This window comes from Lissotriton vulgaris, chromosome 10 (genome assembly GCF_964263255.1).
Source record: "Lissotriton vulgaris chromosome 10, aLisVul1.2, whole genome shotgun sequence".
NCBI lineage: Eukaryota > Metazoa > Chordata > Amphibia > Caudata > Salamandridae > Lissotriton > Lissotriton vulgaris.
The window spans coordinates 322643380-322931737 of NC_141698.1; the positions used below are offsets into that span (position 1 = coordinate 322643380).

Genomic DNA, 288358 nt, shown 5'->3' on the forward strand with positions numbered 1-288358 from the left:
TCTTTTAAATCTGCTCAGGTGATCACCAATTTCAAATGAGCTCTTTGAATTTCTATCTAGATGAAATATCTTTGGGAAAACTAAACCAACAAAACAGGTCCCATACCAATGGTCGGGATGACTGTAGTAGGCTTTATTCCCACCAATGAAATAAATTCCAGGAAAAATCGGATCTTTGCCCCCTTTAAATCCCCAACCCCCTATAATACGATAGGTATCTTCACATTGACTTGCCCCAACAAAATAATTATCATAAAGGGTGTTATCCCTCCTAATGCAACGCTTTCCTCTATCAGGTTTATCTATGTTAATAGCAACATTTTCATTTCTTCCATTAAGTTTCTCATCCTCCTTTTGCCAAAATTTTGACTTGGCATGTTTCGTCACCATGTTTCTCTTATAAATTGCTCTTCTCTCTTCCACCATATTTAGTAATGTTTTTTCTTCTGTTCTCAACTTACATGTTATATTATTTTTGAAAGCATACTCATAATTGAGTTCAGCAGTCACTAAGAAAAATTCCCTCATCTGTTTCGCAGGTTTAACTTTGTTTAAGCTATTTACAACTTTTAGATTGGCAAATATTTCATCACAGTCAGAATAATAGTATTCCAACCGACCAGTCTCATAAAACAAACTAGTTATTACACTACAAGTAATGCCATAGGTAAGGGGAAGCATATTGTATGTAACCCCTTCAGAAACTGAAGCAGGTAATTTCACACAAACATAACAGTCCTTGACATTCATTACTTTGACATATTCAGAAAGGAGTCTAGAAAAGGTATTACTAGAAAAATCACCAACAGATCTATCTTGGTGGATCTCTGGTTTATGCACAATAACTCTATTAGTTTTGCCTGCTTCATGATGAACAGCTTGTTTAGTCTCAACTTTACTAGTCATGTTAGCTTTGTATATCTTTGTCAATTCCAAAAGGGAAAATGACAGCTAGAATTAACCAGACCAAAATTAATAAAATCATACAAACAGAAGACATTTTACAACATCTTCTTAGAATAGAACATCTTGAATTGTTGTTAGAAATAGGCATCTTTTACTTGAGACAAGAGCCTTTCAGAAAAAACAAAAATTAAAAATTAAAATTCTTAAAAATCACTCAAATTAAAAATTACACCCCCCTTTTTAATTTTTTTTTTTAAAGAATTCACTAACAGCTTTTCTTCGGTCTTACGTCTTACAATGTGCTTTTCCAGCTAACACAATTTCTTTGACCTTGTGCCACCTAACACATTTTCTTCGACCTTATGTCAATCACAATTTTAACCTGAAATTAAAACAAGTTCAGTCTATGTCACTTGTGTCATCTATTTCTTCCTGACTACTACTACTCACTTCCACTACTGGTGGGATAATGATGTAGGTCCATTCAGGTGACTTATACTTCTGGTTTGGTTTTAATGGTCTTTTTCCCTTTCCCCTACTGCTAATCACTTCTATTTTCTTTCCTGCTTCATTTATCTTATCAAAATCACAATTCTGACTTGAAATCTCATTTATCTGTTCTTTTGACTTATTCACTATTTTGAATTTCAGGCCTTCATTTTCATTTGGCCAGTTATCTCCTTTTCTGAATAGTTTCTTCTTTGGCTCAGATTGATTACATTTGTTTCTCCAAGCTCTTTATCTGAATTCTCTCACTTTAGATTCTTCGTCACTTTCATCAGTTTCATCTTCTGTTTCTGAGATTTGAATCTGAAATCTAGATTCAGGTGCTTCTTTACTCGGCAGCTTCTTTACTCTGTTAGGAACATAATCCTTATAGCTGGTACTTGGTAATTCGTCTTCTTCTTCTTCCTGAATTACTTCCAATCCACCAGTTTCAGAATTTTCATTCCTTCTTCCAGAGCTTTCAGTCTGCTTTTCAATACTTTCCTGATTTGACTCACTTCTTGATCAGACTCCTTTTCTGCTTCTTTTTCTAGCAGATCTTCATCATTTTCGGAGTCTAGTATCACAATTTCTAGATCTTTTTCATTCGATGCCTGATTCACATCTGCATTTTCCAGATCTCGACTTTCTTGTCGATCTTCAGTATCTGGATTTTCAGGTTCTCCTTCAGAATCTGAATCAGCTGTTGTATCACCCTCTTCGTCAGAATTCTCAGGTGGTGGCACTCGAATCGTATGGCTGGCATGTATCCACCTTTTCAGACCTTTACACTTAACTGCATTTGTTGTAACAAGTATCACTTGTCTCGCTTTCTGCCACCTGGGTACCAGACAATTTCTCCTTCGATGAACCTTTGTCCTCACCCAGTCCTGTCTCCTGACAAAAGATCATGTGCCTGCTCCTTTTCTCTTGTGAGCACTTCAGTTCCCACCTGATGGAACACAGAAGTCACTACATCAGACAGGGTTTTTACAGTACTCCATAATTGCACTATCATTAATGCTAAGAACCCTTCCAACTGGAACAAATGCTTGTCTCATTACTCTGCCCATCAGAATGTCATGAGGACTTAAACCAGTTTTTTTGTCAGGAGTACTTCTCAAAGACATTAAAACAAGTGGAAGTGCATCAGTCCACTTCATTCCTGTAGCTAAGCACATTTTGGCAAGCCTATTTTTGATAGTACCATTAACTTGTTCCACAACACCTGATGCTTCTGGTCTGTAAGCACAATGCAGCTTTTGTTTTATACCAAGTGCTTCACAAATCATCTGTAACAATCTGTTTTCAAAATGTGTTCCGCGATCAGTTTCAACTGTCACTGGAAATCCATACCTAGGTATGATCTCTCTCAAAAGCAATTTTGCCACAGTAACTGAATCATTGTGACGAGTCGGGAAAGCTTCTACCCATCTTGAAAACAGACAGATTATCACAAGAACATATCTTAATCTGTTGTGAGGAGGCATATCAATGAAATCCATCTGTAACCTGGTAAAAGGACCACCCTCCCGTCCTATGGTTCCCAAGCTTACAACTGTTTTTCTGTTCGGATTGATCTGTTGACAGATCAAGCATTTTTGGCAAAAAGCTTCTGCATTTATCCTGAATTTTGGATTGTACCATGTTTGTCTAAACAACCTGATCATTGAATCTCTGCCTAAGTGACCTGGACCATGATACATTCGTGCCATGTCAGCAATCATGCAGTTTGGCATTACTGGTCTGTCATCTTTGTAAACCCAAATTCCATCTTCTTCTCGCTGCCTGCAACCTGCTTTTAGCCATGTGTCCTTCTCTTCATCATCTGCCTCATCTTGTAGATCTTTTACTCCTTGCCATGTCTCAATTACAGATGTTAGCATGAGTGAGTTCAAAACATGATCATTGTTTTTATCCCGATTAACTGACATATTGTTTTTCGCGCAAAACTTTGCAACTTCCTCCGCGTATGCATTACCTTTTGTCATGTAATCGTTGCCCTTTTTATGCAATTTCTTCTGGTAATTGAATGCCATTGATTAATCTTTCAATCAGTTTTGCATTCCTGATTGGAGTCCCCCCAGAAGTTAAATAACCTCTTTGAGACCAGAGCTGGCCATAGTCATGGACTACGCCATATCCATTCTGACTATCAGTCACTATGGTAATTTTCAATCCTTTTGCTTTTTCACATGCACGAATCAAAGCAATCAATTCTGCTATTTGAGCTGAACGAATTCCTTCGAAACAAAAAGCTTCAACCACATTTGCAACTGTGCAAACTGAATATGCTGCACACAGAACACCTTGATCTGATCTCAAGCATGATCCATCAACAAAATAAACAAAATCTGACTCAGGCAATGGTACATCTTTAATGTCCTGCCTTGCTTTTGTACAATATTCTAAAACATCCAGGCATTCATGATCAATGTCATTCTCATTTCTGATTTCTGTCACAATTCAATCAGGCAATAATGTGGATGGATTCAGATTCACACATCTTGCAATCGAAACGTTATCTGATCCCAGAATAACTTTTTCATATTTTGTCAATCTGTTACTTGTCAAGTGCTGAGTTTTGCTTCTGGTAAGAAGAATCTCAACTGAATGGGGAACATATACTTTACAGGAAACCCCATAATTATCCCTTCACTTTGTTCCAAGCTCACACTTGTTGCAGCCACTGCTTTTAAGCAACCTGGTAATGCTTTTGCAACAGGATCAAGAACTGCTGAGAAGTAAGCAATTGGCTTTCTCAGTATTCCATGTCTTTGAAACAAAACTGATAATGCACATCCTTCCCTTTCACTGCAATACAGCTCAAACTCCTTTTCATTATCGGGCATACCCAATGCTGGTGCTTCACACAAGCTTCTTTTTAATTGTTCAAAGGCCTCTAATTCAGTTTTTGTTAAGGTAATCAGGTCTTTTATGTCTGCTTTTGTCAGTCTCTGTAATGGTTTTGCAATAACTGAAAATCCACTAATCCATTGACGACAATAACCTACCATTCCAAGAAACATTCTGACCTGTCTCTGTGTTTTTGGAGGTTGCATTGCTTAATTCATTTTTATTCTCTCTACTGTTACCTGTCTAATTCCTTTTGCAATCCTGTGACCAAGATATTTTACTTCTTGTTTGCAAAACTGTAATTTTGCTGGAGACACTCTATGTCCCTCATCTGCCAAATGATTTAAGAGAGTAATTGTACTGTCACACAGTTGTCTCGTGTTTTTGCAGCAACAAGAAGATCATCATTGTACTGAATAAATGTTGATTTTCCAGGCAGATCTAAATTTTCCAGGGATTTCTTTAGCAACTGATTAAAAATAGATGGACTTCCTGTATATCCTTGTGGGATACGACACCATGCTAATATACGCTCTTGGAATCTGAACGCAAAAATTTCTTGGCTCTCTGGATGCAATGGAACAGTAAAGAACGCATTACAAAGGTCTATAACTGTATACCATTCTGCATCATGCGGAATCTGATAAAGAATTACCGCTGGGTTTGGTACAACTGGGCAACATGGAACAACTATTTGATTAACCTTTCTCAGGTCCTGAACTATTCTGTAAGTTACGTTTGGCTTTTTGATTATCATAAACGGTGAATTACATGGACTGCTCTCAATTTCTTTTAAAACACCTTGTTTTATGAACTTTTCAATCACAGGAATTACTCCATCAATTGTTTCAGCTTTCATTTTATACTGAGGAATATTTGGATAATCTGCTCCTTGTTTTACTGTAATTTGCACTGGGTCTACATGTTTCATTAAACCCATTTCATCACCAGTCAAATCCCAAACTTCATTATTGACTGTTTCTTTTAATTCTCCAGGTAAATTATTTTTGTAAAAATCAGGAAATAATTTACTTTCTTCTGCTTCAACCATTAACATTGTTAATTTATAAAGGCCATCTTCTTCATCAGGAGTTTGAAGCTCAATACCATCCGGTGAGCAATATATTTTACAATTCATCTTACAAAGGATGTCCCTTCCTAACAAGTTTACAGGACTGCTATCACAGACTACAAATCTATGTTTGTCCTTAAATTTACCAATTTCAACTTTAACTGGATCTGTTAAATCTGTTTTAATTTGCTGATTAGCTACACCAACTACTTGGATAGTATCCCCAGAGAGAGGCAGGTTTGCTATTTCCACTGATCTAACAGTAGAACGGGTAGCACCAGTATCCACTAGAAAAGTGATTTCTACATCATTCACTTTACCGTTAATAAATGGACCTGACTGATCTACCTCAAGAGTGGCTCCAAGCACACTCTCTTCCTCCTCTCTCAGGCACCATCATAAGTAATCATCAGACTCGCTTCCATCATTTTCTTTCAACCAATATTGTTGAGAAACATTCGACACATTCACTCTTGGTGATCTGTTTACCTGTTCACCTCCGCAGAATCCTGTTTCAGTACTGTATCTCTGTACATTAACACAATTAGAAAGTGCCGGTTGTGGAATCTGACTCTGCTGATTCACTAACTGTCGCTGTAGCTGTTGCTGCTGATTTATCTCGTTTAACTGTCGCTGTAGCTGTTGCTGCTGATTTACCTCATTCTGCATCTGTGGATTTAATGATGTATTTTTGAAATTTCTGGGCGGATTTTACACTCGCGCTTCCAGTGTCCAATTTCGCCGCAATTAAACAAGGGAGTTTCTGCTTTAATTCTTCAATATTACCTGTTAATTTTGGTTTAAGTACCCTTAAATTTCCCCTGATTCTGTTGAACATTTTTGTTTTCAAAGGCTGCAATTTGTTGTTCAGCTACTTTCACCTGTGCCCACATTGCTTTTTCTTTCAGATTTTGTTGTTTAGCATCTATCTCATCACTGCAGTATTTTGCTTTTCTCAGGATATCATCAACTGAAAGTGATTGCCAACCAACTATTCCTGATCTGATCATTTCACCAATTTCAGGTCTCAAGCCATATACAAATCTGTAAATAAAATGGCTCATATCCTTCTCACTCAGCTTCTCATAACCACTGTATTGTTTAAATACCAGGAGTAATCTTTCATAGAAGGAATGAACTGACTCTTTTGGTTCTTGATTTGTTCTGTCGATTTTAACCCAATCTACTTCTTTTGGGGGAATTTTGTTTTTCGGCCATACAATTACTTTATCATATAAAGTTATGACATTAGCTGAAGGTGCACCTGTTACTTTATCTCGGGTAGGTTCTTCTTTGGGCCAATCTATAGAGATTTTACATTCTGTCCAAAGATCTGAAGGAACAACGATGTCAAAGAATCCATCAAGATCAATCCACAGAACATTTGAGACCTTAACAAATCTTTCTACCCGACAGTACCATTCCATTCCACAGGTTTTTCTCTCAATTTGGGAAAATCATTTGTGAACAGTAAAATGTCCTGTCTTGACCAAGGAACATGAACATAACCTCCACCAGCTATTATTTCTCTCATAGGAAACTCATTTGCAATTTCCCCTCTTTCTCTTTTTTCTTCCACTCTTTTCTTTGTCCATTTCACTCGCCATTTGCTTAATTCACCTATTCTTTTTAGAAACACTATCAATTCTTTTATATGACTTATCCTTCCTGTAATGTTCATACTTTCGATATCTTTTTCTGAGAAGTCTACTCTATAACGTTTCTGTAAATTTTTATGTCTCGTCAAATCTACGTCTAATTCAGCAGCTATTTCTTCTAACAAATCATATTTATTTTTCGTTTTCCATTGTATGCTCTTGCAAATAAACAGCAATTCATCATCCTGATATAACTGTCAGGACCAATCGTGCCAATAATTAATTCCTCCAAATCTGCTTTCAATTTTGCAACATCAAGTAATTTAAATTCTGAAGACTTATTTATCCTGTTTTCTGGAGTTCCAGAATCAGATTCTGTAACAGATGGAGATTGACCATTTGAAAAACTTTGATTAAAAGTTAAGTCTGGCATCTTTTTCTCTCTGTGAATTTCTGATAAATCTGAATAAAATTTTTCAGCCACTTTCTGAATTTCTGCATTTAAAGGAACAGTTAGCTGAATGTCTAATTTCTTTTTGATCAAAACTGGAACAACAGGATCAATTGTTACTGGTACCGTTACTGCTTCCATGCCTTTAGTTAACTGCTGTATCAATGCCTCTTTTGATCTATAGTCTTCTGAAATTTCTGGAGTGTCCTCAAGTCTTTCTGTTCTAATTACAATTCTTGGGACTTCATTTCTTTAAGCTGAAGTTTCAGGATAATTTCTACTTTCTCCAGAAGTGCTAGAATTAGCTCGTGTTTCTACTCTCTCCGGAAATTTTGCATTATTCTGATTTAATCTAAATGAGGTTTAATCAATAATCTATCTAGGAGAGGCACTTGGAGAAGTTCCTTGAGGATTTCTCGGGGTAGATCATGAACAATCTGATTGATAAGGTGGTGGTTTATGTTTTGTTGTATAAATTTCTTCTAAAACTGCATCATCTAATTCTTCATCAATATTATTTTTCTTTTCAGCACTCTTTTGGCCTGTTGCCTCACCAGGTAACCTTGTTTTATACAAACCATTACTCATATCTGTCCGTCTCCAACAACTCATTCTATCTTCGTGAGTTTCTCTAGTAACATTCATTCTAGTACCTCTTGTTACACCTCTGTTCTCCCGTTCTAAATCAAACATCTCATCTTCCCATTCAGCTAAAGCCTCAAATTGTGTAGGTCTGGGTTTTGGTACGAGAGACATCATTTTTTCTCTCAAGTTTCTCAACACCTTCAAATTAAATGACCCATCTTCCGGCCAAGCCAATACACCATCATTTTTGGTATATTCCATCCAATTCTCCATCCAAAGAACAGTATGATAACCAAATTCACCTTCCATTTAGGCTGCAGGTGTTTTATACTTATGAAGTAATTTACCACATCGTGTTTCGATTTTCTTATCATTTTTGAAAATATTTTTTAATTTCTGAAACCATCAAGGCTTCTTTTCATCGTACGAGTAATAATAACTCATGTTTTAAAACAAATCGGCTTACTAAAAAGATCGTAAATATTTTCTTGTTGTTCCGCGATTCCAGCCAATCCGTGCGCCAAAGTCACCAGGTTAAGCTACGTCACTATTCTGTTCAGCGAATAGAATTGCCGTATTTCAGAATGAGCCAATCAGGTATAAGCCTGCAAAGTCACATGAGCCAATCAGTGCGCGAATACTGTGACTTATACTAGCCAATCACAGCGCGAACCTAGTGACGTATGCTGCCGCTGCAGCTTCACTGTCTCCGTTCTATTCCTAGAACAAACCCCTCCTTTACAAAATATTTTCACAGCGCCATATTTTGCCAATATAAATCCTCACTTGCCAGTAAGAATAGACGACGCTTCCTTAGCCTTCACTCAAGCTTGGATACATTCTACTACTCTTTTCACAGTGAGTTTTATAACAGGACAGTTGTCCCTATACTCGAAAGCTACGATTTCATAGACAATCCTCACTATACATTCAACTACCAATCTCACCTAAGGTCCCTAAACTTGTGCTGTACGTCCACAACACTAGTGATATATGTCAATACCGCTATTTAAAACAGGACAAATGAACTGTGTAACTTCACTTGTCACACTACTCTTGCCGGCACTCTAGGAATTTTCTCACTGCTGGAAAAGACCTTTCGACTACATATAACAACTGGACAAACTTAACATGTTTTAGACATGTATCCTATGTAACCACACGTAGCATGTCAGTTACAATAGTAACCGTAACTCTGCTACCAGATAATTGACCCAGCGCCCCTAATGAAAAACTGTCTCACAAACGCTACTCATCTCCATAATACTCACCATTAATCAAAAATCACTACCTAGGCCCATAAACTAAAGAGACAATTTTTTGAGCGACTGAAGCATGTGACCTAATTAAAACACTCTGTACCAAAACTATTTATAAAATTATATACAACTGCAGTATAATGAATTAACCATGGTTTGATCGCACAACATTAATTAAGTCACATAAGGGAATGGATCTAATAATGATAACTAGACCATGAATAAACAAGACCAGCTTGTCATTTCAAAATCTATTTTATTAACTTTATTTTAATCCAAGGAATCAATATTCTTTATTCAGAAATCATTATTTTATTAGCAAATTGAAAGCATCATTCAAGGATGGACATATTAGTCTGACATTTCAAAGTAAATCATTTAGCATGAATTAAGGCAAATAAAGTTCTCATTCGCTAAACCTATTTCCCTAACTAAAAGAATTATTAATAAAAGCTGCTATCCTTACGTGCACCAAGAGTCCGACAGCACGCCATTAAGGAATCGGGAAGCAAGAGCCCCCTCCTGTCAGTAGGGCCAGTTTTTATACCTTTCTTACTAGCTAATCTTTTCAAAAGAAAATTTTTCCTTGCCATCAGAGCTCCCATTGGTTGACAGATGTCAGACCATACTCCTGTCATACTTTCTGACCAAGTCCGGGGCACATCATAAACCCCTATTGTTCTTAGATTCCATCCTTCTAGCTTCCTCAGAAGTGAAACATTTCACCGAACTCGAATCCTCATACTTCCTAAACTTGGCAGGCGATTCAGGCTTTTTGTCTAAGAACACGTACTACTCGACCATGACAGTTCCGCTTATTATTCCATTGTTCGAAAGCAAAAACTTTTTCTGCATATGAATGAAAGCTTCACTCTGGTCAAGTTTTGTATTTTCCAGCACTGCCAGTCAGCCATTTTCATGGGCCCACACGAAAACTAGTATTTAAACAAACACAAGACAGTAATTAATAAAAGAATTGAAACCCATTCTGTTTCCCTCCCCCTTTGCTAAATATTAACCAAGTTAATTATGCTATCTAGCCAAAGCACAAAAGGCAGCATTATAAAAACCTTCTTCTTTTAGGCCTCCAGGATTCTCCATGAGCTTTTGCCACAGAAAAGACACGACAAACATATGCACAGAAATATAGCACATGCTATTAATTAAACAGCCGCATTTAATACTGACAAAGACGACAGACAAGGTTAGTTAATTATTTTCACAAACTTGCAAGTGCAACATGAAAGCATATTAATCCCACATGTAATGTGTGCAATTTTAATCTAGATTGGTTAATTATTTCAACACATGCTATTAATACGGTTACATTATGGAAGTTTAACTTCGCGAATTTTGAACAACATTTCGCTCCATCAACGCCGAATCCGGTACCAACACTGCTGACAGCGAGAGCCTGCGTGGGACAGCTCGTGCCTCCATCCTGGTCATGGAAGACGCCTCCTGGTCCACGTGGCTGCAGAATCAAGCGTCCACTCTTCACCTGATTGCGACAACATCATCTGGTTCCTTCCTGGTTCCACTCCAGTCACTGGCTAGTGACTTTGAACATTGTCCCCTCTGCTTTCAGGTCTTCATCTTCCTTGATCCACCCTTGGATCACTCCGGACAGCTTCCTCCTGGTCGCCTGCAGCATCTTTCTTCAAGGCTCCATAGACTTCAACGCGGAAACCCGACACACTTTGACACCTATGCACCCGCAGCCCGTGGGTGAGGTAACAAGAGCATTTCGGTGCTCAAGGGTAGATCAACTCTCCTAGTGTCCAGATTTCCAGTCGTTTTAGTCCTAACTAGTCAGAACTGTCACTTTGTTACGCATCTCGCGTGTGAGTTCACACTCTGCACATGCGTTCCGTGGGCCTCCTATTACTTACCTAAGGTTAGGGTAGTGTAGTCCCAGCGATCCTACAGCCCCTGGACACCTCCATTCCTTCTATCGATTTCCTTATGCCACTTGTGTAGTATATGGTTTGTTGCGCCCCTAGGGCAACATTGTAACTTGTGCAACTTAACATATTTTTCTTAAGAGTCTTGTCATGTTCTTAGCCCTCTGACCTCATAAAGAGTTCAGAGGTGTTTGTTAGTTAATAAATATCTTGTTTATTTTCATAACTACCTGTGTGGTGTCCTTTCATTTGGTATTCAAGGGGTTATATGTGGTAAGACAGCTGGCTTCACATGCCAAAAGAGTTTAGCCTAAGACTGCTTTGTCCATGCTACCATTAGGATAGCTGGTCTATAAGGTTGACTTACAACCAATCACCATAAGGGTTGTTTGGATTGATACAAGGTGATCACTAGAACTAGTGAGCATCATATATCAGGCCAACTTCTCACATCGACTACGGGAATGCCATCCTTACAGGGACTCCAAAAGCTCACCCAGCCCCTCTAAGAGCAGTGCTGAACATGTCAGCTCGACTCGTATCTGGAGTTAAAAGATTTGAACACATCACTCCAGCTCTCAACTGCCTCAATTGGCTTCCCATGGAAGGGAGATGTATTTATAAACTGGCTTGCATCACACACAAAACCCTTCACTTTCCTGACCTCAACTACTTAAATAACAAACTGAGTAAAGCAGGTCAATCCAGAACACTAAGAAGCTCCAACTCACTCCTTCTTATTCCTCCGAAATTGAAAAAGAAAACTACCCAATACCGATTGTTTTCTGGTAACGCGCCCAGGATATGGAACGCTCCCCCTGGAGTCCTCAGATGCAACCCTTCCTTCTCCTGTTTCAAAAGGGACCTGAAACTCCATCTCCTGAACAAGTACTTTCATGACCAACGTCAACTAACCTAGTCTTCCTTATTCATGTTGTCTCCTCGCTCTCTGGACATTCAAGAATAGTGGTGACCGGACTATGTCACTCTCGCCTTTTTCTTTTATTCCTCTCTCCCCCTCCGCTCCACTGCAAATGTATTTAACATGCTGTATTTTTTTCTGTGGTTTGCTTCCTTACTGCCTACTATGTAATGCAATATCTTTCTGCTGTTTACTGTGTATATGTAAAGCGCTCTGATACTTACGGGTCAAGCTAGCGCTATATAAAACTTTTAAAATGAATAAATAAATTGGTAGTCAATGGGGCATCTGGTAGCAATGAAGGACCTGAAAGGATTAAGGCTATCTGTTCATCCGAAAATGCTAAACAATTCATCACACCTATTCAATGCCTATTCCAATATTACAACAAAGGATCAGGAGATTTATGTTTCTTATTTCCCTCTTTTTATATATATACAGCTTCAACCAGCGTTAGCTTACTTATTCACAACTAGTGTCAACTATCTAAAAAGACTGTCAAAGCAGCATGACTCTCACGGCTGTGCCGCATTACATAACACACCAACACAAATAGCCTAGCCTACACTACACTACACTCTACATTCCTTAGACTATGACAACAGGATTTTCAATGCCCTTAGAGGCCTTCATTGGTCACAGGGCCCTTGGTACCTAGGGCACCTTTTACAAGGGGCTTACATGTTGCCAGAGAGGTGCCAATTTGGGGGTACACAGTGTAGTTTTAAAGAAAGAACATAGGCCCTGGGTACCTGGTTGGCAGGAACCCAATTCACACTTAGTCAAAGAATATCAACATCAGACAAAAAGTGGGGGTAACCATGCAAAAGGGGCACTTTCCTACAGTCACTGAATGAGATCACATGCCTTATTTGTGTCAAGGAATATAAACATGTTTTAAAACAGCCTTGTGAATTGCATTAATGTGCAGGAGCTGGTATATCCCACACTACTGTCAATGCATTTTGGCCCATCATAGGCATCTGATATGACAACTTAGCTGATCTGCACTTATGTTCATTGTGTGCAAAGGGTGGTGTTAGGGATTTGTACTCATTAAATGGACAAAACTGCTTGACTACACTCATCATAAAATATCACTCAAAGTGTCACACATATGGTAATCAAATGTCGTGCATAAACAATGAAAACACAGAAATATCACACTAATGGAAACATAAAACGTGGCTGCTTTGCCATGCTACTAAGTATGGGTGACATTATACAGATCGCAAAAAAGTGTCACACATGGTCATTGAATCGCACTCATAATTCTATTTCAGTACCGGAGGCTCCGATTATGCTTTCTCATTTCTTTAATAGAAATGTTCAGCAGCCAATCAGAAAACATTATAGACAACAGAAAAAACTACAATACCCATGAATACTAGTGTATCACATGATAGACCATAGAGTCATCAGTATAAAAGGACCCATAGAGAATGCCAACTCCTCTTTCTTTGCTGCTCCGCAGCCAGTTAAGTCTACTTTTACATATTATTGCTTTGCTATTATTGTTTTTGGCTTACTACTGCTTTGAGCGATTCCTGCTGCTACCGCTTCCTTATCGCTGTGGTTGCGCGCTGGCCTATACCTTATTTTGCCTTTCCGCCGCTTCGTTCTTTCACTTTGTAGTTTTTCATGCTCTCTTGCTATGCGTCGGACTTGCGTCGCTTCGAGGGGTGTGTGGTCACCTCCCCGGGTCGGGCGCACTGCGCCCCTGCCTTCTTTATTTTTGTGGCGCGGGAGAAGGGGCTGTGAGGCTCACGCCAGGAGCGCGGGTGCTCTGTTTCCTTTGCTTGCAGGCGGCCGTTACCGTGCATGCGCAGCGGCCATTTTCTTTGTTTACATCTGCGTATTTCCCGGATTCCTGTCAGAAAGGCAGCGTTTCACCGCTTCCAGACCCCTGCCTGCGCATTTAGCCCCTAATTACGCCCAGAGCTGCTGTATATACACTTTCCGGTACAAAAGGGGGTGGTGATGGACGGAGCATCTGAATCAATCAAACACTCACACCCAGTCAAAAGATCTGGGTTTAATCCATCACTGTTCTTTAGCCCACTCTGCCACCCCAGTTCAGACATGGCCATATGCAAATCAGTCTGACCCTGTGCCTCATGGGAATAGTCCAGTCCGTCCATCACCACCCCCTTTTGTACCGTGTATACACTTTGGGCAGTATAATTTTCATAGGCATTGCCTAGAGTGGCTTATTGTTGGCAAGCCACCGTCCACCTTTTAATTTGTGTTACAAAACAGGTTTCTTTGGCATGTCTGTTCTGTTGGCTTGCCTTGGGGTGGTCACTCCCCCTGCATTGTGCCTTTGGCATACCTATATAAATGTTATCCTCTGTGGGCATTTAATTGTTACACTTTGTGTAATCATGGAAGAATATTTTGAAGAGGATGATTTTTATTATGAGGAGGATGCCTCTGGCTCCATGGAGCAGGATCTTGTGGAGGCTTTAGATCAGGGAGTGCAGCACTCCGTTAACAAGGCACTTGTCCGCGCAATCACTCCTTTGAAGCGTCATCTTTCACTCTATGCTCAACAACAAAGGTGGTTGCCATCTATTTCCGGACGTTCTTCCACCTCTAAGTCCCCCACTAATCCTCACAAATCTGATTTTCAACGCTTGGCGTAGACATTGTCCAGTGACCAATCCACGTCCAAAGCAACTAAAAGGGCTATTACGTCACAGGATGTTCCAACGGATACAGATGATTCTTCTTCATCTTCCTCTTCGAATCATGATGTACCTCCGCCTTCTAAAAAAGATCGCAAAGAACGCTATGTTGATGCTCCAACGCATCCTCAGCTCCTCACCTTTGAACCCTCTGAAATTGTTCATCAGAATTCTTCTTCTTGGCTCCCCTCCGTCGCTGTGGCTGAATATGTTCAAGCTCATATTCGTCAGCCATTCGAGAAGGATGTCAGGGCTCGCCTCCGTTCAGAGTGTCCCCGCCCTGATTTGGCCGACAATTTAGCCAACCATAGAGGTTGACCCTACTATGGTGACATACCTTAAGAAGTATGCTAGGGATCCTAAAAAGGGCATTGACAGAGCGTGGAGTTCCTGCCAAGATAAATTGCTGGATCTCTTGGGCCCTCTTACTAAAATCTTGGACCTGGGTTTTCAGGCCAAGGAGTCATTGTCTCTTGTGGATACAGATGAATTAATTGAGTGGTCTCAGAGAGCGATTTGCCAATTGGGGAATGCCAATTGCGTTATGTCCTGCGAGCATTGGCGCTCCATTTTGCTGAAACTTGATCCTAAGTTGGCTGAATTGTCATCATCTGAATCAGGTAACCCTTAGCTCAAGGTCTATTGTTTGATCAGCCCTTCTTGAAGGAGTTAACAAAGTTTGTGGCAACTTTTAGTGGGCTTGATAAGGCTCAGGCCTCTCTCCGGAGTGCCTTTCGCCCTGTTTTTGCAAGGGCCGGACGATACAGGGGACGATCGTTCGGCTGTGGCTCCAACCAGAATTCCCATAGTGGATTCCAGTCCCACCGTGGCGGAGGCCAGGATTCAGGCTACAACAACCGAGCCTCTTTCTATCCCTCCCGTATTGGGAGAGGTCAGTACAAAAAAGGTTGGTATGGAGGGGCCCAAGGTGGACACCATGGTTCCAACACTTCCGGTGAGATTAATCCCTGCTTCGGAGGTGGTCTTGGGGGGCAGAATTCAATTTTTTCTACCAAACTGGCGTCTGATCTCCAGCGATGCATGGGTATTGGAGACGGTTCAGGGTTACAAGATAGAGTTCTACTATGCTCAACATCAATCCCGCCCGCCTACTCCCCTAGTTTTCTCCCTTCAGGAACAAGAGTTCATTTCAGCAGAGATCGATTCTGTTCTGAAAAAGGGTGCCATCACTCCGACTTCCCGACATCCACAAGGCTTTGCAAGCACAGTTTTTCTGTTCCAGAAAAAAGCGGACGGGTCCAGATTGGTACTCAATCTCAAGGATTTCAACGAAGGGGTGGTATATCGACACTTCAAAATGGAAGGTATCCATCTTTTGAGGGATCTTCTTCGAGAAGGGGACTGGATGGTCCGTCTCGATCTGAAGGACGCTTACTTGTCGATTCCCATCTACAGGCCGCACTGTCGGTTCTTTCAGTTTCAGTGGCAGGGGACTTGGTTTGAGTACAAGGTTCTCCCGTACGACCTCTCGTCGGCACCCTGGTGCTTCATGAAGCTTCTGAGGCTTGTCGTCGTATCCTTGCGAGCTTGGGGTGTTCGTCTAATCATATATCTGGACGATATTCTGATCATGGCGGAATGCCCTCACAAGTTAATGATGCACTTGGAATGGTCCATCAATCTCAGGGTTTTCTGGTCAATCCTCAAAAATCGATCTTTCTTCCTTCCCAGTCGATAGACTTTCTGGGTTTCCAGGTCAATTCCCTTTCTTGTCAACTCCTCTTGCCCAATCAGAAGATTCGGTCCATCAAGAGGGAGTTGAATTTAGTTTTGTCTAAACAGAGTGTATCGTTGAGGTCTATAGCTCGGATTGTCGGTCTGTTAGCCTCCTCAATTCAGGCGATTTTCCCGGGCCCTCCTCATTACCAGGTACTTCAGCGTTTGTAAATGTGTAAATGTGTTTGTATAGCGCACTTCTACCCTGAGATCTCGTAGCGCTGTATTCATACCGCTGTGGAACCCTTCCTGGCTTTCCTGTGAGATGTCCACTCCTGGGTACCACCAAGGTGAAGCCAGGCATCCAAGCGCTGCTGGGGCCATTGTGGAGATTAAGCAAGCTATTGCCCAGAGTCACAGAGTGGGACCCATGATTAGACTAGGCACCGAGGCGAGAATTATCAGGTCCGGGGAGATTGAGTCCAAGAGCCGCCGAGGTGGGAATTGAACCTTGGTCCCGGGCCAGACCTCTGCATCATGGTCTGCCGCTCTAACCATTCAGCCACGCTTCTTCACATTTGAAAATATGTAATCTCCAGAAAGGCCTTCACTATTCAGATCTGGTCCCTCTTTCAGAGGAAGCGAGGTGGGAGATGAAGTGGTGGTTGGAACATATGGAGGCCTGGAATGGTCAAGCCCTGTTCGGAGCATCCCCAGAGGTGGTGATAGAGACGGATGCCAGCCTGTGGGGCTGGGGAGAAGGTTGTGGTCCATTTTCGACGGGAGGTCGATGGTCTCAGGAGGAATTGTCTCTCCATATAAACTGTCTAGAGCTTCTGGCGGGATCATTTGCGATTCGTTGTCTATCCCCACGCCAGACCAATTGTTGCATACTTATCCAAATGGACAACATCTTGGCGGTTCGGTATGTCAACAAATTGGGCGGGACTAGGTCCAAGATATTGGCGGAAATTGCCAAAGACTTTTGGCATTATTGCCTTTAGAGGAAGATCACAGTTATTGCAGAGTATCTTTCCGGTCGCAACAATCTCATTGCGGATTGGAACTCCTGTCATCTTCGGGACTTCATCGATTGGAGGCTGCCTCCTCGCCTATTTCGCTCGCTCTCCCGTGTTTGGGGCAGGTGTCAGATCCACCTGTTCGCGTCTCTCCCCAACACTCAGCTTCCCCTGTTTTTCAGCTGGAGACTGGATCCAGAAGCCCTGGCCACAGATGCTTTTCTGCAGACGTGGCCATCGCTCCTGTGTTACGCATTTCCCCCGTTTATGATGATTCCCAGAGTCCTGGCTCGCACAAAGCTTTATCAGTCGGAACTGATTCTAATCACTCCTCTGTGGAGGGCTCAAGCTTGGTTCCCAGTTCTCCTGTAAATGAGTTGTGCAGTGCCGCTCCTTCTTCCCTGGCGGTGGAATCTCTTGCTGGACCCTCTAGGCAGTCCACATCCCTGATCGAGTCAGGTCATCTTCTCTTTGCGGTGTGGCGAATTTCAGGGAATGCTGGCAAATCCCAGGCATTTCACGAGACGCTACCAGATTTATCAGCGAGGCTTCGTCACCCAACAACCACAAACGTTATGCAGGGTCTTGGAAGCGATGGTGTGATTGGTGTGCTCAACAGGAGGTGGATCCCGCTTCGGCAGATATCTCTCTGATTGTTAATTTTCTGGCTTCCATCGCCTCGTCCGGTCTGGCCTACCGAACGGTTAATAATTTCCGTTCTGCCATTTCAGCAGGTCATCTCAATATTGATGGTAAACCGGCGGTTGAACATCCTTTGATTTCTAAGTTACTTAAAGGTATTCGCCTAGTGAAACCACCTTGTCCGAAATACGTAGCCCTTTGGGATGTTTCTATTGTTTTGCGTTCTTGGAGGCGTGGCCTCCCAACTCTTCTTTATACCGCAAACAGCTTTCAGAGAAGCTGACTATGTTATTGTGTCTTGTCTCATGCAAACGCGTGTCTGATGTTCAGGCACTTGACCTGGCAGGTCGCAGTTTTTTACCTGAGGGTGTTACTTTTGTTCTCTCCAGACGCACTAAATGTAATACGTCTTCGGATACCTATCCATCTTCCCCCAATAATCCCAAACTTTGTGTGGTACAATGTGTCAAAGATTATGAGGTGAGTACTGCTCCTTTTCGTCACGATATGCAAGGTCAATTGTTAATTGCATTACAGAAGCCCTTTCGTCCTGTCACCCTAGCGACTTTCAAGTTCAAGTTCAAGAATTTATATAGCACACTACTCACCCAGAGGGTCTCAAGGCGCTTGGGGAGGGGGTTCATTATTTATCGAATAGCCAGGTTTTAAGTTCTTTTCTGAAGGAGATGTGGTTCTGTGTAAGGCGGAGGTGAGTGGGGAGTGAGTTCCAGGTCTTGGCCGCCAAGTAGGAGAAGGATCTACCACCCATGGTGGATCTTTGGATACGCGGAATTGCGGCGAGGCCTTGATTGGATGATCTTAGTTGGCGGGTGGGTGTGTAGAAGGATAGTCGAGTGTTGAGGCATTCGGGCCCTAGTTTGTAGAGGGCCTTGTGTGCGTGGGTGAGGAGACGGAATGTTATTCTCTTGTTGACGGGAAGCCAGTGGAGGTCTTTCAGGTGGCCGGTAATGTGATCTTTGCGAGGGATGTCCAAAATGAGTCTCGCTGATGCGTTTTGGATGCGTTGGAGTTTTTTCTGTAATTTGGCTGTAATTCCGGCGTAGAGGGTGTTTCCGTAGTCTAGTCGAATCGTAACCATTGCGTGGGTGACAGTCTTTCTTGTCTCGGCGGGGATCCAGTGGAAGATTTTTTTGAGCATACGAAGTACGTTGAAGCAGGAGGATGAGACGGCGTTGACTTGATTGGTCATCGAGAGTGAAGAGTCTAGGATGAAGCCAAGGTTACATGCGTGGTCCGTGGGTATGGGTGCTGAGCCCAGATCCGAAGGCCACCATGAGTCGTCCCAGGCAGAGGGGGTTGATCCTAGGATGAGCACTTCCGTTTTGTCTGAGTTAAGTTTAAGGCGGCTGTCTTTCATCCATACGGCTACTTCTTTCATGCCTTCGTGAAGATTGGTTTTGGCGGTGTTGGGGTCTTTGGAGAGGGAAAGGATCAGTTGGGTGTCGTCAGCGTAGGAGATGATGTTTAGGTTGTGTTGATGCGCGATGGAAGCGAGTGGACTCATGTAAACATTGAATAGGGTGGGACTGAGTGATGATCCTTGTGGTACACCGCAGATGACTTCGGTGGCCTCTGATTTGAAGGGGGGAAGTCGGACTCTCTGAGTTCTCCCAGCTAGGAACGAGATGATCCAGTCCAAGGCTTTTCCTTTTATGCCGATGTTGCTGAGGCGTTGTATGAGTGTGCTGTGACAAACAGTGTCGAAGGCGGCGGAGAGGTCGAGTAGAATGAGGGCCACTGTTTCTCCGTTGTCCAGTAGTGTTCGGATGTCATCTGTTGCTGCGATGAGGGCGGTTTCAGTGCTGTGTTTGGCTCGAAAGTCGGACTGTGAGGGATCGAGGGAGTTGTTGGATTCGAGGAAGGCGGCGAGTTGGCTATTGACGGCTTTCTCAATGACTTTGGCCGGGAATGGGAGGAGGGATATGGGGCGGTAGTTTTTAAGTTCAGAGGGGTCTGCTGTGGGTTTCTTCAGGAGGGCGCTGACTTCTGCATGTTTCCAGCTTTCTGGGAAGGGGGCAGAGATGAAGGAGCAGTTGATTAACATCACGGAGATGGAGTGCGATGATGGAGTCTGCTTTGTTGAAGATGTGGTGGGGACATGGGTCGGTTGGCGAGCCAGAGTGGATGGAATTCATGAGGCGGATGGTGTCTTCAGTGGTGATTGGGTTCCAGGCGCTGGGGTTGTTAGAGGGCGGTTTAGGTTCTGAGGGGGGTGGAGAGGATTGTTTGTTGGAACTGTTTTCGAAGCTGTTATGTATGTCGGCAATTTTGTTGTAGAAGAAGGAGGATAACGAATCGCAGAGGTCTTGGGAGGGAGTGATGTCGTTTGAGGCTGCGGTGGGGTTGGTGAATTCTTTGACGATGTTGAATAGTTCCTTGCTGTTATGGGCGTTGTTGTCGAGTCGATTCTTGAGTGCTGATTTCTTGGTGGCTCGAATCAGCTGGTGGTGTTTGCGGGTGGCTGCCTTGAAGGTGGTCATGTTGTCGGTGGTTGGGTTTTTTCTCCATGTTTTCTCGAGAGTGCGGCATGGCTTTTTGGATTTCTTAAGGTCATCGTTGAACCAGGGGGCCTTTTTGCTGTCTTGTTTGGTGTGATGGTTTTTCAAGGGTGCTAATTCGTCAGCGCTGTGAGTGATCCATTGTTTGAATTTGATGGCTGCTTGGTTTGGGTCCGATGAGAGGGCGGGTGGGTTTTGGTTGAGCGATGTGAGGAGTTGGTCGGTGGTGATTTTGTTCCAATTTCTTCGGGGGATAGGTTGTGGGGGGTTGTGGGTCGAGGTGGTTTTGTAGCTGAAGTGAACACAACTGTGGTCCGTCCAGTGGAGAGCTGTGGTGCGATCGAAGGAGATGTGTTTGCTGGAGGTGAAGATTGGATCGAGCGTATGTCCGGCTACATGGGTGGGGGTGTCAACAAGTTGTTTGAGGCCGAGATTGGCCAGGTTGTCAAGAAGGGTGGTGGTGTTGCTGTTGTTTTTCTTGTCCAGGTGGAAGTTGAGGTCTCCTAATAGAATGTAGTTCTCGGAGGCGAGGGCATGTGGACTGATGAAGTCAGTGATGTCTTCGCTGAATTGTTTACGGGTTCCTGGAGGCCTGTAGATGAGGGTGCCTCTGAGTGTGGTTCTAGGGTCGGTGTGGACCTGGAAGTGGAGGTGTTCGGCAGTTGTAAGGTTATCGTCGGAGCTGGTCGTGATTTTGATGGTGTTCTTATGGACGATGGCGATGCCTCCTCCTGTTTGGTTGGTGCGGTCTTTTCGGATAATCTTGTAATTGTCTGGGATGGCTATGGCGATATCGGGTGTTGATGATGCGTTCATCCATGTTTCAGTAAGGAAGGCGAAGTCCGGTGATGTAGTGTCGAGTAGATCCCAGCGTTCGGTGGCGTGTCTGTGGACCGAGTGGGTGTTCAGCAGGATGCACTTCAGGTGGTTAGAGTCGGAGCTGTGTTTGGTGTTAGTGGATGTGGTATGGGTCTTGATGCTGGTAAATTTGCAGGAGTGGCAGGCGAAGGGTCCATGGGTGTGTCCTGGGGCAGCTACGCAGCATAGAGGTGTGCGTCCGGGGTTAAGGGCTAGGAGGGTGGCGGCGTCATACGTTATGCTGGAGGAGTGCGCTTTGCGGGGGCCAGAGGGTCTGGCGCTGGGCGCGGTCCAGGCGCGGACGGGCATAGACGGGCTTACCTTTGGCGCATCTTCGGCGCGCATGGGGCGCGACCGCTGCGCGTGAACGCTGCACAGAAAGGCATCTGTCATATGTGGATAGTGGAGGGGGTGGGGGCGAGGGAGGGTCAGCTGGGAGGCGGGAGCGGGGAGGAGACACTGGCCAGGGATCACAACAACAAGATGGCAGAACGAAATGGAAAGCGAAAGAGGGGCACAGGATAGTGCTATGATCTGAGCACAGTCAGGCACAAATGCAGGCAGTGCGGGCAGTTTAAAATAAATAAAACACGCAATTGAGCAAAATACGATACTGCACTACACCAATATCCAGCAAATCAGCAATTCAGTAGAGAAGTTATAGCAAGCGCTACGATGCTAGGCGCTACGGGAGTCAAATAATGCAAAACAGGCTCAGCTACTAATTAGCACTGAGCGCAACGATACCAGGCTGCACGAAGGAGTGTGGCGCTGTGGATTCAGGAGTCAGGGAGCATGGGGGAGCGACCGCTTCAGTGGGAGCTTCGACGGTCACAGAGCTGGTCTTGGAGGGGTCGGTCTTTAGAGTCAGAGGGAGGGAGGGTCAGCTGGGAGGCGGGAGCGGGGAGGAGACACTGGCCAGGGATCACAACAACAAGATGGCAGAACGAAATGGAAAGCGAAAGAGGGGCACGGGATAGCGCTATGATCTGAGCACAGTCAGGCACAAATGCAGGCAGTGTGGGCAGTTTAAAATAAATAATACACGCAATTGAGCAAAATACGATACTGCACTACACCAATATCCAGCAAATCAGCAATTCAGTAGAGAAGTAATAGCAAGCGCTACGATGCTAGGCGCTACAGGAGTCAAATAATGCAAAACAGGCTCAGCTACTAATTAGCGCTGAGCGCAACGATACCAGGCTGCACGAAGGAGTGTGGTGCTGTGGATTCAGGAGTCAGGGAGCGTGGGGGAGCGACCGCTTCAGTGGCTGGGTCAGATGGCTCATGAGTGAAGCTGGAATTGATATCTCCATTTTTGTTGCCCACTCTACACGGGGGCTATGGCTTCTAAAGCTTTTTCTATGGGAGTGACTTTACTTGACATCATGAAGGCCGCTGATTCGTCGTCTGTTTCTGTGTTTAAGACCTTTTATCATAAACCTATTGCACTTTTTGCTTCTGTTGTGGTGGATCAGCTTTGAACAAGCATAATCAGAGCCTCCGGTCCTGAAATAGAATTCAAAATTTGCGAACATACGTGACAAGAATTTTCAATTCTATTAAGGACACCGAGGCGAGGATTATCCCACCCATGTCTTTCCTGCTTTTGACATGTAGTACCTTGTTATTGATTGTTGCTATTTGCATATGACATTTGGATGCATATTGTTCCTTGTTGTTACCCCCCTACTTTTTCTTTGTCTATACATCAGGAATGTGTATTACGGCTTTGTATTTCTTTTCAGGTTCAGATCCTAAATGAATGCTTCTGTCGAGTTTGGTTCGTCCTGCCTGGTGGTTCCCTACACATCCAAGTTGTCTACGTCTACAATCATCTGGTTCTTTCATCCTGATGGATTTCGGCTGTTGCTGCTTGCTTCCATGTTCTGTTCTTCATATTGGACTGTTCCTTTTTCGTTTGAACTGTTTCGTGACCAAAAGAAAGAGGAGTTGGCATTCTCTATGGGTCCTTTTATACTGGTGACTCTATGGTCTATCATGTGATACCCTAGTATACATGGGGTGTCCTTAATAGAATTGAAAATTCTTGTCACGTATGTTCGCACATTTTTAATTATACTAAATTGAGGAAATAGTCACTTATAAGCAATCTTAAACCTTGACAGGTGTGTAAATGTTAGGAGCGGCAGGGCGTGGTCAGGGAGACCTGTCAGCGCCGACTACTACAGAAGTAATAAAAACTGCCTCTAAGTAGTAATTCCTAGACCATGGCGCTTCACCATTTCTGCACAAGTCTTCTACCTGAAGCGGATTAGTTGGCATGCACAAACAAGCTGCTCCAGTCCCTATTTTTTTTTTTTTGTCTTCTGAAACTTGTACTTCTCCATATATGCTATATCCATATATGCTATATCTAAGACTACATGTCCCAGAATGCAATGAAAACAAATCTGGATTAGAGCAACTGGTTTTGCAATACCTGAGGAACTAGGAATGAATATATTTCCGAGATCCACAGGCCCAAATTGTCCTGCAAAGTGATAATGATGAAAGTTGGCTATCCTAACCCCAGTTTTATATTAAGGAAATAGAAATGGATATATTTACACTTGCCTCTGAGAAAAGTGATCTGGGCAAACTTGTGCTGGTATATATCGTTCCATTTTTGCAAATACTTAGTAAGCTATCCTCCTTGACAGACATTTCTTCTAGTCGTATAGAAAACTGTAACAAGGTCTCCACTATGAACTGTGGTTCGATCCAACTATATCCATTCAAACATGGCCGCCTCGTTTCACTTACGGGAGGGGGGAACGCGCGCCAGAGAGAGAGAGAGAGAGAGAGAGAGAGAGAGAGAGAGAGAGAGCGCGCGCGAGATGGACCGGGGATATCCCAGTGAGTTTTCAGATCGTAGTCCATTTTTTGTTTCGTGCAAACCACGCCATTACGTGAGAGCATGTAGAAAAGAGCTAGTTTGGTTTCTTGGGCTTGCCATAGGCAGCTCCAGGGTGACAGCTCGGCAGTATGCGGAGTCCTGATTGGCTGAAAGCAGCGTGTGGTTTTGTAAATAATATGGCTGAAATCTGTGTCTGCTTTGTACAGGGACCGCATCCTGATGTGATGTTCGGCAGCAGAGGTACTTTGCCCTGCACAGGTGCAGGGGTTGGGCGAGCGGGGTAGGGTCTCCAAGGCTGCATATACTTCTTCTCACAACACGTGTGTAGTGAGCAGAAGGGACTGGGACACAAAGATCCTAGATGGTCTGAATTGGTTATGCCTTGCTTAGTAGCAAAAGTGCAGAAACTACACCCTACATACTGTATGTTTTAAGTGTGCAAATCGTCTAGATAAGCCCGGCTGACTCTTGAGCCCAAGTAAACCTTGTTTGGTAAATTACCTTAGGGGGACTGGTAGTTAAGGGATGCCATCTGCTTTACACAATTAATTCATATAGGTTGCTTTCGCGGTGATCCATTTTAGGTAGAAGCTGTGATCATCCTGTGATGTTTTTGTTTAGTTCATTTCAGGGGAAAGTGGGAGTTTTGTCAGAATCTTAATGGGAGATATGAAATCGAGGACACTCTCTCCGGGTTAAGGCAGTTTGCTCTGTCTTCCACTCGTACCCCACGCCAATGGGTGGGTTACCTGTGTGTTTCCCACTGTATATGCATCACTGGATAGGTGCAGAGCCATAACGCTATGTAGCATTTGACTGATACCTAGTCTAATATGTTGTCAGAAGCGATGGAAATTCGTAGAATGGTGACAATTTGCCATGTGAGATAAACAGGTTTTCTATTGAAGAAGCACATCTAAATCTGGCTTATTGAAAGCTGTCGGGACAATCGGGTAATTTATATTTACGCAGACTACCTCTTTCTCCAACCCCCCACCCCCAAGTTATATTCTCGCCGCATATCATTAAAAACAAGCTGAGGGATACCATTCAGTAGTATACATTTGAAAACCTATGTATACTCTTTAATTCTGATGAAGTTACTGGTATCCTTCTCACTGTAAAGAACATGTTTTGACTGGTTGAATTTCTATAAATTGAAGATATAATAAAATTGAATGGACACTCAGTGTAACGATTTTTTTTTGGCCTGCCATCTACTCATTTATCATATACAATTCTGCTTCGGAATTTACAGCTACGCCTGGAATCTCTTCCAGAATGTATAACCCAAAACATACATGTTAGACGTTTAATTTCGTTAAGCCAATAAAGTTGGCAAGAGCCAGACAATTTCAGCAGGAGAGAACTCTTAGAGTGGGAGGTTGTGATGTGATTGGTTGAAGCTATAGAGCTACTGTCAGATGAATAGTTAAGATAATAGGAACGATGCCCATGTAATTTGACCTCCTTGTAGACACATGCAAAAAAAACTATTACACATTAGGTAAGTTTGTGATATGCCTTGTGGGCCATACATATTGATAGAACTAAGCTGGCGATCATATAGGGGTTTGTTTGTAGTAGGCTTAGCATTAGAGTTCCCTTCAGAATCGACTGGACATTGGGCATGTTGGAAAACCGGAAAGGACACCTATCGAAATGTTAGAATGTGATAAAGGAAGTAGCTACAAGGTAAAAGTGTACCAACTGGCCTCATAACAATGTACATGGCTTAAAGCATGGTTGACATTATACACAGTGTGAAGAGTGCACGAGGCACCTTGGCCTAAAATATAAAATAGGGAAATTTTTTATATTGTGTGTGCCTCGGATATTAGAATTTGTTGGCTTCATTCTGCTGGCAATTCTGTGGAGGTGGCTTAGTCTCAAGGAAGATGGATGATAACTGAGCGATAAGAGCTCCAGGCAGAGAAGAGCTCATGATGCACATTTGCTGCCAGGATGTTGGAGATTTTAGTCACAGAACCTTTCTACGAAGGGACTTCATCTGCAGAAGATGTTGATGCAGAAAAGAGTGGTAAAACTTCAGCTGAGTGAGTCCCAATTTCTTAGGGACTTTGTTCGCTTATGCCATGGCGATTTCTGCTCCTGATTTTAGCCACGCACGGACGTGGTCTGAGGATGGTATTCTATGCAGGGCCATTTCTCCAGGTCCTGGGGGACTCATTTGTTTCAAGTTCTGCGACTGTCGCTTACTATTGACATTCAATGGTTCGGGTATTCATGTAATTAATGTAATGTAAAGTAACTAATGCAGCTGAAAAAGTCTCTTATTTGGGTCTTGACTCTCTTGGGGTGTCGAGAAGGACAGGCCTTGATCTGGGAGGTGATCACAGATTTAGATTTCATAATGCATGACACAATCAAGCAAAAGTCTGAAAAGATCAGTGTCCAGCCAGAGGTGTAGTTTAGAAAACATACCAGTTTTAATTTGCTCTATAGTTTAATATAAACTTTAATAAACAAAAAAAACCGATAGTTGAATATAACCCGTAAATGATATTTAACTGTTTACACTATAAGGCCCTAGCCCTGTTACTGCCTGTGCTAGCCATGTTGTAACATACACGCTGTGCACCACCTGAGCCATAGGAAAATTATGATCGTACTAAGTCTGAGAAGATTCATATGTAACATACTTTTCCTTTCTTAGCAACCAATAATTCAAAGTGGAATGTGTACAGCAGTGTTAATGTAGGTTCCTAGCCAATTCATGGCATGATAAATCAGATGTTTGAAAACACTACAAATCGCACCATCATATACATCAGTTACTCAAACGAGTCATTGGGCCCACTTCACGCTCTAGCCTTGCCCAGAGCTCTACAGGGATCTGAAGCACAAGTAATCTTAAATCGATCATTAAAACAACCTGTTTTATTACCTATTACTTCGAAAACCCAAGGGCCCATATCCAAATTGAGAGAATGATGTGCTATAAAGATTGTTGTAATGTTATTTAGTGGCAGAAGCATAACAGACTTGGGGACCCACGCAAGTGTATGGGATTCTCCTCCACCAGGGAATATTGGGTGGAGGCTCAAGAGTTTCCTGCCTTCGCCTGCCCACACCTCTGCAACTCCGAGAAATGCGGTCAGCAATCCAGATGCTGGGCTCCAAGAAGCAACTGAAAAGAGTAGTGGCAGAGTAGGATAGCTCGCTTATTGGGCAGGCGTCATTCACTGGGTGCATCCTACTCTCTGCCCTCTGTCCCTATTTTTACTATTTCACACCTCTTGGTCGCACTAGTAGATGATTTCTATTCTAAGGAGGACTCTTTCTCTTTGAGCAGGCCCTCAGTGGAGGCGTCTTTCAGCTAACCCACAATGAGTTGTAAAGTCAAGGCAGGCCGTCTCTCTTTGTCTCAGTCCACCTCCTGTTGTTGCTGGTGTAGTTGAGCTTATATGTAGTTGAGCTTATAAGCTATTTAGGCTTTGGGTTTTAGTGGGCATTGAGGTCAAACAGTTAAAGGTCATTTGCGAACATTGATTTTGAGGTAGAACAGTAGTATCAGATAGCACGTATCACATACATAGTATGTCCGGAGTCAGGCACCCTGGCCGCGGTGCCACACTTCTTCCACAAGTGCAAACTTCTTTGCAAGGATATCTTAAGCACTTATTATGACGGTTTTATCTGTGGATACTGTGCATCAGCTACAAGCATTGCTTGTCTCTTGCATATTCACGGAGATTGACTTCACAGGCACTATAAGGGAAAGACAACCACAGTGCATTAACTGGTTTCCGAGGGATTGTAAGCATTCGCATCATATGGTCTTACTCAGTTCTGATGAGCACACGCATGCTTCGGCTGATGTTACACATGGCTACAGGACCATGGGGTTCTGATACATATTTTGTGCAAGGACCCATGGTCATTCACTGGACAGATGCCATATTTGCAGGAAGTGGTGCACAGTAAACTATTTTTGTGTATTTAGGCAAGGTTACTCACAAAAGGGGCCTTAACAGTAGAGAGGGGTTGATCATGCAACATCTTTTGTAACTGAAAGGGGAAGGGGGTCACAGTGACCCTGGCAGTCACCCTAGAAACGTTGACAGTTATTTTGTCACTTTGGTGTCTACAAGTCACTTGCAGGTTTGGTTGGAGCTTAAGGTAGGTGCAGCTACGTGGAACCGGGCAGATTGTTGTCAGGCTGCAAAGGGTAAGGATCTCAAAGGCTTACTACGTGACCAATTTACAGGGCTAAACACATGGGAAGATGCTCGAATGGAGAGAGGCTGTAGTAAGTCTGTTTTGGATTTAGTGGTATGCCCTGAAGGAATTATACTGAAGGGAAGGGATGGCATTAGCCCAGAGCAACGTCTTACCAGAGACAGGACCATCCTTGTTGAAGCATACAGTGTGGTCAAGTGAGATGGCAGCAATGGATTCAAGACTGGTTTTAATCAAAGCTGATTTGTGGGGCGGGGGTACTTAGAAGCAGCAAGTTGCATACAGCGTTGTGAGAAGATAAGCACCTAATTACAATGAATTCACTCTGCAACTGAGAATTCCAGGACTGCACTTCTGCGGTTGACTAATATTCCTCCTTTAGTTTTCCTGGTAGCAATTTTGTATCCTGCAGTGAAGTCGTGGAAAGTAGGGGTTGCATTTTCTGTCCAGCCATGCTTCCATAAAAAAGATGAGGTCCAGTTAGTAGTCTGAAATTAGTTTTGCAATGTTCAATCTAGTCCAGTTTGTGGCTCTCTCGTTACTGTTGCAGGACAGGAGATGCTTAAGGTGTGGGAGTAGGAACAAGAGAAGGCGGTCTAGAGAGTGAATAAGTGGGTGGTCACACTTTCCTTCACGAGACTTACGAAAGATTTTACAGAGTTTGGGAGATTATATGAGTGATTCGACAGTCAAACAATGCTTGAAATAGAATGTACACAGAGGGAGAGAGGGACATCTGATGGGGAGACGAGAAGGAGGATTTGGTGGGTGATGAGAAAGTAAGAATTGGTGATTGTAGGGGTGGGGTTGGTTTACAGGAAAGAGTGGGGAGGAAAGGACTGGGCTAGGACTCAATGTACAGGGTCTATAGATTGTGTGTAAGTGTAGAAGGCACATTTGAGGCCCCCTTTTTTGACTGAGTTAGAAAGATTTGTAAACAGAGGTGGAGAATAGATTGAGTTGTTGAATAAGGGGAGCAAGGATGAAGGAGGAAATGAGGGGGTTTGCAAAGATATGGAGCAGGAGGATGGGGAGTTTGAAAAGAGAGGCTGGGAGATGCAGGGATTCCATTACATTAAGACAAGGTAGTCCTCGCCCCTCTGTAAAGAGGTTAGATAGTCACATGTCCGAATCAAGGTATAATAATCAAAAAGTAAAATCATACAGGAAATCGTATAGAGGCACATAGGTTTTCTAACAATGAAAATGTATATTAAGTTTCAGATTAATACATCTGTTATGGAGGCATATTCATGTCATACCTTTCCCTACACTCCTTCAATTGATATAGTCTGTGATTGACATCTTCTGCTTTACTCTTATGTCTATTTTTTTTCCTCACAGAAATCTGACGGCATTGTTCAAACATCTGTCTTTTGTTCTCCACAAATTTCTCATGTCTCTTAGTTTTGCTGTGTCACCTTTGTCTTTTTGTACCAGATTTTCACCTGCCTCTTGTTGTTCACAAGTTTCCCCACGCAACCCATAATTCTCACTCATTGGTCTCTAATATTGTTTCTTTTGTGATGCTTTTCATTTGAAAATGCTAATAAATCTCTGTTTCATACTTTTGAATGTGTTCAGTAGTCTGTTGATTCAGCTACGTACCAACAACAGATACTCCAATACCATATACTCACCCAGGCCCATAAACACTCACAATTGAGTAAACCGCTGGAGTCAAAGTTTAATATTTTTCATACCTCAAGATGGATTATTCCTTATTCCTAACCAACCTTTCACTGATCAAAAAGTTCTTTCCTCTGGTCGATGGACCATTAGTTTAACTAGTTGAAGGTATAAATTATAACTTAATTCTAACCTTTATACTTTAAAATAAATAACCACAGATTCAGGAAAGTTTAAGTCTTTATCTAAATTATTTGCATGTGAACCACTTCAAAGTACAGCACATTCACCTATACTCATAGGAAAGAGAGTTCAATTAAGCCAATCATCAACACATACTTCAACTTGCAATGACGTATGCTCAGAAAGGAGAGGACAGAGAGAAAAGAACACCTGAAAGTGCACAAAAATTATAATTACCTAGGATGGTGTGAAGACCAACCCCCTGGCCAAAGGGCTGGTAGGGGTCCCCCGGGATAGATGAGGAGACAAAGACTTCAGGAAGGATTCAGGACAGGAAAGATGGCCTCTCTAGCACCAACGGTCCCGTCTCACCCCTCTCTGACACTCTCTTTCTCCTCGAGATTCTTCCGAGATCTTCTTTCTAAGCCTAATAATTTAGAATATTAAGCTCTGCATCCAGTTCTTCATCAGCATCACTTGCTACTCCGACAGCATCACGAGCTCTGCTAATTTACAAACTAAAACTACCTCAGTTATACATTTTTGTTCCATGCACCACCTATTAATGTTTCAGTATTGTAAAAATACTAACTCTGATTGGTCAGGCAAGGGGGGGGAGATCATTACACCATGCTTACATATCATTCTTTTCAGTTAGCCCTTTGTTAATAAGCCCATCCCCTTAATTTGTATTCTTGTTTTATTTTACCAGCCGCATTCACATTACATCCAATACAAATATTTAACTTTAATATGTGGTCTTATTCATTCGGGTCTTGTACTGCCGGTTTTCAGGCTTCAGGCAGGCTGCGGCCTTGCACTCTTCTTGAACCACATGTCATACTTACCGGCTGACTTCCACTTGCCATGCGCAAAACTCATGTGACATGGCTCACTCCAGAAGTACCCAAGAGGCTCAAATGCTCACTAGTAATAAAGTCAGAAATACAGATGTTACTTTCAAGAATTAATTGTTTCACTGTATATCACCCATCTCTACTCTAAATACCTTTACTCGTTAATACTTTCCCTTCATTAGCATTAGTAAAATAGCTCCATTTAGTTTCAAGCAAGCAGATGCAAAGCACATGAGTCTTCAAGACTCCATATTAGTTTCTTCTGCTCATGCGCAAGAATTTCCCTCCAAGCGACAGCTCGTCATAATGCGTAGGTGCAATAGACGCATGCGCAATAAAGATTTCCCGTTTGCAGCCATTTTAGAAAGCCACTTGAGTTATTCATGTTAGCAAACACATACGCAAGCTTCTCTAACCCACGGTTTTATGTGGTGCGTATTTAGTTTAATACAATACGTAATTAATAACATGTTAGGGATTTAAATGAGAGGATTGCTTCTGAGCAAGTCTCTTTTCTACGAGTCCTTGCTCCATCACTGTCATTGCCATGCTTATATGCAGTTACTCTATCATTTTTCCCTCAAGTCACATAACATATCTTATTCCCTTTGAAATAGCTTTTGATTTTGTCTCTTTTTCTCTTCCTCAGGATTATTCCTTCACAATTCCTGATCTACCTGTGTGTGTGTGTTACACCTGAATGATTCAAGAAACTTGCATAGCAAAGCTTTGTGAACTGAGTCATGGCAGAGCTCTCTTTCTGAAGGAGTAAACCTAAAAAGAATTTAGAAAAGGTGAGTTTTGGGATGGCTTTCATCTACAAGAAGCTGACACATCTCTCATATATACTTTTGAAAGTGACCAGTAGTCTTTCATAGACGTGGTAAATTCAGTTTTGTCATGTTTCCCACAAGGGTCTTCACATATCTTATTTTCTTCAGATAGCTTTTGATTTTGTCTGTTTTCTTCCTCAGGGCTATTCCTTAACCTTTCTTGATCTATCTGTGTTTGTTACACCTGAATGATTTAAGAAACTTGCGGAGGACAGTTCTGTGAACTGGGTCATGTCAGTGCTGTCTTACTGAAAAAGTAAGCCCAAAAAGAATTTTGAACAGGTGAGGGTGTTTTGTATGTAGTTTACGCTTGTATATAGTTTTCTTTAAGTGCTTATAAGTATCTTTTTAATTTTTCTTCCCTCACCCATCCTAAATGCCACACCACTTACATCACCTGCACCGTCTCCCCTTCCTCCTTATTGTCCTTTCTTCTCTCCTTACCCCTCCTCCCTTTTCTACTACTCTTTCTCCTTCATCCCCTCCCCCTTTCCTTCCCCTCAACCCCATTCTCTCTTAATCTCCAACTTCCCCATTTTCCACCTTACCTTCCTCCTACTCCCCCTCTCCTTCTCCACCTCCCCTTCCTTCACCCACATTGTCTGTCTTACTCTTGTCTCTTGTAGGAAAGAAGGGCTTACAGAGAAGTATTAGCATACTAGCAGATAAGATACTTAGAACAGATGACTGGTTCGAACATAAGTCCATACTTCTACCCGCTCTGACCATTTCCTTATCTATTTTCTTATTCCTTTACAACAGTTTCCATTAGCATCATCGTCAGTTCCGTTTTCCATGCCTTAAAGTCTATGCCTTCAGAACCATACTAGCTCCCCCCTTACCACCCCCTCAGTTCGTGTCCTGGTCTTGAGAATCAATGATTGTATTGTGTTGGGTATCACACTTGTGTATGGTGTGGGCTCTCTGCCTTCTCCTCCTTCAACTGTCAGCACCCTGTCTGCCAGCACTGCCATCGCTACTACCATTCTTTTCTGCAGTGGTGGGTGGCGGGTCTCCCTACTTGCCTACAAGACTTGTTACTTTACAATACTGCCCTCATGTGGGCATCTTCCTCAATCCTGTCATCCTTTCTGACCCGTTTCACACGGATTAATGCTGCAGTCGCTCATTCACATACATCTTTCAGCCATCCCTCCATCTTTGTGGGGGCTGGGCTTAACTACAAGATTGCAATCAGCCTCTTTGCCAGCACCAGTCCCAACAGCACAAATCTCCTACTTAGTTTTTTGGATTTCGGCGTGGGTAGCAGTCCCAAAATTAAGAACCATATTGTCTTGGGAAGTATCCACCCCTTGGCTGTGTGTAGTCGGTCTACTATGTCCTCCCAGTATTGGCCGAGTGCTTGACATTCCCACATCATTATGTATGAAGTGTGCCTCTATTTCACCCCATCTAGGGCTTGTGTTTATGCGACCTGGGTATCACATGTGGAATTAGGCATGTGGTAATTTAATAAAATGTTAATCTAGCTGACATACAATTACAGCGAAAGTTAGGATGTTGGGTCTAACGATGGTGTTAACAAGATATACGTCAATAGCTAGTTTCTCATCTTGAGTGTGTTCTGTCTACAAAATCATGTGACAAAGGGTGACATTGCTAACAGGCTCTCAACTCTTATATCTGGCTTTGTGGCCCTAGTAAACACTTGTGCATGTTTTTAAAGAATGACTGTACTAGGTAAGTACATGTTTAGTCGGGGCAGTTTAGGTGTGACATAAATTAATAAGTTAGCTAGTGTTCAAAACTGTGAGACCTTCTCTGACGTAAGCAACTGATTTATATATTTATGTCTCGCTGTGTGTAGGAGAATGTGTCACACCCAGAATATGGTGCACTGTTGATAATGGATTTACCAGGTAAATCCAAACATATCTAATAATATGGTGCCCCATGTACAAACACACAGTGCATACCTTATTATAGGTTTAACAAGGCCTCCTGGGATGCGGGATGTGGGTGGGCCGACTTGCATTCAGCCACTGTGAGAGGTAAAAAACATTAGCGGAATTTAAGAAATGTAATGTAATTGTAGTCCAAAATCAATCTATAAAGATTAAAAACGAAACTGTCTTGCCTCTGTAGCTCCTACTTACTTGGTTAAAGGACCTTGGCTGGTTGTGTCAACTACTGGGTCCTCCCCGTCTTGAATCTTGTGGATATCGGGACAGGGTGGGGTACATAAGGACGAGAACTTAATTGCCAGCATTCATGCAGAAACGTAACTAGTAACCAGGGTCGGATTGGGATCACAATTCGGCCCGGGCACTGATGAAAAAAGTGGCCCACATTCAAGAGGCGTGGCCCATATTTAAGGGGCGTGGCCCACATTCAAGGGACGTGCCCTTTCATGAAACACCATTTGCACAGACAAGGAATGAAAGTGTGAGGATACTGTTCTTGCACAGGACACAGGGCCAAGGTGACAATGGCCTACATGCTGAGCAACTAAAAAAAAATAGCAAGGCCCCTTTTTGTCACAAAATTATTCCAGCCTTCCAGCACAGGAGCACCTGAAAAGCATCAAAGCCCCTGCTATTACTAACCTACTTAGCCCTCCCCAGACCTTCAGCTCAGGAGCACATGAACAGAGGTAAGGCCCCTGCAATTAGTAAATTAATCAACCCTCCAGGCCTTGGGAAAATGTCCTGGCAGGGGAGCACAAAACACAGCTTTCTGGGTCATCCAAGGTAGCCAGGTAGCAAGGGGGGAGGCTGAGGTGAAGCTGGTGCATGGGAAGTGCCTTTCCAGTGTGTTCTGGCAGTTTGGGTATTTACCATTTACTGTAGTATTACCCTTGTACCTGTGTATGGTACCCTTTTGTAACTTGCACACGTCACTTTTCTCTTGTAACACACTGTTTGCTACCTCTCACTTTTGTTTGCTTTAGATACTTGCACAAGTGCCACTATTGCCTACGTAACGTTTGTTCTTGTGCTGGAGTGTCTGCCATTAATTGCAGTATTAGACCTCTACTTGTATTTTGTACGCTTTTGTAACCTGCACACGTAGCACTTTTTCCTCCTGTAATGTATCGTTTGCTCCTCTTGTATTTTGGTTGCTCACTATTGTCACTTTTGATTCATGTAACTTAACGTTTGCTTTTGTAATTTGTCCACTTATAATTTTCTCCTCATGTATTATTGCTGTTCCTAGTGTGAAGCGCTCTGACACCTTCGGGTAAAGTCCGCGCTATATAAAATCGCATAAATAAATAAATAAAACAAAAAAATTCCAAACATCACCAGGCCCCCACAGCAAGACCCATTCTTCCTCGCCCACTATGCCCTGAATGTGAAGGGCTGTGGGCGAGGTGTTAAGAGTAACACTGTTTCTGGGCTGCATGGGCGCCAGGGGGCAGAGGTGCAAATGGCTCAAAGGCCTGAGAAACACCTGGCCCCCGGGGAGGCTGATTATTGCAAACAATCACCCCTCCCCAGCCCAGCCTCAGCTTGATTGCTTGGCAGGGTAGGAGTGAAGGAGAGGCCACAGCTGACAATCGCTGTCTGGCCGCACTGCGAGGCTGCTTTCATTTTCTCTGTGCACTCTGTGGGTCGTTTTTTTTTTCTCCCCTTTCCTAGTCCACTCTCTGTGGACTGGGACAGGGGAGAAAAAAAACGGCCCACAGAGGGCACTGAGGCACCGGCCCTTCGGCCCATGCCCGAATGCCCGCCTTGCCAATCCGCCCCTGCTAGTAACAGGTGTGGATGCTTGCCGTAAATGTAAGCACATGTAGTCCCTGGCAGAATAATGGTCAGGAGTCTGTTTTTTAAAGGTTGAAACAGACTACACTCTATGATGTATGCAGCAATGACGGACTATGCGTCATCGTAAGGCTGATGTACCATAGAAATCAAGGACGGACATTGTGTCCCTTTTCCGATAAGCTAGTTTCGTCATTGTAACACTTAGAAATCCTTTAGTGGGGACGAAGCCAAGTCCTTTATTAAGGAGAGATGTCTGTTCTTCAGAAAGGATAAGTCAGTGAGGTTGAACACTTGCGTGTGCTGGTGCTTGCCCCTGGAGTCTGGGGCTTTGTCCTGCTCCTGGTATGGATTCCTGGGTCGTGTTCTCACATCTGACTTCCTTTTTTTTCCCCCTCATTGTGGGTTCTGGCCTCTCCCTAAAAAAGGTGGTTTAAACATTGGACGGAACCGTTGCGGTTGTCTGGCCATGTATGGGTCAGAGAAGGCCTCACAGTTTTGAACAGACGCTAACCCATTATTTTATGCTTCACTGAAACCGCCCCAGATAAACATGTACTTGCCTTGTACGGTGATTCCTCAAAAACATGCACACGTTTTTACTTGGGGCACAATACCAGCTAAAAGAGTTAAGAAAATGTTTGTCATGTCCCTCTTTCAGGGGCGGCTGGTGAAATTTTCAAGTGGTGGGCGCAAACTGATTTGCGAGTGCGGGCCCCAGGCGATTGAGGCTGGTGGCGACCTTCCCCTCCCCATACACAACACTCTTAGAAATGTATTCACACACGCATACACACAAACACATCCATTCGCAACACTCTCCACCAAACATTCATGCATACACGCACGCTCGCACCAAACACTTTAAAATAAAATAAAAACACACACACTTACCTTGCTGCCGGTCCCGGTCCGCGCCACCTCTGGGCTCTGCTCCCCACACGTCACAGGCTCACAGCGCCCCTGGCCAATCCTGGTGCCAGGGGCACAGGTACCTTCTCGCCCGCAGCATGCCAATTAGGGCTCCTAAGGGGCATGCGCAACGTCGCAAAAACACAAGTGCACATGCGTGGGCATGGAATTCACCCTCCGTCCCCACGCATGCGCACTTGTGTTGCCGCCTGTACAATCATGGTAATCAATCAACATGACGCCAGACCGCCCACCCTTTCAGATTCTGAAGGGGCAGGGCGGTCTGACGTCATGTTGATTCATTGACCTGATTGACGCTGAGGGAGCTGCGGGCGGCTTCGGGCAGGGGGGGCTACGCCCCCACGCCCCAATGGACGAACCACGCCTGCCCTCTTTGTCACATGACTTTGTAGGATGAACACACTCAAGATGAGGACCTAGCTATTGACTCGTATATTTTTAATACCATAGTTGGAGCCAACATCTTCACTTTTGCTTTAATTGTATGCCAGCTAGATTAACATTAAAAAATTACCCCGTATATAATACCACTGTTAAAAAACTGCCACATGTGATACGTGCCAAAGAAAGAAAGACACACAATGAGTGCCATTGTGACGTGACAAAAAAGGCACATAATGAGAGCCAGAATGACTATACTTCATTTACCGTCCACTTTTTGACAACTTTTAACAAAAGTTCACCACCCAGTTTTTAGCCTCTGCTCTGCTCATTTTCAAGCACACAGTCGTGCTTTTGGCGGCATCCACCTTGCGGTAGTGCAGTGTTTGAAAAAGAGCAGACTGCGCGCGTACACACGCACCACTCCCAGGCTTGTTTGATTACCCTCCTACTCACTGGTGTCAGCGTTCGCTGTGTTTTATTGTGATCTTTTGAACAAGAAGTCTTGCCCATGTATTTACCACATTAAGGAAAGCCACCTACGAGGTCTTCTCATTCGTGTAACTCACTCTGCTTCACACAAATGGCCCATCTTTGATCTCTGCCACACGAGACTGCGGTTTTGGGGGCTAGACTTCAATATTTGGCCTTTAAATTACAATATTTTTTCTTTCCCCAACTTAAAACCTCCTTAACACCAATGGAAAAAATTAGGAAGTTAATTTCTCTAGTTGTTCCCTAAATCTCATTCTTAGGTGTTCCCAAATCCCGCACGCCACTTTTCAAGTCCAGGTTGGCTCTGTGTCATTTTCCCGGTTCTGTGGGGTCTATTCGCCTAACTCGTTTTTTAGGAGCCCCTCGATCACTCCGGCTTCTGCCAGGCCTTTGTCCCCCGCTTCGTGATTTTGATCGCCGATCGCTCGGTGCTCGCACCCCTCCGCAGCTTGCGGAGGTCTCATGCCCCACCTCTCTCTAGCCGACGGGGTCGTGACGACCCCTTTATTTATTTATGCATTTTTATATAGCGCGGACTTTACCCGAAGGTGTCAGAGCGCTTCACAACAGGAACAGAACTGATACATGAGAACTTTACAAGTGAGCAAAATACAAAAGCAAACGTTACATTAAATGAAGCAAAAATGACAATCGTGCGCCAACAAAATATAAGAGGTAGCAAACGGTGCATTACAAAAGTGACAATCGTGAGTCAAAAAAATACAAGAGGTAGCAAATGGTGCATTGCCGGAGGAAAAAGTGACGTGTGCAGGTTACAAAAAGCGTACAAAATAAACATAGAGGTATAATACTGCAATATATGGAGGACACTCCAGCACAAGAACAAACGTTACGTAGGCACTGGTGGCACTTGTGCAGGTATCGAAACAAACAAATGTAGGAGGTAGAAAACAGTGTGTTACAGGCGAAAGTGACGGGTGCAAGTTACACACGAGTCCCGGACACAGGAAGAAGGATAATACTGCAATAAAAGGTAGACTCTCAAAACACAAGAACACACTGGGAAGACACTTCCATAGTCATGTAAAGTAGATTTTTCAGTAGTTGAAGGGCTTCCTTCAGATAGTAGAGAGGGCAAGGATTACATTTGGAAATGTCTTTGAAGAAGTAGAACTTTGAGGTCAGATTTGAAGGCCTGGGAGGAGGTGGTGGTCCGGAGCTGAGGCGGAAGTGAGTTCCAGATTCTCACTGCGCTGCCTGAAAAGGATTGGGCCATCGATCTCTCCTTCTTGAAAGTGGGAGGTTAAAGCAGTAGATTTTCCGCATTTCGTGATGGTCTAGAGCCTCCAGAGAGTTTCAGTTTATTCGCCAAGTAGCGCGGAGAGGAGGAGTGCAAGGCTTTATGGGTGATGCAGGCAGTCTTGTAGATAGCTCTAGCCTCGATGGGAGCCAGCGGAGGGAGGATAACATGGGAGTGATGTGGTCGCTTCTTTTGGCCCCATAAATGAAACGAGCTGCTGAATGTAGAACAGACTTAAGGGGGGATTGGTGGGATTTGGGGAGGCCAGTCAGAAGAGAATTGCAGTAGTCCAGTCTGGAGAGGACCAGCGATTGGACCAGGGTTTTGAGGTCATGCACCAGGAAGAAGCTACGAATCCCCCAAAGAAGGCGCAGTTGGTATCGGGTAGACTTTGCAATTGAATTAATGTGGGAGAGTAGATTGAGTTTTGTGTCGAGTATGACACCTAGGGATTTTGCTCTGTCGACAATGATGGGTTTAGTGTTCAGCAGATTCATCTGGTCCATCCATGATTGCACCGGGGGAGGAGAAAGTGAGGAGGAGAGGAGGAGGAACTCAGTTTTGGAGGGGTTCAGAATCAGTTGATGTGTTGACATCAAGTTATGAATGGAGTTGGGGGTAGAGCTTAGGACAGAGCGATCGTGAGTGGAGGCAACCTTGAGGTAGATTTGAGTGTTGTCAGCGTAGAGGTGATAGTTGACCCCAGATTTACTTAGGAGATTTCCCGGAGGTTCTAAATAGAGATTGTACAATGTGGGTGCAAGATTAGAGCCTTGGGGAACACCTTGACCCACCGCCAAAGGAGGTGAAAGACTGTCCGCTATTTTGATCATTTGGGATCTATCAGAAAGGAAAGAAGCAAACCATTTAAGCACGGTACCCTCAATGCCCATTCTCTATTGAAGGGTGTTGAGGAGGGTGTTGTGGTTGACAGTGTCAAAGGCTGCCGAAAGGTCAAGGAGAATTTGAAGACAAGACCCCCCCGAGTCTAGTATTCTCAGCGCGTCATCAATCACTTGCAGCAGGGCAGTTTCAGTGCTGCAGTTTTGGATGAAGCCGGACTGAAAATTGTCAAGAAGATCATTGTCCTTGATATGACGTAAATGTAAATGTAAATGTACAGGAATTTATATAGCGCAAATCACCGCGCGGTTTCTAAGCGCTTGCTTAGGGAACCCGTCCTGGTATTCCCCTGTGAGATAACCCCGACAGGGTATCCGCAAGGTGAAAGCCAGGCATCCCTCCGCGAGGGGCTGTTGTGGAGATTAAGCAAGCTATTGCCCAGAGTCGCAGAGTGTGAACCTGTGAATCGAGTAGGCACCGGAGCGAGAATTGTCGAGTCCATGGACATTTTAGGACTCAAGACCCCGCCGAGTCGGGAATTGAACCCTGGTCCCGGGCTGACCTCTGCTTCCAGGTCTGCCTCCTCTAGCCAGTGAGCCACACTTCTCCACTTGAGAGTTGTTTCGCAACACATCTTTCTGTGATCTTCGCAAGAAAGGGTAGGTTAGTGACGGGGCGGAAGTTGTTGAGGTCATTCGCATCCGCAGTGGGTTTTTTAAGCAGAGGGGTGACCTGCCCAGATTTGAAGGGAACAGGGAGGGAGCCTTGACAGAGGGAGAGGTTGACCAGAGTGGTCCAATAGGGAAGAGAAAGGGTATAGAAGTCAATGGCAATGGCAATGGCACTGGGGATGGGGTCGACCGAGTGGTTGGAGGGCTTTGTTTCGAGGATGCACTTGAGGAGGGCATCTTCAGAGATGGGGTCGAAGTTCTGCCAGATGGCTAGTGATTTGCGCTCCTCTGGAGGGGTAGGATGAGCGACCTGAACCACAAGTGATTTCCCTTTTTCGTCAAAGAATACAGCGAAATTAGCAGCTTTCTTTGTAGAATCCTCCAATTTGGAGGTTGGGGGAGAGTAGTTAGAGGTCTTGATGAGATCAAATAGTTTTTTGGGTCTATTTTTGGCTGAGTCAAGGAGGGTACTGAAGTGTGATGCTTTCCCAAGGAAGATGTGCTTGTGGTACTCGGATCTTGCTGAACGAAGCGTGGCCAAATTATCGGTGGAGGGTGCTTGCCTCCTTTGTTTCTCCAGGCGTCTTAGGTGCTTCCTTTCTTCATATAGGGATTTGCTGAACCAGGGTGCTGAGGGAATGGGCCTTTTCTTTTTGCTTTGGAGAGGAGCAACGCTATTGATTTCGACTGCAAGGACTGAGAGGCATTGTGAGGTGAGATCATCAACATCTAGGTTCGGGTCTAGCCTTGGAAGTGACAGCAAAGCTGATTCACAGAGGGAAACAGTGTCAATATTTTTAGCGTCACGGAACCAGGAGGTAGCCCTCTTAGGTTGGCCAAGAGTAATAGAGTGCGCTAGGAGAAGAGAGAATGGAATGAGGAGGTGGTCAGACCAGTCTACGTGAATAGGGGTAGCGATAGAAAGCATGCCTGCTTTAGAAATAACAAGGTCCAGGATTGAGCCCTTAGAGTGTGTTGATTCTGTGCAGTGTTGGGTAAGATCGTTTGTAGAGAGGAAGGAGGCCAGCAAGTTCGCGGAAGAGTCTTGCAGGGAGCCCCAGTAGAGATTGAAGTCACCCACGAAGGTCTGATTGTCACTTTGTGCGTATTGGTTGCTGATGAAGTCAGTGAGTTCCTCCATAAATGAAGGGCCACTGCCAGGTGGGCGGTATATGTCATGGAATCTAAGGGGTGAGCGGTGGTGTAGTTGAAGCTCAAGAGATAGACATTCAAAAGTGCGGAATGCGCTTATGGGAAAAGCCTTGAGTTGAAGGGAGTTTCTAAAGATAACTGCAACACCTCCCCCTACTTTGATAGGTCTGTCATTGCTGAAAATAGAGTAGCCAGTGGGTAGGAGGAGATCAAACATGGATTGAGAGGTATCGTTGAACCAGGTCTCTGTTAAGAAGAACAGGTCAATATTGTGAAGGGTGATGGTATCAGAGATTTCGAGTTTGTGTTTTATTGCAGATCTGCAGTTGTGGAGCAGGCAGCGCAGTTCTGTCAAGACTGTTTTGGTGACGAGGGCACTTGGGCAAAGAAGGGTGATAGGGATATTATACCTATATGGGGGTGCACAGGAGTGTCTAGGCGGATGCTTGGCTCTGACAGAGGAGATGGTTGGAATAGAGTAGGTAATTGGGTTACTCGGAGGTGCTGGTTGAAGAAGGGTGGCGTTCAAAGGCTTGTGTGAGTGAGCGATGTTTGCAGACAACAGGTTATGCTTGGCTATAATGGTGTGAGGGGGCGAGGAGCATCTCGTGGGAAGGTGAGAGTTTTCCAGAGTAGTTGATGAGAATGGGAAAGTTGAAATCTTAGAGCTTAAAAGTGAAATGGAAGCTACAAGCTGGGAGATGGAGGTGATGAGAGAGCATAGCTTATTTTCGAGAGAGAGTAGGGCAGAACACGGATGGTTGGGTGTCTCGATGGCAAAGAGATGGGGTGGTATAAGTGGTGGGAGGCAGGGAGAGGTGGAAGGACAGGAGGAGAGTTGAGGTATAGGGTTCATAGGTGGGGAAAGGGGGAGGTTGAGAGCGGGGGTTGGAGTATCAGAGGAGAAGGGGGAGTTGTATTTGATGGCGCTGCACGAAGGAAAGGAATTAAGGACATGTTTAGGGGGGATGGGTGCAGAACAAGACGGTGGGGAGGAGGGAGAGGGGAGGACTGTGAGGAGTCATAGGAGTGTAGGAGGTTTGGGAGGAAAAAAGGGGAGGTGGTTGGAGAGGTCCTGTTGGCTAGGAGAGGTGGCTGTGAGGGAGCCGGTATCTGGTAGAGTGGGGGGGGGGGGGGGTTGGGAGAAGGGGAAGTTGACGACAGGAAAAGGTTCTGCTTTGCCTGATGGGGGGATGGAAAGGGGTACCAGGGTGGTAAAGGGGGGGGGGGGCAGCACAGCATTGCTAGCGGAGTGGGGGGAAAGAAAGAGATGCCATGGGATTGTGAAGAAATCGGGGAAAGAGGTGAGGGGAGGAGGGGGTAGAGAAGAGGGGGAGTGGGAGGGATGAGGGGAGCATTAGGAAAGTTAGCTGGGGGGGGAGGTTTGCGGAGGGGTGGACTAAAAAAGGGAGTAGCAGAAAGGAATGGGGGGACGAGATGAGATTGGGGTACCAGGACGGTGCCGACTGGACGAGGAGCGTATTGCCTAGTGGTAAGGCTGACGTGATGAAGGGTGGGGCATACTGTGAGGTGGAAGGAAAGGGAGAGGAGGGCACAAGGGAGGGGGAGGGAAGAGGGCCGACCTGAACCTACCGAGGGTGCAGCCTATTGGAGTGTAGGGGGGTCAGGGGAGGAGAAAGGGAGTAAAGGGTGGAGTTAGATGGAGAGTCGGGGGAAAACCTGGTTGTAGGGGAGGGGAGTAGGGAGGGGAAGAGGTGGTCAAAGAGAGAGAGAGAGAGGTGTCTTTGCCTTGGATCAAGACAGTACCATTGTTATAGATTGAGATGGTGAGGGAGCCGTTGAAATACGCAGAAGGGGAAATCTTTAGTTGTTTCCCAGGAGGGATAGAGGAGGAGGAGGTGACGTTAAGGGAATTAGATAAGCTGGAGGACCAAGAAGGGGTGTCGTGAGTGAAGAAAATGAAATCATTTTTGCGCCTCCCAGAACGACAATTGTAAAAAAGGTCAACAAAAAGGGAATCAGGGAAACGTTCAATAGTCTCATGCTTCAATCGTTTAGTTGAAGCTTTAGTTTGGCCAGGAGGATAGATGATTTTGTAACAGTTAATTCCATCCTTAACTCGAGAGGTGGCCATGTTGGGGACGTGAGAGAGAGTGCTAGGAGGGTATGAGACGGGTGTACCTAGGAGAGCGGTGCAGATGAGAAGTATAGGGACTAACAGGGGGCACATATTCCAGGGGTCGGGAGTGGAAAACTGGACTAATGTGTAGTTCAGGAAGAGAGGTCGGTATTTGATGGGCCCTTCATCTAGGTGTATATGAAAACCACTGGCACAAGATAATATTTAAAAGGGACATGATTACATATGATAGAACCAACTGGGTCACTGTCAAAACCATCATAATGCACAATTAGTCAAAGTAAAGCAGATCACAGACGAACGCCCAGTAACTATTGGTAATCACAGTACATAGCATCAGCCTGAAACACAAGCACATTCGGCACCAACCACATTGTACGCCCATAGTATCAGCGGACCACTAAGGGACTCTAATCAGAAACCATAATGTCAAGGTAGCTGCCAATCCAGCGAGAGTTCTGACTCAATCAGAAATGACCCCAAGTAAAAAGGTGTCATAAACAGTACAGCTGGCGCTACTTGCAGCACAGCTGTGACGGGCCAGAACGGTGCAGCTGGCAGTGTTTGCAGTGCAGCTGTAAAAGGTCTAAACGGTGCAGCTGGCACTACTTGCTGCGCAGCTGTAAAAAGACCTAAACGGTGCAGCTGGCACTACTTGCTGCACAGCTGTAAAAAGGCCTAAACGGTGCAGCTGGCACTACTTGCTGCGCAGCTGTAAAAAGGCCTAAACGGTGCAGCTGGCACTACTTGCTGCGCAGCTGTAGAAGGCCTAAGCGGCGCAGCTGTAGAAGGCCTAAGCGGAGCAGCTGGCACTACTTGCTGCGCAGTTGTAAAAGGCCAAAATGGTGTATCAGCAGAGGACTTGCTGCGCTGAAGAAAGTGAGAGTCTTCCCGCCCTCCTGTGGCGCACAGCAGTTAACAGGCTCGATCACCGCTTAGTAGGGCAAAAGGTGATGCTGAAGCAGCAAAAGTGGGCTCAGGACATGAGGAGCATGAGAAACGCTGACGTAAATTTTGTTTTCATCCGCCATTTTGGGGTCAGGCACGGTGAACTGGGTGATGGGTTGAGAATCCTTTATCTTGAACTTATTTGGGAGGGTTTAAACAGAGCAGCAGCCAAGGCTTGGCATGGGGGCTCCAAATCAGACCAGATAACCCCTTGAGCAGAACAACAATTGCAGGGGGGCAGGCTCCGATAATATGAGGTTCCAGACACGGCGCCATTGTAGAGTCAGGCAGTACCGGCGCAAATCATGCTAGCTCCTCACTGAGCAGTCCTGGCCGCCGTGGGAGTCAACCCCACAGTGTCTGGCCTTCTGCTTTGCCCTGTCCTCCGGGCTGTGGCTGTTCCCTGCGTCCTGCTCCGCACCCCTGACCCTCTCTGAGCTTCGGCACCGATCCGCCTTTACCAATATGGCGGCCGCGTTCACTGCACCTCGCTGAGCAGTCCTGGCCGCCGTGGGAGTCAACCCCTAAGTGTCTGGCCTTCTGCTTTGCCCTGTCCTCCGGGCTGTGGCTGTTCCCTGCGTCCTGCTCCGCACCCCCGACCCTCTCGGAGCTTCGGCACCGGTCCGCCTTTACCAATATGGCGGCCGCGTTCTCTCCGGTGCCCTGGCGTCCCTCCTTCCGTTATCGGGGCCTGGTACTGGATCTCCTACCTTGCTGCAGTGATGCAGGGAACGTCGGCACTGCGGATCCGGCGGTCGGTTCGGTCCGGTGCCCAGAGAGTCTCAGCCTGCCGCGGACTCTGCCCCTCTCCCTCTCGGATCTCAGAGGCATCAGGCTTCTCCGGAAAGGGGCTCGTATTGTCGGCCAGACGAGAGTCTGTCCGTGTCACCGCAACTATGGGGATGTCTGCTGCACATTTTGCAGTACCGACCGTAGCTATTACAGCCTTTGGCCGGTGCTATGAAAGGCCGTCGGCGGGAGCGCGGCGATTCCGCTTCTTGCAAGGCAATCAGTAGGAGTTGTGCCAAGTGCCTTCACAAAATGTGACTCGCATCAGACTGCGGTTGGTGTGTATACGCGGGAGTCCTGTCTGCTGCTGGGAGGATCTGGTACTTCCTCTCAGGGCCCAGCGCTGCCACTGGCCTCTATTCTTCTCAGAGCAGCGGAGTGCATATTTCAATAAGCCCTTACTCTTGAGTAGCGCCGTAATAAACCTCACTAAAGCCATGGCTGTTATCTACGTGGACTAGTGCTTTAGTCAGATACAGCAGGTTACAGGCAACATGTTCTCACAACAAATAGCACATTCCAGATGTCAATTAAAATGCCAGAAACATGACTGGAAACTATATTGGGACAGTTTCAACTCTCAGACCTGTGCTTTAGACAGACTTGTGGACACATGTCGTTGACAATTTGAGTCTCTGTGAACCTTGGTGCAGAAGTCTCCACACATTTGTTGTACGTGAAACTGGTTCTGCGCATAGTATAATTAATACCTGTTCAGTAAGGAGCACACAGTCGGGACCCAGCATATACATTTGGCATCTTATTGCAGAGTGGGCTTATTTTAATTAAACGGACTTGCTGCTGAAATACCCGGTGCATTGCGCTATATTTTTACTTTTCCTCACACAAAATTTTGAAATACATGTTCTACGTTTCTTGACGAAGAAGGCAAATGGAGTTTGTCGTTGTGTAATATGCAGTCGTTGCATCACAACACCTGATCTCACAGGAAGTGATATCACAAGAAGTGACATCAGATCTTAAGACCTCACACATGTTTAGTAGGTTTATCATGAATACATTTGAGCGGATAATAATATTTAACACATTGGATATTGCTTTGGAGCTTGTGCCAAATAAGTGACACAACTCTGAGGCAAAATCTTGGCCTCAGCTTATACACCATAGTTAAAGAAAAATAGAAAAAGTGTATAATGGAGCTGCCTGCATCATTTTGTATGTGTGTGCACCATGCAAGTGCACGCCTTCTAAATTACATGGGTGCTTTTTTTCTTTCTATTTGTCTGGGATTGATAGAGGAGGTAAGGCTGAGTTTAGGGGTTAGTAGAATTAATGAGAGGGAAGACCAATTTTATGGTTATGGAGTGCACAGAGGTTAAAGGAGGCAAGGGTAATTTTTAGACTTCAGGTGATGGAAGCGGTAAAGGGAAACTAGGATTAAATCAAGCATTGGCATAGCCAAAAGTTCTCACCCTTGGGACCTCATAAGTATTTAGCTATGCAGCACAGTATCATTGGTACAACAACATTAACTGTTGCATGGCTAAACACTTATAAGGTCCCAAAGGCGAGACCTATTGGCTATGCCAATAATTGTTTACGTAGAACATGTACTATTAGAACAGTGGTAAAGTCACCACATGACACTAGTGTCTTTCACTACAAGTTTGCTTTCTGTACCACTTATAAAAAGATGTGTCCACATCACTAATTTATTTTTATGAGTTTCTCTTACTGCAGGCCGGACATGCACTGCTTCAGCTGAAACCATTGGTGTGTTTTTAAGCAGCACGCACGCTTTCAATCACTTTAACCCGGCATTATCTCCTGCCTGTTTAAACCCCCCCCCCCAGTAAAATTGACTTAGAAATAATTTGTGAATTAAGTCATGTGAATTCTAGTTAGCACATAATCACCACGACCAATATCACAACGACCGATACCACCACCACCTCCACTACCACCACCTCCACCACCACCAGTACCACCACCAATACAACCACCGCCAATACCACCACCAATAACAATACCACCACCACCAACACTACCACCACCAACAAAACCAATACAACCACCGCCAAAACCACTAATACTACCACCACCACCAATACCATCACCACCACCAATATCTCCACCACCAATATCACCACCAACAATACCACCTCCATCACCAATGCCACCACCACCAATACCGCCAATACCACCAATACCACCACCACCAATACCACCACCAATATCACCACCACCAATACCACCACCGCCATTACCAATACCACCACCACCACCAATACCACCACCAGTACCACACCACCAATACCACCACCACCACCAGCCCAGCGCCTCTCGCTCACTAGTAATAGCAGGGGCACTGTACGAGGCCGGAGCTGCAGCCAAAACCATCCCTCCCTCCATGCCTGCCATTAAGCACAGCCCGCCCTGCACCAGGAGGTGATACCAAGGCCCTACTACAGCTGGAGTGTTTTTATCAGGCCAAAGATAGCAATGACATTACGCAATGCCGCACTACACACTCAAATCACTGCGAGGGCAGGAAATAGCCTCCCCGTCCCGCTCTTCCTCCTGAGCCGCAACAGTGTAATCTCAGAGCCAAAGGTGTTGGATCACTTTGTTAGTGTTTATAGCTCGGGTCATATGTAACTCTCACTGCACACTTTGTGTCTGTGTAATTTACAACACTTAAACATCTTCTTCACTGCACTTTTTATCACTACTTTGAAGACGTTGCAGGCCGGTCTCTTCCTCTGATATTTACAATCTAACTGGCGATTGAGAAGGCCCTTTATTGTAATGCAATAGGTCTAGCATTTGCGAGAGTTTAAGCTATTGGTATTGTAAATGACAGAGCCTTTTATTTATGTTTTAACACCTAAAACATAAATAAAAGGCATTGTCATTTACAATGCCAATAGCTCAAACTTGTGTGAATGCGAGACCGACTGCATTGCAAATGCTTGTTTATTGAAGTTGTGTGTTGCGGTCTAGGAGGCAATTTTAACCACCCTCACAGATCCTTCCAAATTTCTACATCCAGACATTCTCTCTCCTGATGGAGGTGCTACCTACCTGGAGTATCCCATGCTCAGGCAGGAGACCCGATGATAGGAGTACACCAGTGGAGGTCATATAAACTACTGGCAGAAGCTAATGGATGAGGGTCTCCAAGAATCATAATGGTAATACTCTGGAATCTAGAATGGTGAGGTTTCACTCTCCTTTGACTTTTTTCTAGTATTACCTGCGGAAGCTGAGTGAACCTAATCTGCTTTTATCTCCTCCCTTTTCATTTTCGCCTGCGTCAGGAAATTTTCATGGCTCAGATCTTGACTACCATCCTGAAAAATAACAGCATTTAGGTTAGAATATAAATTAGATAAAAATGAAAAGGTAACTAGGCTGTTGTGCTTTTACGTGGTACCCTTAAATCAATATTTTTTTGTGTGTATATTCCTTATTTTTTTCACCTTCAAAGATGAGAATTCTGTTTATTGCAGTTAGCCTTATAATTGAAGGTCTTCGCCAACGCTTATCTTAGTCCTTGCTATCCCAGTTTGTTAATGCAAGTTCAAGCCTCGTTTTTCCATAAAGCCTTTTTTTTTAAAGATGCCTCAAAGGTATGTACCATCCTCACACAGACAAACAGTGGCAATATGTCCTGCAGCTGCACAGTAAACCCAGTCTTCTCCCCTCACAGCACAAGTACAGGGCACTGATGCTGTATAGCAGTTTTTTTTTTTGTTTTTTGTTTTAATTTCTTGTATCGCGCAGGAATCAATCCCATGAGGGTATCTCCGCGCTTTGCTAGCCAGGACGTTGATGTAATCTTCAAATGTATTAATGGGACTGAAATGCTTCCTGAAAGAGGAGTGTTTTCAGGGCCTTTCTAAAGGCCAGATGATTAGTGTTCAGCCTCATTTCTGTGGGAAGTTTATTCCATAGGGCAGGCCCAACCGACGAAAATGCTCGGTCTCCCTGTCTCGCTCTTTTTGTTGCAGGGGGTTTCAGGAGTGCTTGGTTGCTTGAACGAAGTGAGCGGCTAGGTTGGTATGGTTCAACAGATTGGGAGAGATATTTAGGGCCATCCCCGTATAAGCATTTGTGGACCGTGCAGCATATTTTGAAACTGATACGCTGCCGTATCGGGAGCCAGTGTAGCTCCATCAACAAAGGCTTAGAAGGAGTCCTAGCTGGCGCACCCATAACCAGCCTAGCCGCCGTATTCTGGACCACCTGCAAGCGACCTACTGCGTCAGCGTTTGCTAGCGTCAGCAGGCCGTTGCAGTAGTCTAGGCGGCTAGTAACCAGAGCCTGCACGAGTGTCTTCCTGTAAGTATCAGGAAGATAAGGAAATACTCGTCTTAGGAGGCCAATGGTATAAAAGCATAGTCCTGCAATATGATTGGTATGCTCCTTGAGCGTCAGTTTTTGGTCAATCTTAACCCCAAGATTTTTGACATGAGGCTTAGGTGTGGGGACTGGGCCCAAGTCCAGCGGCCACCATTCAGGAGACCAGAGAAGACTCGCTTTGCCGAAGAGCATAACTTCAGTTTTTGCAACGTTACATTGGAGGCAATTTGCGGCCATCCAATGTGACACTGCCCTCATACCCTCAGCGAAATTTGCCTTGACCATAGGATCAAGGGAGCTGAAAGGGTAGAGGAGCTGGGTGTCATCAGCGTAGGAAACTGGTGTGAACCCATACTTCCGTACAATCTCAGCAAGGGGGGCCACATATACATTAAACAATGTAGGGCTGAGACATGAGCCTTGTGGCACCCCCTTTGTGAGCGCCTTTGAGGTGGAACAATAGGGGCCCAAACTGACAGATTGCGATCTCCCGGAAAGGAAACTCTCCAGCCAAGACAGTGCTGAGCCTCCAATTCCCACTCCCTGCAAGCGGCTGAGAAGGGTATTATGGGACACGGTATCAAAGGCCGCAGACAGGTCCAACAGCACTAATATCATAGACTCTCCTCTATCCTGTGACATTTTGATGTTATCAGTCACAGATAGGAGGGCTGATTCAGTGCTGTGGTTGGGCCTGAACCCAGATTGTGATTGGTCCAGGCCCCCTGTCGCCTCGATAAATTTGGAAAGGATGGTATTAACGTGTTTCTCAGCCAGCGGTTTACCTCCCAGTAGTCGGGTAAGTAAATATAGGACCCCAACTTTCACTTGTTATTGGCGATTACCCCATCCATTTTAATGAGTGTGTATTGTGCATATTTTTTTTATCATCAATAAGGTTTACTTCTCAGACAATTCGCTGCTCCCAAACCTTTGGGCAGCCAATTCTCACCATTATTTGCTGATAAGTGGGCTTTGACCAACGTGCCGTATACCAACGGACATATCGCCTCCTGCACTGCAGAGCTTAATTAAATAGTGCTGCAGTTTTAGGTGACGAAACTCCTGTGGGCACAGTAGGGAGGGCAGGGAATGAGTACACCATTCTTTACAAAAAAACAAAAAAAAGGCAACCACCGTGGGGCAAATACCGGCGTCCATCATGTTTCGGGGTTTGTCCCTCGGTGAAATGTCCATAAGTCATTTCTGCTGACTTGGGTGTTCACTTTGTGATTGTACAAGTATACAAATAAATTTCTCTTCTGCTGTTCAGAGTTTACCAAATTTGCTGCATTTATTGTTTTGGTATACAGTGCCGCCTCTTCAATTGCTAATCAACATAGCGGGACCTGTAGAGCATTCATGACTAGTTGCCCTTAGCCCACCTCATGAATCCCTTGTTGCCAGTTTCTAACTAATTGTTCGTACAGGTATCCTAATTCTTTCCTGTCCCGATGAGTTCTTTTTTAAAGTCTGTAAAGGTTAAAATGTCGTCAACAATACAACAATCAAACTGATCGTTATTGCCAATTTGGTGTTCTTAGCTGTGGACTGTTGCATTTGATGTACCTTTATAGCTTTATAGGTTGGGTCCTTGGGCCATATGTAGGTAATACATGTTTTGCCGTTCTCGAATTGCGATTTTTAGGGAATTGCAATTAGAGAATCAAAAAACGCAATGTAGATAGGATGAGCAAAATATTTTACAAATCCCACCTATTTCTTATTTGCGAATCGCAAATTGAGATTTGCAAATAAGGAATCCCTTCCCGTAAATTCCTATGGGCTAGAAGGCCATATGAATGAATGAGCCATAGGAATGAATAGGAATGTCTTCCCACTCATTCCTATTGGCTAGAAGGCCCATAGGAATGAGTGGGAAGACATTCTCAATTTGCGATTCTCAATTAGAGAATTGCTTATTGAGAATGCAATTTCAAGGTTGCAAGGGTGTCAATAGGACACCCTTTTGCACCCCTGAAATAAACATGTGTGCACATGTGGCGCACATACATGCGCTAAGGGCATGTATGTGCGCCACATGGCACTTTGAAAAATGCAAAAAACGTGCATTTTTCAAAGAAATCGCAAATTACTACCAACCTGAAGTTGGTGGTAATTTGCGATTCCTTAAGCCAAAATCGTACAACTTGGGTGCTACCTACTTTGCATTCAAGGAATCGCAATTTGGGATTCCTTAAATGCATTCGTAAAATAAGGAATCGCTAATTTTGCGATTCCTTATTTTGCATGTGGGTTTTTGTGTGCTACATAGCATACTGCCCAAATTGCGATCGCAAACGCAGAAATTCTGTGAATTTCTGCATTTGCGATCGCAATTGGGCTACCTACATATGGCCCCTAGTCCTTTATATAAGCACACATGGCGATAGCTACACTTCTTCTCTTATGTGTATGATATCTGGAAACACCGAGCATTCTTTTTTGCAATTTTTTTTTTCTACTCATACTAATTACTGTCTGTTGCGGGGAGCGCATTAATAGGCAACAATCGTGTTTTAGTACGTGGTGGTTTTATTTGTTGAAATAGAAAGTCCGTACAAGTTTTCCTCGTGGAGGTTCTCCTAGGTGATCGGCTCCTCTCGGGTCTCTGCTTTCGCCTCGTAGCCTCTGCCTTCTCCCGGATTGGGCTCTGTCTCGTTCCACCGGTATCAGTCTCCGTGGTTGAGCCGTCAGTCGCCTCGGAGCAAAGTGCAAGAGAGGACGTATCAGTACGGGTGAAATCACTCTTTAGTGAGGGAAAAGGGAGTGGGGGATCCCGAGGTGCAGCTATACAATAACGGTGAAGGGGGAGGAAGGATAGGTGCTGGACGGGTTACTGGGGGGCCCAGGGAAAGGTAAGGGGTTTAAACTACATGCGGTTTCCCCGCCTCTTCACCCAACCAGAGATACGGTCACGTACCTCTGTGAGCCACACGCCTCCAGGTCGCGTGTGGCTGGGTGGCTCGTGATGCCGTTGGCCTCCTGGCTCCCGCGCCGTCGACGGGGCTCGCAAATCTTCTTCTGCCTCAATCGATGGTAATTCGGGTCTTTCCTCCGCCTTCTCAGTCTCGGTCTCTTCTTTCCACCACCTTCCTCTCGTCACAGCGTCCTCCTCTCCAACTCCCGCGCCGGTGAACAAGCACACCCGGCTCTCCTCCCCGGTCGTATTTACTTCCTGATTGGGCCCCGCCTCCTCCTCCGGACGCTGCCAGTTAAAGGGCCAGTCCAGATTATCCTCTTCGTCACAGCTATACCATTCGGCCGGTCCGGCCGCGACCTGTGATGAGGGAGGCTGAAAAGACAGGAGGGGGGGGGGTCACAGGTTGAGTCTCTACTAGGGTAGGCACCTGCCGTCAAGGCGCCTTCCGGACCACCGACCCCGCCACACTGTCTGAAATCAGCTTTTCAATATAGAGTCTCTATGCCAATGATTGTTTGGTTCATTTATAACAATAATTGTCAATAGTAATTTACTTACTATGTATTATCTATTACTAAATGAATTATTGGTGATCTGTTATTCTATATTCTTGCAAAACCAAAAGGGTCTCAATTGAGCAGTATCTTTTATACTTGCTATCTTGACTTTTTCCCTAATAATACAAGTGGTGTAGATTTTGGAAAACTTGTGATCTCCCAGAGCAGTCATTCTGGAGAATTAAAAATTAATCTGTTTGACTCATTCTCCATAATGTTGAACCATAACGGATACTAGATCACAAATTTAGTAGAAACATACCTATGGGGGCTGAATCTTAAAATCATACATTGCAAGAATATATTAATGTTTTTCAAACCATGTTGGCTCTTTTCTTCGTAGGTTACCCAATTAACTCTATTAAATTTTACACAAGTCTTCAGACTCTAAAACTGAATCCTGGCGCTCTGTCTTTCAGTACACATTTCCTACTTAGGGTGTATAGTGTATATTTCTTGAAATGTGGGTTACTTTTTTCAAGGGGATTTATTGAAATTTTGGAACAGTCACCGAAACTCTTTCCAATACTAAAATTAAATCCTTTACGCCTATGTGAATAATGTGATAGCAAGCAATGCAAGCTTAACTGAAAGACAAATTCACTTGTGCCTATGGCTTTACAAAAACCACCTTCGCTGTACAATTAAAATGTAGTTAGTGTTAAGCGAAGTATAAGTTTATCTTATAAAAAATTTGAAACATTTTACTAACTTCGAAAAGCAAGGATATTGGTCAATAATTGGCCTGCAACATCTTGATGCCTTTTTCTATTTCAGAAATGATCATAAGCACTCTCCATGACACTGGGACCCATCGGCTAAATGAGATATGTTTAAACAAATATATTAATTCTGCAATTCATAGGAATAGATTATACATGAAGAAATCTATTGGAACTTTTCAGGACCTGGAGCCTCAACTTTTTCTGTCATGTAAAGAGCACTTGAAACTTCCTCCCCATCCAAAAATTCTCAAAAATTTACTGCTCATCCACCTAATTATATGGAGACTATATGAAGACTTTTTCTCTACCTGCAGGGAGGAGCTTGGATCCCAATGCAAATTGAAATAACGACTTAATCAAGTATTGGCAGCTATATGAAACTCTGTTTTTTTCTGACTGAGCTTTGACATTAAATGTCAAAATTCTGCCACCTTATTTTCAGCTATTGCAGTACTAAAGAAAGCTCAATGCTACCTTTAATATTTGCTCTTAACCAGCTTTTTATAGTCTGTCATTGTTGTAGCTATATGGTGGCCATTAAAGGCCACAACAGTTACAAGGGATGTAGTCCTACATTCTTTATCATACCATCTTTTCTTTGTTTTTCAATTAAACAGTTTATTCACATTTTACACAAAAGAAAACAGTGTATACATGACTACAGAAAATATAGAATAATTCATTCACATGTCAATCTAATACACATCCTGACCATATAAAGGCGAAGTTGAACAAGTTTCAGGCGATTTTCGTAGTAGATGGTACATGGAGCCGCATAGGAGTAGCAAAAAAAGAGCTGTTTCCCTCTGGACTAGATCCACTGATATTAAGCGTGGCAACCTCTAACTTTATACACTGGCTCCTCTGCCAAGGCACATTTATCTATGCCTCCCCACCATTTACTAAGGGTTGTAGGGGCAACGTTCTGCCACTTCTTAATATTGTCTCATTTGCCAGTCCGGTAGCTTTGCCCCACCAATGAACATGCACTACAACTACCATCCCAACCGTCCATAATTCCCAACATGCGACCTTAGCATCTAATAAGAAGGTGTGTTCTAAAACACGCACTAGAAAAGTATGTACTCCTGCCCCGTATGTGGCAATGATTGGGTTATCCCAGATGACAATGAGGAATATACCCTCCATATTGTTAATTTTCCAGCAAGTGCTGATGGACATCCACTTATCCTCCACAGCCTGGAGGGATTAAGGTATACTCAGTGCAAGTATTTGAATCGGATAAATCTGATTCTACAGGAAATAGCCATCAGTCTGATGACTATTTTATCTTAAACCCATTCATCATCATCCAGGACTCCAAGACTCAGGAATTGGTCAGGGGAGTTAATGACTGGTGATCTATGATATACCCTTCCTGCCCACTTGTTCTATTGTAAATTTCTCCTCCAATGAATGGAATTCAGACACCAAACTCAGGTCAGCTGTATGACAGTCCAACGCATGCCTGAGCTGCATGTACCTAAAGAACTGGACCCTGTGGATAACAAAGTCTGCAGTTAATTGTCCAAACAATTTTATGGGGTTGGTTGCCCAGACTTCTCCCGCTCTTGGACACACTGTTGAGGTCCCAAGCATGAAAACTGCACAGCTCTGCCATATGTTTGAGTAGTGTGCCATGCCTTAAAGGAGTCTCTGCAGTCGCCCTGCCTGCCTATGTGTTTAATTGCAACTTTCCAGCACTCAATTTGGATTCTGCTTATCAGGGGAAGTGCTATCTTCGCCACCTAAAGTACAGAGTAACCCTTTGAGTTCAAAACCATTGGTATAATTCTTGCTTCTGTGTCTTTTTTTAGCCCACCAGGAAAGTAGTCTACCATTTTGCCCTACCATTTATATTATACGTTGCAAGAGGAGCTAGGTGTATTTGGCTGTACCTAGATGATTGTTCCTACCGGTATCAGTAGTGGTGAGTAAAGAGTGCAGTATGTCGCTCTCGACTCCTTGACCCACTGTGCCTTGAGGAGGTGTAGCTGATCATCCCGGTCAGCCAACTCCTGTCCTCTTTCTCTCTTTGTTTCTTTACTGTATGACATGGCCTTACACCTTATGACTGTTTTAAAGGCCTCCCACAGAATCACCCATGATAAGACCGATTCCTTTTCGACCTTCAAGAATTCAGCAGTGTCATCTCTAAGGCTGTCTGTAAGGTGGGCATTCTGGAGCGACCAGGCGTTCAGCCTCCAAACTCACCGGCATCCCCAAGCATATTTCCTGAGGCACAGCTCTACAGGGAATGTTTTGAAAGTCCTCTGGGAAGGAGCTGAACTCCTCAAACTTACACCAAAAGTGCAACCGCCAATAGATTTTTTAAATACTAACATCTATACCTGAATACCATACCACTAAGGAATATTTAAAATATTGAGAGAAAACGTCATCCACCAAATGGTGACATGCATCATAATCAGCATTTACTCTCACCTCAGTAGGTAAATACCGCTAGTGTGGACTCAACCATTTTGTGGGAGCTCTTAGTTATATGTATCCCCTGGACAAATACCGGAGGTCCAGTTCCAAGTTAAAACATGGTCGGGGGTATACGAATAGTTTATTAGTGGGAACTCATGTAATAATTAAAAACAAAAACTTCGATGCTTAGGAATGCAATGAATGCGTTATCCCTAGTTTGACAAAATGTTTCGGGCGATTTCTACACGCCCAAATGGGTTGCTCGGCCTTCTTCTGGTCACATAGACCTCCCTGCCTACCATTAACTAAGTAAGGAGGCATAAGGCTTTCCTATCTTCAGTCTTCTTAGACCAGGGTGACATTTCATAAAATTATCTCAGTTAAGAATCTAATGTATTCATGGAAGAATGACGGGTATTGTGGACACACTACCTCACACATGTTAAAAATATGCACACTCTAGTGTGCAAAGATGTGTACCCATCTCCACTGCAAATCACACTGCACGTTTTTCTTTTTTATACATATATTTAATCTCCTGTGTAGGGAATACCTTTGGGGTAGAATATATGAATATGAAAATAATTATGTATTTGTTTCTTACCCAACTTTAGGTCTCTAAGGGCCCCATTGCCTCTCTGAGAGGGTAGATGCTTCCCTGTTGTAACAATCTTTTAGAACTATAGATCTAAAGAGTTGCAAATCACTCGGTTAGCTATTGTCTTCTCCTAACTGTAATTCTACCTAATATAGTCTATCAGTGCCTAACTACCAGCTACTACTGCGATAACTGGATAGTTCATGCCTAAAATGTTCTGTCATCACCATATCATGTTTAGTCTTGTAACCAAAGAACCTCTACATGCTATGCTTGCTTCCCTTTTTTGTTTCTCAGGGCTAAAGCTTGTTAAAGGTCTACTTGTGCTGTGTATATGCTCTTTCTGAGTCGGATCCTTGTTCTCCACTGCTTCAACTGTTCGATTGGTATTCCTCCATGCTCATTGATTACAAGTCATTTTTACTCATATACATGTCAGGCTTGTATGCGACTATGGTATATAGTGAATATCCAATATCCATTGTATGGGAGCAATGCCCCATCCTTATTATACATGTGATATGCTCTCCGGGTACCTTGTGGATACACTAGCTCATTCAAGCCTGAATTATAAAATAAGTAGATCTCATTTTCAGGATAATATCTTAAGTAGTGTGGCTTCTATGTGTGTCCCACAATCTGTTTGAAACACTGAACTTTCAAGACCACAATGGCCTGGCTTACTGGCACAAAAATGTATTCTCTTTATGGCAACTACGAATGGGTGCTTGAGTAGCATGTGAATTGTCTAGTGTGTTCATGCCAGTTGTGCCACGTGTCAACTAAACTTAGTGAGGAGATCCAGTCAGGTAGACAACCCCATCTATAGGAGGGTGGTCTAGTAAGAGTGGCCTTAATTGAATCCATTATGGAGATGAAGTCGTCTCCAGTCACTGTGTTACCTAAGGAGGCATCTAATAGTATCCCTGAGATGGACTAGAGAGTGGTTTCCTGTAGCCAACGGTAACATAGATGCTGATCAGAGTCCGACTGGTCCCTTCAAGAAGGCTTCTGACATTTTGGCCAAGTGAGTCCGATTGTGCCTTTATGGGAGTGAGAGGGAATAACTTTTTTAAGAAGTAGGGCCTCCCCTTAGGCCCCCAGGAGAACACAGCAGGAAAGACTTTTGTAGATCTGTGATAGCGCTGAAAGTTGCACTGTGCCTTCATGTGGTGGGTCTCTTGCAGCATTAATTATTCAGTTCGCTTTATAATACTCTCACTTTTTTTACTCCTCTGGGTCTTCAACATTCATATGGACATCTGTGAAGCAGGGGACACTCAGGAGTTTTTTGACTCCCTGAGACTTGCCCAGCTCCAACAATGGGTTAGCTCGCCTATCCATCGGGGCAGACATATGCTGGATTTGATCTGTTCCAACTTCCGGACTACAGTTGAGCATCCCCTACCAGTAACCTGGTCAGATCAGTTCCTGATCCACTTTCTTGGCAAGCCCAAAATAAACCCAAGCTGGTTTGGTCCTGCTCCGGTCACCAAAGGATACCAACCCATAGAATTGACCCAGCGGCCTTCAGTCTCGCCCTAGCAGAATCACGTCCAGCTATAGCCACTGATCTGAATGAAGCCTTAGAAAATTTCACTAAGTGGATCAACCAGGCCGTAGAGCACCTTATCCGGATACCGGACGCAGGTGTCCTAGGAACCCTCCTTCTAAGCCATGGTTTTCCTGCTCCCTGAAAGTTCATAAACAGCATTGCAAAAGACTAGAACGCAAACGGAGACAGGAGTACTGTCCTTTAGCTAGTACAGCCCTAAGACTGGCTCAAAAGTCATACTATGCCCCCATTGCTCATTCTAAAAGCCTATATTATGCAAAGTGTATTGGACACTCGGGTAACATTGTCAAAGCCATTTTTAACATTGTGCTAAGCTTTCTCTCTCCAAAGCGGAGTCTAGCACCCACTCCCCAACGCTTGCCTGCTGTGCGGAACTTTCAACTTTCTTCATCAACATTGTCCGTGTACGTCAATCAAATTTTGATACTGGTAATAGCCATCAAGCGGTGAGCACTCCTCCTGATCAGTCACGCCCTGTCTCTTCAGCTACTCTGCTAGCTTTCCATACTATATCCAGGCAGGAGTCTTTAGCAGCTTCCGCGCCCTGGTCTGGCTCGTCTGCTGACCTCTGCCCTTCCCCAAGAATAAACTGATCTTCAGAGTCGTGGAAACAATAGATAGATATTTCACTCAGTCAATCATGCATGCTTCTTTTCACCAGAGGTGCAGAGAAATAGATAGACATGCGTTTTCAATAAAATGATTTATTGAACAGTATTCTTTCTGAAGCATAAGAAATGTACTGCTACAAGCATTGTATGGTGCCTAGACCATAGATAAATACATACATAAATAACAGATGCTAAAAGTACTCAACTGGTCCTTCTAAAATACGCCTACCCCGATGTACCTAACCTAAGCTTAGCACGAGGGAAGAAGTAAGTGAGGTGTAGCATAAATGTAATATTCTTTGCCAAGAATCTGTCTAATATTTCTCTTAGGGTCTAATCATCTCCGTACCTTGATTTGAAATGAAGAAGGTCAGGCTCAGGACTCGATTTCCCAACAACCCGCAGGGGTAGCTTGGAAACACTGGAGCTGGATTTCTCGGCCGGAGAAAAGACAGCGTCTCTCTTAGTGCGTCTGCTGTAGGGTCGGCTTCCTTCGGCACTTGCAGTAGCAGGGCGCATCGGGCAAGTAGATAGTCGAACTGCTCCAAACCACTGTGTGTGTGCTATGGCAAGTGTGGGCATATTTATACCTTGAAGGTACCGAGATTGACGTAAAGGTGGACATAAAACGTCATCAAAGAGTCTCAGTTCTTTGAAAACTCCATGAGTTCTTGGACAAGTCCGTATTCAAGCAAGGAGAAGTCCCTAGCTGCCGAAGCAGAGTTTTCCAAGAAATCGTTGTAGACTTTCGGAACTAGTGGAAGTAGCCCTGCCGTATTTGGACTGCATGAGCTATGTCTAAATATGGTAATGATTCTTATGCCTTTATAAGGATATGGTGATTTATACCTATAAAAGGGCATGAATCAGGAAAATTACAATAGGGTCCTAAAATGTTACACAACACCTCCCCGCACCCAGACAGCAGAGACGCCAATCTTGAGGTCAGAGAAAGGAGGCAAAAAAGATGGGCCAAGAGCTCCACAGTTCCATGCGGGGCAGGAACCGTGGCAGTCCGCTCACATTAGCACTGCCCTGCCGACCGGGGTGTGGAGGCGACCGTGGAATGGGACCAACGGCAAACTACATCTCTAGGACATTCGGTAAATATATTTTCTGATGGATACATGTGCCTGTGGATTCCTCACCCTATAAATATCCCCTGCCGCAGCATTCCGCGAAACTTTTTTCCTAGCTCTGCATGCCGACAAGGACGTCACAATGCCACGGTTCCGCTTGCGATTCCGCATGACAACACTGGAGCCATAAGTGAGCCTCATCGGCGTGATGACGTCAGTTCCCTTTTTTCCGGGCTGTCGACGCGGAACGGTTTTCTGGCTCTCTCCATATTGTTGAGATACTTTGTAGTGAGATTCTTCTTTAAACTGTTGATTTTAGGATGTCGTCTTTGAGGAAGTCTGGATTCAAGCCGTGCAGAGAGTGTGGGGGGTCACATGTCCATCACTGACACTCATGAAGACTGTTTATGGTGTTTGTCGTCTGATCACGACGTGGAGGATTGTTCCAGCTGCAGGAAGATGAATCCTAAGGCTCTTAAGGAACGGGAACCAAAGCTCTTAATGGCTAAAGTAAAGAAGGAAGGAAGAGGTTGAAAAAGGGCTAAGACGAAGTCATCTGCTTCGCACTCGTCGAAGTCGAGGAAACCCAAAAAGAAGAGAAGACATGGATCTCGGCGCCGTTCGTCGAAGAGTAAGGCTTTGAGGTCGCCTTCGCCTGCCCCTCGACATCGTCAAAAATAACTTGTGTCTCCTTTGCTTTCTCTTTCTCCTCGAGTGACTCCGGGGAGATCTCCTTCGTCTAAAGGCACTTCGGCGCAGTCTCTTGTCGCCGAGGGGTTCGCCGGATTCAGAAGAGTTACCACTCCAGATTGTTTCGACTCCTGCTTTTCCTGTTCACAAGGTCGATCCTGTGGCTCCGGTGGATCCAGCTGTTCCGGTGGTTCCTCATTTGGATTCTGGTTTGAATCCATTTCCTCAATTTCCAACTCCAGGATCATATCCTATGCATTTTTTGAATGCTATGTATGGAGTTTTTGCTAAGGCAGCCTTCCCTTCCGGAGCACCTTCAGGTCCCGTGAGTCCGCTGGCCTTCAACTTGGGAGTGCCACAGCACTATGCCCAGGCACCCTTTGTGCCATTCATGCAGATGGCGCCGTCATGGCAGTTTCCAGCTCTGAGGGTTTTGACGCAGTTTATGGAGTCCCTCGCGCCGTCTGGTGGACCTTCCTCTTGGCCTCGTGCGGCGCCGATTCCGCCTTCGGAACCTCCTTCCACGCTGGCTCCATAGATGTCGGAGATGCGTGTGGCTCCGCTGACGCCGATACCTAGAATTCGATCAAAGAGAGAGAGGCACAGAGACTTTTTGAGGAAGAGCAGTATCAAAGGCAGGAGGTTGAAGAAGGTGAGATAGTGGAATCAGTGGATGATTTTGAAGGCATACAGGACGCAAGTGGGCTGGACACTTCTCCTGAGTGGGAGCTTTCATCCACAAGGGCTTCTTCGCCTCAAGATGTAGCCCCACACCATACTGTAACAAGAAAGGCGGCAGAGCTTTTGGACTTACAGTTACCAACTGCTGAGTATAGGCCAAATTTGCTCACTGAGGTTCTTCATTCGCCTTCTTCAATAGTTGTACCTTTGTTACCTTTTAATGAAGTGTTGACTGAGCCTATTCTAGAGGTGTGGCGGAAACCACTCTCTTCTCCTGCTGTGTCTAAGTCGGTGGCAAGAAGGTATAGAACTGCTCCAGGGGATCCTCTCTTTCTGTCATCTCATCCTTCTCCAGAAAGGTGGAGGTGCAGGCGTCCTGCTCTAAACAGTATTTGGGTACTTTTCCCCAGGCTCCTGCTGACAGGGCCTCTAAAAAACTGGAGCAGTTGGCTAAGAAAGTCTTTTCCTCTTCAAGCATGGCTCTTAAATCTACCAATGATACCTGTTTGTTGGGCCGTTGTATTCATGCCTTGAAGAACTCGGCAAAGAAATTGGCACCCAAGCTGCCTGATGGAGAGGGGAAATTTTATGGAGGTTCTTACAGATGCTCATGCTGCTGCTAGACAGGTTATTCAATCTTGCCTGGGTACGGCAGATTCAGTGGCCAGAGGTATGGGTTCTTCCATTGCTACCAGGAGGCAAGCTTGGCTTAAATCCACTGTTTTCCCTGGATTTTCAAGCTACTCTGGTTGATTTGCCTTTTGATGGGTCGAAGCTTTTCATGGAAAAGGCGGATTCAAAGGTTTAAAGACAGTAGAGCTACGGCAAAGTCTTTGGGACTGCAAACCCAGTCAAGGGCGTTTGGATATAGAAAATATCACGGATTTGGAAGGTCTTCCTTTCGTAGCTTCCTGCAACCTCAGCAACAGCAGCAGCAAAATCCGCTCTATAAGTCCTATAGAGGAAGAGCCAAGGGTCACCAACGTGGGTGTTCTCACAATCTATGCTCCTCCTCTTCTACCCCCCCCTGCTCCTCCTGGTAATGCAGGAAAGCAGCCCTAGATCTCCCATCCTGGATCATGTAGGCCCTGTAGGGGACCGGTTGTCTCATTCTCTACAGGGTTGGAAATCGGTCATGTCAGACCTATGGGTTTTAAACCTTGTAGAGAATGGGTACGCCCTTCCCTTTCGGGAATTTCCTCCACCTGACCCTCCTTGCCAAGGTTCTTGTTCAGATGATCATTTAATTCTCCTTCAGAAGGAAGTCCTTGTGCTCCTACAGAAAGGTGCGATAGAGGTGGTCGAGGAGCAGGAGAGGGGTCAGGGATGCTACTCCCGGTATTTCCTGATCCCCAGGAAGGATGGCAGTTTACGTCCGATCCTGGACCACAAGATTTTTTACCTTAGTCAGGAGAAATTCAAGATGCTGACCCTTATGCAGGTTCTTTTGGCACTGCAGCAAGAGGACTGGATGGTGTCAATTGATTTACAGGATGCGTATTTTCACATTCCCACCCTACGTTCACACAGGAAGTATCTCCATTTTACAGTGGGGTCGCAGCACTACCAGTTTGCGGTCCTACCGTTTGGTCTTACTACTGCACCTTGAGTCTTCACAAAGGTGATGGCAGTGGTGGCGGCTCATCTCAGAAGGTCGGGGATCCCAGTGATCCCTTATCTGTACGACTGGCGGCTCAAAGCGGAGTCGCCAGAGATGATGCTTCATCATCTGCATGTAACTACTCAACTGTTGTTCAACTTGGGCTTTTTATTAAATGTGCTCAAATCTCATCTGGTGCCCTCTCAGCGCGACCTGTTCATAGGGGCGGTAGTGGATACTAATTCAGAAGATGATTCCTTTGTTTCACAATGGAGCGGTTGTTCCGGTCCTAAAGGTCCTTCACCTGCTCGGTCTGTTCGGTTCCTGCATACTGTTGGTCGGTCATGCGTGCTGGCACATGAGGGCACTCCAGTGGTGCCTCCGCAGGCAGTGGTATCAACATAATGGAGATCTCAGGGAGTCAGTCAGGATCTCCAGAGAAGCTGCAGCAGAGCTGACTTGGTGGAGTGTGCAGGGCAACCTTACTCAAGGCAAGCCCTTTCAGTCTCCTCCTCCAGTAGCCACAGTGATCACAGATGCCTCCACTCTGGGGTGGGGGGCTCATCTGAAGCATCTGGAGGTCAAAGGTCTTTGGTTTCTAGAGGAAAGGTTGCTTCACATCCGCCTTCTGGAATTGCGGGCCATACGTTTGGCACTAAAGGCTTTCCTTCCTTCCCTTCGCGGTCAGTCGGTTGAGGTTCTGACGGACAACACTACCATGATGTGGTACATCAACAAGCAGGGAGGTGTAGGGTCATGCTGTCTCTGCCGAGAGGCTCTGAGCCTCTCGTTCTGGGCACAGAACCATCAGATTTGTGTATTTGCAAATCATCTGGCCGGTGTGCTAAATGTTTGTGCGGACAGTCTCAGTCGGCATTACTTGGCGGATCATAAGTGGAGGCTTCATCCGGAGGTGGTTCATCACATCTTTAACATGTGGGGGACTCCTCTGTTGGACCTGTTTGCCACTCACGAGAATGTGCACTGCCCGTTGTTCTACAGTCTTCAGTATCTGGTGCAGGAAGCGTTGGGGGACACGTTTTAATTGAATTGGAGCTCGCAACTCCTTTACGCGTTTCCTCCCATACCCTTGATTCCTCGGTTCTGAGGAAGATTCACCAAGCCCGGCCCAAGTTATATTGATCGCCCCAGATTGGCCAAGAAGGGTGTGGTATACAGATCTACTTCACCTCTCATCGCCCTTCCGCTCCATCTCCCTCTCAGGGCAGACCTCATCTCGCATTCGCAGGGGCAGGTTCTACACCCCTACCTCCTTAGCCTGCACCTTCATACCTTGAGATTGAACGGGGCAACCTGAGTTCCTTCTCTCTCCCACCGGATGTAGTGGATGTTATCTTATCGTCCAGGCGACACTCCACTAAGTCTATTTACTCGTATAGATGGTCAAGATTTTTTAAATGGTATAGAGAGAGATCCATTGATCCTTTGAAGGCCCACTTGTCAAATGTTCTTCAGTTTTCACTTTTCGAGGCTCAGCAGGGATGTGCTGTGGCAACTGTTAAGGGATATTTGTCGTCTCTTTCGGCTCTTCTTTGTTTGCCAGATCAGCCATCTTTATTTAAATCTCCCATTGTTTTGAGATTTATTAGAGGCCTCACTAATAGGTTTCCACCTACACCTTTTGTGATGCCTCAATGGGACTTGAATCTTGTTTTTCTTTCTTGATGGGTTTCTCGTTTGAACCCTTACATACTTGTCCTTTGAGGCTTTTGTCTTTTTAGACAGTCTTTCTTGTGGCTATTACCTCAGCAAGGAGGGTGAGTGAGCTTCAGGCTCTTAGTTCAAAACCCCCACCGGAGGCCTACCATGCTCTAGCAGAATGGCTGGGACCAATGCTCTCTTCTCGATCAGCCTGTTGAAACAGGGGGCCACATCAATCCCATGCCCTGCTGGGCCACCACCGAGCCAGCACCTGACCCTTCTTGAAGTTGGTAAATGGGGCCAGCCACCGACCACCTACAGCACAGCTATCCAGGCCCTTAGTTGTATTGTTGTCGTTGGTTTATGTCAGATGGTGGGGAAAGTCAATGGGCATGCAACATCAAGAGTCCACCATCTTTGGCTGTCAAGCAACACCCCATACGCTAGATTTATGGACTGAACATTTTAATATACATGGTATCTGAAATAATTTTATGCCACTACAAACAGCAATTTTCCAACTGTATTATTGTAAGGATGGACCATTTCTTATGTCATGCAAGTGACAAATAAAACAAAAGCTTCATAACTTTGACAAGATATCATTCCATCCAGCAGTAACAGCTAAGCAGAGACTGTTTACAGACGCTAATCACCCATACCCTGCTAGTTAGAAAAAAGGGGCAGTAGACCATGTTTTCCTGACCTCATGACCATTTGAATCTGACACTCCACTATCTAACCGTCTCCTCTAGAGTGGACCGAGCCCCTTTATACCCTGGTGGAAATTTGAATATTTGACGAGCTGTGCAGGTGCCAAACATAAATATTGTATGTATTTAGGCAGTAAAATTCTGGTATAAAAGTAAGCTTTGTTTGCCCTTGTATGGCTCACTCTGTAATAATCATTATTGGTATTGTGAGGTGCGAGATCACTTTAGAATTTGAAATACTACCATAACAGTGCAGTCCGTAACTTATGTGCCTGCCCATGTATATTGACTGTCGGTGACTTACATCTGCAGGAGTCCCTGCCAATCCCAATTGGAAGTAGATAACGGGGTGGTGGCTTCCAGCCAGTGGTAAGTGTGCACTCTGCTGGTTGAAAGAGGCTGCCTTATGCAGTGTATCAATAATGTTTCATTCATTGTAGACACCAGGGCAACAATTTTATGTATATTATTTGCATTACATGTTATGGAACATAAATTGTTCCTCTTATGGTGACAACAGATTGCTGATTCTGCTTAGTAATAAATAAAAAAAAATTCAAAACACTCACATGCAGATAATCTACCTGGGAGTGAGTATGAAAAAACATCAGTTCTACAATAACAAATGATACTGCTTTTAGTACATATCAAGTAAATGAATAACTACCCCAGAAATTTAGTACATTACATACATTTTTAGTTATCCAGGAAGTTAAATAATTCTTCATTCGATTTCAGCACACTTGGGGCCAGATGTAGGAGCCCTAATACCGGTCTGTAACGGTCGAAATCGGCCGTTACCGACCGGTATTAGGGTTTTTGAAAGTAGGGGGCCTATATTTTACCGATTTGGTAAATTTAAAATACCGAATCGGTATATTTACCGAATCGGTAAATCCAGATGTAGCTGGCACTTCAAAGAGTGCCACAGGCCCTTTTAGGAGTCTGTATTTACCACCCAATCCTATTGGGTGGTAAAATACCGAATTCAGGTGTACATGCACATCTGTGCATGTACACCTGTGCCATGTGACACACAGGCATGTATGTGTGCCACATGGCACACAAGCCTGGAATTGGGGTGGTACAGGGTGTCAAAGTGACACCCCGTTCCCACTTGCAGGATTCGGTATTTACCGATTCGGTAAATACCGATTCAGTATTTACCGAATCGGTAAATACCGAATCTGTAAGATTCGGTAATTGTAAAATAAAAATTACCTACATCTGCCTCCTTCCTATTTACCTACTCTTAAATACTGAATCGGTAAAATTCGGTATATAAGAGTAGGTAGGTAAATCGGAATTACCTACATCTAGCCCTTGATCTCTTAGGCCAGATGCTTAAAATTAATTTTGATTTCAGCTTTCTTAGTTTCAAAAGAAAACTTATTTTCCTACTGTCAACTTGAATACATACAGTTTCACAGACTCTACATTCCTGCACATTTCCTTTATGTTCAATCAAAAATATTTTATCATGGGGTCTGGGATATAATGATTTTGTACTTGCTAAAATATGTACTAGTATTCTTAATGATTCTTCTGTTCCTTTTAACATATAATTGTTTTCCACAGGTATTTTAACAGAAAGATAACAGAAGAAGAGAAAAATAATAAATCCATACCTTGTTCAGAGTTTGCGCATTGGGTCATAATCATTTGAGTTGTGGAGGTAACCTTGTTTCCTGTTGTTTCATTTTTTGTGTCTCTTCAAAGTAATAGGAGGCTGAATGGGTTATTAAGATTCCACATGTGTGAAATTGATCATCTATTGCATTCAAATTTAATAGGAAATTAGAATAGGCACTTGCTATAAAGTTTTCAGAATATATCTTGGTTATTTTAAGAAGTGATACACGATTAATGTTTACAGATTTGGTTTATATGCCTTGTGGTTTGTAAGTTAAGTGTCTTCAGTTATTTTGCTCGATCAATGCTGGAAATAGTACTTTTGTTTCTTGCATGTATTAAAAAGTAAGGCTTAGGCCTGACAAAAGGTTTATTTTGCCAGGTTGAAATGGCAGTTTTAAAACTGCACTACAGCGTGTATGCCCCTTTATGGTAACGTATAGAGAAATACTACTTATAAAATCCTTCAAATAAACGTGAACACAGCCAATTTTATTTTTGGATAGAAACATGATTGAATCTGCACAGATCTGCTGCTGGACCATTAATGCCGATATACGCTGTATGGACTCTCCTGTCAGTTTTGCACTTAAACATTTGGAAAATTAAAAGCTAAAATGCCTTATTGCAGTATCAAATCGGATTGCTAAAGACCCTCTTACCTCTGTCAGTGTTCACATTTATACTTCAGCTTTATTTCTTATTTTATATCAGAAAGTTTCTCACGTGGGGGCTCTCCCAAATTTAAACATGAAATGCACCTGCGAAACGAAAGGGAAAAGTTAACAGAGGTAAAGAGCTGAACAAGGGAAATAAACTACGGCTCATATAAAGCCCTTTTAATCTGTGTTCCTGGTGTGATCTGATCTAGGGGTTGCAGGGGTAGGGCCAGGGGTCGCGGAGGAGAAAGAAAGGAGTTGGAGCTGCGCCCCCTGACAACCCCTAAATGACGTCCATGCATTCTGGATTCTCTTCTTTAGAGAATTTGGCTTTCATCATTCTGGTAATGTAGGACCTGCTAAAATGAAACCATTTGGACACTGATTTAAAGTCAGAAGAAATAGATTTAACACTTCATTCTCAATGTCTTCACACCAAAACAAACTATTGTTGCTTGTTTTGACAGTATGATTTTGCACTGATTTTTTAAAATACATTTTTGACTAGATTCAATACACCGATGAGGCACCTTGTTCGAGCAATGGGCCATATTGGCTTACAAAGAGATTAACTATGATCCAGTTACAAAATTATAAACTTGTTATTTTGGAGATGATTAGCCGATGAGAAGACTCATGTGCCATTCAAAAAATCGTTGGCAATTTAATAAAAGAGTTCCTCTCTGGTGGCACCATGAAATATTCAAGTCTAGCTGTGAGCAGAAACAAATTGGCAAGTCGGTAATAGTGCCTCCGACAATGTTATGGAAATTAATATATATGACTTTATACCCAGTTTGTAGCCATCATAATGTTTTTCTTGACTATCAAGCTTCTCCCTTGAAGGTTCACGGGGTGATTTAGCACAGCAACAATCACAGTCCTTGAAAATAAACAGATTAAATTACAGTTACGAAAGTTTTTTTTTTGTAGTGCAGTTTTATTTCAAGTAATGTGCAACAAATAATAGCCCCCCATCCATCATACGTCCTTTGCTTGATACAGAATATCCACATGTAATGATGAGGTGGAAGAGGTGTGGCACCGCGGCTAGGGCTTCTGACTCCGGAATCTGGGGATCACGGTTGGATCCCCGGAACCGGTGGCAGATTAGTCCAGCACCATGTGACTCTGGGCAATAGCTTGCTTAATCTTCCCGACGGCCCCCAGTGCCTTGAGACCCTTACGGGTGATTGTGTGTTTTACAAATGCGGATTATTATTATTATTATTATTATTATTATGATTGATCCGTTCCTGACCATACGTATTTTCCAACGTGGGGATAGTCTCTTATTGGGAACAATAGTGTAATACACTGGGTTGATGGCTTATTACAAAGGCATGTGTACCGCCTGTTCACCATGCTTATTGCACAACTGATTAGAGGCTGTCAGCCTAGACCCATTCCAAGCGAGTTACATTGAGTTGCTTTAACTTGAACAATAAATATATTTACTGTTTAGAAAGATTCAAAGTTATTTTAGAGCTTTGTCAAATCACAGATGTTTTGTGGCTGCTATGTAACAGCTGTTTCACAATGTGATGCCCATACTGATCCTGTTAATATTGTGTGCCTTTTTTGCTGTGTACAAATGTAAGATACACGTCACATTCACGGAATGTAATTGTTCTTGTATTCCTTATTATTTTATAGAATTTGTCTCCATGACTTCCCATGTGGACAATGTCCATGATCCTCTTTGCCTGTGTCGTACGGGTAAGGGATGGACTTCCACTTTCCGCTTCCACGGATTTCCACCAGAACAGGGACTTTGCAGAGTGCAAAAGAAAGCTGAAAGCTCTATCTGTGTCTCTAGCTAGGGGTCCTGATCGCGGCACCGCAGAAGGATGCCATCTCAGTATACAGTAAGGAGATGATTGCTGTTTTTCTAACACTTAATATTAACATAGAATTAAAGTGCAAATGATATCTTCATGACTTTGCATGTATGACATTTGTGAAAAGATGTTGGTTAGATAATACAGAAACGAATCAAATCCACTGTAGTGTAAATACGATAGTTGTGGTTACAAAATACTCCATCTGGAATGCTCATTGTTCCTTGTCCTGATCTCCATCTTTTACAACCAAGTTGTGACTCTGCTTTCTCCAGTTCAGGCCAGAAAACTGCTCTAAAAATATGCTAATGTTTTTAAAAACTTTCGGAGCCTTCTGTTTTTTCCCACCTAACTGTTAGGTAGGCAATGCGTTTAGAAACTCCTCCCTCTTCAGAGGAATGTTTCACTTTATTTTTTTGATAGGAATGTTCCTATTTCTGCTCCACCTAATGTTTATAGATCGAACAAACATCTAGGGACCATTTAGAAATCCTTCCATTGCCATCTTTCCCACCATTTAGTATTATTCCCCACTGATTCTTGCTATTGGAACACCCATCTATGCAGTCTTTGGTTACTCACAGAGACAGTCATGAACCTAATCTCTTGCATATGGCTTGATTAAACATCTGCAGCACCCTAGTAACTCATAGCATAGGACTCCCTCTTTGTACACATGTGCATCATCTCCAGGACACAAACGAGTCCCACTGACCCATACACTTCAAATAGCCATCCCTGTAGTATGCTGTTGGTTCTTAAGATATTTATAAGATAGATATACATTTATCCAGGCTGTGGCGTATCAGATTTATACAGGATTGGTGCATTTGTGTGTGCACATTGATATATAGATTCAAAACAATCTACAATAATGAATGCCTTTAGAATACACACATGTGTAGAATTCTTAGGTATATGCTTGCAGGCTCAAAATATCTAACTGGAATACAGAAGCATATCCAACCATGACTTGGCCTAACCCTGAAATGCTTTCCATTTCTTTTTTTTTTTTTACAACAAATTTTATAGAATTTTGACAATGACCTTTGGCTTTGTGGGCCGGCAAATAAACACAGGATGATTATCTCAATATATCCATAGGCATTAACAAGAACCTGCACGTCGCCCCCCTCTTCCCCCAGGAATGCAAACACAGTGACACATAGCATCGACGTCAACTTGAACAATGGTCACCCGCTTTCCTACCCCTCTCCTCCGCCCTCATACGTTTGAATCTCCTCATCCATCCATGATCTCAAGGAGCGGCCAGTGTACAGCACAACACCTCTATGATCTACCCATCTCTGTCTAATCTTTGGGTGTTTCAGCGGACATTCCTGGACTGGTACACAGCGACCTCGAGACCCAAACCTGTGCAATGATCCATCCCCTTTTACCAGGTCACGGTGTAAGGGGGGGGCCTCGACCTTCCATGTCCTGAGCATGTCCCACTTTGCCAAGGTCAATCCCAAACCATTTCACTTTTTTTAAACCACAAGCATTATCATTGTTAGTCAAACTAGTGAATCAATTGGACTCGTCCCAAAGAATAAATATTGATATTTCAAGTTTTTGACAGGCTGCCAAAACATGCTTTATGAGATTTTTCTTAATTTGAAATACAGATTCAAATCAAATTGAGTGACGTAAATAAAGATAAAATATGTAAAAACATAAAGTGCCTATTGATTGAGAGCCTATCGCAAAGTGTAATGTGCACTTTACAGATAATAACAAATAAAACAGAACACAAAGACAGTAACATACTGCCTCCTAGACTCCTCTCTCTCTCTCTCTCTCTCTCTCTCTCTCTCTCTATGTATGTATATATGTGTACATATATATATATGTATGTATATATGTGTACATATATATGTATGTATATGTGTCCATATATTTGTATGTGTATATTCCAGTAGATGTGCCATTGCATATTATAATTGACTTACCCTCTTGATCACTTTCCCAATCAAGAAGGCCATTAATTCACCCAGAACATAGAGAAATTAGACTTATAGAAAATTAGCCCTTCTATAAAGAAGTGGCTGAAGCGAGCTAACCCTCGAATGTTGTAGGGGGGTACTAAAGCAGCAAATGAAAAGGCGTAAGATGTTTTGATTACATTGATGTGAAAATGATAGCTTCACTAAAGGTCCTTCTCCCTCTCTCTGCTAGATCTTGTTCTAAAGGGTTTCACCTAAATTCAACGCAGTAAAGAGGCTATAAAGGAAGAAGCCTGGTGGCCCCTCATCTCGAGCACTCTAAATTGGAATGGGATTGCTCCCACCTGCTCCTTTTATGCTAAAAATACAATGGTCAGCCTTTGCTGCAGAGTAGTGCTTCCCAGCAGATTTCTTATACGGAAGCAATTTGCAGATCATGGAAGTCCTGCTCAGCCAAATTAGCCATGCACCACTTCCTGTCTGAGCTGAATAGTGCCTTAAGAGCACTCCCAAGTCAAGAAAAACTTCAAATTTGTACTGGTACCCTCCTACAATTACATGTGTTAATGCACTTACCATTCTTCCATTGACGCATGCAATTGTAGGAGGATACTCATTTTGCCCTGGATATGAAAGGGCCCTATGGAAAATAGATACGGATCACCAACCAGTATATTAAATGGTTCAAGATATTAAAACTCTTGTTACATTTGAAGACTATATGATAAATTATTACGCCCTGATGAAGTCCACAGGCAGTGGACGTAACGAGTTGGCTGTTTTTATGTAAATCCTGTGAAAAATAAAGGACACTTAGGAAACAAGATTGTTGTGGATTGGGCTGACTGGCTACGGAAATTCTCTTTTGCGGTGCACTTCGCATTGCTGGATAGAACTATCTTTGATCCTTGGTTCGCTCTCTGGAAACAGCGGGAGCAGTGAATTGATATATTTAGGACTGTGTTTTGGTTATTGGGAAGGAGGTGCGGTTGCCATATTGGCTCGCTGTTTTATTTTGTCTTTTACATACCTCATGCAGTATTCTATCATTCAAAAAGGTCAAGTTTTGACAGAAAATATAATGCGATGTTAATTAATTTGAGGCAAGTATGTCTGAATCGGAGATTTCAAAGGGATATTCTGGCAAGTAGAGCCATTAGATATGCGAAACAGGTGTGTCCGATTGTTCATGTTTTATATTCCCATGTAGCACTATGATTTAGTATCAGACTTTAGAGTACTACGAGAGCGATAATTTACCATTAGGTTAGTATCCGAAGTCTGAAATAGTTGAGGGTATCAGATTTCCTCTCCCTCTTTTAGCCGAATGTTCCAGAAGAGTTGTAGTCAGACTTGGGGAGAAACAAATCTAGCTACTCGCTCATCTGCATATATGCATAGAATTGATGGACCAAGTCGAGGTGGTTGCCTGTTTGAAGGATGAATATAGGTAAGTCCATGGTGCAAACATCACTAAATCCTACCAGAATAAGAAAGGAGTAACGTGGTTTGATTCCCAGTGGAAACTACTAAAGGGGAAACTGAGAAGAACATGATCGAGGCGGGATGGGCATTTCGACAGTCAGCGAAAGAGTGAGCTCAGTAGAGTCAATCAGAAATATAAGTTACTAATTAAGCAGAAAAGGCGACATTTTTATTTGTTGAAAAGTGGCAAATTTTTTTAAAGGTAATTCAGTTTAAAAATGCTAAAAAACATGGGGAAGCTTGTGCAAGATGGTTCAGACTTGCATATGGTAAAAGTCAATTGTGTGGCTCTCGAAATTAAGTGGAGAGAATTTCTTGAATAGAGATATAGTAATTGGGTACTCTGATCATTCTATAATAGAGTATTCTTATGGCGAGGATTTTTTTTTTTGTATATCAATCAAAAAGATCCAGGGAACGATCACCTTATTGAGGCTGACTAGGGCAGCAGGTCTAGATTATTTGCCCTCTAGACTATTAAAGTTAATAGTGATTGGTGGGCCACCCTGGTTCAAATATGTTTGTGAAAATAATCTATTTCCCTGTAAAAGTTTCCAATGCAGCCAGTGAAACAAATACAATTCTTTTGATTATACATGCATTTTATAGCATTTCAATAAGTAATGCCAGTCTTTGGCCAAAAACATGATTTCATTTCCCCAAATGTAAAGGTATCCCTCAAAGGTAATTCTACCATTTTTCTCTTTCTTCAGTTTTCACACTTTCGGCGATGTCTCCTGCATGAGTATCTGCTCAAGCAGCTATCCTGCAGCCCTAGCGTTCTGCTTTCTGGAGGAGCTACAGTGGAAATTTATCTCCACATATGACAGCACAAGCATAAGCTTGGCATCCAGGCCTTATGCCTTCTTGGAATTTGGTAAGTGACTTACCTGGCTTTCATTGCTGTATTTCTCTATTACAAAACATGGCCCACTTTTTATAAAGGAGTTGTTTTCTTCTGCTATGCTATATGAATGCCGGCAGAGCTATGTATTCAAAATATGAACTCTTTTAACTTAACGTATGAAATTATTCCAATGTTCTGGTGAGTTTTAAGAAAAGTGATTCACTTTCCTTAAGCACCTCTCGAGCTTACACTGGAAGAATGACACTGTGGGTAGGTATATTTTCACTAAGGGACTCCATGTTTTTTCTTTAAAGGAAAACACTCATGAAGAATGTAAATAAATTAAAATTCATGCGCCCCTCCTCCTTCACACCTTTTCTGCCTCTGTTCTTTCATACATTTAAGTAGTATGATCCATGTGAAAAGCATGAGGAAAGGCATCTCATATCCTTATAATGCAATATGAACATCAATCCAAATGAACTGCAGTTAGGACCTTGCCAAGCTACCGTCAGTCTAGTTGTGCCATTCAGACTCAGGTAGGCACTGACTATTAAAGTGAGTTTTGTTCATTGCAGTTCATAAGAAGGCAAAATGCCCACAGCACCTCCTATCTCTTATTCAGTAGTAAGTGGTAGTCAGTCCTCACTTTGGATCTCCAACAAAGAGCAGCAGATGATAGCGTGCAGCCCTGATCCAGTGCTGGTTCTTTGCTTTACCAGGCCCAGCAGCCTGAACTCTTAGTAAGCACTAATGGCAACAGGTCTTGCCTCTGCATCATGGTGCAAAGGACCAAGTTCAAATATGCCAGAGACAATGTAGGGTTTCCACCTGCTACTAAATACAGTTCAGAGGATTAAATAGCACTGGGCCCATCTGGTCCATCTCGTCCATCAGCACTATCAAGCAATCACTATCAGAAGTACAATAGAGCACAACACAAGTTACAAAAGGAACGCTCTGCACACCACGCATCATACTCACTCTGTCTGCTACTGGACTCTTTAGTTTCTGATTTGACCAAAAAATTTGGAATTCTGCAAGGTTACAATATGAGATTCCAGTGAGAGACATGCTTAACTTGGAGAATGGATTTATATCATGAAAGGGGTGGTATGCACACCATATTTCTTAAATGTTAGTCTTATAATCAACCTTCTTAGCGTATTGCGTGCAAAACTGGGATTTGCTAGCCCTAGCAATGTAAATAATACTGAAGTGGGGAGCTCAGATTCCACGCTCCACTCCCAGATGCACTGCATGAACTGGATAAACAATCCAACCAACTTTTCAACGTTCCACATTTCTCCAAATTAATCCAGTGATCAACAGTCTTTCCAATGTTTTTTCTCCTTTTCCCCACATCCATAACATAATGTATTTTGGAAACTTTTCATATTTGCGTGTGCCCATCCGGACTTCTTCGAAAATACGATCCAAAAGACAACAGGTAGTTCAGAGCAGCATCTCTTTATTTCAAACCCAATGCATTTCGGGCTGTAACATCAGCCCTTCGTCGAGGGTCACTATAAAATGAATTACAGGGAAATTCATCATTACCAGATAAATGACGTTTTCCAAAACATACACAAGAATCTGTACTTCAACATTGAATTTCGTGTTTCCAAGAATCTAAAATAGTGCCTAATCACCATGATCATTGTAATCCACCCTGCAAGCATGAAAATCAACATGAAATAAACATATACTACCCCATGTCCCCTTTAGTTTTATGGTGTCACCCTCTAACTGCACAGAGCATACTCTAAATTCACCTTTCACTTTCTACTAAATACCATTCTTCCTCTGTACTCTAATAACTGGTTTATATTCTACACCGAGCACAAAGCTGTTCAAACCCTCTTTACACGTTCCTTTTTCCCATGTTACCCCTCTCTTTCGATAAATGCGGAAAACTCCCCATTTTAGTACAATCTGTATGAACCGCATTTCTCTTTGCACCCGTGTCCCTACGTTCTGAATAGCTCAGTTTGACGCTTTACCTGCTTACTCTTTTTCTTCTGGTCGCTCGGCAAACGCTTTCAGCAACCAAGGAATTCTCGCGTGCCTGGCAATGCATTTAAACCCTATTAAGAGTCTACATGCTCCGCCCCTCTGTAAACCAACCAACCGATCACCTTCAACTACTTGTGCTTCCTTGTGGACTACGTGACCCACCGTAAGCGCATGGCGGAAAGAACATTGGTTTCTGGGATATAGATATACTTGATGAATGCAGCTGAAGCAGATGCTGTGGTCACTTTCATTTCATGTTTAGAAATGGCCTGTTAGCTCTGTTTGGAATGTATTCTCACCCTTCCCCCCCTAATGATATTTCTAGGTGCTGGGTTGGTCAGTTTGGACACTTTCCAAAGGCCTATTCTCTGAAGGAATTAATTGACAAGTTTCCTTCCTTTAATCTGAACTCTGAGTGATTGAATGGTGATCAGAACTTTGCAGAGGGAAAGTTGATTTTCAATGAAACATCAACACTGGGTATCTCACTGAAAAGCCACTTCATTTTCATGGGTGCTGGACATCCAAAATCAATCAATCAAAATATTTATGGAGTGCACAACTACGAAACAAGTGTCCCGGCGCTAGGGTAAGTTGGCCACCAAAGAAGACATTTACAAGTAGGCAAGATCAGACAGCCAGGTTTCCAGGTTGCGTTTAAAGAAGCCCTCATCTTTCATAGATTAAGAGGGAGAGAATTCCAACCCAGAGCAGTGAGAAGCGAAAAGGAGGAGGTGCCCATCTTTTCTATTTGATTTTAGGGACATATGTCAACCTGTCATCAGAAACATGCAAGGTTCTTACTGGAAGGTTAGGTGTAATCCTATTGGCCAGGTACTGTGACCCTGTCTGATGGAAGGCTCTGTGGGCTAGCATAAGCCCCTTGAACTGCACACTCTCACGGACTGATAGCCAGTGCAACTCCTTGAGGTGAAGATGGATAGGATCACTTTTCTGAAGATTTAGTAAGAGCCGGACAGTGGCCTATACCAGCTGAAGTCTCCTAAGTTGGTAAGCCTCAAAGGACAATATTAGCATAATCCAGCTGCGAGGTAATGAGGGCGTGTATTACCATTTTCTGGCACTGCATGGGTAGCAGAAGTAAGAACTGTTTTAGTGATCTAAGAAGACTTAAACCAACTCCTACCAGGCTGTCCACCTGGCGGCCAAAGGACAGTCTGTTATCAAACTTTACCACCAAATTACGCTCTGTCGTGGCCGGGGTGTGGGTTGGTGGAACAGAACTGGGCCAGTAATCACCGTTCCCAGAACGGAAAGGAGTACCCAAGGCCAGAATTTCAGTTTTGCTTGTATTGCACTGTAAGCTGCTCATAGGCATCCACTAAAATACCACTGAAAAGCAGGCCCTAAATGTACACTGAGCCTTAGAGATGTTCCTGTCCCATGTTGAAAGCATCTGTGTGTTGTCGGCAAAAGACATCAACTGTGTGCTGCAGGATTTCCCCAAGACTGCCTACAAAGTCTTATCATATATCATATTATCATGTAAAAATGTGTCCTCATCCTTTAAGAAGACTAATGTTATGTTATGTTAATGAGTATTTGTAAAAGTGCACTGTCACCATGAGTTTCCTGGCGCTGGTAGGAACACTGAGACTGAACAGAGGGATTTTAATGGGGGTGTGAAAACAACAGAGTTTTTAGGGGATTCCTAAATGATATAAGAGAATGTGAGGATTTGATGGGAAAAGCTGCGGCCACCCAATTTGGTGAGTTTGAACCGGGGAGTGACTAAGAGCTGGAGAGGAGTAGATCTCAGAGTTCGGGAAGGGCAGTAGGGAGTAACCAGGGACTTCAACAAAGCGGGAGAAGGACCAGTCAAGGCTTTGAAGACCAGGCAGCCAACCTTAAAGGCAATTCTTTCGTTGACTGGTAGCCAGTGTAATTGATGTAGTAAAAGTTTGGCCGACTGCCATCTGGGGATTTTAAACGCCAGTCTGGCAGCCTGGTTTTGAATAATCTGTAGCCTAGACAGCAGGGATTTAGAGAGGCCGAGGTACAAAGAATTAGAAAAATCCAGACGGGACAGCACCAATGCTATTAAAACTTGTAGTAGGGCTACAGGGGTCAGTAGGTGGGCGGCTTTCCGAATCCTGTGCAGTTGGAACATGCAGGAAGATGTTACGCCACTCACCTGAGCCTTGAGAGGGAGCTCAGAGTCAATTATGACGCCGAGACTCTATACACAGCTGGCAGGGGAAGGGGATGAACCAAGCTCAGATGGCCAAAATTGCGGGCCCCAATGGGACGCGCTTCTCCCAGGAAGGAGGAGCTCAGTTTTCCCAGGGTTGAGCTTTAGCTGATTTTGGTTCATCCACTGCTGGATGTGTAACATGACCGCCTTGAAGTTGGTGATGGCGTCAGGGGAAGAAAGGGGAAAAATAATTTGTAAATCGTCTGCATAATTAAATATGGTGACATCCCAGCTGCCTAGGGAGTGGATAAGAGGCTGAAGGTACAAATTAAAAAGGAGAGGGGAAAGGGAAGAACCCTGAGGAACCCCACAAGGAGAAGGTGCACTGGTGGCGCTAAAGGGGCCCAGACTGACTGCTTGGGATCTGCCCTCCAGGAAGGATTTAACCCAGGACAAAGCAGGCCCACGGACTCCGGCGGACTCGACACGGTGGAGTAAGATGTTATGGTCCACCGTGTCGAATGCCGCCGACAAATCCAGTAGGACCAGTGCCTGGGGGAGGCCACTGTCAGCATTACATCTGAGGTTGTCCAGCACGGCAAGGAGCACAGCCTCAGTGGAATGGGCTGGTCTAAAGCCGGCTTGGTTCGGTTCTAAGAAGTTAGACTCCTCGATGAATTGCGAGAGGCAGGTGGTCACGTGTGCCGCCAAGATTTTAGACAGGTAGGGCAGGAGAGAGATGGGCCGATAGTTAGCGAGGACAGCTGGGTCTGCGGCAGGTTTTTTTAACAGAGGCACCAGTACAGCCTTCTTAAAGGATTTAGGAACTGTGCCGGAGATAAGGGAGGTGTTAAGTAAAGGTAAGATGCAATGCGGGAGAGTGTGACAGATGTCGCGAAACACAGAGGGGGGGCAGCAGTCCTTGGGGGAACCCGATTTCACCTGAGTGGCTAGCTTGGCTAAGGAGACAGGGTCAAGGATAGGAAAACAGGCCAAAGTGGAGGTGTTGATGGACGGGACTGCGGCTACTACTGAAGGAGAGGAGTGAGGAATGGAATTTTTAATTGCCAGGATCTTGTCAATGAAGAAGGTGTTTAAGGCACTACAAGACTCAGCAGAAGGGGCAGGGTCGAAAGTGTCCTGGTGTCCGATGTTAGTTCGCTAAGGACCTTGAATATCTCTTTGGATTGGTTGGGAGCTGTAGATATTCTATCTGAAAAATAGGCAGCCTTGGTTGTAATAATGGCTTTTTTGTATGCCCTCCGTGCGAGCACATACACTTCCCTGTCAGAGCTGAGATAATTACGCCTCCTTCTACGCTCCAATTGGCGCAGCTCAAGGTGTTGTGACTTTAGCATTGGGTTAAACCATTTATGAGATTTACTGTGGCGTGAGCGGGGGAAGCAGGATAGAGGAGCGAACTTGTCACTAGCGGTGGTAAGCCAATGGGCAATGTTGGCGTCCAAAGCATTAACGCCTGAATTATTGCTAGGAGGGGGCTGAGTCTCTGCAAGAAAGGAGAGAAAAGCAGAGGAATCAAGTGCATTCCACTTCCGAGCCATCCCGCCCTCCCGCAGTGGTGGCTTGACCAGACCCTCTACAGAGATGGACGAGTCGATCATGAAGTGGTCGGACCAGACGCAAGGGGAGATATTCAGCCCAGTGAGCGATACCCCCTGCGTCCAGATGTGGTCAAGGATGTGGCCACCAGTGTGGGTGGGGGTGGCGACATGCTGGATCAAGTTTAGGCTAGAAAGTGCCTTGAACAAGTCAGTAGCGTGGGGGCCTGCGTCAACATGGTTAAACCAATAATTAAAATTGCCAAACATGGTGAGACGAGCAGAGGAGGTCATCAAGGCGGTGAGCTGTTCACTGAGGACAGCAGGGAACAGGGGCATGGAGGTAGGAGGACGATATAGGACAATGAGAGTCAGAGCGCCCGCTTCCGTTGCCTAGCTGATGACTAAATTGTCAACCTCAGAAAGACATAGAGAAGAAGACGCGATGAATGTCAAGTCTTTCCGTATAATTGCCGCTACCCCCCCGCCGCGGCGGGCTGCAGGCCGGTTGGCATTCAGCATATAGTAGTTAGGGGGCAGAGCGGCCAAGATATCAGGAAGGGAGAAGTCAGAAAGCCAGGTCTCAGTGAGCAGTAAAACATTAGGGTTTTCAGCTGTCAGTAGGAGAAAAATATCAGCGTGGTGTTGGGGAAGTGAGCGAGTATTAAGATAGAGTATACGAATAGAGGTTTCAGGCGGAGTAGAGACCACCAGGGGTTTATAGATAAGTCTGGGGGAAGGTATATCCGCCGAGATACCCAGAGTAACAAGGGGGTCCCAGACTGTAGACTGGAGGGCGCAAGGGGAATGCTACAGGCCCCGGAGTGTGATGGAAGAGTAAGTAATAGGAAGGGCAGCGCCCTGGGGCCCTGGGCCCGTCTGGCCGCGGACGGGCGCAGACGGGCTGGACTTTGGCGCGACTTTGGCGGGCTGACGGCGTGCCCGCTGCGCCCGTCCGCTGCGCTCCCTGTGAGGGGGCGCCATTTTATAGGGCAGATGGTGTGAGGCTCCGAGCGCTAGACCGCACGCCTAGTGAGCCTCCTCACCCAAGATGGCGGCCAACTGCGAGTCCCGGCAGGACTTTAATCTCCTGCAGGGCCGAGTGGTGAAGAAGGGGAGTAAGTGCAGCGCAGAAAACGCCCAGCGCGCAACCCCAGAGGTACCTGCACAACAAAAAATATTAGCAGCATAAACGATAAAATTTCATTAAAATGCGCAAATTGCCTCTAGCAGATAGCGTAATTCCCATAAACTCGCTCTGGTCAATTTCGAGCGTCCTAATAAATTACTTTTGGCGATAACTGCCATCACTAAATTTTTTTTCTTATTTTGCTGGAACTTTTCCTTCATTGTGGAGGCCAGATTTTACTGACTGACATACTTCATTTAATGAATAAAACATTTCACTGAAACACACTGTACTTTTGTTTAACATTTTTAGGTCAGCAACACTGCATTTTAGGTCAATCTGGCGATAAAAATATAAACCTGAATAATTGGCACTACTCCGCATATTCCAGTGTTATGCTAGAAATATACATCTCATTTATTGACCGTTGTTTGCAACTCCCAATCGTCATCCACGGTCGTTGCCCCTTACCCTCTTCTCTGGCATATTATAGATGTAGACCATATATTGTGCAGTGTGACAATACACAGTTACAGTTGCATTTTAGAAGATCTATCTCTCTTGTGAGTTTAATGTCTTACTTAGCATCAAAGAAATCATCCAGTACCATCTGCTTCCTGGCAAGAGTCAGGCTTTAGGGTTTTGTTTAGTATTCACCCACCTGGCATTTGCCTACCCTAGTTACAATCATTGTACAATCTGTGCCAGCTACTCATGTCCTAGTATTGATTGAACATCAGACTATAAGGACATGGAAACGGAAGAACTAGTTGAAGAAAATAGTGACTTGTAGTTGGGTTAATGAGGCCAGCAAGGGAGCAGGGGTGTGAGCAAAATGGGAAGGCATGAGCGAAGAACAAGGAGTTTACAGATTTCAGAAATGTAGGTCTTTTAAAAAATATTTTCTAGCAGACTAGGATTTCTGAAGTTTTAACCACCCCCAGATCATGTAGTCAAGTCAATTGCTAAGAATATTTAGGCATGCATTCTACTGGAAATTCCCACACTGCTATATTTTATAAACAGTAATGTTATAATGGCTGTAATAACTGTTTTGTTATAAGGTTATGTCATTTTGCAAAGCAGTGTTTGATAGATAGCGGGGGCAATGAGAAAATGTGTTAAAACGAACCCAACAAGGACGTCATCACTTGGGGCTCCCGTTAATAATAATAATAATAATAATCCACATTTGTAAAGCGCACATTCACCCGTAAGGGTCTCTAGGCGCTGGGGACGGTCGGGAAGATTAAGCAAGCTATTGCCCAGAGTCACATGGTGCTGGGCTAATCTGCCGCCGGTGCCGGGGATCGAACCGTGATCCCCAGATTCCGGAGTCAGTCGCCCTAGCCGCGGCGCCACACCGCTTCCTCAGAACATTGAATGGTTGTTAACCACATCAACATGTTTGTCATTTCTCTTATTTGTATTTATTTCTGGAATTCAACTGTTTTTACAACTGTCAGACACTTGTATACTCTCCTCTTTCCAGAACAGCCTCAAACATGTATCTAGGTATTAGTGCATTCTTGTGCAAAGGTGAGGCCCTTTTGACCATGACTTTGCATCAAACCGCTGTATGTTGGACACAGACCAAGTTCTTTGCCACCCTCGTCCACATTTATATATGTATGTATAAGCACAGGCACTCAGCCATGTGTTTTTCCGAGTTGTTCATATATTATTGCTGTTGTCTGAGTTTTTTTTAGCAACCTTATGTTCACTAATATTAGATCCATCTGTGATTAATAACTATTGATAGTTAACTTAAGTAGCCTGTTTCTTTGCCTCCTCTTTTATCATTTGGTGTTGTGTCAACAGCGTAAGCTAGCAGTAATTGTCCATGATTGTCCATAACATAATATAGCATTGTCAGGCACCCAACTTTCTTTGTGAAATCCAGAAAGAATATATGTAATCCCTTTCAGTATATCTGGTTGTTTACATCATGCCACACCCACAATTAAAGACCCTGTATAATAGATGGACTGTGTCTAACTGACTTCAAGGGTGAGGAGTAAGTAGTCAAAATGTGTTTATTCCTTAACTCATCTCAGACCTTCGAAGTCAGATTCTTAGTTAGGTTAAGGTCTAGCAAATATAGCCTACCATTGTTTGGTGAAAGTGCAATAGATGTATCCTTTCTCCAAATGCTACCATGGCTTGGCTGACTCCTCCTGGTTTCATTCCAAAAGTTACAATAGATTGTCTATATATCTACAGTTTGTTTCTCAGGGTACATTTGTTGGCCTTCCTCCCTGGACAAGGCTAAAACGTGTTCAGTTACTGTAGAACAGCATATTTTCAAGAACATCCACCCGAAAAGAGTGTTATGAATAATAACCTTATACATTTAATAATTTGCTATTTTAATTATCCAGGATAATGAACCACTTCTCCAGTCCAGCTTTAGAACAGGGTGATGCATCTGGCAGGGGTGCATCCTGCCCCCTTCCTTTTTACCCTGTACGTTAACAAACTTAAACAGATATTGGTAGAGGGGAGTGTTGATTGTCCGCAAGTTAAAGGCAGACCCCTACCTGTCCTGTTATATGTGGCCAATGTTGTTGTTATGACAAAAACAGCCAGAGACCCACAAGCCCTTATAAATGCATTTGTGGGCTTTATGGAAGGGTTAGAACGCAGCACCAATATTAGTAATTCTCACGTCGTAATCACTGGCCCAAATAACACAAAGACCCAATCTTTCAAGTTTGGCCTGTTGCCCCTTACAGGTGTCATTAGTTTCCCATATGTAGGGGTCCTGTTGATGTCAATCTACGCTGGAGCCCCCTGCTCAAAGGGAAGTTGTCTGATTTTGATAGGACCAACACGGCTGTATGGAATTATGCCACTAGACTGGGTAGAAACCCAATTAGCGCCCTTCTGCAAGTTTTTTGCGCCAAAAACATCCCCAAGGCCATCTATGGGAGTGTGATTTATGGCCACTTTAAACACCATCTCCTACAGGTGGCAGGGAACAAATTCTTGAGATGTCACATCTGTGTCCACCAGAGTACCCCCTAGTGCCTAGTCCATGAAAAATTGGGGGTCAGTTATCTTTCTGCTACCATTTCTCTTGGCACCCCTCTTGTGCTGGGTTGATATATTGACCAAGGGAGCCTTTGCTAAATAGAGCAGTTTTACAAGATTGTTTATCCCTTGACTTTGCATTGCATATCCCATTGCTTAGGTATGTTAAGACTTTAACTAACCTAGGAAGGGTTTGCCCCGATAAAATCATGAAGCAGACCGAGATTGGGTCAAAGATAACTTCTTTAAACTTAGACAATTAGAGAGAGAATCTGTGGCTGTTCACAAGGCATCGGCCAGGAAGCATTTGTTACTTAAAACTCATCCTCTTGTATTGACCTTGAGTAGACATAATGAGGGTCAGTTGGTAACATGTCCCAATGTCCGGCATGGGGAGCGCATGATCATGGTGTGTGCTGTGTCCTGATAGGCTGAGTGTTCCTAACTTCATGTGGTATCCAACTTGATGGTGTTTAGGGGACGCGTGCCCCTCCGACCATGCACGCTTTATTGGGCCAATCTCCCTGGACCATTGTGGTGTCGCTGCCTATCTGTGGGAATAATATGGGTCTTTCCTGTTTGCTCGTTTGTTTTGCTGGTTATGTGCCACCCCACCTGTGATCTGTCAATCAGTTGCCTCAGGCCTACTTTGCAGGGTCTGCCTGACCACGCATTTCTGACTCGCGGTTGGTGGAGATGGCATATCAAGTGATTTTGACAACAGTGATTCAATTTTGTTTTTATGCACACGTGTCATTGAGTACATTGACATCAATATGAATACACTAGTCAGATGGACTCTGAGGTATATAATCAGTGGGCCTGCCCAGAGATCTATCAATAATAACATTTTAATTCTGAAAAAGAAAGGAGTTCAGTAAAGAACATATCAGCCAATTAGTAAAGAGAGAATGGTTTATTGAACTTGATAAAAATCTGCAGGATTTTTCCAGGTGAATTGCTTAATCACAGAGTTTCGTTTGCCTGGCCATATGGTAAATTGGACCAGTCTTGCCTGAAATTGTGTCTCCATTTGTTTCTAACACTTTTTTTTGTAACTGTTTCTACGGACCATCAAACAACTCCCATTTCCTCAAAAGAATAAAATACCTCTATTTGGGAAATGGTGTCTTTCGGCCAGGAAACAGTCTTGCTAAATTAACTTTCCGCAGCACATAAATGTGCAAGAATCATGGCACCAACAAACCTGGAACTAAACAATGTTAAAGAGGCTTGCGTATGATTTTGATACAGATGACAGTGCCTTTTCGTCTTCTGATGGTCGTAGGAAAGCAGAGATCTGAATGTTGTACAACATTCTCAGGAGAGTGGGCCGGAGGGGAATTACTGTCTGTCAAGGTGGCAGTGTTTACAGTCCTCTGTGACCACCCAATACAGCAGCAGTCCTGTCACAAGCTTTGAAAGTAAAATATATCGAGTGGCGTACTTCCTGACTGCCTTCTGTGATAGGTAAGTCCTGGACAGTCGAAATACGATCTAAATTGACTTTGACTGCACTGCTGCTTGAAATGCAGAATATCCTATTAGTATGCCTAGATGCACATCTAAGGTTAATTTCTTTCGCTGATAATAATGTACTGTGAATTGCAAAAAACAGTTGGTCTGGCTTTAATGTACTTTAATGTGTTCTTGCCTGCAAATACAGGCATGCACATATGCTGCTTAACACATTAAGTCCAGACGTTGTAGTGTAGTTCCTATGTTCCAAATAGGCTCTGCGCATTGGAATAATATATCCTATAGATTTGACGTAGGACTGAGGTCGACTAGGTCTCTATTGAATATATTAAACTTAATTGTGAGTGCCAGCTAGCTCAGAGGTCACTAGAAACGTTCTCGAATTATCAAGAAGGGATTAGTTTCTTACAACAGCATAAACATGACAACTATTTTTCTCCTAGAATAAACGTATCTTCAGAGTCGTGGAAACAATAGATAGATATTTTACTCAGTCAATCATGCATGCTTCGTTTCATCAGAGGTGCAGAGAAAAATAGAGAGACGGGTGTTTTCAATAAAAGGATTTATTGAACAGTCTTCTTTCTCTTGCAAGTAAAGTGAACTGCTACAATCGTAATACTGGTTGCAAAGTATAATGTGTACAGCGTGAAGAGTATTATAAAATAATACTGTAAAAGCATTGTATGGTTTCTAAGCCATAGATAAATACATACATAAATAACAAAGGCTAAAAGTACTCCACTGGTGCTTCTAAAATATGCCTACCCCAATGTACCTAACCTAAGTCTAGTACGAGGGAAGAAGTAAGTGTGGTGTAGCATAGGTTTAGTTTATTTGCCAAGAATCTATCCAATATTTCTCTGAGGGTCCAATCAACTCCCTACCTTGGTTTTAGAATGAAGGAGGTCTGGTATCTCTTGTCTCGGGACTCGATTTCCCAGCATCCCGCAAGGGGAGCTTGGAAACACTGGAGCTAGATTCTCGGCGAGAGAAAGGACAGCTTCTCGATCAGTGCGTCAGCTGGAAGGTCGGCTTCCTTCGGCACTTGCTGTAGCTGCGTCGGGAAAGTAGATAGTCGAGCTGCTCCGAACCACTGTGTGCTTGCTAGAGCAAGTGTAGGCATATTTATACCTTGAAGATGCCTAGTTTGATGTAAAGTCGGGCATAATAACGTCATCAAAGAACCCAAAGGGGATGGTAGTTCTTTGAAAATTCCATGAGTTTTTGGACAAATCAATATTCAAGCAAGGGGATGTCCCTGACTGCTTAAGCCGATTTTTACAAGAAATTGTTGTGGCTTTTTGGAACGGGTGGAAGTAGCCATGCCTGTATTTGGGCAGCATGGGCTATGTCTAAATATGGTTATGATTTCTATGCCTATATAAGGGCAATGTGAATTGTATCTATATAAGGGCATGAATCGGTAATTTTCACTCTGGTCCTAAAACGCCATACAACAACCTATTGCCTTTCTTGTTACCTGGAAAAAGTAACTAAAAAGGGTTGCATTTTGTATAGAATGCATATAAGAGATGAAGAACTGAATATGACAAACAGTGCAGCAATGAGTGAGTTTTCTTTTCACAAATAAAATAGTCCCCTATTTTTCTGAATAGTACCACAAATGGCTATTAACAGATAGTGAGTGAGAAATACTCTTGTGAGACAAATTTACTCTGGTCCTAAAACGTCCAGTCCACTTTATTATGTTCGACATTACTAAATTCTAAGCATTTAAAACCTATCTAAGGCATCAAAACCCCACCCAAAACGGTTGTACAAGAAAACAAGCATTTGTGCTGTATGTGTTTCAAAAGCAATGTTTTCATTCAAAGCATGTAGATTGACAATGGAAATGCTATCAGAATGAGTCATGAAATTACATTTACGAAATGGCTCTTAAATACAGAAAAAAGGTTTGAGACCATTCCATGACAGAATATATAAAATGTTTAGGTTGTGGACAAGGTCAAATACTGTCTCTTGGAAGTTTTCACAGAATTCTTGTTCTCTATGAATATTTCTACTTTAAGCAGATTACTTTGTGCCAAAACAAAAAAATTAAATTTTGGAAAAAGTCAAATCGTAGAAAAATAGAGTTCTAAAGTTGGAAATTTTGTTTTGAAAAGTGAAGATCAATACAGAGTCCCATAGAACGCTGTGTGCTAATTTCAAAAGTCATTCTCGTTGTTTGGAGAAAGCATCAAATCTTCTAAGCTGATAAAGAATTCGTCTACCACAGTAGGTGAAAGTTGGACCACTTTGTTAAGTAGACCGGTTGCACAAAAATGTGAAGCATCGCCACCAGCGTTAGCCCCATTAGCAATGTTCGTAGGAGATGGAGATGGTACCTGTGTGCCGGTCGATCCATGTATTTCACCGTCAGCAGTTTGCGCCTGTGAGACCTCAATGAATGCCGTCATCAGGATTGGTAGCCGCTGGGGACAACACATTGCATGATCCGTTACCGAACCAAGAAAAGTATCAACATCCGTTGGCAGTGCTGATGGGAGTGTTAGGCAGATGTCCAACACGCATTCTTCTCCACATAGGAGGCATCGTAGAACAGGTAAGATGCAAACTTGCCAGATTGGTCGGAATGATAGAAACCACGTGGTATTTAGATTTCTTAAACTTGCCTTGCCCAGAATCTGTATCATTCGGTCACAACACTTCATTGCCAGGAGAGTGCTCTCTATGGTAATCTGGGTGTCGCTGGTGACCGGACTTGCCATATCGAAGCAGAAGGAACAAGAATAGTATTCCTGCTACGAGTCCCAAAATGAGAGGCAGGCCGCTGAACACAGTGTGCACGAAGTTTGGAAATATGCCCAGGACTGCTTCAAAAGGTGCTAACAGTCCCGAAAAAACTGCCTTAAATACATGTACAATACAACTGGTATCAGACGTTTAGGTTTAAGATACGACCTAACATTTCTACGAAATGTACAGGGCAGTTTGTCGATAAAAGGGCATGTATCTCTGCAGAGGAACTTGCAACTTGTAGTTCATACGTCTCTTTGGAGGAGGTCAGTGGCACAGTTTTTTGTAAAAGAATGGCTTTCATTCTGCTTAATGGATCAATTCTTATAGAAGTGATGTTCAGTGAAGGCCATAACGGCTACTCCCCGTCTGTCTTAGTTTTAGGAAACAATACTTGCATACAACAAGTGACCCTGGCTGACACAGTTACGAGATAGGCTATTCCTGGCAACATGCCACAGCAGCTATGATCATTCAACATAATATAGCTTCTGTAGAAAGCTGCCTAAAAATTGGATCTATAACTGCAGCTGGAGAACCTTGCAAGTGGCAGGATAAGTTGGTCGAAGAACCATCACAGGCTCCATGTAAATTATTACCCTATCATAAAAGTGTACCGCTTAGTGCGCGTTTGCATTGTGACCACTAAGAAATACTTCTTTTCCCCCACTCCAACATCTGTGTGTATATGGTAATTCCCAGGTTGACTTGATGTATTCTTTACCCAACCTTTCATATACGCCAGCTGGTGTATGTTTCAAACAATATTGGAAATGGAAAATTGTGACAGGCAGAGTGATTGTTCCATGTATTAGCCATTCTGTTGTAGGTTTTTCAGAAACAGTTAATGGTAATCTTTCCAGTTTTTCAATGCTCAGTACTGTATAGTTTGCTCCTCTTTGTGCCAAACTGATTTGTTTATCTGTAAGGTTAAATACAGAAAACAATGATGTGGTGTTGATTAAACGCAATGGCACATAACCAGAACGAAGATTTTGTAACATCCAGCCTAAAAGCCTTATAGAACGTAATTGTGATTGTCCATGCTGTAGCATGAGCAAGTCCTGTTCCATTATGTGAATGGCAGAGGATACTATGCTGTCCAAAGAATAAAATCTGGATGACAGAGTCATTAACCCATTGTCAACTACAGAGAGAGCTTTCCCTAAATCAATACGATCAATTTCTCGTATTCGTTCTGCAGTCTCTGATTGTGTCGCTTTCCAAGATTATAAATGGCATACTCACCAGCGTATATTAAACGTTTATGACGCCGATTTGCAGGACCTTGTAAGAAGTCCCTTAAATCAACGCCATCTTTAAATAAAGATAAGTGTTGTTTAACCTCTAAAAAGTGCTTATATTTGTAGCCACTCAAGGCACAGTTTTCTTACACTGTATGTTGTTACTATCCCTGGATGTTGTCTCTGGACGTATCTTGGATCTGGCCTATTTAGTGTAAACCCTTGTGTCTTATTCAGGAGTCTATCTTGACAGTTGTTTGTGTCTGTGGGCCAGATTAACCATGTTTTCCAATCAGGATTTGTTCTGTTTTTAAGTAAAAGTGTTCTTACTATCAGATACAGGTGTAGGTATGGACGATTTGTTTAAATATTTTATCTTGGCTAGGCCAAGACAGGATGTCTGTTGAACAGTGTCATTCAAAAACATTATTTGTTCAGGGATGATTCAGGCTCTAAACAAAGCTTCTATTCCCTGCACCTGCCAGTCTTTTGTGCCCCAGACAGTTTTTGTCTCAATGTTTTCTTTCCAATAGTCAAAACCTAACGTAGACAGCTGAGCATAAAAGGCCGCAGAATAAATTTGCTTAGTATTAGTCAACATACTTTTCATTCCTGTCTTATTAACATTTTAAAAGTAAAATGTTTCTGGATTTGAGACATTAAAACCTGAGAAGTATGGACATTTTTCATAAAATGTTTTTGAGCTACCATTTGGTGGCGTTGGACAATGCTCCCATTGATTATAAGTATAAACATTTCTAGGTTTTGCAGATTTGTGCAAATAATGATGACCATTGTGATTATCACAGTACATTTGTTCATAATCTGAAGAACCTTCTAAGTATTCATGTTTTGTAAATTTTGCAGACATTTCTAAGTCTGGCATCATATTATTAACAGTCTCAACGTCCCATAGAAAATGTGCTGGGTGAAACAAAGTCACTCAAGGAAACCTTGAATTGGTGTGGAATCTTCAACAGCTCTCCGGGGCCAAAGATGTCATAACCAGTTCTGTCCCAAGCTATACCACCAGGTATAGGAACGGCTGTGTTGTTCAATGATGACAAGTATCTTTGTTCACAATGAGATGATTTGTATGGCTTGAGGAGTAAGTTGATGTTCTTACTTGCTGTGTCCATTTTAATATATCTTCCATTTATCAGCATTCCCGAAGTTAATACAAGAGTTAGCCAAAGTAGGAGAAAAAGTAAGCCTAGCACAACCCAAAATTCAACCAATGGTAAAACCAGATACGTTTTTTCAAGATGTTGAAAAAGTTCTGTAATTTGTTCTTTAAAAGTTTTATTCGTTGGCGTCGTTTCAGGCTCACTGGGATCCTCGAAGATCGTATCAAAGTTAATGAAATAGCCAGAGGCAGTTCTGTCAATGGTAGGTATTGCATCAGGATTACTTGAAATCACTGGAGTAACCGGATCCTTTGTCATATTAGTATAGTCAGATGCTACATCATTGTAGACAGGAGTGTCTTGACAAACTGTTATTTGGGTTTTAAGAGGAACAAGTTCCATGGCTTTGTTGCATAGTCCTTCTTTTCGCCCTGCAGATTCTTCAAAGGTGATGAGTCTCTCAGTTTAAACCTCTTGGATAGTAGCAAGATTTGGTTGTCTGCTACATCTTTGGAGTGCACTGGGCCTGCTACTTATTATTGGCCACATGATGAGGTTTATCCAGGTCGATGGACACAAACCTATTCTCCTTTCTTCCAGCAAGAGGTAGCAGCGATTGATGACTGGACAGCCCTCACCACCAAAGACACACTGAAGACAATGAAGTCAATCCACTCAGGGGCCCCCACGGACCCCTGCCCCCACCACATCTTCAACAGAGCCGCTGACACCATCGCACCCATGATCTGCCACATCATCAACGGCTCCCTGGCGACCGCCTCGTTCCCCGACGACTGGAAACACGCCAAGGTCAACCCCCTCCTGAAGAAACCCTCAGCGGACCCCACCGACCTCAAAAACTACAGACCCATCTTCCTGCTCCCTTTCCCAGCGAAAGTCATCGAGAAAGCTATCAACAGCCAACTCGCCACATTCATTGAAGAATACAACATCCTCAACTCCTCCCAATTCGGCTTCAGAAAAAACCATAGTACGGAAACCGCCCTCCTCGCCGCAACAGATGACATTCGCACCCTACTGGACAAAGGAGAAACAGTAGCCCTCATCCTCCTAGACCTATGAGCGGCGTTCGACACAGTCTCCCACCGCACCCTAATACGCAGACTCTACGACGCAGGAATCCAGGACAAGGCCCTCGACTGGATCTGCTCCTTCCTCTCCGGCAGGATGCAACGGGTCAGACTCCCCACTTTCCTCACAGACCCCCACACCTACCACCTGCGGAGTCCCCCAGGGCTCCTCCCTCAGCCCGACGCTCTTCAACGTCTACATGGCTCCACTTGCCCCCATCGTCAGAACCTACGGACTCAACATCGTGTCATACGCAGACGACACCCAGCTCATCCTCTCCCTAACCAACGAGCCCAACACCGCCAGACGCAACTTTCAAGAAGGCATGGATGCCGTCGCTAAATGGATGAAAAACAGCTGCCTACAACTAAACACCAACAAAACAGAAGTACTCATCAGGGGCCCAAAGCCCGACGCCTGGAGCGACACCTGGTGGCCCACCGCCCTCGGAAACCCGCCAACCCCCACAGACCACGCACGCAACCTGGGAATCATCCTGGACTCTGAGCTCAAAATGGACCGCCAGATCAACTCTGTCTCATCTTCCTGCTTCCACACCCTCCGCCTCCTTCGTAAGACCTTGAAATGGATCCCCCTTGAACACCGAAAGACAGTCACTCACGCCCTGGTCACCAGCAGACTCGACTACGGCAACGCACTCTACGCCGGAATAAACAAAAACCTCATCCGCAAGCTCCAGAACATCCAGAACGCCGCCGCAAGACTGGTCCTCAAACTGCCAAAACACTGCCACATCTGCCAGCACCTGCGCTCACTCCACTGGCTCCCCGTCGAGGGGAGAATCACCTTTATGATGCTCACCCACGCACACAAGGCCCTCCACGGCACCGGACCAGCATACCTGAACAGCCGGCTCAAATTCCACGCACCCCAAAGGACCCTATGATCAGCCCAGCTCTCCTACGCCGAGGTCCCCCGCACCAGAAAGACCAGATCGGGAGGCCGCTCCTTCTCCTTCCTCGCGGCCAAAGCATGGAACGCCCTTCCGCTCCACCTCAGACAGACAACATCGCTCCCCATCTTTGCAAGAAACCTCAAAACCTGGCTCTTCGACAGACCCTCTACTTGATGGAATGGAACCTGGAGCCCCCCCCCCCCCCACCCCTAGCGTCTTGAGACCCTTACGGGTGATTAGTTGCACTTTAACAAACTCCTGAATGATTGATTGATTAACACTGTTCTGGAATGCTAGCAAAGGTACTGGTTTTCTGTAAGAAGTCCCAAATTCCTTCTTATCCGCGATCTTTTCTCTGACTAGATCCCCAATCTTTGGAATCCAGGCAGGCCTTCCTGGGACAGGTGGTTCCCCTTTAGTGGTCGTTGGCTTCTGCAATGTGTTGCTTTGACTTCTCCTTGTTTCATTTAAGTCCTGCAAAACAGCCAAACGGTCTTCGATATCAAAAGGTTTTTGTTCTACCACTGAAGTGTGACGATCAAGGTCCTGAACAATCATTCTAGTACCAAAAAGGATTTAATATGAAGTGATTCCACCCAGAGAATTTCTTGGCAGATTATTTAGACTACGTTGGACACTTATTAGATGTTTGACTCACCCGTCACCCGAGCCTAATACCCTAGCTGTTATAGATTGCTTTATGTCCCGTTTTTTTTCTTTCCACTATAGAATTTCCCTCAGGATGAAATGGACTCGAATACCGCAATGCAGCGCCCAGATTGGCCATGGCCGCCATGTAAGCTTTGGACCTAAACGCAGGACCCTGGTCAGAATGTAGCGTGCCGACTGCGTATGTGCGGAGAAAGACTTGCAAATCTTTTATAACAGTTCGGGCATCAGCCGAGCGCTGAGGCCACATCCAAATTAATCTTGAGTATGAATCCACTGCTACCATGATATATTTATAGTTGCCATCCCTCTGCAATGGACCACAGTGGTCCAGGTAAACGCAAGCTAATGGTTTATCTGAAATTAAAAGGGGCGTCTGCGCTGGGCGTTTCACTGTTGAAACCTTCATTTTTTTGGCATATTTCACATTCCAAAACACAGTTTCTGGTCTGTTTCCTCGTGCGTGGCCACCAGAATCTAAATTTTTATAACAACACTATGGCGGAAACACCTGCGTGTGCAGAGGCATGCCCTTCATGTGCTGCTAAGATTAGTCCTAATCAATGTTCCATGTTTGGAATTACTCTATCCCTCACTCCAGGGATTCAAGCGAATGGAACATTATTTGCATCTGTTATATATGAGTATTTGAGTTGAAAGCCTTTTGGTAATGTTTTACCCCTGTCCTTGTTGGAGCGGCGACAGCCTGCATTATTTTGCTGTCTATTTTTATTTTTGAACTAGTGATTGCAGCTACGGAAGCCGTTTGCACAGCTGCCTTCGCGGCTTCATCAGCCAATGAATTCCCTGCAACGTGAACGCCATCACGTTGATGACTTAGTGTATGAATCACGTGAGTCTTTTGTAGTTCTTTCTGTAACTGAACTACTTGTTCCCAAAGCAACTTATACTTGACTGTGCAACCTTTTGCATCTTTGAAACAGTTTTGAATGCAATTCTGCAAATATTCATTGTAAGATTGAATGCAGTAATTCGAATCACACACTATGAGTGTGGGGAATTCGCGATCAGTATTTTTAAGCGGCATCTTGAATGCCTGTAGTTCAGCTCGCTGAGCTGTACAGTCTCTGAGAGATTGTGTTTTTGTGACCATAGGTCGGAATTTACCATCATGCCGCCGACCTTTACCAATCGCGCACGCAGCACTATAAGCTTGTTTACCCCCAATTGCGGGCTGTGCTGATCCATCTGTATAAATTATATATTCGTGCTGTTCTAGAGGCAGAATCTCAGTGGGCAGAGGACATTCTTGTTCGTATTGTAGAAATTCTTGAGTTTTCAAGTAGGGGTCAAAAGCATATTCAACGTCTGTTGCAGCAAGAGAGTTAACCCATTGTATCCATCTTAGATGTAAAGCCTTTGCATTCGGAATGCTTGCTTTTGTCACTGCTTCTAAGGCAGGTACAGGAGTAACGACCATTATGCGTTTTCCCTGTGCGAGGGCTCTCTCTTTTGCTACTGCAGTTTGAACCAGTGTCAGAATGTTTTCTGTTGAAGTGAATTTCATTTCCGCTTGTGTGTACAAGTGTGATTTATAAGCAATGGGTACTTTTTCACCTTCATTAAAGGTTAAGTATGTGAATCCGCATCTTCCTGGGATGATTCAGATTACAAGGTTGCATACGTTTACGTGTGTCTGTAAATGTGTTGTTGATAACATATCTGCACTGAACGCAAAATTTCTGTATGTTTTTGAGTTCAATTAGTTGTTTTAAAATCAGGTTAGATTAATTCGTAGAGAGGTTTAACCCTTTCGGCGTAGTTTAGAACGTATGTTCTTCCAAAATTTAGGAAACCTAGAATTGACTGTAGGTTTTTCAGTGTTTTTGGAGGTTGGAGCAGTGCACACTTTTCTAAAAAGTTGGCTGCCAGGCTCTTGCCTTCACTTGATAACTTGTATCCTAGAAAAAGGACGTTGAGGTGGGCAATTCTGGATTTCTTGAAATTGAATTTGTACCCTTCAGATGCGAAACCAAGTATTATGGTGTTCACCCTGTTCAAGCGCCTGTCCAAGTCATCATCCGTTAGATAGATGTCATTGACATAAGATAATGCCTCATCATCATACGTTTGTAGCAACTCTGTTACTCTAGCTGAAAATAATCCCGGACTATTCTTGAATCCCTGGGGGAGACAACAGAAATAACGCTGTATCCCCATAATTGAGAAAGCGGTCAAGTACCTGTGCAATGTTTTGACAGAAGAAACCGTTAGAAATATCTAATGTGGTTTTATATTTTTTACGCACAATGTTATTCATTAGTTCTGCAAAGGTTTTTCAACAAGAATTTAAATGTCTGTAGTCCAAAACTAGACAATATGTATTGTCTGGTTTGGAGACAGGAAACAAAGGATTGCTCATTGACGAGGTGCATGTTTCAATCACCCCTTGGTATTCAAGTTGATCTAAGATCTCCCTGACCTGTGTTTTAGCTTCTTGCTTTACTGGGTACTGCCTTTGTGCAGTTGGTTGTGTTTTTAACTGGATTTTATGGTGAGGGGAATCCTCATCCCATCCTACATGATTTTTATATAATGCTGGAGCCTGGGCTACAGCCCATTTTCTGGCATAGGTGTATTTTAAGTGAATTGGAATGTGATTGGAGAAGGCTGGCATAATAATGTCCTCGCAATGTGAGCACCCCTGACAAATTTTGGTGGCCAGTCTTTTTCAGCTAGAAGAATGTCATAACCCTTAGAGAGTTTATCCCAAAAGAGTGCTTTTATTTTCCTAATTAGGTCGCCCTCCATCCGGAGCGTTAGTTCATATAACTTATGGGGTACACTAACCCTGGTATCGGCAGTTTGAACTTGGATGTATTCATTCAAGTCCACTGTCTCCAGATGATCCTTCAAGATCTTACGAGCTATGGTGACTTCTGCTGCGGTGTCCAGCATGGTCTGGGGCCACTCCCCATTCTTGAGTTGTGTCCTCAAGATCCTCGGCATGTCTGATTTTTAGCCCTGCTACCTTCTTTTTGGAGAATTGGGTTTTCTTATTTTTTGGAACGTGTTGATCGTCTTTGGACTTCACGCGTTCTTCCTTGTGCTCTGACCAACCTCTTCTTTCCGATTTCTGTGAGGAAGTCTGAAAGGTACGAGAGGAACGTGTATCAGTATCTTGATATCTATCAGGTTTTCTCAAATTATCCCTATTCCTTAGTTTATACCACTTTTGAGGAGACCTTCCTCCGGACTGGGAATTCTTTTTGTTAGAAGTTTGTTTAGTATTCTCCCACTTCTTTTTAGGAGTAGTGAGAGTGTTTTTAATAAAAACCTTTTCAGGACTTTCTGTTAGTTGGGGTTTGACTGGTTTCCCACCCAAACTATCTCTACCTAGTTCTTCATAGGATATTTCTATTATTCTGGCCAGTTCATATGTTGCTTAGTTACATCAATATCTCTTATTTTTTGGCGGATCGCCACGGATGCTGCTTCACCTTTAATATTAGCTAATATTAAAGCTGAGACCTGTTTAAAATCTTTCAGTAATTTCATACCTAGATTTAAAGCAGGCTCTGCCCCGTATTTATTTTGAATCTGTTTCAGGACGTCTGGTATCACCGTCATTGACGGAACACCATGTGTTTTTGTGTAGATTGCAGCAAAGACTGTACCCCAAGTTTCGCAGTCCTCCAGGTGTGGTGCGATCCCCATTTGTAAACAGATTGTTAAAATCCTGTGTTTCTCATGAGGGGAAGTATCAGGAAATATTGCCTCGATTTGAGTAATTATTAGAGCTATCCAGAATGGAATTTGTTCCCTTTTTGCGGGCAATTTACCAATGACTGATTGTTTAGTCTACGGTGTGATTTTATTTGTGTTCCCCTGGTGAGGGGTTTGCTGTGGAATCCTTATAGGAGGTTGGACTTTTAGAGTCTGCATGACATATTGAACCAATCGTCTATGTATTTTGATTAGTTGTTTTAGTTGAACTAATAATTCCTCACCTGTCATTTCTTCAGTGGCAGGATGTGGTGTATAGCTGGCTAGTACCGGCCATGTTGCTCCTGGTCTACCTAGTGGACCGAGCCTGCTAATGTTATTTTGATGTTGTAGGGTGCCTTTAAACCAGAGCTCATGCTCTTGGTAAGTTAGTAGAATTTCAACATCCTCGAAAGGAGTGTATTCCATTGGAGTTTCCTCTTCTTTGTAGAAGTGAAATACATGTGTTACTGGATTTTCTTCAGGGAAGAAAATACATGAATAGAATACCTCTGTCTGTCGATATTCATGTGCCTCTATGACAAAAATCACCCTACCACCTCTTGGTGATAGGCCATTTGCTATAAGCTTTATATTGATGGCTTTCCTTAAGTTTTCCGGGATGATTATCGCATCCAGGTTGTTTTGTTGGAAACCTGTAACGTTAAGACCTGGTAGGGCATTATTGACTGCGGGTCCACCGTTCTCTTCGTCACTCATTTTGTTGACTGAAAGTTTGCAGAGCAATTTTCAAGGAAACAAAGTTAAGGTGCACAATATTTTGGAACACTGTATCCTTCAACGTTGAACAAACCAAAAACTAATACATAGGATTTTCGTCCTACTCAGTTATGGCGGATAATTTATCCTTTTACCCACTCCAGACATCTATTGGAGTATTTTACGGGCAAAAGGGGTCTCTGAGAAAAGCACGACTGAGTTACTCTAGTATCTAGCGTTAAATTAGTGCCTTACCAAACCTTGGACGCCATGTAGTGTAGTTCTTATATTCCCAATAGGCTCTGCGCATTTGAATAATATATCCTATAGATTTGACGTAGGACTGAGGTCGACTAGGTCTCTATCGAATATATTAAACTTAATTATGAGTGCCAGCTCACTCAGAGGTCACTATAAAGTTTCTTGAATAAACAAGAAGGGATTCGTTTCTGACAACCGCATTAACATGACAACTTTGTTTCCCCAAGAATAAACTTATCTTCAGAGTCGTGGAAACAAAAGACAGATATTTTACTCAGTCAATCGTGCATGCTTCGTTTCATCAGAGGTGCAGAGAAAAATAGAGAGACGGGCTTTTCAAAAAAAGGATTTCTTGAACAGTCTTCTTTCTCTTGCAAGTAAAGTGAACTGCTACAATCTTAATACTGGTTGCAAAGTATAATGAGCACAGCAAGAAGAGTATCATAAAAGGATACTGTAAACGCATGGTATGGTTTCTAAGCCATAGATAAATACATACATAAACACCAAAGGCTAAAAGTACTCAACTGGTGCTTCAAAAATACACCTACCCCAATATACCTAACCTAATTCTAGTACAAGGGAAGAAGTAAGTGTGGTGTAGCATAGGTTTAGTTTCTTTGCCAAGAGTCTATCCAAGATTTCTCTTAGGGTTCAATCAACTCCGTACCTTGGTTTTAGAATGAAGGAGGTCTGGTATCTCTTATCTCGGGACTCCATTTCCAAACACCCCGCAAGGGGAGTTTGAAAACACTGGAGCTGGATTCTCGGCGAGAGAAAGGACAGCTTCTCGATCAGTGCGTCAGCTGGAGGGTCGGCTTCTTTCGGCACTTGCTGTAGCGAGCTGCGTTGGGCAAGTAGATAATCGAGCTGCTCCGAACCACCATGTGCTTGCTAGAGCAAGTGTAGGAATATTTATACCTTGAAGGTGCCTAGTTTGGCGTAAAGTTGGGCATAATAACGTCATCAAAGAACCCCAAGGGCATGGTAGTTCTTTGAAAACTCCATGAGTTCTTGGACAAATCAATATTCAAGCAAGGGGATGTCCCTGACTGTTTAAGCCGATTTTTCCAAGAAATCGTTGTAGCTTTTTGGAACGGGTGGAAGTAGCCATGCCTGTATTTGGACTGCATGGGCTATGTCTAAATATGGTTATGATTTCTATGCCTATATAAGGGCAATGTGAATTGTATCTATATAAGGGCATGAATCGGTAAATTTCACTCGGGTCCTAAAACGCCATTCAACAACGTATTGCCTTTCTTGTTACCTGGAAAAAGTAACTAAAAAGGGTTGCATTTTGTCTAGAATGCATATAAGAGATGAAGAACTGAATATGTGAAACAGTGCAGCAATGAGTGAGTTTTCTTTTCACGTATAAAATAGTCCCCTATTTTTCTGAATAGTACCACAAATGGCTATTAACATATAGTGAGTGAGAAATACTCTTGTGAGACAACCCAGTGTGCACTCTACCTATATTTTAGTGAATTATTATTGCTAGGTCATTTTGACAGCTGGAATGCCAAGTTGGTCCTAAAAAGGTAGCCTGGTAGTGCCACTAGTTTTGCATCTACGAACGTGCCGCTATATACGTCACTTTATCTTTGAGATATTCAGTACTGCCAAGTACCACGCAACAGGCATTAGACTAACACATTGTAGAGTGGTGCTCTGCATAACAGCACTGAATTGCATATTTGCATGACATGTTTGCTGTCACTGAAGCGCTACAAACTATGTGTTGCAGCTGGCAGTGCGCCGCCTGTGGCAGCGTGCACTGCTCCAGCTGGCTTGTGGCACTCCGTGGTACTTGTCAGGACTGCCAGCTGAGAGCTAAGGCCGTGCTGGCAATGTATTATATTTATTCAATTTGACTCCTGCGTCACCGCACTGCTTGCGCAGCTCTGAGTCACTTGACGCACCTCTGAGCCAGCCTGTAGTTACGGCCAGCCCTGTAGTATGCCCAAAAGCTACAAGTACTACCTAGACTGTCAATATGTTTGATACATTGGCCGTGGCGCCGCGGGGGGACTTCATGTCCTGCCTCCTACTAGACTAGTAGCGCTGCAGTCTCCAGGAGTGTAAAGGCCAGCGCCTTAGAGGTTTGCGGGTGGCACCGCCGGCCGCAATCATTATGGCGCTCCTGGCTCTGCTTGCAGCAGTCCAGTGCAGTCTCAAGCAGTGCTGAGTAGCTAGTGCTTGTACAGGCCGGGCCACCCGTGGACAATTCAGTATTCAGTATTGGCAAACCTGTCGTCGGAGTCATGACCTGTGACCTGCCGTCAGACTCATTGACCATCCGCCAGGAGAGGACTCGAACAAGCTACCTGAACTAAACGGGCTCCCGTGGCAAACCAAATATGATTTCCGTGGGGACTGCTGAAGGCAGACTCAGCCAGCCAGTTGCTGAGGACAGTCGGCTGCCTGGCTGACGACCTAATCCCCAAGAACAGACTATAGTAAGTAAAGTAGTTAACACTTACCTTTCCCACCTGAGTCCATTTCTGGTGCTGTGCAGTACTTTTAAGATCGTTTTACAGTTTCCCATTGCTGAACTCAGTGTGTTACTGGCATTAGTTGTGAGTGTAGTATCTCTTTTACTATCAAAGTTACCAATGCGAGAGACCGAGGCAATGGCTTTGTTGATCTCGTTGAAAGTAAAGGTATGGTCAGGTAACCATTCAAAAGAAGTATCCTTCTTTAACATGTCTCTAAACGGTTGGACTAATACTGATATTTTTTTGATGAGTTTCGACATGTACTCAGCTAGACCTAGGAAAGATTTAATTTCATCTTTATCATAGGAATTGGAACTTTAGAAACCAATTCAATCAAATTAAATTTTTGTTTTATTCCTTCGCTAGAAAGATTATGGCTCAAAAAGTCTACTGATGCTACCACTATTTTACTTTTTTTTCTGAGGGCGAGACCAGCCTTACTTAGTTTTTCAAAACCTCTTCTAAAATTGCAGTTGTGTTCTTCTTCATTGGACCCATAGATCAGGATATCATCCTGGAAACATATCGTTTTATCCACTCCCTATAGAACATGTTGCATTATTCTCTGGAATGCCACCACTGCAGACGCAAGACCAGACGGCATCCTCAGGAATTTGTAGGTTCCAAAGCAAGTGGTAAAAGCTGTAGGTATTTTTGAATATGGGTGGAGAGCAACATGATGGTATGCTGAAGAAAGATCTAATACTGAAAAGTACTTGGCATCATGTATAATTCTCAGCATTTAATTTATTTTTGGAAGGGTAAACCTGTCAATCCATATATTGGCATTCAAACTCCTCAAATCCACACACAGGCGAATATTTATTCCTTCTTTTTGGGACGTTATAGCAAAAGGGGCTAATCATTCTGACCTCTCCCCAGCTTCAACTACACCTTGTTCTTCCAACTTCTTCAGCTCTTCTTTTAATCGTTTGCGCATGAGTAAAATAATGGAACATGTTTTGAGTACAAGAGGAACAGCATCCGATTTAAGTTGATCTTGTGTAGACAATTATTAAGCATGCCTATTTCATCTGCGAATACTTCTATAAAATCCTCACATACATCTTTTCCCACTAAGTTTCTGTCTATGAGTAGAACCTTTTCCTCATTATTAGGATCTAATGTTATACCCAGATCTCTTTGGAATTTCCAACCTAATAAATTGCACCCCTTCTCTGTGATATAAACCTTACCAATAGAGTGTCTGTCTTTAAAGGAAATTGTCAGTTTCACCATACCCTTTACCACCCAGATGTATATCTGGCTTCTCTAAGACATACTCATTCTCTTTAAAATTATCATGAAAGATTCCATTATCAATTAAGGTGTATGGTGAACATGAGTCGGCAAAAGTACTGATAGTTTTACCATCTAGTTGAATATCACATGATGGATACCTAACTTTGTCATCCTCCTCCTGATTATACACTTTAAAAATACGTTTTTATCATCCTTGTGTTCAGAATGTACCTCTGTATGGGCAACATGTACTTCTTTTCCTGTAATCCTTGTTTACACATTTTCGCAAAGTGCCCTGTCCTGTTACATTTTCTACAGTTCACACTTCTAGCAGACATTTGGGGTGATTAGCGAGATGATTAATATTTCCACATCTATAGTATTTCATGTTTTCATTTCTTAACCTGGATTTAACTGTTTGTTTTCCATCTTTAACTTTGAGTACTTGGTCTGCATCTTGTATAGCATTTACTTCCTTTTCATCTATACTATTATCCTTATTAAGTTTCATTTCTTTTACACAAAAAGCAGTATGCTCAATACTCTTGGCTATATGAATTGCTTCATCTAGGTCAGGATTTTGAGTTAAGATTCTCTCTTGGACCTTGTAGTCGTTGGTGCATCGGACCAATTGATCTCTGATCAAGGAATCCGTTAAGGGTCCAAACTCACAAGCAGCCCGACAACCCCCTTAACGTTGCTATGTATGAGGTAACATTTTCATACTTACCCTTATAAAATGTATGCCGCTCAAGCACCACATTTAATCTTTCCTCAAAATGGATTCCTAGTTTTCTTAACGTTGTAGTAAAATCATCTTCCTCTCCCTCCTCCACCCCACTACCATTGTCCGAAAATACTCATAAACCTTTCTTCCTTCAATTCCTAAATTATGCAACAATATGTGTTGTTTTCTTACAGAAGATAGATTTCACCCCCTGTGGCAATTAAATAAGAATGCAAAATTAGAACCCATCTATCCCAAGGATTATCTGGTTCTCCTTCCTCATTCAAAAATGGTGGGGTTTGACTCATATTTGCTACAGCCATATTGAAAGGACAATTAGAAAAATAAATATTTAAATAAGCTGCACAAGTAAGGAAAACATAAATAATTAAATAAGAAAAAAGGGAAAAAAATTATATAAGTTAAAACACTACAATTGCTTATCTATTCTATATTATGTTGTACTGTATATGGAAGACGTGCAAGGTTAAACATAATTTAAAACACACATGTGCATTGTAATTCATATAATCTATTCAATGCCAGATTTATTTTCCAAATAGTTCTACTCAGTCCTAAAAAGACAACATTAGACTCTTTAAATAGGTACTGTCTCTTTAAGATTAGAGTTTGACGTCTGCAGCCTTAGAATTAATTCACCAGCTGAAAAGCAAATTCTGGGCTAGCCTCTGCCACACCCAGTCATCTGGCTGTGAGGACACTGAAAATGCAGGCAACCTACAACCTGTGCTTATCAGCGAAAAAACACGGAAAGATCTAAATTTGAGCTGTGCCTGTAAGCGGTGTATAAATCCACAAGCCTATAAACAGGCAGAGATCAGAGTCCTGATATGGTATGCAGCAATATCTAAATTCGAATGTTGCCTATCAGTGGTGTACGGCTCCACAAGACTAGAAACAGGTAAAGATCGGAGCTCTAATATGGTGTGCATGACAAAGAATAGAACCAGTCAATCACTTGAACTGTGCCAACCGGATAGGATACGAACGCAACCACAGACAGGCATGACATAAAAAACTCAGTGACAATCGATACCGCAATAATACTGATATTCCTCCAGACAGTAGAAAGATGACAGCACAGATACCTCTGAGAGGCCACACAACGCAAACACAAACTCTCCTCAAACAAGCATTTGCAATACAATAGGTCTCGCATTAGGAAAGTTTGCGCTATTGGTATTGTAAATGGCAAAGTTTTTATTTATGTGTTGTTTTTGAAAATCGCTAAATTAATAGCTTTGTCATTTACAATGCCAATAGTTATAACTTTCGCAAATGTGATACCTATAGCATTTGTAATGCAATATGTTTTGTATTTACATGACTTAGATGTATTGATATTACAAATAACAATGGCGTTTAATTTTTTTAAATAACTAATACTTAAATAAAAGTTATTGTAATTTATAATGGCAATAGCTTAAACTTTTCTAAAGAACTTTTGTGAAATTATGTTCAGTGTATTTTATTGTGACGAAAATCCAAGAACAGAAGTGAAATATTAACATCTTTTTGTGACATTTGCAATAAAGCTTGAAACATTGATAGCGTATATTTGAACCAGTTGTTGTTGAATGATTTATTTATTTATTTATTTTAAAAATTTATAAAGCGCGGCGTATACCCATGGGTGTCTTGGCGCTATAATTTTGCTGAAAATCCCAGAATAAGGTGGTATCTGCCTTCAAACGTATTGTTACTGAGCGGATTATTGATCGAATAACCAGGTTTTTACCAATTTTCTAAATTGAAATAACGATGGTGACAATTTTATTTCCTTTGGGAGCATGTTCCAGATTTTGGCTGCAGCGTTGGTAAAGCTTCTATCGCCCCATGTCACCGTCCTGGTGCGTGGCACTACCAGTAGGTGACTGTGTTCGGAGCGTAAGGATCTTTTTGGTGAATAGTAATGATTGCACAGATTGATTCTGTGGTGGCACTGAGTGATGTTGTGGTGGCGACGAGTGATGCTGTACTGTTCAGTGATGCTGTGGTAGCGTATAGTGATATTGTGGTGCCCTGAGTGATGCTGTGGTAGTGCTGAGTGATGCTGTGGTGATGCAATAGATAAAGTGAGTGCGATAGATAGATAGAGGGCGGGCGATAGAGGTAGGGCGACAGATAGATAGAGTGAGGGCGATAGATAATCAAAGTAAAGCGATAGATAGAGTGAGGGCGATCGCAAGATAGATAGATAGTGATGGCGATAGATCGAGTGAGTGCGATAAATAGACAGATAGCGTTAGGGCGATAGATAGAGTGAGGGTGATAGATCGATAGAGTGAGGGCGATAGATAGATAGAGTGAGGGCGATGGATAGATAGATAGAGTGGGGGCGATAGATAGATAGAGTAATTATGTGGCGTGTATTTATGTGGCACTGAGTGGTATTTGGAGCGTATGTTGCGTTGAGCGCAGTGTAAATATGTAGCATCTAATTATGTGGCACTGAATGGTATTTCGCGTATATGTTGCATTGAGTGCAGTGTAATTATGTGGCATGTAACTATGTGGCACTGAGTGGTATTTGGAGTGTATGTTGCATTGAGTAGAGTGTAATTATGTTGCGTGTAATTAAGTGGCACTGAGTTGTATTATGAGGAGTGTATGTTGTATTTAGTTGAGTGTAATTGTGTGGCGTGTAATTATGTGGCACTGAGGGGTATTGTTTGGAGTGTATGTTGCATTGAGTGCAGTGTAATTATGTAGAATATAATTATGTGGCACTGAGTGGTATTGTGTGGAGTGTGTGTTGCATTCAGTAGAATGTAATTATGTGGCGCAAAAGATCCTCTTGCAATGCACGTGTGAGATGCTGTTGAATTACACGGGAAATCCCTTGTACCAGACAGCTGGAAAGTTAATCAGGCATTTCACTGAAGAGATGACCCGCTGTTGCCTTGGCCAAAGACATCCTCTTGAAATGCGCAATTGAGATGCTCTTTGAAAACGCGGAAGACATAGATGGAGAGATAGTTGAACATTTCACTGAAGACATGCTGTGGTGTTGCACGTGAAGATGCTTTGACAAAGTAGCAGCGACATGCTTTTCTGTTTATTGCCCTGGATACATGTATTGTACCTCAGGGTTTGAGATACTTTTGCTGTAGTAATATTCTTTGGTAAGCACCCCTCTGTTCCTCGGATCTAATTCCATGCCATATTCCCAAAACCAAAAATCCGACCTTGCACAGGAAAGATGTGTTACACTGCACCAGGAGATGTTTTAAATATGCACCAGCGAGCTGTCCTGTTGATGCAGTGGCGAAATGCTCTTGCATTACTCTAGGATTGTCTGGGGATGCCATACAGTTACACTGAAGAAGCATTATGGCATTGCGCTGGAGAGTGACGTAGCCATGAAATAAAGTGTCCACGATGTTTGGGATGCTTAGTTTTATTCACACCCTTCCATGTAAAAGGACATTATCCCTTTTATTTTTCATCTACATGCGGTCATGGTATTTTCGGTTGTTTCAGAAACCATCAATTCTGCTCTCCCTCACCTCATCTTTTCATTTTAGGAGGTGACATGGGACGAGAGGAGGGCGCACAAGAAGAGAGGATGAGCGATGAGGGGGGAGAGAGGAAGGGACACAGGGGAAGAGAGGAGGGGACACAGGGGGAGAGAGGAGGGCGACACAGGGGGGACACAGGAGGAGAGAGGAGGGGACACAGGAGGAGGGGACACAGGTGAAGGGGACACAGGAGGAGGGGACACAGGAGGAGGAGAGGAGACACAGGAGGAGGGGATACAGGAGGAGGGGACACAGGACGAGAGGAGGAGAGAGGAGGGCGCACAGGAGGAGAGAGGAGGGGACTCAGGAGGAGAGGAGGAAAGAGGATGAGCGATGAGGGGGGGAGAGAGGAGGGGACACAGGAGGAGAGAGGAGGGGGCACAGGAGGAGAGGAGCAGAGTAGAAAGATGGCACAAGAGGGGATGAGGGGCAGGGAAGAGCAGACCAGTAGGGAAGGGAGACAAGGGAAGAGAGGAGACCGGGGAAGGAGAGAGGCAGATGATAGGGCGCAAAGGAAACAGGAAGCAAAGTGTAGAACAAGGGCAGACAGTCAGTTTATTTTCCTGAGGTACTCCTGGAATGGTCTGAAAAGGTCTGGGAACTGATGAATTGTGTGACTGGGCAGATGACAATACTTGCTGTATGTAATGTAAGGAAAGGCACAGGCTCATCAAAGCTATAGAAAGATCACCACAGAGGAGCCTGACCAAGTGATGATAAAAGCAGCGAACACTTCAGCTTTTAAAGACCAATGGGTGTACTTTACGATTAAAGCCCACTATACCAGGAAAAGGAAGCCAAAAGGCTGTGTAACGCAATGTGTGAGCCAACTCTGGGCAGGAACGACAACGGGTGAGCATACCACCAACAGGGACCACACCTAACATTAGCAAAAATGTATTTTGTGCTGCACGTGTCCTTCACCCTTTTTAGCAGTGCATTTGAGAAATTTCCTTGTAGAGCACACCTTGGCCGTTGCGCCTTCATGACACCACCCACACCCAGGACACCGCGCCTCCCACAATGCAAACAGATACCAACGCTTCAGCAAGCATGGGCCTACAGCCTCACTCGCCAGCTCACAAAGGCAGCAATCACCAGCCCTGAACACAGTAGGCAATGGGGGTCCGACAGCCCAGAGCAGGGCAGTGAATGCGAAGACAAGGTTATACAGGGTGCACAAAGGAAGCATGGGGTGGCAGATGCAAACCAGAAAGTGCTGGTCACTGTTTTCCAACAAAACATTGATTTTTAAATGAATACTGAGTTATAGCACAGTGTCACTGGAGAGCAGTTACAGTACAATACCCCACCATGTAAATACACATGCACCCATACTACTTGTTTAGATTTAAACAAAGCTCTGGAGGTGTAGCGTTGCACTTGCTTCCATGTGTTTGCAACATAGCTCCCAAAGTTTCAGATTGCTACATGTGACATTTTTATAATTTCAGCTTAATTATACATAACATTCAATGACTATAAGTGACACTTCCCTATTTCTGCAAGCAAACACATGGCTGCACGTACAATTTTTCAAAATGTTTCCAATGCTCCATTTCAAAGACCAAATAAAATGTTTGAGATAGAACCATAGCCGCTGAAGAAGAAAATGTAGTACAAGCAGGCATTCCCTTTCAGTCTGTTTTTACTAGACTATAATATGCCGTGTTAAAATATGCCCAAAAATGTAAAGGTAAAGAAATTATAATTGAGCACGTTTTACGCATCCATGCCATTACATTTGGGTTAACCTAATACAGTTAAGCCCATGCTGCTGATATCAAATAAACACAGTGCACAGCGTGACTAACCTGCCTGCTCCCATTTCACAAGTGCCTGGGGGTCTCCAAGCTGAGCGCTTCGGCCAAGCTTTGTTTACACATGTTCAGCTGCCACGTTTCCTGGGCCTTCTGGATGGAGAGTCCGAGGCAAGTGGCCTCTCCTAAGGATGTCTCGTTCTGGTTGGCAGCAGTTTCAGAGGTTTGGAAACCCTCCGCATGTTTTTTTCCGGCAGGATTTTGGAAAATTAAAAAGCATGCTGCCTGATATGATCCATGCGCGATGAAAACCCTTTTAACGGCTGGTAGCACACACAGAGTGCAGGTCCAATGAGGCGCAGCGTGGACAACAGGATACCAGCCCCACATGCTCTCTGCCTGCTGTGGGCGTCGAAACACGAAAAATAATGTTTTAATTGATTTGTAAATATTCCAAAACATTTTATCCAGCCAATTTCACACTGGCTGTCTCCTACGGCATATGGCAGTAGCTCATTTATCACCATGATCCCGCCGATGCACACCGCAGCATTTCAACTCATAAGACTGAATGGCGGTGCGGCAGGTCAGGCTGGCCCTTTTAAGCCAGTGCATGGCCCCTGCACTGTGCTTAGACAAGACTCCAACTCCATTGCACACACACATGTCCGTGAGTGCTAGGGGGTCGGGAGCAAAGGGAGGGCCATAGGTTTCTGCTCTTCCTGCTAACTGGTGCAACAAAAACATCCTGCACGGCACCCGTAGTGCCTCCTGCAGAGAAGCACACACAGGCAGCTATGCCGTGGCGCAACCTTGTCTTATCGAGTGCGGGCAACGAGATACATGATTTTTAGTGTTGTCGATGTCTAGCATATCTAGCACTTCGTACGCACTGTTGCCCTGCTTACGCGCTGTAAATAACAGATGACTACTATTTAATGCATCATTCTTACACAATTGACATGTGCTGAACTACTAAAAATCTAAAATCTTATCTTTTCCCGCATCCTCTTGTTGTTCGTTGACGAAGCGGATGCCTTCCTAAGGAAGAGGTCCACAGTGAGTGCTTTCCAGCCCCCTCCTTTTATCGGAGTTACTTGGGCTCCCCTTGCCTCTTTTCATCCCAGTTTGCTTCTCCTTGGTGGGTGCGATGGGTTTCAAAGCGCAGCTTCCTGCCGCCCGTTTAATCAAGTGTCTTGGCGTGTGGAAAAAATATCTCCTCGCAGCTGCCGAGACCAATAAAAATTCACCACCGCAGCCCGGCTTGAACAGGAAGCCAGGCAACCTGTGTTGCGACGGGGGCAGGGCCGCAAAAAGACAGGAAGCAGACGGGAGCCTACCCCGCGCTCCTGTGCTGAAGCGCTCCTGTGCTCGTCAGCCGGAAGATTTGCGTGTCAGCTAGCGGGGCTCCAGTGCTCGTGGAGAGCCCCGCCTGCTGCTGAGGATGACCCGCTGCCTGCCGAGGGAGAGAGGGACACACAAAAAGAACTCGGTGAGTGGGGTGTGAGGGGGGGATGTGTGTGCGCGCGCGCGCGTGTGTGTGCGCGAGTGTCTGTGTCTGTGTGTGTGTTTGTGCGCGTGTGTGCCTGTGTGTGCGCGTGTGTCTGTGTGTGTATGTATGCATGCATGCATGCGTGCGTGTGTAAAAAGAGCCGATGACTGGTGGGGGGATGGAAAGTGAAAGTAACCAGCGCGCGTGTGTTTCACTCTGTGTGGTGGCTGGCTGTGTGCGCACGCATGTTGCTCAGAATGTTGACGGAGCCGACGTGCGTGTTCGCGCACATAAATCCGGCTTTCAAGCTCGTAACACCCTCTTGTCCCTCATTCTCCCGAGACAGGCAGCTATAAGTCTCCAGCCTGGACGTATCCTTCGGATGCTAATTCCAGGCGAGACCTAAAAAGCATGTCCCACATCCAGGTAACTTGAAGTTTCTTAAGAGGCCAGAGATTGAATCTTCCGTATTGACAAACCGCTGACTGAAAGACACACACACAATATGGAATGAGTCCTGCACTCTGAGTTTATGTAACAGCACTATAAACACACTGGCAACAAGCTCACAAGCGGGTATGCTTCAGGGCTAACTGAAACAAGCCACAGAAAGCCCAGATAAATACTCTATGAGCAGAAGCGTCCTCTCACGGGGTGGAAGATTTCAGGACAGAGATAGTATGGTATATAATTGAAAACATAACAAACACAGTACAGGTTCAAGGAGCTCAAAAGCCGGCAGATGCAGAGACGTAGATTACAGGGGTGGGAACCCCAAGCTGCCCCTTGCACATCATATTGTAGTCGTTGTCACTTGAAACGAAGTGTGAAAGAAGAAATCCGGAACATCCAGATATAACTGGTAGGTTTATTCTCTTGATAGGCGTTCCCAACTGCCACAAAAGCTCCCTCAGCCATAAGGTAAAAATCCGACTGGGGTACATCAACATTCTAAAATGCACTCCCGGAGGTTCCATGGCCCATCCATAGTTCTGAATAGGGTAGAGATGGCCTGGGACAAACCAACTTACGTTTTATTTAACATGTGTTCACTAAATCAATATAAGTTCATTTGAGGAAGGTCATAACAGAAATGGTATTTGCTTTGATGTATCCCAACACCTTTTCATGGAATGTATTCTCACCTGTTCTAGATAGTGTTATTCAGAAAGTGAAGTGGCAGTTTAATTACGCAAGCAACATTCAGATGAAGATGGGCTTGGCGAATATGCCGGAAAAGCGGACTTCCCCGTCTCCTATCGTCCTAAAGCTGGATGAGATTGAGGAAAAGAATGGTGTGGCAAATGGGCACGCGCATGCGCATGTGGATGTCGGTGAGTTACAGCATGACACAGACAACCCTTCTGGGACTTTTTTTTTATAAGGAACTACAGTAAAATATCATTTGTTTTCGGTGATACTTAACCAGGTCAGAAATGTGCATTGTTTTGTTTTATTCTCTGTGATAGAATGCGTGCTTCTTTTCTTGGAAACTCATTCATCCCAGGTTTAACCTTCTGATCTTTATTCTTTACCACCACTTGGGGGAGCAATGTTAAATGCATGGCAAATGCTGCTATATGAGGGTTTTCTTGCACAGAGCATCAAAATCTGCATTTGATGCCCCATTTCAAATGGCACAACTTGTTATAAGAGACAACGATCTCACTTTCAATTTTTGAGTCCCAGAATATAGGATATTAAAAGGGGCAATAATAATCACATTTCTAACTGCTTATGATAGTAGAAATTATAAATTCTCTGTGATAACCTGACCCCTGTACAGAACTATGCGCCCGCTAGCTGGAAAAAAGACACCAGGAAATAACGTGAATACACACATTTTAATAGTATAAATCTGAAGGCAGTGGATCTGCTATTCAGTTACTGCAAATCACACATGGGTCATTTATCATGCATTGTAAACAGGACTTTTTGGAATGTGCTCAATTTGATCAATAGAGTGCCTGACTTATTCACAGTACACTCTTGGTATATAAGTGGGGCTGATTAACTGCAAGCGATTGTAAAATTAAATATTCCTTCTGCCTACTGTGTCTCCTTCTGCTCTACTACATTGGTCCTTCCGCTCAGACCAAAACCTTTGCCCATCTTATCTTAGCTCAAGTCTTTAACAAGAAGGAAAATTGCTTTTTGAATTTATTTATTTATAAGCAGTTTTTTTAAGGTCAGACATTGGAACAGTTATAAACAAACTTTAAATACATATAATATATTGAAGGCCACTAGAATTATGTGGCAGCGGAGGACCAAATTATGTGGCAAGTGAGGACGTAATTATGCAGCAAGAAGAGGCAAATTAACAATGTGATGCAGCACAATTTGTAGCAGTATTAAATTATTATATTATCCTTTTACACATCTAAACATGATTTAGTTACACCTCACTAGTATCAGTGTAAATAGCGCAATCAGCAACTGAAAATGACCAGCTAACATTTGATGGGATCATTAACAAGCGTGGCCTCATTTTAATTAACTTTTGAACCACATGAACTTGAAATATTTTTTCCTTAAAATCTGCAAATCATGCAACATATAATTGAATACGTGGCAAGCTCGGTAAATATTTAATTATATGGAAAATGTCAGGGCCACATAAGCGCATAATTCCAGTGGTCCTGAATATAGTTACATAGGGTGAGTAGTGAATGGTATGATTAGATAAACTGTTATACAAACTACTTCTGATGACAACTAAGGATTAAAATAAAAGTGTATTATTTATAGAAACATTTTTACATTATTTGTAAATATGTATCTGCATTTAGGAAAGTTGAGGAACCAGTCCTAAAAATGTTTGCAGCTGGAGTTCATGTTTAGGAGAATTGACAGCAATGCAGGAAGGTAGACAAATACAAATGGAATTTTTTGAAGATTATGATAAATTGTGCAGTGGAGAAATGAAAAATTGAAAACGCTGATAGCACTTCTAAAGTTTATAATGAAGGGATATGTTTGGACTAGCAGCCTTACAAACTCATGCCAAGGCTGTCTGCAGCCACAGTCTGTGTTAGGTGTTCAGAGCCTTTATTTTGATTTTATGTATCTTTGTATTTATAAATATAGTATGAAGATTTGGTATCTTTTAAATATTTTATATATATCTATCTATCCAAACACTCTTCCTTCCCACTTGAAAGAAGAACTTCGCACACCAGCTTCAAAACATCTAAACACTTTTTTCAATGTGCAAATGTGCCAACTGCTTTAAAAAAAATAAAAAAATAAAAAATAAAAAAAAAATATATATATATATATATATATATATCTCCCATCGCCTGTAGGTAATTTTCCTTTTTGGTGTTGCTAGCCGAAACCGAAGGAAAAACACACCGTCGCTCTGATATGTTCTGAGCGTGTTTATTTAGATAAGTGCATCAACGCTGTCCCAATGCGTTTCAGAGCTCCCGGCTCTTCGATCATGGGTCAGGTTACAATCTGCTTCCTTATCCTTAAAACGCCACATGTAATTTCCTGTGCCTAATTAGCATAAAACAGACTTTCCGTTGTTTCATTACGGATTCAGCTATCAACATTTCATTATTATTCCAGTCAAATGTTTCACAATCAATAACAAAAACAACAAGTGATGGACCGAATGTGGATCAATGTCACACATTCACCCCAGTCAAAAGATCTGGGCCCAAATCCATCGTTTTTTGGACTCCACACCACCCTGGGTTAGACAATGGCGATATGCAAATCAGCTCTGACCCTGTTGCCCCATGGGAACAGTCCAGTCCGAACTACAAAAGCCATGTCCTTCCCAGAACGGAATCAAGCATCCGAGGACCGGACCAGTTTCGAGGTAACACCTCTCATCAGCCCGGCTAGCTTGACTCCAAGTGGTGTGAAGTGCCTGGGACCCACGTCTGGGCATCCCCAGCGCACTTAGGGCGGCAATTGCAAAAACAACAAGTGATGGACCGAATGTGGATCAATGTCACACATTCACCCCAGTCAAAAGATCTGGGCCCAAATCCATCGTTTTTTGGACTCCACACCACCCTGGGTTAGACAATGGCGATATGCAAATCAGCTCTGACCCTGTTGCCCCATGGGAACAGTCCAGTCCGAACTACAAAAGCCATGTCCTTCCCAGAACGGAATCAAGCATCCGAGGACCGGACCGGTTTCGAGGTAACACCTCTCATCAGCCCGGCTAGCTTGACTCCAAGTGGTGTGAAGTGCCTGGGACCCACGTCTGGGCATCCCCAGCGCACTCAGGGCGGCAATTGCAAAAACAACAAGTGATGGACCGAATGTGGATCAATGTCACACATTCACCCCAGTCAAAAGATCTGGGCCCAAATCCATCGTTTTTTGGACTCCACACCACCCTGGGTTAGACAATGGCGATATGCAAATCAGCTCTGACCCTGTTGCCCCATGGGAACAGTCCAGTCCGAACTACAAAAGCCATGTCCTTCCCAGAACGGAATCAAGCATCTGAGGACCGGACCGGTTTCGAGGTAACACCTCTCATCAGCCCAGCTAGCTTGACTCCAAGTGGTGTGAAGTGCCTGGGACCCACCCAATCAATAACAGCAGGTTATAATAGAAAGAAGTAAGAGAGGTACAGAAAGAAGCAAGAGAAGTGCAGAAAGAAGCAACATGGGTACAGAGAGAGGCAAGAGGGGTGCAGAAAGAGGCAAGAAAAGTGCACAGAGAATCAACAGAGGTGCAGAAGGAGGCAAAAGAACTGCCGAAAGAGGCAAGAAAGTTGCACAAACAGGCAAACAAGGTGCATAAAGATGGAACAAGGGTGCAGACAGAGGCAAGATCGGTGCAGAAATAGGGAAGAGGGTTGCAGAAATTTGCAAGACAGGTGCCAAAAGAAGCAAGAGTAGTGCGGAAAGAACCAACAGAAGTGCTGAAAGAAGCAAGAGAACTGTTGAAAGAGGGGACAGGGGTGCAGAAACAGGCAAGAAAGTTGCAGAATGATGGAAGGTGGGTGCAGAAAGAGGCAAGAGTGGTGCAGAAAAAAGCAAGACTGGTGTAGAAAGAAGCAAGAGAAGTGCTGAAAGAACCACCAGAGGTGCAGAAAGAGGCAGGAGGGGTGCAGAGAGGCAAGAGAAGTGCAGAAAAAGGGAACAGGGCTGCACAAAAAGGCAAGAGAGATGCAGAAAGAGGGAAAGGGGTGCAGAAAGAGGCAAGAAGAGAAGTGCTGAAAGAGACGAGTTGCTGAAAGAAGCAATAGAAGTGATGACAGACAAGAGAGTTGCAGAAAGAAACTAGAAAGGAAGAGAAGTGTAGAAAGGGGCAAGTGAGATGCAGAAAGAGGCAAGACTGGTGCAGAAAGAGGTGAGAGAGGTGCAAAAAGAGGCAAGTGAGGCTCAGAAAGAGACAAGAAGGGTGCAGAAAGAGGGAAGAGAAGTGCAGAAAGAGGGAAGAGATGTGCAGAAAGAGGGACCAGGGGTACAGAAAGAGACAAGAGGGGTGCATAGAGAAGCAACAAAGGTGCAGAAAGAGGCAAGAGGTGTAGAAGAAAGAAGGAAGAGAGGTGCTGAAAGAAACAAGAGTGGTTTGCACACCATAAGTACCAATTTAAAAACCAAATTTAGCAATAAGTAACAGGTGACCATTCCAGGTTTGCCAAGGGCCTTCCTCCAGGCTGCAACATTTGTCGCTGCATTTTTGGTAATGTTTGATCTAGAAACAAGGTTTTTTTTGTTCCAATCTGCAGATTATGCAGCAGATGATGGATTATGTGTCAAATGCAGAAAATTTCTAATTATCCAAAAATCGGTGCAGCCGAACAGTCCCATAATTCCAGTGGCCCTACTCATACCTCTGACTAGGTCCAGAAGTGCTCCTCAGTGGTTCCTTCTTTTTTTTGTCTCATTGAGTTTATAGTTTAGCTTCTGTGGAAACGAGGAAGACTAAACCTGAGGTTACCACTCCACAACACAGACTACCATACCACATAATTACTCTCCATAACACATAATCTTACTACATAAATCCTATACACTAAATACCACATAATTTCTATCCTCATAATTTCACTGCACAACATACCACATAATTCCACTACACAACGTACATCCACTCCGCTCCAAAAAACATAAATGTTTACATTTACAACGCCAATAGCCGTAAGTTTCACAAATGAGAGACTTATTACATTCCAAATGCTTCTTTAACTAGTAGTCGCGTTTGCCGAGTGGTGGGAAAACGGGGCTGGGCCTCCGATCAGCGCTCAGGAATTCTGCTGCGTAGGACTTACAGGAGTTACCAGGAAGGCTTCTTGGCCTCCACAGTCCCTCAGCAGTAAAGTGGACTTCCTCCCACAACCAGTAGAGTGCCAGGAGGCACGTTTGCAGAGTGGTGTAAAAAGGGGCGTGGCCTCGGACCACCTCTCAGCAATCCCACTGTGTGGGGCTTATTGGAGGTACCTGGTGGGCTAGTTGGCCCCTAAGGACCCTTAAGATTTTAGGGGACTTAATCCCCCAACACAGAACCCACCAGGAGGCGCTTTTGCACAGTGGTGCAGGGAGGAGGCGGGGCCTCCAGCGAGATGCTGGCTTTTTTTTGTCTGGTTTTTGGAAGTGGGCTGTGTCGTCCCCCTTCCCTTAATTATTTTTGGGCCCTAGGGACCCCATACCCCAGGGCCTGAGTATTTCTTTTTTTAAACAGAAGAAATCCCCCCTCCCATGGCCAATTTCGGCCCCAGGGACCCCATCCCCCAGGGCATGGCCTCATATTTATTTTAAAAAAAAAACTTTTTTAAGGAGGGTGGCCGCACATCCCCCCCCTCCTGAGGCCATTATTGGCCCCAGGGACCCCATCCCTCTGGGGCATTGCCTCTTTTTTATTTATTTTTTCATGGAAAGGGGGCCACTCCACACTTCCTTATTTCTATTTAAGCCCCGGGAGGTGGTGGTTCCCTGGGCTTGCCGGGCCCGGGAGGCACCCCACATAAGTAAACTGATGCCCCGGAGAGGTGGTGGTCCCCGGGGCAGTGTGGGAAGAGCCCCCCAAGCATTTTTCATCAAGCCCTGGGGAGGTGGCGATCCTCCGGGCTGCAGGTGGCCTGCGAGGGGCCTGCAAGTCTCACCTGCCCTATTTAAATTAAAGCCCTGGGAGCCCCCCACGCATTTTTTTCATCAAGTCCTGGGAAGGTGGCGGTCCCTGGGACTGCGGGGGGACCGTGTGCCCCCGCGCTTTATCAACAGAGCCCCGGGGAGGTGGCGGTGCCTTTGGGACCCCCTGACCAGGCCCCCTTTTCTTTTTTTTTAATATTTTATTCCCTATTTTCTTGTGACTCTGTTTTACTGAGTCACAAGATGGCTGTCAACACTTCTTGGTTTGGAGTGTTGACAGTCAATCAAGATTAAGTTCATGAACGGGAGGGTTCGCAAATCCTCCTCGGTCACCAGATAGCAATATTTTTTAATTTTTTAATTTCTCAGGAACTACTGAATGACTTTACACCATTTAAAAAAAAGAACGCTTTATGAACCTTTTTGACAAAGTTGGTGTAATTCCATTCAGCAGTTCGGGCTGCAGCTTTGTCGAAAGTTTCCTATGGAAATTGACATAGAGAAAACGCATTTTGGGACCCCCCTTTTTTTCTCAGCCCCCGCTCGACGAATCACCCTGAACCTTTCAAGACGGGCTGACCTGAGCGTCCCATTAGTTTAGAAAATTTCATGAAGATTCATCAAACGGAGCCAAAGATATTGGCAAAAGAAAAAACGCTTTTGCTATGGAAACTAGGTCCTAACTATAACTACCTAATGGCGACCGCCAGTAGGTAATATATTTATAGTGTGCTTAAAGCACTTGATCACTCCAGTAGAGTCTAGTTTAGGAAGTAAGAAAGCATTAGCAAACTTAATAGATTTGGCGTATAACTGAAAATGCTATTTAGACCTATTGGCTTGGCAGGGATTGCGCTGATTGAAATTTCTATTTAAATAATGTGTGGAGATCTAGAATGCTATATTCAGAGGCAGCTTCGAGTTCTTTAATGATGGCTTTTAAGGCTACCGGATGGTGGTGCTGTGCAGCCGCCAGAGCAGCAATATGGAGAAAAGGAATGTGGAGTGTGATGGGGGACATTTTAATTAGTACATTTAACCCATATAGTACTACAAGCAAATTAAACAAGCTTTGTCAAAGCCAAGAGGTCTCTCCTATGCAAGAGTTATTGGCTTTGCCAATATGTTTGAGCCGTGTTACACACCAGTGTAGCTGCTGTTCAACATGGCTAAAAATAGTGGGGTAAAGGAGAGTGGAGTGAAGTCATAAAATTGAGTATAATTGATTGTTATGGAGTGGCGTAGAGTGGAAGGGCGTAGACTACAGTGGAATTGAGTGGCGTAGAGTGTGAGAGTGGAATAGTGTTGTGGAGCAGTTTAGAGAGGATTTGAGTGACGTAGATAGTGTTGCGTAGAGTGGAGTAGAGCCTTATAGAGTTGAGTGATGTAGGGCATAGTACAATGTTGTAGAGCAGAGTGGAGTAGTGTAGGAGAGTGGAATGGCATAGAGTGGATGTTAGACCTGTCATCCTTGGGGTTGTCTTCCCCAAACCTTTTGCTTGCTATTTACTGTCTCTTTTTTTTGGCCTTAGAACTCTGAACACTTTACCACTGGTAATCAGTGCTAAAGTGCATGTACTTCTTCCTTAAACATGATGACATTGATGTGTACATGATTGGCATATTTAGTTTACTTATACGTCCCTTGTAAAGTGCTATACCATATACGTGCTTCCTGTAATCTAAATGCTACAAGTGGGCTTGCAGCACTGGCTGTGCCACCCACACAAGTAGATTTTCAAACCTTTCTCAGGCCTGCCATTGCAAGGCATATGTGTGCAATTTACTGCCACTTCAAGTTGACTTTTAAAACCACTTGCCAAGGCTTAAACTCACCTTTTATTACACATAGGTACTGCTGAGGTAGGCCCTAGGTAGCCCTATGGGTAGGGTACTGTGTAACTAAAAGGTAAGACATGCACTTTTAAGTCCTGGAAGTGACAAATAGCTACCTTCATTTCCACTACTGCAAGGCCTACTCCTCTCGTAGGCTAGCATTGGAAGTTCTTTAAAACACTATTAAGCTGTAATTCATGATTAGAAAGGAATAGCTACATCATGTTTCATCTTTTTGGAATAGTAATGAGAAATCCTCTTTAGTGGTAAAAAGGGTTTAACATTACTATTTTTCAAAGTCCACTTTTAGAAAGTGGACATTTCGCTGCTCACGTCTAAGCATACCCTGCCAACTTATGGTGAACAAAGCGGTACAAAAGGGGGTGGTGATGGACGGAGCATCTGAACCAATCAAACACTCACACCCAGTCAACAGATCTGGGTTTAATCCATCACCGTTTTTTAGCCCACTCTGCCACCCCAGTTCAGACATGGCCATATGCAAATCAGTCTGACCCTGTGCCTCATGGGAACAGTCCAGCCCGAACTGCCAAAGCCATGCCTTCCCTGGACCGGAAACAAGCTTCCTAGGACCGGTTTCTGGCATTCCAGCCGTCTTCAGCAAGGCTTGCTTGAATCCAGTGGCAAACTGAGCAAGGGACTCACACCCAGTCAACAGATCTGTGGTGATGGACGGAGCATCTGAACCAATCAAACACTCACACCCAATCAACAGATCTGGGTTTAATCCACCACTGGGTCGGTGACAACTACACCTCAGTGCACTCCCTGTAGACAGCCACAAAAACAGGAAAGGTGGGTGTGACAGAGAAATTAACTGCATTCATCTACATTTTCATAGCTCTTCCTGGGCAGGTAGAGGGCTGGGAGCTGGCACCTGAATAGGCTGTGTCCCGCGTCCCACACAATGGGTTAATTACCCCCCACAGATAGCCTGGCAATCAGGGCTGGAATGAAAGGGGAACCTTTGCACCTCAAGTGCCAGCTTTGAAGTCACCCCCACTTTGACGGCTTATTCGGGTACAGGTTCTGGTGCTCTGACCCTACCAAGCCAGTACAGTACTGAACCTGTGCAGAACTGCCAGGAGTAAAGATTGCTGTGCCACAAGGTTTGCCTCTTGGCCTGACTGTTGCTCTGAATTAACTGCTTTCTGCTTTACTGAACTGCCCTTCTGATCTCTGCTCAGCTGGGGACAAGGACAGAACCCATATCACTTGAACCCAGAGTGACGCCAAGGGCTTGCTGGCTTGTCCTCCTTTCTGAAGTCTCGGGCCATCAAAAATTCCTTCAACTGTGCAACAGCACCTTGACTCTGCCATCTCTGAGTCCTGCCCTTCCAAGTGGTGCTTATTCTGTCCTGGGCCCTGGAAATGTTATTTCTGCTGTCAAGAACCATCAAAATTGACGCAGTGATGACTTTGCCCTGATCGGAACCGGAATGCGGACGCACTACACAGCTCGACGACAACAGATAGCGCAGCTTAACGACGCAGTGCCTGCACTGTAAAAGGGTTCTTCATCGCCTGTGCGGTTTGGCACAGATGCATCGAGACTTCGATTTCTGAGCGGGACCTGCGTGACTCCTGTAACCGACCTTCCCTTCATTGCGGACAGCCTGAACTTTGGATTTTCCCCGGTCAAGCGCAACCTCTAATAACCCCTTAGAGCTATTGACTTCTAAGTGCTACTTTTTAATTTCATCTTTAAAAATTCATAACTCTGGTTTTACTTATTATAATTTTGTTGTCTCTATTTTTCCAAACCTGTGTGGATTATTTTTGTGGTGTTTTCATTGTGTTACTGTGTGTGTGATTGCCTCTTTAGATAAGCCTGACTGCTCTGTGCTAACCAGAGGGTGAGCATATGTTATCTTTTAGTGTGTATCTAGCTTACCCTAACTAGAATTGTGGTCCTTGCTTGGACAGGGGACATACATCTGCTAACTAGAGACCCCATTTCTAACAGTGGAGTAGAGTATTGTACAGTCAAGTGGCTTAGAGAAAAGTGGAGTGGCATAGAGTTGAGTGGTACAGACTGGAGTAAAGTACTGTTGTAGAGTGGCCAAGAGTGAAGTATTGTAGAGTGGCCAAGAGTGAAGTATTGTAGAGTGCAATGTCTTAGAGTGGAGTAGAGTGGCCTAGTGTAAAGTGGTATAAAATACAGTGGTGCATAGTAGATTGGCGTTGAGTGCAGTGGCATAGTGTATATTGTTTCAGAGTAGTCTTAAGTGGACTAGTTCAGGGTAGAGTAGAGTGGTTCAAGGTAGAGTGCAGAGATGTAGAGAGTCGTAGAGTGCAGTGGTGTAGAGTAGAGTGGTGTAGAGTGCAGAGATGTGGAGTGGTGCAGAATAGATTAGAGTGGGTGACGTGATGTGTAGTGGCGTAAAGTGCAATAGAGTGGCGTAGTGTTGCGTGGTGCAGAGTAGAGTGCAGAGGTGCATAGAGTCATGCAGAGAGCAGTGGCATAAAGTATAGAGATTCAGAGTAGAATAGAGTGCAATGACCTAGAGTGCAATGGTGTAGAGTGGCATACCATGCAGTGGCATAGAGTGCAGCAGTGCAGAGTAGACTGGTGTTGAGTTCAGTGGTGGGGCGTGCAGGTTTCCAGAGTAGAGTTTAATTAAGTGTAATGGCACAGCGTAGAGTGGCAGAGAAGAGTAGCACAGAGTATAACAGAGTGTCATAGGGTGCAGTGACAGAGTGCAATTGTGTAGATTGGCGAAGCTTGCAGTGGCGTAGTGTGCAGTGGCGTAGAGTAGAGTGTTGTTAAGTTCAGTGGCCGAGAGGGCAGTTTTGCAGAGTGGAGTGTCGCAGAGTGGAGTGTCGCAGAGTGGAGTGTCGCAGAGTGGAGTGTCGCAGAGTGGAGTGTCGCAGAGTAGAATGGAGTGGCGTAGAGTGTTGTGTCAGTGTTGCAGAATAGCGTATAGTGGCGTAGAGTGCAGTGGTGCAGAGTAGTTGGTGTGGAGTGTAGTGATGTAAATTGCATTGGTTTTGAGTAACATGGTGTTGAGTGCATTGGCGTAGAGTGTAGTGGTTTGGAGTAGAGTGGTGTAGGGAGCAGTGGTGCAGGGTGGAGTGGTGCACAGTAGAGTGGTGCAGCATAGGGTGCAGTGGCATTGAGTGCAGTAGATTGTTTCAGAGTAGAGTGAAGTGGTGTAGAGTAGAGTGGAGTGTTGCACGGTACAGTGAAGGGGTGCAGGATATAGTGCAGTAAAATACAGTAGTGGTGTAGAGTGCAGTGGCATAAAAAGAAGTGAAGTGGGATAGAGTGGAGTGGTGCAGGAGTGCTGTGACTTTGAGTAATGGCGTAGAGTGCTGTTTCATAGAGTGCAGTATTGCAGAGTAGAATGTGGTAGAGTGCACTGGAGTAGAATAGAGTGGTGCAGATTAGAGAGGCATAGAGGGAAGTGGCCTAGAGTGTTGCACCAGACTCCAGCAGTGCCAAAGCCCACCCCGGTGGTAGGCCATTGTTGTTTCAGTGGAGCATGTTCACCTATTTCATTGTTGACAACACACGTATACACAAAATGGTATAAAAACTATGTTTGGCATATGCAGGATGTTTAAGTCTGTAGTGTAAATGTGGCAGGTTTCTGGGCTCCTGTTTGTAGTTTTCAGGAAAGCAGTAAGCTGTGTTTTCTAGTTTTTTGTGGCACGATGCTACTACATGTGCTGCACATACTGAGGCTTTGGCTCAATAATTGTAGTTGTGCAGGCTACACCTTTTGGCTTGCCAATGTGTGTAATTATTAAAAGGGTTTGGTGCTGGAACTTGCTGAATATATAAACAGAAAGATCATTAGACATTCACTAGAGGGTCACATTAAGCAAAAGCCAACTGTACTTTGATAGAAGAACCCTTGACATGAATATCTGCATCTCCTCTCTGCAAGCCTGCTTTAAGGGTCAAGTCAAGTCAATCAGCTTTATTTCGATAGTAAAAGTATCATAAAAGCATTACATAAAAACAATACAATAAAACCATGTTACTTAAAATCCAATAACTATCGGATAAAAATGATACACTTTCCAATAAATTAAAAAAGAAGGTCCAATACATGACCGCAATTAAACAATACATTTTAGCCTTTTGCATCTGATTGACCAGGCCCAGCCCAGGTATTTGGCCACACCACAAACATACAGTGGCCGGGTGTCCGACCTCAAAATTCGCTATGCGACAATGTGGTGTCTGGTACCCAGCTCCTTGCATACGGGTTTAAGCCACAAAGACCTAGGCGAGTTATAGGCCGGGCATTCGAATAAAAAGGGAACCACAGACTCCACTCTCAGGGAACAAAATATACAAAAAGGAGAAGTTTTTGCAGGAATGTTCCAGCGGGCAGTCAATTCTCTCAGAAGAAGTAAACCCAACCTAAATTTAAAATACAATGCACGGTCGAGGGATTTGGAAATCAAGTCCATAAAGGGTTCGCATAGGGGGACATCCTTAACCCTGAGGAACTCGATGGATGTCCTGCTGAGCTTGGGGTTTGAGTCTAGTTTGCTAGCTACCCACTGCCAATACATGGATTTAAGAACTTGTTTGGGGGGAGCGCTCCTGGATACCCAAGCATCTTCAAGACCCAAGTTTTCAAGCAGTGATTTAACATTGGTAAACCACCAAATTTTAGACCACCCGGGTATTGACAATATCTCCATTAGCCCCTCTGCATAGCTAGCGAGTTCGGGAACTCTCCACAGTCGAGCCCACAATAAAAGCGGGCACAATTTGGCCTGGTCACCTATTGAACGACAACCCATATCCAGCAACAATGGGAGCGTAGGGATGCTCTGGGGAAGGGACATTAGGTCCTTTTAAGAATTTATTTTCAGATTTTAAAAGATGGTCAATAGTACCTCGGACCCATAGAGCGCTGCACTAACTCCCCTTGCTTTATAAATGTCTAGGACTGGGGCAATAGGCCTAGAAGAGGTTGAGCGTTGCTCTTTGATCAGTGTCCCTACAACCCTTTTGTGCGCCAACAACATTTTTGGGAGATGGGAGCCCCACTGCATTGAGTCAGATAGGCGGATGCCCAAGTAATCAAATTCCTTGACCCTTACCAGGGGTATAAGATTTAAAGAAGGAGGGCGACCAAGCTTCCTCGGGTGGATTCAGTACTAGATACTTGGTTTTGTCGGTATTGATCTTGAGGCCCCTGCTAATAAAAAAGGATTGGAAATTGTCCAAAAGGCTCTGTAAGCCCATCAGGGTCTTCAAGATGAGCAGGGTATCGTCAACGAATAGGAGCGTGGGTATTTTCTTTCCTGCCAGAGAGGGAGCATCAGATGGCTGGTTTAAGAGATGCTCCACCACCCCATTTACATATAATGAAAACAGGGTGGGGGCAAGGACGCACCCCTGGCGGACGCCCCTATCCACTGGAATTTTAGCCGTCTTCAGGCCCTGGATGCCCCACCTCACCTGCGCATAGTTCCCCTCATGCAACTTTACCAGCAGGGACAGAATGTAAGCAGGAATCCCCAGGTAAAGAAGTACCCCCCACAAGCGGTCCCGTGGCACCAGGTCAAAGGCAGTCTTTAGATCTATAAAAGCGAGGTAAAGACTGCCCTTGCCAAGTACTACCACCTTCCAATAAATGAGCATCAGTCTAAAGACCTGTTCGATGGTCCCTGTACCAGACCTAAAACCTGCTTGAAATTCTGAGAGGATTTTGTTCTCAGTCTCCCACTGGAGAACTTTCTCCAGAACAACCTTTCCGGCTGCCTTCTGTGTGGAGTCTATAAGACTAATAGGGTGATAATTCGCTGGGTCGTCCCGACAGCCCTTTTTAAAAATCGGGACGACCTCGTCCCCCTTACACGAGACTGGAATCGCCGCCCCATGCATAATGGCATTGAGTAAGGTTGCTATGAGCTTACCCCAATCTTTTGGGTGTCCGCGAAGTAAGTCCCCCGGTAGCCCGTCAGGGCCTGCTGCTTTATTTGACACTAGGGAATTAATCACGGCTTCCACCTCTTTCGATGAGAAGGATAACAGGTCACTTGTGTCACAAAAGCCCAAAACAGGGGATGATGTCAGTTCCAACCTTTCCGCAGGTTGGGTAGAGTAAAGAGATGAAAAATGATCGTACCATGCTTGCTCGGTGATGTTACATGTGATAAGAGTACAATCTGGCCTGTTCCTGGTCCTTACCAGGTTCCAGAAACCTCCAGCATCCCTCCTTGCACTAGCAGCCTTTAGGTCGCACCAGAACTGGTCGTCGCAATTCCTCCTAGCTTCCCTGATGGCAAGTCTGTAGTTCTCCCTGGTGGACCGAATCAACGCGGGATCTTTTAGCTTAACAGCCTTCACCAGGGCAGTTTTTATCATCCGACACTTTTTAGTAAACCACCCGTATTGTGTTTCGATTTCTGGGCCACCCCATCATAAGAATCCCTACTTGGTTTAGTAAGTAGGCTTCCCAGGGCTTCGATGGTGTTACAAAAGAGGCCAAGAACCTCAGACGGGGCTAAAGTGGAAGAGTCCAGCCTGGATACTGCCTCTTCAATCAAGGCCCCTAAATTTTGCGCCAGCCCATCGTCAAGAACAACTGCGCGCCATTTGAGGCGCCTTCCCCCGTTCGATGGACAAACATCTAACGTTATTCTTGTTTGTGGTTGGGGAACAACGTGTGGGGATGACCACATAGACTTTAGGCTTAAAGATAGGGGATTATGGTCGCTGTCCGCAGTTGGCAGGACCTCCATATCTCTCAAGTAACTCCAGAGCTTTAGGTCAAGTAAAATGTAGTCTATCCGAGAGGAATGGTCTACTGTGTTGTATGTGTGGGCACCTGAAGGGTCTGAAGATGTTCTCCCATTCACTGCCCTCTAGCCAAATTCTAAAGTCAAGACGTTAAGCTGGATGGACCGTTGGGACCATCTCTTAATTGGCGAAATGGTAACGCTGATGCCCAAAATTTCATCGTCTGCCAGGGGTACGAAAGTACAATTCAAATCCCCTGCGACCAAGACGTTTGCGTGCTTGCTACATTTACTGAGTTCTTCTCCCAGAATGGTAATAATTGGAGATTCAGAGCCGCCATTAGTGCCTCTAGCATAGATATTAAATATCTCAATAGTAAGCCCTCTGTCCGGACCCCTCACTGACACTTTTAAAATGTCTGGAGATTTGGAAGCAAGCTGTCTGGTTTGGCAGCCCAAGGAGATATTGATCCAGATTAAGAGACCTCCTGAAGGGCGACCTCTCCTGGTTTGGGAGGAAATAGCTGGTACAAAAAACGTAGAGTAGCCAACCTTATGACAGGGTTCCATACTCCAGGTCTCCTGGAAAATGCAAATTCCATAGAACTCAATCAATAGATTCCAATCAGCAACATCTAGTTTCCTGGAGATGCCCGCTATATTCCAGCTCAGGATCTTTGTCACTACTCAAATTTGCCACCACTGGGATATGCAATGAACCCGCCAAACTACTCCCAACATCAATCTCCACTGAGGAGAACACCTGCTCGTCCAACCTACTGATGTTCTGTCGAGCTGGGGGGACAACACAAAGTTCGTTATGAAAACTACCATCCGGGTCCGCGAATGCCGTCCTGCTCCCAGACAAACCACCGTCCTTTGTAGGGGACTCAGCAAGCTTAAGAAATGAATAGGGATTGTGTCACCAGCCATAATCCGGCCCAAAAGCAGCTCTACCGACCAGGGGCATATAATGCTGGTAAGGATCAAGGTCCGGATCAGAGTAAAGCCAATTATCCCTCCAACCCCTGGAATGCAGGCTACCAATAGGTTTGGGCGCCAAGACAGTTTGAAAATGGCTAAGTTCAAATGTGCCAATCCCTGTGTTCCCCGTGGTAGGCAGAAGGTTACAGATATAACTAGCCACCCTGGGGTCCCTAAAATTAACCAGAATGCAGTCCCCGGGCTGATCTTTGGGCCTATTCCCAACCCAACCAACTCTTCTGACATGAAGAACCTTGCCATCAAATGAATTAGGCAAAGGTCTATTTGCAGATAGCCAGAACATCGTTTTATTCTTAAGTTCATTATACGATTCCTTAATGCCTGGTTTACGGAGAGGTATCCCTATAAGGACAGCTACGTATGGCTGGCATTCAGGGGGAAGGTTGATGGTGGGAAGGTCAGTATCAATTTTAGCTACAGTAACTTTTTTGTTTTGGTCCAGAGCATTACCCTTCTGTCCCTCACTGCGTCCCATGGTGGTTTTGGTAAGCTACCTCTGGGCGGTCAAACTTGCAGGACGTCCCTTGGATCCCTTATCCACACCAGCCTTCTTACCAGCTTGGACATTGGATTCAGTGGATCCATCTTGAGTAATTGGGTTTTCACCCACAATGGGGCTCGATACTTCCTCAGTTGTTGATTGGCCCTTTAGAACCGGATAAGTTAAGTCCATCTGTGTTGCTTCTGACATTTCAGGTACTCCCCCCCCCCCCCCCCCCCCCCACCCTAATTTTAGTGTGTAATTTAATTAGGGATTTGAGAAAGAAGAAGTTATCGAGAGTGACCTGCTCGAACCGATCGAGCCTCTCGGTCAGAACCTTCAGCCTTTCAAGGACCGGGAGAATTAGTGACCTCATCAGTTTTTTAATTTGGGCCAAGGAGAGGGGATTATCAGAGTGAGTTGGTGTGCTAGTGGGCGCCTGCTCCCCATTCTTTGGCATATTCGGGGTACTTGGCGCCTGTACTCTGGGTAGAGAAACCCCATGGGGAGGGGAGCTGGGAGCAATGATTTGATGATTCTCTACCACCCTTCCTCCTATAGATTTATTACATGCCTTCGGGTGCTTACTCATAAACTTCTTAGAAGGCTTTAGGTAGTGTGGCCTTGAGTGGAATGTGGCTCTTTTCCGTTAGGACACAAATCTGGGTCTGCTAGGGGGCGCAACCACTGGCTGCACCGGGGTATGTTCTGAGAAAGTGGAAGTACTCTGTGACCCAGATTAACCCCCGATGAGGGCTGAGCGAACGGGTATATGCTACAGTTTAGGGCGTTGAGCCTGTCAAGGCTAGCTCTAATGGCCCCTATTCTTGCCAGATCTGGGACAGGAAAGCTTTCAACAAGCGGGTCGGCGGCTGGCTGTACGGGAGATACTACCAAACCAGTGGGACCTAGGGGAGAACGCTTCTGGTTACACAGTTCTTTAGAAAAACGACGTTCAGTATTAGCAATCTCCTTATCATTTGCCGAGACTGCTCTGGTAATAAACTGATCCATCGTACCGATGACAGAACCTCCCCCGGACCCCTTTCCCTTACCAGATCGTGTTGACATTGGCATCCGCGCTTAAGTAAGACGTGGCGCAAGCAAGCCAACTATATAGCAAGGATTAACGTGTAACAATACTTTGCCTATGCATGAAACGGAAAAGGTTAGGGGGGAGGCCCAGCCCAGACCCCTCCGGCCCCGGACGGCCTAAGACGGTCCCGCCCTTGTCCCGGGCTTCTCCCGGCGCACTCCCGCACGCTCCTGCGTAGCTGTGGCCTGGGTTCTCTAAATAGTACGTGAGACTTCCGGTGGGCGGGGCAGACAGGGAGCGCGGACCAGGTGTGCAGGGTCAGGCAGGGACTGCTGGGTGATTGAGTCCCTGCAGCGCTACAACCTGCCTGTTGCTTCTCTGGCCTCACGGGCCTACAGCGCCTCCAGTCCCCTTTAAGCGCTGGTCGCGCTAATGATGAACAAAGCTGGTCCCGCGGAGCGGGTGCAGCGAACAGATGGGCAGGAAGTCTCCCGGGCAAAAGTCTCCTCAACTCCTGACGGGTTCCACTCGGCGAACAGCAAATGCACCCCCTGTTTTAAGGGTTATTTTACTGCTTTGTAAACTGGAGCATAGGAGGGGCATTAGCTTGTTCCATGGGGCGGGTAATCTGCATTCTCTTGCTTTTGTAGAAACGCTGTCACTAAGAAAGTGAGAACTCTGTAGGGTACAGTAACACAGTTTGGGCAAGGGAAGGGACAAACTCAAGCTGGACAGCCTAAAACAAATAGAGCCAGCAAATAGAAAAGCAAGGAAATGTGAGTTACAAACCACAAAGCCAGTGGTAAGCAATGGGCAGAATGCATTTCCAGGGAAGCTTTCAGAATGTCCCCATGATGTATTTAGTAAACCCGACAGATGTACTGTCTGGTTGGCCTTCACCTAGGAAGGATCGACATTTTCTCTTTATTGTTTCATTTTACAACCAATATAAAAGGTAACATTCTGTGAAATGCCTTGCAAGAGCCAAAAGATGAAGCGAAATGTGCATCTTTCTGCATGAATAGCATTTTGATAGTTTGTTGTGTACTGCTGTATGTAGTGGTTTGTTTATGCTCATGTGTTTTTATAAGGCACAGCTATCACCACTACTGGAGCATCTTGGTGCTAACAAACAGGTCATAAGCTTAACCCCAATGCTCCACTTTCTACCAGTTTTGTTTGAGGGAAAGAACAGGTCTTTAACTTTCTTCTGAACCTCAAATAATCTGACTTTATTCTCAGGCCATTTCTGTGAGGCAGCCCTTCCACCTACTGTCTTCCTTCAAAATTTGGGAATTAGAACATTTACTTTAGAAGTTTATCTTAAAGAACTAGAAGGGCAGTATAGCTTGAGACGTTGTTTAATAGGAGTATGACATTACTGGTATACCACCTTCCACCTTGTGTAATAAACAGAAAGTTTTAAACAAACATCTCTCCTTCAATAATGACCAATGAACCTGGTTAACCTGGACTTATATGATAATTCCATTGTGTGCTTGTCGCTAATCTTACTGAAAAATTCTGGATTGGTTGAAATTTTCTTATTAAGTAGCCAGCAAGGCCAAAATAAATGAAATTGCAGTAGTCCAGTTGTGTTGATATAAATGCATTTAAGATTATTTAAGATTATAACCTTCTTTGATAATATGAATACATGCATCACACGTTTCAGGGAATGCAGTTGGAATAGGCTATTTTCATTGACCTGCTTGTTGAGAGATAATGTGGAGTCAGTTTTGATTATTTGGCTGTTACCATTGCTGTCAATGGGAGAGAAAGCAAAAGAGACACAAATGAGGAACGAATGCGGAACAAATCAAACATTCACCTCCAGTCAAGAGATCTGGGTTAAATCCATCTGTCTTTTGCTCACCAGACCAACCCAGTTTAGACCCAGCCATATGCAAATCAGTCTTGACCCTGCTCCTCATGGGGACAGTCCAGCACGAACAGCCAAGCCAGATCCTCCCTGGACCAGAAATAAGCATCCTGGGACCGGGTTCAGGGTGTCACTCCTCATCAACCAGGCTAGCGTAAATCCAGTGGCACAGTGAGACTGGGACACACGTCTAGGCCTACTCGGCGCACTTATGGCGAGCAGGCAAAAGACACACCTATGATGGACAGAATACAGAACAAATCAGACATTAACCCCCAGTCTAGAGATCTGGGTTAAGTCCATCTTTTTTTGCTCAACATACCATCCCAGTTTAGACCCAGCCATATGCAAATCAGTCTTGACTCTGCTCTTCATGGGAACAGTCCAGCCCGAACTGCCAAGCCAGGTCTTCCCTGGACCAGAAAAAAGAATCCTAAAACCTGTTTCAGGATATCACCCCTCATCAGCCAGGCTAGCTTGAGTCCAGTGGCACAGTGAGCCCGTGACCCACGTACGGGAGAAGCAGCCCTGAGTTATCTGGCCAAACCTAGATGGAAGTGGCAGTTGAAGGTTTCGCTTAACCTAGAAACTCAGTTTTTATTGACATTAGGACCTTTTGAGACCGCTGAAGCTACCTACAGCAAGACACAAAGAGGAACAAAACAAACGAAAAACTGAAAGGATGAAGCACAAAGAGCTGAAATAAAGACTGACTGACTTTCTGCCTGTTATGCGGACTAGCATGTAGGGCCACATCTCTTTGTCTTTGACACGTTTCTCTACAGTTTCCAAGCTGTGTTTCAGGGTCTTCATTCCAGTTCCATGATTAGGGATGGGTACTCAATTTGGTGGATGGCATGGTAACTTCACATTCAGGTCCGACCACAGGGCCCGATTGCGCCAGATGCAATTGTAACTCTCCTTCTGCACCTCTGAAGACCTTAATTTATTCTCCGTAGGGAGTTTGGATTTAATTAACAAACTGATTGGATCCTATAAATCTTGTGACACTTGTGTAACCTTGGTGTCTACCCTGAAGAAGCAAAAAGTCATTGTAGAGGTCGCAAAACACATGTTGGCTTGGCTTTAGTATTGATTACAATTCTCAATAAACTTTCTGAACTATAACCAGGGCTTTAAGTGGGATGAAAAAAACTGGGGGTTCTCAAAGGGGCGTGGCCATCGTAATTAAGTGTGTAGCTTAAAACACATAAGCTAAAAATCTGTGTTTAGCATAGTGTGCCGCCAGACTTATATTTTGCTGTTTCTGTCATTACATCCCGATACATGATACAACAAGTGACCTCATACCTACAAGAAGTCAGGACTGTTGCTCGGCACCAGTGAGAACCGGCCCACTTAAAGCCCTGACTATAACCATCACTTAAAAGCAGTGCAAACTTTGGAATTCGGTCTATGTTTACAAATTACAGAAGATTTGGAAGGATTCTTCCATCTCTCCGAAATATTGCAGCAGGCCCACAAAGGATTCCCTTCCGCCCATTAATTGGATTTGAAGGTTTTCGTTCCACAGCGAAGGGTTTCGGCCTGGGCGCCTAAACAGTGCCCTTAAGCCAAAAAAAATCTCAAGATGCCCCACAGCTTAAGAACACCTCTGTAAAAATAGAAGCAGCCCAGTGTCTCTATCAATACGAACCCGGGTGCACTTTGAAAGTTAATTGGCCTTTCTTTTAGCATAAACCTGTATGACAGCCAAGTGGGTTCTGCTTATTTGAGTATTTTGAATGCTTGCAGAGCAGAATCAGTATGCTGTCTCTCAGAGGTCGTTACAATGAGTACCATTTAATTATAGTACTAAAAGACATGATTTTTGCAGCCCTTAGCAGAACGAAGTCTACTGAAGAAATGTTATATAAAAAAAAATATTAATGTACATTATTATTTCCAACGTCATAATTATTATGTAAATAAGGATTTTTCTGTGAATTAAAGCTTTCATCAGACTCTGATTTCGACAAAGTAGAATTTTGGTTGGTTTCGTCCAACGTTTTATATATGTACTGACAGTCGGTTGGTTCTTTGCGATAATTCCAGCCATCCTCTGCTTCATGACATATATTTACTCTGTAAAAATATTAAAGCTGTGCTGTCTGCTCCACAATTGCAGATCTACAATAAAACACACATTTGAAATCTCAGATACTGTTGTAACGTATCTAGGGCTCTAGTGTAAATTTCCCGATTCATACCCTTATATAGACATAACTTATCATAACCTTATATAGGCATACAAATCATAACCATATTTAGACACAGCCAATGCAGTCCAAATACGGCATGGCTACTTCCACTAAGCTCCCAGAGTACAACAAGTTCTTGAAGACAAGCAGCCTTCAGCAGTACGGGAATTCCCCCTGCTTCAGGATTGATTTGTCCCAGAACTCCTGGAGTGTGTAAAGAACTTCGAGTTCTTAGTGACGTTATTATGTCCACCCTTACGTCAAACTCGGCACCTTCCAGGTATAAATATGCCCACATCTGCCCTAACAAACACACAGTGGGTTTGGAGCAGATCGACTAACTACTTGCCCGACGCCCTGCTGTATGCGAGCCCCGAAGGAAGCCGACCCTCCCTGCTGACGCACTGAGAGAGACGCTGTCTTTTCTCCTCCCGAGAAATCCAGCTCCAGTGTTTCCCTGCTACCCTTGCGGGTTACTGGGAGATCAAGTCCTGAGAGAGATACAAGACCTCCTTCATTCTATAACCAAGGTACAGAGCTGATTAGACCCTTAGAAAATTCTTGGATAGATTCTTGGCAGAAACTATTTAACTCAAGCTACACCTCACTTACTTCTTCCCTTGTACTAGACTTAGGTTAGGTACACCGGGGTTAGCTTATTTTAGATGCACCAGTTGAGTACTTTTAGTCATTATTTATCATTGCTTGTATTGTATCTATTTTATGTATCTTATGGCTTAGAAACCATATAAATGCTTTTACAGTATTATTTCATAATACTCTTTTTACTGTACGCACTTTACTTCATAGCAAGTATTACGATTGTAGCAATTCACTTCTCTTGCATGAGAAAGAAGGCTGCTCAATAAATATTCTTTTTATTGAAAACGCCTGTCTCTCTATTTCTCTGCACTTCTGGTGAAACGAAGCATACACGATTGACTGAGTGAAATAGCCATCTATTGTTTCAGTGACTCTGGAGATATATTCCTTATTCTTGGGGAACAAAGTTGTCATGTGATATGGTTGTCAGAAACTAATCCCTTCTTGTGTATTCGAGAAAGTTTCTAGTGACCTTTGAGCTAGCTGGCATTCACAATTAAGTCTAACATATTCAATAGAGACCTAGTCGACTTCAGTCCTACGTCTAAACTATTGTTTATGTTATTCCAATGCGCAGAGCCTATTGGGAATATAGGAACTACACTACATGGCACCCAACGTTTGGTAAGGCGATAATTTAACGCTAGATACTAGAGTGACTCAGTCGTGCTTTTCACACAGACCCCTTTTTCCGTAAAAACTCCAATAGACGTCTAGAGTGGGTAAAAGGTTAGTATCCGCCAGAACTAAGTAGGACGAGAATCCTATGTATTAGTTTTTGGTTTATTCAACGTTGAAGGATACAGTGTTCCAAAATATTGTGCACCTAATCTTGTTTCCTTGAAACTTGCTCTGCAAACTTTCATTAAACAATGTCAACTAACGGCGACAACAACGCAACCGGTGGAGCTGCAGTAGATGCGAATCAACCGGGTTTTGACGTTACAGGGTTTAATTAAAATGACCTGGATGCAATAATCATCCTGGTAAATGTAAATGTAAGAAAGAGTGTAACTTACTAACTAATAAATAGTGGTGTATCATTGAGAGGTGGTACAGTCATATTTGTGATAGAGGCACATGAGTATCGGCAGACAGAGGTATTTTATTCATGGATAACTTTTCCAGCAGCAAATGCTGTGACACTCTAGTTCCACTACTACAAAGCAGGGGAAACTCCAGTGGAATACGTTCCTTTTGAGGACGTTGAAATTCCACTAACTTACCAGGAGCATCAGCTCTGGTTTAATGGCGCCCTAAAATATCAAAATCACATTACCAGGCTCTGTCCACTAGGTAGACCAGGAGCCACATGGCCGGTTCTAGCCAGCTATACACCACAGCCTGACATTGAAGAAATGTCAGACAGAGAACTGTTAGTTCAATTAAAACAATTAATTAAAATACATAGACAATTTGTCCCATATGTCATGCAGACTTTAACAGTCCAACCTGCTATAAAAATTCCACAACACACCCCTCACCAGGGGAACACAAATAAAATTACACCACAGACTATACAATCAGTCATTGGTAAATTACCCTCAAAACGGGAACAAATTCCATTCTGGCTGGCTCAAAAGATTACTCAAATCGAGGCAGTATTCCCTGATAGTACACCTCATGAAAAACGCAGAATTCTGACAATCTGTTTACCAATGGGTATCGCACCACATGTGGAGGACTGTGACACTTGGGGAACAGTCGTTGCTTCAATCTACACATAAACACATTGTGTTCCGTCTATGGCGGTTATACCAGACGTACTAAGACAGATTCAAAATGAATACGGTCCAGAGCCTGCTTTAAATCTAGGTATGAAATTACTTAAAGACTTTAAGCAAGTCTCGGCTATACTACTAGCCAACATAAAAGGAGAAGCAGCATCTGTGGCGATCCGCCAAAAATTAAAAGAAACAGAAATAGCAGACCAGCCTTTTGAACTTGCCAGAATAATTGAAAAATCCTATGAAGCATTAGGTAGAGATAGTTTGGGTGGGAAACCACTAAAACCACAACTAACAGAAAATCCTGAAAAACTTTCATTAAAAATAATTTAATTACTCCTAAAAAGAAATGGGAAACTATCAGACACACTCTTCCCAGAGAAAAACAGTTTCAGTCCAGAGGAAGGTCTCCCCAAAGGGGAGATAGATCTCCAGAACGGGGGGGCTAGGTCTCCACAACGGGGGCCCTCTGAGAAAAGATATAACCTCGGAAATAGGGATAATTTGAAAAAACCTGACAGATATCAAGATATTGATACACGTCCCTCTCGATCTTTTCAGACTTCCTCACAGAAATCGGAAAGAAGAGGATGGTCAGAACATAAAGAAGAGCGCGTCAAGTCCAAAGACAAGGAACCCGTTCACCAAAGTAAAAAATCTTATATTCCCAAAAAGAAGGTAGCAAGCATAAAGATAAAACATGCCGAGGATCCTGAGGACACAACTCAAGAACTGGGAGTGGGCCCAAACAGTGCTAGACAGCGCAACAGAAGTAACCATAGCTCGCAAGATCCTGATGAATCTTCTGGAGACAGTGGACACGAATGAGTACATTCAGGTGGAAACTGCAGATACCAGAGTTAGTGTACCCCATAAATTATATGAAATAACATTGCGTATAGAAGGGGACATAACTAGGAAAATAAGAACTCTCTTTTGGGAGAAGCTATCCAAAGGCTATGATATTCTTCTAGCTGATAAAGACTGGCCACCAGAATTTGTTAGGGAGTGCCCACATGGCGAAGAAATGATTATGCCTGCCTTCTCAAATCACATTCCAATTCATAAAAAATGCAAATATGCAAGAAAATGGGCAGTGGCCCATGCCCCTGCATTATATAAAAATCATGTAGGATGGGATGAGGAATCCCCTCACCATAAAATCCAGTTAAAAAATCAACCTACTGCACAAAGGCAGTATCCTGTTAAGCAAGAAGCTAAAATTCAAGTCAGGGAGATCTTAGAACAACTTGAGTACCAGGGGGTGATTGAAACATGCACTTCACAAATGAACAATCCTTTGTTTCCTGTCTCCAAACCAGACAATTCATATCGTCTAGTATTGGACTACAGACACTTAAACTCTTCTTGCAAAACATTTGTGGTACAAAATTCACACAGTGCAGCACTGATGAATAACATTGTGCGCCAAAAATATAAAACAACATTAGATATTTCAAATGGTTTCTTCTGTCAAAACATAGCACCAGAAAGCAGGTATTTGACCGCTTTCTCAAGTATGGGGGCCCAGAGGCAATTTTGCCATCTCCCCCAGGGATTCAAGAATAGCCCAGGATTATTTTCAGCCAGAGTAACAGAGTTACTACAAATGTATGATGATGAGACATTATCTTATGTCGATGACATCTATCTAACAGACAATGATTTGGACAGACACTTGAAAAGAGTGAACACCATTACACTTGGGTTCGCATCTGAAGGGTACAAATTCAACTTTAAAAAATCACGGATTGCCCACCTCACTGTCCTATTTCTAGGATACGAGTTATCAAGTGAAGGGAAAAGCCTAGCAGCCAATTTCTTAGAGAAATGTACGCTGCTCCAAGCACCCAAAATGCTGAAAAACTTACAATCAATTCTAGGTTTCCTGATTTTTGGAAGAACTTACGTTCTGAATTACACAGAGAGGGTTAAACCTCTCTACGAATTAATAAACCTGATTTCAAACCAACTAATTGGACTCATAAACACACCAAAATTTTACGTTCAATACAAACAGACATGTTAGCTAAAACAAAGCTGCAAACACGCGTAAACGAACGCAACCTTGTAATCTGAGTCATCCCGGGAAGATGCAGATTCACATACCTGACCTATAACGAATGTGAAACTGTACCAATAGCTTACAAATCACACTTGTACACACAAGCTGAAATAAAATTCACTTCAACCAAGAAAATTCTGACAGCTGTTCAAACTGCTATAGCAAAAGAAAGAGCCCTGGCATAGGGAAAATGCATATCAGTCGATACACCTGTACCTGCCTTAGAGGCAGTGACAAGAGCGAGCATTCCAAATGCTAAAGCTTTACATCCACGATGGATACAGTGGGTTAATTCTCTTGCTGCAACAGACGTTGAACATGCTTTTGATCACAGTATGAAAAAACTAGAATATCTAGAATATGAACACGAATTTCCTCTGCCGACCGAAATTCTGCCTCTCGAACAGTACGTCTGCGTAATTTACACAGACGGATCTGCGCAACATTGGATTGTGGAAAAACAAGTATACAATGCGGCATGTGCGATTGTAAAAGGTCGTTGGCGTATAGGTAAATTCAGACCAATGGTCACTAAAACTCAATCACTCAGAAACTGTACAGCTCAACGAGCTGAACTACAGGCATTAAAGATGGCGCTTGAAAATGCTGATCGCGAATTCTCCACACTCATAGTGTGCGATTCGTATTACTGCATCCAGTCTTACAATGAATACTTGCCGAGCTGGGTTCAAAACGGTTTCAAAGATGCAAAAAGGGGCACAATCAAGCATAAAAAGCTTTGGGAACAAGTAGTTCTTTTACAGAAAGAACTACGAAAGACTCACATGATCCATTCACTGAGTCATCAACGTGATGGCGTTCACGTTGCAAGGAATTCATTGGCTGATGAAGCCGAAAAGGCAGCTGTCCACACGGCTTCCGTAGCTACAATTAAGCGTTCTAAAAACAGAATAGACGGTGAAACGCTACTAGCAGTAAAAGCCTCAATGGAAGGCAATTATGCGGCGTTACCTCTAAATTATCCACTCGGAAATACATACATAATTGATGCAAACTCTGTTCCTTTAGCTCAAATACCTGGAGTGGGGGACAGAGTAATTCCAAACAGGAAGCAGAGAGTCTTCTTGATTCAAGAAGCACACATGGGAGTGGGTCTGAGGCACCAAGGGATTTTAACTTCCCTAATAGAATTACAACTGAAGTACTGGTGGCCGGGAATGAGCGTCCAAATTTATAACTTTGCAATGGATTGTCAAAACTACAATAGAGATCGCAGTCATGAACCGGACCAGGGGACTGACAATAGCACAGTCAGTCCAGCCCAGACACCTCTATTAGATAGCATGAGGCTGTTTACACGCAGACGTCCCTACGGACGGATGCGGCCCCACAACTACTAGGACAAGATTCATTTGGATGTGGCCTCAGTGCTCGGCTGACGCCAGAACTGTTATAAAAGATTTGCGAGTCTTTATTAGCACATACGCAATTGGCACTCTACATTCTGACCAGGGTCCTGCGTTTAGCTTTCGGGCTTACAAGGAGGCCATGGCCAGCTTGGGCGTTGCATTGCGGTACTCTAGTCCCTTCCATCCTGAGGGAAATGCGGTAGTGGAAAGAAAAAAACGTGACATACAGCAATCTATAACAGCGAGGGTATTAGGTTCGGGTGATGGGTGGGGCAAACATCTAATAAGTGTCCAACGTAGTCTAAATAATCTGCCAAGAAATTCTCTGGGTGGAATCACTCCGTATGAACTTTTGTTTGGTACTAGAATGATAATCGAAGACCTCGATCGTCAAACTTCAGTGGTGGAACAAAAAACCTTTGATACCAAAGATCGTTTGGCTGTTTTACAGGACTTAAATGAAACAACAAGAAGTCTGAGTAACACAAAGCAAAAGCCAACGGCCACTGAAGAAAAACCACCTGTCCCTTCAAGACCTGTCTGGATTTCAAAGATTGGGGATCTGGTCAGAGAGAAGATTGCGGTGAAGAAGGAATTTGGGTCTTTTTACAGAAAAGCAGTACCTGTCTTAGCAATCAACGGAACAAGATCAGTAGTACTACCTCCCCTTGCTGGTAAAAAGGAGAACGGAGTTGTATCAATCGACCTGGTAAAACCACAACCATGTGGCCAATAATAAGTAGTAGGCCCAGTGGACACCCAAGATGTAGCAGAAGACCAAACCTTGCTACAATTCAAGAGGTTCAAACTGAGAGAATCACATTTAATAAACCTGCAGTGAATAAAAAAGGACTATGCAACAAAGGCAAGGAACTTGTGCCTCTTAAAGCCCAAATTGCAACAGTTCACCAAGAAACACCTGTCTACAAAGATGTAGCCTCTGACTATACTAATATGATAAAGGAAGAAGCAACTACAAAGATTAATAACAATCCTGATGCAATTCCAACAATTGACAGAACTGCCTCTGGCTTTTTCATCAATTTCGATGACTTTTCTGAAGATCCTAGTGTACATGAAGAAAAGCCAGCAAACAAGACACTCAAAGAAAAATAACAGAACTCTTTTATCAGCTTGGAGAAATATATCTGATTTCACCATGGATTGAATTGTGGATTGTGTTAGGTGTACTTTTCCTCCTGCTCTGGCTCATTTTAATTTTAAGCTTAGGAAGAATGATTGATGGAAAATACAGTACAATGGACACAGCAAGTCAGAACAGCAACTTGGTCCTAAAGCCACACAAGTCATCTCATGTTGAAAAAAGAGACCTGTCATCAGTAAACATTACAGCCATTCCTATACCTAGTGGTGTAGCATGGGACGCTACTGATTACGACATCTATGGCCCGGTTGAACTCTTGAAGTATCCACATCAGTACAAGGTTTCATTAAGTGACTTTGTCTCACCGAACAGTTTCTCTGATGATTGGGACTTTGAGACTATTAATAATATGATGTCTGATTTAGAAATGTCAGCAAAATTTACTAATCATGATTATTTAAAAGGTTCATCTGATTATGAAGAAATGTATTGCTTTAATCATTTTGGGCACCACTATTTGCATAAATCTGCAAAACCTAGAAATGTTTTAACTTATAATCAATGGGAACATTGTCCAACACCGCCAAAAGGCAGCTCGAAAACATTTTATGAGAAATTTCCATACTTCTCAGGGTTTAATGTCACAGATCCAGAAACGTTTTATTTAAAAAATGTGAATAAGACAGGAATGAAAAATATGTTAACCAATACAAAACTGATTTATTCTGCTAAATTTTATGAAAAATTGTCTACATTTGGTTTTGAATTCTGGAAAGACAACATTGAATAAAAAACAATCTGCGGTTCAAAAGATTGGCAAGTACAGGGATTAGAATAATTATTCAGAGCCTGCATGATCCCAGAACAAATAATGTTCCTGAATGACACCATTCAACAAACAACCTGTCTTGGCCTAGCTAAGATAAAAGATTTAAACAACCCGTCTATACCAAAGCCTATGCCTGACAGAAATAACACTTCAGATGAGGGGTTAGACGTGTCCCATATTTTACACCAAAACAGAACTGATCCTGATTGGAAAAAATGGTTGATCTGGCCCACAGACACTAATAACTGTCAAGATAGATTCCTGGACAAAACACAGGGGTTCAAACATAACAGGCCAGACCCAAGATATTCCCAGAGACAACATCCAGGGATATTAACAATATACAGTGTAGGAAAACTATGCCTCGAATGGCTACAGAAATCCACACTACCTGAAATTAAGCAACACTTGACCTTACTTAAACAAGGTGCTGACTTGCGAGATTTCTTATTGGGACCTCACAAAAACAGCGTCAAAAATGTTTCATATACGCCGGTATATATGCTGCTTACAACGAAGCTTGGAAAATAACTCAAATTTAAACTGCTGAATTAATGCGAGAAATTGATCGTATTAATTTGGAAAAATCACTGTCTGTAGTGGACAATGGGTTAACGACTCTGTCCTCCAGAATTTATTCTTTGGACAGCATTGTATCATCTGCTATTGATATAATAGAACAGGATATGCTAATGTTACAACATGGCCAGTCCCAATTAATGGGCCGATTAGGATGGAGGATTCTCCGCATCCTCCGGGCCGGCGGAAGCCACCGCCGGCCTGGAGGATGCGGAGAATCCTCTGCGGACCCACCAAGACCCACCGCCACATTAGGATGGCTGGTGGGTCCTGGTTTCCGTCCCCAGCTTTTCCTCCGCGGTTGGCTTACAACCGCGGCGGAAAAGCACTAATATGGTGACGGTGGAATTTACCCTACACACATAGATGTTGGAGTGGGGGTAACAAAGAGGTATTTCTTAGTGGAAAAAATTGTGAAAAATCACTAAGTGGTACACTTCTGTGTCAAGAAATTAATTTACATGGAGCCTGTGAGGGTTCATCTAATGATCTTTCTTGCCACTTGCATGGCACTCCAGCAACACAAAAAGAACCTGTTTTCAGGCAGCTTTCCAACGATAGCTACGTTATATTAAGTGACCACTGCTGTTGTGGCATGTTGCCAGGAACGCCCTATCTCGTCAGTGTTACATCCAGGGTCACTTGGTGTATGCAAGTATTGTATCCAAACAGCAAGCCAGACAAGGAGGCAACAAATTGGCCTTCATTGAACATCTCTTCTATTCGAATTGATACATTAAGCAGAATGAAAGCCATTCTTTTACAAAAAACTGTGCCTTTGACCTCATCTAGAGAAACGTATGATCTGTAAGTTGCAAGCACTTCAGCAGAGATACATACATTATTATCAACAAACTGCCCCGTACATTTCGTAGAAATGTTAGGTCACATTTTAAACATGTCAGATACCAGTGACATCGCACATGTATTTAAGACAATTTTTTCGGGACTGTAAGCACCCTTTGAAGCAGTCCTGAGAATTTCGTGCACTCTGTGTTCGGCGGCCTGCCTCTCATTTTGGGACTCGTAGCAGGAATTCTATTTTTGTTCCTTCTGCTCCGATATGGCAAGTCCAGTCACCAGAGATACCCAGGTTACCAAGGAACAAGCGATCCAGGCACTGCGGTACCGAAATAGGATAACACAGGTTCTCGGCTTGGCTCATGTAAGAGATCTGAATACCACATGGTTTCTATCATTCAGACAAATCTGGCAAGATTGCATCTTACCTGTTGTAGGGTGCCTGCTCTGCGGAGATGAATGCAAGTTACACATCTGTCTCTCACTCCCATCAGTAGTACCTATGGATGTCGATACTTTGCTTGGTTCGGTAATGGCTCATGCAACGTGTTGTCCCCAGCGGCTACCAGTTCTGATGACGGCATTCGTTGAGACCTCACCATTACGACTAGGTGGCGGTGAGGTACGAGATGAAAGCGGCACACAGGTACAACCTTATGTGAACATTGCTGAACCAGATAACGCTGACGGTAATGCATCTCACATATGCACTATTTCCACTTTTTCGGAAATGGCCCAACTTTCACCTACTGTGGTAGACAAATTCTTTGCCAGCCTATCTGAGTTAATGTTTTCTCCTACCAACGAGAATAACTCTTGAAAAACAAGCACACAGCATTCCCTGAAGTTTGATTTCGGCCTTCAGTTTTGATAAACAGAAATCTGGAACTATTTTTTACTACAACGTAATTATTTTTTCTCAATACCAAAATATTTTCACCATTTTTGGTACAGAGTAATCTGCTTAATGTAAAACTATTCTTAGAGAACAACATTTCTATTTTTGATACCTAGAGACAATATTTTGAAAATAGCCTCTAGCACATGTACAGTATTATATAAATCTGTGATGAAATGGTCTCAACCTTCTTTTCTGTATAAAGAGCCATTTCATAAATGTAAATTTGTGAATCATTCAGCCAGCATTTCAAATGTAAAAACTACATGCATTATTTTAAATGATACCACTGCTTAGAAAACGTACAGTACAATACTCATTTTTCGTGTGCAAACCATTTCAAATGCATTTTATGTATTTTTGGGGTGGGATTGTAAACACATGCTTAGAAATATTATAACTGCTTAGTATTTAGCAAAGATGGAAATTCTATGTGGAGTGGGTGTTGTAACGTATCTAGGGCTCTAGTGTAAATTTCCTGATTCATGCCCTTATATAGATATAACTTATCATATCCTTATATAGGCATACGAATCATAACCATATTTAGACACAGCCAATGCAGTCCAAATACGGCATTGCTACTTCCACTAAGCTCCCAGAGTACAACGAGTTCTTGAAGACAACCAGCCTTCAGCAGTATGGGAATTCCCCCTGCTTCAGTATTGATTTGTCCCAGAACTCCTGCAGTGTTAAAGAAATTCGAGTTCTTAGTGACGTTATTATGTCCACCCTTACGTCAAACTCAGCACCTTCCAGGTATAAATATGCCCACATCTGCCCTAACAAACACACAGTGGTTTTTGAGCAGATCGACTAACTACTTGCCCGACGCCCTGCTGTGTGCGAGTGCCGAAGGAAGCCGACCCTCCCTGATGACGCACTGAGAGAGACGCTATCTTTTCTCCTGCCGAGAAATCCAGCTCCAGTGTTTCCCTGCTACCATTGCGGGCTACTGGAAGATCGAGTCCTGAGAGAGAGATACAAGACCTCCTTCATTCTATAACCAAGGTACGGAGCTGATTAGACCCTTAGAGAATTCTTGGATAGATTCTTGGCAGAAACTATTTAACTCAAGCTACACCTCACTTACTTCTTCCCTTGTACTAGACTTAGGTTAGGTACACCGGGGTAGGCGTATTTTAGATGCACCAGTTGAGTACTTTTAGTCATTATTTATCATTGTATGTATTGTATCTATTTTATGCATCTTATGGCTTAGAAACCATATAAATGCTTTTACAGTATTATTTCATAATACTCTTTTTACTGTACGCACTTTACTTCATAGCAAGTATTACGATTGTAGCAATTCACTTCTCTTGCATGAGAAAGAAGACTGCTCAATAAATATCCTTTTTATTGAAAACGCCCGTCTCTCTATTTCTCTGCACTTCTGGTGAAACGAAGCATGCACGATTGACTGAGTGAAATAGCCATCTATTGTTTCAGTGACTCTGAAGATATATTCCTTTTTCTTGGGGAACAAAGTTGTCATGTGATATGGTTGTCAGAAACTAATCCCTTCTTGTGTAGCTGGCATTCACAATTAAGTCTAACATATTCAATAGAGACCTAGTCGACTTCAGTCCTACGTCTAAACTATCGTTTATGTTATTCCAATGCGCAGAGCCTATTGGGAATATAGAGCCAGATTCATCGAACCGAAATCGGCTTGCAAAGGGCCAGATTCTGAGAATCTGGCCCTTTGCTAGCGCTATTTTTGCATTTGGGATTCATAATCCCAAAGGCAAAAATCGCTAAATTGCGATTAATTGCATTTAAGAAATCTCAATTTGAGATTCCTTAAATGCAATTCATGAACCATTTTAAAATTGCGAATTCGCAATCTGGGGCGGCTATTTACCGCAAAGTCTAACTACGTGGTAAATAGCAAAAACTTTGAAACATGCACTAAAGTGCATTTTTCAAAGTTTCATGTTGCGCACACACCTGCCGTAAGGGCAGGTGTGTGCACAACATATGTGCACAGATTGATTTCAGGGGTGCAACAGGGTGTCCTTTGGACACCCCTGCACCCTTGAAATCGCAATCTCAATTTGCGAATCGCTAATTGCGATTAGCAAATTGAGATGGTCTGCCCATTCATTCCTATAGGAATGAATGGGGAAATATTCCTTAATTGCGACTCGCAATTTGCAAGTCGCAATTAAGGAATTAGTAGAAATCGCTATTTTTTTAAGTGATTTCTTGATGAATAGCATTTTGCTATTCCTTAATAGCGAATCTGTATTTTTCGCTGTTAAGGAATCGCAAAATGTTTTCTTGATGAATCTAGGGGATAGGAACTACACTACCATACCATCACCTTTCACAATATTGACATGCTCTTCCTCACAGAGGCCTGGTTCAACAATACGTCTGACTCTATGTTTGATCTCTTATTACCCACAGGCTATTCTATATTTAGGAATGACAGAATTGACAAAGTTGGGGGAGGTGTTGCAGTCATCTTTAGAAACTCCCTTCAACTTAAGGCTTTTCCTATCAGCTCCTTTCTGCACTTTTGAATGCCTATTTCTTGAGCTTCAATTACACCACCGTCACCCCTCAGATTCCATGCCATTTACCGCCCGCCTGGTAGCGTCCCTTCGTTTATGGAGGAACTCACTGACTTCATCAGCGACCAATTCTCGCAAAATAACAATCAGACCTTCATGGAGGACTTCAATCTCCACTGGGGCTTACGGCAAGACTCTTCTGCGAATTTGCTGGCCACCTTCCTCTTTGCAAACGATCTTATCCAACAATGCACAGAATCAACACACTCTAAGGGCTCGATCTTGGACCTTGTTACTTCTGAAGCAGGCATGCTTTCTATCGCTACCCCTATTCATGTAGACTGGTCTGACCACCTCCTCATCCCATTCTCTCTTCACAAGTCACACTCTATAACTCTTGGCCAACCTAAGAAGGCTACCTCCTGGTTCCGTGACACTAAAAATATTGACGTTGGTTCCCTCTGTAATTCAGCTTTGCTATCACTTCCAAGGCTAGACCCGAACCTAGATGTTGGCGAACTCACCTCACAGTCCTTGCAGTCGAAATCAATAACGTTGTTCCTCTCCAAAGCAAAAAGAAAAGGCCCACTCCCTCAGCACCTTGGTTCAACAAATCCCTCTATGAAGAAAGGAAGCACCTAAGATTCCTGGAGAAACAATGGAGGCAAGCGCCCTCCACCGATAATTTGGTCACGCTTCGTTCAGGAAGATCCAAGTACTACAAGCACATCTTCCTTGGGAAAGCGTCGCACTTCAGAACTCTCCTTGACCCAGCCAAAAATAGACCCAAAAAACTATTCGATCTCATCAAGAATCCTAACTGCTCTCCCCCAACTTACAAGTTGGAGGATTCTACAAAGAAAGCAACAGATTTCGCTATATTCTTTGACAATAAAAGTGAAATCACTTGTGGAATAGGTCGTTCATCTTACCCTTCCAGAGGAGCGCAAATCCTTAGCCATTTGGCAGAACTTTGACCCCATCTCTGAAGATGCCCTCCTCAATTGCATCCTCGAAACAAAGCCCTCCAACCATTCCCTTGACCCCATCCCTAGTTCCATTGCCATTGACTTATTTACCCATTCTCTTTCCTAATGGACCACTCTAGTCAACCTCTCCCTCTGTCAAGGCTCCCTTCCTGTCTCCTTCAAAACTGGGCAGTTCATCCCCTACTTACAAAACCCACTGCTGATGCGAATGACCTCAACAACTTCTGCCCCATCACTAACCTACCCTTTCTTGGGAACATCACAGAAAGATGTGTAGCGAAACAACTCTCTCGTTATATCAAAGACAATGATCTTCTTGACAATTTTCAGTCCGGCTTCATCCAAAACTGCAGCACTGAAACAGCCCTGCTGCAAGTGATTGATGACGAGCTGCAGATACTCGATTCGGGGGGCTCTTGTCTTCTAATTCTCCTTGACCTTTCTGCAGTCTTCGACACTGTCAAACACAACACTCTCCTCAACACTCTTCAACAGAGAATGGGCATGGAGGGCACTGTGCTTAAATGGTTTGCTCCTTCCTCTCTGATAGATCCCAAATGATCAAAATAGCGAACAGTCTTTCTTCTCCTTTGGCGGTAGGTCAAAGTGTTCCACAAGGCTCTATGCTTGCACCCACATTGTTCAATCTCTATTTGGAACCACTAAGAAATCTCCTAAGTAAATCCGGGATCCACTATCATCTCTATGCAGACGATACTCAAATCCACCTGAAGGTTGCCTCCACTCACGATCTCTCCATCCTAAGCTCTACACTCGACCCCATTCAAAACTGAATGTCAACTCATCAACTGATTCTGAATCCCTCCAAAACTGAATTCCTCCTCCTCTCCTCCCCACTTTCTCCGCCCACGGTTCAATCATGGATGGATCAGATGAATCTACTTAACAAGAAACCCATCATTGTCGACAGTGCAAAATCCCTTGGTGTCATACTCGATAAAAAACTCAATCTAATCTCCCACATCAATTCCATTGCAAAGTCTGCTCGATACCAACTGCGCCTTCTTTGGGGAATTTGTTGCTTCTTCCCGGAGCAAGACCTTAAAACCCTGGTCCAATTGCTGGTCCTCTCCAGACTGGACTACTGCAATTCTCTTCTTACTGGCCTCCCCAAATCCCACCTGTCCTCCCTTAAATCTGTTCTCCATTCAGCAGCTCGTTTCATTTATGGTGCCAAAAGAAGCGACCACATCACACCCATGTTATCCACTCTCCGCTGGCTTCCCATCGAGGCAAGCTCTATCTACAAGACTGCCTGTATCACCCACAAAGCCTTGCACTCCTCCTCTTCTCGCTACCTGGCGAATAAACTGAAACTCTCTGGAGGCTCTAGACCATCACGTAATGCGGAAAATTTACTGCTTGAACCTCCCACTTTCAAGAATGAAAGATCGATGGCCCAATCCTTTTCAGGCAACGCGGTGAGAATCTGGAACTCACTTCCGCCTCAGCTCTGGACCACCACCTCGCTCCAAGCCTTCAATACTGACCTCAAAGTTCTCCTCCTTCAAAGACACTTCCAAATTTAATTCACGCACTCTCTATTATCTGAAGGAAGACCTTCCATTATAGATAACTCTACCCTCCATGACTATGGAAGTGCCTTCCCAGTGTGTTCTTGTGGTTTGAGTGTCTGCCATTTATTGCCGTATTATCCTTCTACCTGTGAATGTAAATGTATTTGAGCTTGTAAAGCGCACTGCTACCCGTAGGTTTCCTGGCGCTGTATAACGCTGGGGAACCCGTCCTGGCTTTCCCTGTGAGATGGTCCCTATTAGGCACCCCTAAGGGGAAGCCAGGCATCCCCGTACCTGTGTTTGGTACTCTTTTGTAACATGCACATGTCACTTTTCTCTTGTAACACACTGTTTTCTACCTCTTCATTTTGTTTGCTTTAGATTCTTGCACAAGTGCCACCATTTCCTACGTAACGTTTGTTCTTGTGTTTGAGTGTCTGCCATTTATTGCAGTATTATACCTCTACTTGTACTTTGTACGCTTTTGTAACTTGCACACATATCACTTTTTCCTCCTGTAATGTACTGTTTGCTACCTCGTGTATTTTGTTTGCTCACAACTGTCACTTTTGCCTCATGTAACTTAACGTTTGCTTTTGTAATTTGTTCACTTGTCATTTTCTCCTCATGTATCATTACTATTCCTATTGTGAAACGCTCTGACACCTTCGGGTAAAGTCTGCGCTATATAAAAACGCATGAAATAAATACATTTTTTAAAAAGCTGTTCGCGGGGTGCGTGTATGTTCTTTGGGGGCCCAGCTTCCTGTGCAGCATGTCAAATTCCACTTGAAGGTCTTTTTGTTAACCATGCCCAGGCTGTGCTTTCCCAGCAGTTTGAGGGTGGGGCAGGATAGGAAGGTGACTGCATTCCTTTCCACCCTCTGAGCTGCTCCAGTCGGGCAGCACGAGATGCATAATTGTTGCCTTCTCTTAGTTGTCCTGGGGCAGTGGTGCCTCTTGTGTGACACCTAGTAGCACAGTGGTGGACGATACAGTGAAGAGGTGGTGGGGCGGGTGAAGGGGGTGTGGGGGAGTGCGGTAGGGGTGCTCGAGCAAGGAGAGAGGTAAATAGTAAAAAAAAAAAAACTTTCTGAAGCTGCCGGCTGCATTGATCCTCATGCCTCTGTGTTCTGCTGCTTCCTGGTCCCAGAAGACACTGGGACAGCGGCGGAGACTCCCTGTGCAATCCCTGTAATGTTCTCATGCTATGAGAGCGGCACAGGGATTGGCCTGAGCGGGCTGGTTTGACTCTTTGTTCAGGACATGGCGTCTCTGTTGTTTCTTCAACCCGGCTGTTCAATAAAGCTGGGCTGGAGAAACCTAACTGAGCATGTCTGTTTGGCCTGGCTAAGTGGCCGGCAAAACAGACATGTGTACTAAGAGGTGCACTCCACTCCTCCCTCTCATGGCCCGACCCTCCCGTCCTCACACACGCTGGCTCGGCCAGCAAGTGAAAAATAAAACGATGACTGAATATTGTTTTATGTTTCACCGTCTGGCTCTGAACTAGTGGGGCGACACTCCCGCCATTGTGGAAGAGCCGCTCCTGGCTGCAACAACAAGGGCTGAAGGAATAAAAAAAGCACCTACACTCCTTCAAAATGCTGCACACAAACGAACTGGCACGCAACTGGCAGCCAGTGTTGCCCACAGGGAAGTGAGGCAGTGCTGAGCCTGATGGGGCATGTAGTCTGTACAGTACTGGTTCTGGCAGCAAATGTTGAAGAATGTTCAAAATACAAAAGGAACTGCATGTTCCGGTATGCAGCACGCACTGTGTGTTTTGTCCGCGTACATATAAATATTGCTATTGCACATAGCTGTCAAGCCAGGGTATGTGCTTATAAATTAAGTAACAGAGTGACAATAGCAAATTACAGCTTTGGTCGAGTTTTGTGCAGATATAAACACGTCAAATTGCATGTTTTGAGTGTAATAGGACAAAAAAATACCTCATCTAGGTAGGACCATGCTCAAGATCTCACAATCTAAAAATCTTTAGACAAGAATGTTTCATCAGCGGTGTCAAATGCATCCAAAAGATCAGGCAAACTAGTCGGACCACGATCCGCATTGCCCACCATAATACCAAGGTCATCAATTACTGATACCTCCTCTGTTCCCGTGCCCAGGCCTGGCCTAAATCTCGCTTCTCAAGTATCACCACTTGACAGCACGAATCCAGGTTCCTAGTTTGGATATTTTCTTTACAAGCTTCCCTGGGCTCCATGCTAGGAACTTTTCTCTTATTGCAAATACAGAGTGAAAAAACATAAGTCACAAGTACTCGCATTTTGGTATGTGGTTGAGGGAGGAGTTATAAGATTCAATTAAGAAATAACACCACAAATCTTGTGCGGAGTAAAGGGAAGAATTATAGAAGGCAATACAGTGAATTGCACTTCAAAAATAAAGTTTCCAAAGGTCTTCCATTTTGGAGCATTCGACCAGGCACACTCTTGGTGGAAAATTTAACAGTGTGGAAGAATATGATCCTTATGCAGTTAAGATACATATTAAACACTGACCGTTGCCTGCTGCTTGCTCTTAATGTTTTTTAACTGATTTTGTCAAATAGCATGACCCCATAGATCCGAAATGTATTGATATTTTTGTTGTTTTGGGCAAAACAATACCATGTCCTTATTATTAGAGCTCTTTTTGTCTAAAGCCCCAAACCACAGAATGCAACCGGTGACTGCCTTGGGGATCCTGTCTTTGATTCTTAACATCATGTGCGGCGCATTGAACCTCATTCGAGGCGTCCATCTTGCAGAGCATTCCTTTCAGGTAACCATTTTCTGTTTTGTTTTGGCAGATTGGGCACATGAATACTGTGCTTTCTAGCATTGTGGATCTAGGTCGTCACAACAAAGATGTCCATGTTTTCAAGCTGTTCATTAATGATCAGAGCATTACCCTTAGAAATTAAATTTCGAATGTCTCCTTACAGAATCACATTCTGTCCCTTAGTACGGCAGTTTTGTAATACAGAGTTAATTTTGTGCTACATATTTAAATTGGGATATGTTGTATGAGTTTTCATATTGAAAGTCAAGCCAACACAATATTTACTAGAACAATGGATTCTGAGAAAAATACAATTTGTGGTACTTACATGCAAATTAGTTAACATAATTAGCCTGTAAAATGAGGTACCAGTTGATTGTTACACAGTGAGAGGTTCAAAAAACACATGGGTATGTACATCTTCTATTACTTCTGTCAAATCTATAACAGCTTTACTTTTCTTTCTTATAAAAAAGAATTTCACCTTCACTCCCCTCGTATTTTCCATTCTGCGCTATGTAATGCTAAGCACAAAAGGAAGGAACCCTAAAACCCAGTTTAGACATGGGTAACTGTAATAACATACAACAATGTCTCAACAGGTAATACTATAATGACAATTTTATAAAAAGTTAATGAATTTATAGGAGAAGGTGGAAAAATAAATGAAACACCAAGGGTAGATTATCTTATCGGGGTCTGTATTCAGTAGTAGGTATTGAAATTAATTCAGACATCAATGGTATAGTCACTCATAAGTAAGTTTAATCAACACAAAAGTACGCACAGTGCGCATGAAGAGGTGAGCGGCTCATGTGAGGCATGTAACAAGGTGAAAGCAAACAGCGAGAGGGCGTTACCTCAAATGGTACATAACATGAATACTGAGCCGAATAATTTTACAGAAGCATGTTTAGTGCCAGAGGCCGTACATCTACTAAATTCCTTCGACAGTATTTCGACTTGTGCAATGTCAGGTCATCATCAGGACAAGGATTACACAGATAATTTTAAAATTGCTATGCGTAGTCTGTAAGCACGTATGTTTGAGTTGATAGCGTGACATGGGACCTCATCGAGAGATTGGAGGTCCAGATGGTGACTGGAGTACCAGTACCCAGAATGGGTCACCCTATAATGTGCTCCAAGAATACTCTAAAAGATAGCAATATTTCATTGTTTCTGTTAGAAATTAGTCTTTAGTTGTCAGAGGTTTGCACCCTGTCCATGTAGGTATCACAATCCTAGTCAGAGTAAGATAGACATACTCTAAAAGATAATCTATGCTCACCCTTTTGGAGCTTGGTACAGAGCTCAGGCTTATCTAAAAAGGCAATGTATAAAGTATTTGTGCAACACACACAGTATCAATATATAACGTGTTAGATTTGGGGGTTTCTAGTTCGCACAGGTAGGTAATTGTGAATAATTGGGACCCTTGCCTCTAGTCAGGGTAAGGGGTACACTTCTAAAATAACCCCTGCTCACCCCCTTGGTAGCTTGGCACGAGCAGACAGGCTTATCTCAGAGGCAGTGTGTTAAGCATTTGTGACCACATACAGTAACCCAGTGACAACACTACAGATGGACACCACACAAGGTTTTATATAACAAATAAGTATACTTTATATAGATTTACCACAAGACCATAAACAATAAAAATACACACTATTGCTACTTTAAGATGGTAGATTTATCTTAGTTCAGTTCAGTTCTTAAGATGCAACACTTTGCGCCAATGTACCTTACGATGCGTTTAGCTTCCACGCAAACAATGTTGCAGCGAGGGAAATGCGGCAAAGTTCAGGTGCAAAGAAATAAAGACGTGAGGATCTTCCACAGCCCTTGAGCACTTTGTTGACATGATTCCTTCTCTTCTTTCACAGTGCAGGGCAGAGACATCAGATGCACCACAGGGGGTGGAGCCAGCACTGTGGGGGGCAGGCACAGTCCTATTCAGGTCCCAGATGCATATCTCTCTATTTACCACTGGGCGGACTCATTCTGTCTCCTGGAATCCCCCAGTCCTGTCCCTGAAACTCCAGACAAGGAATACACAACCTAGCAGAGGCAGGCCTGGATAGTTAGACAAGAAAACACCTACTTTCTAAAAGTGGTATTTTTAAACACAGAATGTTAAAACCAACTTCACTAAAAGATGTATTTTATCATTCTGAGTTCAGGCATACTAAACTCGAATTTCTACCATGTTCTTTGAGTCTGTTAGGATTATAAAAATTTAATAATCTACAGCCCATTCTGGCCTATGGAGAACAGGTATCCTTGCAACAGTGAAAAACGAAAATGGCTGTAATTCACTATTAGGACATGCCACACACATCAGGGCTAGTCCTACTGTTGTATGGGCACATTCAAGGTATAACAATGCCTTCACTTGATCTAGCAAGGACACAGTGGTTCGGAGCAGTTCGACTATCTACTTACCCTACGCAGATCGCTACAGCAAGTGCCGAATGAAGCCGACTCTCCAGCTGACGCACTGATCGAGAAGCTGTCCTTTCTCTCGCCGAGAATCCAGCTCCAGTGTTTCCAAGATCCCCTTGCGGGGTGTTGGGAAATCGAATCCTGAGACAGAGATACCAAACCTCCTTCATTCTAAACTAAGGTATGGAGCTGATTAGACCCTAAGAGAAATCTTGGATAGATTCTTGGCAAAGAAACTAAACCTATGCTACACCACACTTACTTTTTCCCGCGTCCTAGACTTGGGTTAGGTACATTGGGGTAGGCGTATTTTAGAAGCACCAGTTGAGTACTTTTAGCCATTGTTATTTATATATGTATTTTTATGGCTTAGAAACCATACAATGCTTTTATAGTATTATTTCAAAGTACTATTCTTGCTGTTCGCATTATACTTTGCAGTCTGCATTACGATTGTAGCAGTTCACTACTCTTGTATGAGAAAAAAGACTGTTCAATAAATCCTTTTATTGAAAACGCCCGTCTCTCTATTTCTCTGCAACTCTGTTGAAACGAAGCATACACGGTTGACTGAGTAAACTATCTATCTATTGTTTCCACAACTCTGAAGATACATTTATTCTTGGGGAAACAAAGTTGTCATGTTTATGCGGTTGTCAGAAACGAATCCCTTCTTGTAAATTCAAGAACATTTCTTTGTGACCTCTGAGCTAGCTGGCACTCATTATTAAGTTTAATATATTCGATAGAGACCTAGTAGACATAAGTCCTACTTCAAATCTATAGTATATATTATTCCAATGCGCAGAGCCTATTGGGAATATAGGAACTACACTACATGGCGCCCAACGTGCGGCAAAGCACTAATTTAACGCTGGATACTAGAGTTACTCAGTCGTGCTTTTCACAGAGAACCCCTTTTTTCCTTAAAATACTCCAATAGAAGTCAGGAGTGGGTAAAGGGATAATATACGCCATAACTGAGTAGGACCAAAATCCTATGTATTAGTTTTTGGTTTGTTCAACGTTCAACGTTGAAGGATACAGTGTTCCAAAATATTATGCACCTTATCTTTGTTTCCTTGAAGCTTGCTCATAAACTTTCATTAAACAATGTCGAATACCCACGGCAATAACGCAACCGGTGGAGCGGCAGCGACTGCAACCCAACCGGGCTTAGACGTTACTGGTTTTCAACAAGATAACCTGGATGCTATAATCATCCTGGAAAAATTTATGGAAAACCGTCACTATAAAACTTATAACAAATGGCCTATCATCAAGAGGTGGTAGGGTGATTTTTGTAATAGAGGCACATGAATACGGCAGACAGAGGTATTCTATTCATGGATTATCTTCCCTGAAGCAAATCCAGTAACACATGTGTTTCACTTCTACAAAGAAGAAGATCCTCCAACGGAATACACTCCTTTCAAGGATGTTGAAACTCCACTAACATACCAAGAGCATGCGCTCTGGTTTAAAGGCGCCCTACAACATCAAAATCACATTACGAGGCTCGGTCCACTAGCTAGACTAGGAGCAACATAGCCGGTATTAGCCAGCTATACACCTCATCCTGCCATTGAAGAAATGCCAGACGTAGAACTATTAGTTCAACTAAAATAACTAATCAAAATACGTAGACAATTGGTTTAATATGTCATGCGGTCTCTAACAGTCCAACCTCCTATAAGGATTCCACAACAAACCTCTTGCCAGGAGAACACAAATAAAATCACACCACAGACTATACAATCAGTCATTGGTAAACTGCCCGCAAAAAGGGAACAAATTCCATTCTGGATAGCTAAAAAAATTACTCAAATTGAGGCAGTATTTCCTGATACTACCCCTCATGAGAAACAGAGGATTTTAACAATCTGTTTACCAATGGGGATCGCACCACACCTGGAGGACTGTGACACTTCGGGTACAGTCTTTCCTGCAATCTATATATTTCAACAAGGAGCCAAGAGGGAAAAGGGGAAGAACAGGGAAGCCCTCCACTCAATCAGTGCCAATAACAAAAACCCTGTACACCGGACGTCGGATAACACTGTGTTGCTTGGCGCTTATTATCAATCACCTGGAGAGAACACAACTGTCAACTTCCAGTTAGGCATCCACTCTTTTGTAGTTGGGTATGCTAGATGCGTCTCATCCGACAACAAATCTTTCTATAGATAAAGGAAATTCCCAACAGGTTTCAACCTGACAGTCACACAGAGAAACACTGGTGTCTGCTCCACTGAGACAGTACACCCAACCACACTTACTGCCTGTGGAAAAAAATGTGTGATGAAACCGAATGACACCTCACGGGCGCACACCCTCGGGGCAAATGGCAGATGTTACCAACTTAAGACTCCTTTCTCATCATTGGTAGTCATTCTGATTCAGAAAAGAAGAAAAAGTGCCCAAATAAAGCAACTTAGCATGTGATAAATAAATAGAGTGCAAGCAAGGAGCACAAATGATTGCTCCTCAGAGTGACATAACAAGTGATTAAAATCACGAGGCACACCTGTGACGCAATTTATTCTTAAATTAGGTGTGTTCCGATGAATTAAAAAGGTTGGTAGCTTAGTTTTGCATACCAATACCTGCAGCTGATAATAAGCGCCAAGCAACACAGTGTTATCCGACGTCCGGGGTACAGGGTTTTTGTTATTGGCTTTCCTGCAATCTACACACAAACACATGCTGTTCCGTCTATGGCGGTAATATCAGATGTCCTAAAAGAGATTTAAAACTGAATACGGGGCAGAGCCTGCTTTAAATCTGGGTATGAAACTACTGATAGATTTTAAACCGGTCTCAGCTAAAATATTAGCTAATATTAAAGGTGATACAAAAGGGGGTGGTGATGGACGGAGCATCTGAACCAATCAAACACTCACACCCAGTCAACAGATCTGGGTTTAATCCATCACAGTTCTTTAGCCCACTCTGCCACCCCAGTTCAGACATGGCCATATGCAAATCAGTCTGACCCTGTGCCTAATGGGAACAGTCCAGTCTGAACTGCCAAGCCATGCCTTCCCTGGACCGGAAACAAGCTTCCGAGGACCGGTTTCTGGCATTCCAGCCGTCTTCAGCCCGGCTTGCTTGAATCCAGTGTCAAAGTGAGCAAGGGACTCACATCTGAGCATACCCTGCCACACTTATGGCGGCCAAAAACGGTACAAAAGGGGGTGGTGATGGACGGAGCATCTGAATCAACCAAACACTCCCACCCAGTCAAAAGATCTGGGTTTAATCCATCACCGTTCTTTAGCCCACTCTGCACCCCAGTTCAGACCACCCCCTTTTGTACTGTAAAAAATATAAAGCCTCATTAGATATTTTCATCGGTTTCTTCTGTCACTTCTGTTGTCTTCACCAGGGATTCAAGAATAGTCTGGGGTTATTTTCAGCTAGAGGAACAGAGTTAGTACAAACGTATGATGATGAGGCGTTATCTTATGTCGATGACATCTATCTAACAGACGATGACTTGGTCAGGCACTTGAACAAGGTGAATACCATGATACTTGGCTTCGCCTCAGAAGGGTATTAAATCAATTTTAAGAAATCGAGAGTTGCCTTCCTCAACGTCCTTTTTCTAGGATACGAGTTATCAAGTGAAGGAAAAAGCCTGGCAGCCAACTTTTTAGAAAAGTGTGCGCTGCTCCAACCTCCAAAAACGCTGAAAAACGTAGTCGATTCTAGGTTTCCTAAATTTTGGAAGAACATACATTCTAAATTACCCAGAAAGGGTTAAACCTCTCTACGAATTAATCAAACCTGATTTCAAAACAACTAATTGGACTAAAAAACACACAGAAAAGTTGCTTCCTGTTCAAATAGACATGTTCGCAACAAAACATTTACAGACACGCGTAAACGTATGCAACCTTGTAATCTGAATTATCCCTGGAAGATGCGGATTCACGTACTTAACCTTTAATGAAGGAGAAAAAGTAGCAATAGCTTATAAATCACACTTGTACACACAAGCTGAAAAGAAATTCACCTCTACTGAAAAAATTCTGCCAGCGGTTCAAACTGCAGTAGCAAAAGAGAGAGCTCTCGCACAGGGTGAGCACATTATGCTCGTTACTCCTGTACCTGCCTTAGAGGCAGTGACAGAAGCGAGCATTCCGAATACACAGGTTTTACACCTGAGATGGATACAATGGGTTAACTCTCTTGCTGCAACAGACGTTGAATACGTTTTTGACCCCTACTTGAAAACTCAAGAATTTCTACAGTATGATCAAGAATGTCTTCTGCCCACTGAGATTCTGCCTCCAGAACAATACAAATGTATAATTTATACAGACGGATCAGCACAGCTCGCAATGTGGGGTAAACAAGTACTGCGTGTGCGATCGTTAAAAGTCGCTGGTGTGATGGTAAATTCCGACCTATGGTCACAAAAACACAATCTCTTGGAGACTGTACAGCTCAGCGAGCTGAACTACAAGCATTCAAGATGGCGCTTGAAAATACCAATCGCGAATTCCCCACACTCACAGTGTGCGATTCCTATTACTGTGTTCACTCTTACAATGAATACTTGTAGAACTGGATTCAAAACGGTTTCAAAGATGCAAAAGGTGGCACAATCAAGCATAAATTGCTTTGGGAACAAGTAGTTCAGCTACAAAAAGAACTGCAAAGAACTGCAAAAGACTCATGTGATCCATATACTGAGTCATCAACGTGATGGCTTTCACGTTGCAGGGAATTCATTGGCTGATGAAGCCGCGAAGGTAGCTGTGCAAACGGCTTCCTTAGCAGCAATCACTTGTTCAAAAACAAAAATAGACAGCGAAATAATGCAGGCTGTCACCGCTTCCAACAAAGACATCAGTAAAACATTACCAAAAGGCTTATCACTCAAATACGGATGTATGACATTACAACGCATGCTTTTACATCGCATGCTTTTACATCGCAGGTTTTACAACGCATGCTGTGACAACGCATAGTGTTGAGGGGTGCTGGATAGTGAATAGTTTAATTTACTATTCCAACTCCAGTCACCGTGGATAGTAGGGAAGGTGTTGGATAGTAAATTAAATCCTTCCCTATCCTAGAGCGCCCCCCCCAGCGCAATGCGTTGTAAGGCTTGCGATGTAAAGGCATGCGTTTTAAAAGTTGTGTTAAAAAGGATGTTCCCCCTCAAATACACATATATAACTGATGCAAATAATGTTCCTTTTGCTCCAATCCCTGGAGTGGGGGATAGAGTAATTCCAAACATGGAACATAGATTAGGACTAATCTTAGCAGCACATGAAGGGCTTGCCTCTGCACACGCAGGTGTTTCCACCAAAGTATCATTATTAAAACAAAGATACTGGTGGCCGCGCATGATGAAACAGACCAGAAACTATGTTTTTGGAATGTGAAATCTGTCAAAAGATGAAAGTCTCGACAGTGAAACGTCCTACGCAGAAGCCCCTTTTAATATCAGATAAACCATTAGCTTGCGTTTACCTGGACCACTGCGGTCCCTTACAGAGGGATGGCAACTATAAATATATCTTGGTCGCAGTGGATTCATGCTCAAGATTCATTAGGATGTGGCCTCAGCGCTCGGCTGACGACCGAACTGTTATAAAAGATTTGCTAGTCTTTATCAATCAATCAATCAATCAAAGCATTTGTATAGCGCACTACTCACCCGGAGGGTCTCAAGTAAGCATGGGCGAATTTTGCGGATCTCGCGTTCGCGAATTTTGCGGATTTGCGGATTCGTAATCCGCAAAATCCGCGAATTCCCGCGAATTTGCGGATTTTTTTTTTTGTGTTCGCCCGTGTTTCTGCCAGTTCGCGAGGGTTTTTACAATTTCGCAATTTGCGAACTTACCTGTCGGGTCGCAAGTTTTGCGAACTTGTTGTTTCTACGTGTCCAGCCTGTTTGGGACACTCTTCTTCATCACTGCCACTCTCTGTCACCACTGCCACTCTCTGACTCCTCATGCCACCCTCTGGCCCACCCATGCCACCCTCTGTTTCATCACCACACCCTCTGGTTGTCCAGTGTACATTATTTTCGGCAAAGCAAAGCACACCTTCCCTGCCTCAAGTGACCTGAATTAATTTGGGGCTGATTAATGTGTCACAGAATATTTTTTTAGCTGGCACCTGCTTCCTTAGTGCGCCCTGATTAGTGATCTTTTGCACTTGCTAAGTGCTTTCATTGTTGCAAAATTAGTTACAACACCTGCCCTGCCCCAACTGACAATAATGAATTAGGGGCTGATTAATGGATTTTAACTTCCAGCCTGGCTCCTGCTTGTCTCCCTTAGCTGTAATTCAGGACCTTTGTGGCATATGTGTAACTATTCTGAGGTTCAGAGCAGGGTCACATAATAGTTTCAACTGGCAACTGAACTCTGGAGGGGCCCCTCAGGAAGCACTACAGGAAATGGCTACTAATGATGAGCCTGAACTTTTGAACCTGGTAAGTAGTTACTTTCAGTTTTGCTAAGAGCGTATTTCTGCAATTTTGCACTTATTCGCGGGGCGCGAACTCACGCGAACAGTGCGAGCAGTGCGAGCAAAATCCGCTGCTCGCGGATTTGCGGATTTTGCGGGAGATTCGCGAATCTCGCGGATTGCGAATTTCCCGAAAATCCGCAAAATCCGCGAGCGGAACGGATTTTCCGCCCATGCTTAGTCTCAAGGCGCTAGGGGAGGGGGGTCTGCTACTGTTCGAACAGCCAGGTCTTGAGCTGCTTCCTGAAGGCGAGGTGGTCCTGGGTCAGGCGGAGGTGGGTCGGTAGGGAGTTCCAAGTCTTGGCGGCGAGGTAGGAGAAGGACCTTCCCCCTGTGGTGGCTCTTCGGATGCGGGGGACGGCGGCGAGGGCGTGGCCGGTCGATCGAAGCTGGCGTTTAGGAGCGTAGAAGTTGAGGCGGCTGTTAAGGTATCCTGGGCCTTGGTTGTGCAGGGCTTTGTGTGCGTGGGTGAGGAGACGGAAGGTGATTCTCTTGTTGACCGGGAGCCAGTGCAGGTCTCTCAGGTGTCCGGAGATGTGGTTGCGACGGGGGATGTCCAGGATGAGTCGTGCTGAGGCGTTCTGGATCCGCTAGAGTCTCTTCTGGAGTTTGGCGGTGGTTCCGGCGTAGAGGGAGTTGCCGTAGTCCAGTCGGCTGGTGACGAGGGCCTGGGTGACCGTCTTCCTGGTCTCGGTGGGGATCCACCGGAAGATCTTGCGTAGCATGCGTAGGATGTTGAAGCACGACGAGGAGACGGCGTTGACTTGTCTGGTCATGGAGAGGGAGGAGTCCAGGATGAAGCCCAGGTTACATGCGTGGTCTGTTGGTTTGGGTGCGCTGCCTAGGGCGGGGGGCCACCAGGAGTCGTCCCAGGCGGAGGGTGAGGATCCCAGGATGAGGACTTCCGTCTTGTCCGAGTTCAGTTTCAGGCGGCTATTCTTCATCCATTTGGCTACCTCTTTCATCCCTTCGTGTAGGTTGGCTCTGGCGGTGGCGGGGTCGTTGGTGAGGGAGAGGATCAGCTGGGTGTCGTTGGCGTAGGAGATGATGTTAAGGTTGTGCTGGTGTGCGATGGCTGCGAGGGAACTCATGTATTGGCACATACACAGTCGACACGCTACATTCTGACCAGGGTCCTGCGTTTAGCTCAAAGGCTTACAAAGGGGCCATGGCTAATCTGGGCTTTACATTGCGGTATTCTAGTCCATTCCATTCTGAATTCTGTAGTGGAGAGAAAAAAGGGACATAAAGGAATCTATAACAGCTAGGGTATTAGGCTCGGTTGACGGGTGGGTCAAACATCTAATAAGTGTCCAACGTAGTCTAAATAATCTGCCAAGAAGTTCTCTGGGTGGAATCACTCCATATGAAATTCTTTTTGGTACTAGAATGATTGTCCAGGACCTTGATCGTCACACTTCAGTGGTAGAACAAAAGCCTTTTGATATCAAAGACCGTTTGGCTGTTTTGCAGGACTTAAATTAAACAAGGAGAAGTCAAAGCAACACATTACAGAAGCCAACGACCACTGAAGGGGAACCACCCGTCCCAGCAAGGCCTGCCTGGATTCCAAAGATTGGGGATCTAGTCAGGGAAAAGATCGCGTATAAGAAGGAATTTGGGCCTTCATACAGACAACCAGTACCTGTCTTAGCAATCCACGGATCAAGAACAGTGTTACTGCAGCCCCTTGCTGGAAGTAAGGAGAGCAGGTTCATGTCCATCGACCTGGTAAAACCACATCATGTGGCCAATCATAAGTAGTAGGCCAAGTGGACTCCAAAGATGTAGCAGACAACCAAATCTGGCTACTTTCTAAGAGGTTCAAACTGAGAGACTCATCACCTTTGAAGAATCTGCTGTACGAAAAGAAGGACTATGCAACAAAGCCATGGAACTTGTACCTCTTGAAACCCAAATAACAGTTTGTCAAGAAACTCCTGTCTACAATGAAATAGCATCTGACTATACTAATATGACAAGTGTTCAAGTAGCTCCAGCGATTTCAAGTAATCCGGATGCAATACCTACCATTGACAGAACTGCCTCTGGCTATTTCACTAACTTTGCTACATTTTCCGAGAATCCCAGTGAACCTGAAACAACGCCGACTAAAAGAACTTTTAAGGAGTAAGCTACAGAACTTTTCCATCAACTAGAAAAGACTTATCTGGTTTCACCAAGGGTTGAACTTTGGATTGTGTTGGGTGTACATTTTCTTCTACTTTGGCTAATTCTTGTATTACCTTTGGGAATGCTGATAAATGGAAGATATAGTAAAATGGAGATAGCAAGTAAGAACATCAACTTACTCCTCAAGCCACACAAATCCTCTCATCGTGAACAAAGAGACTTGACATCAGTGAACGTCACAGCCATTCCTATACTTGGTGGTATAGCTTGGGACAGATCTGATTATAGAAGACCTCACCTTAACTGCACCTATATGAATTGATACACTCTCAGGATTTAGTAAAAAAATTTCTATTAACCCCCTTAGTGTGTTGATTAACACTACTATCATAAGTCCTGGTGCATTTTTGTTTCTTTAAAACATGACAACAGGTCTAATTTCACGAATACAAAATATAGTAATCAAAGAGAGAGTACCTCACGGTAGCTGCACCCGAGGGGGTTGCTTGCTGGTAATTGACAGTTTATCTACTTCTCATCATCGGCCGCTCTCTCTTTGTTATTGTGGAAAAGAAAAAAGTGTCCCTTTTTGCCAAACAATAATGGTGTAGTGAAGAAAACAGTGAACGTGGCCAATATGTCCACTATTTATAAAATGTGTGTGTGCTCCCAGAACCCCCGTGAAAACCAGTGCAATTGGTCCTCACTCTTAAACCCTGGTGAGGCTTTCTGGCAATCTAACTTTATTCCAATGCTGCAAGACCTCCCAATTAAAAATGGTTACCACTATACCATAATTCTTTCCTTGTTGCCTACATGTTTTGTTGCTAATTATTTCAGCAACTTCATCAGGGCAGGTAGGGGTTCTATATTTTCAATCTTCACTCATATATCTTCCCAAGATCTGTGGTGACATTAAAAACAAGAGCCAGTAATCAATCTGCATCAGCCATCCCAAATGGGAAGTGTGAAACCAAAATCTCTCAACATACATGCTGTAGTATATACACATAGATCAAACACTTTTGTTATTATTACCTGATGGTTGCCAAGTTACAGCATACCCACAACCATCAGAACGCTGGACCCCATGTCATATAATCATGTGTCCTCCGAGTGGCCATTCGATGTCTAGCCCCCTACGGACAACCTAAATGAAATGCGGAAAGTCAATACAAACGGCCAACCTGGACTGATCACTTCAGCCTATGCCAACACCTTTCAAAATTGCTCCCATTGTGAATGGCGTGCGCTTATTCAGTAAAATCTGGGAAAGTCTGAAAACCACTGACTCCTCCCTCCCTTTCCTTCGGGCGTTTTACAAATTGGACGGCATACCGTTATTCATAGATTCACATCTGCTCTTCCAAAGCACAAAAACTGGCCACCAGCCTGCAATTCCCCTTTCACGTACCTGTCTCATATACTGGCGTTCACAAGCACAAAAGCTTACCAGTGCCGAGTCCCTCCGGCGCGTATCGAGCTCCCGCTTAAGCTCGTACTGCCTCTGGATTAAACACTGGCCCAGACCACGCCCTTCCATTGAATCGACCACTGGCGTTTCGGTGTCATCATCGAAACCCGTGGCGGCCATCTTGGATAAGGATAAGATTGTAAACGAGTTACTGCGTTTATCAATAAATTCAGTTGCAGAACGCAGTGACCAATGCATCATATTCATATGTTCAATGTGGCCCTAGCTGTTTCAAATAAGATCAGGCTCAGTGCATATTCAAGAACACGATTTGTAAATAGAAGTACTAGTTTGTGAAGGTTTTGTAAAAACGATAATGACCACATATTTCCACATGTTACATGGCCTACATAATCGGAACATCCATTTCGCCAGGTTACATTGCGGTAATCGACCACAGGGCTCTTAATGTCCATGCAGTGTCTCCACATATACAATTCACATGTGCGCCCCACAACGCACTGTCTATACCATCATATGGAGGGGTACACGTACACCTTCCAACAGGAAGAAAATAATAATCTTATATGCCCAACAATGTCCAGGCTCTTGATTTGACATCAGTACGGGAGGGAATGCAACAACTACTCAGCCTCATGTCCATTGAGTGTGGTCCCTCACTGAACAATTAGAAAAAGTGACGTTTTCGGAACTACATTATTTCATACAGGCAGTGCCCAAACCCACTTACTATCTCCGGGGGTAAAGAGAGAGTCACTTCTTGGCGAGAATGGTCAAAGGTTCAAGAGTCACCGGGGTAAAAAACCTATTAAGTCTGCTCCTCATACGTGGACCCTCACCTTCTTAGCGCTTACTCACTTTGTTCCATTCAATGTATTCATTGAGTCCATCCTGATCCGCTTTCTCTGAGAAAATCAATTTAGCCTCTTTTCTCGCTAAAATTGCCTCCAAATTGTGTGTGTCACCCACCACTCTCTCAAGTAAAGTCCACTTCAAATCTCTAGGTTCGTGTCCCTCATCAATGAAGTGTTGCACTTACCGTGTGGTCAGTTTCTTTACCTTAATGGTGCGAAGGTGTTCTTGTATGCAGATTTTAATCTTGCGAGAGGTTAGTCCAATAGAATACAGACCACAACTGCAAGTCAACCTATAAATAACGTGAGGTATTACAGTTAATAAATCGATTTAGAAACTTAATTCTCCCATCATGTAAAACAATGCTTTTGGTTGCTTCTGTCAAACCATACACGGAAGAACCACCACATGGATAATGTCCTGTTGGAGGTGTATTGGTTTGTATCTTTACCGGAGTGCAGGTGTGGACCAGTTTATCTCTTAAGTTCGGCGCCCTTTTAAATGCAAAGCGTGGTACTGGCATCTTGCTGGTAGCTGTATCCAAAATGGACCAATGGTTCCTTATGAACTGTCTCCTTTTGGTAGATAACGGATCAAAGGTAGTCACTATGGGTAGGTAAGCTTGTCTTTCCCTTATATTTCTTTCCAACAGTGCTTCCCGCGGGGTATTCAATGCTCGCTTGTGGGCTTGTTTAATTCCCTTCATGGGGTAACCTCGTGCTCTCAGTTTAGATACCAACTCCTCCGATTGTTCCATGAATGCATCAGTAGTGGAACAATTACGCCGGTACCTTAAAAACTGGACATTGGTGGGCAACTGATGATCCACGAAACAAATGTCCACATCAAGATACACAGCTGATGTTTTACTAAAGGTCTATATGAAACGCAGACTGTCATCAGCCCCGTTCAACCACTGCAAAAATGTAATGAGAAGGTCCTCTGTACCTGTCCAGATACAGAGGACATAATCTATATATCTCCTCCATAAGGAGATATTTATCAAATACGGGTTGGGGGATGATGGATCACATTCTCCTCAAACTTTAGGGTTTCTTCTAAGTGATTTTAATTATTAACACCGCTAAAAGATTAAGCGAGGAACTGTTAAAAGAGATCCTTGACTTAGAAGAAACCCTAAAGAGTGACACTGCATTAGTAGACGCAAAGGAACAACTAGCACGGATTCAGGGAGACCTTCTAGAGTATAAAACGTGTATGGTTAACCAGAAAATCAAAGGGCTCAAGAAAAATCTAGATAGTTATTCACATTCATGGGCATTTCCTTATGTCGAAGATGAATACCATTAAACTCCTGTAGAACAGCCACGCTTCCAGAATTTCCAGAGAAGGGGGCAGAATTTTCAGAAAGGTGGTCCAAAAGGACAGAGACGGACACCAAACAATTGGCATTTTGACACTAGTAGTGAGGAGGAGGAAGTGGTTGATAAGCCACCAGTTTCCAATAAGAGTAGGGTGAATTTTGCACCTGAGAATAGATCTGACAAGGATTTGGGGGTTCTCTTGAGGGGTTTTTAGGGCAAACCCAGAGAGGCTCTCGAGGGGGACAGGGCCAGGTTCAGAGGGGACGAGGCAGGGGCAGGGCCCAATCAAGATGGCAAACATACTCCCCCTGAATGACACGGAGCCGAGGCAAAACTTTTCAGACTTAAGTGAGGTGAATATACATCAACCTAACAATAGAAATTACATTGTAGTTAATCTTTCCTCGTATGAATTAACATCTACTGAACTTAGTGTTCTAAATAAGGGACTTGGTTTTGTTCCCACCCCGAGACATGACACATTTGTATGCAGAATTGAGTTGTCAGAAATGATGAGGAAATAGCTGCAGTAGTTTTTCGCAGACAAAGAGAAGGTGTCTCCTGTTTTTGATACTAATTTGCAATGTCCCTTAAACCTTTGTCCTCCTATATCTTCACTTGGCCCGGAAGTAGCAGTGTTTGTACAGTGGGTCTTACGTGAGATTGAGATTTTGGAAAAAACCCAGTAGCAACACTCTGTACACAATATGAGAAAAGGCAGACTGGCTGGTTGTTAAATCTCTACAGGATAATAATGCTATTACGATCAAGCAAGCATACAAAGGCGGTGCGGTTGTCGTGCTTAATACCTGCGATTATGAAACAGAGATTATGAGATTGTTGGAGGTCCGCACAAATTACCACCCATTGACGCGGGACCCCACACCGGAACTGCTCGACATTATAAAAGATATGGTGGCTGACACTGTGGCTAAAAAGTGGATAACACCTAAGGAGGCGGATTTTATCATCAATACAAAACCGCGTGTCCCGGCATTTTACATCTTGCCCTAAACTGAGAGCACAAGATTACCCCATGAAGGTTATAAAACAAGCCCACAAGCGAGCATTGAATACCACGCGGGAAGCACTGTTGGAAAGAAATATAAGGGAAAGACAAGCTTGCCTACCCATAGTGACTACCTTTGATCCGTTATCTACCAAAATGAGACAGATCATAAGGAAACATTGGTCTATTTTGGATACAGCTACCAGCAAGATGCCAGTACCACGCTTTGCATTTAAAAGGGCGCCGAACTTAAGAGATAAACTGGTCCACACCCGCACTCCGGTAAAGATACAAACCAATACACTTCCAACAGGACATTATCCATGTGGTGGTTGTTCTGTGTGTAGTTTGACAGAAGCAACCAAAAGCATTGTTTTACATGATGGGAGAATTTGGTTTCTAAATCGATTTAGTAACTGTAATACCTCACATGTTATTTACAGGCTGATTTGCAGTTGTGGTCTGTATTATATTGAACTAACCTCTCGCAAGGTTAAAATCTGCATACAGGAACACCTTAGCACCATTAAGGCAAAGAAACTGACCACACGGATAGTGCAACACTTCATTGATAAGGGACACAAACCTAGCGATTTGAAGTGGACTGTACTAGAGAGAGTGGTGGGTGACACACACAATTTGGAGGCAATTTTAGCGAGAAAAGAGGCTAAATGGATTTTCTCAGAGAAAGCGGATCAGGAGGGACTCAATGAATGCATTGAATGGAACAAAGTGAGTAAGCGCTAAGAAGGTAAGGGTCCACGTATGAGAAGCAGACTAAACAGTTTTTTTTCCCCCTGTGACTCTTGAACCTTTGACCATTCTCGCCAAGAAGTGACTCTCTCTTTACCCCCGGAGATAGTGAGTGAGTTTGGGCACTGCCTGTATGAAATAATGTAGTTCCGAAAACTTCACTTTTTCTAATTGTTCATTGAGGGATCACACTCAATGGACATGAGGCTGAGTAGTTGTCGCATTCCCTCCCGTACTGATGTCAAATCAAGAGCCTGGACATTGTTGGGCATATAAGATTATTATTTTCTTCCTGTTGGAAGGTGTACGTGTACCCCTCCATATGATGGTATAGACAGTGCGTTGTGGGGCGCACATGTGAATTGTATATGTGGAGACACTGCTTGGACATTAAGAACTCTGTGGTCGATTACCGAGATGTAACCTGGCGAAATGAATGTTCCGATTATGTAGGCCATGTTACATGTGGAAATATGTGGTCATTATCATTTTTACAAAACCTTCACATATTAGTACTTCTATTTGTAAATTGTGTTCTTGAATATGCATTGAGCCTGATCTTATTTGAAACAGCTAGGGCCACATTGAACACATAAATATGATGCATTGTTCACTGCGTTCTGCAACTAACTTTATTGATAAACGCAGTAACTGGTTTACAATCTTATCCTTATCCAAGATGGCCCCCACGGGTTTCGATGTTGACACCGAAACGCCAGTGGTAGATTCAATGGAAGGGCGTGGTCTGGACCGGTGTTTAATCCCGCGGCGGTACGTGCTTAAACGGGAGCTCGATACGCGCCGGTGGGACTCAGCACTGGTAAGCTTTTGTGCTTGTGAACGCCAGTATATGAGACAGGTATGTGAAAGGGGAATTGCAGGCTGGTGGCCAGTTTTTGTGCTTTGGAAGAGCAGATGTGAATCTATGAAACTAATGGTATGCCGTCCAATTTGTAAAACGCCCGAAAGAATGGGAGGGAGGAGTCAGTGGTTTTCAGACTTTCCCAGATTTTACTAAATAAGCGCATGCCATTCACAATGGGCACAATTTGGAAAGTTGTTGTTGACATAGGCTGAAGTGATCAGTCCAGGTTGGCCGTTTGTATTGACTTTCCGCATTTCATTTATGTTGTCTGTAGGGGGCTAGACATCGAATGGCCACTCGGAGGACACATGATTGTATGACACGGGGTCCAGCGTTCTGATGGTTGTGGGTATGCTGTAACTTGGCAACCATCAAGTAATAATAACAAAAGTGTTTGATCTATGTGTATATACTACAGCATGTATGTTGAGAGATTTTGGTTTCACACTTCCCCTTTGGGATGGCTGATGCAGATTGATTACTGGCTCTTGTTTTTAATGTCACCACAGATCTTGGGAAGATATATGAGTGAAGATTGAAAATATAGAACCCCGACCTGCCCTGATGAAGTTGCTGAAATAATTAGCAACAAAACATGTAGGCAACAAGGAAAGAATTATGGTATAGTGGTAACCATTTTTAATTGGGAGGTCTTGCAGCATTGGAATAAAGTTAGATTGCCAGCAAGCCTCACCAGGTTTTAAGAGTGAGGACCAATTGCACTGGTTTTCACGGGGGTTCCAGGAGCACACACACATTTTATAAATAGTGGACATATTGGCCACGTTCACTGTTTTCTTCACTACACCATTATTGTTTGGCAAAAAGGGACACATTTTTTTCTTTTCCACAATAACAAAGAGAGAGCGGCCAATGATGAGAAGTAGATAAACTGTCAATTACCAGCAAGCAACCCCCTCGGGTGCAGCTACGGTGAGGTACTCTCTCTTTGCTCACTATATTTTGTATTCGTGAAATTAGACCTGTTGTCACATTTTTAAAGAAACAAAAATGCACCAGGACTTATGATAGTAGTGTTAATCAACACACTAAGGGGATTAATAGAAAAATTGTTACTAAATTCTGAGAGTGTATCAATTCATATAGGTGCAATTAAGGCGAGGTCTTCTAGTGTCGTTATTTGTTTGAGTGGGAGGCGGCCTCACCTGATATCCCCTGTAACTCCTACAGATTGGATGAGGACAGATCTGATTATGACATCTTTATTCCTGCAGAGCTGTTAAAGATTCCACAGCAATTCAAGGTCTCCTTGAGTGACATTGTTTCACCCAGCACATTTTCTGATGATTGGGACTTTGAGACTGTTAATAATATGATGTCAGACTTAGAGATGTCTACAAAATTTACAAAACATGAATACTTAGAATGTTCATCAGATTATGAACAAATGTACTGTTATGATCATTATGGTCATCATTTCTTGCATAGATCTACAAATACTAGAAATGTTTATACTTTCAATCAATGGGAACATTGTCCAACGCCAACGAAGGGTAGCTCAAAAACATTCTATGAAAAATGTCCATACTTCTCAGGTTTTAATGTCTCAAATCCAGAAACAGTTTACTTTAAAAATGTTAATAAGGCAGGAATTAAGAGTATGTTGACTAATACTAAGCAAATGTATTCTGCGGCCTTTAATGCTCAGCTGTCCACATTAGGTTTTGACTTTTGGAAAGACAACATTGAGACAAAAACTGTCTGGGGCACAAAAGACTGGCAGGTGCAGGGATTAGAAGACTTTTTTAGAGCCTGCATCATCCCTGAACAGATAATGTTTTTGAATGACACTGTTCAACAGACATCTTGTCTTGGCCTAGCTAAGATAAAAGATTTAAACAAACCGTCCATACCTACACCTATACCAGATAGTAAGATCACTACAAAGGGGGTGGTCGACGTAAAAAACTATTATATTTAAAAGCAGAACAAATCCTGATTGGAAAAAATGGTTAATCTGGCCCACAGACACAAACAACTGTCAAGATAGATTCCTGAATAGAACACAAGGGTTTACATTCACTAGGCCAGATCCAAGATATGTCCAGAGACAACATCCAGGGATAGTAACATCATACAGTGTAGAAAAACTGTGCCTTGAGTGGCTACAAAAGTCCACACTAACAGAGGTAAAACAACACTTATCTTTACTTAATGAGGGCGTTGATTTAAGGGACTTCTTACAAGGACCTCCACAATCGTGTCATAAAAGTTTTATATACGCTGGTATATATGCCATTTATAATGAGGCTTGGAAAGTGACACAAGCAGAGACTGCTGAACGAATACGAGAAATTGATCGTATTCATTTAGAGAAATCCCTCTCTGTAGGTGACAATGGGTTAAAAGACTCAGTCATCCAGAATGTATTCTATGGACAGCATAGTGTCCTCTGCCATTGACATAATGGAACAGGACTTGCTCATGCTACAGCATGGACAGTCACAATTATGTTCTATAATGCTTTTAGGCTGAACATTACAAAATCTTCGTTCTGGATATGTGCCATGGCGCCTAATCAACGCCACGTCATTGTTCTCTGTATTTAACCTTACAGATAAGCAATCACTTTGGCACAAAGAGGAGCTGACTATACGGTGCTGAGCATTGAAAAACTGGAAAGATTACCATTACCTGTTTCGGAAAAACCTGCAACAGAATGGTTAATACATGGGACAATCACTCTGCCTGTCACAATTTTCCATTTTCAATATTGTTTGAAACATATACCAGCTGGCGTATATGAACGGTTTGGTAAAGAATACATCAAGTCTACCTGGGATCTACCATATAAACTCTAATAAAAGAGAGAGGGACCCAATACCAAAGGGATAGGGTACCAATAACAGACTTTATGTCAAAATAGGATTTCCCTTTGGGCACATTAATATAAAGACATCAACTAATATAGACAAAATCAACATCAATTATACAAACATAAAGACTTGGAGCAATGCATTAAATAACGAATTTATGTTAAAACAAATGGGTTCAATATGCACATTTTATTGATACATTTAAAAATAATTAAAAATTATACAAAACTTGGGAACACAAAGAATATAAGAAGGAACAAATCAATTATATAAATTCATCCAATCCATTTCCTAAAGCAAGCAAAGGGAAGGTACAATTAAGGTATATTCAGCAACAGTCCGAATACTCCTAAATCAATATATAATGTACTTTTCCCTTAAATTCTAAGTTCGACGCGTTTCGACGGACAATTGACATATAGCCGCCTTCATCAGGAAAGTATTGACTGTCTTCCCAAGAAATACCCTGTTTGTTTGTTGACAGCCTAGCGTCCCGCGTGCCGTTCCGGACGTATTGCTGAATACGTCCGGAACGGCACGCGGGACGCTAGGCGCTTTTTAACCTAAGAGGATGTAAAGTGTAAAGACTGAAGAGACTGGACATAGCTCTCAGGCCTCTGGTTTATTAATACAGAATAATCTTGCATTCCAAGTATCTGAATATCTGTATGGACTCCTAACAAATATCAGTGAGTTCGGCGGAATACCGCGTGCCCCTTTTAATCAGAAATCACAGCTTTTAAGCTTTACTCTTTTAATTACTTGAAAAGAGCCAACTACACTCCATCCGTTAGAACGCTGTCATGTTGTCATGTTTATGCGGTTGTCAGAAACGAATCCCTTCTTGTGAATTCAAGAAAGTTTCTAGTGACCTCTGAGCTAGCTGACACTCCCTATTAAGTTTAATATATTCAATAGAGACCTAGTACACAAGTCCTACATCAAATCTATAGGATATATTATTCCAATGTTCAGAGCCTATTGGGAATATAGGAACTACACTACACTACCTTATACTTACAATGCACCCTGCCCTTGGGTCTATCATAGGGGTGTCTGATATGAAGTAAAGGGAAGGTTTAGGGACTGGCAAGTGGGTGCACTTGCCCAGTCAGCATGACAGTACCAGACTTTAGACACATTTTACAAGGCTGCTTCTGTGGGTGGCACAACCAGTGCTGCAAGCCCACTAGCAGCATTTGGATTACCCGCCCTGGGTACACGCAGTGCACTGTACTAGGGTCTGACAAGTAAACCAAACAGCCAATCATGGAATCCCTATTCCATACATCAATTTACAATAGAGAGAGCATATGCACTTTAGCACTGATCAGAAGTGGTAAAGTGCCCAGAGTCATAAAACCAACAAAAGCAGGTCATACAAAATACAGGAGGAAGGCAAAAAGTTTAGGGATGACCCTGCAAAAAGGGCCAAGTCCAACAACATGTATTTGCAAAGCGCATGTTCACCGAGAAGGGTATCCAGGCGCTGAATAACAGATGTTTATTGCTACCCAACTCAGAAGTGCTTATTTTGTCAACCTCAGAAGTATGAAAGGCTGAGTGTGCCCACTGTGATTTGATCCTGTGACTATGTGATGAAACACAGGCCCCTACACTGGATGAATTAGTCCACTAAGCCACCAAGACCCGACACAATGAAACATCACAAAAAGATTTCACACAGGTTTAGAAAATTAGAGAATATTTATCTGAGTAAAACAAGACGTAAACTAAAAAAATCTAATTAGTTGAACCTGAGTTATGAATTTCTAAAGAATAAACCAAAAATAGTGCCTAGAAGTCAGTAGGGCTAATCGGTTATTTGAGGTCGCGCTGGACTGGGGTAAGTTCAAAATTCAGGCCGAACGTGATGTTGGGCAAGAAAGTTACAGGACTGAAATAGGTCCCACTGACAAAGTACTCTGGATCGAGCAAGTGTTGACGTAGAACACTTGAAGCTGAATCAACGAGGCACAGCACCATCGTTGATCCTGTGGATGGAAGCAAAGCGTTGGTGCCGATCCGTGCAGTCGATGAAACTTTGGCATCAAATCTCTTTTTTATGCAGTGCTGCATTGATGTTGAGCCATGCAGTCATACGAGCCGATGTTGTCTATCGGCTCCTGCTTTGGCGTGGCTGTCATCCAGCCCAGACATGTATTGGAGACAGGCTGCTGTAGGCACCCAGAGCTAAGTTAAGAAATGTCCACTTTCTAAAAGTGGCATTTCTAAAATAGTAATGTCAAATCCATCTTTAACACTAAAGGGGATTTATCATTACTGTTCCAAAGATATGAAACATAATTTGCTACTCCTTCCGAATCAGGAACTACAGCTTAAAAGTGTTTTAAGGATTTCCCAATGCTAGCATATGGGAGGAGTAGGCCTCACAGTAGTGAAAAATGAATTTAGCTGTTTGTCAATACCAGGACTTGTAAATTTAAAAGCACATATCCTACCTTTTACTGACACAGCACCCTGCTCTTTGGGCTATGTGGGGCCTACCTTAGGGATGACTTATGTGTAATTAAAAGGGAATTTAAGACTTGTCAAGATGTTTTAAACGCCAAGTCGAAGTGGCAGTAAGCGGCACACACAGACCCAATGATGGCATGCCTGAGGCAGGTTTGAAAGGCTGCTTGTGCAGGTGGCACACTCAGTGCTGCAGGCTCACTAGTAGCATTTCGATTACAGGCCCTGGTTATATGGTATACTACATTGCAAGGGACTTACAGGTAACCTAAATAGGGCAATCACGTATACACCAATGTAACCATGTTTAGGGGAGAAGCACATGCATTTTAGCAATGTTAGCAGTGGTAAAGTGCTCAGAATCCCGAGGCCAAAAAAAACATACAGTAAAAAGTGGAGGCAAGCAGGCAAAAATTTGGAGGAAGACACCATAAGGATGACATGTCTAACAGTTTCTATCCTTGCTGTGAAGAAGTTAAAGTAACCTTGATATACATACATTGCTTTGTATTCTGCCACACTGCAGACATAGAACCCACAACTGTGAGTTAAGAGGTTAAAGGAAAATAAATTTAGCCAATCAACCATCATATTTAGGTTTAATTTCTATATAGGTATGAAAACATTAATGTATTATTAAATGTTGTATCTTTTGAACACTACCTACATGATTTTATTGTCCTCTAGAAGAAGATTGAAAAGCTAAATTAAAAATCGACTTAAGCTGAATAATATTACCAGAATAAAAACAAATCTTATATTGAATGATCACCACTGAAATGTTTATGGGGCTCTGGGATACTTGTTAGACATATAAACTTCAAACAAATAACCCTGACTTCTGTTCTCAGTACAATCTACTGTTCTTCCTGGAGGACCAAAGGTAGGAACTTGTTAATTTCTCTTGAGTGCCATGTTGTATCTAAGACTGAATAATGGAGACCATATCAGCTAAATCTGACCAATTCCATAACCATATCTTCCTTGGTGATTTCATCTTACACTGGAACGACGAAAATGATCCTGGACTATGGACTTTCAAGTCATTCCTCTCCAACCTGAACTTCACTCATTAATGCAATAGAGCTACACATAACACGGGTTCCCCTCTAGATCTAATAATAGCCAAAGAGAACATCATACAACTAGATGACATATCACCTTGCGACTGGTCAGATCACCTCCTAATCTCTTTCCGCATCTTGGAAAGGGTGTGGATTTAGACAAGCACAACCTCGTAGGACCAAACAATGGTCTCAAGATCTGAGAAACATCAGCGTAAATGATCTTATCTTCATGAGCCCTAATCTTCCTCCGCCCTCCAACATGACAAACCTGAATGAACTCACTCATCACTACATTCATTTCATGACTGATATTTTTGTCTCACTTGCATCTCAAAAGGATTCCTAGCGAACATTCAAAGCCTTAGTTCAATGGCTCCCTTAACGAGGAACAACGTAAACTTAGGCTTGGAGAAAGATCTTGGAGAAATTCTCCTTCTATAACTAACCTCAAGCAGCTAAGGATGACAAGAAATGCTTATAATAAGCATATCAGTAGCGCCAAAAACTGATGACTTTAGGTCGCAGCTTGACAAGGCCAAAAAACAGACCTAAAATACTTTACGAAATCATCAACTAACAAGCGAACCACTCCTCTAATCAGCTCGCTGCACTCAAGGACTCACTCCCTAGCAGTGAAGTGTTCTCAGCCCTCCTCATTGAAAATACAAGAAAGATTGAATTATATCTTCAACTCTCCTTGCCAGACATACAGAATCACTCCTCCTTCATGTCTCCTCTTGTTGGATCGGTGGACTATACTCCGAAAAATGATGGGTCATGGAATAACTTCATGATACCTGACGATGTTGAGCTGCACAACATCATAACTTCATTAGAATCTTCAAATCGCTTGAATGATCCTATACCCACCAAATTCTTTAATGAGCTTACTTCTTCCATTTTCCTTCTCTGGTCTAAGATTGTTCATGAATCTCATTTGCAAGGGTAAATTCTAAATTGCTTCAAGATTGGACAAGTCACCCCCATCCCAAAGAAGCCTAATGCAGACCTATCTGATCCTAACAACTTCAGACCGATTTCTAATATCATGTCTTTATCCAAACTACTTGAGAAATTTATACATACACCCAAAAAAACTCTGTAATCACATTGAATAGTTTCAGCTCCTTGACCAATACAGCTTCAGATTTCAATATAGTACCGAAACTGCTCTAACACACCTTATTAACTACTTGACCAGAACGATTTTCGCCTACTTATACTGCCTGATTTTTCCTCTGCGTTTGACACGGTCAAACATGACTAATTAATTGATCTTCTTGAAAAAAGGATGGGGTTATTGGTTACAATCTTAAAATGTTTTGCCTCGTTCCTTCAAAAAGAGAACACAAAAAATCAAAGTCAACCACAACCTTTCAAGTCTAGCGTCCCGACTCGTAGGACAACACCGGCTACATATAGCCCTCAGAACAAGGTTCCTTGGCAGCTTACTAAGGCCTGCCTATTCCATTGAGGCATCACCATGGGATTCGCACTGAAAAATACCTCTTTATATTGGTACCCCATCTTTATTTCGGCAATAACCAAATTGCAGTGATACACCCCACAGATTATTAACTGAACCTTTCTGTTGACAATTTCATTCATCTGAAGCTCAACCCAACGTTATACTGCGTTGCAGTCTCTGGAACATTCAAACCACACCTTGGTTTTCATTCTGCCCTGACGAAGCTCCCGGGGTGGGAGCGAAACGCGTTGGCTGTCTTGTGCACTTTTGAAAAAAGAACAATAAAAAGAAATTTGATACGACTAGATGCCTTTGCAAGTTACTTTCTAAACTGGTGCTGCCTCCACGTTTCTACAAGTTGTTATCTGGAAATCCAGTGGGACCAAAACACAGCAGGTCTTGGAGGTTATACAGCACAGAACTTTTACACAGTGTGGGACTATTGAAGTTTGAGGTGCTTATTGCTTGGTCCGCTGTGGTGTTCTTTTTGTTGCTTACAACCTTTCAAACAATAAGCTCGTCGCAATAAGATTTTGTAAGGATCCGCACTCTCACCCACATTTTTCAACTTGTACATGGAACCTCACAGAAATTCTGAACAGCACAAACATCCACTATCATACGTGCGCTGATGATACACAATTGTATCATCTTCATCAGACAACATCTGCACTCTCAACTTTTCGTTTCTGAAAACTCAACAGTGGTTATCTCATAACCACCTTATGCTAAATACACGCAAGACTGAAATCCTCCTGCTTGCTCCCCGCAATCATACTTCTGCCATTCAGGATTGACTTAAACAACTAACAACTCTCAACTGCACCCCACATGTTGCTAACTCCACTAGATCACTAGGCCTAAGTTTGGATACATTCCTGAATATGCAAGACCTCATCAGTGTGAATGCAAGAGGAGCCACTCACCGTTCCTTCCGCCTGCTGACGTGCAACTAACAGTCCAATCCCCAGTTAACACTCAACATTCATTCAGATTTAATGAAGCAGCCTGTTTGGTAGCAACACTGAGAAGGAGAATGTAGCATAACGGCTAGATCGGTCGACCTCTAATCTGGGGGTTCGATTCTCAGTGAGGGGCGCTCAACATTCTGTGATTCTGGACGAATCACTAAATCTAGCTGGTAATCTCCATGGGCGTCCGCAGGGGGGGGCAAGGAGGGGCGCTTGCCCCCCCCTGGAGCGACCCTCCTTGCCCCCCCTGCCGACGCCCATGAAAACCGTGACTTCAAGACGGGTTTCTCACTCTCTTTCCTCTCCTTTTTTATTTGCTTCCCTGTGAAATGGATCCAAAAAAGAAAGACGCTTTTGCTGAAAATGTAGTATTTTTCTGACATTTTAATTCCAAAGTGCAGCATTTGGAATAAAAGGCTAAAAATATGAAAAATAGGTAAAAAACTAAATAAAGTAAGACAGAGTGGTAGCAAACTGGCCAAACTGATTTTATTCACACTGAAACACATTAGCGCCACTTTTACAGAGTTTGCCAGTGAAGGGCTATTTTTGTTTTCTTGTCTTTGTTTTCCCTGGACTTGGAACTAGTGCACCAATCCTGGAGGTACCAAAATGTGTGGATTGGAGAAAAAAAATGTGTGTTGCGGCTCTGCGTCCAGGGATGTGGTCTTTTTACCATACTACTTACGTTTTGTAAGGATATAAGCAATGGCCATTGAAATGGGTACATTCTGGGCCCTGTAGTCGTGTCCTGAACTTTCCAGGCAAAAACACTCACTGATTTCTGAATAGGGAGTGTAAAAGCATTAAGGTAACCCTGTTGTTCCTGCTTACATTCCCCATGGTTTGCTAAATTTTGCATTCCCTATAAGTGTTTGCTTCTTCCAGGATGTTGTTCCTTTTTTTTTTGTAGGCCGCATATTGATCTTGTCCAGTGCGTAATTTAAATTGCGCATCCAGGTGTTTATAGCGGGCAACAATTGGGTTGTAGTTAAAAACAGTGGGAGTTTTTCTCAGTGGGGCAGTACGGTGTTCAGTGGGGGAGAGGATGGTCAGAGCTGCTGAATTTGGAACTGGGAACCAGGTTCAGACTTAATAACCAGCCCACCAGACCACTCTCCTGCGAGCACAATCACATGCTAGACCTTAGAAGGCTTCGCAACACCTTAGAAGTCCTGTTGTCTTCTTACCAGCAGGTGGACCCTAGCATGACAAGTGTAGGTTAACCTTCAAGGCTTGTCCACCACTATCCATACTGAAGTTCACTTCCAGTCTTGCGGGCAGGCCTATGAAGCAGCACACCCTAGAACAACAGTCACTGAAGTCACAGGACCCTTGAGAAGGGCCAGCTCTAGGGCGGTGCAACCAGTTTGACCGCACCGGGTGCTGACTTTAGGTGAAGGCATTATGTTTGCAATTATATTATGGTTTTAAAAACGCTTGCTGCCTCCTTCCTGGCTTCCAGCAATTTTCGGCAACAATAAAAATGTCAGGATGACTGTGGTGATTAATGTTCTTCCTAGAGAGAGATCAGATTTTTTTCTAGTGGAAGTTTTGACTCATGGAAAGGTAGCTCAGAGGGTTAATGTACCGGCTGCAAAGTTATGTTAATAATGATTTATTAAGCGCACTGACACCGATTGGTTTCCTGGCGCTATCGAAAGACAGAGGGCGTGACCAGGGTTTTAAAACGTGCAGGATTGTTAGTATGCTTGTTGATAAAGCCAGGTCTTTAGAGCTTTCCTAAATGATATAAGATCCGGGCAAAACCGGATCTCGAGAGGGAAGGCATTCCACAAACGTGGGGCCAACGTTCCGAATCTGCAGCCGCCAGAGCGCTTGCGTTTAAAATATGGTGTCTGTAAGAGGCCTTGGTGGGCAGTGTGCAGATTACGGGACGGGACATGCTTTGTGATGAGTTTTTCGATAAATTTGGAGCTTTTGCAGTGTAACGCTTTAAATATCATGCAATCCGTTTTGAAGATGCAGCGCTGAACTACAGGGAGCCAGTGGAGTTTCATCAGGAGAGGGGTGGCTGATTGCCATCTGGGCTGATTCAGAATCATTCTGGCTCCGTAATTTTGTACCATCTGAAGACGTTTCAGAAGGTACTGAGGCAAGCTCAGATAAATAGCATTTGCGTAATCTAGATTGGAGATCACGGTGGCGATCACCACCTGTGTCAAGGCTTCTGGAGTAAGGAGGCACCTGACCTTACGGATTTTCCTAAATTGGAAGAAACACTTGGAGACCACCTGGCCCACTTGGGTTTTAGGTGGTAGATCACTGTTCTAGGTGACTCCAAGTGTCTTTGCTGAAGAGGAAGGAGTCAGTGCTTGACCCATGTCTGGCGGCCAGTAGTGCGAGCCCCAATGTTTGACACTGTCACCTGTGAGGACCAGCTCGGTCTTTCCTGGGTTCAACTTCAAGTGATTTTGATCCATCCAAGCTTGAATGTACCTCATGGTTGATTGAGAGATGGAAATGGACGATTCAGAATTGTCGACTGTAAAGAGCAGTTGCAGGTCGTCTGCATAGTTGAGCACAGTCACCTGTTTATCTCTCAGAGCCTGGATTAGGGGAAAGATATAGAGATTAAACAAGTGGGGTGACAGGGAGGAGCCCTGGGGTACATCGCACGTGATGGTCTGTTTGGTGCCGGCTAAATCTTCCAGGCGGACTGCCTGAGATCGGTCCTCCAGGAAGGACTTCAGCCAACTGGCTGCTGGGCCCCGGACGCCGGCCTGGGTGACAAGGTCGATCAGGATGGTATGATCGACCGTGTCAAATGTGGCCGACAAATCCAGGAGCACTAGGGCCTGGGGGGAGCGTTTATCGGCACAGTCCAGAAGAGTGTCTAGTACCGAAGTTACCAACGCCTCCGTTGAGTGGGTGGAGCTAAACCCCGCCTGATGAGGATCGAGGCAGTTTGAGTCCTCCATGAAATTGGACAGGCATTTGTCAACATGAGCCTCCAGCACCTTTGCTAGAAAGGGGAGTAAGGAAATTGGACAATAGTTCTAATCCTAACTTTGAACAGTGAGCTATTAACTGTCATTTAAGAGCGGCATACAAACTGCAAGGTATACATTCGAGTGTTATGTTCCGTGCATTTTCCCCCGCCCCGTCCCCCAGTCTTTGATTATCCTAATGTCCCAAAAAGTGTTCTTTTGGACAGAAATCAATTCTGATTATTAAGGAGAACCCCAACCATGGTATTACGTTTTAAATTTGGGGTATTGTGTTTCTCCAGACCAATCACTATAAAACTATAAGGGCTACTAGTATGGTTGTCATGTGACTCCTACACCTTGTAGTCCTTAGTCTTATGTAACATTTTCTATACAGTGATTTACACACATATTGATTGTCTCTGTGTAATGTGTGTGATGTGAAGTGCTATGACACCCTACAATGGTATGAGTGGCGCTGTACATCAGATTAAATGCATCTGAGAGAGAGTGGTTATGGAGACTTGGGGGGCACAGTTAAAGGGTGGTAATGAGGGAATTCATGGCAGAGGTGGTCATTGGGGGGCACTAACAAACATTAATGCACAGGAACCCACCAGTGCTATGGCTGGCCCTGCCCTTGAGGCCCATCTGCCTCACCCAAAGGTACCTCCATTGGCCTTGTTTCAGCAGCAGTAGCTGCAATTCACCAGGGATTGGCAATGCCGGATTGTCACACACCAAACTAAGTTCGCAAACTTCATAGTCTCCCTGCTTCATTCACAAGCACTTTTAACATGTGCTGCCTGCTGTGGGGCCACTGGAATTAATTATGCAGCAAAGGATGACAACATTATGCCGTAGTGTTGACTAAATTATGCATTAAAAAAAAAGGCTGCAGCGTAATGCAGTATATTTTCAGGTATTTTATTATTTTGACGTGTGTACACATGCTAACAGTCTCTGGAAAGATTTTGCCTTATTAGTACCAGTGTAACATACAAATGCAGCAGTGAGAAAGGTGACCAGTCAACCTTTACAATAGGCCATCCACTCCGCAGCAACACAAGTCACATTTTATATTAACTTTTGATATGTTTGAGCTACAAACAATTTATTACTTTAAATGGTCAGATCATGCAGCAGATCTTGCATTATGAGGCAAATATAGCAGAGCCATAATTTTAGAGAAAACATTTGCAAACTAGTATATTTTTCCATTCATGTTTGAACTGCTGTTGTTGAAAAAGGGTGAAGTGCTGATGACAGAAACTCCATGGCTCAGAGACAAAGTGCTTGTGTTTCCACATTTTATCATATTTGGTACATTCTGTGATTTGAAGCATATCCCACTTTGTGAATATATTTTATTGTCAATAACTCATTACAACTCTTAAATAATCATGTGTATCCATTGGTTGATTAAACTGGGCAGTGAAATGCCAAATAAACTTAAATCATGTCTAACTTACACGAAATAGCGGCCGGCCCGTAGGGTTGTAGGCGATCCGCTGTGTAATATGCAAAGTGCAATAAAGGTTTTGAAAAAAAAAAAAAAAAATTGGGATGTCTGCGCATTCTGGCCACACCTCTGGCTCCACCCATAGATCCAATCCTTGGGTTATTCCCGCCCTCTGATTCTCCGCCCACTGTTCCCCTACTTTTTCCCCCCCACTTCGGCCACTGTGTAAGACTCAGCATCCCTGGACCTGTGATGTGGCGCAGCTGCGGCCACCGCATGTGCCACACTTTACGGTGCCGGGCTTCCGCATAAGGAAGCTGGCCATTATTGTATCTCTAAACTTGCGCACAATGTCAGTTTGACATTGACTACACGTAGAGGGACTCTAAGTTTCTTTTAAAAAATATAGCTAACATTTGGACCTATAAATTTTATTTTCTATAAATTAATTGAATGTGTGTAAAATTTAGCAATGCCGGGTGAATTATAGTAAAGGGAGCACCCACTGTCAAATCACTAGCATGTGTGATTGCTGCATTACTTATTACTAACTTTGACGTTGTGCTTTAACTTTGGATAACAGTTATCATGAATTCTAGCACCAAGAAGCCAATATTGGTAAATATGGGTGCTACAAGCAATCCCTAACATACACTGTGCATACAATATATTTAATCTGGTGCTTTCATCATAGGCTGTTTTAAAGTATTCTGATAAAAATCGAATCGTGCTGAAGACAGCCTTGATTGGTGTAAGATAGAGGACCCAGAAGTCTGCACACCTAGCAGACAGAGATAAAGCACCTTGTCAGAAAGTTTCGCGTTTTCCCTACAGGTGGTGTTTGTTGGCCTGTGGCAGGGTCAGTCACATGTCCTGGATTCCTGGCATTTAATTGAGTCTATCCTAGTTCTGCGCCCCACTGTTTTGTGTGCCCCACCTGGCACACATCATATTGGAGGATGGTGATGAAGTTAACATTTTGCCCCCCCCTGGAAAAATCCGAGCCTAACAAAATGATTGTGGTCTGTCTGTAATGCAAACGTTCCTACTCATTGTCAGTTGGGCGATAGCTGTAGCTTCGATATGTGGAATTTATAAATAAATATATTTTGCTCTTACATGTAGTCTGCCGTTCACTACATAAGTGGCGACGAGCTGAAGTCACCACACAGCGAATCCATGATTGCAGATCGATGAAGACTGTTTCTAATAAGTGATGAGATGCTTGAATATATTATATAATCTGGGTTGCAGGCTCTGTCTTTGAATCGAAGACCTATCTCAAAATATAAGCACGGCGTTCATTTTTCCTCCCACACCCCTAGGAAAGCCCAGACTCGAACGTCCTTTAGAGCATATATTCAAAAACAGGGATTCCAAAAAGCTAAGAAGCAACCAAGTGATTCGAATGCTGATGGACAGATGCAGAAAATCTCAAATGTTTAACAAATGTAAGTAATCATTTTTACTGCTTGTAAATGAAATTAATTTCGCCATGAAGTCTTTTATAACCAAAAAGCAATTAAGACCAAATTGTTGCAGTCTGGCGCCATCTCGCGGCAGCTAGAGGAGACGACAGGCAAACAAACCTATCTCGGGTGTTAAATAGGAAATTGTACATCCTGTTTTAAATATGTCGGAGCCATATTGCGTGGAATCCCAGCAGTGTTTCTCCAATAGAATGTGTCATCTGAGGTTTCCAAACACTTCTGACGGCATCAACGTCATGGAGCAACTGAGCGCCCCTGGCCCTAATGGAGAAACCACCCCTCTCTTGCAGGTAACAATGGCTATACAGTGTGTATATTTTACATACTACTCACACAGCTTATTTCAGATAGACTGAGGTACTATATAACCTTGATCCAAAAGGGAACACAACTGCTGCTGTCCACAGGACTGTATGTATGCATGTTGAAACCATAATAAATTCCTAAACAATATGTATACACTTAATAATAGAAATGTGCTTAAAAGGTTAGTACTCAAATACCCTCCCCTGACGATGGTAGGTAATATAAGCATGCCAATTTGTATATTATCTGGAGAACAGTTTATAGTTATGAATATTTTATGTGCCACAGAACTGCATGCAACCCATGATGGGTGAAATACAAGTACAGTATTCTTACAAATTATGTTTATACACTTCACTCCGCATATGGTTGTCTTTGTTATTTCTTTCTAGGAGGATTTCGAGAATGTCGGGACCGTGACTGCTTTTCTCACATGTTTTATAGCTTGTATTTTCCAGGTGAGTTTATTTTAATTGCATGTGGAAGTGTGTATTATGACAGTATATTTTAGCAGGTTATGTTTTCGTACTTGGATTATGTTACGTCTTGGTGCACACTGAAATATGTGAGGTAAAGAACCCCATGTCAGACAAGGAACTTGGCAACAACAAACAAAAGATGTTTTGTAAAGAACTTAGGGCCAGATGTAGGAAGCCTAATATGTTATGTTACATATTTTTATATAGCGCTCAGCTGCCCAAGCCAAGGGGTGTCCCAGCGCTTGTCAAAACAGCAAGGAGGGCAACTGCCTCTACCCAGCACGGCAGGCCCTAACATAACAAGCTATAGGATCTAATCTAGGGGAAAAAGGTAAGTCTTAATGGCTTTCCTGAAAGTCAAGACATCATTTAGTCCACGTAACTGGGACGGCAAGGCGTTCCATAATTTAGCAGCCATGTAGCGGAAGGAACGGCCGCCCATCCTAGAGCGTTTCACGCGAGGAACCGCTACCAGGTTCTGGCCTTCTGACCGCAGAGATCGTTGGGGAACATAGGGGGTGAGTAACGAACCTTAATTGGATCCGATTAGCCACTGGCAGCCAGTGGAGTTTACTCAAGGTACTCGCCACCAGATGAAAGCGAGGGAGACCTACCAAGATTCTTGCTGCCGCATTTTGCACTCGCTTCATTCTTCTAATCTCTGCCTGGTTTGCCCCTAGCAGCAAGGAGCTCGCATAATCTAAGCGAGAGAGAATAGTATATTGCACTATGAGCTAGCGGGTGGGAGGGTCAAAGAATTTTGAAATAGGTTTGAGTTTCTGTAGGATCCCAAAACATGTGGCTGCCGTTTTCTTGGTATGAGTGCTAAAACTGAGAGAGGAGTCTATCCAGACCCCAAGATTTTTTACTTCTGTTTTTGGGTCGGGGAGGTTCCCATGGGTATTTGGCCGCCATTTTTCTTCCCACGCAGACGCGTTTTTCCCCACTAATAGAACCTCCGTCTTACTTGCATTAAGCTGCAAATAGTTAAGCGTCATCCAGTTAGCCACGGCCGTAAGTACACTCTTAAACCTGGTGGCACTCAGAACGGCGTCCTCTGTCAGGGCCACCGGTCGGTAAAGACCGAAATTACCGAATGTTGGCAGTTACCGACCGGTATTAGGCATTTGAGATGTAGGGGCCTAATTTAAGGATTCAGTAATTTACCGAATAGGTAATTTAAGGAATCGGTAAATTACCGAATTCTTAAATACCGATTCGGTAAAGTACCGAATCCTTAATGTAGGAAGCACTCAAGTGAGTGCATTCCACTTGTACGGATTCGTTATTTACCACCAACTACAACTTGGTGGTAAATAACGAAAACCGTTAAAAAAGCAATTTTGTGCTTTTTTAACAGTGCCATGTGGCAGACATACATGCCCTTCATGTATGTGTACCACATGTGCGCCCATGCACTATTCAGGGTGCAGCAGGGTGTCAATAAGACACCCTGCCACCCTTGTAGGTCTTCCCTCTCTTACCGATTCAGTATTTACCGATTCGGTAATTCACATTCATTCCTATGGGCCTCCAGGCCCACATGAATGAATGGGTAATACAGAATCGGTAAAGACCGGATTTTACCGGTTCAGTAAAAATTACCGAATGAATACCTACTTACCATTTACTCATTCTAAAATACCGAATCGGTAAAATTCTGTATTTTAGAATCGGTAAATGAAATTTACCTACATCTGGCCCTAGGTCTCAACTATTCCAAAAAATATGTAGCTAAGTATTTGAACAGTAAATAATGATTATCTATTTGATTTAAATTATTCGTAAGCCTGCAAGTCAGCAAAATCTCAAGACACCAACAAATAGAAATATAATTCGGCAAACCTCTTCACAATTAAACATGTTTTCAAGTTATTTTAAGGGTTAAAAGAGTCAAAATGTCTAGAAGTAGTTAAGTGAGAGTTACAACTGTTTGCACTTTGGAGAGCCAATCTCTAGATGACAGAAAGAGGCAGGCTTGAATGGAGGGGGAGCAATAAGGATTTTACTTTTTGCTCATGTTTTTATTTTTACACATTGCATTTTTATCATAAAAATTGTACAAAAACATTTCCAGATAACCCAGGTTTAAGGTGTGAAGATAAAACAAATAAAAATGCTTCTCTTCATTGTGTATAAAGATTTTAAAATCATAAAAGCTTTTTACCATCGTAAATCAAATTTACCTGATTGTCGTAAATTGTTGCCCAATGTCAGTAGATGGTTATTCTTTAGCAAGTGAAATAGCAAAGTGACCTAGAAATATTAGTTCCCCAACCATCTTACCATTTCCAGATTTATTTTTATCATTAACTTCTAAAAACTACTTTGTTAAAGTCTAAGAATGAAACTTGTGTTTTTTAAAATTAGCCTCATAAAAGCTACATACAATCTGCGAGCTTTCATCACCTTGAAAACGGCATGGTTTCATATATAATTTAATTCCCCACCTCCTTTTATTGATGAATTTTCATCCACCCAATTTTTTTCAGTTACTGAAGTAACAATCAAACACCTATTGTAAAACAAATGTAAAAAAAATCTAATTGGGCAAAGGTTTATAATATATGCTAATACCCACGGATCTTGTGTTTTCGTATAATTTGACAAGTATTTGTTAATCAATTAAAGAGATTTCTCATATAGAGATTTGTATCCTTTTGTAGTCCCCATTTTTTCTTTTCACTTATAGATTTTGCAATCGTATTATGGTATATAGATATCTAACCATATCCCTTAGAAAACAAGTATTTTCAAATGATTTCCTTTGTATACCACTGTTACCTTGACCAGGGACTGTGACTCACAAACTTTCTCCATATTGCACATATCCTAAAAAACATGATTTTCCACTGCAACATTTTTGTACAGTAACTCTCATAAAAATATAAACCCGACCGTCTGATTTGTACCCGACTGCATAATGCTTCTTCTTCTTTCGATTCATACAAAGTCTCCATAGAAATGGATTACCCCATACCTCTGTACATTGGATGGTTAAAGGTAATTCAGAAATTAACAGATATCCTTAAGTTATAAAAAAAAAACTTTAAAAGGCAAAGCATTGTTTTTTTTAAAAAAATCTGATGTTGAAGGTTACAGTTTTTGAAGAGCAAGGTCACTAATGATATGCAACATTTGCATAAAGCTATCTCTTTTGTACAACTGTTCCACAAATACTTTTCCTATATTTGTAAGAACAACATTACGCAATCTTTTTTTAGAAGATGCCATCTTTCATGCAAACTGTTAAGAAAGAGAAAAAAAATTGCTACATAGAAATTTGTTCAAAACTTCCGCTTCTGAATATCCTAAACCATCATTGTTTTTTTTCCTGCTAGGTAGGCTGAAGATTTTCCCAAGTTCCCAGTGCTTACACTACCAAATAATTGTCCCTATTAAAATTGCAATCACAGAGTGAGCACTTTCTGATTATTGCTGTGCTATGAAATGTGGGGTTTGTGAATACCTTCTGCAAAAGTCTTGCATACTGCAGCACAGGGAATGGTGAGATCCAAGATCCCTGCCTGCCTCGTGCCTTAAAAATAAACGATATTGAGTGGTAATTTAATACTAATGATAATTGCTTGCTTTTGATAAAGCTCTTTGTAGCACACTTCTGCCATTTCTAATCACTGTAAATAACAGGTCATACTATTAATCAATTCGATTGAATTGTCCTCAATTTACTGCCCTTGCGATTATGGAAGGCAGAGTCCACATTGCCAGGATTTCAGCTTGTGACCTGCAAATCATTTCATATTTCAGAGGTGAGCTTTTAACTTAGTGCTATTCTAAGCAACTGTTAAGTCTTTATGTATAGATCAATTTAAAGTAGGCCACAAATATCTAATTTTATCAATATTTGAAAAAGCTTCCTAGAGAAACTTCCCTCATCCCTAGTCAATAAGCCTTCTCTCCCTCTCTTCTTGCCTTGTTAACAGTATCTACTCGTAAATTGCTACATCAGTACTGCCAGATTCATAGATGGATATATGGAAGATATTACTAGATTTGATGAAGCCCTGTTGTTCAAGTAAAAGTGGTCAATGTGTGACAGGATAAACCAAGAAGCTTCTATGAGCAAGGTTGAGTTTGGATGGTCTGCTGGATAGTGAAGCAGATTGGAAGGTATTGAAGTGAAGTATTTTGTATTAATTTACGAATCAAGATTAGGCTCTTACACCTTTCTAACAGTGAGCCAGTGCACATTTTTAAGGCTTGGTTTGTGATGTTGGGCCAGATAGTTACTTACAAGGATAAGAAAGCAACCACTCGCTGTCCTACCCTGGAGTAGCAGCCTTGAGATGGTGAGCCATGACAAAATGCAGGGGAGTGAGTTAGAAATGGGACGTCAGGGATAGATTCTGTCGAAGAGAGGACTTCCTCTTGATAGTCTAGATATTTGCATTTAAACTAGTGAGATTTGTTGAATCCTACCTCATTTAAAGTTGTGTTGTCCTACGGATCACGCACGTAACCTGGGCTTCATCCTGGACTCCTCCCTCTCGATGACCAGACAAGCCAACGCCGCCTCATCATCTTGCTTCAACATCCTCCGCATGCTCAAAAAAATCTTCCGTTGGATCCCCACCGAAACAAGAAAGACAGTCACTCACGCACTGGTCACCAGCCGACTGGATTACAGAAACACCATCTACACCGGAACCACAGCCAAACTACAGAAAAAACTCCAACGAATCCAAAACGCCTCAGCCAGACTCATATTGGACATCCCTCAGCAAGCTCACATTTCTTTACACCTGAAAGACCTCCATTGGCTCCCCGTTAACAAGAGAATAACGTTCCGCCTCCTCACCCACGCACTCAAAGCCCTCTACGACCAAGGACCCGAATGCCTCAACACGCGACTGTCCTTCTAAACCCCTCCCCCCGCCAATTACGATCGTCCAATCAAGCCCTCGCCGCTATTCCGCGCATACATAAATCCACCATGGGGGGATGATCCTTCTCCTACCTAGCGGCCAAAACCTGGAATTCTCTCCCCACCCACCTCCGCCTTACAAAGACCCACCTTCAGAAAGCAACTAAAAACTTGGATATTCGATAAGTAAAGCACCCCCCTCCCACAAGCGCCTTGAGACCCTCTGGGTGAGTAGTGCGCTATACAAATCTCTGAACTTGAACTAGCTGAGAATCTGCACTTAACTTATCTCCAAGCGATGGGGAATGGAGGGGAAGAGTTGACATCCAAAGGACACCCAAACATTCAGAATAATCTTAGCACAATTTCTTAATTCCTGCGTTCGTGTCAAAGGACTAAACACTCCCATGCCTTGATATGACCTCTTACTGAGTTTTTTAATCATTGCTCCTTATGGATTTTTGTTTTTGCAGTTTTATACAGCGCAAACTTGACTTGAAGTATCAGAGCACTTGACATGAGCACCAGTTGCATTACAGATGGACACATTCACTTTTAGGCATGGAGAGATTAAGTGATTTGCCCACTATCACAGGGTGTTTGAGCCTCCCGCCTGACTCGAACCTGGTTTCCCAGCTTCAGAGTCGGCTGCTCTAGCCGTTAAAGCCTTCTGTAAATGATCTTCCAGCAGACCTCTTGGGATAATCTCTCACTGTCTCTTGAGACTTGAGCATTCCTTTAATGGACTTCCAAAATATTATACAGACATTGCACTTAAAGTTCTAGAATCCCCTTTTGAGTATCGACTGATAGTTTGCAGGGGTTTCCCCAAAGAATTAGCGAATCACAGCTCCTCTAATCAAACTTTTGAAGTGACTCTGCCAATTTTTGGACTCTTTCACCACAAGTTGGGCTCAAAGTGTTTCCTCGTGGTGAAAATGTGATTCCAAAAAAACGATGGCATACAACAATACTTGACATGACTACAAAGGGTTAACCTTATTCCAAAATAGACACCTGCCTTGACAATAGGATATGGGGAGACCCGTAAGGATTTGAGGGAAACCTATAAGGTTGGCCAGGTGCAATTTTTGGTATATAGCGCGTTGGTGAGGCAAGTAAAAGATACTTGGGACATGGGAGGAAGCACACCTACTGCTATGCACCCACTCCAGACAATATTAACACAGAGCACACAGAGAAGGGCTGTCACCTTCTTATATTCAATGCTCCTATAAGCTACCATTAAGAAAATGGAATATTAAAAGAAATGATCACTGGGATCCCTGAGATGCAATAAACAAAATGCCAAGAGTACGCTAAATCGGTTTCTAGATACTCCAGGTTCTATTATACTCAATGCAATTATGTACATCATACTTACTTGACGCTGAAACACACAGATCATATGTACCCAAACCCTCAAGCAAATGTCAGAGATGTGAGGTAGAAGAGGCACATTGTGTACACATGGTATGGAGGTGCCCAGACATATCCCCTTACTAGGATGAAGTGCTTAAGGTTCTTATTGAAGTGACGGGGAGGCTAATACCAAAAGACACTGCAGCTTGTTTCTTGGGGTGGGTGGCCCGTCTAAAATCATCCAAATATGTAGGTTTCCTCTTTAACTTGGCACTAATTCTAGCACAAATATGCATTGCTATGTTCTGGAAGACTACCTCTGATTTAAAACGAATTGAGGGACTTATTGTAATGGGCATTTGCAGAAATTGCCGTATTGTCGGTCACTCGAAACAGATGAACTGAGGAAGGCCGATTGCATAAGTTGTCGTGTTCTTCGTATGCGCCGGGAGGTGTAATGAACACAGGACGCAGGTTAGTCCGATATTTCTTTATTTGCATTTCTTGTTACTGCTGGGCAGCACCTCGTGCAGCTGCTGGTCAGCACATCCATCCTTGTCCGTCCCCTGGTCATCGTCTGTCCCCTTTCCTGTGTCGTCACCGGATCTGGTGTCCGGTGACCTGGTCACTCTGCCTGAGGACCCACAGGGTCCTAATGCCCTACTGTCAGTCGCCCACAGTGTCTGGTCACGACATCTCCCCCCTTGTTGCAAACAAATGTTCGTGACACATTTACCATAGTCCTCATTCACAGTTATATTGATGGAGGTGAACGAAACAAGAGAGAGAGAGAGAGAGAGAGAGAGAGAGAGAGAGAGAGAGAGAGAGAGAGAGAGAGAGAGAAAGTACTTGTCATTCTACATCTCTTCAATGAGTCTCTGTTGTTTACTGCATGTCCTTCGTGATCTAGTGTCTCCATCGCTTCCTTGTCCTCTATCTTCCTCCTTCCATGTGGCTGCAGTTGTCGCTGCCATTTCTTCTTCCTCCGCCTTCAGCTCCTTGAAAAGCTATCTGTTTCTTGTTATTCGTTGTCGGTCGGAGGCAGCCGTTATCATCGATCCTTTCACTTTCGTCATCGCCAGTGAATCTTTGGAGAACCTGTTGTCTTATTATCGATATTGTTTCTGTCTCACCACCTTTGGTCCTGGCCATGCGGTGCCTCTTGCCTTGATTTTCTTTGGTGGCGCCTGTCCGGTCTACTCATTGTATGTCTTTGTCCTTTCTTTTTGCTGCTGTTTCTCCTGCGCCAAAGTCCTCTCGTGCTCCTCTAAATGTGAGCTGTTTCTCGTCTTGCTCAGTCTGTATGATGTTACTCTCCGTGCCTCCTTCATCAAGATGCCTTTCTCTGCTTCTAACAGTTCTTGACTTATTGTCTCGAGCGTTGATAGTTCTTCTCTGCTGACTCCTTGATCCGTGAGGCTGTTGTTGTTTGTGTGTCTCCATCTTTGTTGCCTCGACACTTTCTGGATCTCTAGCATGGTGGTGTCTCTTTTTGTCTCTTGTTCTAGTTCTGACATTGTTGCTGGTATCGGTGCGTTGTTCTCTATGATGTCTTTTAGGTGATCTTCCGCCCTTATGCTTGCGTCTTTTTTGTATGGCCGTGGATGTCTGGACATGTAGTCAGCTAGATTTTGTTCTCTTTCATGCTTGTTAATTATTTTCAATTCGTAGTCCATCAACGTTCTTCCCCACCTTTCTGTCCTTGGTTGTACATTTTCTTTTTTGTTGCCATAAATCATTTTAGTGCTTGGTGGTCCGTCAATATTGGTGATCTTGGGGATTCCTTTTCTGCTTTGTATTGGGTTATTATCGCTAATCCTGCTGGGCCGGCATCTGCTGTGATCTTCGTGCCTAGTGTTGGATCGAAGTACTCTAGGTGATCTACCATTGGTGTTACCCAGGCTGTCGGTCCGTCTACCGGCTCGATGATTTCTTGACTCAGTAGTGATTTCCTCCCCTTCAGCTTTCCTCGTCCTCTTATTTGTTTCTGATATTCTCTTGAGATGTTTGAGGCGCCGCTGTCGAGCACAAGCCTCGCTTTGTGGGGCCCCGCCTCTATGGTCACGGACTCCTTTTTCTTTTAATTGTCTTTTTCTCTGCGGTATTGTGTACTTGGTCTCGTTTCACCCATGTTACTTTCCTCTTCTCCTTTCCTTTTATGTTCTTCTTTTCTATTTCTAGTGCTTGTTCACTGACTCTTCGTACTTTCTGTCATTTGTCTTAGTCCTTTTGCTCTTTTTTGGCCCTTAATTTCTTCCTTTGTTTTACTTTATTTCGCCTCTTCTCGGCTTTCTTAGTCCTTTTTCCTTATATTTTATTTCGCCTCTTCTGGGCTTTCTTAGTCCTTTTTCCTTATATTCTCATTTTCTCTTTGTGATCTTTTGTCCCTTTTCCTTCCTTTGTTTTACTTTATTTCGCCTCTTCTGGGCTTTCTTAGTCCTTTTTCCTTATATTTTATTTCGCCTCTTCTGGGCTTTCTTAGTCCTTTTACCTTATATTCTCTTCTTTTTCCTTGTGTGCACTTGTATTATTTCTTTGTCTTCTCTTCTTTGCTCTTTATTTTCTCTTTGTTATCCGGGCTTGTTCCCTTGACTTCCTTTTGTCTTTCTTAGACATCCTTTAGTGTCCCCTTCCGGTTCTTTTGTGTCCATTGTACCTCCTTGTTTTCCTTTTATTTTCTTTGTGTCCTTTCTCTTTGTTTCCGGCAATTGTGTTTGTTATATATATATATATATATATATATATATATATATATATATATATATATATATATATATATATATATATATATATATATATATATATATATATATATATATATATATTTGTCTCAGTTTGTTTTGTAATGTTCTTGTTGTTCTCTCTTCTTATTCCATTCTTTATTTTGTTGTATTTCTTGTTGTGGGGGTCTTTCTCTGTCCTTGTCCCTTTTTTATTTCTTTATTTCTCTTTGTTTGCTGTGTTTTTCGGGTTGTCTGCCCTTAAAATGGTTGTACTGTGGCTCCTATTGCTGTTTTCCTTTAATGTCCCACTTAAGATGGCCGCCCTTGTTCCCGCGAGATTTCGCGATCGAAATCTCGCTTTTCCTGACTCTAAGATGGCCGCCGCGTTGCCCTGTCGTTCCTATTGGCTGCATTTGCCTGTCCCTAAAATGGCCGCCGAGATTTTCGCCTCTCGCGAGACTTCGCTCTTCAAGTTTCAAACGCGAGAGTTTCACTCTTCTTGCCCGGCATTGGCGCTGCTTCCCGGTACTCCTTACTGCGCTGTGTCGTTTTCCTAGGTGGACGCTGATCGGGGTGGGCTCCCGTGTAGCTCCTTGTTGTCGGCGATCTCTTCTTTCACACGACGCGATCCTCATGCGTGTGGAGTCGTCACCGTCCTTCGTCGCCAGTTGTCGTGTTCTTCGTATGCGCCGGGAGGTGTAATGAACGCAGGACGCAGGTTAGTCCGATATTTCTTTATTTGCATTTCTTGTTACTGCTGGGCAGCACCTCGTGCAGCTGCTGGTCAGCACATCCGTCCTCGTCCGTCCCCTGGTCATCGTCTGTCCCCTTTCCTGTGTCGTCACCGGATCTGGTGTCTGGTGACCTGGTCACTCTGCCTGAGGACCCACAGGGTCCTAATGCCCTACTGTCAGTCGCCCACACTGTCGGGTCACGACATCAGTGGGGTGCTTATTTAGAGATTTTGGAGGCCCAGTCGGCTATTCGACCACTCTAAAGACTGTAAAATAATGTCACATACATAGAATACAAAAACCACAAGTTTCTAACTCTCTCTTTCCCTTTAGGAGAAGTTATACACTTCACATATAAACAAAAAACACCTATACACCAGGTGTGCAGTAATTGAGCAAAGACACAAATAACTAATCATGCTGAAACGCCAAACTAGGTGATAGTAACATCTACTCAAGTTTGTTATTGGTTTGTGGATTTTCTTCGTCCTCTTCAAGGATTTTGCATAGTTAGTGTATTCAAAAATGGTCATGAATGGCAGTGCACCAAGACACATTTGCACCAGTACACCCTTCTTCTATTTACCTTTGTCTAAACTATGGTGAGATTGTACACGGGTATCAATTGATTGAATGCTCTGTACTATTAAAAGTACCATTCAACCAAACAAAAACTGAAAATACCACCTTTTGAATGCATGTAGTGAGACTTTGCAGTGCACATTCCACTGCCCATTTGTGAATCCTCCTCATTCAATGCAGGCAGCACATGAACATGTCTGCAGAGATGTGACCTGCTCTGGTTGGCCATGGAACTTGAATTCACAGGAAGAGCACCTTGTGATTGATTGTTATGACCCACATTTTCTGCCAGTCATTTGAACTTTATAATTGAGAAGATATCTTTTTTCAGGATTAGCTGGAAGAAATGACGTGTCAGATGCAGAAACAGAAGAGAAAGGTGGAAGCTGCTGCTTCTTCGAAGGCAAGATGCTGTGCTGATTGCTCACTGTGCTTAGGGCACCAAAGATAAAGAGACAGGGAGAAAAGGCCAAATAACTTAATTAATAATTGCCTCCATAATTTCAGAGGAAATACTATATAGGGAAAATAATGCACAAGACATTTTCTGATAACGTTGACCAGATGGTAGGGGAGCTCAGAGAAATAGATGTTCATGTTCTTTATCTTATCTAGCAGCTATTTTGAAATTAAATGCAGTGATTTCTAGAGGAGGGTCAATCATCCGACAACAAGATTGAAACTATCCAAAATATGTCCAGCATCTACATCTGGGGGCTTAGTCTACCACATATATCTTTCCTCTGGATTATGCACCAAGTAGCTCCTGGTTGCTACTGGTGCTTTAACCTGGCTCACAGATTTCAGTACTTGTCCATAATGGTCCAAGGAGTAAAAGCCCCTTTGCAGAGTGATACCCAGGCTGGTGGGAAACACCTTCAATTTCACCTCCATTATTGGTAATTTATCCCTGCGGCTGGAGAATCTAGGAAAAATCCTTAAAAAACAATTTTGGTTTGGGAAGTAGTATAAAAATATGTATAGGGCTATCTCCCAGCAAGTGTGCATGAAAGCGTGTGTTAGTGTTGTAGGCTTAGAATTTCTTCCATGTACTTGATGGTCTGGTAGGAAGCCAGTCCTCTACTCCAGTAAGAGAGGCTGCAGTAAGAACCAGTGAGGTAATGGGTTTCTTACTCATTGGGAAGTGTGCTATGATATAATTGGCTGATAGCTCATTTGTGAGTGTGCACAATCCTTGCATTGACCACATAATGGCCAAGTATGCGATATTATGCATTTAGTGAGAATGCCAAATTATACACACAAGAAGTAGGCAATCACCTTGTTGGACAAAAGGCTGCTGAAAGACTTTGCCGTCTATTGAGGCCACATTCGAACCAACTCCTCGCCGCACCCGCTTCGCGGGTGCCGCGTCGCACGGGAGTGCGCCGTGCATCTTCAACCGGCTACAGGGAGGAAGGCAGAGGTAAGGGTCAGAGGCTCGGCGGGGCTGCGAGCGTGCGGGGACTCCAGCGACCAGGAGTCCCTGCGAGACCACGGACACAGCATCTGGTCCGCTCTCCTCGCTGGCCCGCCCCCCGCCTTCCTAGCGTTACTAAAGCCATCTCCTACCTTCATCTGTTGGGGCAATCACCTTGTTGGACAAAAGGCTGCTGAAAGACTTTGCCGTCTATTGAGGCCACATTTGAACCAACTCCTCGCCGCACCCGCTTCGCGGTTGCCGCGTCGCACGGGAGTGCGCCGTGCATCTTCAACCGGCTACAGGGAGGAAGGCAGAGGTAAGGGTCAGAGGCTCGGCGGGGCTGCGAGCGTGCGGGGACTCCAGCGACCAGGAGTCCCTGCGAGACCACGGACACAGCATCCGGTCCGCTCTCCCCGCTGGCCCGCCCCCCGCCTTCCTAGCGTTACTAAAGCCATCTCCTACCTTCACCTGTTGGGGCAATCACCTTGTTGGACAAAAGGCTGCTGAAAGACTTTGCCGTCTATTGAGGCCACATTCGAACCAACTCCTCGCCGCACCGCTTCGCGGGTGCCGCGTCGCACGGGAGTGCGCCGTGCATCTTTAACCGGCTACAGGGAGGAAGGCAGAGGTAAGGGTCAGAGGCTCGGCGGGGCTGCGAGCGTGCGGGGACTCCAGCGACCAGGAGTCCCTGCGAGACCACGGACACAGCATCCGGTCCGCTCTCCCCGCTGGCCCGCCCCCCGCCTTCCTAGCGTTACTAAAGCCATCTCCTACCTTCACCTGTTGGGGCAATCACCTTGTTGGACAAAAGGCTGCTGAAAGACTTTGCCGTCTATTGAGGCCACATTTGAACCAACTCCTCGCCGCACCCGCTTCGCGGTTGCCGCGTCGCACGGGAGTGCGCCGTGCATCTTCAACCGGCTACAGGGAGGAAGGCAGAGGTAAGGGTCAGAGGCTCGGCGGGGCTGCGAGCGTGCGGGGACTCCAGCGACCAGGAGTCCCTGCAAGACCACGGACACAGCATCCGGTCCGCTCTCCCCGCTGGCCCGCCCCCGCCTTCCTAGCGTTACTAAAGCCATCTCCTACCTTCACCTGTTGGGGCAATCACCTTGTTGGACAAAAGGCTGCTGAAAGACTTTGCCGTCTATTGAGGCCACATTCGAACCAACTCCTCGCCGCACCGCTTCGCGGGTGCCGCGTCGCACGGGAGTGCGCCGTGCATCTTCAACCGGCTACAGGGAGGAAGGCAGAGGTAAGGGTCAGAGGCTCGGCGGGGCTGCGAGCGTGCGGGGACTCCAGCGACCAGGAGTCCCTGCGAGACCACGGACACAGCATCCGGTCCGATCACCTTGTTGGACAAAAGGCTGCTGAAAGACTTTGCCGTCTATTGAGGCCACATTTGAACCAACTCCTCGCCGCACCCGCTTCGCGGTTGCCGCGTCGCACGGGAGTGCGCCGTGCATCTTCAACCGGCTACAGGGAGGAAGGCAGTGGTAAGGGTCAGAGGCTCGGCGGGGCTGCGAGCGTGCGGGGACTCCAGCGACCAGGAGTCCCTGCGAGACCACGGACACAGCATCCGGTCCGCTCTCCCCGCTGGCCCGCCCCCCGCCCTTCACGTCCCCTATATTACATCATTAGACTCCTGCAGCGCGGGACGCAGCACGGGCGAAGACCGGGCTAAGAGCGGGCCGTTTGAGGCCGTTCGAGGACTGAGCGGACTGGACTGGCCCACCCTCTTTCGCCATTTTCACGCTCCCTTCATTAAGTATACATCCGTCAAACAGTTTCTATTATTATCCCACTCTGGCTGTTTGATAGGCGATTACCCCTTGTCCTAAAAGACATGAGTACCAGGGTAACACGGAGTAAGGCCTCCAAGGTTGGCCCGCAAATCAGTGGCCCCATGGATGACTTCATCACCCGTACTAATATAGCTATCGATCACGAAATATCTAAACTTCAAACCCGGGTCTCTTTAGAATTGGTAGCCGCTAGAAGACTGTCCCAAGTAATTGCGCCCTCCAAAAAGGGTTACCCCGGAGCGCCCTACCATCCCCCAATGTGTAATTACACAGGCTGATGTCCATCGGACCTCGATTTGCTCCATCCCCGCCTCACCGGTAGAGCATCACCCTAACGCAGATGAAGCTAATCTATTGGTTGCTTCCTGCGCTCAGAATCCAATTTCTAACCCCCAGGCATCCCCGATCACCATTAGTGGCAATAGAAAGCGCCGTTCACGTTCTGCCTACTCCCGTAAAAAGGCGAAAATTGGGGTCCCACAACATCTGTCCTTGACAAGAGTACTGCCACCTAACGCAAAACTAGAGCAAAACCCAAGGTCGCAGCCCCCAAGTGAGGGAGGGACTGTGGGGTTAGATGCCATTTCCTCTACCACCATCCAAAAAGACGAGGGCCCACAGGCTGAAGGGTTGGGTAAGAATGAAAGGGAATTTATAGATCTGGTTTGGGTCCCCTCTTGACCTCAGACTCTCAAGAATAGAAAACAACTTGCTCGAGATGGAAAAGAGCATTATTGCCCTGGCCACTCTCTGCTTCAGAAGTCTTGAAAACCAGGGCTATCCTGCAGCAGACCCAATACCACTAACCCCTACCCCCCAAGTCCAGAATGTCCCGCCCCCAGTCCCAGCCACTATACGGCCGGTTCCTAAGCCGAGGACCGTGGCTGTGGACCAAATTTCCACTACCACCAAACCTAAGGCTCCCCAACGGGCTCTTAAGCCTCAAACAGGAAAGCCTAAACCTGGCGCGTACCCTAAACCCATCCCGAGCGAAGCACAGGACCCTCCCATAAAGGACAACTTTAGAGGGGGGTACATTGATCTTCCCCCAGAAGCCAAAGACTATGTGGTAGTATTAACGGGTGTCCCCCAGATTGGCGCAGGCCAATACGAGAATCATTGGTCGCTGAAAAACAAGATAATGTATTGGCTTAATGTAAACAGACCAATCCCTAACGGCCGGAGAAGCAGAGTCCTGATGGTTCGAAGAACTCCCTGGGTGGGCCCATCAAAGAAAACCAGTCCTGGGGACTGTATAGTGGTGACCTTTGAGGATCCACATACGGCACAGTTCATCTGTTCCTGGCCTGGTAGTGAAGGGTCCCCGGTTATACCCAGGCCGCTGTCCTTTTTCTATCCACCGCGTCCCCGACACACCTTGGTGGACGACTGGACATTGGTGCAGCATCAACCATGGAAGAGCCATTCCAATAACCATAATCATACTCTTCCACACTGGAATGGCCTCCCAACTTCAAATAGATATGGTGGCCTGGAAGAGGTAGATTGACTCTCTAGCCAGCATGCCCTACACCAACTGGGAAAACCATTATCACCACTTACGCCAGGGCTAACCAAACCCTTACCCTCTGACCCTCTAGTAGGTTTAGTAGGGCCTGTAAATAGTTTAGCTATTGAGGGAGGGATGATGGTTCCAAACACTTCAGACTTCCAAGGTCTGGAAGACCGGCTGGATCCACCCAGCATGATTCCTCGACCACAAATCCAAATGGTCTTAGCAGAGAGGAAGCTGACCGGCACAATCACGGCTCCCAATCACCAGCAGTCTGAACCTCATGTAAGGATCTCTAGAGGGGCTGTGTCTAATTCTTCCTTATCTACTTTTCCACCCAACCAGCTTACCCCGGGTGCGCCGTTGATAAAGATCCTAAGCGGGAATGTGGCTGGGCTTGCCCGCAATGTTGATAGTCCTGAATGGATTGCCTTCCTAGAACCCTACAGCATCTGCCTCCTACAGGAAACCTGGTGCCAAGATCCCAGACACAGAGTAGGTTTCTCAACCTACTTTGTTCCAGCCGTTCAACAACTCGGCACCAAAGGTCGCCCGTCGGGCGGTCTTTTGATCTGGGTCAGCATCGCTCTAAGGTCAAGTGTTACCCAAAGGTCCACTAAATCTCCTGACCTCCAATGGATAACAATACATCGTAAAGGAGGGAGGAATCTAGAAGTCTTTAATATTTACTTGAGGGGTGCTAGTGGTGGGACATCACGTTTAACTTCAACAGGTCTAAGCAGCGATTTAGCTTCCTGTAACATTGACTCTTATGTCCTTCTTGCTGGCGATTTTAATTGCTGCTTTGAGCCATTGGCCAGGGAAGATATTCTGGATACCTTTGAAGAGGACTCAAGGAGAGGTATCCCTATCCTAACCCTTGACCCGATCCCCAAATGGACACAAAGCGCGATAGACATTAACGCCCTTTGCTTGGAACATAATCTGAGACCAGCCAATGGTCGCTCTAAATCGGACCTTATGGGAGCTCATACATACAACAGGACGGGGCGATCTTCCAGAATCTATTTCATTATGCTCAATTACAATCTTTGGTCTTTCCACCAAGACATGGAGGTCATTGTGTCTTGTGACAGTGATCATAACCCACTTTCCCTATCCATTACTTTTCCTTGGCAGGATGGGACCCAAGAGATGTCAGACCATAAGTGGAAAACATCACATGAAATCGTTCCCTCAAACTGCGGCAGGCGCCTGAAGTGGGCAAGAGTCTCAGCGGACGAAGCAAGGATGGCACAAGCCGGGTCCATCCTGCTAGAGGTGGATTCCAGGCTTGATGCCTTAAGCCCCACTAGTAAAAAGACTTTACCACTATTTACAGAGACCATAGCGGCTTTGAGTGACTTGTTTATTATTCCCCAATCTAGTACCAGGGTGGGTCTGAAAGGTGCCTCCAGGGCCAGAGACAAGTGGTACTCCTCTAAATGTCGAGCAGCGAAGGGGGCACTTATCTCTGCAGTAAAGAACCAAGAACCAGTCAGAATAAGAGCTGCAAGGAAACTCTATAAAAAAGCTGTGGCAGAAGCAAAAGAGGCTCACGATCTAAACTTCTGGCGGGAGCTAGCAGAAGCAAGTACTAGGAAAAATGCCAAGGGGTTTTGGGATCTGCTAAGAGCCAGGGACAAGCCTACCGATCAGCAGCTAACTTGTAATATCCCTGGTGATGTATGGTTGGAACACTTCTCAAAGCTGTACTCTGCTCCTCTGGGGACATCTCACTATAATTTGGCTCCCTTGCCTTGCCCACTGCTGATCTTCCAAGTAGCGATGGTTTATTCTCTAGTCAGGAAGTAGAAAGGGCAATTAAGTGCATTGTACCCAATAAGGCTGCAGGCCCTGATGGGATTCCGGGCGATTTGCTAAAGTCCTATCCAGCATGGTGGAGCAGATTAATTGCTTCTCTCCTAAATGAGGTCTTGTTGGGAGGCTCTTTCCCTGATTCATGGAGGGGTGCGGAAGTGGTCCCTATTTTTAAGAAAGGCTGCCGGGACGATCCAGCAAACTATCGCCCCATTAGTTTGCTGGATTCAACCCAAAAGGTCGCGGGTAAAGTAGTACTGACCAGGATTTTGCAGTGGGCAGAGGAAAACCAGATTTTGTCTGATTTTCAAGCAGGCTTTAGAACGGGGACAGGCACCATCGAGCAGACATTTCGTCTTCTAATGATTTACTGGAAAGTAGTGGTGCTGGGAGGGGGCAGTTTGTACTTGGTCTTTATAGACCTGCGTACAGCCTTCGACCTGGTCCCACGAGCATTATTGTGGAATGTCCTCAATGGGTTAGGCTTACCGCCTTATTTGTTGGCCTTACTCACAAAATTTCATGATAGCAATTTTGCCCAAATTAGATGGGGTTCCCAGGGGGAAAAAACATCTTGTATCCCGGTAAATAGGGGCGTCCGCCAGGGATGTGTGCTTGCCCCCACTCTGTTCTCTCTCTATGTTAACGGAGTGGTGGAGCATCTCCTTCAACATCCATCGGATGCACCCTCCCTGGCGGGGAAGAAAATCCCGACGCTCCTATTTGCGGATGATACCCTTCTAATTTCGAAGTCACCAGCGGGCATCCAAAAACTGCTCTCTAGCTTCAAGACCTTTTGTGACGACAAAGGTCTGGCTATAAATATAGGTAAGACCAAGTTTCTCGTTCTTAACCCCCCCAAGAAATCCGTTGCTCCCCCCGTTCTAGACTCCGTCCCTTTGGAGAGAGTCAAGGAATTCGATTATTTGGGCATACGACTTTCCGACTCTATGAGCTGGAAGGCACACCACCAAAAGGTGTTTCTGGCTCATAAGAGGGTAGCAGGAGCCCTGCTTAAAGAACAGCGTGCCTCATCATTAAAACCTATTGGGGCACTTCTAGATATTTATAGGGCAAGGGTTGTAAGTGCAGCACTATACGGTGCAGAACTGTGGGGCATTCAGAGAGTGGACACCTTGGCCTCCCTCGATAACAATTTTCATAAAGACCTTATGAGGCTGCCCCACAGTACTCCCACAATCCCCCTCTTGCTAGAGGCGGGCTCTCGCCCAATATGTGAGCAAGCAAAATTACGTCCCCTTTTATTATGGTCCAGAATATGGAATGTCCCTGAACTCCGCAGCTACGCAGATGCTCTAGAAGATCTCCTGTCACTTCCGGGTTGCTATAAGATCACCTGGCTTAGGGAAGTCAAGTGCCTCCTTTATAAACTGGGTCTAGGAGATGCTTGGGACAACAAATCAGCACCCTCAAAACAACTGCTAAAAAAGGCGTACTGGTCATGGGTGGACAACGAGAGAATGTGCAATCTAAATCACTGCAAATCTGTTGCCCAGTTTTTGTTAATCAAAGAGCTCCCTTTTAGGGAACCCTATTTGGATCTAATTCACAATTCAGGCAACAGATCTCTGTACATCAAATTCAGGGTGGGGGTACTCCCTCTGGGCCAGTTTACCTCGACTTGGAAACCACCCTTACAAACTGTACCATTCTGTCCTTTTTGCGATATGAGGGTTGAGTCCGTTGCGCACCTGTTGTTCGAGTGCAACACTTATGCAATGCCTAGAAGGATGTGGTTGAAGCCCCTATGCAGGAGCCTGGGAACGAGATCTTATCTGGAAGCCCTGCGCATACTGCGCACAGATGCAAGACCTTTCTTCGCCTGCTGTATGGCAAAATTCCTAGGCTGGGCTTGGCGTATAAGAACTGCAAAAAAGCTGTTGATCCAGTAATATGCTCTTTCCCTGTCTTGTCCTTTCTTAAAATTATTGATTGCTTTTTAAAAAAATATTCCATGTTGATTCTGTCGGTGATTGTATTGACTGTGCTAAAAATGTCTTTTAATTGATGTGATGTGTTGCTTTTATGATATGTTTTTATATCGAAATAAAGCTTAACCACCACCACACACAAGAAGTATTACAGCATTGCGATCCTCATGAATTATCAGTGCAGTGAGCTTAAAATGATGAAATACCAATTTCAAACAAACACGGCTGAAAAAAATACTTTCATCTCATCTTACCTCTAATCCTCTCTTCGATTCCACTCACCTAGCACAAAGGGATATGGAGGGATTCAGCTCTCAGGGAGCTCTGGACATGTATTCATCAACCAGTCTTTTCTAAAAATGAAACAGTTATCTCTTGATGTATGAGCTGCTTTCATTAAGCTACACAAACAAGTGGCTGGATTCTGTAAGATATTTAGGAGCTTCTAAAACCTCCTAAAATCAGGTAGTAAAATCTCACACTTGCAGAGAGCAATGCATGTTGTGACTGGAGATAAACAGTAAGGATGACAGTGCTTTGCCTTTGCTAACCCCCAATTGTTCAAAGAACGCCATCCTTTTCAAAGTTGTCATTGATTTGTGAAAAACTTGCTGTTAACAGTAGGCAACATTGTTGCATGAGACTGTTCGTGAAGATTGACTGCTTTTATTGAACTGCATTTATTTACTTTTTTAAGCATTAAGTAAGCTCTCAAAAGTAACATCAAACTAAATTAACCTTTCAGTGATTTTTAAAGTAAATGCACACAGTCAAATGTTCTAATTGGGAATGAGTTAGAATGACAAGTGAAACATCTTTGGCACCTCCAAAGAACATGTGGCAGTGCCCCGCTGGCAGTGGTGTGGAGCTGCCTGATAAAGTGCAGCCCACCGTAAAGACAGTTTTCTCGCTTGTTTCCCCTTCATCAGAAAAAAAACCTCCTAACTTGTGCGTATTTTTAGATTTGCATTTTACAGCGATTGTGGCCTATGCAGGATGGCTGCATAAACACACGTTTCTTCACTACACCAGTGGTCAAACGTTTCCTAGAAGGGGCCAAGAGAATAGCCACAATAAGGGGCGCAGCAACACCCATGTGGACCCTAAACATAGTGTTAACACAACTGATTTAAGACCCCTTTGAATGACTCCACAGGACAACACTAAAAGTGCTTTCCATATTGCCATGACATCACTACGCAGGGTCCATGAGCTGCAAGCACTTACCACAGGAACCATGCCTGCAAATACACAAGGAGAAGATAGTCGTGAGAACCCATCTATGCTTCCTACCGAACATCATATCACATTTCCACATAAACCAAGATATCCATATACCAAGTTTCTTTCAGTAACCGAAGACCCAGGCCGAAAGAGCTCTGCATATGCTGAACGTATGTTGAGCAGTAATGCACTATTCTTAGACCTTTCAGCCTTAGGGTGGTCTTACCCCCAAATTGTTGCCTTTCTCCTCCTGTGTTTTGCTGAATTAGCTTTTCTCGCCTTAAGACTCTGCGCACTTTACCACACACTGCTAACCAATGCTAACATGCTTGTGCTCTCTCCTTTAAACATGATGAAATTGGCTTACACACAGTTGACACATTTAATGTACTTGTTAAGTTCCTAGTAAAGTGGTACTACATGTACCCGAGCCTGTGAATCGAATGATATTTTTGGGCCTGCAGCACTGATTGGGCCACCTACTTAAGTAGCCTTTTTAACTTGTCTCAGGCCTGCCAGTGCATGCATTTCGATCTGGCAAAATAAACCTTTTACCATGCCTAAACCTTCATTGTTAATTCATATGTCACCCCAAGATAGGCCCTAAACAGCCAGTGGAGCAGGGTGGAGTGCATTTGCAAAGTGGGACATGTACTTTTAACTTTTACATGTCCTGGTCGTAAACAATGCTTACTTTCATTTATCACTATTGCAAGGCCTGCCTCTCCCACAGTACAACATTGGATTACCTTATTACATTTAATAAGTGATAACTTTCAGTTGGGAGCAAGTAGGAATGTCAAGTTTGATGTCTACGAAATTGTAATTTAAAACCCTCTTTAATGGTAAAGTTGGATTTTAAGTCAATATTTTGAAAAGTTAGCTTTTATAAAGTTGGCCTTTTATAGTCCCAGACATTTGGTGCCTGCAGCCTGGGTCTCATGACTATGTGTAGCTGGCTGTTGGTCTGTGTGTATTGCTCCCAGCCATTGAGACATAGGGGAAATAGGTGTTGGCAGGCTGGGTTATCTCTGACTTGATAGGGACAGAGTTGTCACCTTCAACGCTTGCACATCACAAAGCCTCTGCCTCAGCACACCCAAAAAGGGTTTCACACAAACCTTTTGTGCCTTCAGACAAACTGGTGCCAGGACAGGGAAGCAGGACATTTCCAGACAGATGTATGTTGTTACAACGCATGCTTTTACCACGTATGCCTTTACCACGCAGGTTTTACAACGCAAGTCGTTACAACAACTTGCGTTGGGGGGCGCTGGATAGTGGAATAGTTTAATTTACTATTCCAACTCCAGTCCCTGTGGATAGTAGGGAAGGTTTTAGATAGTAAATTAAACTATTCCCTATCCTACAGCGCCCCCCAGCGCAAGTCGTTGTAACGACTTACGTTGTAATACCTGCGTGGTAAAGGTACTGCATTGTAAAAGTTGCGTGGTAAAGGAAGTTCCCCTTTCCAGACACGTGTAGTGGGAGGAATCTAGAAGACTCTCCTACTTCAAAGTGGGCACCAGGTATAAATAGTGGACCCTCTGACCCAACTTATCTTCAGTACATATCTTGTCCTGTGGAAGACTCCGAGGAAGGACTGTGCTAGCCTGTGCTAACCAAGACTCTGCTTAGATGCTGCTTTTATTTTGAAAGCTCAGATTTCCCCCAATCTCTTGGATGTGCATTTTCTCTTTGCTGTAAAAGTGTTCCAGGACTTCTGGCATGACGTCTCTCTGCTCAGTTAAGTTTTAACTAGGCATGCTAATTTTGTACATTCCAAGTCAGGCGTGGTCCATTAAAGGCAGTCATTGCCTCTGTGACCAGCATCAACACAGGAAGAGTGAGTGAGAGTGGATTTTCACTCCGGTAAAGTGAGACCTAGCCTAACAAAAGGGAATGCTGAGTCTATAGATCTTCAGGTGGGTAGAGTCAGTAGGCTTTCTCCCCAAAGGGGTACAGGTAAAACAAATTGTACCACTGGACTACTAATCATTGCTGTTCACTAAGTACTCTGGCTTTATGGAGTGCAGCTACCCTTGCACATAATGGGAGTACAGTTTAGTGTCCTTGTGTCTTCATAGTACATCCCTGATGGTGACAAGTAAAGAACAAGCATTTACAATGCAATGGTCTCGGCATCATTAAAGGTAGAGCTATTGGCATTGCTCATGACATTTTTTTTTAATCATAAATAAATGGCATTGTCATTTACATTGCCAATAGCTTAATCGTTAAATAAATGGCATTGTCATTTACATGCCAATAGCTTAATCGCTCGCAAATGCATGACCTATTGCATTTACACCCACACAGAGCCACACACACAAAGCGACCCACACACACATAGAGCCACCCGCACAGAGCCACTCACACAGAGTCATTCACATAGAGCCCCTACACAGAGCTACCCTCACACAGACAGAGCCACCCACACATAGAGCCACCTACAAAAAAAGCTATCCACACAGAGCCACACCCACACAGAGCCACACACACAGAGCCACAGACGCACACACACAGCCACACACACACAGAGCCCCACACACAGAGCCCCACACACACACCCAGAGCCCACACACACCCAGAGCCCCACACACACCCAGAGCCCCACACACACACCCAGAGCCCCACACCACACCCAGAGCCCCACACACACCCAGAGCCACATACACACACAGGAGAGGAAGCACAGCGAGGGGGCAAGTAAGCAAGCACAGCCAGGGGGCAGGGGAGCAAGCACAGCCAGGGGGTTCAGCCGTGAGCCCGTCGTGTGCAGGGACGGGCCCTGGGAGCCGTGATCGCTGCCGAGCAGCGTCAGAAGTGCAAAGGTCGTGTGTAACAAAACACGACAACAACTGTGCACATTTCAATACACTAGAGCTGAGCTGTTCGAGGCTGGCGAGTGACCCATCGAAAGAGAAAAATGTAAAGCAACATTTTTATCGCTACGTTTACGAATTTTACATGGATTTGTATCCAGTTAATCAAATACCGTGTTGTGCCGCAGGTCACACGGGCAGTCAGTCACCTGACAAGTGCCCTGGTGATGGCACACACTCGTGGCTTTTTGCAGTAAAGCAACTCGATTCCCATTTAAACATAAAAAAAACCTCCTTCCCCCGTGAGCGCACTCTTCCAAAGCAGTGATACAGGAATGTTATCTGCTCGTGAGTCCGGTCACAGTAGTGATGAGACAGCCCGTGCTGTGGGAGGGGCTCTAGCCCAGGGGGGCTTGTGGATGTGGCTTATCTCTAGTCCTGGGAGGAAGCGCTTAAGGCTGCATGGGGGGCACTAAGGAGGAGCGAGGAAAGGGGGCTGTGTGTCCGTCATGCTTACCAGCCGGTTCCCCTCTTCTCGAGGGACGGGCTTAGATATGTACTTGAAGTTGGTTTTCTCCCCGACTGCCCTCTAAGCACCCCCTGTTTTACCACCAGTGTCTCTGTTGGATTTCTTTACCCCTCCCTCTCGCACCCGATGACGGTCCAGAGAGTGCCATGGACTGGTTGTGCCACCAGCCGCAGTTTCCAAGCCAGGCCTGTGGTTGAACAGTACAATTTATTCAGTTTACTGCGGCTTGCATAGAGGCCGGGGCGCTTTACAACGGCGCTTCCAGGGCATCCTCCCACAGGTTTGGAGCAGCGGAACCCTTCAATTACCGCCGGACCTACGGTCAGGCCGCGTCTCCCCCTGCACCAGGCACACCCCGCGCCTTCCAACTTAATGTACACGTGGATGTTAAATTAACATATTTACGCCTGGAGAGGTTCTCAGCTAGTGCCTGGAAGTTGCACTTTTTTTGTTTGCTTTGTAGTGACCCTCGCCCCTTCCACACACACCTGCCACCCTTCGGACCCCACCCCCCCACGCATGGCCTCCACATTACCTTGTCCGACAGAGGGCCCCCCACCCGTGGGTAAACAGTCTGCCGGCGGGCCTTGCTCAGCAGTCCGAGAACAAAGACAGAATTACACACTTCTTTTTATTACCCCTCCAAGCAAATAGATAAACCGCTGTTTATATGTAATCTGTTAACTGTGAGTGCACTCCGGGGGGCACGAGCTGGGGGGGCGGGGGTTTGTGGGGGGCAGGTGGCACCTGCAAAGAGGGGGGGTGGAGGTTGCTGTGCAAGGCTGAGGCCCTGGCAGGAGGGAGGAGGAGTGACAACGGAAGGGGCCCTTCTGACCCTCCAACCCTGTCCGAGGAGCAGTGGTAGCTTGAGACAGGAAGGGGCGGGGCAGTAGCCGGAAGTGCTCGGGCTGACATGATTGTTCAATGAGGTGGGGGGGGGCAGTTTGCTTGCTATGGAGAGGTAGGCCGAGGTCTCTGGTGAAAGGATCGGCTGCTAAGGATTGCATTAATATTATATTTTTTTAAGGGGGGGGGCGGGGCTTGCATGGTGAACCAATGGGGAAGGAAGAGACCAGAAGGACGCAGTAGGAGAGTGTTAATGCGTCCGGTGGCCTCGACAGGAAGGGGACGTTGTGGGGGCAACGGATGGGTCGGCAGCCTATCTGGTGCCCAGTCTGCGCTCCATCACTGTGCCCCCACGAGCTACCTGTTGGGAAGAGGCTGCTGGCTGCACCCCCACCCTTGATCTTCCAGGATGGCTCCTGTGCTCCCCCATTCCGCCATCGCCCAGGTGTGCCCCCACCCCTCACGCGCAGCGGGCCAAGCATGTGTCAGGAGCTGGTCACGGGCAGGTGGCGCATTGCCACGAGATGCCAACGCCCTCTTCCTACTGCCTGGTTCACTTGGGCAGGGCACAGCGCCTCTTCCCGGTGCTGTGAGTGTAGGCGCTTCCTGCCTCGCTTCCTGGCCCCGGGCGTCCAGTGTCTCCGCCATGGCCTCACCCACTTGCCCAGACTCTGACAGTCTCTCACGAGCACCGTCTTGGCTGGCGGCTGCGTGCACATTACACAGTAATATCCGGTGTCCTGGTAGCGCTGCGTGGCTGCCGCTGAAGGGGGCGCTACAGGGAAGATTGGGGTGCACTGCTTGTGTACGCTGGGCCTCATACCTGTAGCAGCAGAGTGGCGCAGGAGAGCACAGCTATGAACGGTATGGCGCTGTAGAGCAGGCTGGAGCGGCCTTGACAGAGCAGGGTGCGGTGCAAAAGGGAAACAGGGGGTCAAGGGTTAATTCTGTGTGATTGGAGCGGTGGAGAGCTGGAGTGCTGCTTACCAAGTCTCACTGTAGTTTGGGGTAGAGGTGCGTTGACTAATGCAGGAAGGAGGGGTGGGGGCCGGGGAGCGGCAGAGCACGACGGAGGAGAGCTGCAGCAGAAGGAGGGGGGGGGGCGAGAGCGCGACGGAGGAGGGCAGAGGGAGGGGGGAGGCGAGCGGAGCCGAGCAGCTCCTAAAAGCAGCAGGGAAGGGAGGCGAGCAGCTCCGAAAACAACACCACGTTTCTCCGAGGCAAGGAGACAATGCCTCGGAGAAACGCACGGCCATTTTCGGATTTGGGGGCGTGTTTTGCTGTGCTGAGTGACGGACGACGTCACTGTCTAAAGAACAGCAAAAATTACACCCCCAAATCCAAAAAGGACGGGGCTACATCAGAGTGACGGATCTCTCCTCCAATGGCTGGCTTCTGTTTAGGAAGCCAGCCAATGGAGAAGAGACAGGGCAAGGAGGCGGGATCTACTGAGCTACTGAGAGACATTAATTCTCCGGACCGGAAGCTGCTTCGCAGCTTAACGGTCCCTCGACCTAAACAAATGGTACACCTTCAGTAGGCTTGCGTGATTGTTTCATTCACTGGAGAACTAACAAAGACCTCAACAAAAATGAACAGGACGGCACAGCTTTAACAAGCCATGAAAAAATCTTTCATCCTAACAGCACAACCCTCCATAATCAGACCAGTCAAGGGCTACTGAAGGACAAGCGGCTCTTGACCATATCAGTGGAAAAACCCGCTTCCGAGCACTTTGCTTTCCCTTGCGACATTCATACCTTGTGCTCTATGGTAAAGTCCAACCATATTACTGTGTCATCAGTCACTTGAGGGATTTCTGTTTGGTTCTGAAAGTAAACTTTGTCCTAGTCAAAGAAGGCCTGAAACCCCTTAGGTAGGACCCATATAGAGGCAAAACATTATTTTCCTTCACAGAACAGTTCTTCCCTCTCTGTAGATCCCTGGCAATATTAAAGGGCACTAGACTCTCTCCTCCTTGTCTTACAGTTAACGCCCCAACAGCTACATCTCCCTTGCCTGGAACATTTGTCTGTGCTCTGAAGGCCTGATAATGGTAAGGAGCTTCACCAGCTACACTGTACCTCATTAAGGGCTTCTGATACTCTGTAGTTTAGAAACCCATACGCTCCATGTCAAGTAATTGCGTGTTAGCCATCTTGGATCGGGCCTCAAGGAAAAGGGTGCATTATTGGAATGGAAAAGCCAACATTGCGGCCATGTGCAGTATTAACCATAGAGCATCTGCATACTTGAGACAGAAGTGATGCACACACCATTCAAATTGTGTGTCACTGTCGAGAGAAATTAATGCACCATTGTTAATCTTCACAACTGAAACCACAGTGATACAGTCACCATTCTCTATGAGAACTTCTAAAAACCGCTGTGACATGCATGCCATTTGAACTTATGTGTCAATGCATATTATGATATTTATAATGACGGTGATCTACACTCCATACACTCCATACACTACGACACCTTTTTGTGCACGTTGTACTTGTGGCCACGTGATATATACAAACTCTCCTACTGGGTTATTGTAAATCGACATGTGTGCCCAAACCTTTTCTTTTGCTTCTCCTTTGCCCATCCTTCCTCTTCCTGGTGAACCACAAATGAAGTGGGCAGAGTGGAAGGAGTGCTTTCTTAATTATATATCTGCAATAGAAAAAGAAAAATTTTGTTACACAGCCTGGGCCCTGAAGGGTTGCGTGTTTTTGGTCAAATGGAAAGGAACGTGAGGACAGAAGATGACATATGCTTTCCAACCTGCATTAGAATACTCGTATAATTATTATCATCCCTCTGTAGGTGCAGCAATTGCCAGGTATAATTTATTCTAAGGGAAACAGGCTAAATCAGAAAACATTAAAGATTACGTGCCAGCTCTAAAGAAATATGCTATTGTGTGTAAATCTGTCTCTTTATATGATGAGCTTATTCGTGATCAGGTCAATGTGCATACTAATGACTCCAATATACCGGAATGGTTGTGGGTGAGTTGGTACTCCTCTACCAAAGACATTGTTGCTATTGTAAAAAATAAGTAGAATTGTCGAAAAGATGTGCCGAGGCAGCAATTAATAATCCACCTGCCACAGAGAGTGTAGTCATTTGTAAAGTCTTGTTATAACTCTTTTTTACAGATTTGTATCGATAAATACAGACAGAAAACCATTTATTTTCTTGTCTGAATTTATTTTTTAATGTGGATAAAAATGAAAATTGGGTGCTTTTTGAGTGATTCTAAATGTACTTTCCATGACTGCCAGGCCAGTAACTGTGTGGATTGATATGTATGGGGGTTAAAAAAAAGGAACTTTAGTAAAGAGGCTTAAACAGCAGTAGATATGCAGAAGGCTGATACTGAAATGTGCACATTTTCATATAAGTGCATTGATTTATCTTCTGCAGGTGTTCATATCACTCAAACCTGGCAGGCCTTCAAGCGTGATTGCATATTTATTGGTTAAATAAATGCGGAAATATACCAGTTTCAGATTTATTTTTTTCACAAAACCCATAATAAATATTGATAAATACAGATAAAGTTGACAAAAAATAAATCTGTATAAATACAGACGGAAATGTGAAAAAAAATACTATAAAACCCGGAGCCCTATATTTAGTTAATAAAGGTGGCACAGAATTGTTCATAGTAGCAGATTCAGGTTCAGCTTATACTATTGCATTGTTTTGGGTAGTGAACTGAATGACTCATAATTTTACCCAGTAACCTTCACAAGTGAATAAAATACCAATGTTGGGGTATAGGACTTCAAGTTTTGAATTCAAATACATGAAGACTTCGGGCAAATTGTATCTAGTGGTGAAAGGTCCTTCTGTCCTGGGGTGGATTGACCAAAGGGGTTTAGGTATCACCCTTGATCCCAATAGCAGGGATTAAGGCTACTGTTGGGAGAGCCTGTAGGAAGTGTTGAAGGGAAGTGATTTAACGGATTTCCTGAAGTATTTTCGGAGAAGGTTGGAAAATTAAAAGGATTTTCGCATTAAAATTGTACTTAAGGAAGCAGAACTTATTTGCCACAAAGGAAGGAATATACTTTTTAGTGCGAGGGAAGAAGTGGCAAATGAATAAATTAGTTGGAAAGAAATAGAATCATTGAGTCTGTAGAGTGTGCAGAGTGGATGGCACCTCTGGTTGTTGCTAGGAAGGCCAACAGGCAGATTAGGTTGTGTGTTGATCTAAGGGATCTTAATAAAAATATTGTGGCGGACAAGCTTCCCTTTGGTAAATTTAATTAGATGTTGACTAAGACTAAAGGTGTGGAGTTGTTGTCCACCATTGACCTGACTTCAGCATACCATCAAATGGATTCAAAGCATTCATCATGCCATTTGGGTGTTATAGGTTTGTTCAGATGCCATTTGGGTTAGCGTCAGTGGTGGCCGTATTTCAACAAATAATGCATAAATTGTTTACAGCTCTCAAGGGAGTAGCGTATTTCCAGGATGACGTTTTGGTCATGGGGAAGGATAAAATGGAACATGATCATAAATTGGGAACAGTGTTGAAAAGACTGCTTTCTAATGGGTTAACAGCAGAATTTTAAAAATACAAGTTTGCTATTGACACAGTAACGTATTTGAGACATGAAACAAGTAGTGCATGGATCTCTCCCAAGAAGGAAATTGTTGGGTCAATTAGGGATGCTCCTCCACCCACTAGTGAGGATGATGTAAGGTATTTCTAGGTCTGATGGAGTTTTTCTCAAAGTTTGTGAATAAATTCACAAGCAAAGCCTTCGAATTGCGACAATTGTTGAGAGATCAAAAGGAGTTTGAGTGGAATGTGAATCCCCATGTTGTGTTTGAAAGTATTAAGGAAGACATTTGTGGCTCCTTTGCATGGGTTTGATGCTGTTGCTCGTAGTGGTTTGACAACGGATGCTAGTGGGAAAGGATTGGGAGCAGTTGTCACTAATAGGTGTAGGCTGATTTAAATGAATGCTTTATTTATTGTTATGACTGAACGTTGCATGTAATGTGGTAAGCTATATGATGTTGGACCTAAGTGTTTTGCAGCATGCATAATTTTTTCATAGTTTTGATCATGAATGAGTACCTTAAAATTGCAAAACCCAAAATTATGCTTAAAGATTTTAATACGGATTTATTTAAACCAGATTATGAATTTAACCAAGAATCAAGTCTTATTTCTCCTCCAAACCTACTAACAATAAAGATGAAAAGTGTTCTAACTCTTGGCTAAAGTCCTTATTCTTCAGTTATTGATTGCTATGGGCATGAAATTCCATTAGGCAAGCTTTGCAAAATCCCTCCATAACAACTTTTCTTCATATAGCTCCCCACACCTTACTTCTCCCATTTCTAAGTGTTTTAAGGGACTGTGTTACTATTACAAAATGTATAATTCTCCATTTAGAAAAGAAGTACTTTTGTCAGTTACTTCCTGCATGGACCTGCTTCTGTGCTTTTGCCCCTCTGATTGCTAAAGCACAGGTTCATTTGGCTAGAGCAGCTTGCTTCCCTGAAACAATTCACTTACCCGCTGAGTTTGTCTTTTGATTTCCTTTGCAAACCTCATCTTTTGCCATTGTGCAACATTCCGTCCATCAATTGTTGTTTTTGCATTAATCAATGTGCGGCATACACTACTGTGGATGGCTTAATGCCAGTGACTTTTAGAATACATTGTACCCTCAATGGGATTTTCATGGCAAATACTAATATGTTGCTTTAGAGCTTATATAAGTGCTACTTAAGATAATAAACACGATCAGAGCACTTCATCATGGTGGTTGATTTTAAAACAAAGTCAACTTCTTTCGGCTATGAAGGGTCACTGATTTTAACCCCTTCGATGCTGATGACGAGCTGAGCTCGTCATCAGCTACGGCGCTCGTATGCTGATGACGAGCTGAGCTCGTCATGTAATGCGGGTTTTTGAAAAATCCAGCGCACAGCGGGAAAACCGCTAGCGCGCAAGGGGTTAAACACGTATGAATTTCTTCAAGTTTGTATGTGCTTTTAAAGAAAGTTTTAAAAAAGAGCTGGTGACGAGATTTGAACTCGTTCACTGAGAATGCAGCAGATTTTAAAAGCCCATGCTAATTTGTAGAGCCTTTCCAATAACAGCTGCTTGCCTAGATTCTGACCGGTAGTAATCGTTTGTCCAGGGCACTTTCAGTTTAGTTTTCTGGGACACTGGAGCAGTCTCAGTGTGTGAGTGGAGGAGTGTTTTTGTACCATGATGTATTCTTGTTGTGTGCCCTTTACCGGCAATCTTAGTGCAAGTTAAAAATGGACGGGTGGAAATTGCTGCCAGAGGGCTCCTACATCACAAATATTTATCTTTTACTGCAGATTGTTACTTTTTTGTTGTCGTCAGAATATGAGTTGGAAAAAAACAGTGCATATGCACTTAATGTATCCAAGAGGGTGCGTTACCAGAAAGCCTGCGAACAAAGGACCGGGTGGTATCTGAAAGTACTGGGATGAGTTGGGTGAAGCAGCTGGTGGGAAAGAGGCACAGTGGCTGTTAAAGTGCCTGTATCAGCGAACAAAGGGCACAAAACTTGAGGTAGGGGTATGGGGGAAGCAGCAAACAAGGGAGAGGTATAAAAGACACATGTGAGTGGGAAAAACACATGCACCTTCATGGAGTGCTGAATGATTAAGAACAAAGTGCTTCCCAAAAGGTGAGCAGTAGAAGGACAAAATTTTGGCAAATCAAAAAGATGGTAAAGGGGATATGCAGGGTCAAACAAAGAAGAAGGCAAGCCATCAAATAATAAATAAACAAACGAGTTACAATAAACCTAACCAAATGTAAGCAGTGGGCGGGCTGTAAGCCCACCGTAAGTTGACAATTGGTCCTTTGTTAGCCAACAGCGTGTGTTGTCTCTGAGGCTCAATCTAAAAAGACCACTTGTAACTTTTTGTATTGAAGGGCTCTGAACGCTTTTTGTCTGAAAACACAAGATATCCACAGCCAACAACTGAACTATGGCTTACAATCATGTTTCAGGGTGTACCAGTCAATGCCCTGGACATATTGTTCGGAGTCCAGGAGCAACGTTTTCTGTTTTTTTGTCCACTGAACAAATCGACCTAATCCTGCGCAGCACAAACCCTGTAGCTGCCAGTTTACAGTACCACAGCATGGATCTGCGAAAGAGGATTATTTGTCACTAAAACAAAGTTTGTATCCATATGTATACGATGTTCAGACGTATGTATCTGATTCATTAATGCGAAGCCTTCACTTTTAGGTTGGGCATTCCAAGGAAATGTACTAAGCTGTGAGCTCTGCTTGCATTACTGACAGTGGTTCCGTTATAAAAATGTGTACACATGTTGGCAAAATTTAACAAGTCCGGTTTTTTATATTGCTCCCAGAATACTCCCCTTTTTACCAGGTGCTTAAGCCTGAAAACAAAGTTGATGATTGTTTGCCTGCCAAATGAAATGTCTCTAAACAAAATTGCAATTGAAACAGATGTTTTGCTCAAGTATTGTACAGATTTAAATGCCTCTCAAGCATCATGTTATACAACTTTTTTAATGTAATGCATGGCAGTATCCAAACAAGCATATGCAATACAATCGGTCTCGCTGGTCTTTTCATACAAGCCAGACCAATTAGCATTCCCAGTGTTTTTTCTATTAGCCTTTAATGCCTGTCAAGATCAATATTACATCTTCCAGACCTCTGCTGCACTTTTTCTAGTAACCACTAGGTGGCACTGAAATAGAGTAAACTGAGGTTGTTTAAATGTGTCTGGGTTTTCTGAAATGCAGTGCAGTTCGTAGAAAGATGTATGACAAATTTACCATCAGCCAAACACAGAAAGAGAGAAGGCAATAAATAGGAGCAATGCAACTGAGACTGGCACAAAAGCGATCCAGTCTTGGGCAAGGATTGGCTCTCTGGATCATTGTATACAATGTTGTCTCTGACAGATAGCTTGAAATATCTGTAGTGAGACTGGAAAATCGGTGTAATGTCATTATCTGTCATTATGAGCAACATCAAAACGGATTAGGGATCCGATTCTTTAAGAAAGTCACATGCAGATGTTCATTCTTGCATTGGTGCAAACTTACGACTTCCAAGAATTTGCAAGGGTTAGGTTTGAAACGCATACTTTAATACAACTTTTGAGAATTCCATTTTCACCTTGTGAAAATTGTATGCTACCTTTGTAAAGAGTAAATTTCCAACTTGTTCCACAGTGGGAAAGAGATTGGCGAAGAGTTGGTATATATACCCTTGAACATGTTTGTGTGGAGCGTATTCAGACTCGCAGGGCACTGCAAGCCTAGAACTGCTGTTTTCTGCCTACTCTAATCCTTTTGGCTAGAGTTTTAGAAATGTGACAAAATCAGTCTTGCTATAAACCAAACCCTAGTATGACATAAGCCCTTTCATATTCAGAGGCTCCTATCAGATCTCTGATATAATGAGAACGGTGCCATAATTTGTCTCCTCAATGCATGGCAATTAAAGAGACAAGTCAATTTTTTCTAATAGGAGAGGTAGATATCTAAAGACAGTTCCTTGCAAAAGTGGATGTTTTAATAAACACCACACCCCTACGACCATGTGTCATTTCATATTGAAATCTAATCATAATTATAATGAATAGGTAGTAGTGGGTGATCAGGAAAGTGAAGAGTTTTCTAATTGTTCCCAACAGTCTGAATTTCCCCAGCATAGGACCTTTCGACTATTCATATGCTTGACTCACTCCCTGTTTTAGGCCGGAAACCCCCTATAATATTTAATAGAATCCACTGGCTGTCTCTGTCAAGAGATGCAGAAAATGGGGTGATTGGATTCTTAGACCTGCTGTAGGCCACGTTCGCAATAACAGAATGTAGCTTCAGATGGCTTTAGAAGTCAGGCTGGGGCCAAGTGTGGAGCCCTGTACTTCTCTTACAACCTTGTTGGAACCTTAGCTGATATCTTCATCAAATTTAGGCCTCCTGACCACACAAAATCCAGTATGGGTAAGGACCTTGTGGCTTTGCATGGCTATTCCTTAAAGACTTTAAGGAAACACTTGCTCCACCAAAGACATCAGGAGATTGAATCTCTTAGTTGCCCTCTCCATTAAACTATCCAAGCGGGCTATGTCAATGTGATGCAATTCTCATAGCACAGGTGATTTATTACCATCCTTGGGTAAAATATAGACATCCCAGTCATCATTGCATCTGTCGTGTTCTTGTGGAGTTCACCTTCTTCCAAATCTGAATACTCTGAATCCGATGAGTCTTAACCCCTCCCCCATGTCCTTAGGTGTGGGCAAGACCATGGCGTCTATGGCATCTCCGTTAGCATAGGGGTGAAGGAGCAGGAGGAGGCATAGGTGGTGGCGAGGTAGAATTGGTATGTCTGGGGAAGTGGATGAGGCAAGTGTAGGCTGCCCAGCAGGCTGTTGAGGAAGCAATTATTACAATATATTCAACATCTGATGCATGACCTCTAGCTCCTTATAGTAACACCGAGGTCCCTAAGATTGAGGAGGGTTATCAGCTATGAAAGTCTGTGGCTGATAATTATAGTCCTGGTAGTCTTTCTCTTTTTCTAAGGCCTTTTTCTCAATTTCATGGATGTAACACACATCTAGCTAGGTAGCACTGCATGCTTCCTCATGGGCAATGCCCTGGTCCCTGAGATTTGCCTCCAGCTCAAAGTCCAGAATATGGGTCGGTGGACCTGCTTATAAGTGAAAGGGCTAACTAGCAGTGAAAACATCTGTAGTTCGTCAAAGGGGCTAGATTGTTGTGTAGTCTTTTATGCAGGTTTGTGTTCATCCTCCCTGGGTGCTTTCCTAAGGAAACACACTTTTTCTGTAAAGAGATGGCTGTCAGTGCTTTAGGTTGTAAGTCCAGCTCTGAAAACTCAATTTTTCCTTTGTTGCACTGCCTAATTGGGAGTGCTTGGTGAAGTACTTTTCGTAGAATCATCCCCAGACAAGTGGACATGCCCCTAGAAAGACAGGTTTTTTTTCTCCCGTAAATAGAGTGCCAAACTCCTCTCCCTCTTCATTATAGCCTTGGAAGGGAAATGTTTGAAAATGTTGCAGTGTGAAGCCTTGCGCTCTAAATACATTGAAAAAGTATGGGGTGTCCCGTTTGTACAGGCCAAAGGACCTGTTAACCAATGGAAGTAATATGTATACCTCTCACTGCTAAGGGATCTAGTTGAGCCGGGTTAAATCTGTCTCGTGGGGTTAGCAACAATGAGCAACAAGTATCTGATGTACAGTTGATGTACAAATGATCACTGAATTTCATAAAAATAATCACAAAAATAATAATATAACAGTGTCTACAACTGATTATCAGGTGACAAAAATGTAAACTAAAACAGATAACTTTCGGTAAAAAATATACAAGTTTATTATTATTTCATTCACACTTCATCATTTCATCATGTTTAAAAACAACAATAAAAGCAAACATATAGCTAATCATTTAACATAATATTATACAGTGCATTGTAATTAAAATAGGGTACAAAGAAATTTTAAGAATCACAGGTTAAGTCGACGCGGCGTTTCGGTTTTTCTTATAGGACACCTTCTTCAGGACCGATTCTAAAAATGTTTAAGAACACAAAATTACCCACTAGTATCTGTTTTAGTACATATCGCATGTTACAAATAAATCACTACTTGATAGTGTATCATTCTATGTCACCTTGTCATTCATTGTTACCTTATCTTGTATCTAACAAACATTTATTATTGTAGCAATCGACGGCGGACTTTTCATAAAGCAATGCGTTGTGGCTCTATATCTAAACCCAATCTACATGTCTACAGGTTATCAAGCATCAGTAGTTGTTGCTAATGGCTGTTGTTCTATATTCCTCCCCCTCAGAGTTACATACTTCCAAAGGTGCGTGTCTTTGCACCATTCAAACTTAAAGTATTCAAGTTGGCACTTTTATTGGCTCGGGCAGATCACCTTACCTTTTGCACAAATCTTTTGTTTTTTTAATCCACTTCAACTTTAGTGGTGCGGGGTGCCCCAGTCTTGTATGATCTGTTGGCATCAGCTAAGTTCTAATATGAGAACATCTATATGTTCAGGGAAAATAAGGGATTCTGTTATTTCTTATACCTTGATATTTTCTACACTCTAGTTTTTTAATAATAATAAGGGTACTACATATACCTTTGATATTAATTCCACTTAAATTATAGTGGTATGTAGTTCCCCAGTCTCGTATGATCTGCTGGCATCTGCTAAGTTCAAGTGTGAGAGTATCTATATGTACAGGGAAAACAAGGTGTACTGTTACTTCTTGTACCTTGATCATTTTTTGCACTTTAATTATTTAATAAGGGTACTCCATATACCTTGTGATACTGAGATATCTTGCCTTCCACACTGTGCGAGGGAGCCACCGTTATATATTCGATATCGGTATTCCTTAAAAGAATGGGAATAATATTATACTAAAGACATCTCTATAGGTGGTGATATTTCTGAGTTAATTCTCCTTGTTTATTTATTTAGATAGTGCACACTCGCCTATTTTCATGAGGGCAAGCCGTTGCAGTCGTTGGATCTAGCTTGACGTGAGAAAAAGTTTTTTTTCAGGGTGTGTTCTCCTGTTCCGTTTCTTTTTGCCCACTGCACTATAGGGATAAATATTGTGGAGTTTATGTTAATTCCTGGGGTAGTATGTGTATTAATTACCCCACTGTTCTTATGCCATTATAAGCCTTTATGTTTATTCCAGGGGTAACTTCCATATTGATTCCCCACTGTTCTTATACCATTGTCAACCATTGCATTTAAATGACAAACCCTCTATAATTTGTTATAGTGTTTTTTTTGGTATTGGGACCCGGGGCCTGTATAGGTTATTGCCAAGCTATACCCAGGTGTAATTATCTTTCAGCTCTAGGGAGATCTATTTTGTCATTTTCTCGACATGTTACCATGATATTATAACATGTCGTTGTACTCAAAGGCATAGGTAATTTAGGGGTCTAGTGGTCTCTCTTGTTATCTAAATGTCATTTTTATCTGCCACGTACCTCTATGAATATTTGCGGCCTCCCTGCTCCTTCTCGTCACAGCGTCGCCGGTTCCGTCGTTCATTCAATTTCAAGTCTGACAACTGGACTTCCCTCTGGGCTCGTATTTGTAGTAAGCACGCTGCTTGGTCATGGATATTTAACGCGATTTAGAGGCTTGTTATGCCTTTCTAAACGCGTTGCTGATGTCATGATCTGATGTATGAATGGACGGAAATCGTCCAATACGGACGCCGTTGCTATGGGAACCTAACGCATTTTGCTTCGCGTTTATAAGGTTTCCTCTTTTTCTTCAAATAAAGGATTTTATTAATGATTTAAAAGATTCTGTTGTTCATTCATTGTCCACATCGTCGGCGTACGCGAAAGGGCGCAATTTAGCGGCTTGTTCCGCCTTTCTAAACGCGTTGCTAGTGGTCTTGTCTCTTGTATGATTGGACGAAAATCGTCCAATACGGAAGCCGTTACTATGGGAACGTAACACGTTTTGCTTCGCGTTTATCAAGTTTCCTCAGTTTCTTCGACTGAAGTTTTTATTATTCTTGATTTGTTGCCCATATCGTCTATATACGCACAAAGACAACATCCCGTTCCTAGGCTGATGTATTTATTTTAATACTACATCGTGATTTCACATGATATTGATTTGTTCTTATTTCTGTATCTCAGGTGTTTACTCTTTATTTGTTGGAGTGTGCCACATGGGTTTTATCTGCGGAGTTCTATAGCCTATTGTGCCGCTTCATTCTCCTGTTTAAGTCGCTATTTTGGCTGGACTTTATGATGCATGCTCAGTTAGTTGGGAAAGGGACCCCAAAAGAGACCAGTCAGAGAATCACTGGAGTGGTAATGCATCACGGTATCTATTATAATATGACTTTGTCCGTGCTTGGATTAGTTCCACTATAACTTAGATGTTCTTAAGTTAGAACGTGGTGCCTACCATCAATACGCAAGTTTCTATTTATCACCATTGAGCTAGCTCTATCTAGATTCACCTGTTGGTGTGGGTTTTTTGTTTTTTTTTAGAATCGGTCCTGAAGAAGGTGTCCTATAAGAAAAACCGAAACGCCGCGTCGACTTAACCTGTGATTCTTAAAATTTCTTTGTACCATATTTTAATTACAATTCACTGTATAATATTATGTTAAATGATTAGCTATATGTTTGCTTTTATTGTTGTTTTTAAACATGATGAAATGATGAAGTGTGTATGAAATAATAATAAACTTGTATATTTTTTACCAAAAGTTATCTGTTTTAGTTTACATTTTTGTCACCTGATAATCAGTTGTAGACACTGTTATATTGTTATTTTTGTGATTATTTTTATAAAATTCAGTGATCATTTGTACATCAACTGTACATCAGATACTTGTTGCTCATTGTTGCTAACCCCACGAGAAAGATTTAACCCGGCTCAACTAGATCCCTAAGCAGTCAGAGGTATACATATTACTTCCATTGGTTAACAGATCCTTTGGCCTGTACAAACTGGACACCCCATACTTTTTCAAGTTTCCCCCTGGTCCCACATAACTACCAAGAGGGGTCCTCCTTAATTTTTTCCACTAAATACATTGGCCATGTGGGTCATCAGAATAACTTTTGTTTCGTCCGCAGGTAGAGCAGAATTTGAAAAACGATTTCTGTCAGCCATGATGACGGTTGGGGACAGAGGAGAGGTCTCCCTGGCCCATAAAATTGAGCTTTCCCCCAAAACTACTCTTAAGAACAACTTACATTACTCTGAAAGTTGAAGGTAGTATTCACTCATTTCCATGGTAGACCAGCAAAGTATGAGGATAAGGTCACTGAGAGATTAGAGCAGAGATCTTCTTGCAATCTCCCTCACATGCAGCATGCAGTTGAAATCATATATCTTGTGGCCTCTAGGGGAAGTAGGAGCGCTCCGCACTTCCTTATTGGCTGAAGTTTAAGTGTTTGAAATGAGGTGGATATGCTACTAAAATACTGTTGCAGAGCCCTACGACTATTTTAACACGATTGACTGCTATTTAAAGTTACCAGATACTCCCAACCTGACAACAGGGAATGATTGAAGTATATGCGTGTTAAAAAGATACCAACTCTGGAGAACTGAAGGTATAGGTAAGTAACAAATTTCTTATTGATCTGCAAAATGTGTACCTACCAGAGAATTAAATACCTGCTCAAATTGAATGTCAGCTTCTCTAACGTCACTTGTGTGGAAGATGGGATGAGCTAAAGAAGTTAGTCTGACTGGTGAATGCCACCCCACCTTGTACCAATACTTACTTATTGTATGTGTCACAATTTTGGGGGACACCACCTTTTGGCAATTAGTGGTACCCACTAGTCTCAGCTTGACGAGGCATGAGCGTCAGCCCATTACCAGCCTGACTGACCTTGGTGCCCAAAGCCACACTGAATGAGCTCTTTAGCCATATTTGGAGACGGGCAGAGGTCCCGTGCCCATATGTCTTGCACGGTAGCCAGACCCAGAAAGCTTAATGTATGTATAGGCATTTATATAGCACACTACTTACCCGGAGGGTCCCAAGGCGCTTCGACCGCTGCGAAACCCTTCCTGGCTTCCCTGAGAGATGGTCCCTTAATGGGTATCTCCAGGGTGAGACCAGGCATCCCCGGCGGTCTGGTGGGGCCGTTAGTGAAGATGAGGCAAGCTAATGCCCAGAGTTGCCGAGTGTGATCGCTGATCAGAGTGGGCACCGAGGCGAGAGAATTATCGAGTCCGCTGACCCTGGTCCAGAAACCTGCAGCGCCGGGAATCGAACCCTGGTCCCGGGCCGTCCTCTGCTCTCGGGTCTGCCGCCTCTAACCAGTGAGCCACACTACTTCACTACTTAATGATGCCCTGCTTGCTCCTCCTGTGTGCCCTTTCGGACCTTCATTGTCCTCAAAGATCAGACTACTAGCTACACCACTTCAGCACTGAGAACTGTCCTCCCGGATGTGGAGCCTTGTCTCAGTTTCACTAGGACTCTTGATTTTACCATGCTCCAATCTTGTTTTACTTCTATGCAGGTCATATCATTCATATTATGTGTTGTTTGTAATTTACATGGTGATCATGCTGAACTCATGTTTGAGAAGTTACCATTTTGGCATGAGAATCTCCACCCTCCTTGCTTCTGATTGCATTACATCCAGTCCTGCATTCATGATCAGTCACTGATGAACATCATGCATGATGTGTAACAAGACTCCCCAGGGCTGCAGCTTTATTTGTCATATTTTGTTGCTAATCGATTTATTTGACTTTCATTGTTCTGTTACTATTTTTACAGTACATTGACTTGTTGATATTTTTTTGATACAGTTTTATCTCACAATCTGTTAAATTGTCCATATATAGGCATAGTTTCACTGTCCTAATAATGATTTCAGTTTTTCCTCGGTTAAAGACTTTTTACCTGCTGTTATTATGACGTATGCAGCCCTCTTGCCTTTCCATTCAAGGTTTATGTTTGGTAATGTATTGATAGTAGCCACTGGCAATACTCTTTTTGATTTTCTCTTTGTACATTACACCATGTTTGCATTAGTGGATCTAACATTATTCACATCATTTTGTCATTTTAGTGTTATTTGTACCTGTTCTACTGTACAGAACGAAGACTGAAGACTCTTGGACTGTTGGCCTTTATCTGCATTTGCAACCTTTACTTGTATGGATTAAGGAACTTCTGGCAAATCGTCTTCCATTCTGGTGTAGCTTCTCTTTCTGCATATCAAATATTAACGAGAAAACCTGTAGACAAGCAGCTGGACTGCGGAGTTTGAAAACTCAAATCATTTCTTTTGGTATCCTGTTTTCATAGTCCTCAACCTTCACCCACAGTTCCACACAGCTGTGTCACCAGCTGTCCAGGTCGAATTGTGCCTCCTGCTTCTGAAACCAGGAAAATAATCCAATATTTTGTCTTTGAAGCAAAAAGGGCGAAATTGCATGTTATCTCAACTTTCTAACGGAGGCGACGTGATAGATTTTCCTCAGTGTGCAACGGCTATCCGAAGGGGATTTTAGCCTGATCTACAAATCACACATTTTATTACAAAGAACCTAAAGAAAATGTTTATTTAAAATGTTAGTTTTTTCTTTCAAAAGAAGGGACAAACAAATCGAAAATCCAAAGGATATTTTTTATGTCTCAGCGTCTGAAAACTAATTTGGCGTTAAATATTTATAGTTTTCTACTAAATGTACACATATTTTTAAAGAAGTCACCGGGTTGGCTATTTCCCCCAGATATGAATTTGTGCGTTTAATGGGTGGGTTAGCATGTCTCTCAGTTGCTGGTCAGTTTTCAGTTGCTTGGTTGATGAGTTCTGTATGATGCGCACGTGAGACATCAGATCAGAAATGCACCATCCTTAGGTAAGCAGCTCGCACTGCACCTTTCAATTGGCTTCTAAGCCCATCTAGTGCGATGCGGTCTGCCTTTAAAGCAGTTATTGCTACATGCACGTTTTCCAGGCATCTCATAGATTGACTCTACTTGTACCCACAATTTCTGAAAATCTATTAGGTCCCGTTTTAAGTTTCTTGCGTTTTGCAGACAAATTTGTGAAATGCCTTCTATAATCAAGAAGTTTTTCATGAATGTGGGATCTATTATTTTTTTTGCACAGCTAAGGTTCTACTTATTCTTGATTCCCTGGAAGCGTTTTTGAGGTCAGAAGATTTCAGTTCGCCCTTTGGAGCTGGATGCAGCCCATTTGCCAATACATTTTTTTAGCAAAAGGTGAAGAAAATGATTTTTCTCATGCCTTATTCCCTTTTTTTATAGTAGTATGACCAAACCTTTCTGATAGCCTGGGTATTTGTTTTATAACTCTTGTTCTCTGAGCTCTTATGTTGTTGATAAACGAAGAACCTGCACTTTTGAAATGTATCGGTTTTGTTAGGGTCTTCATCTGATAATCTTATCTGCACTGAAAACGTTTGTGTTCTAGTGTGACTATTTACTATTGTATGCCCTAAAATGCTACTGATCATATATTTTTTATGTAGAAAGTATTTTTAGGTATGTATTTGTTTCATTTCCACTAATAGCCATGGCCAATTGCACAGCTTCCTTGAAAAAGAACAAAAACCACTAGTCTTAAATCAATCAATCGGTGGATTTGTAGAACAATCCTTATCACCCATGATGGTGTCCAGGTTCTGTCAGGGTCCAGTTGATTAGCCAACTAGCCAGGTCTTTAGGGACTTTCGGAACTCTGGTAGAGATGGGGAAGGCCAGAGATGTAAGGATAGCTTGTTTCAAGTCAACGCTGCTTGGTAGTAGGAGTGACCCCTGCATCTGCTATGTTGGGTGCCGGGTGAGGGTTAGAGAAAGGGAAGCAAAATGAAGGTGTCTGATGGGCTGATGGAAGTTCCGGCGGTAGTTCAAGTAGGCAGGTCTGTATTCTAGGGCCTTGTATGCATGGGTCAGGAGCCTACATCCATATTTTCTGTACAGAAAGCCAGTGGAGTTCCCTGAGGTAGGGGTTGTTGTGAGTTCGTCTAGGGAGATCCAGGCTTTATGCTTTGTGGAGCACAAACAATCTGATTTATAACCTTCTTGTTTATTTTATGTTTAGTTTCCCTTATATTGGATCTTCAGTAGATTCACACATACAGAATTGATGGCGGTTGTGGCAGGATCCAGGGTTGTCATTGTAATTTCTTTAATCATTTAGTATTCATATGGGTATCTATTGTGGCACCTTGATGTTGAATGACCCTTGATTCTGCAGGGTCTCCCTTACTTTTCTTGCCAGCCACATGACAGCATCTCTGGGCTTCCGTTTCAGTCTGTTTTGCTTTATTGTTAGGCATACTTTCTGTTTTTGAGAAATGTCTCTCTTTCAGTTTTTTTTTTGTTTTTCACTGTAACCACTTATAATTTATTTTTCTACTCTTGAGAACGTTTTTTTTGCTACAATAACTGTTTTACAATTTATTTTAGTTTACTAGGTTTTTAATTTTAAACCCAAAAGGACTGTTTGATTGAACTGTTTAGAAAAAGATCCTTTTTGGGTAACACCATTGAGGTAATTTCTTATATTTGTTATAACAGTTGGTATGGCTGCAGTATGCACAGTTTTCTGTGTACCTATGGGGTATGCTGTTCTGGCTTGGTGAGATTTTGGAATCAATAACACAGTGTAATATAAATCACAGTTTTGGTTCAAGTCGCAGTGGCTAGGCTGGTACTATCAAATCTTCTCTTGAAACAAATAGAGCCATAGCCCCATAAAGTCGCATCTATCATATTGAAACTTTCTGTTTGTTCTTCCTCAATGGTTGAATTTGTTTATTCTGCTTTTCAAAAAAAGGAAAAACTCCTTTGGGGGATGCTAACATTGAAAGGAAGGAAATCACCTCCTACAAAGATTTCCTTCAGCACAGAAAATATATATTTTTCTACCCCTGTCATGTGTGCTCAAGAAGTGCTGTTTGGAAGCAACACTCTTGAATCTGAGGCCAAGAAAAGCTTTCCTGACCCTGAGAACGATTGGAGCGACTCTAAGATTCCTCACCTGCATTAAAAGGATTTTAGACACAAAAGACTCTCTTGTACTGAAAACACTGTTCTTATTCAGGTCCAGCAAAATAGCTGTTGATTCATTTAGCATTCTGTTCCAAAAGCAATACGCAGAGTCCTTTTGTTTTCAGACTTTGGAGACTCATTTTACTATATCAAGGTTGTTGTGCCTTTTGTGTAAGGGTTTCTTCATACAACACTGGAAGATTTCCTGAACACAGCTTCTGATAAATAGGGCACCTAGCTCAGATCCTGACATTGTGATGGAACCATCTCTTCAAGAATTCTTTATTAAATCTGAGAAAAGATGAAGGTCAGTTCCTGCCTGAATTGTATGTCTGTACTTTGAAAGAACAATGTATTAGAGAACTTGGGAAGACAAATTTGCATAACAAGCAGATTGATTTAGAAGGCAACAAATGGGACTATTCATTACAGGTATAATGAGCTTCCGGAAAAGAAGGCAATCTACTGCAATGTTTCTCAGATTAAAGTTTGCAGCGCTGCCCCTTGGACATACCGTTTATTTTGCTCTTACATTATTGGCTCCACATTTCAAGATTTTGTCTAGAATTTCATAAGGAAGTGTCATAATGCAACCTCTCTTAAAGGCATAAAGTGAGAGAACTCTAGGCAAGTAGAAGGCTGTAACAACAATGACTGGCAATAAGGAAGAACCCTCAGGAGGCAATGGCTTGGCATAGGATAGACTCTGTTTTAATCCAAATGCCCATACAGTCTACAAAGGAAAGGAGATAAAAGTCAGAGATGAGCAGAAGGTTTTTTGGAAAATGGTTGAGTACTTTTTTATTTATTATCATTTTTACTAAATATATCGTAAATCTGCTTGCAGTACCTGAGTGGTAGGAAGGATATCTGATAATGTGTTCCAGTTTGTAGGAGATTAGACTGCAGGATGCTAGAAACTATGAGTCGGAGCTGGATTTTCAGATCTACTCACAATTTCCAGTTGTTTGCCCATAACCCAAAATGGTATTACATAACAATTGCTTATACTACCTATAAAATGCCTCAGATACGCTGCCCCCGCCTCCCAGACTTAAATTACAAAGGAGTGTACTCATTGTGCTTTCTACTGTTAAAAGAAAGAGAGATAGCTTCAGTGTATGCGGTACATGAGTTAGTGAAACACATGTATCAAAAGAAACACTCAAAGCCCCGGCCCTACAAGTGTTGGTCCTTTAATATATATTTTTTTGTCTTCTACTCATTTCTACACACCAATGAGGACTTAGTAAATATAGCTCATATGGGCGGTAAAACACCATTGTTTTATATTTGGAAACAGTTAATTTCAGCTTAGGATCAGGTTTCTAGATTTTTTTTACGGGTCCTAGTTTTTTTATCAGCTTACCTTCATTAGAATTGAATACACATGGGTATCTGCTTACTGCAGCTGAATCTTTAATGTGAGACATTTCCTCTGCAGATTACTCTATATTTGGGCATTCATATTTTGTACATTCTATGGTTGTTGTCATTTGAGAAAAATCTTAATCCTGGATGTAGCTCCTAGAAACTGGGCATTCTTAGAAGGCCATTATCCATCAAATCAGATACATACATTAATCTGCTAAAGTTGATGTTTCCTTGCATATTCTATGGTCAAAAGACCGGTCTGCAAATGAGGCATTTAAAGGATATATGCACTGCTCATGCTTCCTCTGACATTTGCATCTCTCCGTTCTGTTGAGCTTCTCTTTTCTGGTACCTTGCAGAAAATTCAGTTTAAGGTCTTTTCTTATTCTATCCCTTTAATGAATCTTGAGGGTTTGCAAGTTCACAATAGACATTACTTGTAGTCTGTGGTATACAGGCGTGTCAAAGCACCAGCTCACTCAGTTGCAGACACGACTTTAGGCACAAGTAAATTTCTCAGTACCATCCTTCCTTTCGATGTTGACTGCCCCTCACTTCCTTTTAAGGGTTTGAATCTATAGAGGATACCAAAATGAAGAAGAAAGCTTTACTTTCCTTTAACAGCCTAGTCTTTTGCTTTGGTATTTTACGTAGAATCACAGATGAATCTACAGATTCCCCTTTTGGGATGAGGCCTAAGCTTATCTTACTACTTTATAGATTTGCCTTGACAGCCCAGCTGCCCACAAGACCTATTGCTAACAATTCCTTAAACTGTAAATGCTTGGCTCCACACAGAGGAGTATGTATCTCTCACCTCATGCTATTGGCTGTTTGATATTTCATTCAGATCCTATGGAGTGCTTGCCTGCAATGCATGAGGGGCTATTTTACATCTCAAAAGTACACTTAATCATCACACATTACGTTCTTTATCTCGTGCATTGTAGATAGCAATCCTTTTTTGTGATAAAAGCCTGGAGGGTATAAAATCTTTCATTCATGTAGGTTGAAAAGAAAATGTTTAACACTATTTGGGTCATACACTATTATAAATGTTCCTTGTTTAAAATCCCTGTTTTTTCAGGTGTTTCACTCAGTAGGTTGCAGGCTGAGTTGTGTAAATCCATCATGGTAAATGTGCAGAGAATACCTGTGCTTTCTGCTCTGTTTTCACAGGTTTTGGTGACTTTGCTTAAGGGAGAAAGTGCAATGATTTAATAGAATGCAAGGTATCTCACGACAGTCGGAGACTCTCTAGTAAAATATCACAAATTAGACTCGCAAGGCTGTTTTTAAGTATTATTTATAGTATGGTATGCTACTTTAATTTGTATATGTGGAGTCCTTTGAGCCTACGTTTTTGATAGAAAATGATGTATCTACGAATGCACATGGGAAACAAAACCACTTTCTCCTTCTCAGTTTTACAAAAGCATTATTGCTTGAAGTACCCCCAAAATGTTAGGACGTTTTTTGTATATCCATCCTTGTTTTTGTTGCTATATGCTATTAGTTGGCCTCATATTTATTTTCATAATGATAAAATCAAGTGACTTGTTTTTATATTTTCTGAATATTATCCGCCCATATCCTTGTTATTGCCGCGAAAAGACTAAAAGCTTGAAGAACCAACTAAGAAGGGTGATTCTTCAAAATGTTGTGCATTCCAAAACTTCATCAATAGGTGTAAATTACAGATGGCGATTTGTGAAATCAAGATATTTGGCGAATGACTCTGCAGATGGAACGTTGAGAATTCGGAAAGCATCCCAAGATTTGTATCTGTTCTTTTGCGCACAGGTATTTTCTAGTAATAAAAGTTGGACACAGTTTGCAAAATGGGTGGAAACTTTCACACAGATCCTTATATTTCCTGGGGGCGTATGGCGGAGAAAAATTCCACCCGAAAAAATATATTCTTGGTCGAGGGCAAAAAGTTACAAGTGCAAATGCACATTTACGGTTATGAGTCTGAAAAAAAAGTCTTGAATCTTTGCAGAAAAAATTTAGTGAATATATTTCTGAGATTTTTCTAATAAAAGTTTTGAGAATCAACCCATTCGATTTAAATGGTGTGACCTTTAGTAAACAAACAGCAGCCACTGGGGATTTTTTTTTGAGTTAATGATAAAACGCTTCACTATGTAAATGTATTACAAAAAAATGGGGGATTTATTTTCAGGATAACAATGTACCCTCATTAGCATAATCATCCTATATTTGCCTGTTCTTCCCATGTAATACTCCAATAGTTATTTAACTAATCAAAACATTGGTTTTGTTGATGATAGTTTACTTGAGACCTTCAGCCTTGTTTCAGTAATTGGAAAGCAACTAGTTGAAGTTTCTTAAAAAAAATGAAAATAAAACGACCCTCTTGGTACTAAATATATTTTCACATTCTTATTAGAAGAACATATTTCTGTCACAATGTGCTCCCTCTAATTGCGAGTCTCAGGGTGGGGTACCTCTTGATCGTGATTGCCTTAATGGTCGCAATTCCAGACGATCCAGGTGTGAGAATCGGCAAAAAAATCCAATTAGCAAAATTGTATGAGGATCAGACTGCAAGAGCCCTCTTCTGTGACACAAAGGAATGCCTATTTCTCCCCCACCCTCTCACTTCCTCCCCTGACCTTTCTCTCTCCACCCACTCCCACAACTGCTCCATGAAAAATGGAAACTGTGACGAATTTTACATGGAAAAACCAGGTCCATATAGTTATTCCCCATTCTGTAGGAATTAACATGTAGTTCCATGGTTTTGGCAGGGTGTGTCCATGTGGTACAAGCGATTACCAGTGCAGAGTTTCTACCTGCCAGTACTGTACTGTACACCTCCTAATATGGCCCTTTGAGTCAAGTGGAGTGGTGTCCCAACCCTCCTGATTTCAAGATTTATTTCATGCGGTAACACTCAGTAAATACCTAAAGTGTTTCCACACACATTTTCCTCCTCCTGAAAATGAGTATTGGATTGGGCCTGAAATCCACGGAAATTAGTAAACATTGGACCTGTTAAATCCAGGTCTCACAATTGTCCTGATTTTGGGCCCAGAAATGCTTCATGGCTGGTAACTGGGATAGCCAGCGGGAATTGGTCTCTTCACCCTGGTATCTCCACTTTCAATTACATGCCGAATTGTAATGATCCCCCATGTTTGTCACTTGCCCTGTAGACTAATCGTCTAAAAACTATTTTGTACTAAATTCCTAAGCATATTTGTTTAACTACTGCTTACTTTAATACTGTGTTGGAACTTGATGGTGTTTGGGTGGTTTTGGTAGGTAGGTGATATGTGCTCTTTGAACATCCTCTTCCAAAGATGTTCAGAGACCCTAGTGGTTCTGTTTCCCAGGCACATTCTCAAAATCTTGGCATTACATCATAGAATCTTAAGGCTAAACAACATGGCAGTCAAGTTTACATGTAAAGACATCAAAGTGTCTTGGTTGAAACTACCTTTTAAACCAAAAAAACACGGATGCTTTATTAAAGGATAACTGAAATCTTTACAAAATCATGTTTTTGTACTTCAATATTTCTGACTTAATGTATGTAATTTGAGCATAATGCATGCATATGAATTGTACATATGTGAAAATATGGTGGAAAAGTAAAAAGACTTTATTAGACAACCGTTGTTAGTCATTTTTCATGGTTTCAAGGATACCTTTCTGTCGTACACTGTCCAATGATGGAAATCTTGAAAAACGAACACCAGTGTTAGTGGGACTACGGAGCTATTGTAGTGCTTACTCCATTTTTCAAAGAGAAGATAGTCCAGTGACATTTGGAAGTGAGGCACAGAAAAAAGCAGTGTTGGACAGTGTCTACTACTTTCGAAGTTCAATGCACATTAAGCGATGTCAAATGAGTAGTAAAATGAATCCCAAGAAAGTGGTGGGAATGTCTATGGATGCTTGGCCTCACAAATGCTATGCAGCAGCCCAGGGCACATTCCCTTTCAGTGTGGCAGTAGTAAATATGTGGGCGTAGTCTTTCAGACCGACTTTACTGTAGCCATTCAAGTGCAAGCCTTCACCAAAGCTGATGTTTTCCAACTCTAAGGCCTTGATTACAATTTTGGTGCAAATTGCGTTCCATTCACAAATTCTTAAGCTGGGTGGTACTTGCCCAAAGGCTAATTGCACATCTGCTGGTTGCCTATGTACACATTTCTTACTCTTCTCTGTTTGTCCACAGATTTTCAGCTGTCGAGAATCTTGGTGGCGAACACACTTGGTAAATACAATATTCTGGGTAGCACACCCTATGACGAGTTTATTGTTCCAATTTGTGCACCATGGAACAGCTGTGCTAGTCCCATGGTGTGCAAATGGGAATTTTGTACTATTTGCCAACCCTTCCCGAAACCATTGACACACCCATACCAGTACTTACATACTCACTCACTGATTCATAGGTCTACACACACATCCACTCAGTCATCCCTACAGTCACTCATACACCCACTCACTAATAAAGCCTCTGATATATCTACACATACAGCCACACAGCCCATCACACACCTACTTACTCGCCCATAGAGTAAATCACACAGCCACATACTCACCTATACAGTTATACACACAACTTACTTATTCATACAGATACTAACACAAACTTACTTAACTATACAGTCACTCACACAAGCCCACACTCACCCATACAGCCACTCTCACGATCACTCACTTATGCATACAGTCACTTATATAATCCAGCACTCACCTATACTGCCTTTCACATATGCAGTTACTCACCTATATGGATTGCGAAAAACAAGGACCCCCTGGACACTGATGCCAGTGAACTCCTAGGGCAGGGACAACAATGTGTGAGTAAACACCCTAGGCAGTCCATAACAATGGCAAAACAAGTAATATAAATTGACAGTAAAAACTAAAGGTGGGCAAGGAAAATTAAAAATGGTCAGAACTTTAATGTAAACAGTTAAAAATCATACAAATACATGGCATATTCATAAACATACAAAGTGGACAATAATTAAAAAACATATATTTCATTACTAATTATACATCTAAAAATAAGAATCATTTAATTAATAAAAATCACACTGTGGCGAGTACAACTCGACGCGCGTTTCGGCGTAAGGGCGCCTTCTTCAGGAGGCACCCAGATGTGTTGATATTGTTATCAGAAGAATCTCCTAAACCGTATATGTTAGGGAGACGATCAAATTATTGGATGATCAGCAGATGTATGGGTCATCACGTCGTAGATATTCCTTCCAGAATGTTTTTAAGGGGCTACCGGACGCTATGTAGATGAAGAGCCCACAGAGGTGGACGGTGTAAGACAAATAGGGTCTAGGAACCAGCTTAAGTTGACACGATCTTGTAAATGGTTAAAACGGCCCCTGGTGGCGGGGAGGTTTCTTTTTCAAGTTGGACGCCTGATGCTCGGCAAATGAAGGACTGATGCCTTTCCGAATTCGATCTGGGATTTACGAATGACACGCAGAAGAGAGGGTATCCCTTTTGGACAAGCCGTCTGTCGATCGGCAACATAAAAAATTAGAAAGGGAGCAGGATGATGCCCTTGGAAGCACGACGAGGTAGCGTCCGCGGTGAGGTCCGTGTGACGAGAAAGTCATCCATACAGGCGCTCATTCATTCACTGTTTCATCAATACACCTTGAAGTATATAAATGTATCACTCATAAACTTTTTAGAACCACAAACAGTCATTTGAGATGTCATCAGTAATGCCATTAGCAATGTCACTGGTCAAGTCATTAGTGATGTACTACGTTAGGTCATAAGCATTGCATTGTCGGGGCACGCGTTATAGCTAGCTCATCTAACTATAACTGCTGAACTTCTCTGGTTTTCTATGAGTGAAGTATCAGTCTAACTTTAACGTCCCTGTAACCTTTGTTTTTTTCAGTGAATATATATATATATATATTCACTGAAAAAACCATAGGTTATAGACCATATATAGTTAGGAATTAGCATTTACAAAACCTTGAAAATTCACTGAAAAAACCATAGGTTATAGACCATATATAGTTAGGGATTAGCATTTACAAAACCTTAATTTACTCTCACAAAACCATAGAAATTCGCATATATAGTTAGTTGCAATAACTATATATCGCGCACCCGCAATCCACTGCGGATGATGTCACATATTACATCATTCATGACATGGTCAGTGACATCACTGATGACATCACTGATGACATCACTGATGACATCTCATTTGACATTACTGATCACATCACTGATAATATCATTCATGTGATAATACGATGAACCTCTTCAGACTCTAATATAACCTTAGATACAATCAGTGTAAACAGACACTCACAGATTGTCACTCATCCATGGAGTTACTCACACATCTAGTCAGTCATGAAAAGAATCAATCACTCCTCCATTTCCTCAACTATACAGTTATACACACCTTACTAATTCAAACATATTCTAACACATATTTACTCTCTTATACAATCTCTGATACAAGTTCACAATGATTCATAAAGCCACTCTCACATTCACTGGCTCTTATGCTCAGTTATTTATATATGTCAACTCTCACATGTACTGTGTTTTACATATGTACTTACTTTGACATGTAGCACTGAGATATCCATTCACTCACCAATACACTCATGCACACAGTTAACTGCCCATACAGCTGTTTCCACATGCACGTTTGAACCCATACATCTAGTGAATCAACTGCTCACACATCTATGCACAGAGTCATACACCTCCCAGCCACCCACACACATACTCAGTCTCCCATACAAATACTTGGGCAACCAATCAATAACCCATATAGTTACTCATATAGCTACTGATTAACACATGCAGCAGTTTACAGAACAACAGACATAATGATGCACAAATTAAGACAGTTTAGTCACTAACCCATGCACTCAGTGAAACACATTTAATCACTCTCTCATACAGTCAGTCATGCACCTACTAAATCCTTCATCCAGACACTTATACATCCACTCATTCTTCAATATGTAAGACATATTTTAACTTTACAGAAACATACAAACACTGGATGATGTCATCAGTGATGTCACTGACCATGTCATGAATGATGTAATATGTGACATCATCAGCAGTGGATTGCGGGTGCGCGATATATAGTTATTGCAACTAACTATATATGCGAATTTCTATGGTTTTGTGCGAGTAAATTAAGGTTTTGTAAATGCTAATCCCTAACTATATATGGTCTATAACCTATGGTTTTTTCAGTGAATTTTCAAGGTTTTGTAAATGCTAATTCCTAACTATATATGGTCTATAACCTATGGTTTTTTCAGTAAATTTCAATGGTTTTTTAATAGCAAATATCAAAAGCTGTAAAATGTCAAGTGCGTGGTAGGTAAAAACATTTTCGTGTTTTTATCATATACGATTCCAGTTTGCTCCGTGGCCGGCCCACGTGGTTATAGGCCCGTATTTGTATACTGACATTTTCACAATAAAGGTTTTTTTAAAAAAACATGGTACTAGTACCTACATTGGTAAAGTTTTGAATAATAGCCACTGTTTTCGAATCAGTAAAAGGCAAGTGAAATAAAGCAGTCCAATTACATGACTGTTAAAAGGTATAATACGCAGGAACGCAGTAAAGAAAAATGGTCAAGGGCTGTTGTGTTTTCTACTCCTGCAACATAAAGTGATCGATAAGAATCTGATATTCATGCCTATCAGCGACTAAGACAGCAGGCTGAGCCTCTTTTGCTCAACGGCTCCCTCATGGGACGAAGAAACGCCCTTTTTCTCGAAAAAGGAATATTTTACTTGCAGGACAGTTGTAAATTTCCCGGGAAAATACATTAGCCTGGACCATTGTAAGTGATAAACTGTAAATGCATCTGGGTCCTTTGCTTTACAAGTCAGAGTGAGAAAAAAGAGGTGGGGCTTTCATCATTTGGGAAAAAAAAAATGTTCAAAAGCAATGAAAAGCGTTATTTTTAGGTCATATAACCAAGCCTTTCATCATTAGAATAACAAAAGTAAAATGAACCAATGAAAAGTTTTATTAACAAGTCACATGACCTGTTATGCTTACGTTACGCGCTGCGCGCCGCGCTCTGGATCGTTTCCGGGAAGCTGCGCCTCGCGCACCGGAGCACTTCTGGGTGCGCTAACGCGGCGCGTCATATGACGCATTACGCGACAACGCAGGTTCAGAATATAGTCAAAATGTCTCCACCAACCAGCGGTCGGAATACAACCCCTTTTAGCAGTCCAAAAAGTTCTGTTAAATGATAAGAGAAGGGACAGGCAACAAGAACCATCACTCAAAAAAGGGGAGGGCAAGTTCTTCCCTACCGGGTCACGTTGGGGCTCCACCGGAACTCATCGAATTGATAGTCTACAGTGTTTCTGGATGTTTCAGACTAAAGCTGGCGTCAGCATGAGAGCACCACCATCTCGTAGCTCTGTCGTGGCCATTCCGCAAGCAATCATGGTAGCCGCTCCCCACCGGAAGCCTGCGGGAGTCGGGGGCCCCCAAGACTTTTGTAGAATCTTCAAGGCTCAGGGGACGCTTTCGAGAATGGAGCCAAGCCCTAGCAGACAAGCGTCCGAGTTCCAAGGTGTCCCAGGGCCATTTTAGTGGACCAGGCCCAAATCCGAAGAGCCGGCCGCCATTTTAAGAGTCCTGTGGCAGCCGCCTATCGCTGCACCGCAAGAGTGGGAGCAACTCAACTACATGGTGAGCGAGACGCTGTAGCCGCAAGAGCGGGCGGTAAACAGCTGAATGGCGGAAGAGGCACAGTGTAGCAAAAGCGGGCGGAATGGCAACTGAAACGGTAAAGGGGCGCCCCACTACAGCAGACGAGCCTCCACCTGGGGAGGCCCATTCACGCCGCCTCCCCACCCCCCCCGGGGCGCCCCACGCCGTTTTTCGGAGCAGCATTGTAGGATACCAAAACCAGTGCGGCAACTTACTGGACATCACCTGGGTGCCGTCCAGATCTCAGCGCGTTCTGCTGCCTTGGGACTATTCGCACAACAGACCGCTACTGACGAGGCACAGTGCAGCAAAAGCGGGCGGAAAACCGCTGAATGGCAAGTGAAACGCTAAAGGGGCGCCCCACTACAACTGACGAGCCTCCACCTGGGGAGGCCCGTTCACGCCGCCTCACCCCCCCCGGGGCGCCCCACGCCGTTTTTCGGAGCAGCATTGTAGGATACCAAAATCAGTGCGCCACCCAGGGGTGCATACGGTGCATACGTATATCGTGATATCAAGGTTGGGCAACCAGTACACAACAAGGAGTTACGAGTCCCATTTATACCGGCGCCATTTTGGGCGCGGCCGGACTGGTCCAGGATATAGTCAAACATAACAAATGAGGCTGACGTCTCTGAAGCAGTTGACGCACAGCAGGACATAGCAAATAAACATGAAGTCTCTGAAGCTGTTAACTCACTGCAGGACAAAACAAGTGAACCTGAAACCTCTGCAATAATTGTCGCTCTGAAGAACAACACACAAAACTCTGTAGTGTCTGAGGAAAGTAAAACAGAAGGGCACTGTAGTTTCAGACACACTTAACACTAATGACTTAACAAAGATATTGTCTGTCTATGAAGCAGCTGTCATGTTCACAGAATTGACAAAGAAGTGTGCAGACACCAATGCTATTAAGAAACACAAGGAAATCCCTAACGCATCAGCATTCTCGGAAGAGGTTGACACAGATGACATCTTAAGGAACAAAGAAAGACAAATTAAGGATGAGGAAGTTGTCACTTTAGTTTTTTCATCAGCTAGCGACAGCAACAAACACATTGTAATGGAGATTAGAGAGGCTACGGATGGGTGAATAAATTATCAAAAGAAATGGCGACTCCCCCCTTTAGCAGATTAGCTAAATCTTTGCGTAATTTGGGCATAAAAGTTATATTATTGGAAGTAGATGGTTATAGTTCTGGTTAATTTCCATTCAGAGTGTCCTACACAGCACCACTCTAGGTAAACACTACTTTATGTAAAACATGGGACATAGCACTCATTGGAATGTTTGTGATCTTTCCTGTTAAGTTGCATCATAAGTTATTTTAACCATTCCATATAAAGTCATGCATAAAAATGAATACACAGACACAAATAACATGTGTATCCAAAAACAAAATACAGATTTCGGCCTTATTTATTGCCTCTAGTTTTCAAAGGCAAATTTCTGTGGAAAACATGCACATTAAGGGTTGCCTTTCCTTAAACCTTTGTTTTTAAAAAAAAATTGGAAGAAACAAAAAGTCTTCCCTTCCATAAATAACCCAAGACTTTTATTTTGTTATGGCAAGGGAACGAAATAGAGAATAAACTATAGTTGGTCACCATGGGGTTTAAAGAAGGGATGGTTCTTCACCTGGGTGCCGTCCAGAACTCAGCACGTTGTGCTGCCTTGGAACTATTCGCACAACAGACCGCTACTGACCATTGTTGCTTCTGTTTTAATAACATTTTTTTAAGGTGTTTACTGTTTTTGTTGCGATGTATATATTTATAAGTTATTAAAGTGTTATAATCCTACTACTTTGTTGGAGTGCTATATATTTTTAATGTGACACATAATTGTGAAGACTTTGATGTACAAAATGGCATCCCTGGAATCTTCCGCTTCAGGCTCGGTCCCACACACCCTTACAGTGAAAATCCCCTCCCCAATCACAATACAGGATCGTTATCAGATAGTAGGAACGCGTGTGGTGTGACGGATCTCATGGGGTGGGGGCCTTGATCTACTGTAACTCCTTTGAAGAGGGGTGATTCTTTACAGTTGGGGCCATAAACTGCATCCGCAGGGCTAGGTGATAGCCTGGGACCGGCCTGGACAATCGGACACAGAGGAAGAGGAGTGTCAGAGGGTGCAGTAGTGAATAGGGTGAAAGGGTGGTGTCGGGCGGGCACAGGGTGTGATTCTCAGGGAAGAGCAGCGCAGATGGGGGGAGGTTTATGGCCCATGCATAAGACAGAGAGCGGGGGTGACCAGTGCGTGGGGGAGATGCTTGCGAGGGTGGGGAGCCATGCTGAGGATCGGCGGCGTGCAGAGAGTGGGTCTGGTCGAGGCATCTAAAATGGCTCCCGTGCACGACAAAAGTGTGGCATTGGAAAAAAAGCAAGATGGCGCAGACAATGTTTATCAATACGAATTAATTTATAACAATTATTTTTAACAATATATTTACTCGCAGTGTCAAAATGGCGGTCAACACTTCCTGATTTCCTTTGAATCGAACGTTAACAGACGTCACGATCGGCGTCGTGCAGAGAGTGGGTCTGGTCAAGGCATCTAAAATGGCTGCCGTGCACGACAAAAGTGTGGCATTGGAAAAAAAGCAAGATGGCGCAGACAATGTTTATCAATACGGATTAATTTATAACAATTATTTTTACCAATATATTTACTCGCAATGTCAAAATGGCGGTCAACACTTCCTGATTTCCTTCGAATCGAACGTTAACAGACGTCACGCAGCAAAAAAAAAAAAAAAAAACGCTCACGCGCAGCCGCTGGAAGACAAGTATCAACATATATGAGCATCCTCAGCCACCCTCAGAAAACATAGGGGGTCAGGATACGTCTCCCGTACCCCCTTATACCCATTTCTCACATTGTTTTTCCTCCATCTTGTAATTTAATTAAACGAAACACAAAATGGCGAATTCCCGTTTCGCGTCCCGATTCGCTACCCGGTTCGCGAACCGGAAAGCGCTTCTTCCGCAAAAAATCAAATTTTTTTTAGTTGCCCCAGGGGACCCTTTAATAACCCCAACATCATTCCTAGGGGGTCAAGAAGGGTCTACCTTGCCCCCTTTCATTAAATTCGCCCTTCGTTTTTCTCCTCTTCTTGTCTCTCAATCCTACCGAGAGACAAGATGGCGGCCGCACCGGACTGTTTAGAATGTTGACAGACGCCGGAGAGCCAATCAGCTTCGCTTCGCAAAGCTCCGTTACGCGAAAAGTTCGCGAACCGGAGCGCTACCCGGGACGCTGTCACAGATATATCTGTTTTTTAAAACGTTAATTTCTCAAAATCCACTGGAGCACATATATTGAAACCCAGCAAAGGCACATCGGGCTAACAGTCCCTACAATTTTGCCAAGTTTCGTGCAAATCCATTCAGCCGTTCGAGCTAAAAGTGAGGCCAAACGCCCTATGGAAAAATGAATGGGAAAAACGCGTTTTGGGACCCCCTTTTTTCTCGGCCCCCCCTTGACGAAACCCCCCCAAATTTTCAGGGGCTGCTCAGAAACAAAATGTGCCATTTTCCTGAAAATCTCAGCCTATTCCGTCCACAAACGCCAAAGTTATTAGGCATAGAATTTTCAAAAGTTCCATAGAGAAAAAATCCTAACTATATATACCTACTGGCGACCGCCAGTAGGTAATATATATATATATATATATATATTCTTTCCAAAAGTTGCCAAGTTGGAAGGTCACTCACGAGGGGGTTAACACACACTTGCCGCCGGCAGCACCACAACAGCCTGCAGCACATCCGTCCATTTACATGCCAAACGCGTTTCGGGCATCATCCCGCCCTTGATCACTGGCTGTAACAACGAGAAACAGAGGCTGATTGTATGCACATGATTTATTGAGTAACAAGTTCCACCCATGTGGGTGTGGCAAAGTTGCATTCTGGTCCCAGTAGTCCATTGCCCAAACTTTGATCGTGCTAAAACTCCAGTGGGCACCTCTGATTTGTAGTTGTTTCACAATGTCTTACCCCAGTGGGTGGAAGGAAATGTCATGCAGCGCCCTCATACTGCCAATATATACCAACGGCTCAGGCCCCCCTCGTTCTGTTCACTGCACAAGATGCTGAGCAGTGTAGATCCACTAGTTGCAGCGGCGGGACCTTCTGCGACCGGACTAGCCGCATTAAATTCTTTCCAAAAGTTGCCAAGTTGGAAGGTCACTCACGAGGGGGTTAACACACACTTGCCGCCGGCAGCACCACAACAGCCTGCAGCACATCCGTCCATTTACATGCCAAACGCGTTTCGGGCGTAATCCCGCCCTTGATCACTGGCTGTAACAACGAGAAACAGAGGCTGATTGTATGTACATGATTTATTGAGTAACAAGTTCCACCCATGTGGGTGTGGCAAAGTTGCATTCTGGTCCCAGCAGTCCATTGCCCAAATTTTGATCGTGCTAAAACCCCAGTGGGCACCTCTGATTTGTCGTTGTTTCACAATGTCTTACCCCAGTGGGTGGAAGGAAATGTCATGCAGCGCCCTCATGCTGCCAATATATACCAACGGCTCAGGCCCCCCTCGTTCTGTTCACTGCACAAGATGCTGAGCAGTGTAGATCCAGTAGTTGCAGCGGCGGGACCTTCCGCGACCGGACTAGCCGCATTAAATTCTTTCCAAAAGTTGCCAAGTTGGAAGGTCAATCACGAGGGGGTTAACACACACTTGCCGCCGGCAGCACCACAACAGCCTGCAGCACATCCGTCCATTTACATGCCAAACGCGTTTTGGGCGTCATCCCGCCCTTGATCACTGGCTGTAACAACGAGAAACAGAGGCTGATTGTATGCACATGATTTATTGAGTAACAAGTTCCACCCATGTGGGTGTGGCAAAGTTGCATTCTGGTCCCAGCAGTCCATTGCCCAAACTTTGATCGTGCTAAAACCCCAGTGGGCACCTCTGATTTGTCGTTGTTTCACAATGTCTTACCCCAGTGGGTGGAAGGAAATGTCATGCAGCGCCCTCATGCTGCCAATATATACCAACGGCTCAGGCCCCCCTCGTTCTGTTCACTTTACAAGATGCTGAGCAGTGTAGATCCACTAGTTGCAGCGGCGGGACCTTCCGCGACCGGACTAGCCGCATTAAATTCTTTCCAAAAGTTGCCAAGTTGGAAGGTCACTCACGAGGGGGTTAACACACACTTGCCGCCGGCAGCACCACAACAGCCTGCAGCACATCCGTCCATTACATGCCAAACGCGTTTCGGGCGTCATCCCGCCCTTGATCACTGGCTGTAACAACGAGAAACAGAGGCTGATTGTATGCACATGATTTATTGAGTAACAAGTTCCACCCATGTGGGTGTGGCAAAGTTGCATTCTGGTCCCAGCAGTCCATTGCCCAAACTTTGATCGTGCTAAAACCCCAGTGGGCACCTCTGATTTGTCGTTGTTTCACAATGTCTTACCCCAGTGGGTGGAAGGAAATGTCATGCAGCGCCCTCATGCTGCCAATATATACCAACGGCTCAGGCCCCCCTCGTTCTGTTCACTGCACAAGATGCTGAGCAGTGTAGATCCACTAGTTGCAGCGGCGGGACCTTCCGCGACCGGACTAGCCGCATTAAATTCTTTCCAAAAGTTGCCAAGTTGGAAGGTCACTCACGAGAGGGTTAACACACACTTGCCGCCGGCAGCACCACAACAGCCTGCAGCACATACGTCCATTTACATGCCAAACGCGTTTCGGGCGTCATCCCGCCCTTGATCACTGGCTGGCGGGACTCTTTATTAATAAAAGCAGGTGTTGATCTATGCTGTTGGCGTCCTCATTCTGTGTGGCTCCTGAGAAAGAAAGCAATTTCGAAACGCGTTGAGCCTGTGGCCAGGTTTGAAGTAACGGGCTGGTGCCTGTGGCCGATCCTGCAATATGAGAACATGTTGGTGTGAGGGCTCTCCCACTCTGGGCAACTTGATGTGTTAAATTAAATGCGGCTTGGCTCAAGTCGCGGGACTGCCCCGCTGCTGCTTGCAGACCTGCTAGTCGGTAACCCGGCTGGCATTTGGGACATCAGCATTCACCTACAGGAGGATACGTAAAGCGACGGGTGCATTGCCCGCTTCATCTTGGACCCACTGGGGTGTTATTCACAGCGCGGCCCCCGACAGCACCCACTGGGCAATACTCGGTTCAGGACTGCATTAACCAGGGAGCCTTGCGGTGTTGCAAGGCATGTGAACTCCGGCTCTACAAGGGCGGGACTCTTTATTAATAAAAGCAGGTGTTCCTGAACTATGCTGTTGGCGTTTTCATTCTGTGTGGCTCCTGAGAAAGAAAGCAATTTCGAAACGCGTCGAGCCTGTGGCAAGGTTTGAAGTAACGGGCTGGTACCTGTGGCCGATCCTGCACTATGAGAACATGTTGGTGTGAGGGCTCTCCCACTCTGGGCAACTTGATGTGTTAAATTAAATGTGGCTTGGCTCAAGTCGCGGGACTGCCCTGCTGCTGCTTGCAGACCTGCTAGTCGGTAACCCGGCTGGCATTTGGGACATCAGCATTCACCTACAGGAGGATACGTAAAGCGACGGGTGCATTGCCCCCTTCATCTTGCACCCACTGGGGAGTTATTCACAGCGCGGCCCCCGACAGCACCCACTGGGCAATACTCGGTTCAGGACTGCATTAACCAGGGAGCCTTGCGGTGTTGCAAGGCACGTGAACTCCGGCTCTACAAGGGCGGGACTCTTTATTAATAAAAGCAGGTGTTCCTGAACTATGCTGTTGGCGTCCTCATTCTGTGTGGCTCCTGAGAAAGAAAGCAATTTCGAAATGCGTCGAGCCTGTGGCCAGGTTTAAAGTAACGGGCTGGTACCTGTGGCAGATCCTGCACTATGAGAACATGTTGGTGTGAGGGCTCTCCCACTCTGGGCAACTTGATGTGTTAAATTAAATGCGGCTTGGCTCAAGTCGCGGGACTGCCCCGCTGCTGCTTGCAGACCTGCTAGTCGGTAACCCGGCTGGCATTTGGGACATCAGCATTCACCTACAGGAGGATACGTAAAGTGACGGGTGCATTGCCCCCTTCATCTTGGACCCACTGGGGTGTTATTCACAGCGCGGCCCCCGACAGCACCCACTGGGCAATCCTCGGTTCAGGACTGCATTAACCAGGGAGCTTTGCGGTGTTGCAAGGCACGTGAACTCCGGCTCTACAAGGGCGGGACTCTTTATTAATAAAAGCAGGTGTTCCTGAACTATGCTGTTGGCGTCCTCATTCTGTGTGGCTCCTGAGAAAGAAAGCAATTTCGAAACGCGTCGAGCCTGTGGCCAGGTTTGATGTAACGGGCTGGTACATGTGGCCGATCCTGCACTATGAGAACATGTTGGTGTGAGGGCTCTCCCACTCTGGGCAACTTGATGTGTTATATATATATATATATATATACTAGCAGCCCGCCCCAGCGTTGCCTGGGGCAGAAGGGGGCTGGGGGCTGCATTTTTACCCCGGGGCAGAAGGTGGCTGGGGCAGCATGTTCTCCGACTCCCGCCCCGCCCCGCCCGCCTCCCGCCTGGACTCGAATGAAGTTAAGTAGCAGCCCCCCCCCCGCCCACCCCCCCGCCTCTCGCCTCACCTCTCGCCCAGACTCCATAAACATTAAAGCCCGCGCGGTGCACCCGCCGACTCCCTCCCGCCTCCTGCCCCAGCAACGTACCTCTCACTGCCACTGCTCCTCCGGTTCTCGCAGCTCCTACCTGCGCTGTTGTCCTCCGCTCTTCCTGGTTCAGGTCAACGCCGCTCCTCCCCTCACGTCGCTCATGTCGTCTGCTCTTCCTGGTTTTGGTAAACGCCGCTCCTCCCCTCACGCAGACGTTGCGGCCGGCGCTAGTTGCAAGGGACTACTTTTATTAATTTATTAATATTTTAAAAAACGTTTTAATTTGATTTTTATGTAGCCTATGTCCTTCTGCTTGCCCTGAGGTTTTCTAAGATGTCTTGGGTGTGTGGATTGGCGCTGCAGTTCCAGAGTTTACCTTGCCTAAAGGTGCAAGTTCTCGCTTTATAATAGTAGTATAGATTATATATATATATATATATATATATATATATATATATATATATATATATATATATATTCTTTGCCACTGTCTAGTTATACTTAGGTCAGTGTTTCCATCACAAGAGCATTATTTGTTTTGCTAATAACACCCTTTGCATCAGCAGGAAACATTTAAAAAAAAAGGTCATCCACCTAGGCTCCGAGGGCGGTCTCCAAACACTGATTTCCCATACAAACCTTTCCTCTCCGATACTGAAAAAAACAGCTGAACAAAGCACACAAAAGGTGGTGGGAGGATGCGTGCAATAAGTCTAACCACTGACAGTTGCTCGGGTTAGCTGTCAAAACCCATTGTTCTGCCCACCATGCCACCTCAGATTAGACCCAGCCATTTGCAAACCAGTCAATGGGTTGGAACGCTGTCTGAGCTATTGCCAGTGGTTAGACTTATTGCAAGACTTCCTCCCATAACCTTTTGCATGTTTGATGTACCACATAACGTGGCCAAGGTTATACCCAGACGTTGTCCCTTGCTTATTGTGCCACTGGAACCAAGCTACACCCAACTGAGGAGCCCTAATTAGGGCCAAACCTGTCTTGGGTTGCTTGCATTCCAGTTTGAAGGGGACCTGGCATAGCAGTTCAAGCTGGACTGCTTCTATTGGAGCAGGGTCAAGACCAATTTGCATATGGCTGGGTCCAATCTCAGATTTCATGGTGGGCAAAAGAATGATGGGTTGGAATGCTACTCCGAGCAATTGCCAGTGGTGAGAATTATTGCAAGCATCCCCCATCACCTTTTGTGTGTTTGATGTACTGCCTCTCTCACTTTCTACATCACTCCTGGATTAATTGCGCCTGACACCAGGCCTTTGAGAGAGAGAGAGAGAGAGATAGACAAGGATGGAGAAAAAGAAAGATCGGAGAGGAAAAAGAAAGAGAAAGAATGGGTGGAAAGAGAAAGACCGAGTGAGAAGAGTAAGGAAGCAGCGCTGGTTTGAGCATTTTTACCAGGACTGCTTTTGTTTCTCCAGCTCGGCCCTTAGTTTGAGCACCTGCACTTATTTCTATATTTGGAAATTGGGGCGTTTTCTCATATCTATTTTGTCCCTTTTTAACGCTTCGTCTTAATCGCCTTCAAGTTTTTGCAGGGTGAAGGCCAGTACATTTATTTTGTTTACTTTAACATGGTCAGGCTTTTTGGCAGTTCCACCAGTGTGGCTGCACTGGGCGCTGATCTGAAGAAGGGGTTCTTCCCTTAGGGGGCTGAGTTTAGCAATAACCCTAAGATTTAAAAGCACCTGTTGCAGAGTACCTTGTGAGTCCAGCTTTCAGGAAGCTATAAAAATGTCAAGACAACTCTTGTGGTTAATGTTTCTGCCAGGGAGAGAGTTTGAAGTTTTGTCTAGTGGAAATATTGCCTAGCTAAAAAGTAGCGCAGAGGGTTAATATGCCTGCTGCAAAGAACAGATCTGTATTTTACAGGGATAGCTGAGTGGAAGAGTAAAGCCAGCCTTTAAAAGAGCTTAAAGAAAATGAAATGTTTGTGAGAGAGGATCTATTTATGGAGAGATGAGGGCACTTTAGCCCGGTGGGAGTGAGGGAATCCGAGGAGGAGGTTATAGGGGTGTGCTAAAAAAGATTCTCTCATTGGGCGCCACCTGCGCTAAAGCCGGCCCTGGGAGGTGTGCTAAAAAGATTGTCGCACAGGTCGCACCAGGCACCACCCTAAAGCCGGCCCTCGGAGGTGTGCCAAAAAGATTGTCGCCCTGGGCGCCACCAGCGCTAAATCCAGCCCTGACTTTAACCATAGTGTATCCCTGGTCTGTGAGGGTTCCCTGGCCTATTGCCCTCCGTGACAGGCCTTGACTTCCTTGTTGGTTTTGGAAACCTGTTGTCTGGAACACAGCTTACACTGGCTGCCAGCTGCACTCCGGCACTTAGCAGCTCCGTCTGCTGGAAAGCTGGCATCGAATGTAGCCCCACTGCCTCGTGGCCATGGCGCGAGCTCAGCGAGTTCAATTAGCAGCGAGGCTCCTAATGAATGTAGACGTGGAGTCTGTGAGTGACTCAGAATCAACGAGGGGAAGGGGGGGGGGGTTATAAATATAACTTAAAAGGCAAAAAAGAACACTCTGACAGTGTCCTTGGCTGGTAAGTGTATGCATTTTTAGTCAGCAACTTATCTGACCTTCTATAAGTCAAAACATTTTTCAGCAGCGACAGCTGAGAAGCAGTTTCTCCTCGCGAGATGGTCTGAGAATAAAAGAGCCGAGGTTTCTGCCTAATGTCTTTGAAGTGAGCCTTGAGATTCATTACAACTCCCTCTTCTGTTAATGAGGTTGCTGAAACAAGTGCCGCAGGCAGGCTCTCACACTCTTAAGGTCGTTCTGGGTGGTCTCCGGGGGTATTAAGTCTCGCTTTTACTTAATCTTAAAATCAAACGCCTCCCGCCGACTTAGCTGGCTCTTACAAGCTAGTTTGCGAAGGGGCTGCAGCTTTCAAAGTTTCAATGTGACCCTTGGAAACTTGAATCAGCGCTTAGTTAGCCCGTGTTACCAGCAAGACCGGCCAGTAGAGGGCGGAAGCGCACCTCAAATGAAGTCCTTTAGCGGGCAGCGCCTGTCTCATGCGAAGTGGTAACACAATATCACGGAAAACATCAACCTGATGATTATTTGCTGCCCTGTTGCAGGCACAGCTCTTGTGCTGTAACAAAGCCCAAAGGGGACTTTGACGTTATGCCACCCAGGAAAGAATCGTGTGTGTGCAGTGCTTAATTTGAGAAAAAAAGCAGAAAAGGGTGAAAGGATGAGGAAGAAAAAGATGGAAAACAGTGACAAAGTCAGAAAACAGGGATGAAGACCCAGCAAGAGAGAGGTAAATGCCAGGGAGTGTACAATGGTGGACGAAATGGGCATGGGGTGGATTCAAAAGTTGACAGCCTGGGTATTTGGAATCACTGATATTCAGCAATGCTGGTGGGAGGCTCCAGCACTTGGGGCCTCATTCATGAAAACTGTTGTATCACTGCATTAAAACAGCGATGCAAGTTTTCACTGTACCCTCCTTGCGAGACGATGTATGTACGGCGCTCCATGTCGCAAGGAATGACAGATACGTCAGGAATCCTGATGTATCTGTCAGCGCAAAAGTCACTCATACTTGGAGTTGTATCGCGAGCATGGTGCCACTCCAGCAATGAATGGGGTAGACCTGTGCCTGTGACAGTGCTTCACCCTTACCTTACGCCTGCCGCGAGGCATGTGTAAGGTTTTGATGCAGTGGCGTCCTAGGAGTGTCGCAGTGAAATCTCATAGGTTCCACTGCAACACTTCTACGACCATTTTTTACGTGGGACGGCCCACCCTGCATACATTATACCTGATGTAGGTATAATGTGGCGCAGCACTTTACAAGGTGGCGCATCTGCCTAGATGAGTCATCTTGTAAATATCTCGCAACATGGCGCTTTGTTGACGCCGCCTCTGAGTCAAGAAAAGTGATGCAACAGCAGTGTAAAAGTGTTGCATGGTCTTAATAAATAAGGCCCTTACTCTTTTACAAACTGATCTCTGTATATGTGGGAGGAAGAGATTCCCATATAAGAAAAAGAAAAAATTACTGAAAAATGGCACAATATCGTATAGTACCATTTAAATACTGCTTCATAGCCCCTTGTATGTGTCGGAAAAGCATTACCAGGTGAGTATCATGCTATACTGTGTGTGTTTGTGTGTGGAGGGTGGGTCGGTAAAGCGTTGTATTTGCAGTGATCCTTTGTAGTATTTGTACCTTTTTATCAGTGCGAAAGAAGAAACCATCATCCTTTCAGGATACAAAATTGCCCCCCAAAAAATGTATGTATCTCTTTGTTGGAAATGGCTGTAGAAGTCATTTTGAATTTTGATGCTTGAAGCCATCACAAGTAGGAACTTTCTCGTTGAAGTTGTGACTTCGAAAGCTTGACTCAACATTTTATATCTACACCTGTGATCACATTTCTTAAATCCTTTTGTAGGAACTGCTCACCTGTACAATAAGATCTTTAAAAATGATAGAAGCTGCTGAACTCTCAATTTCAATAATACTAAAGGGGCAGTAGTCTGTTACATTTTTATGCATTTCGTCCAAACGTTATTTTGACAAATGTCTAAAATGAAGAAAGTCAACCTGACGAAAGCGAACAGACAAAGCACAGTTTAAAGAAATAGTTGAGTAGATCCTTTTTCCATGAATATATAGGGCCTCAAGGCCCTTCCGGCACTATTGGGCTGCCTGAACTTCGCTTTTTTGGCGTTCTGGTGCCGTAATGTGCCACTGGCATATTTATAAGGCCACGTAAAGTCATGTTACATGGCTTTTCATGGCCTTATAAATATGTACCCCTTTCACGCAGAAAACTGCGTGAAAGGGGCGTTCCCAGCAACATCCCTGGGTTTTTGACACTGCCCCAAATTTACGAGAAATTGCAATTCTGAGGCAGCGCCAAAAACCTACGCCTCTCCATGGGAGACGTAAGGGAGGCATGACTCATTGTTCCTCTTTCTATATGTGCTGCATCCTGCAGCACACATAGAAAGAGGAAAAGGCATCTTGTGATTGTTTTTATGCAGAAAGGTTTCCCTTCCTGCACTAAAATAATCATCCCCGCTTCGCAGGCACCCTTGCACCATGGTGCAAGGGTGCCTGGGTTGGCGCACAGCAGCCGATTGTGCGCCAATGCCAGGGAAAGGACAGGAATGCACCGTATCTAATAGATATGGCACATTCCTGCCCTTTTCTTTTGCTGTATGGCAGCACAGCTGCAAGGCCTGCTGAACTGTCCTTCAGCAAAACAACATATATGAGGCCCATAATGTTAAAGTGAAATGAAATGAATGAAATGAAAAGAACATTTATAAAGCGTGGTAGCTACCCTCAGGCGTCCGAGCGCTGCGGACGACAGGCCTAGTGAGCAACAATTCGGGCTATTGTGGTTTGGTAAAAAGCAGGATTTTAAGAGTTTACAAAAAGTAAGTAGTTTAGGTTCTGATCTGAGTTGGAGGGGAAGGGAGTTCCAGAGTATGGCCGAGTTGAGGGAGAACGAGCAGCCTCCACATCTAGCTCTTTTAACCCTTGGTGTTATGACCCGAAAAGCGGATTTGGATCTGAGCTGTCTGGTTGGGTGATAAGCTTCTACCAGGGACTGATTGATTGCAGCGCCTTTCTTCCAGGAGGCTTGGTGGCCAATGCACATAGCCTTGAAGTCAACCCTTTTCCTCACTGTGAGCCAGTGGAGGTCCTTTAGCCTGGGTTTGACTGAGAGTCGGCAGGGGAAGATAAATATTTATTTCAAAGGAAAGCATGATAAAGAGGTAAGAATGGAAAAGGGGGTGGGTTACACCGGATGGGGGAAGCGTGGATGGGGAAGGAGAAAGGAATTTGTGAAAAAAGGGAGTGAAATGTGAGCAGGAGTAAGGGGATTGAACAAATGGAATAAAGCAGGAGGGGGAGTAAGGGGTTTGAGAAAAGGAAGTAAACTGTGAGTGTAACTAAGGGGTTGTAAAAGAAAAAGGAGTAAGGGGAGTGGCGGATATGTAAAAAAGTAGGAAATCGGAAGGAGGAGTAATAGGTTTGAAAAAACTAACTGCAGTGGGAGTAGTTTAGAAGGCAAGGAAGAGGGTCTTAATAACGGAGGATCCACTCAAAACATGAAAATCATACCAGAATGAATAAATGTTTCTTTAAGAATGGCTTTTAGCAGGTTGGTATCACCAACCTGGTAAAAGCCACTCTCAGCGAAAAATTCACCAACAATAGTTCGACGAATTACATTTGTTACAACAGTTTTTTTAAGTTTGATCTGAATCAAAATCACACCGTCCAATTCTGCTTGACTGGAATGGGCTGAGCAGATTGTTTGAATTCGGAAAGAAAATCTGGTGGCTGTGGAGGAGGTGTTCTGGTATTTTGGTGGAGAAAAGAGGTTGAGATACTTCTGAGTGACAGACGTAGTGGGGGATTTGCTGTTTTTTTAAATTGCATGGGTACGACCAATGTTGCTTAACGGCAAGAGGATAGGCACCAGAAATGACTGTGTGTTTGATGAAGGAACTAAAGCAGAGTAATACCTTGGAGGCTGGAGAAAGGCTTTTATGGTTTAGGTACTTGCGGGCAGATTCTCAAAGAAGTCACTCAGTGCAGCAGCCACAAATGCGGCGCTGCGTGACAGGGAGGGAGCAGGACAGCGCCATATCTACAGAGAAATGGCTCTCTCATCTCCCTAGCGCCATTACTGATTTCAGCTGCCGTGTGCCAGGAACACACATCAGCGCCATAGGGCTAAGGCGCATGCCTGAGTTTATCATATGTTTTGACAGGGAGGGTACCCTTCCTGTACAAAATACTATGCCTAGACAAGTTACAACACTTGGTGGTAAACCCTGCCTACAATTGGTTGTAGATAGGTTCTTATGTGAAAAGGCATGGGTGGTTGCATGAAAACGCCAATGCACCACCCATGTAACGCTAAGTAAAGCTGCTTTGCGTTACTTCTAGGGTAGTTTCCAACGCAAAACAAAATTTGCGCTGGAAAGTAAATTGGTAAAAAAAAATTCGCGCTGGTTAGCTTCACTTTTGTGACACTAACAGAGCGCAAAATGTTCGAAAATCTACCACTGAGACACATATGCAGGCAGCTGCGGCCCATGCAGGTAAGAGTGGTGGAGTGGGGGGCCGGCTGAAGAGGAATTTCTACAGACGACAGCGAGGGAAAATTATCTATTTTTTTTTTGTCCCTCATGGTTGTTTGTCGAATCACCCCCCAACCCGTCCCCACCCCTCTACCTGTACGGGCCACAGCTGTATGCAGGGCAAATAGGGTGATGGAACTGGATTACAGAGTTTAGGGATTAGCGCTGTCCCTGATGTAGAGGACATGACGAAGTATACAAAAAGTGATGGATGGAATGCTTGCATTAATCTCAGCCACTGGTAATCACTCGGGCTACATCCTGGTCCATTGTTATACTGCACGCCATGCCACCTTCAGTTTGGGCCCAGCCATATTCAAATCAGCCTTGTCCTCGGTTGCTTGTGATCCGGCTCTGGGAGGACTGGTCTGGCAGTTCCGTCTGGACTGTTCCCATTGGAGCAGGGTCAAGACTGATTTGCATATGTTTGGGTCCAGACTGAGGTGGCGTAGTGAGCAAAATGCCGATGGATTGGGATGTGGCCGAGTAATTACCAGTGGTGGAGATCAATTTCAGCATACCATCCATCACTCTTTTATGCAATTTAGTAGAGGAAATGTCAACAAACATAGCCCGGCGAGTGGATGGGGATTTATTGGGATGTCAGAAGTAGAGGGGAAAGAGGTTAGTAGTAAAGCGAGGGTTTGTGCAGCTGTGGTGGTTTTTAGGACACACATGTAGTTGCTGAGAGAGAGGGTAGAGAGGCTTTTTTCCAAGGCAGAGCAAGAAGGTAGTTAATTGGAGTGGAGAAGTGTGGCTCAATGGTTAGAGCGGCAGACCCTGATGCAGAGGTCTGGCCCGGGACCAGGGTTCAATTCCCCTCCTCGGCGGGTCTTGGGCTCAAAAATTCCACGGACCTGATAATTCTCGCCTCGGTGCCTATTCTAATCATGGAGTCCCACTCTGCAACTCTGGGCAATAGCTTGCTTAATTTCCACAACGGCCCCCACAACGCTAAGGATGCCTGGCCTCCACCTTGGGGATGCCCAGGAGTGGACGCCTCACAGGGAAAGCCAGGATGGGTTCCACAGCGGTATTCGTACAAGCGCCTTGAGACCCTTGCGGGTGAGTAGTGCGCTATACAAGTATCAATTTACATTTACAATTGTGCATCCCTGTTGTTGTGAATGTGGAAGTAAGGAAAATCGAGAGAGTTAACCTAATTTGGGGCTGTTAATAGTGTCTGTAGGGCTTGTAGCATTTGAATATTTTTATTCTTCCTTCATTTACATATTTGCTTTTATAAATGGGGAGAGGAGTTGGCCTAATGGCTAGGGCGGTCAACACCAAATCTGGGGAACTGGGTTCGAGTCTCGGCAATGATGCTGAACATCCTGTGATTCTGGGCAAATCACCCCGTGCCTAACAGAAATGAATGTGTCCTCAGGTAATGCAACTGGTGCTATGCAAAGCGCTCTGATACCCGATTCGAGTCAAGTTCGCGCTATATAAAACTCTGCAAAATAACAAAATAAACATTTACATACTTCATACATATAGATTTGATTAAAACAACATGGTTGACTACTAGTGCCATGATGAACTTTATCTGCATAAGCAGATTTGCAGTACATAATACACAGAATGATGTCTCTGCTTTTTGGGACTTCATCGAAACCCAAGCTATTCATATACATAAATTCAGTGGATGCCATGCAGGTTCCGGGATTTACGATTTTCTCTTGAAATAGTGACTTTCTTGTTGTCATTAAAAAAAAGGGCGATTTACCAGAAACAAAGAACTCTCTAATGCCTTCACAACAAATACAGCTGACAGGCAGGGATGCAAATTATTGGTTATCACGTTTATTACCTTGGTGATTAATGTTTACAAAATATTCACACTAGAACCATTTCAAGTCAGGCAGTCACATATTAAAAATAATGGCAACCTGTGCTACTGGCAATGCAAGAAAAGAAAATGTGCCCTGTATCCTTTCAAAATGTATGGATCAATTAAAAAAAATATATTTTAACATTTAAGTGACCTCCCGTCAGGTTCACAAAAAATGCAACCACTGCAAGGGAAAAAGGGAAGCATGAGTCAGATAACACAATCGAACACAATCGGACCGTAAAGTACTTTTTTAAAAGTCAGACCCGCAGACTAAAAATAAAATTGTGGAGGCAGCCAACAATGACTCTGAGGTCCGGTATTTCACAGCATGGCTCACATTTTCAGGGCAGAGGTTTAGGAGATGTAGGCGAATGGAAGGTACGGTTTTGATGCTGTGTCTAGGGGCAGGATAACAACTGCTGAAGTGCATTAATGATTTGAATACCATTATAAAATAAACACCCCGATTTATTGTACTGAAAGGTCCTGACAAATTAAATAATAAAAACCAAGTAAGCATCGATCTAAAATTCTAAGAACATAATTCCAGATGCTCAGTACACTTGGTTACCCAATGGCCTTTTAACTCTCAGAAAACAAGATCTTGATTCCTAGGACAATTTTTTTTACAACTTTGAGTAACAGTGGCTCAGTGTTTTATACGCATCAGGAGTGGTTGAAACCGTAATAATCGGTTATATAAAACACAGTTTTGACACAATAAACCAGCATCACCATATTGATCATTTGAAGTTAAATACAAATAACAAAGCACCATTACCAACTCCTACCAGTACATAAAATGCCGTAGGTGAATGAGAGGGGTAGCAGAGCGATCCACAATGATTGAAAACACTGAAAAGCTGCCTCCTTATTTCTTTGCATACCCCTGCGGCCCGAGGAGATCAAGCCCAAATCGGTAGTCTGTTGTGCAACATTGACGCTTCGGCCATTTTGAACACCAGTAGGCTTCATGCAGATAATTTGGATATACACATCAATGTACTACAAACGTTAGCCTCCCATACTATGGCGATCGATACCAAATGAGAACGCCTGAATCAGCTGATAACGCAGGCCCAAGACTTTGCTAAGAATAAAGCTCTTTACTGTCAACGCGAAACCATAGTGGAAAAGATCGCGAGATTACCCGAAGTCATGTCCGCTTTGATCATGGACCTTAGAGAGGAAGTTGTGGTCAACCTTAGGGCAAGTAATCATAGAGTTAAAATAGAAGTGCCACTCAGCACCTAAGGAATGGAATACTTGTGGGGCCTGTGCTATCGACCCCTTCTCAGGAAGATAGGACCATCAGGCTTCATGACATGGACGTAATTTGGGAGTAGTCAGGGGTCGCAGTTGTGACCTCTAGCTTGCTCCCCGGTACTCCTGGCCCTTCCTTCGCGACCCCTGGCCTCCGAGGGGGCACAACATTTACCCCACTGCCTGAAGATAATAAATAAAACGATAATAAAACATTGTTATTATCATTTTATTTATTTCTGAGTGAATGCGCTGCTTACATGGGCGTGGGAGGGGCCGGCCGGGCTGTGGCAGGGAGGAGGAGTGGTAGGTGCACTTATAAATGTGCATGTCTGTTTGGCCAGCCCTCTTATGTTTCAATAACCCAGCTGTGTTGTACAGCAGGGTTGGAGAAATGCAACAGGCTTCAAAAGACTGTCTGAGCAGCAAACAAGGCTGCTCAGACCAATCATGGCGCTGCTCTCATAGCATGAGAGCAGCCTCTGGATTGGGTGGGGAGCCTGTGCTTTTAGGCCCATCCACTTCCGAAGGAGGAAAAGAGCAGGAGCAACAAGGCAACAGCAGCAGGAGGAGAGCGGCAAGTTAGTGTTTTAAAAAAAAAGAATCATTTACCAACCCCTTCCCCTTGAGCTGTCCTATCAGTTTCGGTTGGTGGCATCCACCACTGATGATATCATCTGCTTGCAAAAGACTAGGCAATTGGTGGAGGAGACCTTTAAATATTATTTAAAATTTGCTTCCCCAGTTTTTCCATCCCTGCGAGGAGGCCGCCCGAGTGGTGGGGTGTCAATCCAAGTAGAACTTGACCAGGCAGTCAACACCTCAAAAATGTGGATGGCCGATGGAGATGCTATATTTGTTAAAATCACTGCCGCTAAGAGAATCCTATGGCAGTGATTGTTGATTGTCTCAAACATATTTTTACAACCATCATCAACAAGGAAACACAAGACTGCTAGGATCTTGGTGGTGAAAACAGAGAGCATTATGTTAATGTTATGTTATGTTAATTTAGATTTATATAGCGCCAAATCACCAACAGGTCTCTTAGCGCTTGCTTTGGGAACCCGTCCTGGCTTTCCCTGCGAGATAACCCACTACTGGGCATCCCCAAGGTGAAGACCAGGCATCCCATCGCGGTGGGGCCGTAGTGGAGATTAAGCAAGCTATTGCCCAGAGTTGCAGAGTGTGAACCCATGATTCGAGTAGGCACCGAGGCGAGAATTATCGAGCTCAAGACCCTGCCGCGTCGGGAATCGAACCCTGGTGCCGGGTCTGACCTCTGCATCAGGCTCTGCCTCCTCTAACCAGTGAGTCACACTTCCCCATTAACCTAGAACACCTTGAAGCATTGCTGTTGATTATTGGCAATCTCAATGCTAATCTACTCAGGCCCTTTGGTGCCAAAGAATGGAAAACCATGGAAAACACATATTGAGATATTCCCTTGATTACTCAGCAACCACAGAAAAAAATAGGCCTTGGGGATAATTTGGCAAATATACTGAAAGTGTTAGGGTTGCAATATTTCAATAGTAGGTCTAAAGGAAGGTGTGTGGCCAAGATGGAGGAGTGAGCAGACGAGTGTTTCCACTGCTCCCGCCGACGGCCGTTTTCAGCAATGGTTCTGGCGCATTCAGGTCCACAGTGTCGGGCTGCGGACTGCCGGAACCGGGAATACAGCAGAGCGGGTCCAGGGAGCTCCGCGGACGCAAGGTGCTCCACGCTCCGGGCAGCCTAGAGCCCCGAGATCGCGAGATGCCCATCCCCCCGCAAAGCCGAAAGTGAGGCTGGCTTCGCGCGCCAGTGTGTAGCCGAGCGGAGGACCCCTGCCTTGGCGGCCGTGGTGTCGCCTACAGCACGCGCCCTGGGCGATCGCTGGTGTGCGGAGCGGAGGCCTGCGGCAACAGCTGAGATGGGAGCATATGAGGAAGCATCGCCGCAGAGGCCCAGAGAGTGGCGGAACCACAGGGCGGCGCCGTGAGGCCTGGAGAACGGGTAAGGCGGTCAGCGGAAGCAAAGGCCTGGAGCGTGACTCGAGAACGGAGCTCCGCGCGGCAGCTCAGTGAGTCCGTAGTCAGTGAGGCGGTGGGCGCACAGGAAGGAGGGGGGCGCCTTCGACGGGCGGGTCGGCCCGGCGGTGTGGTGTCGCCTCGACGGAGATGAACAAGGCCTGTGCTCTGCTGGCTTGGTGAGGATTGCGACGCCGTGCAGGGTGTGGCTGTGTGAGGTCGGGGATACCAGTGGGGCCGTCGGCCATTTTGCAGCTGGGGTCTGCGGTCTCTGCTCTGGAGGATTGAGGTAGAGCGATCACTGGCACAGGGGCTCTGCGGCGAGGAGGAGGACTCCGCAGACATCGCATTGAGCAGCGGCCAGACGGCCAGGAGACAGGTGTGGCCTACCGGGAGTGCACGGAGGTGGCCAGTTGTCGCGGGACCCACCCTAGCCCAGGAAGACAATCGATACCCGAGTGTAGGCAAGACAGAAGGAGGGGAACGCACCAAGCTTGGCGGCCGGGGTGTATTGGCCACGCGGTGATCCGGAGTCACCCTGCTGGCACAGTGAGAAGGAGGCCCTGACGAATTTGCTGAAGAACGCGGGATCGCCAGGTGGAACGACTACCGGGGTTGCGTGATGTCCACGGGCAGGCCCCCCCCGGGCAAAACAGTGAAGGAGCTCTTCGCGAAACCGCAGACCCCCCAACCAACAGACACAGTGGGCCCGACTCCGAAGAAGATGGAACAAAGGACCGACTGGTGGTCGGAGCCCATTATGAAGGCCTTTCTGGAATCCCTCTTTGCGTCTCTGCGGGACGACATTCAGACCTTTAAGACAGAATTTACCAGCGAAATCAGAGAAGTGCTGCCTGAGATGGACGGTATAGGGGAAAGGGTTGCAGACCTGGAGACTAAAAGCGACGATAAAGACACTGAACTCACGGCCCAACAGCAAGAAATCATCCGCCTGCACGATCAACAGGTGGACCTTCAACTTCACTTGGAAGACCTGGAGAACCGCTCCAGACGCCATAACATTCGCATTCGCAATGTGGCCACGTCCGAAGCCACTCAAGACGCGTTTCGCTACGCTAGAGAACTTTTCAACCACGTGCTAGAGCGGCCGCTAGACTCACCCCTCCAGCTTGACAGGGCACGTAGGACCGGGCCGCCTCGTGCGGTGACGGCGCCATCCCCGGACATACTGGTTTGTGTCCAGGACTTTCGCACCTAAGGAGAGATACTACAGAGGGCACGTCAGAAACATCTGATCGCATTTCAGGGCACATCGCCACTGCTGTTCCAGGATTTAGCGACCCTCATGCTGCACAAACGCCGTCTTTTCAAACCCGTCACATTGTATCTCCAATAGAAAAATATCCCATACAGGTGAGGTCACCTCTTCCATCTCATCTTCAGACTGGAGAACAGACAGTACCAGCTCCGGTCGGTCTCAGAGGCCTGAACTCTGTTAGGAATAGAAGCGCCCGAGGAGGGCACCGAGGCCTTGGGAGCCACACCGGAGACGGAGGGGCGCAGGCCCCAATGGAGCCAGCAACGGCGGCGGAAACGAGTGGTGAAAAAACCTCCGGCGACAGAGATTGCGGTGGGTCAACGCGCCGCAGTGGATGCGGTGGCCACAGATGGCGGTAATGGCCCTCCGGGGTGAGGAGCCTGCAGAGACCTGCGACCTGGCTGCCCGTTCTGGCCACATGGCCGTCGGTGGGAGAGTGCTCCCGGACAGACTAGTAAGACTACCCTGTGTTGGTTTTTTCCTTTACATGAAGGACTATGACAGTTTGCAGTTCTGGGGAGGGGGAGTGGGGAAGGGGTGGGGTAGGGAGTTTGGTCCATGGTTCGAATGTCAGTAGGGTGGGTTCTGGCGCCAGGGTTTTGGATTTAGTGGGCGGGGACGGGTTCTGGGACACCAGATTTTTATCTCCCTGGGAGGCATGCAGAGCGGGTCGAGGTTTTGCTCCTCTAGATGATAGTGGATGATCTAGGTATCCTCACGCTAAATGTGCGCGGCCTGAACAACCCTGTCAAGCGCAAAGAGATCTTGCTACAGTTGGAACAGTCTCAAGCGGACATATGCCTCTTACAGGAAACGCACCTTCTTGCCAGGGATTGCCATCGGCTGAGGTCTTGTAAATTTCCCCACCAATTCTTCTCCTCGTGCCCTGACAAGAAAGCGGGAGTTGCGATCCTGGTGGCACAAAAGTTTAAGGGCAAGGTGTTGGGGAAATTGGCTGAAATGAAGGGTCGACTGTTAGTATACAGGTTTGCACTGGGGGATGTGACTCTTACGATTGGCTCGATATATGGGACCAACGAAGGCCAAGAACAGTTCCTACACAGAGCGCTCACTGATGTCACTGACACGACTGATCGTCACCTTGTTTTGGGCAGGGACTTAAATCTGGTTTTTGACAACATACTAGACAGGTCTTGTCAACGCACTACACAGGTGGAGGCGCACACAGCGGCAGGCAAAGCTAGACCAAAAGATCTTGGGCTGGTGGACCTATGGCGTGCGCTTCATCCTGGGGAGAGGGATTACAAATACTTCTCGGCTGCCCACAAAACATATGCGCGTCTCGACTACCTGCTTGTTTCCACCGCCACTCAAACGCTTGTCTCTAGAGCCGACATAGGTACTGCTTCCCTTTCCGACCACGCATCAGTTACGGCCTCCCTTTCCATGCCAGCAGCCCAGCGCTACCGCAGGGTTTGGCGCCTCCGAGATTCATTGCTGCAGAGGAAGGTGATGGTCACCAGAATCCAGAGCGTGATCACTGACTACCTTTCCCATAATAGCAACGGCGACACCACTCTGTCTACACAGTGAGCTGCGTTGAAGGCTGTCCTTAGGGGCGAGTTTATATCTGTCTTGGCAGCAGAAAATGCGGACCGACAATCCAAGAGGGACGAGCTCACATGGCAGACTAGGGAACTGGAACAGATACACAGGAGAACGGGGGCTCCGAGAATAAGAAGGCAATTGAAAACTGCCCGCCAACAGCTCGCAGCCTTAGATTTAGATGGAGCAGAAAATGCAGCCTTACGACTGCGCCACGCCTATTATACGGGCGGGGACAGATGTGGGCGCTTGCTTGCACAAAGGCTCCACGAGGTCACGCAGCGCAGGGAGGTTTGTGAGATAAAAGGGATCGATGGCATTATAGTGAATGGAGACCAAGCCATAGCTGAGGCCTTCAGTGCATTATATGCGGAATTGTATGCGGCCGACCCCCTAGACCCGGACGCGGAGACAGATTTCCTAGCGGCTATCCCCCTGCCGGCGTTGACGCAGGATCAGATCGACTGCTTAGAAAGAGACATCCGGCCGGAGGAGGTGATTTCTCCCATCTCCCGCCTCAAACTAGGCAAAGCTCCAGGTCCGGACGGCTTCCTGGCGAGCTTTTATAAAACATTCTGTGGCCAAGTGGCCCGCTACTCGCCCAACTCTTTACCTCCTTCGCGGAGGAGGGAGCGATCCCGAGAGACCTACTGGAGGCGTCCATCGCAGTGATACCTAAACCGGGTAAGGATCCCGCCGAGTGCGGAGGTTATAGTCCCATTTCCCTTTAAAATGTCGATCTGAAACTTTACACAGGGATCCTCGCTTTCCGCTTGGGACCTTACATGGGGGGACTGATCGACCCGGATCAGTCTGGGTTCATTCCGGAACGGCAGACCTCAGACAACACTAAAACAACCTTCCACCTTCTAGAAAAGGCCGCCCGCTCAGAGGGCGAATATATGATGCTGGCCATCGATGCCGAAAAGGCATTTGATAGGGTGCACTGGCCCTATCTGGAAAGGGTGTTGCTGAAGGCGGTATAGGGCCCAAATTCCGGACTAGGGTGCTCAACTGCTACAAATCACCTTCAGCTGCAGTCCGGGTCAATGGCTGCACGTCTTCCCGGTTCGATATCGATCGAGGCACTAGGTAGGGCTGCCCATTATCCCCCTATTGTTCGCCCTTTATATGGAGCCCCCGCGCACCTTCTACGGTCAGATCCGAAAGTGCAGGGAATCAAGTTCGGGGGCGACGTTCACACCATAAGCCTGTACGCAGGTGATGTACTGATATCGCTCGCTAACCCTTGGAGTTCTCTCCCTGCGTACATTGCAGACCTCGAACGATTCAGCCAAGTCTCGGGCTTCAAAGTCAACATGTCTAAATCTGTGAACCTCGACTTGTCTCTAGAGACCCCCACACGTGCCTATTTACAGGCGGAGTTCCCTATGCCGTGGACGACGGACGCGGTCCCATATCTTGGGATCCAACTGGCGCCTTCCCTACAGACTTCCGTAGAACTTAACTATTCCAACCTGCGGCAGAAAATTAGACGTGAGCTGGGACAATGGAAATACTACCCGCTGTCCTGGTTGGGTAGAGTGGCAGCTGTCAAGATGACGGTTCTTCCCCAAATATTGTACCTCTTTCGAATGATCTCCCTTGCTCCCCCACGAGGCTGGATGAAGCTGATGCAGTCGGAACTGTCGCACTTTGTATGGAATGGGAGAACGCCCCGCCTGAAGCGACGGATCACCATGCTAGCACCAGAACAAGGCGGGATTGGGATTCCAGACTTGGCAACGCATTTTCAAGCATCCCAGCTCCGCTTCCTAGTGAAATGGGTTAGATGGGAATCTGGGAAACATTGGCTGTTTCAAGACCAAGCCGTCGCCGGACGGACTCTGCAGGAAATCCCATTTATGCGACGGGAACACAGGCCTCCCAATCTCTACGCGTCCTTTATCACGCGGGTACCTCTAGAGATCTGGGACTGTGTGGGGGTTAGCCAAGAGCTCACCACCCTCCCTTCCCCCCCTTACCCCCATCATCGGGAACCCGGACTTCCACCCGGGGATGGACGAGATATCTTTTGCGCGCTGGAAGCCTGCGGGTTGTCGCGCGCTCCATCATGTCTATGGCCCAGAAGGTGTAGGTGTAGCAATTTCGACAGGAATTCGGTCTGCCAGAAACTGAGAGGCTTTGTTACTTTCAGGTCAGGCACTGGGCGCTCAACACCGCAGTGAGGTCCTCGGCGGACAGACGCTTGACAAAATTCGAGTATTGGTTGATCACCCGCACTACTGATAAACAACTGATTTCAGACCTTTATAAAATGCTCATGCATCAACATAGATACACCTACAACGCAGGCATCGTGCGCTGGGAGTGGGAGCTGGGGAGAGTCCTAACCCACAAGGAGTGGGAGGGAGTCTACTATAGAGCGCGTCACTCGGCCTACCATATGGGACTTACAGACACCCTCACGAAGGTCGCGTCCTACTAGTATTACACCCCGGAACACCTGTATGAAATGGATAGTGGACAGGACCCCCGGTGTTGGCGGGGCTGTGGTTAGGTTGGTACGTTATGAAGGACCGGGTTTTAGAACCCAGCGGCATCAGGGAGAACGCCCGATGCCTTCGAGTTCCTCTGTCTTGGCAAACAGAGACACGGGATACTTCTTGATGATGTCAAAGACCAAAATGTATTGGTTGCAACCAGGAACAGAGGTCTACGAAGCACACACGGGTGGTTCGCTAGAGACTGCACAAATTCAATGAGCGGAGCATGGTCTTTTATGCCTCAGGCAACATTCCAAATTAGCATTTGGTTCATATAAACTAACCAATGACAGTGTAACATTTCAAAAGTAGCGTATGACGACAATCCCACTTTCCGTTGTCCAGCCCACCAGAAATGACCAAGCACATTCCAGATTTCCTGTCGGATCAGGCCAGACAAACCCATCATAAACCCTCAACCCAAATCAGTGATTATGTCGTAAAGGAAGGAACAGAAACAGATTGGAAGCAAGATAGAAAGGTGGGAGCAGTGTACCATAAACTCGGTCCTGCCCTACTCTTTGATCTTTATCAGACCAGCTGCTTAACCAGGAACTGGCTCAGCGAGGTCGGCCACGGGCAAGGAGTCAGTTCGGCCAGGTCATTCAGAAGTCAGCTAAAGCATACGTGTCTCAAGGACTCGTTCGGCCGCAGTCTTTGGCCTATGTGAGGGCAACCATACAAAATGGCTGCCGTACAAAAAATGGAACCCGAAGGTTCGAACTAAATCATTAAATACAGAGTGTTCCCATTGATCGAGTCATGCGAAAACACTCAGACACACTACACTCGTCATTTGAGGTCTGCTGACACCAAAATCGTCTATTTCCGACGACCTTTATTGAACGGGTTCGGAACCATCGAACCTCACTCACAAACCACGGAACTACAGTTAGATCACGTACTCTGGGACTGTCCATTTCTACAAGAATACTGGAGCCAGATCTTTGCGGACGTAGACACACATTTTGAAACAGACATTCCCCGCTTTCCTGCCTATGTAATCCTGGGGTTGCCTAATGCACTGACTTACCCATTACGATCACGGAGGGGTCGCTTGATAGCGATCGCGTTGGGGTCAGCGGTACAGAATATAGTGGTGCATTGGTGATCAAAACACATACCCACATATCAGGGCTGGCTTCACCGCCTCTGGTTGGTTCTGGGCATGGAGAAACTATCACTATCTAAGGCAGGGGAGGGGGCACGCTATGCCGAGCTGTGGAGGCCATTCCTATCCTTGCTGGCTTCTGAGTTTACAGAGGTGACTTGTCCTAAGTATCTTCGTCTGTTGAGGTTAACGGACAACGAAACAGGCCAAAAAGAAACTGCTTCGACACTGAAGGATGCGAGGGACCAGCGGCGGGAGTAAAGGTAGACAATGGACCATGGGGATGAGATTGGGGGGTTGGGAGGGATGGGGTTACATGGGGGAAGGGGATGTTGGGTTCTGGGTAGGGTTGGGATTGTTTGGACGGGGGTCTTCCTTCTTTTTGTTGACTGAGGGCGTCCGAGGGACGATGTCTTTGGGCGGCTGTTAGGCCATAGGGCAAAAGAAAGGTGCTCGAGGAGAGACTGTTGGACATAAGCTTCCTTAGTTCGGATAACAGGTCTACATGGCTCCAAATGGCAAGGGACGCAATGGGGTCCCGGGGATGCTTTTCAGCCTCAAAATGTTTATGACGCGGCCGGCCCAGGTTGGGTTGTAGGCGGCTTGCTGTGTATAAGACTGCTTCCTCATGACATGGCCTATGGCTTGTACCTTCCTTAACCTCGCTCGGTGGGTCGGTCCTCTGACTGATCTGCGACCCTTATATGGCATTACTGTTTGCTGACTTTTGTAAAATCAATAAAAACATGTAATACTAAAGGAAGTAGCAACTGAAACAGGTTTATGTGTCCGGATTCTGTTATGTATTTTTTGCCCTATTGCACATGAAATGTTTTTATATTGTCTGTATTTTATAGAGATATTTGCACATTAGGAATTGCGGCGATGTTATATTCATGGATGATTTTTTGTAATAATTCTTTTTAATCTTGTAATGTTGATGAGTATTTTTATAATACTTTTATGGTTTTTAATAATAACCGAATAAAGTAATTTTGACTGACTGACTGATTGACTGACAAAAGTAGGTCAGAAAGTGACAGACCTGCAGCCTTCACCTATATCTCCCTTTTCAGATTAGCAACATTAGATTATATATGGGTCTCCATTAAATACTTGCTTCATACCTAGGATTTTCTTATAACACCTAAAATCTCAAGTGACCCTGCAGTATTCTTATGCAAGAGCAGCAGCACTCTAAAGCAATGACAAAAAATCTCATTGATGGGCAAACAAAGTGACATGGCGCATACTAACTGTATTGCATGGAAGTGGGAGGAGTCCCCCAGAAGCAGAAAGGAAAGAATAACTAATATAGACAAGCTGTGTCACGATTTTAATAAAAACAGCAACCCAATTGTGGGCAGGCACAACTTACCCTTCAATAATACAGAGGAGTAATGCAATGAAAAAAAAGAGAGCCCAAGTTGCTCGGAAAATCAGGAAACCGTAAATAGAGCCTCACGAAGCTACAGCAATAAGAACTTAACATATAGAGGGCTGAAAGAAAAAAATAAAGGCCTAAGGCGTGCGCATGGAAAGCAAATATGACCAACTAAAAGCACAAAGAATGACCTAGCTTGCCTAAACTGCATGCAGCACTCTAATGTAAAGATTCAAGGAAACTTGTGGGCCTCGGAAATAAACTCAGTCAAAGTAAAATACCATCAACTGGCAACCTCTCTACAAAACATTAGATGGAATACACACAAGGGTACCACAGAGACACATTCTTTTTGGGCAGGCACGAGGAGATTAAGTGATTTGCCCTACATCACGAAATGTTGAGCCAATACAGAAGCTTGAACATGGTTCCCCAGCAGCACCTATATGTGGGGAAAATGAGAGTGTAAATACAGTGACAGAAATCCTGTGTATTCCTCGCGAACCTACAGACATCAATAACATATGCCCTGGAGAAAGCTTAATCGAATGTTCATAGCAAAGGATCTCTGGTATCCGAGGATGTGATACCCACTTCCGGAACAGCTTTGGAATATACCTAGACAGTCAGACGGCTGCAAGTCGACATTCTAATAACCTAGACAGCTCAGCAAGAGCATGCCAAACCTTCTGTCTGGCTCAATAAAACAAGGGTGGGTAAGACCCTAAGTATGTTAAGAGTGGCCGGTGCTCCTGGCCCCAATGGTCTGCAGCTTTTTTTACAAAATCTGATCCCCTATTATGGACACAAATCTTAATACTGTTTTGGGGGATTCCTTCCATGCTAGTATGATTCCAGATAGCTGGTGAGGGTCTATTCTAGTCCTATTACACAGAAAAGGAAGCTGGCATTCGCCAGGTAATTACAGAAGGATAGCACTATTAGACGTGGAAGGAAAGTGCTTTGCCAGACTTTTAAAGGAGGAGCTGGAAGCATGGACTACAAAGAAGCGGCTCATCCCATGTTTTGAATCTGGTTTTCAAAGAAATTCAAACATTGAGGACAATATACTCACCCTGACTCGCCTTATTGATGAAGCTGTGTGCCCTAAGTCATTGCTGCTTTCTGGATTTTTCATGGAACTCACAAACACGTTTGGAAATGTTCTAAGAGACAGGCTATGGGCAAAGTTAAGAGCATGGGGCGTCCCCCCGTTGCTACTGAAAGTAGTTGAGTCATTGCATAGTGCCACACAGGGCGAATATTAAGACAGCCGCACACTGGTCAACCTCAGGAAGGATAACCACAAACAAAAGCCTGAAACAAGACTGTATTTTAGCCATGCTACATCTTGATGTATACATGGCGGACTTCGAGCGTACTTTGGAAATCCCCAGGATCTGCTATCCAAGACTCCCTGGTCAAAAATTCAAATCCTCTAATATGCGGATGATATGGTCCTGTTAGATCGCGCTTGAATTTGCCTCCAGAGGTCTCTTAGAGCCCTGGCTCTTTACTGCATCGAAAATGCTATTATTATTACCCAAGAAAAACAAAAACGAGGATCTTTGAAAGGAAATTGATTAAATAGGGCCCCTGGCACATTGATGGAGCCAGCCTAAAAAGGGTAAAAGGCTTTAAATATCTAGGTGTGTACCTAAATGAAAGGGGAGGCAAAGGGGCACAAGAAGCAGTAATGAAGATAAGGCTTAAACATCTGATGTGCACATTGAGCCGCCTGAAGAAGAGCTTGGATAGGCAAAAGCTCAAGAGCTTTATAGTCTGATGTAGGATGCAGAGTGGCACCTGCACTCTCTTATGGAACAATGTTGTTCAAAGATCAACTATTTAGCTGGTCAGTCAGCAATGTATGTATTTTCACCATCTATGTGCCCTTCTAGATTGCACTACATATACTGAAATCAGCCTGGAAATCAAACTGACTAAATTGGATTTGGTGTTTCACATGATATACGTTTCATACTGCTTCAAATTACAACCGACTAGCACAAATAAAATGAAACACACCCTCCGGAAAATAGAGGAGCCAAACTCAGTTTGGGGGGCCTTTTTATTTGAGTTTGTGAGAATATTGCAGGCGGAAGACCTTGTTGAAGTAACCCTATCCCAGCAAAGCAAAAACAAAATTGCTGATATGCACTGCAAAATCTTTGTCATTTGGTCAAAATTTGAGGGACTTAAAAACCAAGTCCCATGGTAGCTGGGCGACGGATTTATAAACTGTGGGCCGGTTGACTGATTATCTGAGTATCCCCACGAAAATCTGGTTAAATACAACCTCATGATATGGTGGTTCTGTGTTATCCCCTACGATGTTACTGGTTTGGATGTAGGAATGGAGAAACCAGTAAACAGTGCAGACTGTGACAAAACGGATGCAATATTGACCTAAGTAATATGTTATTGTGACAGACTAAAGCCACAGAGGATGTACCGGCTATCCCCGATGTTCCGAGCTCTAAATATAAGATCCTGTAGGGAAGCTGTCCAATGTTGCCTAAAAGGGGAATCCTGCCACCTGTCAGGGCTTTTACTGAAATGTATGAAAGTGGTGGCAGAAGAACAGAATAGCAAAACGCAATCAAAATAGAGCCGTTCAACAACACCTGCCCTCTTTAATCGAAATGGACTAAGTGGAAAGGGGAAACAGCATTTACCAGGCCCTACCGGCACTTTTGCGTCCCCGGAATGTCACTTTTTTGGCGTTCCAGTGGTGCAAAGTGCCACTGCGTATTTATAAGGCCACGTAAAGCCACTTTACATGGCTTTTCATGTCCCTATAAATATGTGCCCCTTTCATGCAGAAAACTATGTGACAGGGGCGTTCCATGGATGTTGCTATGGGTGTTCCCACACAACACTCATGGAATCAGACATATTTCAAGATATACAAGGCATCGTAAACCTGGGAATGCATCAGAACCTATGGACACCCCCAGGGATGGCGTTAGGGAGGCGCAACGAAGGGAAATGAAAACGTTTCTCCTTGTGCTTTCATTTTTTTTATGTGTGCTGCAGAATGTACCACACATAGAAAAAGGAAAGCGCCTGAATGGATTGATTTTGTGCAGGAAAGGTACCTACCTGCATAAAATCAATCATCCCCGCAATGCAGGCACCCTTACACCATGGTGAAAAGGTGCCTGCAGTGGCGCACGGCAGCCCATTGTGCAACGGCACAGGGAGAAAAGGACAGGAATGCGCTGTATCATGTAGATACAGAGCATTCCTGCCCTTTCCTTTTGCCGTAGGGCAGCACAGCAGGGAGACCTGCTGCCCTGCCCTACGGTTAAAGCACACAAATAAGGGTTGAATTCTTAATAACGCATTGCCTTTCCAAAGTGGAGAAGTGTGGTTCAATGGTTAGAGCTGTTGGATTTATTTGAAGATTTTCATTTCACAATTTTCATTTGTTACTTCAAATTAGACATCAAATGATCGATTTAGTCTTCATCATTAGATTAGCGTGGCTCCGATGCATTTCGGACTAACCAAGTCCTTTCTCAAGGAGCACTACAACAGAGAATACAAAAAAATTGACCCAAATCAGTGATACAGCTAAATTAGCGAAACTAATGTACATGAGTGAATGGGTGGGTCAACCACATGCTACCCTCGGTGAATGATGAAACAAAGTGAAAGGTAAAAAGGTGATGAAACTCCAATGTATTCAAGGGGTGATAGACGGGAAGGTGCAAGAAAAAGTGGAGAACAAAGAAAGCTGGTAGTGGAAGATCAGGAATACCAAGGTCATGCTACTGGCGGTGAAAGCTATTTAAAGAGTGCAAACGGGTGCAAGCCGTGGGTGTCAGGGGAGGCTGGGGAAGTTATAGCAAGATAACGAATATCCTCGGGAAGCGAGGCTTACGTGGTTATCTTCGCATGGATTGCAGAGGCTGTAAGGAAAAAATAGTCGCAAAGATGCGTTAAACCCCGAGCGGGTTGAAGGATACGGGTAAACTAAACCGGTGAAACCGGAGGGTGACTTACTGGAACTGGAGTCAATGCTTGCGTGCGGAGAGCCGGTTCAGGAAGCTGAAACTACGCGGAGTGAACGCGGAGTTTTAGAGTGAGGGGAGAATAAGATGGAAAGTGAAAAAGGACTGTAGAAAAACAGAAAAAATGGTTCGGCCATCTTGGAGAAGGGAAGGAAAGAATAGAACCATAGGAGGGTTGAGGAGGGTAACTTTCATCATGTAATAGCAACAATCAGTAGAGTACAGATACATTGCATCAATACAGTGCCAACTCGGCATCATAAATAACAACTAAACTCAGTCCGGTCATTAAGACCAAATGGTTTCTGTGCTTGAAGTCTGTAGATCCAGGCTGTTTCTCTTTGCAAGAGAACCTTGTTGTTGTCTCTTCCTTCAGTCCTGGGGACAATTTCGAGCACCAAATATTTTAATTGAGCCACGTTATGGTTTGCTTCATTAAAGTGGGTGGCTTCAACATCAAGCTAAACGTGGATGCCACATGCGACTCCTCTAATCTAATCTACCTCCTAAAGTGCCCCTGTGGCAAAATTTATGTGGGGAAAACCAGCAGGAAAATAAAGACCCGTGTGAACGAACACAAGTCAAATATCCGCACCAAGAACACCAAATCAAATGTAGCCACCCACTTTAATGAAGCAAACCATAACGTGGCTCAATTAAAATATTTGGTGCTCGAAATTGTCCCCAGGACTGAAGGAAGAGACAACAACAAGGTTCTCTTGCAAAGAGAAACAGCCTGGATCTACAGACTTCAAGCACAGAAACCATTTGGTCTTAATGACCGGACTGAGTTTAGTTGTTATTTATGATGCTGAGTTGGCACTGTATTGATGCAATGTATCTGTACTCTACTGATTGTTGCTATTACATGATGAAAGTTACCCTCCTCAACCCTCCTATGGTTCTATTCTTTCCTTCCCTTCTCCAAGATGGCCGAACCATTTTTTCTGTTTTTCTACAGTCCTTTTTCTCTTTCCATCTTATTCTCCCCTCACTCTAAAACTCCGCGTTCACTCCGCGTAGTTTCAGCTTCCTGAACCGGCTCTCCGCACGCAAGCATTGACTCCAGTTCCAGTAAGTCACCCTCCGGTTTCACCGGTTTAGTTTACCCGTATCCTTCAACCCGCTCGGGGTTTAACGCATCTTTGCGACTATTTTTTCCTTACAGCCTCCGCAATCCATGCGAAGATAACCACGTAAGCCTCGCTTCCCGAGGATATTCGTTATCTTGCTATAACTTCCCCAGCCTCCCCTGACACCCACGGCTTGCACCCGTTTGCACTCTTTAAATAGCTTTCACCGCCAGTAGCATGACCTTGGTATTCCTGATCTTCCACTACCAGCTTTCTTTGTTCTCCACTTTTTCTTGCACCTTCCCGTCTATCACCCCTTGAATACATTGGAGTTTCATCACCTTTTTACCTTTCACTTTGTTTCATCATTCACCGAGGGTAGCATGTGGTTGACCCACCCATTCACTCACGTACATTAGTTTCGCTAATTTAGCTGTATCACTGATTTGGGTAAATTTTTTTGTATTCTCTGTTGTAGTGCTCCTTGAGAAAGGACTTGGTTAGTCCGAAATGCATCGGAGCCACGTTAATCTAATGATGAAGACTAAATCGATCATTTGATGTCTAATTTGAAGTAACAAATGAAAATTGTGAAATGAAAGTCTTCAAATAAATCCAACAACTTTATAACTTGGAACTTTTCACTGAACTTTATTGGAATCTAATGTGTTACCCGACACATAGAACCTGCATAAGTGTGCCCACCACAGGGATGCGCCTATACCCCAGTAGTGCACTCAACTGCTTTGACTTCTAGGACGCATCCGAACAGTTGCGTCACCTGTAGGAGCACCTTTAAACACACAACCTCCAGCTCACTTTCCTTGAACTTGACAGTCTACATTCAAGTTGTGCGCCGCACCCACCCTCTCTGCTCAATGGTTAGAGCGGCAGACCCTGATGCAAAGGTCTGGCCCGGGACCAGGGTTCAATTCCCCGCCTCAGCGGGTCTTGGGCTCAATTTCCTCGGACCTGATATTCTCGCCTCGGTGCCTATTCTAATCATCGGTCCCACTCTGCAATTCTGGGCAATAGCTTGCTTAATCTCCACAACGGCCCCAACAGCGCTGGGATGGCTGGCTTCACCTTGGCGGTGCCCAGGAGTGGGCATTTCACAGGGAAAAGCCAGGAAGGGTTCCACAGCGGTATGCGTACAGCGCCAAGACGCCTCAGGGTATAAGTGCGCTATACAAGTACGAATTCATTTCATTTAATTTCATTTCAAAGTAGGCCTTTACCATGACCCGTCTTTACCACTGCATTCCTTTACCACGCAGTTCTTTGCAATGACTTGTCATAGGGGACGTGGTATTGGAATTTGAAGCCTAACGCTGCATAGACTGGAGCAGGAATAGTAATGTATACCTCTCCAAAGTTCAGCACTTTCCCCTATGGCAAAGTGGTTGTGCGTTGTAAAGACTTGCGTTGCAAAGAAATGCAGTGGTAAAGACAGGTCGTTGTAAAGACCGCGTTGAAAAGCCTTGCGTTGCAATGGCTTGTGTGGTTCCGTCATACATCAAGTGGAAAGCACTAGAGTGGCTCTTTGTTGGCTTCATTAATGACACAGATTGCTCGGGACAATTAAGCACAGAGCACTTTGAAGTTTTATTACCGTGGTCCATTGGGAGTCCGCTGTCATTTGGGATGTGAGGGAAAGTCTTAATTAATAAAGGAAATGTTGAATGTATCTTCACGTAAGTAGAGGTCCCAGATCCTAAACGAGGCCCCTGAGGCTATCAAGAAATTATGGATTCTAGTAAAGGTCTAACTATTTTGGGGAATGTGCAATCTAATGTTTTTAATTATGGGTGAGTGTGTGGGTCTTTAACTAATGGAAATTTGCAATTAAATACCAGGCACCAAAGTGATCATTGGATAATTGACATAAAGGTGTTGGGTGCCTAGTGGGGGATTATATTGAGGAACCATCTATATTAAGCAGTTTGAACCTTCAATCAGTAAATCAGGATTAATAAAGCGCGGTTAATCACCCTCTTATTCGATAATGGAATCCAAAGGCGACAAATGGCTCCACCTGCCAATAGGGGTAATAGTGTGGGATTTAATTAAAAAGAACACTTGCAATTTAACACAAGGCATTTCAGAGGATCACTGCAAAACAGCCCAACAGAAGCTTTCTGTGTGTAATAAGGGAAGGCCTTTAATGCATTATTTATATTGAGTATTATTAAGGCTTTTGTTGGGCCAGAAACATTTATTTCTAGCTATGTTCCACAAATTTCTGTGCATCGAGATGATGTTAGGTTCGCCTGGATGTTAGCAAGGGTCATATATAGTACGGGAAATGTGCAAACTCAACATAATTAGGGGATATCTCTTGCACCAAATCTAATGGAGTACTTTGTGTATATTTGAGTATGTTTCTTAAGGTATCTTTAAGTATATGCTCTCCCTTTCACTGCCAAGCTTGAAAGATTGCTTGTATCCTTTATTCTATGTAGTAATTGTCACTAATGGAACATAATACATTTATTTGCGTAATTGCTGGAACTGGACCCCTTAAAAGAGTTGTAGTGCATGACAGCAGGGCCTCAGAAATCTGAAACAAATTTCACTTCTCAAACTTCCTCCTCAGACTTCTGGATATGACGCAGAAAAGCGTAGGCTGTCTGAACTTGACCGAATGCATGTCTCTTCTCTTTGGTGGGAAGCTTTACATTTCACAGGCATGTCCACAAATGTTTGCATTATTTTACATTCAAAGTCTTTCATAAATTCTGCCGGGGTCCTATTCCTTGCAAAGGAATAGGGCAGGACATAAGTCAGGAAAATGTATCAAATGGCTATCGTCAAACATGACTCTTGTGTTTCTGAATAGCGCTTGAATCACCTTATCCTGGCCTTCATCTGAGGGCAGGACTGCCATCACCATTTCTTCAGCACAAACAGTGCTTAATTTGTACCGTGGTTTCTGATGCTCGGCACCGGCACTTAATTGTCAACACCTGCTCTTGTGACAGTCTGCCACAAGGTGACCCTGTATGGCTAATTTAGAGATGACCACAACAACAGTCAATTATTAATTCACTAGACACTAAAAATGACTATTACCTGCTGCCCAAGCCATTCTTTTAGCTATGGGTCCTAGAATAGTCCAAATACACTTGTAGGTGTGTGATGGTTAGTAGCTGTGCTTGTGTTGTTACTATCATTTGCAGCATGGCAGGGGCAATGTCTGGTGCAATCTGCACTGGCCTCCTGACGAGAGCCCTGGCACCTATTTTCTTACAAATTAAACACCGCTCCATACTATGTCATTTTCAAGCCTAGCATGGAGAGGGCTTTTATCATTGATTTTAAAAAAGGCATAGTGTGGGGGTTGTGGGTCAGCTACTTACTGACTTTGCTTTGTTTGAGTCAACTGCCATCACTCATTTCCTGAGAAACATGTCATTCACCTTCTGGATTATCCCAGAGGTGTATTTCTTTCTCACGGCCATTCTATTGGCCTTCAGGTGTATTAGTGAACCTAAGGAGCGTTTCTATTGCACAGCATGGAAGGTGAAGAGTCTTTGCACTACAATGAAGGTGCATAGTTCTCAGAAACATCAGCAGCTGAGTGTCCTGAGAGGCAGTGAGCCTGAGGCCCCCTGCTTCACCTTCCGATTCCCTTCTTCAACATGTGAGTTCATTCCATGGGGCGCTGGCTGCCTTTGCCCCACATAAACTAGCTGCTTGTTCTTGGTTTGATTTAAGAGCAGACGGCAATAGCTTAAGCAGCATCTGCCACATCAGAAATATTTTTCACATTTCATCTGTGTTTTCCTATTAAAAGTCTTTCACTGCTTCAATAGTACTACTGAGATATAGTGTGAATTGAGGCACGCTAGTGTGTTTCACTTTACAAAAAGGATGAAAGAATTGGATCTGGGCATGCAAACACTGTCGAGACAGAAACAATCAACTAATTACAACTCCACTAATGTCATCTATGTGATCAGGTGCCCATGTGGACTTCTCTACATCGGAATGACGACACGTAAGGTGCGCATCTGGATTTCAGAACATCGCAGTACAATCAGATGCAGAAGCGACGCCACGAAGCTGATGTCCCATTACATTGAGAAAGGCCACAATGCTGACCAACTAGAGTGGTCTGTTGTAGAAAAGCAATTACAGAAGCATACTGATATGACCAAAACTCTTCTCCTGTTCGGACAGAGATGGGTACACAGGTTCGGCACAGACCGAGTCGAACTCAATGATGATATCCCATGGGGAAGCTTACTGGCCGGCTGACCCCAAAGTCACCCTTGGGGCGTTGAGTGAGTGCTCAGGGATATACATATATGCGCTTATACCGTCACAACTGCGGGCTCATGAATTGTGTGCAAATCAATGATATTTGGAAATGACTTGGTTGTGATGACAGTTTTCCCTATGGTTTAGCCTTTTAAGTTTCATTTGACCTCTCCTAACCATAATGACTAGGATTTTGACACTCGTAATTTAACCCCTCTTTGACGATCAAGACCAGGCTACAGGGGGTCACCTCCCCCTGTTATTAATCCTGTGTGTCGCGGTCTGTTCCATGTCAATATGGCCACTGTGGAATATCACAACAATTACTGTTACAACCCTTTTACACAAGAAGCATGTTTACGGTAGGAATGCTACATTGTATATAAGATTGTTACAACTCCATGGCAGTATAATATTTTTATATTTTAGTACAAGTTACCCTCCGGTGTAACAAGGTTGGGCAGTCCTGTTGACTAGCATCAAGTAAGGCAAATATGATGATACTCTAACTGCAGCAATATTGTATTGTATTGTATTGTGTTTTAATTGCATTTATATCGCGCTTATTACCCCTAACGAGGCGTCAAGTTGCTTTTTCGGTGGGTAGCACGCAACTCCGGGACCCATAGAGGATTAGTGTAGAATTAGTATAGTGAAACATGCAAATACATTTTAAGTGGTGGATAGGTTAGCCAGTTATTTGGATTTGGAATGATAGCAGAAGGATAGAGGAGGAAAAAAAGGTTTGTATTTATATAGCGCTTGTTACCCCTGATGGGGAGTTGAAACATGCTAATCAGGAAGCCCATAAAGGACTAGTGGTGAATTGATATACTGAAATATGAAAGTAATTTCAGTGGTGGATATTAGTCAGTTATTTGGAGTGAGAAGGATAGCAGAGGGATAAAAGGGGAAGAAAGGTTTGCATTCATATAGCACTTGTTATCCCTGATGGATGTTGAAGCGCTTTTCTGGCGAGTAGCACGCCACTCCGGAACTCATAAAGGATTAGTGTTGAAAACTAGTATAGTAAAATATGAAGTAATTTTAGTAGTGGACATGTTATTCAGTTATTTGGGTACAGAAGGGTAGGTGAAGGATAGTGAAGAGAAAGAGGTTTGTATTTATATAGCGCTTGCTATCCCTGATGGGGTTTTGAAGCGCAAGTAGCACGCTACTCTGGAACCCATCAGGATAAGTGTTGAATTAGTATGGTGGAACATTAAAGTATGTTTAGTGCTGGATATGTTAGTCAGTTATTTGGATTGAGAAGGGTAAGGAGGGGTAGAAAAGAGGGAAGAGGTTAGAAAGGTTTGTTTTGGGGATCGGTATAGTAAAAGAGGTGTAAGATGATGCAAGGAGAGTTAGAGTAGGAGAGAGTCTAGAAAGGGTTATTTTGGGGATCATAGTAGTGGTATGGGATCTGGAGTTAAATGAGAGTGGATGTAGAGGATATATTGAGTGCAGTATTGGTTGAGAAATAGGGAAGTGCATTGGAAATGTTAAATTAGAAGAAAGTGATAAATATATAGATCCATAAATACATTGAAAGTATATGGATGCATAATGGAGGTATGTATATTGGGCAGCAATTCTGGCCCTGGCCCTGGTCAGTCTTGAACAGGCTCAAACAGGCAACTTCCCTTGTCCTCTCCGCCCATAACAGGCTCAAACAGGCAACTGCCCTTGTCTATCCACCCTTAGCCTCGGCGCCAGGGCTGAGACACCCTAACCCTGGCCTTTTATAGCCCTAGTAATCAGGTGACCCCTTCAGCCAATGTGAACCCTAGCACTAACACTATCCAATCACAACACTAGCACTAAAATCTAAAACCAATAGGAGATCAGGACCTTATAGCCAATCTTAGCCCTAGTCCAAGCACCCAATTAGTTCAAAAACCCTGATCGCTACGTCTAATAAAGGCCCTGGCCCTACCAGTAGTCCCAACCCAAGTCCAACCAACCAATGGAACAGGTAGCCCTAGTCCCTACTTCCAATAAAAAGCCTAAATCTACTCTTAGTCCCACAACTAGTCCAGCAACCAATCACACCAGAAGCCCTAATCGCTACTTCCATTTAAAGGTATAACCCTAGACCTAGTCCCACCCTATTCCCAACAACTAATAGCAGAGGAAGCCCTAGTCCCTACTTTCAATAGAAATCCTAACCCTAGCCCTAGTCCCAACAATACAATGATTGAATCACAGACCCAGAAACCAATAAGAACCCTCAAATACCCAATGAGGACATTAACCCTAAGCCAATAGAAACACCGGATACAACCACCAATCAGTGTACACATGTACCAGCCACTAGCAGACCTTATAAGGTCCCAGCGACCTCAGGCAAGGTTTGCTGGCCTGGAGTTGGAAGCTGCTCATGTTCAGAATCTCCTAGGAGACAGACAGGCTCAATCCACACCTTGAACTTCTGCAGGTAAAGGCCTCACTAACTTGAAATCTAACAATACTGTTTGAATAAAACTTTACTCCCTCTGCTGTCCAAAATACGAAGTGCACAGGCCCTAATAAACAAAGTTTAAACATCTCACAGAAGCCCCCTCTGATGTAGAATATCCCTGTTGCTGGGGGGGGGGGGCAGGGGGGCTGGTTTCACTCGCTTGTGAACACAAAATGGTGGCTGGGGGTGCACTGTTTTAACATACAGGTCTTACACAGAGCAAAGGATGTGTGAGAAGGGGTTTACATTTATTGATTACCTATTTTTGAAAGTGGTAACTAAGTGTTACTCGCATATGTGAGTATCGAACCCCGTCAGGCTCGCCTCACTAAACTACATATCCTAAACACCCTTAGTCTTCAGATGACCTCTGGGTGTATTTCCATCTAATTTTGGGCCATACCCAAGTGTACGGTCAGTAACTAAGCGATGCCTTTCCGCTGTCAGGAAGAGCCACACGTTTCTGAAAGTATTTGAGCTGCTCCCGACCAAGCCTAGCAATGTATTAATCGGCAGGTATCAGACCTAATAGGTGCTTCAACGTGGCAGTCCTTCTGAGGAAGAAAGGAGCAGGGGGAGGGTTCAGGGCCTCGAAGAGATTACCATATCTCATACAGCATGGGCTATATCCTGTGGTATCTAACGAGTGAGTGCTGCGTCTATGCGATTGATTGTTTGCTTTATTCAATTGCCTACTGATTACAGCTTGAAGTACAGGCGGGTATGACTAGCATATTTAATAAAATAACTCATAGAGGAATGCTAAGATGGTACACGCTTGCACTATGGAGTTACCTACTGTCTACAGCTTCACATATACGTTGCTTTGATTAGCATATGTAATATAACAACCCAGGGAGGCGAGCTGACATGCTACGTGGCATGGATGCTGGCGAGATTCTGCGATTGCCACCCCCGGTGACAGACGAAATGTAGTGCGGTCGGCGATTGCTTCCCTCGAGACGGCAGGTAGGAGCGGGAGGAGGCTGCTGACCCCTGAACAAGTGCTGCCTGGGGTGGACCGCCCCACCCCACCCCTTCCCCCAGCTACGACACTGGAGCTGGGGGATGTCATGCCCTTCAGAGGGTCCTCAACGTTCTCGCAATTTTTGGCCCCTTGATGAAAGAAGCGCTGATATAGGTAGTTGGTAACTATTTAACTACCTTAACCAGTACCTAAATCTGCTGTGGAGCTTGTTTTCTCTCTCAGGAACCTGAAGTGAACCTTTATATTAACGATAAAGATAACAGTGTTTGGTCTCTTTTTCATCCCCTGTGTGTTGTGTGCCTTTTACAGTTACTTTAGTTAATTTCATGTTGTCCTTCCTGCTTATGTACTTTTACTTTTATAGTGTGTGTCTACGAAAGCCACCACCCTCCTTTTGACCGAGTCTCTGGATTCCCCAAATGTCTAGGATAAGGAGTAGGCGTGTTCTTAACTGTAGTCACTATTAATTGTGGTGGGCATGCTCACTGTGCTAGTTATATATAACTGAAAAAGACAGTGGTGTAGCTTAACAGACACTGGACATATTAGTGGAGATTTTCCACTACAGTTACGTGTTGGGTGATGATTATTAGCATGCAAGGATGCCTGTAGCTGGAAGTCATGATATTCACAAGAATGTGTGTTTGGATAAATAATTGCGTTGTGTACACTACATTTTCCTTGACCCAGGGCTGGACTGGCCGTAGCACGCACCGGGCGTTTCCCCGGTAGGCCGCCAGGGTGGGGGCCAGTATTGTGCCCCTGGGGGCCAATTTTGTTACCTGGGCTGGCAATATCGTCCCCTGTAACAATATCGGTCGATACCGGCCCTAGCATACAGCTCGGATGCACCGCCCAGCCCCCCCAGGGGGGCCCGGCCGAGCAGTTTCCAGGGCTGGTTTCTGTTCCCAGTCTGGCCCTGCCATGACCTGTTTTTTGTATTACTCTTTCCCTTCTGCAGGTGTATGAAGATTTGTGCTCAAGAGTATCCCAGGTAGGATTCACTTGGGCACACCTTAGGTGTACTCCCCCACAGTAGTATGTAGAGATATGGGGGACACCCAAAACTTTTTCTGTAGGGATCCGACAGCCCTGACGAATGCCCCAGACCTTTTAGGCTCCCTGTGAGGGCAGATACATGTTGGCTTACTGCAAGATGGAGTAGAGACATTATTCTCTCTAAGATCCATCAACGTATTTGGTTTTAACGTATCACAGGTCCTCACTAATAAAGGTAACAACCGAGGAACCTAAAGGAATTTATTATTGAACTGGATCCCGCTTTTGTCCTATAAGTTTTATGCAAGTACTCCCTCCTTTCGCCATATTTTCGCGGAGGTTGAGTCTGCCCTGGTAGTACCATCTTACCAGGGTGGGGAAACGATGCCTATGACGAAGCATGACACAATTTTGTGTGTGAGGCATCCTTTTCCATTAAGCATGCACTCCCGGACCTCCTTGAACTACACATGACTTACAGCATTTAGATCTTCACATCTTACCACGGTCTCCTTGCTTATCGCACTGCTATAGGTAACCTAATTCTTTTGTTTTTTTTGTATCGTATTTGGGGACAGTAGGGTTGCCTCTTCTTCCCCGGACTCTCTCTTTAGTGGTTTAGGTAGAGATGAGGAACAACATACGAGGCTGTGACCGCCAAAACTAATACAGCCTCTTTCCAGGTCACCATAATGCTGTCTTCTGGACATAACTTGGTACAGCTCAAAGTGGGTGAAGTCATGATGGTGTCTTTTGTAGGATGCATTGCTTCTCCCATGTAGGGTGACGGCCAAGTACTTTCTCATTTTGACCAAGAAAGATGTAAACTTACTTCGTTTTTTTAATCTTTTAATTTGACATGCTGTTTTCAAACTTTGGAACAAATCTGATTAGAGGAAGCTGTATAGTAAATACGCACATTTCAACATGTGTGATGCCATGTAATCAGGTGATATATTTTAGTTTCAGGTACCGCTGATATTAAAATAATTGCTGCAACATTTTGTGGGTTCTCTAACACACTTTTGATTTTTAGAAATAATCCCTTTTGGAACTGTGACTAATTATTTTAAGAAAGTGATGCCATGGAAATTGGCTCTCTGAAATATACAGTCCCCAAATCAGGTGTAGTATCAGCCCACCAGACTTGTTGAAAACGTTTGTGGGTATGCCATTCATGTGTTTACAATGGTTTGACTGAAACCATTAGCACCCGATGCTAATAGGTAAAGCCAATAGGTTGATCTTTTTCTAAAATAGGTTGCTTATTTGCTGATTGCCAATTGTGCATGTGTGGCTATGTGGATTGTTCAGTGGGTGAAAGCGAAAATAAGTTTCAAGTTTATTTATTTATGGTTTCGGAACTCGAATGAGATTCACATAAAAAGTTGAACAATTAGATACATTTACATACAATCATGGATAAAATATAACATGGAAATTTACATTTCCAACTTTTTAATATAAAACTAAGAAACATTTGAAGAAGGTAAACATTTTATAGCAAAACATTTCATTAGGGGGGTTGTAGATGGCATCTAAAAAAGAATTAGCAGAGGAAATGCCTAATTGAAGACAAATGGGTCTCAACCACTTGCGCCTAAACGCAAGTAGAGCCGGGCACACAAAGAGGACATGATTAATATCCTGAATTGAATTATTACATAGATCACATAAAGCTGAAGAGCTGTACCATCTGGACATCAAAGAATTCAACGGAAGTAGATCCTGCCTCAATAAAAACAAGAATCGCCGTACTCCATGAGGGAGGTTCCAGGTGACATATGGTTGGGCTATTCTCATTTGGCAGGTATCAATGGCCAGATGGACGCCTTTTTTCGAGGTACATGACTCCCTGTCCAACCTGAAGCTTAATTCCCAAGAGGGCAACTTCAAGATGGATTTCAACTGATGTTTAGATAAAGTAAATAGAACCGATTCGTCAAGTTGAAGGAGATCCACTCCAGTTCTATTTTTTTTTACAATTGACGAGTATTCTTTAAAGTTTCCAAGCAGCTCCGTTTTTATGATATATCTTAGAGTGCCTGGGTCCCCCTGTCAAAGATTAAAAACCCAACGCACTATTCCCGCTAAACCTTGAACCCAACTACTACGTAGGCCGAATTTCAGTCTAAATGCGGCTATGGAGCTCACAGTATTGACCATAGTAAGACTACGCAGAATTTTGCCTTCCGTAGAGTTTAAGAAACCCCAAGTTTTTATATCAACTATTTCCAGAACAATAAAGTAATAATGCTGGTATTTTTGCTTGATAAAATCCAACAAAATAGAGAAGTGCCTTCTGCCAGTAGCCTTATAAAGTGAGACTACACTTCTGCCTTGAATAATTGTTTTCCGCATAATATTGTCTATATGAGCCTTCTCACTTAATTTGCCCGTAACAACTTTTCCAAGGAAGACATAAGATTGTACCATTTCCAATCTTTGTCCTCCCACCGACCATGGGAAATTAGCGTGTTTCAACTTTTTCCTACCCGTCATGCACATTACTTTGCTTTTTGAAACATTTATCTTTAGGTGGTGTGCCTCGGCATATTTATGAAGAGCGTGCAGACGGTTATTTAGACCTTTAGGTGTTAAGTCTAGAATCAGTATATCGTCTGCATACATTAAACAAATAGTTGCCCCCCCCCCCAACACCGGAGCTATTCCTTCACTTGCAGACAGAACATGGGGAAGATCAGTTATGTAAAGGGAAAACAGTAAAGGGGCCAATAAACAGCCTTGTTTTAACCCATTAGCTGTAGTAATTACTTGCAAAAGACCTCTTTCCCCACCTAACAATACTCTGCACCAGGTATCCGAATGTAAAGCTCGTATTAATTCGAGGAGAGTGGACGGCATGCCAAGATTTGATCATTTCCTCCACAGCAAAGATCGATCTACTTTATCAAATGCTGTGGAGAAATCTATAAAAGCGTGTATGTGAAAAAAATCCTAGGCAGTAACAATATGGAGAACAACCAGCATGAAATGACAGCAAAAGTAACTAAAGTTAAAAAGTCAGTTTAATAAACATGTTAACAAATCATACAATTAATAGTATGATCGTTGCCCTATAGCAATAAAAGAAATAAAACAAAATCAATAAAAATGCAAACAATTTATACACATTTGAAGGTTTTCTACCCATAGAAACCGAACAGTTTGTGGTGAATGGAGTCAAAATCTATAAAAGCGCCATAGACTCTCCCTCTACGAATCTTGACGTATTTCTCTGTTATAACCTGCAGTGCCGTTAAATTGTCTAGAGTGCTATGTCTTTGCCTAAACCCAGTCTGCTCAAAGGGTAAGATTTCATCCATAGACACCCAATCATTAATTAATTTGAGAATACATTTTGTAAAAACCTTGCCTATGGCATCCAAAAGGGCAATTTGACGATAATTTTGTGGCATGTTACAAACTCCCTTCTTATAAAGAGGGACTAATATGCTCCCCCTCCAAGAGGGGAGAACAGTTTTACTAGCGAAACAGAAGTTAAAAACTGGAAGAAGAATTTTACTCCACATCTTACTATGTTGTATTATAACCGAGATGGGGAGCTCATGCGGACCCATTGCACCAGAAGAGCGCAGGCCCTTAATGGCTAGTTCAATGTCCTTTTCGGACGGTGGTCCGTAAGGAAAATTGTCCACTTGTGATCTTCTGTTCTCATGGACCCTGCCATTACTAGCATATAAGTTCTCGATATACTCAACCCAAATTTGTTCTTCAATGGGAATTGGCAAAGATCTAGATCTTAATCCACAGCCCTCCCCAATTATTGACCAAAATTTCCTAGCTTGACCATTATGAGCAGCCTCCTGAAGTTTAATCCATAGGGCATCTTCTTTCCTCCTTTTAAATTTAGCCTTCATCCTATTCCTCCGTCTTCTCAATAGGACTATTCTGTGATACCTTTCGGGGGTATATACGAGGTATTGCTCTCTTACCAATCTATTTATTTCAATATTCAAATGTCGAAGACAGCTGGGGGCTGCTTAAGGATTTTTAGCAGGGGGGGTTTCTTTGCGATAGAAATTACTTTGTTCAAAAGGTCAGAAAACATATTAATTCACATCCATCCCAGAGAGCCAAATTCTCCACAGCAGCCTCTTAAATACTCGTCCGGCCCTCAATGGCCTTAACATTCCAGTAACATCTCCCAGAATTGACTCCGAAATTTACCAGTGATGGCAAGTAACTTATGATCACTAAATTCTGTATCAATTACCAACAGATCTTTCAGATCTTTTCTGGCCCTAAATACCTTACCAGACGCTTCCCCCACTACAATCCTAGTAGATCTCTGCGCTCCTCCCATGACAATCTCATCCTTCCAGCCAGGTTCAACATGAAGACTAAGGGTGGAAAAACCTTAAACCACTTGGCCACAAAAGCCTGGAACCTTATGCCCAAAAACCTGAGCCTCCAAACCCAAGAAAAACTCTTCAGAAAATCGCTAAAAACCTGGATTTTTAACCTTCCGGATGACTACACCAAGGCAGCCATCTAATTGTCCTCAGCAACTATGGAGTAATTTGATCTTCTACCTGGAAATTCGGCGCCATGATGCTCCTTCCGGAGCGAACGCTGCGCCCTATAAATACCCTAACAAATCACAAAAAGGAAGTACTACCCACTACCACATAATCAAGAATAGATTCACTATTATTAGATTTACTATTGTTAGATTTATGTGTAAAATTTGCCAGGATATCAGAGGGAAGCCTTCCATTTAGTATAATACAATCTGCCGCTAATGTTTCCTCCAGTAGTAATTTCCCTCTCTTATTGGTCTTGATATTACCAGGGAATAAAGCTTGTGGTATATGTAATGACTCCTCCTTAAGCTTATTCCTAAACAGCTCTAGGCTGCAATTAGAGATTTTACAATTAAAATCCCCTAATAGCAATATGTGTGGGGGGAATTGAGAGTCTAAAAAATTCTGTATGAAGGAAAATACCTTTTTTAAACCAACATTAAAACAAGCATCTGGAGGAATATAAGTATTTATCAATACCACTGATTTTTGTGGGTCCTCGTTGACGAGGTTTGACAATGTTATTGCCTGAAACAATTTATCAGAGTCTATATAATGGGCAAAATTCCATCTTATTTTATTCGAGAGTAGACAAGAAAATCCACCCTTGGCATGGCCTCTCCTAGATGGGGTGGCACTACCATCTAACACATAATAGTCCTTTACCATAAAAAAATTTCATCAACCCAAGTCTCCTGGAGACAAATTACATCTGCTTCTAGTGTGTATATATAAGATAATTTTTCAGGACTATTTTTTATTCCTGCAGTATTCCATGAAATTAATTTTAAATCAGTGTTAAAGATAGGAATACGGTTTAGGAATGGGGTGGATTTGCTTGACAAAACACCTGGCAACCAATTCCATTTAAGACTTTCTTCTACTAAATTTGGTTGACAAGGGAGTGGGTTTTTGTAAGGCACATACCTTTCATTTTTTGAAATACAAATGTTTAATTCATCAGTTTTTGAGGACCAGTCTGTGTTGCCTGCAGTTACAGCAGGGAGTGAAGGCATATTTATACGACTGTCGTTACAAGGTTTCATGAAAAAAGGAATAACATCAATCCCCCTACTTTGTAATCCTTCAGACCATTGTAAAATATGATTTACTATAACTTTAGAATAAAATCTAACCCTTGCTATCTTCCCAACCTCAGATTTCAAAATAGAGACTACATCTATGTCGTTGGTTTGGATCAATTTTAAACTTTCAATCTCCCGAAAGCAATTGAGAAGAACAGATCTATTTATAATAAGATCCGTATCAAACAAAGGAATGAAGTCTAGAAAAGCGGTGTCTACACTTTCCTTTTCATAAACTACGTTTGATCGTTTAGATGTCCTTTCAATTTCAATCATGTCAGAGAAAGGCTCAGCTAAAGGATCAAGAGCCGATAATGGGATATTAGGGGGATTTATCTGTTCAACAGATCCGTGACTGTTTGACGGCCCCGTTGATTCAGTAGTCATAATTACTAGGTCAGATTTTATTTGCCTAGTAAGATCTTGGGATAAGTTTAGCAAGGGCTCTTGTGGGAGGTTTTTTCAATGCAAATGTCTGGATTATTATCAAAATTAATTTTCCTCTGCCTCTTTTTTGCGAATCTACGAGTAGGTTTCCTCTTTTTCCCTCTATACTTTTTTGTTTTCCTATTACTGCCATTTTTCCTTCATTTGAGGATTCCAGAATATCCTCTTTTTCTTCATTTATGTGTGGTTTGAATATAGGAAATAATTCCTTATCACACCTTTTTTCAGGATCAGACAGGATTTCTATTTCTTGGTCAAGTTCGAAGATGCAGTTAGCTGCAGCTGTTTTTATTTTACCTACCAGGGTATTCCCCGAGCTAACAGTTACTTTCTTTTCAATGCTATATGATGATTTCTTATTTTGTTCATTGGGAACTGAATCTAGGGCTTGAGAAATACTTCCAGGCTCTTTTTCGGACTTCTTATCTATACCTGCTTTCGCTTCTAAAAGAGGTAACTCGTAATGTGAACTGGAGTCAGTCCCCTGTTTACTATTTAATAGTACCCTAAGTATCTGTGTTACCGTCTCCAACACACAATCCGAGCCCCCAACAAATTTTTCTAGTAACAATAAGATAGAGGATAGTAAATGTTCTAGAGAAACTAAAGAGTCGGAAATTGGATTATCCATCCTAATAGGGGGATTGGGGGGAGAGTTAGTCATTTTGAAAGCTGGACTCGAAAAACTTACTTGATATATGGAAAAATGTGAGTTAGTTAAAGGGGTGCTACTATAAAGTTGAAGACCCGGGTTTGCTAATACATTTGGAATGTTAGTTTGATCTAAAACTAAATTGTGTTCAAGATCAGGTTGTCTCTTATGGAGCGCTGTATATATGTCAGGTAAGGTGTAATAATTTCCGGTAGTAGCCACGGGAAGAGACAAACCAGAAGAGACATTCAAGCCTTCCTCTGCAAGAGAAAGGAAACTATGAACTAGCACCTCGGTAGGTTTAGTAGTAACATCATGGGGAGACACAATAATATTTTTGCTTAAAACACCAAAGGTAAGCTTTGATTGCCTCTGTAGGTTTGAGGGGTCTAGAGGGCCAACCATCTCAGTTTTAGAGACAGATGTTTCTGAATGTACCAAAGCAATAGCGCCAACCTGATTGCTGTATCCATTAATTGTAGGTTGGCCTTCCTCTTTACCCTTATAATTGGTTTCTTCTGGTTTCGGACCCCCCCATCTGAACCTTATCCTTTCCCCTTTCCCATAAATTATACAATTGGTCTTTTCCCTTTAGTAATAAAGCGGAGGTATCTTTGTTTCGTGAGGGATTTGATTAAGTCTTAGAACAGGTCCTACGCCCTAATACACGCCCAGATCTTAATTTTTTTGCCGTCATTTTAAAGCAAATAGATCCCAGCAATAACAACCATACAAAATCAGAACAACCCAGTGGCCGTATACCGAATTAATAATCCCAAACCACAATTAAAATATTAAGAAAGGTATAGACACAGCTTACTTCAAATCCGTCTCTATAGCAAGAGGGCTGAGTAAGTAAACTGATAAATATGTCGAGCAAAATAGTATTACAATAGGTGCAATCCAAGAGGGTATGCCCAGCCCAGCCTTCTCCAGTCTCGGAGGGCCTCAGAGGGCCCGCCCTTTGCCCGGGCTTAGCCACGGGCTCAGTCCCGAGCGCGTCCCACGGTGCGTGATGGGAGCTTGCTTAAGTACAGGAAAAGAAGGCGGGGCACGCCCGGGAAGAGGCACCAGCTGTGGATGGAAAGGGGAATGCTGGTCCTCGCAGTCCCGGGCGCCCGCTCTGGCTCCTCGTAGTCAGGAAGTTCCCAGTCCTATCACAGCCTCTAGGCGTTCAATGTCAGGTAACACGGCAGAAAGCTTTTAAAAATGCACCAGGCAGGGTAACAGAAGGTCCAATAACCAGGTTTCTGGTGCGAGCGGCACCGAAAATAAGATAAAGGTAGATGGATGAGTGATTAATGCATAACTGGTGGCATAGGCAAGGGAGTACAGGGCTGGCTAAAGGGTGAATGAAACCCTAGAGAGATGGCTGGATGAAAAGATAAGTGTATGAACAGATGAATGAATGAGCGAGTCCATAGGTCGATGGGTAGGTAAGGTGATGACTGAGCGCATGGGTTTCCACATTTTAATATCTCTTAAGTTGTAATTTTATTTTGTATTGTTTGAAATCTGGCGCCTTCTACCTGGATAATCTTTGGCATTGTCGGTGCTGTAAATTAATGCATACAAACGCGAAAACACAGAAATTTTGAAGTAAGGAAGCACTTCCCATCCAGGGGCGGCTCCTCCATTATGGCGGAGGCGTGTCGCCCCACTGAAAAAATAATAATAATAAAATCACTTTATTATCATTTTATTTTTCATTACTTCCAGCCGAGGTTAGGGCGAGGGCTGACCATCCTGCAGAGTGTCACGCTGCAAGATGAGTGTTTGGGCACTTATAAGTGTGCATGTCTGTTTGGCCGTCTGTCTCAGGCCTGACAAAACTTTCCCCTTTGGAGCAGTGCCACTGTTCCCATCCCATTGATCAGGCTTTCTCACCAGGGCACTCCCTCATTCATCCACTCATGCTCTCACCTATGCAACTAATCATTGATCAATCCCCATTGACCCACATTTGCCCAATCACAAAACCACTTCCTGTTCAGTGGTTCATCCAGCCTTACCATCCCAAAGAAAAACACAATCAAACTCGCCCATCAGTTCCAAGCACTTGCATTTAAAAGGTCAAACCTATTACTTTTGCCAACTCCTAAATTATTTGCACTGCTTTGCTCTTAGTACCCAGGATGCATAGAAATATGGGACATTTTTTGGGTAGCCCTCTTCTGACTGAACACCTGTGACGCCGCCTGAATCAGCATTGACGGTTGACTAGAAGTAGCAGCTTTCTGATGATTCAGTATCACTCAAAATATAACAGAGAAAACAGAGCGGGAGATGGGGGAGGGGCAGGAGAAACAATACACAGTAAACTCGGTGGCAGAGACGCTGGGGATGGTGTGTGTGTGTGTGTGTCTGTGAGGGTGGGCCATGAGAGGATGTATTGACCCTAGAGCCAGAGGGAACAGGAGCACGGGTATGGGGGTGCACACATACTGAGGCTATGGGGGATGAACAGGGGGCAGGGCTAAAAGGTTTAAGGGGGCGTCCCTTGGGGGAGCCCACAAAAAATGAAATAAAAAAGTAAACATTAAATAACTGCATACATGGAGAAGTGTCTCATGCCATTCCCTAATACAGAAAGGGTGAAAAAGGATGTAATCTAGAGTACACATGAAAGAAGTGTGTACAACTGCAACAAAAAAAAACACCACCATGTCCTCTCTTTGCTATCTTTGTTAGTCAAAGGCTGACTTCTTTTATGAATTTGATGTCCATTGGTGAGAGGGGTGGTGGGGTACGACAAACCAATAAGAGAATCTCCATAAGGGATATGCCAGACATACTAACTCACACTGTGCCACTGTGCGCCACATGATATTGGCCATTGGCCCATTGAGATGTCCTCTGAGAGGTGTGAAAAAACCCCAGGACATTGACAATATCCTTGGTATTTTTGGGTTTTTTGGTAGGGGTGGGGGATTGGTGGAGGTCAGAGTGCCTCTTCGGTATTTCTTGGCGCTGGTCTCGAACCCCTCCTTTCACTGTGAAATATATTTATTAAGTTTTCCCATCTGGATATGCCATTCGCCATACATTCAGAATCATGCCCCTCAGGCTACTCTCATTATTTCGATGTATCCCCCTATATCAGGAAAAGACGTCACTACACATAGCCATTATTTTTTCTGTAGTGCTCCATTTCTCTTACCGAACAGATGTGGCCTCAACAATTGAGCAGCTGGGAACCATGGGTCCTTGTCTGGCAACAATCTTCAGGATCAGCCTCCCAGGCTGATGCCATCATAAACTCCTGCACAGTCACAACTGGACACTTTGTAAACTCTAAAACTTCTGAAAGCAGGAGGTGGGAGTGGTCGTAGCAAGATGACGCCATTCCTGCAGCTATCTCTTCTCCAAACCCTCAGAATTATGGCCTTTAATCACTACGTTAAACATGAGAGCATTGAGTAATCTTTATGCATAACTCTGAAAATACAGACCTCTATTGGAGAACCGGATTTAGGAAAGGAAGATTTTACATAAGGGTATAATTCCAATGCAAGACGCTGCACAAATTCATGTGAATGCTAGTGCAACACTCAATGCACTTGCATTTTAGGTCTGGTTAAATTCCATGTTCTCAGAGACGCTGTGGGCTTTTGTTAACTGGACTCAGCACAGCTACATTTCATTCATTCATTCATTAAGTCTTTATTGCGATTCTTCATCATAAAAGACAGTGATAATCAAATTATTACATATTTCATCCCAAAAATACACCAAAGATTATCAAAGATCTGAAACTTACAGCAATTACACCAACACAATTAATAAATAAGTACATATATATTTACATTTTAAAAACAGTTATAAAAAAAATTAAATATATAAGCCTGCATAAAGACTTTGCACATCTGTTAATAAATATAGTCATAAATTCAAATGAATGTTACCGACTCCAACCCCTGAGTTCAAGGGCCCAGCTTGGGACTTTACATAGCTATTTGGCCACCCCAATTTTATCACGTCGTACCCATGCCCAGCTCAAAAACATAGCTACTCCTATTACAGCGAGGTTGGAGGTATAAGATTTCAATATTCTCTTTCCAACCATCGCTGATCTGGTTCCCATGGGCAGGCATACAGGCTTCAACCAGGTGTTCCTTGGTTTGTGGTAAACAGAGCATACAAATAAGAAATGTTCAATATTTTCTATATGATCTTGGCAAAATAGGCACTTATTAGTAATAGCAGGGTTCCATTTGCTTGTTAGCCAACGTAGGGGTAGTGTTCCTACCCTAAACTGGTGGTAACGTTTACGATCACATTGCTTCGTTATAAGATCCCAATAGCCTTCCAAAAGGGGTTCATCCTTAATGTCAAGGTAATCCCTCGACAAAGATGGGCTGATGTGGGAGGAGAATCTCCTGACTTTGATCAACTCCCAGTATGCTGCTCTATAAAAACCTTTTTGGTGGGAATTCCGCAGTCTCTGGGTGATCCCAAAGATTCCTCATCCCCATATCCGTCAACAATGATTTAATACCAGTCAACCATGGGATCTTATATGTGAGGCTTAGCCCCCTTACTTCCATCAGCGCCCTGGCATACAGGTGGAGCTCGGGAGTAATCCAGAGGTGCCTCCAGAATTCCAGCAGTCTATAGTAAGCAACATCTTCAAGTGCCTGACAACCAAGATCTAAAAGCAGTGGTATTCGAGGGGAAGATTGGGGCAGACCCACTACTGATCTCATAAATTTATTCTGGGCTGTGGAAAGTGAGGATAAATTACAAAAACCCCAAATCTCTGCGCCATATAGGATGGCTGGGCAGATTTTAGTTGTATAGATTTTAACAATAGAGGCAATAGGCTTGGTTAAAGACAACCTGTGCTCCTTTATCAGGGCACCGGCCAGCTGAGCAGTTTCAGCGCCAAAAGATCAACTTGGGGCTTCCAGCTCAATTTATCATTAAATGTGACACCCAAGTAGGTGAAAACATCAGTCTTCTCCAGTAGTTCGCCATCCATAAAAACACGTGCTTTGACTGGCTTCGACTCATGGAGCACCATAAACTTGGTTTTCCCTACGTTGACCACAAGCTCACGTTTGCGGCAAAACACCTCAAAAGGAGACAGTGTCAGCTGCAATCCCTGTCTAATTTTGGATATTAACAGGGTGTCATCCGCAAACATGAGCAGTGGCACTTTCATGCCTGCTAACATTGGCGCATCCGTTGAGTGATTCACAAAATACTGGACCACCCC

General features: G+C 43.9%; 1 protein-coding gene and 1 pseudogene across 6 annotated transcripts; both read left to right on the top strand.

The window, feature by feature from the left end:
• Window positions 1–14423: 14423 nt before the first annotated feature.
• Window positions 14424–15357, top strand: LOC147685187 (uncharacterized; annotated as a pseudogene).
• Window positions 15358–24418: 9061 nt separating this feature from the next.
• SEC22C (SEC22 homolog C, vesicle trafficking protein) lies at window positions 24419–229766 on the top strand. 6 transcript variants are annotated; one of them, XM_086941103.1, is made up of 11 exons: window positions 24419–24544; window positions 31826–31970; window positions 32151–32291; window positions 65795–65851; window positions 67061–67157; window positions 69430–69641; window positions 73759–73922; window positions 110203–110382; window positions 148992–149110; window positions 181845–181910; window positions 221794–229766. In XM_086941103.1, the coding sequence occupies exons 6-11, from the start codon at window positions 69451–69453 to the stop codon at window positions 221992–221994; spliced, it is 921 nt and encodes a 306-aa protein (XP_086797229.1). In that variant the 5' UTR covers window positions 24419–24544; window positions 31826–31970; window positions 32151–32291; window positions 65795–65851; window positions 67061–67157; window positions 69430–69450; the 3' UTR covers window positions 221995–229766. The 6 variants fall into 6 exon arrangements, with proteins under 6 accessions (XP_086797229.1, XP_086797226.1, XP_086797227.1 ...); XM_086941100.1 differs by lacking the exon at window positions 65795–65851 and having other exon boundaries at window positions 148974–149110; window positions 221794–225061; XM_086941101.1 differs by lacking the exon at window positions 65795–65851 and having other exon boundaries at window positions 221794–224242.
• The last annotated feature ends 58592 nt before the right edge of the window (window positions 229767–288358 follow it).

Excerpts from the sequence above, each read along its gene's own strand:
- SEC22C (XM_086941100.1), top strand. The coding sequence starts at position 69,451 with ATGTGGACAATGTCCATGATCCTCTTTGCCTGTGTCGTACGGGTAAGG. Across the intron at positions 69,642-73,758 it reads GGATGCCATCTCAGTATACA|TTTTCACACTTTCGGCGATG; the intron begins GTAAGGAGATGA and ends CTCTTTCTTCAG. Across the intron at positions 149,111-181,844 it reads TTGCAGAGCATTCCTTTCAG|GAGGATTTCGAGAATGTCGG; the intron begins GTAACCATTTTC and ends ATTTCTTTCTAG.